Here is a 255,313-nt window from a genome sequence, read left to right as displayed (position 1 = left end):
GGGATAATGTCAAAGCTTGGATCCACAAAGGTTGCTTGTCAGCAGCATTAAAAAAACATATCTTTCTCAGATTCAGAGTCACACAGCTTCACATTAAATAGTAGGGTTATGACTTCTTTGATGTTCCGTAAAAGATTTACACATGTCCCCAGATCAAATATTTTTATTTCTGCCACATTTTCAGGGATATCAAGATCAAGCACATTCATAGATACTCTGGGGGTTATTATAACTTTGGAGGAGGTGTTAATCCGTCCCAAAAGTGACGGTAAAGTGACGGATATACCACCAGCCATATTACGAGTCCATTATATCCTATAGAACTCGTAATACGGCTGGTGGTATATCCGTCACTTTTGGGACGGATTAACACCTCCTCCAAAGTTGTAATAACCCCCTCTGTCTTGTATGGGGTGTGGCCACCTAATATTCCTCCAGGCAAATTATTTAATGCTCCCTGAATTCCATACAGAGTACATAGCCAACTCAGTCCTGTACTTAATACCCTACTGGTCAAGGCTTTTTTAAGCATATCATTGGCACATTCTGTGACCACCATTGCCTTCTTGGTGGAAAGGGTGAGAGTCTAGCAGTTGTGATCAGGGGGATCAGACATAGCATTCCAGAATGCCTTAGCTTGTATGCAAAATATTAACTGCTCACATTGCTATTAGGCACTGCAAGTTTGTTTTATGGCCGCTTGACCATCAGCATTTCGTTGTGGCCAAACCCACAGGAATCTGGCGCATGACTGAACAGCAACCACAATAAATGTATCGCTGGTTACGTTCATATTTGTCCCAATTGAGGAAAATTACCTGGAATGTGCAATCAGAGATAGTGAGGGGAGACTGAGCTGGTATTGGAACAGTAGAGTGTTTTTTTAAGTGGCAAATATTACATTGCCGCACATAGGTTTTAGCTTGTTTAGGTAAATACAGCAGCCAGTATAGCTGCTAGCTCCTCATGAGATGCCTTAATTAGTTATAATCTAGCTTGCTCATTAGGGAAATGCCTAACACTCCGGGTAAACACTATCAGGGCGCTATCTGAATTGAGAGTGCAGGAGTATTGAGGTTAAATTTTCAGGGGGCTTCTCTCCTTTTAATGTTGCATGTATCACTGCCAAAATGTGTGTGTTGATCTTGGTTTGAGATCTGGTTAGCACAGCTAGCTTAAAGGTATTTACTCCTGTCTTTGCAGCTATGTCATCTACGTACTTTCCCCATAGTTGCTTATTTTTAATTGATTTCCCTTTCGAATCCCTGAAGCTGTTTAAATTCCAGTATGGTAAATCTACATTGTACTCTTGCATACAGAATGCTGAATCCAGCACAATTATTGTGGGAACCGATAGATCAGATCTCTGTAGATCAAGTGAAAAAGCATGTATTTCTGGGAGCTGGGCAGTGCAATCACCCAAACGTTTAGTGTGAATTTCCCCTCTTCAAGAATTCCATGAAATAAAGTTCAGGTACAAAGTATTTCTGCTTGGTTCCAACTGCAGGCTCAGCAGAGTTGCCAATATAGAACACGCTCTAATATACTTGAATTACAAAAAATTAGGAGTTTGCGGAACATCTAGCATATATTGTAGAAACTATTGCACGCTGAGTGTAGATTCATATTCAAACTTTATATCAACTGCATTCAATGAATCGTCCCTCTGCACCCAGAGCAGTTGTAGAGCACAAGGTATATTTGCTTTGGTCCCCACTTCTAATGTACGAGTAGGAGAAACTATAATAAGTAATTTCTCATGCACCAACAGGATCTTTTTTTCAATATGGGCATCTGCAACACATTAGGAATTTAGTTATGGGAGTGAAGGGTGTTTCAACAGTGGAATTAAAATGTGATTTGTAGTTATGGGGTTATTTACCCTTAATTGTAAGATATGATTGTGTAGCCTTCAGAATGGAGAATTATTCTATTAACTAGGTTTGTTTTGTTATCCCTCATCTGTAAATATTTAGGGGGTCATTCTGACCCTGGCGGTCATTGACCACGAGAGCACCGCCAACAGGCTGGCGGTGCTCTCAAGGGCATTCTGACCGCGGCGGTTTGGCCGCGGTCAGAAAGGGAAAACCGGCGGACTCCCGTCGGTTTTCCGCTGCCCTCAGGAATCCTCCATGGCGGCGCAGCTTGCTGCGCCGCCATGGGGATTCCGACACCCCATACCGCCATCCTGTTCCTGGCGGTTCGCCCGCCAGGAACAGGATGGCGGTATGGGGTGTCGTGGGGCCCATGGGGGCCCCTGCAGTGCCCATGCCAATGGCATGGGCACTGCAGGGGCCCCTGTAAGAGGGCCCCACAAAGAATTTCAGTGTCTGCTTAGCAGACACTGAAATTCGCGACGGGTGCAACTGCACCTGTCGCACCTTCCCACTCCGCCGGCTCCATTCGGAGCCGGCTTCCTCGTGGGAAGGGGTTTCCCGCTGGGCTGGCGGGCGGCCTTCTGGCGGTCGCCCGCCAGCGCAGCGGGAAAGCCTGAATGGCCTCCGCGGTCTTTCGACCGCGGAGCGGCCATATGGCGGTTCCCGCCAGGCGGGGCGGCGACCGCCGCCCTCCGGCCTCAGAATGAGGCCCTTAGTCTGTAACATGTCTCCTTGCACTCCACATAAGTTAATTTTGTGTGTTTTCCATCCAATGTTTTTTCAGAAAATTGGGAAGAACGTAAATCATACAAGGGCTTCACTCACTCAACATAATGCAGAAAGTAAGCTCTCCCGAAGTTAAGAAATCCCATCAGGGCTTGTGATTTCCTTATTGTATTTGGAGGTTGTAAAGTAGCACACTTCTATAGGAAGTTGAGTTTCAACTCCTTTCCCTCACTGGATAATTCCTATACAAGAAGAATCGTGTTTAAATACAGATTTCTAAGTTAATTTTGTATCTGTATGTAGTTAGTAATGCCATTACCCTGCCCACTCTAATGAGGTGTTCAGTCAAGTAATTATCTGTGATGTAAATATAATCAATAAATTAACCACCTCGGGATCTTCCTGTAAGATCACCAGGATTTTTATCATATAACCCATGGCTATTAACATAGCCCCTGGCCAATTTTGTACAGCAATAGTAAAACCCAATGAATGAGAAAGCAGTTAGAAATTGACTTTCAGACTGTAATGTGGCTACAAAACCCATCAGAAATGTTGTTTTGTATTTTTGTTGCACGGGGTTTGTCATTAGTCCGGTGATGTGAGCATTTTGTGCAGCATTACTGTGGGTGTGTGAATTCACAATTCCATAGTCTAAAACTATTCTATATGATCTTTCGGGTTTTGAAACCAGAAAAAGATGAGCTTTCTTTGTAAAACTATAATGCAATATAATATTTTGATACTGCAGTTGATTTAAGTTGTATTTATGTTGTGTTTAGCTTCTGGCTCTAGAGAATATTGAGCTTGCACTTGTCATTTACTCCTTTAAGGAATGTGAAACTGGATTTTTGTCCCACCTGCTTAGTTTCTACACAAGGTTGGATCCTGTTTTAAAGCCTACTGACTTGCATATCTTTCTCTACGATTTCAGTTACTATGGAGAAAATTGCTTGCATGATTGATTACCTCCTTACCTTGAGCCGTGTTCCTTATAAAGACCGGAGACCAGCAAGAAAGATATCTTAGATGTCAGATGAATGTGGCAAGAATATTGTATTTATTTTGATCGGTATACCCCCTTTAAGTTGTACTTCTACATTATATGCTCTATCAGGAGGGTTTACATGTCAGTCTAGTCTCTCAACCTGAATATGCTCTTCAGTTGCGTTCACCACTAGATACTCTTGGAGAGTCTGGCAAACGATTGTTACTTTTATTTTGCTGTCTAGAAGTGTTATCACCCAAGACCCGCTCAACAGAAGTATCCGCAGTTTGCAGGGCATGTTGTTTAGTCAATCTGGTCTTTTTTTAAAGTGAGTCTTTAAGTCAGGCCCTTTCTTTCTTCACACTAACCTCAGCTTCACGTCCTGATTCTCTTTTCTTCTTGACATACTTGTCCTTTCTGCAGTACTTGGTCCATCTGATTTCTGTCTGCTACTCTACCATCAGAGTCCTCAAAGGAACATGAAGAACGGCCATTAGAATACTGAGCTGGCTTTTTAGTTTTATCATGGTTCCTCAAATTATAACCACCCCAGCCAGACTCCTGTGTTAATAGAGATTTTGCCTGAACCCTCAGTCTCACTTTTAGTTTTGAGATGCGGTTTAATGGTTTGTGATCCTAACCTGGCACATCTCACAAATGTGCATACCGCTGAAATACTTTTTGGTAATTCACATCAAAATCTTAAGCAGGAACAGTGGGCACCTTCTTGTGAATTGCCAAGGCAGCAGCATGTCTGTGAATATTGCTTTAAATGACTGAGGAAAGTGTTTCAAAATTTCCCATTACTATCATACTTAAACCATGAGCTGATGCAGCTCAGTGCTCATTTTGTACCTGTCTCAACACATCTAGTAACACTGCTAATGAGGGTGTGCCATGCATAGTAGTGAGGATACTCACAAATACACATCAGGTGTTTCACCATTCGAAGGAGAAGACAGATAGTCAAAGTTCTATGTTTTTCTTGGGGTGTTGTGTGAGGATAAACTGATTCCAGCTGGTTGGTTTTTGCGAGCAATCCAAAATAAAATTTCATCCCATTTTACGTGCATTTTACCCATAATGGCCTGTGTAGTTTGTAGACTGTTTGTCTCGTTGGCTACTTGTGTGGCAACTGCTGTCTACAGTATGTATTATTTAAGCTGCTGACTAATACCTACTGCTTTATTTGATAGTCCTACTATACCTCTCCAACCGGTAGATTCGCTGCATTGGAATATGGTGTACACCCAGCCAGTACAGGCCAGGTGGCCTCTTCGTTACTCAGTGGACCCATTCTAACATTCTGTGGTACATGCAGTAGATGACTGCCAAGCCAATTGTGATGTTTTTGGGAAATCACAAGAACTTTCAAGTCACCATACACCTGGTGATCTTGTGGTACTGGAACAGGCCTATACGTATGAAAGTTCCTGGTACTGGTATCTACAGCATCAAACTCCAGCCATGAGTAAATGATTTCAAAGGCATGTGCAGCATGTGCATGCACAACAAATGCTACTGCATCCCTGTGCTAGAGATGTCTGTGTTGAGAAGGTGTGTAACTGGTGTAATTTACTATTGCAGAAGAAGGTTGCACTGTTTTTAGAACAGATTCAACAAACATTGGATCCAAAATTCAGAAATCACAGAATAGGGACTAACCTTTTATAAGTCAGATTTGACAGATCTACTGTAAATAGGTGCTCCCTATTTATTCTAAATGAGGTAATCGGTATTCAGAGCCACTGGAATTATGTAATTGTGCGGTCACAGTGTTATTTTCATAATTGGAGATTTACCACATAATACATCATTTGCTGCATAAAGTGCAGATTTGAACAAAAAAAATACTTCTCTCTCAAACAGTTGAAAGTTACTAAAAATGGGGTAACGCTTGTTGCCATGCAGGTTGAAGGCCTTTTGAAGAGATCAACTGGTCACCTTTCTGTTGCTTATTGCTATGTTTGGGTGTTAAACCGTTAGCAGTGAGGTGCAACCAATGCCCAGACAATGTTAACAAGTGTAAAAGTGACAAAATAATTGTCATACTATCACAAAATGTGCTACATTATGCTACATAATTTGCATTTTCTTTCCACATCATTTACTCAACCCTCCCACATATTTTGGTCCTCCCTGTCACTTAATTCAAGTGGCCCTACCAATATTATAATGGATGTCTCTTCTATACTGTAATAAGTTTTTTTCAGAGTGTCATCAAAAACTACTCAAGACCTAGATAACCCCAGCCCTGCAGCCAGTCATTAAAATTAAATGTAGGAGTCGGATTTACAACACCTAGGCACAAGGACATAGTCATTGTGCCAATTCAAATTAGAAATCCCATTGGACTTTAATCCATGTACAACCCACAGAGCAACATTGCGTAAGTGGTGTTTCCTCTTAAGAATCCGTCTCAAATGAGGGTAATCCCTGTATTGCTGACGTCTATTGACTTGCCCAGATCACTGCAGGCCTTCACTTTCTATCATACCCTACATGCTTCTTTAGATGCCGACAACGTCCCCGCTGAGACAACTGCATGCTTATAGCTGCTTGGCATAATATAAAGTTAATGGCGGGTCAGAGGGAAGGAGTTATCACTGGCGAACTCTAACAGACAGAGGGGATTTTTGTGAGACCATTGGGGAGGGAGGGGAGCAGTGCAAGTCCTGGCGCATTCGGGTATGTGGACAAGAATGCACAATTGGTTAATACTTTATTGTCCAGGGAGGGGAAGAAATGTTTTGTGGAATTGTTTTGTAGGTTCTTGTTCAGAAATTATAACCGCACAGATGCAAATGTATTCTTAATTGTGGTCCACACACGATGCAGTGACTATGTCCGCCCCGACTAAGTGGAAACTCCTCACCTGGAATGTCTGGGGCTTGGGATCATACCAGAAACGAGATAGAGTACACTCCATGTTAAAATGGCAAGAAATACGCATTGCATGCCTACAAGAAACACATCTCATAGATCAGGAAGCACAGAAACTTGCCAAAAAATGAAGGGGTCAATCATAATATGCTAATTACTCTTCCTACTCCCGCAGAGTATTGGTGTGGTGTATCCCAGGGGTCCCGTTTGCACTGACGTACATGGAGGCTGATATCGAGGGCAGATTCCTACTGTTACAGGGCAGACAAGACTGGACAGAGGTGGCCATTGTGAACATGTACGGGTCGAATATAGACGATGGTTCATTCTATGGTGCAGTCAGGGGAGTGGTGTTACCGGTTGCAGATGCTAAGATCTTTTGGGTAGGAGACTTTAATTGTGTCCTTGATGGAAACATGGACCGACATCCTCCACGTCAAACCCACAAACCTAAGATGACAGCACAATTGTGAGATGTGATGACCCAACTGGGATTGAGAGACATATGGAGAGAATTACACCCAGGGCCATATCTCATGGCAGTGCTGACAGCTATGGGCTTTGGGCCCCAATTCCTGTCCTGGATAAAACTACTATACACAGAGCCAACCGCTCCAGTAAGGGTGGGTTGATGGTGCTCAACTCCTTGGACTGTGGGTAGAGGAACACAGCAGAGTTGTCCACTGTCCCCCTGCTGTTTGCATTGGCCCTGGAGCCATTTGAAATTTGAATCAGGCAAGCCCTAGTGAGCTGGGGGATCAGAGTAGGCAACACAATTCACCTGGTGTCTTTGTACGTAGATGACACCCTTTTTTACCTCTAATCTCCTAAGGAATCACTCCCTCTATTGTTACACCATTTGGAGGAATCTGGGGATATCTCCGGCCTCTGTATTAACTTGGACAAGTCTCTCATTTTTCCCTTGGGAGGACTTTCAATGGTAGACCACGCAGCTCTTTCATCCCTTCTGCTGCACTGGGAAACGGATACATTTCACTATTTGGGAGTGATGGTAGTGACCACTCGACAGAAACATATGCAGTATAATATAGATAGGGTCATAGAGAGCCTTAAGTCCAAAACGCAATTTTGGAACACATTCCCATTGTCCTTGATCAGACGAATAGTAGTAGTGAAAATGGTCTTTCTGCCTCACAGTCTGTTAGACCTGACAGCCTTAGAGTAGTCATTCCCCAAGTTATTGCTTGCCTCCCTCCACTTTTCTGAGACGGTTTTTGCTGGTTTTAGGACTCTTCACACTTTACCACTGCTAACCAGTGCTAAAGTGCATATGCTCTCTCCCTTAAACATGGTAACATTGGTTCATCCCAAATTGGCATATTTGAGTTACTTATAAGTCCCTAGTAAAGTGCACTACATGTGCCCAGGGCCTGTAAATTAAATGCTACTAGTGGGCCTGCAGCACTGTTTGTGCCACTCACATAAGTAGCCCCTTAACTATTTCTTAGGCCTGCCATTGCAAGACCTGTGTGTACAGTTACACTGCCACTTCGACTTGGCATTTAAAAGTACTTGCCAAGCCTTTTTTCACATATAAGTCACTCCTAAGGTAGGCATAAGGTAACCCACAGGGCAGGCTGCTATGTAGTTAAAAGGCAGGACATGTACCAATGTGTTGTATTTGTCTTGGTAGTGAAAAACTCCTAAATTCGTTTTCCATTACTGTGAGGCCTGCTCCTATCATTGCCTAGCATTAGGACTGCCCTCATATACTTTTTGAGTGGTAGATTCGGATCTGAAATGGGTACCCAGGTCATGTTTAGTATGGCCAGAATGGTAATGGAAAATCCTGCTTATTGGTGAGGTTGGATGTTATATTACTATTTTGGAAATGACACTTTTAGAATGTGAGCATTACTCTGCACTTCAAACCATCTGTGCCTTACAGCCTGTCTCCAATCAATGTCTGGTCTGTGCTGGTTGAGAGCCCCTTGTGAATTTCACCCAGACAACCACAAACACAGGACACTCAGTCACATCTGCATTTATCTGCATATTGAATAGATCTTCCTGGGCTTTAAGGGTGGAGGGCCTGACACTTACATTTCAAATGCCAGTGGCCTGCCCTCACACAATGGTCTGCCAATCCCCCTACTGGGGCCCTGGCAGACAGGGCTTGGCTGAAAGGGGAACGTATGCACTTCAAAACCACTCTTTGAAGTCTCCCCCACTTCAAAGGTATTTTGGGGTATATAAACTGGGTCTCTAACCCCACCATAACAGACACTTCTGGACCTGAACCTGCAACCTGCCAAAGGACTCATCTGGACTGCTTTGCTTAGAATGACTGCTGCCCTGCTGCTGTCCTGCTTCCCTGTTGGCCTCTGACTTTGCTGACAAGTGCTCTCCTAGAGCTTGGATTGAGCTTGCCTCCTGTTTTCTGAAGTCTCAGGGCCAAAAAGACTTCATCTCTCCAGGAAACTCCGTGTGCACCGAAAAGCAGCGCACGGCCTGCCGGAAACGACACACACCCTACCTTGCGACGGAGAAATCGACGCACAGCTGAACCAGAACGATGCACCCAGACTTCCTGAGTGGAAACTCGACGCAGTGCCTGCATTGTGTTGGAAAATTCGATGCATCGCCTACTAGATCAACGCACGGCCTGCCGGAAATGACGCACAGCCGAACCGGAACGACACAGCCCGACTCCTGAGTGGAAATTCAAAGCCTGTGCCTGCTTCCAGCTCTTCAAGGATTTCCCTGCCTTGTCCCTGGGTGTCAAAAAATCCACCTAATCGCAGTGAGGAACCAAGACTGTGTGCCGAAAAACGCGCAAGCCCCTTGCAGTGTGGAATGAAACAACGCAACATCTGTGCCGTGTCAGAAAATCCGACGCACACCTTATTTTTCCACGCATCTCCTCCGCTGCGGTTTCCATGCGTGTTATTTTTGAATGCAAACCAGGTACTTTGTGTAATCAAGAGACAACTGTTGATTTCTAAGATTTAAGACTCTTTTAAAACTTGCAAAAGTGATATTTCAACTTGTGGTTATTGAATCTATGTCGTTTTGTCCAGATTTTATTCAGATAAATATCTATTTTTCTAAACCACACATTGCCTTCTAAGTTAAGCTTGACTGCTCAGTGCCAAGCTACCAGAGGGTGGGCACAGGATAATTTGGATTGTGTGTGCCTTACCCTGACTAGGTTTGTGGTACCTGCTTGGACAAATGTGTATACTTCTGCCAACTCGAGACCCCATTTCTAACACTGTCTATATACGCTAGAACACATTCTACCCTCACACTTGTCTGGAGGGGCGGACGAAGTAGAGTAGCGAGGGAACACCTACATTTATGGACAGGAGGGGAGGAGATGCTCTCCCAAACATGTAACTATACTACTTAGTATCCCACTTGCAGCATGCTGCTCACTGACTTACAGAAGATGCAGACTAGGAAAAGACACTTGTTGGATGGCGACAGGATGCATGCAGTACCTCAACTGTTGCGTTCTGGCAGCAAAATCACAGATAAAGTTCTCTATCGCCTTACTCATACAGCAACTTTGTGGGAACATACAGTAAAGGGAAGCTTTTGCCAGGGAACTTCACTTCTGGGACTTACGGCTTTCCATATACTGGCTTGTTGTGTATCCACATGGAACGGCAGCAATAAACACTCCGAAACGGTTAGTTGCTCCACACACTGGGGAAAACCTCCCCTGGCTATTTATTAGCTAAACAATTAAACCATTAAACAATTAAGAAACTAATTACTGCCGTCACGGACTCAACCATCGGGAGGGGGAATTAACACCATTCCCCTTCCTTAGTTCCTCGATGGAAGAGCCCTCTAAACATAACATTCTTCCTTTACCAAAAAGTTTAAACATCACCAAATCATATACCATACAAAAACACACACAAAAAAAACAACACAAAATCAATTCACTACAAAATCACGAAACCTGGTAGAACATTGTGGACGAGGACGTAGATTGTATGGACCATCCCCGCGGGTTGAGGTAACCGGACCAACCTGTCCGGATCCGGACGCAATAGATTCCTCAACCCACCGATCACCTGAGCCCTGATCCAACTCCATACTACCACCAGGATTTTGCACATCAATACTCAAACCACCATTGGTTTCAACACCTGAACTTTGCAACATAACATCATCATAATCTTGATCCTCAGATGAAACATCCATTGGCACTGGAAAGTCCGAAGCATAAACCTTTTTATAAAATGAAATGTTCCGTGTAAGTGACTCCGGACCCCGTTTAGCAGTAATCATAGTCCCCTTGACATCACTCACCACCCAAGGATCCTTTTCAAAGGGCAATAAAAACTTACTCCCCCCTTTTCTACATTTCACCAACACCATATCACCAACACATATACCACGTTCCTTAGCCCCCCTCTTCCGGGACATCTTATCATTACTGTCTTTCCTCCATGATAATGCTTTCCCCACCTGTTGGTGCAGATCGTTGTGTTCCAAAATAGTAGGAATGGTATCCCGCACTGGTCTGTTGATACAAATAGTACTTGGCGCTTGTCCAGTAACAATATGAGGGGTCAGACGATATTCTCTTAAAAACTAATACACAGCGCACTCCACATTCTGGCCTTCAGAAACAGCTATACGCAGTACTTTATTCAAAGTCCTCATAAATCTCTCCACCTCTCCATTTGCTTGAGGCCACCGAGGGGTAGTTTTCCTATGCACAATTCCCCTAGATGATAAATAATCAGCGAAGTCCTGACTGGAAAATGGAGGACCATTATCAGTACGGATCTCCTGCAACAGCCCGTGAGTGGCCATGATTTTCTCCAGCCGGGGAATCACTTGGGCTGCAGTGACAGAATCAATAATTTCCACCTCTGGATATTTTGAGAAATCATCTATCACCACAAAGGTGTGACGACCATCTGGCAAACTGCCAAAATCAGCATTAGCTCTAAACCAAGGAACAGGAGGAATAGGCTCAGTAATAATCGGTGGAGGCCGTTCACCTGGACCACCAGCTTGACACATCATACACTGCCTTACCACCCGCTCCACTTGATCATCCAGTCCCGGGAACCACACTTTACTTCTCAATCTGGTTTTAGTTTTTACCATGCCTTGATGGGAGGCATGGGCAAGGTCCACAACTGTCTGTTGTAATGCCATAGGTATGACAAGTCTGTGTCCTCTCAACAAACATCCATCAGATGACATAACCAGTTCATGTCGGACTTTATATAAGGAGGACAACATTGTACGTGCTGCAGCTGTTCGAAGAGCCAAATTCCTCAAAAGGGAATGCCACTTTCCAAATGCCACAGCTGATATCACCACCTGTAAACACTCATCCTCCTTCGTGGCTAATCGAATATCTTCAAGAGACATAGGCAATGGACGAGACCGTTCCACAATCAAACGTACATATTCCTCAACATCCTCGGCATCTGCCATTTCACGAGATGTAGCAGTTCTAGCATGTCGTGACAGATAGTCAGCAGGATTCAGACTACCGGGACGAAATACCACCAAAAAATGATAGTCTTGTAATTGCAAAATCCACTTTTCAATACGTGGTGGTGGCTTAGAGGAAGATCCATTAAACAACGGAATCAAAGGTTTATGATCAGTATACACAACAAATGGCTGTCCATACAAATATAGATGAAAATGTCTACAGCCCCAATGGACAGCAATGGCCTCTTTTTCGATTTGTGAATAACTTTGCTCAGTATCTGTCAAAGCTCTACTGGCATATGCCACAGGAGCCCATTCCCCATCTGCTTGTTTTTGGGCCAACACAGCTCCTAAACTAGTAGGACTAGCATCAACCGACAGTTCAGACTCTAATAGGATCAAAGTAAACCAAGGTGGTATGTTCTGAGAGCGCTGATTTAGTAGCCTGAAAAGCAGCTTCCTGATCAGGCCCCCACTCCCAAACAGCATCAGTTTTGATCAGATCTCTCAAAGGTGCTGTTAAAGCTGTCAAATTTTTAATAAAGCGCCCACAGTAATTCAGCATACCCAAATAACTGCGAACGCCAGACACATTGATGGGAGCCAGGGCAGCTTGAATGTCCTTAACTTTATCAGGATCAGGTAGCACTCCATCTCCTGAAAACCTATATCCAAAGAAAGCCACTTCTGATTGCAAGAACAAACACTTATCTTTGTGAAGTGTCAAACAATTTTCATGTAGTCTCTGAAATGTGGCCCTCAATCGTACTAAATGTTCTTCTTTACTTGGCGCATGCACCAAGATATCATCACTGACATTGATGACTCCTGTCAGACCAGCAAGCACTCCACGGATAGTATCCTGAAAAACTTCGGCGGCACTAGAAATCCCAAAACTCAACCGTTTATAGCGCCTAAGACCCATGTGGGTTGAAAATGTCGTAATGTCCCTGGAATCTGGATGCAGTAGCAACTGATGGTATCCTGCCCTTGGATCCATCTTTGAAAACCATTTTGACCCTGACACCTCAGCAACAAGATCATCCACAGTAGGTGTCAAATGCCATACACGCTTAATAGCGACATTGGGCAGGCGCATGTCAACACAAATCCTCACCTCCCCTGGCTGACGGGGCTTTCTCGCAACGACAATGGGTGACACCCAAGGCGTAGGTCCATCAACTCTTTCAATAATATCAGCAAGTTCCAGTTTTTCTAATTCATCCTCCACCTTAGGCCTCAGATGGAATGCAACCCTCCGATGCTTCAAAGCCACGGGTTGTATAGATTTATCAATATGTAAACGCACCATACGATCCTTCAAACAACCAATGCCTTCAAACAAAGATTGAAACTCAGTCAATAAGTTCTCCACAGTCCCCAGATGGACACTGAAGGCAAAGGATATAAGATTAAGTTGTTCTGCAGTCCGGCAACTTAATAGCATGTCTGACCCCATGGTGGTAACAAACACTTTTGCTGGTATTGACTGGTCTTCATGAGACAGTACCGTAGTAAACACCCCTGCCAAAGGCAACGGCTTTAAAGATCCAAATGTATAAACCTGAGTTGTTGTAGGCCGTAAAGGAGGCTGAAAAGGAATGCACTGCAAAACTGAAGTTGCTATTACATTGATGGAAGCACCAGTATCATATGAACGGCACCCTCACCATTCTCATCATCATCCAGATCGTCGTCATCCATGACAACGCCCGGCTTCACCGAATGAACAGCCTTAAACTTCTGTGTTTGAGAACGGGACATGGATTTGCAGACTTTAGCAAAATGATTGAGTTTCTGGCAATTAGAACATGTTTTGCCTTGCGCCGGACACACCCCTTGATGGGGGAAAGGACCCCCGCAAGAATAACAAAAACGGGGCAACATAGAAGTCTGAGGTTTACACTTTCTTCTCTCCCCAGGTGTAGTAGTAACAACATTCACCGGCTCCACTTTCACCTGAGTCTGCAATGCTGTTTCCATATGAGCTGCACGCTCTTTAGAAAGTTCTTTAGATCATCCCAATGTGAGGATATTAACCATTGACATACCAGGTACTTGAAGTATATGTTCCCTTAACTTCACAGAGGTACACCCCTGTATAAACTGCGCACACACTTCATCCTCAACATCCACCAAAGTGCAAGTGCGAGCCAAATCCTTCAGTCTAGTGCAAAAGGCATCCACTGATTCATGCGGAAATTGCCTCGCTTGTCGAAGAAGAAACCGTTCATAATCAGGATTAGCAAAAGGCTCAAAATGCGCAGTCAGTGCCTGTTTCAATGATTGATAAGTATATGGCGGACCCTCCTCCACTACTGAGCGGCCCAACTTATGAACCGCCGCACCCCCAAGATGTAACAACATGGGACGGCGCTGATCATTCTCCACAGCCGCTGCAGCAAAATAAGTCTCCAAACGATCCACCCATTCCTTCCATCGGGCAGCGAGAGCAGACCGAGGGCCATCAATGACAAAAGGCTCCAATGCAGGGATAGATGCCATAACGACACCACCAAAAAAAAAAACACAAAATGAAACAGCAATCACACTGCCCCACCAAACTCCTGAAACACATCCATGGGAGAGGAAAAAAAAAAAAACACCTCCCAGGACACCAGAAAAATGTAGGGCAGGATGCACCACCCGGAAAGAGGGGGGAAAAAAAACACTAAAAACCCTCACCGGGCAGAACAGCAACCTGGAACACAGGATACACACAAAAAGGCAGAATCCATGAGGAAGCAAACATCAGCAAAAAAAATGCCACACACGAATTCAGCAGCAGCTTCCAGGCACAGGATCCCCAGCAACACAGGCAGCAGAGGGAGCAGCTTCCCCCGAGGGACGGGCAGCGATGAAAAATAAACACAGGAGTGCTTCAGCATGCACTCCTCCTTACGGCCCCTCCAGCACACAGCAGGAGAGCCATAAGGAAAAAAGCCAACAGATCCGACCTCCCTCGTCGCCAAACTGTTGTGTATCCACATGGAACGGCAGCAATAAACACTCCGAAACGGTTAGTTGCTCCACACACTGGGGAAAACCTCCCCTGGCTATTAGCTAAACAATTAAACTATTAAACAATTAAGAAACTAATTACTGCCGTCACTGACTCAACCATTGGGAGGGGGAATTAACACCATTCCCCTTCCTTAGTTCCTCAATGGAAGAGCCCTCTAAACATAACACTGGCTGATGCAGTTGATACTGTGGCTAGGAGGGAGGGGTGGTGTGAGACATTGGGAAATCTTTATCCCACAGACACATGTATCACTTTTGAGGCTGCACAGACCACATTTGCCTTGGGGAAGGGGAAGTTTCTCCTACATACCAGTATATTAAATATCATCAAAGAGATTTGGCAGAATATCCCAACACTCCACCGGCATCTTTGCAACTACGGGCACTACTGGAATTGGGAGGTTCAAGGAATCCAATAACACATATGTACAAAGCCTTACTAGTAGATCGTCTGAAACTTCAATTTAGGTCTAAAACTAAATGGGAGGACATTTTTGGGGAGCAAATCAACGACACACTGGCATAAAATGTGCTCACTGGCACACACGGTGTCTTGTAATGCACAATTTAAATAAGGGCATTTTCACTACTTACATCGAACCTATATTACACTGGTGTTACTTCACAAGATGGATCCAGGGAAATCAGAGGGGTGTTCCCGATGTCACATCCATACAGCGACCTTTATAAACTTAGCATGGCACTGCCCAGTAGTCAAAACACACTAGGGCATGGTGGGGGGCTGGGCAGAATATTGCAGTCAGTTAGTACCTGATCGTGGCGTGTCTCGGGCTGACGGCTGCAACTCAGCGATAGTGGGGGACAGATACAGCGCGCAAATGGTGCTGGTATGAAGTAATGCAAACAGAGACTAGAGGGAGAAAATCCGGACTAACCAGAGGATCTCCCCCTTCTGATGAACGGCAGCGGGACTCGGCCATGCGGCACAGCGGGAAAACGCTGGACGGTAGCGGTGACGCCGGGAGTAGGAGACCGCGATGATGGAGTACACTGGAGCAGGGCAGCCCCAGAAGTGAGGAAGGTGCATAGACTCACTTCCAGGGTTATGCTGAGGGGAACGAGCGGGAGTAGCAGTGGCAGAGGCAGCACCAGCGAGGCGACTTCGGCGTTTGCCAGTAGGTCAGTGGCTGCTGCAAAACCAGCGACAGCACCCTCCGAAGGGAAATAACAGTCCTCTGTCCCTCAGAAGATCAAGGAAAAGGACCCTGGAGGAGCCACTGGCAGCAGTAGTGGTAGAGAAGCTGTCCTGTGACCCGGGAGGTAGGGAGGTGGCTGGACCCTAGAAGGCAAAAGGTAAGAGACTGAACAGGTACTCGCTGAGGGCATCGGTCAGGGAAGGAGGGTCTCCTGATAACGCCTGTGAGCAATCTTTCCAGGAGGACCCTCTAGGGGGAAGTACTAGGAAAGTAAAAGTCGCCCCTACCCAACAAAGATTACAGGATCAGCCACCAATGCGAGGGAAAAAGAAGGTAGCCTCGACATCCAACAGGAAACAACTGAAAATTACCACTCTCTTAGGTCCTTATTTAAAGCCCGGGGGGACAACCAGAGAACTCCGTAATATCCCCATCTTTTCCACACTTTGAAAAGGGATTAGCCATAAATGAGGTGAAGGGAATAACTGCGGTCTGGAGAAGGATCAAATACCGCTGGCCCCAAACTAATATCAATGTCTGGCGAGTATAGGAGGGACAGAAATTGGTGAAAATGTTACCATGATTAGCAGGGCGGACACTCAGAAGCTGCCAGCCTGTGAGGCAGGTAGCAATCAGGAGTCTCTAGGTGAAGAGGGAAATGGAAAGGGAAATCAGGAATCGCCACAGGACACACTTGTGGAAAGTGGCGGCTCGCAGTGGTTGCAGGTCAGCTCACTGGATCAACTACTGCAGTCTCTAGCAAAGGAGGTCAGGAACAGCTTTGCCGTGTCCCTGGCAAACCAAAAAGAGATACAGGGAGTGTGCAAAGGTCTAGCTGAAAAGGTGGATGTGTTGTCTCAAAGAACTCGAGCCTTGGAGGTCTCAGTAGAAGAATTAGAGGATGCCACATCCAGGGACAGACAGGCAGTAGATAAATTAAAGGCAAAATACAAGGAAAGCTGTGATAAGCTTGAATACCTGGAGAATAATGCGAGGGGGGAACAATATCAGACTGATAAATGTCCCGGAAGGAGAAGAAAAAGAGGACATAAAGGCTCTAGTAGCTGACCTACTCATGCATAGTGGGGCCTGGGAGGGCTCACAGGAGACGCTGGTTAAAGACATTCAGAGAGTGCATCGGGATCTGTTTCGGAGGCCGGCAAACAACAGTAAGCCGAGAAGGATCTTGGTGAATTTTCTCACATACTCTATCAAAGAGAAGATCCTGAACAAGGCGCTAAAATTGGGAACATTGAGTGGGAAGGACTGCTCCTTTGAAATCAGATTGGACATCTCCCACACCACCTCAAATAAACAGTGGGAATTAGGAAAGAGGCTGAATGAGATTAAGAAATTGGGTGGCTCAGTGCAGCTGAAATTCCTGGCAACCTTAAAAATTACGATGAACAACAAAATGTACAACTTGAAAGACTGGGAAGAGGCATATAAACTACTTGAGAAGTTTGGAACAAGTCATAAGCAGCACTAAGTGTGGTTGTTTTCTCCTTCTATCTCTCGCCAACTTGTTGATAACAACTTGTGTCTTAGCATTTCCGTCTCTATCCATACTTATGCGTTCAGATAGCCCCAGTAGTTCCCAAATGGCTATTACAGCCAAACAGGAGCAGGGCAGGGTTCTCCAGGGGGGAGGGGACATGTGGGTAGGGGGAGGGGTGGGGAGCACTGGGTGCACAGGGTGCACAGGGTGGGGGGCTTTAGTGGAAAATTGGAAAAAAAAAAAAAGTGTGTCTCATAACATAATGGTCAAACTTAGACATAGTGTAAAAAACAATAATAAAAAGTGAGGGGAATAAAAAATGATGGACAATAGGAAAGAAGTCCAAGTTCTATCTTGGAACGTGAATATTCTTCGAGTAAGGCCTAGGAAAGAAAATATCTTTCAATATCTAAGGGATGCACCTGCCCAAATAGTAGTCCTTCAGGAGTCGCACCTCACTAGAAAGGAATGTCTTGACATTTTTAAATCCCAGAGATTGGTGAAGCAGATGGGCTGTACAGATTACACTAGCCCCTCGAAGGGAGTGCTTATCCTAATTGAGAATTAGCCTAGTGCCACTATATTGGATTATAAATCTGGTAGAAGGGGGAGGTGTGTTATAGCCAATGTTATGGTCTTTGAGAGGGCTTATACGTTAGTGGGATACTATGGCCCAAATATAGATAACTTAGATCCCCTACAAGAACTATGTAGTGAATTGCAACGTGGGTTTAGATAACCTCTTGGACAAATCAAACAAGAACAGATCTCAAGGCTGCCACAAATCACAAGAGTATATTAGATCCACAATTTGCACTGTATGGTATTTGGTGGGAGAACCATGGCCTAGAGCGAGGTTATATATTTCACAACAAAATGTATAAACATCAAACAAGAATAGATTATTTTTTTATAGATAGGTCACTTAAGGCAGATATAAAAGATATTTGGCATAAAACAGCCCACTTATCTGATCATGCCGCAGTGGTGCTGAAGATGAAGTGTAACCCTGGCAACCAAGCAAGAAGGTGGACCTTAGATTGTTCATTCCTGAAAGAGCAGGAATTGATAGAAACCCTAAAGGCTAAGACCAGTGAGTTTTTTGAGGTTACTATTAATTCCAAATTGCTACATGTAGTTTGGGATTCCTTTAAGGCCTTCTCTAAGGGGCATATTGATTAGCCTCTCAGCCCAGAAGAATAGGTAATATGGGAAGGCAGTGCAGGAGTTAGAACAGGCGATCACCTTTTTGGTAAAAAGGCCTTTAGAATTAGAGGCACAGGAAGAGGGGAAAGAAGCTTTGCTGAAAGAGATCATGGAACAAAAGGGTACTTTAGCTGCCGTCATAGAAGCGAGGGTTAAAGCCAGATGGGAGGCAAGCAAATTAGAGCATTTTGAGTATAGTGAAAGTGCAGGAAAGCTCTTGGCAGGGAAAATCAAGACTGATTTAATAACCAAATGAGGTGAGAGAGATAAGATGTAACATCACTAGAAAAACGCTGAAGGAGATAAAGGAGGTACAGCAGGCCTTCGTAGATTTTTTTGTGTCACTATACACAGAAGATCTAACAACAATGCCCATAGGATATGAATGGTTAGAAGAATTGCAGAAAAAACTCACAGAGGGGGAGAAGAAAGAGTTAGAAAAGACAATAACATCAGAGAAGGTGTGGCAGGGTATTAGTAGGGGCAAGAAAGGGAAGGCGGCAGGACCAGATGGGTTGCCAAATTAACTCTATCTGTGCTTAAAAGAAGTAATAAATCTAGTCTTGACCAAGCTGTTTGATTGAATTCTTAAAGGAGGTATTCTCCTTCCGAAATCCTGGGACAAGACGGCGATCACAATGATACTAAAACCGGGAAAAGACCCTCTGATGTGCAAATCATACGGGCCAATTTTATTGCTAAACAAGATTACAGGCTCTTCTCAAATATTCTGGCAAACAGGTTAGGTAACATGGCGGGGAAGCTGATAGCTGAAGATCAGAAGGGTTCCCTAAAGGGGAGATATATGTATGACCTATCTCATGAATTGAATTAATTGGATCTATAGATTTGGCAGTAGCAAACAAAATCCCTCTTGCAATTATCACATTGGGTTCCACCAAGGCCTTCGATAGGGTAAACTGAGAATACTTGAATACCCTTCTGGTACATTCCAACTTAAGTGAAAAAATTTGCAGGGTTCTTAATTAGATCTACAAAAGTCTGATGGCCAGAATATTGCTGAATGGGAACTTAACTGCAGATTTTAAGAGCACTAGGGGGACCAGACAGGGCTGCCCACTCTCCCTTCTATTCTTTAATCTATATATTGAGCCTCTGGTGGAAAAGATCAGGAAAGACCAGGTGTTTAAACCCTTTGTCCATATAGGTTGGGAAAAGAAAATATCATTATATGCGGACGACATCATGGTTTACACAAGCAATCTACGCTCCACCCTGGAAAGCTTAGAGCTCATGACGATGGATTTCGGACAGGTGTCAGGGTATGCAGTTAACATGTCTAAAACAGAAGTCATGGCTTGGAACATGAAGAAAGAACATAGTTTGATAAAAAAAGAATTAAAGTATTTGGGCATTAGGATCCGTATCACCCTGGAAGAAACCGTTGAGGTAAATTTTAATAGCACCATGAAAGAGGTCAACAGGCTGCTCCTAAGCTGGGCCCATCTTCCTCTATCTCTGTATGGAAGAGCCAATCTGATAAAAATTGTCATTTTGCTGAAATTTACCTTTTTATTTAACATGATCCTTCTGTGCTTAAAGAAGGCCTGGCTACAAAAATTACAAGGGAAAATAGACTCCTTTATTTGAACATCTAAAGCCATTAGAATTGCAAGAAGGAAGCTGAGAAGGAAATATGATAAAGGGGGAATACCACTCCCGGACATCCAACTATATGCCTGGGCATTTCAATTAGAAAATACTAGAGATCAGCTATCCAGTAGGAATGGATCGGGAAGAAATCAGTTAAGGGAAACTATGCTAAGAGCATGGAAGATCGACATTTATGTATAAATTAGGTCATCCTAAGTTTTTCAAAAGGGTGAGACTAAAAATGCTACAGGCATCCGCTCAGCTATGAGCTCAGATAAGGAAAATACTACAGCAACTATGTCCCTATGTGGGACTCCCCGGGCACACCGGAGTGCCTTAAAGACAGCTTATCGCTACTCCTGTGAGAAGCAGGCATTTTAGAGTGGGGCCAGATGTTACAGAACGGGAAACTCTACTCATGGGAGGAATTCTCTGTAAAGACACAGGGAACACTATCAGAAGTCAAATACTATCAACTGCAAAGCTGGGTCTGATCCCTAGGAAAGGAGGGTATGGACACATACAGGTTGGTACATGTTGGAGGAGCTGCTGATTAAAGGCCCACCCCGAAAGAAGGAGGTTGGGGTCTATTATGGTCTGCTCTTAGATATTCTAGATCAAGATCAGGACCTCCCAACTACTTTGTGGGGTGATCACACCTCAAACTAAGATATTACCCATCTATGGCAGGTATCATGGCACCTCTTATAGCCACATGGGATTAAGATGTGGTGACTGGTGCGATCACACGCAAGTCAGTCTTCCCTGGCTTCCCATGCTGAGAACCTTTGATTTTCCTGGGGCCATCCCACAGCAGTAGAGAAAGATCTTGGAGATCAGTATGGAAGTGTGCAAGGCAAATGAGGACCCAGAAAGAAAACACACTAGGGCACGATACTAGAATACCTAGAGCACACTTGCGGGATACACATTACCCAAAGCCCAATGACTGCCCTATTTGGAGATATCAAATACCACAAGATGAGGAAGATGGAATACAAATTTTCCCCAACTGTCCCTACTATTGGCCAAGCGCAATTGCTACCGAGCGTAGACCATTGGAAAAAAGATGTAGAAAAATGCATATAGTCTTATTGTAAGGCTACTAATTATACCTATAATTTCTGATGTCTGTCATATTGATATCGCTTGTTAATTAAAGTTGAAGCGTTTCCTACTGGATGAATTTGGTAAGCCATGTAATTGAAAATGCTAATAAAAACAGATTCTGTAAAAATAAAATAAAAGAATCAGTCTCAAAGGTGAGTTAATGGACACAGTGGGACTCCAAACTCTGTTCTGTTAATTAATAACACCTTTAAAAAGCACTAAGAAACAGGACATGTATTTTAAAAGGTTTATTTTAAAATCCTAGTGCTGTGCAAAAAATGTGAATCATAACCACACAACATATGAACTGCAATGAAGCGAAGCAAGTCATAGATAATGAAAATAACAAGAAAAAACTAACATTTGTATTGTGTTCTATATGCCTACATGCAATAATTGTATCTATTGATATAGCAGCAGGAGCATTTTTATAAATAGCAATGAGATGTGCAAGGAAATGTGTTCTAGTTAATGTGAGAAATGGATAGACTTGTAGAGACCAAAGCTGCTACAATGGTTGGTGAGTGGCGACAACATGAAAGAACTATACGTATAACAGTGTTCTATGTTTACATGCAGAACATGTTAAGAGTTGTGCATCTGTTCAGTCAGCTAGAAGCAATTATTTTTAAATGCAAGTTCTGATTATCCCCATTATATTTCTGTATCCATTATTAGCACTTTACAACTTCAACAGTCCAAGTTAGTAAAAATAGTTGTTCTTTTCTATTCACAAAAAAGTTATATTCACCCAGGTGATGTACCACGTAAATCTTTGTATAAGTCAAATGAGGGAACACACTTTCCTTGCTCCTTTTCATGGATGTAAATTTGCTTATGTTAACAAAATTATTGTGTCCTGAAGACGACCCATTAAACCACTCTGGGTTAAAACACTGTTGATGCGACTGATTATTAGACATTTGTACTTATATTCTGATTAATCCAGACTGTTGTGATACAACTCATTCTGTAACAACATTCTAATGATTTCAATTGGTCTAAAGTCATGACGTGCATTAGCAAATTTTTTCACTGCTTATCTACGGTGCTGTGTGAGCACTTGAGCACTTCACACTTCACACCTCCATCTTTTATATTTTACTATTCAAGAATAAGCAAAATTAATGATGCAATGTTAAAACTAAATGCCAAGTGTTTTTGTAGGTTTGGAATGTATAAATACAGACAAAGGTCTTCTCTTTGTGTGAAATTAATTGCCACACTGTGGTGTTGTGTATATATCATTTGCCAGTATTGGATCTTTCATAGATTCACATGCTTGAATCATTCCCTGTCGTCGAAGTGGGAGTGCCACGGTACCATAATAATGCAGTATATATCACTAACATAGGCTATAATGGCAATGAAAAAGTTTTTTAAAAAGGACCAAACAAACTATAACCAATCAGTCTCTCTAGAGTGGCTCCGTCCCTCAGATTTTCTACCGTGCTACATGTGAAGGGAGTCTCCCTGAGTTCTGCTAGAGTTCCTTCGGCTATTACTTCTTTTTGGATCATCCAAGATTATATTTCATGTTTCATCTGTCTGAGCCTCGCACTAATATGTCAGAGTGGCAGAAAACATGGTAAAGGACTAAAAAAAATATGTCTAACCTTTTCCTCAAATACCCTCACGTTCTGAGAGATGAGACTATTATTGGGAGTACCGAATATCATATCTCAATCTGTTACTTCACAGGAGAGGTCAAAGGGAGAGGTTGCACCAATGCTCCGCTAAAGTCGTGCGGAAAAGCCATAAAAAAGACTTAACATGAGTCTTCATAAGCACTTTTCACAGAAAAACTAAATTGGAAAAAACGTCCTCAGAGGCGGACCCTCAACTCCCTCTTCAACCCTGACACTACATCAGGGAGATCCTCATAACCTGAGGCGCCTATGGTAAAACTGCCATCAAAATCATTGTTAACAATTACAATGACAACGTCGATGACCACAACCACATCAACTATTATTGCTTCACCTATGGCAGCCTCATCTACGAAGGGCCTTGTCCACAATGGCCCTCTTCTATGATGGACCTCAACTACGATAGCCTTGTCTATGACTGCCTCATCTATGGAGGGCCTCATTTATGGAGGGCCTCATCTACGGAGGTCCTCATCTACGGAGGTCCTCATCTACAGAGGTCCTCATCTATGATGGCATAGTCTACGACGGTAGTTTATTACGGACTCGTCTGTAACGGTCGTCTACGATGGTCATCGACAACGACAGCCTCAACTATGATGGTCATCTACGACATCCTCATCTATGATGGTCGTCTACAATGGTCATCTACGACAGCCTCATCTTCGATGGTCGTCTTTGTCAACCTCGTCTATGACAGTTGTCTATGACTACAGTCTCACCTACCATAACCTAGTATATGATAACCTTCTCTACGATAACCACGTCTACGACTGCATCGACTATGACGGCCTCGTCTATGGTGGCATCGCCTATGACTGCATCCACTACGACTGCTTCATCTATGACTACATCCTCTAGGATGGCATCATCTGTGACTAAGGCCTCATCAATTACATTGTCAACGTCAGCCTAGTCGTCGACGTCCGCCTCCTCAACGACGATCTTTATGACAATACAAATGACTACGAAAGCACATAATAGTCAACAAGTACAAAACACACGTAATATGGAAAGGCAATATGTGGAGCAATTTGACCACTTCGTTCTGCCTCCATCTTCAAAGCATGAGTCAGGTCAATGTAGCTCTAGTACTAGACCTACAGGGCATGTTACACCCACAACTGGTGGATCACCCATTAGATGACTTTTGGTGGTTCCCATACCCTTTGGGAAAGAGGGACTAACTGCTTCCAACTTCTGCTAGCAAACAAGCAATCAGCTTGTCTTTCTTTATGATTTTAAATAGAAAAGCTGTGAGACCTATTCCAGTTGTTCATATATCCAGGAGGAATTACAATCATGGAAAACTCTGTCACTCATAACCCTGCCTAACCAGCAAGAAAATGTTCTCAACTATGTGTGGGGCTACTGTATGGGCTGCCAATGTACCGGCAATACGGGGTAGGTATAACCACCAGACATTGCCACACACATACAATTTCTGCCGAAGGAAAAAAAAAGATCTTCAGGGAGGTGAAACATCCTCATCAGACAGCATAGACTGCGCTATAGATATAGCTTCAATAGGATTCCCACAACTGGCAGGGTCAGTGGTCCTTAGATGCCAAGGTTGGTTCAAGGCCACAATAGTTAGAATCTGAGGTGGAAATGTATCTAATAGTTTTACCTTACTATGCTGACGCTCTATTTGGCAAGCACATTGACAATGCCTTGTAATCAGTCAAGGCTGACTTTGCAAGATCTTTTGGCACATTACAATTTTGAAAGAAACACCCTTTAGCAGGATCTGCGAATGAGACACTTATCCGTATCAAGGAGGATCCCAGAGGTATCAGTCTTATCAACCCTGTCAGTAGCCCTACAGTGACAACGTTCTGGTGCTGTTTACGCTATCCATTGGGAGAAATAATTCCAAACTTTTGTATCATCTATGGTGGAAAATAGCATCGGACAAATAAGTCCTGGATCTCATCATGTATAGTCAGACGTTAGCGTTCACCCAGATTCAGCCAACTACTCCACCAAAATGAGGGTGCCCACTTCATCTCCATCTGCCTCAGAAGGGAGTGCTAGCTATTCTAAACAAAGGTTCCATAAAGAATGGCCCACTAGGAATCTCTTAGCAGAGATGCTAAGCAGAACTGGAAACAGCCTCCACGAATGGGAGTTTGATTAGTCGGCGCTAAGTATGATCTTCTTGTACTGGGGAAAATCAGCTCTATATCTCTGCAACATACAGAAACTGTAAATGCCAGTTCTATGCCAGTTGGAATCCACATCCAGGATTGTTGAGGAATGCCTTTCGACAGATGGTCCAGGATCTAGGCCTACCTTTTTCCCCTTTAATACTAAAGATTCTCATCAAGAGGAAAGCAGAGCGGTGTTCTCCAATCTTGGTAGCCCCCAGGTAGCCCACACAGCATTGGTTCACGGAACCTCTCCTGCTATCGGAATACAACCACATTCACCTACCAACATCCTGTAACTTTTGACGATTAATTAAGGCCAGGGTCTTTATCCTGATCCGACCTCTCTCCTCTTATGTGCATGGCTCCTAAATTCCATGAGTTCGAAGATCTCAATATTCCTCAGAACTGCAGGTGTATTCTCTCCAAGTCAAGGCGGAAGCCACGATAAAGATATGTAAACGGTAATGGAAAAGTTTCTGCCAATGGTGCCAGAAATCAAAACTACATCCTCTATTAGCATAATCTGGCAAATGACTACCCTATCTCTTCTTGCTAGCTCAGTCGTGGTTGGTACATGCATCCGTTAAGGAATGGCTTGCAGCAATATCAAGATATAGATGCTCTTCACATTTTCTCTCTTTCCGCTCTTGCAGAATCATCAAACAGTTCATAGAAGAATTATTCACAGTTTTCCTCGAGTAAGGGCTCCTTCCCCAGACTAACACCTGAACATAGTTCTATTTCAACTCATGAAGAGTCCATTCGAACCCATTCACAGAGCACACTTCATATTTCTCACATGGAAGGTCACCTTGTAGAAAGTGCTCACTCCGACCAGGAGAAGAAAATAAGTTACTTACCTGTAACTGCAGTTCCCCAGTACTGGTATCTTTCATAGATTCCCATGTGACCCATCCTCCTCCCCGGATGGGCTCCCCTTATAGGTCAGGATTATTTATTCCCACTTGTGCTTGAAAATTTGAGGGACTCCGCCTCTGTTGGGAGTGTTCTAGATGGTGCTTTCACCTGATTGGTTATAGTTCAAGCTTGGTCGTTTTATTAAAAAGGGACATAGATAGGCTATTAAACTGACTTTTTCCATTGCCATTATAACCTATGGTAGTGATTTGTACTGCTTTATTATGGTACTGTGGGATTCCCACTTCGACGACAGGGAATGATTCAAGCATGTGAATCTATGAAATATACCAATACTGGAGAACTACAGTTACAGGTAAGCAACTTATTTTCTTTTACCACAAGGAACCATTGTTGGTAGAGTATATTGTCCAAGGTTGTGGGTGGTCATACGACAGCACTTGCTGTTTATACAATTCTCTATATTGCAGCATAAACTACATTCAGAATACATACATTTAAACAGTACAACACATATCATAAATGCAATAAATGCATTTCAACAAACAAGAACAATAGCTAAAAATCTACCTAGTGCTTCGCTATTGCTTTACAACTAGAACAAGTAAAACAGTCCACCAAACTGCATTTTTTGTGGCCAGGAGCTATCAAACAGAAGTGGGCAAAGCCAGTTGTTTCTGCAGCTTTAGAAATAACATAAAGGGCCTTCTGTTAGACTTACTTGTGCGCTAAGTTGCAGTTCCAAGGTTTTGTAGATTCTTAGATATGGAGATTTATTACAGAAAGTTTGCACTGGTTCAAATGGAATTGTAAATCAGTGTACATGTTTGCTGCTTGTGTATTTGCTTAGAGCAAACATGATACAAACTTATGCCATGTTATTCTTGTAGTGTTCACATAAAAAAATAAGTATTGTCATAGCCAATAGGTCTCGCCTATGCAAGAGTTATTGGTTTTGCCAATATGTTTTAGTCATGTTGTACACCAGCATGGGTGCTGTTCAGCTTATTCAAACGTTAGTGGCATAGAGGAGAGTCACGTGGGGTGTTGTACAGTGGAATGGCGAAGAGTGAAGTAGAGTGGCAGAAAGTGTTGTGCATTGTAGTGGCATAGTGTGGAGTCATGTGAAGTGGCATACACTGGAGCGGCATAGAGTAGAGTGGACTGGTGTAGAGTACATTGGTGTAGAGTGTTGCAGGGTATAGTGGCATTGAATTCAGCGGCATGCACTGCAGCATTTTAGAATGCAGTGGCATAGATTGGAGTGGTGCATAGTAGAGTAGAGTGGTGCTGAGTGGAGAGGTGTAGAGTAGAGTAGAGTGGCGCAGAGTACCATGGCAAAGAGTGGAGTAGAGTATTGTAGAGTGGTGCAGAGTGCAGTGGCATAGAGTGCAGTGGAGTAGAGTGGCGTAGAGTTGGGTGATGCAGACGGTGGTGGCGCAGAGTAGAGTTGAGTGGCATAGAGTGGTGCAAAGTAGAGTAGCACTGAGTGGTGCAGAGTAAGGTATAGTGCCGTAGGGTGTAGTTGCTTAGAGTAAAGTAGAGTAGAGTAGTGCAGAGTAGAGTGGCGTCAAGTTCAGTGGTGAAGAGTGCAGTGTTGCGGCGTAGTGTCAGAGTGCAGTGGAGTCGAGTGGCGTAGAGAGCAGTGGCATAGAGTACAGTGAAGCAGAGTAGAGAGCGGTGACATAGAGTGCATTGGTGTAGAGTGCAGTGGTTAAGAGTAGAGTGCAGTGGCACAGAGAGGAGTAGAGTGCCATAGAGTGCAGTGGCATAGAGTAGATTGTTTCACAGTAGAGTGAAGTGGCGTAGAGTGGAGCAGAGTAGGGTACAGTTGAGTAGAGTGGCAGAGAGTGTAATGGTGTAGAGCAGGGTCTTTAAACTGAGGGGCAGCCCCCATTCCCCCCTCAGGGGTGCCCCAAGTGATCCTGGGGAAGTGCCAGGCTCTGGCCAAAAGAAGCATTATGCTGATTACAGTGCTTTTTTTTAAGTGGGGAAACAGTAAGTGGCAGTAATCCGCTTTGTAATAGGCCAGCACTAACATGTTTTGTCATTTATATTCTAGCTTGGCGTTTGTGTAAAAAGGGAAGGGACTCCAAATATTGTTCAAAACCCCCACCCCCGTTTCTAATAATCATGCTGTGAATACTTTTACATGTTAGTAAGGACTGCCTGTCCAGAATAGTATTTTTGGCAATCATGTATGTGATTGGATTTTTCAAAAGGTAACAGAACTTAACTGCAGTGTTTAAATACACATCCACATATTTAAACATTGCCAACTTAATAGAATAATTGTGAGAAATTCAAAGGTGGGACCAATGATTTTTTTTTTTTCACTGGGGGGGGCACAGCGTTAAAAAGTTTGAAGACCTCTGGCGTAGAGTAGAGTGCAGTAGCATAAAGTGCAATGGTGCACAGTAGATTAGAGGGGCGTACAGTGGGTTGGTGTAAAGTGCATGGGCATAGAGATGAGTTTTACAGAGTAAAGTGTGTTGGCATAGAGTGCAGTGGTGTAGAGTGCAGTGTTACAGAGTGGCATTGAGTACAGTGACGTAGAGTGGAGTTTTACAGAGTAAACTGGTGTGGTATATACTGGAGTGATGTCGAGTAACGTGGCGAAGAGAGCAGTGGTGAAGAGTGCATTGGCATACAGTGGAGTGATACAGGGTAGATTAGAGAGGTGTAGCGTGAAGTCGCTAAGAGTGAATGTGGCATAGAGTGGAGTGCTGTAGAATGCAGTGGCGTGGAGTACTGTTAAGTGGAGTGGTGCAGAGTAGAGTGCAGTGCTGCGAAACGTTGTAGAGTGGAGTGGTGCAGAGCAGAGTATGCATGGTATGGTAGCGCACTGTCATTACAGACAACTCATTCTCAATTGAAATATCCATTACATCTGCACCACCATAAAATTTTACTAATAAAACCATACAGTGCACAAACGAAAGTGTGTGAAAATTGCATCACCTGGTGTAATGATTTGTTTTCATATAAAGGTATTTGTTTTCAACACACTTCAGCAATAACAAAAACATGTGCTTCATTTGGGTTCCTAATTTGAATATATTCTGAAATATTTATACAGTTCATTTAAATGTTGCCATATGCTAGCAAAAAAACTTTTCCTATCCCCGGTATCCAACAAGATCTTCCCCTAAATCCTCTCACTTTGAAGTTAGAGAAAGAAAAGTAAACAAGCACTCTTGGAAGACAGCGCCTGACATTTGACCTAGGTCTTGGAATGCACTGCAAACGTGACAAGATAAGAACAAGATTTAAAGGCCTGTTTAAAGAAAAGGAGTTCATGGAAGAATATACTAAACAGGATTTAGGCAATAGGAGGGGCACACTGAACCTGGAGAGCCTAAAGCAAATAACACCAACAAGTAGAACGTCAGAAAATGTGTAGAATGCAGCACACATAGAAAAAGGAAAAAATTAGAATAAATAAAAGTATTTCCCCTCGTTGCGTCTTACGTGTGGAGGCATCAGGTTTTGGCACACTCTTGGGTTTATCAGGGTTGGTAAATTTAGGAATGCATCAAAATCCTTGGGTGTTGCGTGGGAACACCTACTGCAACGCCCATACAACGCCTCCCTTGAGCAGAGTAAGGCAAAGCAGTGATTTGCTCTGCCTTGCCTTATTCCATATCTAAGAGAGCATTCAAAGCCATGCAAAGTGTACTTGTGTGGCCTCATAGATATGGTTGCAAGGAATGTGTCACAGCTGCGTCACAAAAGGTGATGTAATGGCAATGAAAGGAGGTCATAAATATGCCCCTTAGTCTCTTCTTACCTAATAAAGAACTTTCTTTGCTCTACTGTTATTTATTGGTTTGTGTGTTCGTTGAAAGGTCCGATGCTCGTATTTTCTCATAGATTGTGAGGGAACCTGTTTGGAAAGTGCCAGAGCACTAAGTGTGCACCAGAAGCAAAAGTGATGTTGGTGTATCGCAAATTATCTGGAGGGAGGGACTGGATGTTCCTCACACTGTTTGAAAAAGTTAAATCAACATTCCTTTCCTGTACCATCATCCAGTAGGGACAACTTAGTCACCTGTAATATTTATTGTAGGTGACTGGCGATGTACTTTTCTTATTTCAGCTGTATACTGACATCATAAGCCACATGATATAAGAAAAAAGGCAGACATTTTATGTTTTATACAATGAAACACTTTGCATAGCAACACTGGTATTCATACATCAGCACGAATGGTCAAAATCCAAGATATGATTGCACAATAACAGAAATGTAAATGCAGGAACAATTATGTGTACAGTATCAAAATGGTATGCACAGTGGAACAAGTGCTCAGAAACAATTATGTGCACAGTATCAAACAACCGTTCAGTGTCACTAGTAGGTGTGTAAGAAAACAAATAGCACCAGTATGTGTACACCAGTACAATCATGTAACAAACACTTTAGACACAGTTTTAAATTGAGTGCGCCTCAATAGGGCATTGCTAGTGACCTTCCTTGTGTACAGCTTGTCAGTATCCATCTCAGCATTGCCAGTAGATCCACACAATGCTGATCCCACCTAAGTCTAATTTATAAAGGCACTTTTGGGCGCATTGTACAGGTATCCGTCCACTAGCGAAAAAATCCCAGGGTATTTATCAGTTTCAGGGGGCAGGCAAGGAAATTCTCCATAGGCAAAACGGTCAGCTTTTGATATTTTGGCATAGTAGATAGTTCATTTTTATTTAACTCTTGAGGGAAATATAGAAATAAATATCCAAGTAGGTCCAGTTTGCTAGATGTGTAATTTAGCATATATTCATAATAACCCTGTGAAAAAGATTCAGTTGCCAAAATTTAAAATATACGTTTTTTTCCTTAGTTTATTGAAAGACCCCATGCAGCCTGTTTCCTATACTTTGGAATTACCGGATGAATATGGCATCTTGTCTGGCCTGCGTACGAATTGGTCCAAATTTCAGCTGTTTTCATTGGGTGCAACGACAGGCACAATTCATAGCGTAGGCAACTATATTATTTAGTCTGTAATGTTTGACAAAGGTAGAATTCAAGGACCAGGTATTGGCCAAACAAATAGCGGCCCTACACATTTCTTTATTAGAAACCCCCTATAAATCATCCTAAGAAGTGGACATGCCTATTGTATCCTTCCTGAACTGCGCCACTCTCAGAGGATCCTTGATGTGCCTGAAGGATAGTGGCTTTCAACCATCTGCTCTGAGTCATCTTGGTTGATTTCTGCCCTCTTCCCACTTGACTGTAAGTTACAAACAGGTGATATGTTTTCCTCCAAGGTTGTGCCCTGTTAAGATAAATGGAAAGAGCTCTCTTAAAATACAAACAGTGCAGAGAAGCTTCCTCCTGAGAAGGAGGAGAGGGAAACAATGAAGGAAGAATCACCTCTTGTGAATAGTGAAAGCAAGAATTTACTTTGGGTAGAAAAGAAGGATCTGGTCTCAGGGCCACCTCATCAGTGAAAAACCTTAAAAAAGGGAGGAAGCCAGAGAAGAGACAACAGTTCCCCAATTCTACAAGCGGAAGTGATAGCAACCAGAAAGACCTAGTTGGAAGAACGAAATTTTAAGTATACTTCTACCAAAGGTTCAAAAGGAGGAACCTAAATAGATCTAAGAACTGCATGAAGATTCAAAGAAGGAGATGAGGATTTTAAGGTAGGTCATGAGATTGAGAAGCTTCTAAAAACCCTATTGACTGGCATGTCGACCTCACTCTGAGGTTCAGTAAACTCTCTGATGGCCTTAATAGCAAACCACCTTGACCTGAATGTAGAAAGAGAGAGATTAAAGTGGACCCCTTCAACAAATAACTGCAAAACTGTGAAAAGGGATATGATAGTGCTGCACAGTCATGCAAGGAATACCACCTTCCAAAGGCTTACAATGCCTAAGGTAGTTTTTTAAAGTAAAGGGTCTCCTTGAATTCTGGACTGTCTCAACTAAACTAGGAGGAAGACCCTTACTCAATACGGTGAGCCTCTCAACATAAACTGACAGAACCAAATCTCAAGTGGGGGGAGCATGGACTGAAGGAGTATGGTTTCAGAGGAAGAACGCATGGATGATAAATTGCTAGCCTCCTCAAGGTAGGAGACCATGACCATCTCGGGCAATAAGGATCTATCACAGTTATAGCTGCCTTCTCCCGCTGGATCTGTGATAAAGTCTTTGTTATCAGAGGAAAATGCAGGAAAGCATACAGAGGTCTCTTGGGCCTGTTCATCAGCAAAATGTTCATTCCCCGAAAGATTCTACTGAAATATGTCTTTGCCCTTGAGATGGACAGCAGATAAAATCAGGAGATTGTATTCTGCCCAAGCTCTTATTGCTGTTGCCACCTGATTCAAGGATTTGTACATGGCGTACCTCTGATGGTTGATGTCAGCTGTGGAGAACATATTGTCCATCCGCGCTAAAATGTCTTTTGGAAGAATCAGATCCTTGAATCTCAGTAGAGCTCTGTGGATCACCGTCATTTCCCTCTAGTTTAAGAACTTCTTCTGTTTCAAAATGGATAATTTCTGTGAACATGATTGGTCAAGAATAGTCGGCTGACATCTGTGGTGAGAATTATCGGCTGTTGAGAATACGTGTGTTCAACTACAACATCAGATCTAGTTTGACTTAAGTGTATAAGGAAACAGGTCAGTCCTATGTGTAAACGTTTGGAGAATAAAAGGTGTGTAGGTGCAAAAGGAAAGGACAAAAATGCAAGAGAACTCATCTCATGGTGACAACACAAGCTGCCATGTGTGCCTGAACTTCCATGCACAGTCTGGCTGGAAATTCTGACCTAGAGAGAAGAATGTTCATCAAATTCGGAAGATGAATGATCATCTCTGTGGTAATAAAGACCTTTCTAAAGTCTGTCTGAAGATGGCTTGGATGAACTTGATCTCCTTTGATGGAAATAACTCACAGAATGTTCAGCAGAGGAACTAATCTGGAGAGTCCATCCATTTTGATCTTCATAAACTTGAATTTCTCTGACATGGAAGGGGCATGAAGCAACCAGTCATCGAGGTATGATAAGACTGCAATAAGTGTAGATGCCCAATCATCAGAGCCATCACCTTTGTAAAAACTCTGGGAGCCAACCTGATCGCGAATGGGAGGACCCTAAAGTGCCAATGTTGACCCCCAACTGCAAACTTCCAGTCCTTCTTCGATATGGGAATGTGCAGCTAGCCATCCAATAGGTCTAACATAATCATGAAACTCTGAGATGGTGTCAAAGGGGAGATTCTTTGCAAAGTCTGCATGTTGAAGTCGATGTTCAGAATAAATTGGTTGTGGTTCTTTACATCTGTAAACAGTCAATAAATACTGATTGCTTTCCTTACTAGGAAAATTATTGAGTAGACGCTGAGAATTCTCTCCATCATTGAGACAGTGCCGATTGCCCTCCTCTTCAGCAGGGAAGGGATACCTTCCTTCAAAGATTAATCCTTTTCAGAGTTCCTAGCAACCTCTGTCTCAATGGTACCGGATGGAACTTGGGGAGACTGGAGCTTGAGCTAATAGCGAGTTTGACGATGTTGAGAACCCATTTGGCTGATGTGATCCTTTCCTCTTCAGAGAAATATCTTCTTATCCGACTTATAATTGTTGGGCGGACTCAGGAATTCTGAGACCTGGGTGCCAAATCTTGCTTCTGTTTCTGACACCAACACAATGAAGAAGAAGAAGATTTTTCTTGAAATTTCGATGTTTGGTTGTATGCCTGTCATCGTGAAGGCTGTCTGAAAGACTTCCATACTAAGTAGCTAGAAGACTTTATAATGTTGTTCTTGAAGGAAGGAAAAAGTTTTGTTTTGTTGAACAACTAATGGAGTTTATCCTCCAACTCCACCAGAAATAGCTTGGATCCCTCAAAAGGCATTCGTACAGCGGGTGGTCTCTGAGCTGAGTCAGTGTGTCAGTCCCTCCAGCATAAATTTATTCTAGCTAAAACCGAGGCGCCATTGGCTAAAGTGGAGGTTCTAACCACATCAATGAGATGTCTGATAAGAACTCTATTTGTTGTTCCATAGACTCCATTAACTGGAAACAGTTCGATTCATTTTGGATGGACTACAACAAATCCTTGAACTCCAAAATTAAAGATTGTGCCAGGTAAATACCATAGATGCCCACTCTAAAAGCAATATGACACCCAGTGAAGACTTTCTTCAGGAAAGAATCCATCTTCTTATCCGAGGAATCCTTCAATATATTTTTCAATATGTTTTTTTCAGCCTTTGATGATCTGCTGACAAGGCTTGCTGCTACCGCATCAACTTGAATGTTGTCTGAAAGAACAGAATCCATCTACTCCACGGGATAAAGCTTTGTCAACAACCTGGGGAGATAAATCCTTTCCAGGACCTTACACTGTGCAGGCGGCCCATCTTCCCCCCTAAAGACCTCTCTGTCTGTGTTCTCACCCTGGAGAACAGAAAAATAAAACAGGAGGATTCGGGATAAGACTAAATTATATAGCACCTAAGAGAGTGGGTAGGGTTTACCAAGAAATTCCCTGCATTTTTAGGTTTCCCCTGCACAGCGCTTGGGCTGTGCTTGCGAAGACTTATGTTATGACAAAAAAATTCTTTAAAGGGGCTTAAAACCCACACCCACTTTGCCCCTTTCTTACCTGAACTTCCCTTTTGTTCATTCAAACGTCGCCCCAACGTCGCTTGAGATTACTTGCTTTTTATTGGCTAGTAGGTCAATTCCTGCTCTTCTGCTTTTGTAGCTGCTTGGATTGAAGCTTAAGTACACCTTCCCGTTTTTGGTGATTGGTTACTTGTTAGTGTATGTACATGAAAAGATGAACTGAAAGCAAGTCAATTTGCATTGAAATGTGTGTAAACATGTCAGCCATTTTGCGATGGAGTATTGAGTGCCAAATGTAAAGCAAGCAGTGGGTGAGCTCATTATGGTGTGCTTTTCATTACTTAATAATTGCATTTCTGATGAATAACAGTTGTAAATATTAAAATTGTTTGTGTGTTGGTTTCTTAACCCCTTCGCTGCCAGGCCTTTTCCCCCTCAGGTGCTAGGCCTTTTTTTGGCTATTTGTGGTAGGCCATTTATAACTTTTTGTCTACATAAGCTACACCCGCCAAATTTGCATCCTTTTTTCCAACATCAGAGGGATTCTAGAAGTAGCCAAAGTTTGTGGGTTTCCCTGGAGGAGACCAAGAAATTAACCGAAAATACAGCAAAAAAATAGTTTTAAAAAAATGGGAAAAGGGCTGCAGAATAAGGCTTGTGGTTTTTCCATAAAAAGTGCATCATCAAAGGGTTTGCAGTGCTAAAATCACCATCCTCCAAGCTTTCCGGAACAGGCAGACTTGAATCAGAAAACCACATTTTTCAACATAATTTTGGCATTTTACTGGGACATACTCCATTTTTAGTTTTTTGTGCTTTTAGCCTCCTTCCAGTTAGTGACAGAAATGGGTGTAAAACCAATGTTGTATCCTGGACAGCTAAACATTTTTGAAATGTAGATAAAATTCTGAATACAGCAAGGGATCATTTTTTAGATCCTTCAAGATTTTCCTACAGAAAATAACAGCAGAAATTAAAAGAAAATGAAATTGCGGTAAAAAAAAACTGCCATTTCTCTCCCCGCTATACTCTGTAACTTTTTCTTGCGAAGTCAGATTTTTAAAAGCAATATACCGTTATGCCTGCTGGACTCTTCTGGTTGCGAGGATATATAGGGCTTGTAGGTTCATCAAGAACCCTAGGCACCCAGAGCCAATAAAGGAGCTGCCCCTTGCAATGGGTTTTCATTGTATATCGGGTAGACAGCAATTAATTTGGTGAAATATAAAGAGTGAAAAATAGGTATCAAGGAAACCTTTGTATTTCCATAATGGGCACAAGATAAGGTGTTGAGAAGCAGTGGTTATTTGCACATCTCTGAATTCGGGGGTCCCCATACTGGCATGTGAATTACAGGGCATTTCTCAAATAGTTGTCTTTTTTACACACTGTCTTACATTTGAAAGGAAAAATGTAGAGAAAGACAAGGGGCAATAACACGTGCTCTTTTATTCTGTGTTTCCCCGAGTCTCCCGATAAACATGGTACCTTACTTGCGTGGGGAGGCCTAATACCTGCGAGAGGTAACACATCATGGACACATCACATTTTTACATTGAAATCTGATGTGTTTTTTGGAAAGTGTCTAGCTGTGGATTTTGGCCTTTAGCTCAGCCGGCACCTAGTGAAACCTACCAAACCTGTGCATTTCTGAAAACTAGACACGTAGGGGAATCCAGGATGGAGTGACTTGTGGGGCTCTCTTCAGGTTATGTTACCCAGAATCCTTTGCAAACCTAACAATTTCGCAAAGATAACACTTTTTTCTCACATTTTGGTGACAGAAAGTTTTGGAATCTGAGAGACGACACAAATGTCCTTCCACCCAGCGTTCCTCCAAGTCTCCCAATAAAAATTGTACCTCACTTATGTGAGTAGGCCTAGTGGCCGCGACAGGAAATGCCCCAAAACACAACATGAACATATCACATTTTCCCAAAGAAATCGGACCTGTTTTTTGCAAAGTGCCTAGATGTGAATTTTGGCCTCTAGCTCAGCCGGCACCTAGGGAAACCTACCAAACTTGTGCATTTTTGAAAACTAGACCCCTAGGGGAATCCAGGATAGAGTAACTTGTGGTGCTCTCACAAGCTTCTGTTACCCAGAATCCTTAGCAAACCTCAAAATTTGGCAAAAAATAAAAAACACTTTTTCCTCACATTTCGGTAATAGAAAGTTCTGGAATTTGAGGGGAACCACAAATTTCCTTCTACCCAGCATACTCCCACATCTCACGATAAAAATGGTACCCCACTTGTGTGGGTAGACCTAGTGCTCGCGACAGGGAATGTCCCAAAACACTAAGTGGACACATCAAAATTATCAAATACACAACTCTCTGTTTTGCGGGGGAGGGGGTACCTGCGTTTTTGGTCCTGGGCTCAGTAGCCATCTATGGAAACCTAGCAAACCCAGACATTTCTGAAAACTAGACACCCGTGGGAGTCCAGGGAGGTGTGACTTGCATGAATCCCCCAGCATTTTCTTTCCCAGAATCCTCAGCAAACCTCAAATTTAGTTTTAAAAAATCACATTTTTCCCACATTTCTGTGTGGCATAACCACACAGGCACAAATTTCCTACCACCCAACGTTCCCCTCAGTCTCCCGATAAAGATTATACCTCACTTGTGTAGGGGGGGGCCTAGTGCCTGTAACAGGGAAGAGCCAAAAACATGTCGAAATTGAGGGGGAACTGAAGCGGGTCCAAAAGGGCAGTTTGAAAAAAAAATGCTTTTAGGTTGGCAAGTGGGGCAGCATTTTTATCGGTATAGATGCGACAATGCTAGATAGTAGAAATGTTGTGGATTCCTGCAGATTCCGGAAGGTTCGATTACAAAAATGTGGGAAAAATGTGTGATTTCAAGCAAAGTTGGAGGTTTGCAGGGCATTGTGGGTAAGAAAATGGTGCAGGTGCATGTGAAGCACACCACCCTGTACTCACACAGATGTTTCGTTTTCAGATGTGTCTAGGTTTCGTAAACATTTTTTTCATGGCAGTGTCCCAAAGTACAAAAAGTGCAGCCCTCACCATTCCAAGTGGGACAATTTTGAGAGTTAGACAACCTCTCATGGCCCAGATGTAAAACCAAAACCCCAAATAATCAAAAGTCCTCTTGCTTGCTGCTGGGATAAGATCTTTTAGAGTGCGTGGGGAGCTGAAAGACTGTTACTCCCTTCGGTTGTGGTGGGGGCATAACCATGCCCATACTGGTGGGTAGCCACCCCCCCACTATTTTTCATTTCTTTTTAATTCCCTAGTATCTAGTAGGCTTTCTGCCCCCCTGGGGAGTGGATTGGGGGTAATTTCCCCATCTGCCCACTGGTGAGCAGGATAACTTTGTCCACATTTATTTGGGTTGGGGGTATGGCCATACCCCCACCCTCTTGCTTGGAAAAAAAACGTTCCTGGTGTTTGGTGGGCTTTCCGCCCCCCTTGGGGGCAGATGGGCCTTACAAAAATAAGCTGATCTGCCCCCAAGGGGGGCAGAAATGGCTAACAGTAAGTGCCCCATGGGGAGCGACACTTGCCTAAGGGGCTGCCCCCCCCCAAAACAAAACACACACCAATACCTAGTGCCTAAGTGGTTTCTGCCCCCTCTGGGGGCAGATCAGCCTAATAGAAATAGGACGATCTGCCTCCAAGGGGGGCAGAAATAGTCTAAAATAAATTTGCCCCAGGGGAACGACCCTTGCTTAAGGGGTAGCTCCCCATCTGTAAAAAAATTAAAAATCCCTGGTGCCTAGTGGTTTCTTCCCCCCTTGGGGGCAGATCGGCCTAATTAAAATAGGCTGATCTGCCCCACAAGGGGGGCAGAAGTGGCCTAAAAAAATGTGCTCCCCTTGCGTGAAAGTGACATAAAAAAAACTCCCTGGTGTCTAATAGTTTCTAGCCCCCTTGGGGACAGAATGGCCTAATAAAAATAGGCCGATCTGGCCCCAAGGGAGGCAGAAATGGCCTAAAAAGAATTTGCCCCCAGGGGAGTAATTCTTGCCTACAGGGTCGCTCCCCACTTCTAAAAAAAAAAATGTTTTTTTAAATATTCCTGGTGGCTTCTGACTCCCCCACCCGGGGCAGATCGACCTAATTAAAAAGGCCTCATAAATAATTACCCCCCAGGGGAGCGACTCTTGCTCAAGGGGTTGTTCCCTTCATTCTTTTTGTAAAAAGAAAAAAAAGTCCCTGGTGTCTAGTGGCTTCTGCCCCTCTCTCCTCCCGGGGGCAGATCAGCCTAATTAAAATAGGCCGGTCTGCCCCCAGGAGGGCAGAAATGGCCTAATAAAAAATTGTCCCCCAGGGTAGCAACCCTTGCTCAAGGGGTCACTCTCCTTCATTTTTTTTGTAAAACAAAAAAAAAACTCCCTGGTGTCTAGTGGCTCCCCCCCCCCCCCCCCAACCCTCCCAGGGGCAAATTGGCCTAATTAAAGGCTCCCTTTATGAGCCAGTCCCTGAACATAATGGTTACCTCCTTGGTGCCTCAGTGCCGCAGCCAAGGACGTAACCATTACGTCCATTGCATGGATGGGATTAAATTGCCACTCACTCATTTTTAAAGAAAAGTCATTTGTATAATTGGGTGATGTTTTATTTTGAATTGTTTTTCTCTCAGTGACTTATCAACAGGCAGTGACAAGTGCAGTTATCTTTCAGGCACTAGGGTCATGATTTGAATGGTGCAGAAGGTGCAGTGGTACCAGGGCCAGTAGTTATCAGAACGCCTCTAAACCCCAGATATTGCTATATTTTACTACTAAACAGGCAGTCACAAGTGCAGTTACCTTGCAGGCAATAGGGTCATGATTTGAGTGGTGCAGGATGTGCAGTGGCACCAGAGCCAAAAGTTGTCATAACTCATCTAAGCACCAAATATTACAATATTTTATTACTAAACAGACAGTCACAATTGCAGTTACCTTTCAGGCACTAAGGTCATCATTTTAGTGGTGCATTAGGTGCAGTGACATCGGGGCCAAAAGCTCTAGGAACCCCTATAAACCAAATATTGCTATAGTTTACTACTACATAGGCAGTCACGAGTGTAATTACCTTGCAGTCAATAGGGTCATGATTTGAGTGGTGCAGCAGGTGCAGTGGCACCAGAGCCAAAGGTTGTCATAACTCCTCTAAGCACCAAATATTGCAATATTTTATTACTAAACGGACAGTCACAAGTGCAGTTACCTTTCAGGCACTAGTGTCATGATTTTAGTGGTGCAGCAGGTGCAGTGACACTGGGGCCAAAAGCTCTTGGAACCCCCTATAAACACCAAATATTGCTATATTTTACTACTAAATAGGCAGTCACAAGTGTAATTACCTTGCAGTCAATAGGGTCATGATCTGAGTGGCGCAGCAGGTGCAGTGGCACCAGAGCCAAACGTTGTCATAACTCCTCTAAGCACCAAATATTGCAATATTTTATTACTAAAAAGACAGTCACAAGTGCAGTTACCTTTCAGACACTTGGGTCATGATTTGAATGGTGCAGCAGGTACAGTGGCACTGGGGCCAAAAGTTGTCATAGAACAATATTTGGTGTTTAGTGGAACTATTTTACTACTAAAGAGGCAGTCATAATTGCGGTTACCTTGCAGTTAAAAGGGGCAGGATTTGAATGGTGAAGCAAGTACAGTGGCACTTTACTAACTACACATTTCTATACTGTAATACAATGTAATATTAAATAATGAACAAATTACGAGTTTGGAACCCTGGGATATTGACTCAACAAACATCACAACATAAATAGCTATTAAGGGTTTATTAAATTTAGAGCAAACATTATTATAACCTTTTTCTAATATTTATAACCCAGTAAGTAAGAAAGAAAGCAAAAGAAAAAAACAAACGCAAAACCTATTGGCTTTGCCAATGCTTTTTGTGTCTAGGAGATAGAGTCACCTCAAAGTGTAATGACTGGGAGGAGGACGGGAGACATAGAGCTAATGCATGAAATCAAACAAACTGCATTCCGCTATATTGCATAATACCTGCTCAAACAAAAACCACTCATACATCAAAACGAGCGTACTTCGAACTTTCCCCACTAACCTTCCGCGTCTACCTCCGAAGTCGGAGCTTCCTCTCTACTCTCTATTCGCCCACCAATCATTCACTTGAGCTAACATACTCCACACCCCGCTAGCTAAGATATGCTAATTGTTCTGATTCCACCACAAATAAACTGGGGTAATTAATGCACGTAAGACTTTCTTCTGACAACAAAAGAGTAACCATACTGAACACAGCCACCAACTTTGGGTCCCGGAGTATCGTGCTACTCGCTATAAGGTAGTTGAAAGTGTCGCCATAGGTAGTAGGCACTATATTAATGCAAATACAATAAAAGAACATGCTGTACAAAAAGCCATGGCTCGTGATTAAATCGAGGTGCAGTATATGGGAATTATTTTGTGTAACTCGCGGAAAAACTCGGAAAAGACGCCCCGTTGTTGGCGAAAAAGGGGCTATTAATAACATGTCGCAGATGGTAATCTCTTGCATCAATGAACTGGCAACTTTTCTTTCCCTGTCCATTGGTCATCTGTCAGTACTTTTCGGCACCACACGCAGGTAAACACCAAAAACTACATCTCCCAATGGGCGCTCTGCCGAGAGAGCAGCAATGCGCATGTCTGAGCTACTTCTGTCTCGGCGGGGGCAGAGTGCACTTTTCCACGATTAAAGATGTTGCGGTGCGGGTTGGCGGCGGTTCCGAGAGCTTTGAGCAGGGTCTTCGGAGTCAAGGCGACGGTGCCCTTCACGACCTCGGAGTACGCGTGGAGACCTTACAGCTCGGGACAGGTGAGACCTTTCGGGGTCAAAGGTTATGGATATGGACAGAAGGCCAGATGCAAGTAATGGTACTAGATCGGGGGAAGTAGGACAAGGCAGAAGAGTGTACTAGGTCTCCATGGAAACTTTCCAAAAGACGGGGGGGGCGGCTGGCCGCTGTCTGCTTAGCCAGCCACAGGTCGTGCAGTACCCACAGTACTGGGGAGCGGGCACCCTCGCAACACAGCCTGAAAGCACCTGCAGGTATCTGATCTTCAGAGCCTTTGTGTCTCAGTGTTAGATGCTTTCGAGTGCCGCTGTGTCCAGTACATTTTATTTCGTGTTGAGTTGCTTTGCTGGTGTTAGCCGCTATGGAATTGCATTTCCCCCTAACAATCTGATCTCTGTCGTAGGCCCGGGCAGTTAAACGGGTGTCGTGCATTGTAATCATTCATAAAACGTTCAAAACATATTTTAGTCCCAGAACGAAAAAGCTCACAGGCCCATAACTTTTAAAAACTAAGACTGTGGTGGTCGTTTTTAGGTCTGATGTTAGCTATGACCGTTTTGATTTTACTGAATTTATGCATACATACTTTTAGGGGCTTTCATCATTTTGATTGTACTAAAATAATATACGTATTATATCTCTAAAGTCTTTGAGTTAGCCCTTCTTTGTTTCCCGCTCACTACAGCATGAGGAAAAGGGGTCACACTGAACCCTTCTGCTAACTTCATTGTGAGTGATGGCTATTGAGTCTTCTGCTGTGTTTTCGATGTTTTATAATATGAAGGCTCTGCAGCGCCCCAAAACAATAAACTTTTACAAAAAATGGCAAAACAAGTATTGACAAAACCAAAAGGCAGGCAGCCAACACGAGACCTAATTGCTGTGCAAGCGCTTATTATTGAAAGGTGGCTTAAAATTTAATGTTCGGTTACGACAACAAAATAATATTTTAAGAAGTAATTGAAGACATTCAAATTTCTTAGAAAAATACCCGCAATAGTTTGAAACCTTCCATCGTGAGTCCGTTGACATCTAGGATCCCATCCATATGCACTGATCAAGTCAGTAAGCAGAATAAAATACCCCCGACCTTTTTTTTTTTTAACCATATTTTGTATGGCACCAAGTGAACAGGTGGACCAAATTAAATAGGTTCTGAGGGCTGTGGGAAGGGATTGACTTCCAGAGGAAAATTTCAAGCAAACAAATGGGGCCAAATTGTGAACTTTATAGTACATTTCTGAAATAACCTAAACAAAAACTTTGTTGCCAGCCATTTCTGAATGCGCAGTTATAAAAATAATCCAAAAAAAATCAAGGAATGCCTACTAAGACTGACCTTTCCTAGGCGTGCAGGAGGTCCTATATAAAACAAATGCGGCTAATTATGTATTTACATCAACATTTTCGGTTTGAATAAAAAGCTGTAGGCTTTTTAAGAAGTTCTGAAAGGGCACTTGGTGGAATGAAAGTCCTCCACAAGGATGGTTAAGTTGTATTCTCCTGCCCCTATACACTATTGGATAGCCTTGTGCTATTTTTTCTCTAAATGAGCTAGATGTTCTTGTGAGCCCACAAGAGTTTGTCCATTTTTCAATGATGCAACAAATTATAGTACGACTGATGTTGAAGGGGCATCCCAAGTGCACGCCCTGTAGTCAAGAGCGACTACTGTCCATGCTATTCAGGATGTGAGTAACTAACAGTGGTAACCATATTAGTCCGAGCTACAGGCCTTTATACATGCAGCTCTATAGAGAGAAGGCTTCTCTCCCCGCCTTGTAAACACTTTTTAGTCCCAGTCATCTGGAGGGCCTTTGCCTTCATGTCTGGGACATGTACAAGGAGTGCTAACAGGGTGTGTGTGTGTGTGTGTAATTTCCATTGGGCTTGGCTGTGGCCATGGTAGCCTTTGGCTGCCATGTTTGTCTGCACTGACAATTGGGTGGTTAACGCTTCTTAAGGCTCCCCATGATTAATCTCTAACCAGGGAGATTGCACGTTCTCATTCCCTTCTCCCCACCCTGTACCATTTACCTCTCTGGGTTGGGAGAGTTCGCCCAGCAGCTTTTTTTGAGTAACTGTGGCGCTCCCAGCCAGAGTAAAACTTTCTTACCCTCTGGTTCAGGCTAGCTTGTGATGGGCTGCATTCCTTGATGCGCACACTAGAGGTGATCACACCAGGGACATATCCCTTGGTTTGGAGGAGACCTCTATAGTATGAAAACTGCAATAATGCTGATTGGTCAATTCTGTCCACCTTGGAAGGAAACATGCGAGATCTACACACCAACGCAGATAAGAACTGAAATTGAGGAATGGGATCTGTGCTGATAGCCATTCTCCTGATCCCATTTGAGAATATTCTATGAACACTTTGAAACACTGGTCCTGCTGATCTGTAAGTAGATCAGCCGGCCTGTGCAAGGCATTGGACTGTGTCTGTAGAAAGGTGTGTCTGACCAGTTTCCTTTGAGGAACATAGCCCTGTTGCAGGAAACGACCCAGGTGAGATAACCCGATGGACAACATCAGCCGTGACAACTCAAGGTCTCTTCCAGGAAGCATGAACCACAGCACAAAATGTCATCTGGCTAAGGGGAAAATCATCTCCCTAAACGCGGAGGATGAGCATGCTTCGGCTTTGCTCCTTCTTGTGCTGTAAAAAGCTTAGATCATGCCTAGAGGTCTTAAAGCATCTTTAACTTCACAATCTAGCTTGAGAATTTGTTGCGGCTGTTAGACGAGAAAATCCTGATTCTGGAATCCATTGGTATGTTCATTTTAGTCCAAACAGTTGTAGAGACATGTTTATTTGAACTTTGTTAAGAATTTACGTATAACGTGGTCTCCAGATTTGTCTTGGCACAGTCAGTGTATGAACAGCAACAACCAGTACCTTTTCGGTCTGCACACACATTTGGCAGAAGTACTTTGTAGTTCATTCGTTTCAAAAGGATAAAAATGAGGGAAGCACTCAATGAAGATCGTATATAGAAAATATAATTTGAGTTTTTTTTGAAAGAGAATTGCATATGATGATACAGTGTGGGAGACACAGTGGTTAGTGCAGTTCCAGAGCTACATAAACAAGCGAAGTAGGAACGGTTGTTGACAGAGACATATTTTGTCTCAAAACGATGTAAAAGTGGTGAATAATCTTTCAGGCTTAAGACTTGAGCCAGCAATGGAAATAAGTCAAAATATCGATGTTGATGTCTTTTAAGTTGCCTCTGTTTTGACGTGTGAGAAAGAATCACCGGCCCAAAAATCCAGTTTACTGGTAACAATACAAGAAATTCCTTTGCATGGTTGGCACAAAAATTAAGTAGACTAGCAGAAATAATATAATCATTGATTCTTCATTCGAGGACAGTAACAATTTGAAGCTGCTCCTTCGCTTCACCATTTGACAATTGTTTTGCCTCGCCAGTGGATGTATTTGTTACTCTGTTGGCTCGAGTTATTTGGCATAGCATGGATTTTCTTTCTTTCTCCAAGTCGCTTTGATTATTTTTTTTCAGTTTCATAATCACCAAATGCCGTTATCTTTTCAAACTCAAATTATATTATCTACATTGGAACTTTGCTGAGTGTGTCCATTTTATTAATTCTTTTGAAACTGGTGATGTGTATATTTATTTTTATTTTATGTAATTGTGTTAATTTATGTTCCTGTGTGTGTGATGTTTACTTCAACCATTGGGTAGATTTGTCTTGATTCATATTGGCAGTGTTGGTGGCCGTCGTGGGTTCTCCTGCCATTGGAAAACTTTTATTAGCATGGATGGATTTCTGGGCGCAGATCATTGAACTGTCACCAGGGAAAAGGGTTTTCAGGATGGAAAGGCAGCCTGACCAGCTATTCAGCTAAGAGTGGTTAAGCGGCTCCAGAGGACTGTGTCCCACACCACCCACAGAAACTGAACATAAGACACCTCACTAAAAATCACTTACAGAACCCCAAAGATTACTTTGAACTTTGAGAGCTAGTGAGATGTTTACTTATTAGGTTCTTTGAACACCTATAAAGTTTCCAGCACCAGATTGTTATGAAACAAATTCTCTGAAAAGCAAACACAATATGGTAACTTGGAATTGAAATTCTAGCACTGAGAACTTCTGACCTTGTAGTCTGTCTTTGAACCATATTGACTCAGCTCCTGTGTTAGTGTGGTGAATCTTTAGTATTGTCATGATGGAATCTCGCAGCGGCCTTAGTTGGGACCTTCTGTAGACTAACAGTGGCAAAAGGCTCCAGTGTTACCTCTAGTTATTCCACATAAGAGCTGCAAAACGGTTTGAGGTTGGATCTTTTGCTACAAAGCTGCTAGGCGCTTCTAGTTGTCACTGCATATCCTAATTTGGAGTGATTATTTTATGCATGTATATAAGAGTAACTTTCTTTTTTAAAGTAAAGAACTCAGGGACATTAACCTTATTAACTGCTACAATTGTGAATACCGTGTTCGAAGTGTTTCATCTCTCACTGCCTCCTTAAGTAAGCCTTGGACTTCTCAGCCTCATTGCCTTGACAGTGAAGTGCTCAAAGGGAATGCTTTGTAGAATAATTGAAGTACAGCACCAGTGGTAGATAACCTAATTTATACAGTGGGGCCCTAGTAAGTCACATTAATATGAAAACATCCATCTTGTTTCCTTATTTCATTTTGCATAAATAAACTCAGTTTATCCTAAACAAAATGTGTATATTGTTTTTATATTAATGTGTCACCCTAATACAAGATTACATTTTTTTAGAAACTCCATAAGTGTGATCCAAGAATACCGGGTTGTCATTTTCATCCAAACCTGCATGTACCAGAGCCCAGAAAGGACTGAATTTGCTTCGGATGTCCATGTTTCATAATTACATTGTTCATTGCAAGATAGTGGTAGACAACGCATTTCAGGGATGCCCATCCTGGGTCACCACGACCTACAAAAACCAAGGATGAGCTTTATATCCCAGTGTTGGTCACCACTTTATCTGGGTTGGATGACAACATCAAGGCTGCTGTAAATGTGTCAACAATGGCACCCTCGGGCGATCAGGTATGACCAGTTATGACTGCTCTCATGCATGGGTTGTGCATAATATGTTGCTCAAAGTCACCTTATGCTATCGCTACTATACTGACTAGAATGCTAAAACTTTGCTGAGGAGTACCACCATTTGCCAATGCCACCATAATGCCTAGTACGCCCACGGTGTGCCAGAGAAAGTCATAACAATGCCTAGATTGTCCCCAACATGGCAAGGAGGATTGCGTTTTGCAAGAGTAACCATCATGGGTAGATCGGTCATCTCTATCTCTACCAGTTTCATTGTCCTTTCAGTCTCCCAGTTTCCATCTCATATCCACCTTTTCTCAGTTAATTGCCTTAATTTCTATTTTTCATATTTTTTCCAGCTGCTTTCTCACCTGAATCCCCACACCTCTGTCTAGCCGTGTTTCATTGGTGTCTTGCGTCTCATCCCCCTTGGCATATCACTTTTTGCTCTCCTCTCTTGTTTTAAGATAGTAAGTAGTAATTTATTGTACAGATAATAAAATCCAATACAAATGGAACAAGGAAAAAAAAAACAGTCAATGACAATCAAAATAAATACCCTCAAGGACTGAATTCAAACTAAAAGCACATCATAAGTTGTGCATGTTACATGTTAAAACGTTTCTCCCAATAATAAATAAAATACAAATCACCCAACCCAAAACCCCACATAAAACACAAGGCAATATAAATAGGCACACCCTTAAGGTGCATGGTGCATGAATTAGTAATTGCGCTAAGCATCAGCTTATACCGTTAGAGCTCCTTATCCTAACCAATAGTGAGCAAAATGACAAGTGCGTGGAAAGAATCAAACTAGACGTGTTCGTTGCTCGCAGTGGCATTAAATTTAGATCGTGCAATTTTAATAAATTTGGTCAGTAACACATTTAGCATTGGATTGCCAGGGTCCAGAGACTGGATAATAGCTTGTCGACAGGAGCGGACTCCCATTTCGATCCATTTGCTCCACAGCAAGAGTCTACGCTTTAGTAGAGCTGGGCACAGACAAACCACATTTTCAGTGGTTTAGTCCGCATTACTACAGCCTCTACATGTCACACTGTCCCCGGGGGGTAGCTGCCATTTGGGCCGGTGTTTTAAAAAAAAAAAAACAATCACACATCCTTAGGGCAAGAAAGTCCTTTTTCAACCAAAACCCGTATGTACAAGAGAAAAAACTGGAGGGCATACCTGGTTTAAAGGAACCAATTACTGCCCAGGCATGCTTCCGATGGACAAAAAGAGAACAATCTGAATGATAAGAATACAGTTGGATAAGCCTTTTAATCTCTGATTTAAACGAGGAATAGGGGGATTATTTTCCCAAGGATCGCCAGCATTCAACCAAAAATTGGGAATAGGTGCACTTCGATTTTGGCTCGCTAATTACTTGCCACAGGACTGCCTCCAAGTGGCCGTCCTAGGCCTGACGCATTTTATAACACAACTTCGAAAAAGCACCAGCGTCAACTGCCACCGAATCCGGAAGCCCAAATTCCAGCCGTACCTGCGCGGGTGAGGCCAGGTGTGGAACATGAAAGACTCTCTTGTAGATTTTATTAACCAACCTATTTAATAGGCAAGAGCCTTTGCTCAACAGAATTTCTTGACCATAGGCCAACGAGGGAGTGATTTTGGCTCTCATAACAGCCATTAAAGGAAGAAGGGTCGGCCCCTTTAAAACCGCAGCTAATTTGGAAAAGGCCACCTGCAAGGCCACAGCTTTAAGTTCCATTACCTTCTTATGTTTAACAGAACTGCCCCTGGAGTCAAAATGTACCCCTAGATATTTGTAGGACTGGTCGGAAACAAGTTTACGTTTTTTATAGTACCAGCTAAAGCCCAAATGTTTTTTCCTCCCAAAGGGGACCACTTTTGTTTTAGCAAGTTAACTTCTAACTGATTGGCGGAAGTATACGTCACAAGTTGGTTGAGCAACCGTTGACGGCGATCTTAGTGCAACTAAACAAAACAAGGTCGTCGGCATAAAGCAGGTGACTAAGCCTAAAGCCACCAATCTTGGGGGGATGAGAGTTGATGGCGTCAAGAGGTGTTGACATATCTGCAATGAACAGATTAAAAAGAAGAGGAGGCAATACACAACCCTGTTTCACACCACGAGTGGCGAACGTCACCAAGCTTAATACGGACCCAGGTGTTAGTATGGAGTTCTATAATGGCACCCAAAAGAAATGGGGGAATGCCCCAGCTTTGTAATTTGGCCCATAGGGCACTCCGGGGGATCCAATCGAATGCTGCCTTGAAGTCCACAAAGCAGCAATTCAGCATCAGGCCTGACGAGATCGCCCTATCAAGATAGAGAGTGCTAATAAATTAGTTGAAGTGCTGGAACCAGCCTAGAACCCTGTTTGGACTATAGGAATTAGTGACTTCGATTCAGCCCAAGCACGGAGATCCTGCAACAAAAGTCTGGCATAGAACTTAGCCTCATTGTCCAGCAGGGCTATCATCCTAAAACAGGCAGGATCTGATCTTGATCCATTTTTTATATAGAGGATGAAGGATGGCACCATGCCAGGACTCATGTATGGTTGAAGTTAAAAGGCAATGTTCAAACAAATGTGCAAAATGGTTGGCGCAGAGGAGGGGGATCCTGCTTGAATAACGCCTGTGGAAGGCCATTGGGACCGGGGGCTCCAAATTGCTTAGCCCTCGAGATGATGGGGGGGAGGCGTAATTGGAAAGACTTCCTTACTCCCTGCGGGAAGATTGGAGACCCTGTAAATGGGGGACACATTTTAAATGAGACTACGAAAGATCTAAAAATGGGTGGTCAAGTAGGCTGCCCACGCTCCTTCTGAAATGTCAACAACGCCCGAGCCCCTTTGGTTACTATTTAGATTATTGATAAGGGACCAAAATTTCGTGGAGTTTGAATCTCTACTTGCACTTAAAAGTTTAACCCAAAACTGGCTGCAATAGGTCTGATAGTCGTCATCAACAGCCTTCCTATAATCTTTCCTCAGTTGTTTATATTCAATGAATAGACACTCAGAATCGGGGATTTTCGTGATTGCCCTTGCTAGCCTATTCCGTGCTTTCTTTAAGTTCTTGGTTCCCCTGGAGACAACAAAAGACCGGGATGGGGCACGGATTGATGGAATTTTGACCATAAAAGGCAAGAAAGTTTGACCCACGACTTAATTGGGGACACACAACCCAATCCCTCAGAATTAAAAAAGTTAATACAGTCAATCAGTACAGCACCGCTAATAGAAGCATTCCATTTTATGCGCTTTAGTGATTCGAAACAAGCGCCATCACCCACTGTCCGCATGACATCATGAGCAGAAAATCTTGATTTAATAGATACAATTTGAGGACAATGGTCGCTCTCACTCCAAGGGGAAATCAGATACCTTTTAATGAGGGGAAACAATTCAATATTACATATGGTGTAATCTAAATAGGAGTGAGATCGACCATCGGATCTTGTCCACCGTGGGGGGAATCATCACGTAAGAGACCATTCAAAACTTTGAAACCCATACTGTTAAAATGCATTACTAAGTATTCTCCCAGGGGGCAGTGCAGACAACCCTGGGGCCTTAATTGTTCGGGAATTAGCTGGTGGTGACCACAATCTGGGCCCTCAAGAGCCTCCGTTGTATACTGAAACAGGTTCATGTTGAAATCACCAGTTATAAGATAGCTAGCACGTGGGTAATCCCCAACTAAATTGGTTACAATCTGCATCAGTCGAGACAGCCTGCCCCTTTTTTCCTTAGTTCCGGGGGCAATGTAAACATTGATTATTATGAGGGTCTCCTGCACAGTCCCATTCCTTATGACAATTCCCTGGATCAAGTTATCCTCCCAGACCAGAGGTAGTATACTCCCATCTAATTTGACGGTCACATAAATGGCCAAACCACCCTTGACACGGCCATTCTTGCTCCTTCTATGGGCAGATGTCCATATTTCTAGGTACCCTGGCAGTGGACAACTGTGCTCGGCCCAGGTTTCCTGGAGGGCAATTATATAGTGACTGTAAAAGAATGTTAAAAGGTCAGCCGAAGCAAACTTATGCACAACCCCGTTGATGTTCCATGAGCGTAGGGACAGATATTCAGGTGTTGGAATGGAACCGCCCACCCGAGATGGTCAATGGGGATGACCGTGCAAGACGGTGGATGGCAGCCAATCTCGATTATAAAACCCAGAAAAAAACAGAGCCAGTGTGGGAAATACCATTAAGAGAGGAGGAACCACCCAGGGCACTTTTCAAGATTGATGGCTCCCACAGTTCTGAAAGCATTCTCAAACATTGAGATTCTGATAGTAACACAGGGTAGCCAGGCTCCTTAAAGGGAGTTATTGTAATACCCCATGAGCAAAATAAATCTCTCCTGGAGAGAATAGACTGAGCTATTGTGGCAGAAGTAAGTGTAACCAAGGTATAGTCCCTTGGATAGGGCCCCCTGGAATCCAAGAATTAGATGGACACAATTTCCTTAGAACCAATGTAGTTAAGATCCAAGGTAGCATTGAGTCTTAAAATATTCCTCCTGTTCAATATGTCGTGGGGGCCCCTAGATCGATATTCTAGGGTAAACACAAGTTTAAAAGTTGAACTTTCCACTCGAGTCCTGAAAAGGTGCGTGGGAACTGGAAGCTGTAGCGGTTCCTCTACCATCAGTAGTCCCGCAGGACCCCCAGGACCAGATTTGCAACGGATACGGTCCGCAGGCTTGGAAGCAAGATTGCAGGACCCCCCGGTACTCGATTTTCAACGGAAACGGTCCGCAGGCTTGGAGGCAAGATTGCAGGAGAACTGCTTCTGTTAGCAGATGCCAATTTAGGGGAATTGGGGGAACTGAGGGCTGGAACATCGCCAATCGTATTCCCATGGACAGTTTTGGAAACAAACAGTGTGGTGATTGGGGGAGCAGGTCCTCCACCACCCCAATGAGGGGCTGCCGAACCCAACACAGTGCTGGAGTTGCATTTTTGACCCGAAACCAAGTTGTCCTTAACGAAGGAATCAGTTTCCTGCCCAGTTCTTCCCACCGAGGGGACATTGACAGGCACAAGCTGGAGGGGTTTGAGAGGTGAAGTCACCCTAGGAGCACCTTGGGGCTGCCAGGGCAGCTGCACCTCGGGACGGGCCGATAGTTGGTTGGCTCCACCTACCGTTCTGTTGTTTGTGGAGTCTTTTTTTTTTTTTTTTTTTTTTTTTTTTTTTTTTCCCCTCTTGCTGAACAAAGGGGGAGCCACAGCATCAACTCCTGAGGACGTTGGTAGAACTAAGGCAGGTTGTGCAGGGGTGCTGGGAAGATGAGAAGAGGCAGGCACCACGGGCTCAAGCTCGAGAGACTGGGAAGACCTGGAGGCATCCAAGGCCTCAATGACCGACTCCGGAAGCAGCTGGCCGAGAAAGATTGATCGAAGTTACACTCTTGACTGGGCAGAACTCGTCCAAAGTTTCTGGCTGGGAGGACCCCCGAACCGAATCAAGAGGGGCGCTGGGATTCGTCAAGGGAAACGAGGACACAGGCGCTGAAGATAGCCTCTTGATTTCGCATACAACTGAACTTAAAATGGTAGGCAAGAATGACAAACTTTCGATGATTGGAGAACTGCAACATGACGGTTGTAGATAGTTGGAGCTTGTCTGTGCTCTAGTAATAAGCTGGTTGAGATTCTCAATTTTGTTATCAATGCCAGCTACATAAGAAGCCAATGTGTTCAGCAGATCAACTTGGACATCCAGTTTATCATAGTGGTAGTTCAGAGCCAGCACAGTCGATTGAAGAGTTTGCAGAAGCTGAGGCCAGGCCGAGCTGGTTTCTGTGAGCGTAAGACGGGGCACAGAGTTGGGGTCCTTGCCAGTACCATTCATAGGATCAGATTGAAGACAGGAGAGGTCAAGGAGTGATTGGTCGTTAAGCTCGCCTTTGATGAACTTGGTTTAAGAGCTGGGGGCGGCCCCACTAGAAGACTTTAATGGTAACATTGGATGGATGCTACCCGTTGAATCGGCAGCCAGTGAGAAGGGTGCCGCTGAAATTACAGAGGCTGACGGTAAAGGCAAGGAGGCATTGCCTACATCCACATCACGGCGGTATTTCTTGCGCTTTTGAGGGTTTTGGGTGCTCCTTCCTTATTTTACCGGACCTCATAGTGCAGCAGGGTCCGGATCCTTCCCTTGAAGCAGGGAGAACTCCTGAGGCGAGAGTGACACACAGCTTAAGTGGATAAAACTTGAGAGGCGCTTTGCAGCGCTCAGTTGAGAGATCAGCGCACCAATTGAACCAGCAGACTAGAGTGCATGGAAGACGGAGTCCCGATTGAATTGGAAGGCAAGGGGAGGCAGGAGACAAAGGGGCACAGGCAACACGGTCCGGACAAGCTGCACTGGCGTGGCGCCAGCGGCTTCCATCAGAACCGGATGCCTACGACCAACGGAGGAGTTCATGTACTGCCCAGCTTGAGGCAACCTCTAAGATCTCAGACACCTGCCAGTGGTTGCCGTCTCTTGCGATGCCCCTTTGGTGCTCCTGTGTTGCACTTCTGTTGCTCCGTTGTAACTCCTGTATGACTCCTTAGCGGCTTCCTCCCAGAGGACCAGTCCTGCAGTTCCGAGGAGATCGATGCTGTCCCAGAGATTCCCCGTATGGCCGCCTTGTCGCGAAGGGAAAGCAGGGTGGACCCAGCAGGGCCCTGGCCCGACCCCCTCCGTGCCCAAGGCTCCTCGAATAGGCAGGCCCAGAAAGTCAGAGACGGGCAATTAGTAGGTAGTAGAGGGGAGAGGGGGGAGGTTGGTGGCCAGAACAGGAAGACGCCCATCTGGTCCGCTGAGAGGTGCAGTCCCTCAGTCTCACTCTCACAAGCTGCTCTCCTTACCGCCCGCGGTCCTCCTCAGCTCCTGACTCTGGCTCCCAGTTGCGACCGCAGCTCCGGGCGTTTAGTGGCTCAGACACACGTCAGATGCACCATTGGTAAACTCGCATGTAGATTCCGTACCTCTGATGTCAAGATAAGCCCTGGAGAACCAAGTTCGGTGCCCACTAGTCTGTTATACGGCCGATCAGTAAATTGAGTTCCATGTGCACAGTACTTCCTCCATGAGTGATCTGTACCATATCGGGTTTTCGATGAAAGGAAGGCAAATTTTATTAATCCATAGGTAAACAGCTGAACTTTTAGAAGAAATTGCAGCTGTCAGCTGAAGCCGTCAGCTCCCGCTCCCGTATTGACTCTTGGTGATAACTGGGGAGAGCAGAGTGTAATCTTGAATATGTATGTTCACCGTGCCAGAAAATGAAAGAATATCTCCTCCTGCAGCACCTTACCCTTGTTTCCTTGATCAGTAATTGTTTTCTTCTTTTCCTTTCCATCCTGTCTACGTTCTGAAAGCTTACCCACCCATCTCCTTTGTTTCATCTCTCTATCCAATGCTATCCTGTCTCCAGCCATCCTTGCCACTTCCTCGACTGCTCTTGTGGCTTCCTTGATTTCTTTTTCTGTGTAATCCTGCTTTATTTTCATTCTTATTTTTCCACCTCTCCTTTTTAAGTCGAGCATAGCAGCACACAAGCTCTGCTTTTCCGACATGTTATCTATTTCGGTTTTTCCCCATGCCCACCTCACGCCCATCACTATTGTTCATTCATTGGCTTGCACTTCAAAAATCCTTTTGGTTACCACCTTGGATATTGACGCTGTTACATGGCGAATTGCACTTTTGCCAATACGTTTGACTGCAAGCAAACTTCTTTTTCCTTTTGTGTCTCTCCTTCATGCTCATGGTGGTGCTTTGAAGCAGCTCGCATATGTGAAACTGTTTTACTTCTCATTTACAATTTATGTTGCAAAAAGTCCGGTTAGGAGTTTACAACGCTAATAGCTCTAACTCGAGCAAATGCGAGACCCATTGCACTGTAAATGCTTGTTCCTTTTTTTTTTTCTTTCATTCTTCCTTTCAGTGATTCTTTATTTTTATCTGTTCGTGCTGAATTACTTCCTGATTTCATTTTTGCTTCTTTTAGTTTTATTTTTCTTGATGTTGCTTCTCTTCCTTTTGTTTCATTCTTCATTCCACATTAGTTTTTATTTGCATCTTGCTATTTCATCCCTCTTTTCCTCCCTTTTTTCCTTTCTAGCTTCCTTCGTTCCCTATATTTTGTTCCATCTTTTTATCTTCTTTTTGCTGGATATTCCCCATTCCCTTCTCGCTTTTTTTACTTTCATTTTAGCCCTTGTAAGATCCTTTTGTGGTGTCCCAGGATAGTAAAGAATTTACTCGACATTAATTGAATCTCCTTTGGCACTTGTCTCTCTCATGTTAGCAATGACGCGCGCAGCCAGTGGTTGCTAAAAGAAGAGGTTTAGGGTTAGACACTCGGAATCCAGAAGCAGTTAATAAGGTCAGTGTCCAGTAAGCCTATTTTAAAAAGAGAGGAACTTTAATTACGTATTAGTGTAATAACCTACATATAAAATGAGAGTTAACCGCAGTGCTTATCACTTTCTCGGTCAGCGATCTAAGTGCAAATAAAATTAAAGCCCCTGTGTGCTATGCAGTGGAAATTGGGTTAATATTGATGTCTGAGGTTCTTCTTTTGGGGATAATTCGGGAGTCCTCACATCTGCCCTGCAGCCCTTGGGCATCAATATACAGTAGATCGTTTTTCAGTAATAAAGATCCATTTCAAAGACTACAGTAACAGTTTTGGGGGCTTCAGTAGCTGTGATTTGTTCTGATGAACGTGTCAGTATGAGCAGATGGAATGCAGCACATATACTTGCTACATATTTGATGGACCTCCTACAAAGTCGATGCATCCAATATAAAGTAACAGGAATTGCCCAATAAAACCCACCACCTATGAATGCAAAGTGCACCCCACACTGTGGCAATAGGACCCATGCCTTGAGGTAGGTTTGTGATGTCTGGTATGGATCATATGACACCAGACTACCAGTTCTGGGGAACAAAAAACTGAAGTAGGCACTTGGTTTAAGGATGGAAAGCTGGAGGTGCAAGGTATCACCTTGAATGTTCATTATATGGTGGATGGGGTAGAATTGCCTGAATCTGGAACCCACTCCTTGAGGTAGCAATTTTCCTTTGGCAGGGGGATCCACAATTCCAGCGCATTCCCCTCGCCGGCCTCCTCTCCCTCACAGGGCACAGCAGTTGGTCCATTGGTCTGCTGGACATTGGTCTTGACCGGGGTTCACACTGCTATCATTTTGAAACTGTCTAGGCGTTAATGATAATTTCAGAAGTTTCTGAATGAGGATAATCTTCCACCGATCGCATGGGACATCCCACAAGTAGTCAAAGTCAGTGTTGCTCTGGATCTTCGAGGATGGCTTTTAAAGTAGAGAGTGGAACAAACGGTTTGCAGCCATGATGGTTCTCCATTTCGCCCCCTGTGGGGACTGTTTGGGGGGTTCGTGGAATGTGGAGGTCCAGATGTTGCCTACACCTTTGACCGACACTGGATGGTGCTAAACTGGATTCCATTATTTCAGTTGCTTCCTTTGCTTGTTTCTTGTTCTAATTTTGATGTTTTGGTGCACAGTGAGGGAAGAAAGCTCGTGGAACAACAGGGAGTTTGGGGCTCGTCACTGGCAAATGTGGCTGTTCTGGCTGTATCTGCATCAGGGTAGTGTCTATGGGAAAGTTGGTGGAAGGGTCAGAGGACACATATCCCAAATTTGTATCAAGTTTACAGGAATAGGATCATGACATTGCATGGCTAATCTGCAAATAGTGACGTTAAGGACGAAAGGATGAGCACACCAGTTAATAGGAGGGCAATATTAAGGAGGCTACTTGATAAAGAGATTGATATAACCCTACTATAAGAAACACATTTGTTCAGAAAAGATGCGGTAAAACGTAGATCCTACTGGTTCTCAAATCAATTGTATTCTGTGCCATTGCCAAGGCTAAGGAGTCACAGTTTGTGGAGGAGATCCTGCCATTCAAACTGAGGTCTGCATTGAGAGACCAGATACGTTAAATGACAGGATTGAATGTAAGGGTGCCTGCAGTGGAAATCATGGTGGTTTTCTTATATGCCCTCAACAGCGACCAAAATTATTTCTTATCGTCCATATTTTGAAAGATAGCATAATTTGCAGAATGCAACACAATATTAGGTGGCAACTTTAATGCAGTACTTGATGCACTGAAAAAACAGTACACCCCAGGCAGAACCTCCACCCAATGAGATGGTTTGTCGATTTAGGATTACTGAATGCATGGTGATTACAACACCAACAGATTAATTTTTGTTGAAAAGAGGGGCCTAAAATCTTAGTCTAGATCTCTCAACAGGGACAAGAGTTATCCGACCACTCACTGGTTTCGTTCTCTTTAGCTATCCAATTGGTATCAGTTATGAAACCAAAAATATTGAGTATCAGCAAGATGGCCTTTAGGGATGTGAAATTGAGAGATAGTCTTGGAGGAAAATGTCACAAGGGAAATCTCTCTTTGCACTGTGAGGGATATTGCACAGGAGTTTATTGGAGGAGGGCCCATGTCCTACACAACTGCCTTCCAAAAACTTAACTGAGTAAAAAAATACACAAGGAGGTTTTAAACTTACCTGCACAGAACTTGCAGCACTATGTGCTAGGAACAGGGAGAACTGGAATGCCTAATGATAAAGAAAATAGCTTAAAAAATGCTATCCCTACAGCAGACTTATTATGAGAAGAGAAGCAGGCTCATTGGGTTCTTGCCTAAAACAAGTTATAATGATTCAAACTTCTACATAACATTCAAGACAAAGAGGGAACTAGCTGTCTAAGCCTCAGGAGATTCTTCGTCTGTTTTCTAGCTACTCCTCAACTCTATACCAGAGCTGGGCTCTGGATGCAGAGAAACTAGATATATGTTTAGAAGAATGGTACTGTACATCAATAAGGTAAAAAAGCCATATAAGAGCTTCCAAAACCTGTTTTAATACTCAAGGCCAGGATTGGAATTCAAGGAACATCTCACAATAAGGCACCTGGCCCTGGTATTTATTCATTTTATTTGTAAACGATTTTAGGATTTGTTATCTAACTCATTGGCCAAGCTATTTAATCATCTGGCAGAGGTCGAAATGGTTATCGACATCAATAATGGAGTCCACTATCTTGGTGTTATTAAAGCCAGATAATGACTTCCCTTGCTGCAGCTCTTAATGCCTCACAGCATTACTAAATAATTTCATAAAAATATTTATGCAAGTTGTAGTTTCCTGATTGCATATGGGTTTGCAGGCATTGATTTTCCCAGTACAAACAGGATTTGTTCAAGGGTGCCAATCTAGTGATACAAGATTAATCATGATAATAATAGTAATAACATAGCAACTAAAGGAGGCGTCCAGGTGGTCCTTCTCTCACTCAATATGGAGAAGGCCTTTGACAAGGTAGACTGTTTCTTTTTATTCAGATGTCTCACAAAAACATCCAAAGGGCTGGGAATTACCTCATGTATCAAAGCAAACTTTACACAGCCCATTGCCCGAAAAAATAAATAAATGAGGAACTTGCTGTCAGAGTCACCAGATCCTCGGGGTCTGTGCACGTTCCCAACTCGTCCACCACTGAACAGCTCCAAGACTCTGATAGATAAATCACAGAGACTGAGAGAGTTGAAGAGGGGATTAGGAAGGGAACAGCTGGGAAGGAAACCTGTAGTAAGAAAAAGGTTAGAACACACAATAAGAAAATTATATCTCCTGAAATCAATACTAGACTATGATTCTAAGCCTAGTCACTCTGAAAACATGAACAATCTAAGAGTTAAGTTTAAAATGACTAAGTTTCAAGATGGCCGGATACCTGTAGGGGAATCAAGATGAATTAAATGAAAACTTTCTTATTCAAGTACTTTCCTTTACATGAGAATCTGAAAAACATTCTGACTAAATTTTAAACCAGTCATATAAATCCTGTTTTGAGAATGTATACTAGGACCATACAATATTGCATCTAGAAACTCTGGCCTTCTGTGTACTCTTAGAATGTTTCAACACAAATTGCGCATTTTGCAGATATATAATATATATATATATAGTAAACACCATAAAAGGATTGTGCACCATGAATAACACAATATGGATTCAGGAAACAAATCACATAACTTTTCAACTTGAATATTATATATTAAATATCTTAGTATAGTGGCATACAATAAACAACATGAATTAAACTTGAGGAGAGAATCGTGCGTCTTGCCGATTCGAGTGTAACCATGTAAAATACCAAGAAATGGTAGCACGCAATGAATATCAAAGTCAAATCATCATTAATCGAATCGCGCGTCTTGCCGATTCGTAAAACACTATGTAAATGTCAAGAAATAACAGCTCACAATAAATAACAAGATCAAAGTACAATTAAATGAATCGTGCTTCTTTTGCTGATTCTTAAGCCACCATGTAAATGTCAAGAAATGGTAGCGCACAATAAACAACAAAGTTAAATCCTCATGAAACGAATCGTGCTTCTTTTGCCGATTCTTAAGCCACCATTTAAATGTCAAGAAATGGTAGCGCACAATAAACAACAAAGTTAAATCCTCATGAAACGAGTTGCGCGTCTTGCCAATTCGTAAAAAATCATGTAAATGTCAAGAAATAGTAGCGCACAATGGACAACAATGTTTAAACACCAAAAAACCAATCACGCGTCTTGCCGATGTTAAGCCACCATGCCAATGTCAAGAAATGGTAGCACGCAATGAATAACAAAGTCAGACCTTTATGAAACAAATCGCGCGTCTTGCCTATTTGTAAACTACCATATAAATGTCAAGAAATGGTAGCGCGCAAGTAATCTGTTACTCATTTAAGAATTAAACCAAGAATATGAAAATTCTAAATAATGGTGTCGGGATAGTCCAACCACCGTCTTACCGCCTGGAACAATGATCACCAAAGAAGGATGAAGGGCAGAAGACTGGAAGATCCAAATAGACCACCGGGACAAGAGCTCAGGAAGAAGCTGCTGCTGTGCACCGGGACCTCTGAATAGTGAGCACTGGGAGTTGGGCTGGCTCTCTTTTATAGAGTCTTGGCCCAGCCCAGAACCACGCCCAAGCATGTTGCAGGGAAAGTCTCTGGAAGGCCCTGGAAAGGGACCACACCCTAACACACTCTGAAAACCTGCAGCAATACATTGCAAAGGAACAGTATTTGTAAGCATATGAACTCTGCAATGCAAAAGGTTAAACCACAACATATCAGCACAATGCATAAATTACGTTGTTTTGAGAGTGCTGGGTTTTTGCATTTTTGTCGCCAGTAGAGCACGTACTGCTCTGGTGTTGACACTTGCTTAATGTATTTATATTATTCAAGGACTGAGGTAGTGTTGCCCCCTCTTGCCCCTGATCTTTGCACTTTCAGTGGAGCCCTAGATACAGAAAAGTGATGAAAACAAGCAATGAAGGGACTAAAGAAAGCAAGCATACTTAAAATTGCGCTCTTCCCAGATGATGTAATATGTTTCTTAACAGATCCTAACAATTCTATTCCTGCCGTAGCAGAGGAACTAGAACGATTCTCAAGGGTCTTTAGGTTTACAATACCTTATACCAAATCTTTTTCAATTGGAGAGGTGGACCCAAAGGCCAGTTCCAGACTTATGTATATGGGAGGGGGGAATTTAGGCACATCGAAGCCTTATTACCTAAATTGGGAAGTTCAGATAACCCAGACTACAGTGCTCATGTGCCTATAATGTCCTAGAATTGCTAAATATATTACACAAAGATTCATATCGATAGAGTCGACTTGTATTGTCGTGTTGGCTGCTACAATAGCATAGACATGAATTTTCTTCCACAGTTATTGTATGTTGTGTAAACAATACTTTTATGCTTCTCAAAGCAAACATAAAGGCTTCCAGTCCCCTTTACTGAAGTTTATTTGAGAGGGCAAATCTCCCAGAGTAACAAAAACAAGATTCTTTAAGAAACCGTCAGAGGGGGCAATGGGGCTCCTGGACAAATCTTGATATAGAACAGCAATACAAATCCATCCAGCATTACAATGGATGGACACACCAAAACAAAACCATAGTCAAAATAGTTGGAGTTGAAGCCTAAATACCACTAAAATACCTAATATTTCTGTCGTCATGCCGTAGACCCCAGGCCTCAATACCCTAGAAGGATTTTTCTTTCACATTGGTTGGGGTAATTTAGGTGCATCTCCATTGAAACCCTTAGCCCACAATCCAGATTGTTTTTTTTCCCGGCTCACTAATAAGCAGTTTCTAAACAGAGGAGGACTAGGGCCAGACAGGCTACAAGATTGTTTTGAGGACGAGGTTCTTAGAAGCAAAGAAAACTGAAGAGAACAGCATCTACTATCAGAGGGGGAAGGTTTTAATCTTCTTCAGGTGCTACACTGGGTTGGGATGTGAGACAGGCACAGATCCCTCACACCACTAGAAACTAAATTTCCTGCAGGTCTCCTACCAGTAAATCATGCTTGTGTACAAACAAGCAGAAATACAAGTTAAAGTGGGAAGAGGAACTTGTGTTCAGTCTGACGGAGGATGAGTGGGACGCCATTTGGCCAAGAGCAAAAATATAATTCATTACTCAGCGCAAAGAAAATGCTTAAAAGCTCCTGACCGGATCGTAACTGACTACGGCTGACCGCGGTTAAGTATGTATGTATATGTGTGTGGACCTCTCCACATATCTGACATTACTAGACATTGTTACTTCTCCTTATGAATATTATAACTGGAGTAGCATTTCTGCTGGATTCAGAATTTATGCTACTAGCTTATTCATGGGAAGATTGGATAAATCCCTTACATACTCCCAAATGCAGAATCATTTCCCACTTCCTCCTGTAAAGGCGATTAACGTTGGAGCAGTTATTGAAACAGAAGTCCCCTATGAGCATGTGGTGGTGAAAGACATGGCTCTTATATGCCAGGAAGAAGCTATTAGCCCTGATGGCTGATGAATAAATACATTTGAAACATATTGAAGCCCTTCGTGACTTGCACCAGGATTCGAGTGGAGGGCTCACCATGTTCAAGATTAGTGCAAAAGGGCTAGATGTGCAGAATGCCAGGTTCCTTACTAACCCCGTTCTTGGAGAGATCACATTTTATGAGATACCATTGAGATTAAAGAAGTTGCCCTACACAATAATTTGGGTCATGGCCTATGCATGCTGCAACTGACGTGGAGGCTTTACTACAGCAAGGGGCATGGTGATATAGAGATAGGGCATGTACCACTAATTTATTCAGATCACTGGCTCCACACTCCTATGAATTGTCAATATTGCTAATATTTTATGATGAGCATTGCATACTTTGACCCACTGGATAGTCAAAATCAGAAAAGTTGTGTCTTCAAATCTTTTAATATCTGTAATAACCCAATGCTGTTTGCACACTGTTGAGTTCAGTTACTTGTTTTATTTGTTTTTGGATTTATTCTTTTTTCCCCCTGAATTTTTTAGAGACAGGACAAACTGTGTTGATGTGTCTTTGATTTGTTTGATATATGTAATATGCTCATAGGTTTCCTGAAGACTCACAGAGTTTATAATTCCTTTGCTTATGCACAGTTCAACTTAATGTTAACTGCCTTCACAAAAGGATTGACTTTCTCTAGTACTGAACAGATCTAAATCCCCCAACAGGCTTTCCTAATTAGGAATAAAATTGAATTGGCACCCATATCTTGCTAGGAAAGAAAAACCAGAATGGCCTTAGTATTGAGAAAATACTGGAACGCCTTCCAGCACTTTTGATGTACTTGCTGAATCCTTCAATTGAGATAGGGATATTCACCTTCTTAATGGTGCCTAATCTCTCGTGCCTAACCTTCCCTCTGCTCTACAAGGTAAGGAACTTACTTTGCTGTGATCATGTGTTTGCTCTGCCACTTAGAGGAATGTGCACCCACCAGATCAATATTTCCTCTTTCACATGACAGCTTTAAGTATTAATGAGCAGTGGTCTCACCCTTACGTGTAGGACCTTAAGTATGTATTCTGCAAATAAAAAATGGCCTTTGCAGTGCCTTCCATGTCATTGTGCTGAGCAATCTTGAGATTTAACCTTGTGATACAGGCTATATTACAGATTATGTGATGGCATCAAGTTGGGTTGAACAAGAAGGCAGCGCCCATTCTTGTGGACAGCTGAGTGGGGTTAATGGCCATATCGTGCCATGTCACATTGCAGTGGCTCGGGTTCACTGCGTTTGAGTTGTGAGATGCCTGGATGGTGCTTACAGAGTTTTAAAACTCTTTTGAGAAGATTTTACAGGCTCTCTCTGGGTTAGCTACAGTACCACAGACATACCCTTTACAGGAACTGAATAGTATCTGAACCCCTAAGAGATCAAACAAGCATTTTCAATGCAACGGGTCTCGCATTTGTTCGAGTTGGAGCTATTAGCGTTGTAAAGCAAAAAAAAAACTTGATCGCGCTGTGCAGAAAATAAACAGATAAAGAAGTCGGGACTCCAGGCTGAAAACATTGAGCCTCGTATGTTTTTGGTGCTTTACTGGTGCTGTGTAGGTGGGCTAAACACTGGAAAAGGCATGATGCATGCATGCCTTTCACAAATGAAAGGAAGCAAATTTTAAAAGGCAAGCCCACGAACCAATGTAAGTGACTGACGTGGCATGGGCGTGGTTTGAAGCCCAAAGAGAGGTTACTGAATGGACGGAGCACTTTGTGCTCGCCCATAAAAAGTGAGCACCAGGCCTTTCCACATAATTTTGTTTTACGAATGACTTAACCCAGGTCCAAACCTAGCAAATGACTGGTGAAGTTTTGAGATCAGAAGACTCTTAAGAAGTGTCTATGTGGAAATCCAACTCCTCATTGTCTCATTCTGTCTAACTCAGAATGTTTTCCTGTACTAGAGACTCTTGTCACAAGTACCCTTTTTGTGGATAGCTCTCACCAATAGACTATAAAACTATGTGCGTGAAATAGGAGTACAGCGCTAAGTGGTGCTTTTTAACACAGGTACTATTGCACCCATAATAGGGGGCTTGACACCACTAATGGTTGTTGGCGTCTGATTAAAAGTCCTAGGGAACAGATTCTTTTTACCTACTCGCCAGTGATAAGATGTCCTGCCTGCTCTCACTGCTTACTTTGATGTAGTGTGTCATGGTAGGGACCATGATTCCCCATGATTGTATTTGATGTGCATGTGTAGAGATTTGGTACATCACAGGTGGAAACCCTGAGGTAAATATTTAGCAACTAAGGTGATAGAGTGCTCCATAGGTTTTAGTGGTAATTTGAACTGCTGTATTTTCTCTCACTACTTGTCCCCCTGCACTGTTGCTTTTCTTTGTTTTCCCTGCTCAAACCATTGTAAAGCCAAGTGTATGTATTTAAGTGAAATCACTTCTTCTCAAATGGAGCAGGGAGATTTATGCCTATTCACCCTCCGTGCAAGATTCTGTCACTGCAGGTGACCCTGGTGAAATAGTATCCCTGGAACAAAGGCTGTGGCTAGTATCACAGTGAAAGCTGTGCGTTTGGCAAAGATTTGGGCTGTCTGCCCATTCCCAACATCTTGCTTATCCTTCTGAAGAAACCAGAACCTGGCAACAGCATCTGATTGGACACAGGTTTTATGGGTTCCAATTGATAACCTAAGAGTGACCGTTCCACTGGTATCTCACAAAAGGTTTGGGGCCAGTTTCAAATCCAAGCGGTTAAGTGGTTGGAGCCCAGCTGTGTCTGTATTGGATATTAGATAATCCAGACTTCTCCAGTGAGTTGCTCAAGAGCTACTGGCAGCTCTCCAGCTACTTGTAAGTAGCTCTCCTGTCAACATCAGGACAGTGCGCGCTCTACGAGCGACGTAATGCAATAAACTAACTCTTGTGAAATGGAATAATTCATGCATTATGTATTAATGCAGTATGTTAACCTTTTGCATTGCAGAGATTCATGTTGAAACATCATTAATGAGGTTTGCAATATATTGCTCATTTTCACAGGCTTTGCTGCAGTATTACAAGGTGTGGTTAGGGTGTGGTCCCTATTCTAAGCCTTTCTAGAATCCCTTCCTGCAGCCTGGCTGGGTGTGGCACGTGGGCGGGGCCTGGGTCTATTTAAGGGACCCAGCCCAGCTCCACGTGCTCACTATTCAGAGGTCCAGGTGCAGAGCAGCAGCATTTTCCTGAGCTCCTGTTCCGAAGGCCTACCCAGGATTTCCAGGCCCTGTCTTCATTTTCTTGGTGATCCTCAAGCAGGGCGGTAAGGCGGAGTTCTGGTTAGGCTCCCGACTCCGTTTTCAGAAATACTTGAGTTTTTGGGCCTTTTGGTTACGTCGCGTGTGCAATGCTTTTCTTGGCATTTAACTTTTGCAGTTCGGATCGGCAGTGTGCGCAATCGTATATTGGCATTTAAAACCTTGATGGTTGAATCGGCAGCAGTGTGCACGATTCATTCTTGACATTTAACTTTCACAGTTCGGATCGTCCGTGTGCGCGATCGTATCCTGGCATTAAAACCTTGATGTTCGAATCGGCAACAGGGTGCGCGATTAATTTCTGGCATTTAACTCTTGTAGTACAGATCAGCAGAGTGCGCAATCATTTGATGTCATTTAACTCTAGCAGTACAGATTGGCAGAGTGCGCAATCATTTCATGACATTTGAATCTTGATGTACGAATCGGCAACAGTGTGCGCAATTCATTTTTGGCCTTTAATTCCTACAGTACAGATCGGCAGAGTGCGTGATCATTTAATGACGTTAGAATCTTGAGTTATGAATTAGCAACAGAGTGTTATTCAATGTTCATGGTATTCATGAAACCCAGATCACCAGAGTGTTATTCAATGTTCATGGTATTCTTGAAACCCAGATTCAACGGAGTGTTATTCATTGTTCATAGTATTCTTGAATCCCAGATTCAGCAGAGTGTTATTCAATGTTCAGAACATAAGATGTTATTCTAAAAACGCTCATATGGAAGTTTGCATAATCCTTCTTTATTTTCCAGATACCCAGAGCTAATAGGTCATGTTATAGAGAAGCTCTAGATCATTCATGTTTTTAGTATATAAATATTAGGAACAAAGTTTATGAAAGTCAATGTGCATAATCTTGTTATTGTTTTCTTAACTCTTGCTTCCACATGTCTCCTTCCCTGCTGTTCCCAACCTAAAACCCCATCCCCCGCTTGGCCATTCTTTAACTCTGTACTATAATAGCAAGTAGAGTTTGGAGCTGCCAGGAGGTGGACATATTGGGAACAGGTGCAAATCCAGAGGATCCGTCTCCCTGACATCTCCTGTGTGCAGCCCAGCCTACTAAATTAGAAGCTTTTGATTGGATGAGTTAGTATACGTATACCAAAATTGAGAGTAAATATTTAAGATGATAATATGTTTATTTTCAGAATTTATAGGCTGATTTGTGGAGGAAATAATGACGGAATTTCCAAAATATATTTAAATCTGATATTTTAGTGATAAATCATGTTTCAATGTGGAGACTTTTTACAAATGTTATTACCTTGGTACCAGTGTGGGGGATGCAAAAGAGAAAGAGCAACCAGGGCACTCCACAATAATCAGTCCGAAATATATATAAGGTTGCAGAAAATGCTTTAATCCTTAATGTTGGAAAAATCCAATAAGTGCTCAGTGAAAATTAAGTCCATATGTTAGGAAAGGCATATCAGAGTAGAGAAACAGCCAACACGTGTTTCGTCCAATGGACTTTTTCAAGACTGAAAATGAAAAACAAATAGGCACTCTTAAAAATAATAGCTACCATCCTGGTAGATACAATAAACAAAGATGTATCTAATTAGAATTAAAGTTGCAGCAAAAAGATTACTACATAGAATGCATGGAACTAGGACATGCAAGCATAGTCTAAATAGAGATACTCCCATTACTGAAAAGTTGAGCACGTAGACAGAGAAAAAATTCCACCCTGGCAAAAGCAATGGATTAAGGCCAGAGGTGAGAAAATACAGCTAGTGTAAAGAATTGAAGAAGTGAAGAGATACCACGTGAATGGTGAGTGCAGACAACAGTCTGATTAAACAAAAAACAATAAAAAGAATAGTGGAAAAACTGGAAATAGTGCGCATGCTATATACAGAAGTGGGACAGCCAATGCCCATAGAAATTGTCCACAAAGAAACTAAAATGTGCCAAACAATCCTCAGAATCATTATGAAAAAAATATAATGAAAAATATAAGCTGCGGTACTACAGGGAGTGCAGAATTATTAGGCAAATGAGTATTTTGACCACATCATCCTCTTTATGCATGTTGTCTTACTCCAAGCTGTATAGGCTCGAAAGCCTACTACCAATTAAGCATATTAGGTGATGTGCATCTCTGTAATGAGAAGGGGTGTGGTCTAATGACATCAACACCCTATATCAGGTGTGCATAATTATTAGGCAACTTCCTTTCCTTTGGCAAAATGGGTCAAAAGAAGGACTTGACAGGCTCAGAAAAGTCAAAAATAGTGAGATATCTTGCAGAGGGATGCAGCACTCTTAAAATTGCAAAGCTTCTGAAGCGTGATCATCGAACAATCAAGCGTTTCATTCAAAATAGTCAACAGGGTCGCAAGAAGCGTGTGGAAAAACCAAGGCGCAAAATAACTGCCCATGAACTGAGAAAAGTCAAGCGTGCAGCTGCCACGATGCCACTTGCCACCAGTTTGGCCATATTTCAGAGCTGCAACATCACTGGAGTGCCCAAAAGCACAAGGTGTGCAATACTCAGAGATATGGCCAAGGTAAGAAAGGCTGAAAGACGACCACCACTGAACAAGACACACAAGCTGAAACGTCAAGACTGGGCCAAGAAATATCTCAAGACTGATTTTTCTAAGGTTTTATGGACTGATGAAATGAGAGTGAGTCTTGATGGGCCAGATGGATGGGCCCGTGGCTGGATTGGTAAAGGGCAGAGAGCTCCAGTCCGACTCAGACGCCAGCAAGGTGGAGGTGGAGTACTGGTTTGGGCTGGTATCATCAAAGATGAGCTTGTGGGGCCTTTTCGGGTTGAGGATGGAGTCAAGCTCAACTCCCAGTCCTACTGCCAGTTCCTGGAAGACACCTTCTTCAAGTAGTGGTACAGGAAGAAGTCTGCATCCTTCAAGAAAAACATGATTTTCATGCAGGACAATGCTCCATCACACACGTCCAAGTACTCCACAGCGTGGCTGGCAAAAAAAGGGTATAAAAGAAGGAAATCTAATGACATGGCCTCCTTGTTCACCTGATCTGAACCCCATTGAGAACCTGTGGTCCATCATCAAATGTGAGATTTACAAGGAGGGAAAACAGTACACCTCTCTGAACAGTGTCTGGGAGGCTGTGGTTGCTGCTGCACGCAATGTTGATGGTGAACAGATCAAAACACTGACAGAATCCATGGATGGCAGGCTTTTGAGTGTCCTTGCAAAGAAAGGTGGCTATATTGGTCACTGATTTGTTTTTGTTTTGTTTTTGAATGTCAGAAATGTATATTTGTGAATGTTGAGATGTTATATTGGTTTCACTGGTAATAATAAATAATTGAAATGGGTATATATTTTTTTTTGTTAAGTTGCCTAATAATTATGCACAGTAATAGTCACCTGCACACACAGATATCCCCCTAACATAGCTAAAACTAAAAACAAACTAAAAACTACTTCCAAAAATATTCAGCTTTGATATTAATGAGTTTTTTGGGTTCATTGAGAACATGGTTGTTGTTCAATAATAAAATTAATCCTCAAAAATACAACTTGCCTAATAATTCTGCACTCCCTGTATAATGTAAAGAAGCGAACACCAAAAATGTGTGTAGAAGGTAGACGGTGAGAGTAAAAAAGGCAAATGTTTTCCTACCAACACATGAGTAGTCCAGCAGAGAGTAAAACCGTCCCTTGCAGTAGGGGGAAAGAGATGGTTTAAATAAAAGGGGCATCACTGGAATATGCAGGAACTCGTGTGTAAACGGAAAAAGAGCAGAAAAATGGTCTGCCATGTTGGGCAAGAACGGCTACGAGCCATGTCCAAAACAAGTGTAGCCAGATCGGGTAAAAGGAAAACAAAAACATGAGCAGCAGCCCAACATGATATCAACACCCAAGCTCACTAGGGCAGCTCTTAATAAAGGCTGAGTAGAGGACAGGATGTGTGACATCCCGGTTACATAGAGTCTTAAGCTCCGATAGTGTGACCAAACTCGAAAGTTAAAAAACACGAAACATATTAAAAAGAAAAAAGTATTTCCCTTCCCGTGTCTCCCGTTATTCCAAAAGTCGGCCTAAGTTAAGAGAATGCAAAAAACAAGCAGAATAACGTATTCTCCCTTACCTGTACTCTCCAGGAATCCGAGAGTCAGGACACGTAGAATCGTGTATGTTTATTTTCAGCGCATGATAACGCTGCCTCTTCATATGAAAAATGCCCCGGTGAGTGTCAGCGTCTAAATAGGCGCACTCTACCAATGAAATAGAAGAAGGACCCGAAATCTCCAGAGAGATGCAACGGGCCTACTCTGCTCGACGTTCATGTACGAAAACGGGCGCCATGTTGAAAGTGAAAAACGCGGTAACAGTACAGTCATTGCAAAACAAAACCACATCAGAAAAGGTGAAATAATTAGTATAGACAAATGAGCGGGAGTTAGGATTTCCTCCCAAAGCAGTGTGCCCGTAGAAAAAGTGTTAAATGAAAGAAAGATCCCTCAGCCAGAATTTTATAGAGAAAGACCAAAAGAGACACTAAGTAAAAACAAAATTCCATACACAAAGAAATCCGATTGCATATGACAATGAACAACAATATATAAGAAAAAACATATAAGAAAAAACAAGGCCATTAGGTATACAGTACAAAGAAATGTACATATAGATTATTTAAAGGGAATTCAGTCATTTTTGTCCCTGACACAAGGTACTATTAAAGATGTATTTATATGATATACGTAGGAAAGAGAGAGGATGAACAAAGCAAGCAAAAAACAACGTTCCCTAGGCAGACAATAAGATTGTATCAAAAGTTAAAGAAATACATGGTGGTCCTTGTGGATGTTAAGGCCTTGTTCTACCGCTCGTAGTTTTATATTCCATCTGCTTTCAAGGCGTCCCAGGGCCAAAGTTCGGTTACCTCCACGAGGTGTCTTGTTTAGGGAGTCAATCCCATGGATAGAAATGTCCAAGACTTCTCTGTGTCCATGTGTCTCATTGTAATGGGTCGCAAAAGGATAATTGGTGTTTGATGATCGAATGGCCCTCAGGTGCTCTTGTATCCTCTCTTTTAGTGGTCGGATGGTACTTCCAACATAAATGAGCCCACACACACAAATAATGCAATAGACTACAAAACTTGAATTGCAATTGATGAAATGTTTGTTTGTGTGTCACCTGAGTATTGTATTGGAAACTCACTGTCTTGTTTTTAATATACCCACAAATGGTACAATGGCCACATCTGTATGTGCCTGGTGGTGGTTTCGGCAACCAGGTATCCCTGCTCTCTGGTGGCATGAAACTATGACATAATTGGTCCCGTAGGGTGGTGCCCCTCTTGTAAATGATGCTAGGTTTTACAGTAAGACCATTCTTAAGTATGTCATCCGTTAGTAGTAATGACCAATGTTTACGGATGGTACCAAAAACTTGGGATCTCAATGCACTATGCTTAATAACAAGAGAGATGTGTTTGTGTACGCTAGCCCTCCTTGAGTTGGTAAGTAAAGTGGAACGTTTAGTTTTCATAATCATATTGCATGCTTTATTGAGAGTCTGTGGGTGATAGCCTCTATGAGTGAAATGTAGTTTCATGTTATGCAGTTCTTTTTGGAACACTTGATCCTTGCTGCAGTTGCGGCGGATCCTCGTGCTCTCCCCATATGGAATGGCATTAATTTGGGGCTTAGGATGTGAGCTGGTGGCATGCAGCACAGCATTGCATGCTGTCGGTTTTCTGAACAGTTTGGTGCAAATTGTACTCTGTTTAATGTATATGGTGAGGTCCAGGAAGTTGATGGAGGACTGACTGGCCTCATGGGTAAACTTGATATTGAAAGTGTTGTTATTTAGATGCTCTGTGAGAAGTGTTAAAAAAGGTGCATCGCCTGACCAAAACACTAGGATATCATCAATATACCTGCCCCAGTACAAAATGTGTTGTGACAGGGATGGGGGGCAGGAGCGCCACACATGTATTTTTTCCAAGTACCCCATATATAGATTGGGATAAGATGGCGAGAACTTAGCCCCCATGGCCACTCCTTGAATCTGACGGTACCAGCACCCATTGTGCAAGAAAATGTTATTATCCAGGACCACACTTATCAGGTCCAAAAGCATATTGGTGTGGTCCAATAAAGAGGCATCCCTGGTATCAAGGTAGTGTTGAATGGCAGAGAGACCCTCAGCTCTTGGGATGCTAGTGTATAATGAAGTAACATCCGCAATTTTACACAGTAAGTCCTTGGTGTCCCTGATGTAAGAGGGTAGGTTCTGGACAAAAGGCTGGAGGAAGATGTCCATGTATTCCGACAATTTCTCCGTGGGGGAGCCAATGCTGGAAATGATAGGTCTACCAGGGGGAAAGTTGCCCGTTTTGTGTACCTTCGGTAGAATATATATACATGGTGTAGTAGGTGTGCTGTTGTATAGATATTTAAACTCCATATCAGATATCAAATCAAGATTTAGAAAAGTTTGAAGTTTGTGTAGAATGCATCTATTGACTGCCGACATAGGGTTAGAGGTGAGTTTAAGATATGCAGTGCTATCCGATAATTGACGATCCAATTCGGATATGTAATCTGCCCTGTTCATAATCACAATGTTCCCACCCTTATCTGCCTCCTTGATGACTATGTCCCTACAAGTACCGAGGGAATGTAAAGCATGCTTCTCGGCCAAAGTTAGGTTATGCATGGAGATGGACTTTTTTCCCAACAAATATTGTTCCTCCATATGATAAAGATCACTAGTGACCCTATTGTAGAAGGCGTCGATAGCATAATCCCTGGATATTACAGGTTTGAACTTGGAGGTTGTTTTAAGGCCACTGATAGTCTTAGTGTTGGGAACTATATCTAGGTCAGTAAGGATCTCCGCGAGTGATGGCATAGGACCCTCATTGTGCTCAATTGAAAGTAAGGTTTGAATATCCTTGATGGTCATTGTGCTAGGGGTGTGATAGAGAGCAGTGGTAACCTGGCCGGGGGTGTTTGTGTCATAGAAATATTTAAAGAGTTTACATTTACGAATGAACTTGAAAAGACTGATATGAAGTTGTGTAAAGCCAGGGAGTGTAGTGGGTACAAAACCTAATCCTTTTTTAAGGATGTTCATTTGGTTAGGATTCAGAGTTACGGAAGATAAATTGACAATAGAAATGGTATCGGGAATGTAACCCGTTGTTCCACATTTATCAGTCATTGTTGAGCACTGCGAGTTGTCGAGCGTGTGGCAACGCCCTCTGGACGTCTGTATGTGTTTGTATTTGTGCTTTCCCCGCCTAGTGGCCTTGTGGTTGTTTCTTCTCTCCTTAGAGGTTGTTTTTGGCCCCTCTGAAATCTCTCCAGTTCTAATAAAAAAGGTGACCTATGTGTGGAAGAAGGTAATGATGCTTGGTCCCTTGAGTCTTCACTAGTTCCACTCATCTCACTAGAGGCACTGGAAATGTCCGTGTCGCTCGTAGCGACATTGGAGTGAGAAAGATTTTTCTTAGTGGTTGAGGATTCCCTGTTAGTATCTAGTTTGGGGTTATCAAACTTGCGTGCAAAGGTAAAAACCCTGCCATTCTTGTAGTCATTATCATCTCTCCTGAGTTTGCGTAATTTCTTATCATTAATGTAAAGCTGATGTTTTTGTAAGACCTCCTTAAGAATGTTGAAGTTTTTAGTTTTTGTGTCCGGTGAGTCAATGTCATTAATTTCTTTCTCTAGTAATGTAATGTCCTGTAATAGTTTTTCTCTCTTGGCCTTAGCATCACAAATAAGAATATCCATCATGCCATAAGATGAAGTAATCAACAATTGTTCCCACTCCTTTAGTAAGTCAGGACCGAGGTCATCAAAAGACGGGAATAATATAACCCTCAAACCCCTTGGGATTTGGTTATTTTCCATATACTTCTGTAGGATAGTATAGTCCCACCAACGTGAAAGTTCTTGTTTTCTTAGACGTTCCAGTTTGATAAACTTAGTTCTAAGTGTGGGGGATGACTGGAACCTAGTGGGGGACGATATGTGGCTCCACTATTGAAGCAAAGACTGCACTCTTGAAACCAAGAAAGGGATGGAGGTAGACATCAGGTGTGTAGAGGATCTATCTCTCTCTGGATCAAAGCTTGAGTCTAACAGCACAACAGTGTATTGTCATGAGGAGTTCAGAAGGTCTTGAGGCCTGATTTACTTGTACAACTGTGGTGGATATCTTGTCTGCCATATTATATGAGCAGTGTATCCAGTGGCATGTGTAATGTAGAGGACGGGATAAATGTCACAGTTGAGTTAGAGTAACGCATCCACCCAACTCTAAATTAGGCCCTTTGTCTGATAAGACCAAGAGCTGAGGCTGCTGCCTAGCCCCACGTGCAGTCCCTCTTCAAGTGTTGTTGTCCCAATTCTAAGGGCCTGTGAGCCCCCACACTTGTCAGTAAACTTGTGATCATCCTACAAGTGATACTAACATCAGGGAGAGACCCAATATGCTGGCTATCTGCTCCTCCACCCTTTAGCATCTACTAGCAATATTGACCTCTTAATATGAGGACGTGTTCTATGCACACATTGCTGCACTTAACAGCTTCTGTCAGCGTCCTCAACCACCAGTGTGAGAGCCAGTGTGCCTGTCTGCGTATTTCAAGACTAGAGAGTTTCAGCAAGATATGCTGTCCCTAAATGTGAAGACAACTATGCCTGAACAATTTTTGCTTCATGTGTGTTCACCCCCCCAAATCAAGTAGCACTGATCCCAGTTTAAGAGCCTGTGTTGCTCCACTTGGCACCACAGCCCCCTTGACCCACTGCTGCTAGTGACTCCAGCTAGATACGAGTGCTTGTCTTGTCACCTCTGCTATTCCTTTCAAATCAGTGTTCTTTCATATAGTGATTACTTGCTCCTGAAAACAAACATGCATGGTAGAGAAGAAGGACCCCATCGGGAGAAGACTGTGCTGGGATAGCATGGTCCTCTCAGTGTCAATCTAGGAGAGCCCTGGGCATGCTCTATATAACTGTGTGAATATGCCTGCAGTAATTCACCCTGGCACTTTGTTGTAGCTAAGAGTAACGGTGATCCTTACCAGAGTAGTGGTTTATGCCATAACATATCCTAAATCTAGTAAGAATGTGTCCTTAACTATACATAAAGTCTTATTTCTGTTTACTAATGGAATAATACTTCTTTGGACATTTTTTATTGTGAGCAAAACATGCTGGCTGAACTGGGTGTTCTTCTCGAAAACCATCCTCCCAAGAGTAAACTTTCACTGTTAAACCGTACTATCCACTGAATGTCAAGGCCCAAAAAGAGGAGGTTTTCGGCAATACATGTAATTTGCATGTCCTCTTTGTTTTCAGTCACTAGTGATCCTTGTACCAGGGGTTGTATATTTGCCAATAGGTCTCCTAGACTCCCAAGAACTGGCCTGTTGGGAGCGCCTGTGAATTTTCTAGAAAAATGGCATGTGTACATTACCAGTCGAGCAATTGGAAACTAAAATGTAGAAATAAGGGTTGATTCCTTTGAAGAGGTTTGGACATATTTATTTTTCACCCATTACAAATCTATTTGCTAAGTACTCCTCAAGGTCTTACACTTCAAGACACTGCAACACTAGCATTGGATGCCACTCATTTTCAACATGACAGGTATTTTTCTCAGTTTGGTCTATTCACACTGATGAGCTCTTACCGTGGAGTCCGCCACGTAAAGGAGGACATCATCGGCATTTAGTGCGACATGCTCCTCATGACTTCCGTCCCAGCGCCAACCATGCACCTGGGTGTCATTTTGGAGGAGACATGCTACCAGTTCGATTGCCAGTACTAAAGGAGTGTAAACGGGGGAAAACCATGTCATTCCGCTCCCAGTCGAAAAGGCCTCAGAGAGCAACCCGCACTGTGGGGGTTGGTGTAAAGGTCCCAGATGAGCCCACGAAAATGGGGCCCAGCTTGCTCCAGCACATACCCCCAGATATACCTAATCAAAGGCCTTTTCGAAATCTATGAGGAGCAAAACCAAATTGGCTGGGAAATGGTGGCGGTATGCCAGGGCCATATGGAGGCACCAAAGGCAGTGCCATGTTCTACGAGCCAGCATAAAGCTGCACTGATCTGGGTGAATGAATGTGGAAAGGACACGTTTGAGGCGAGCGGCCAAAAGTATGGGGAATACCTTGACTGCATCATTATTGAGGGAAATCGGGCGATAGTCAGTGCATGAGGTGGAGGGGGGGGGGCTGTTTCTTCTGGATGACCACTATAGTGTCCGAATCTATTTTGGATGGGAAGGTACCTGTCCGCTCTACCTCCTCATAGAGGGCCAGTAGGTCGGGAATCAGAATATCTCAAAACTTATAGTACTCCCTGGGGAAGCTGTCTGAGGCCACCCCGGAGATGGCAGCCCCAGCCTCCTCAACCACCAGTGACTTGTCAAGCATCTGAGTCTCAAAGTGGGACTGCCTCAGGAGAGGTAAATCATTAAGAAATTGAGAGGCTGGCCAGGATCCGATAAATGGGGGGGGGGATGCCTCATAGAGGGGCCCTTAATAGTGCATGAATTTATTAGCTATGTCGGAGAGAGAGTGATGGGCAACACCAGAGTTGTCCTTTAAATTGGGGATTATCCTGTTCGCAAGTGGGCGGAGAGGCCAGCCAGTATAGGAGCTTCCCATTCTTATCCCCCCAGTCAGTTGGCCGTTGTGGCATACCACAGGTGTTTTGCTGCCTCCATAGATTAGAGACGGCTCTCTTCACGAACGCGGCAAAGCTGCTGAGGTATCTCACTCAGATGGTCGGTAGGTAAATCTCTTTCTACTCAGAGGGCACGGGCCTCCAGCTGGGTAATGTGAAGGGATTGGGCACGCTCCATTACTCAAATTTGCCCCTTGGCATAACCCCTAATAGTTGATTTGCCAGTAGCCCATAGGGTACCAGCCGAGCTGATAGAATACTCATTGCACTGGAAGTATGCCTGAAGGTCCTTGCTGAGGGCCTGAGTGTAGGCTGCCCTTGAGATGCTAAGCATTATGACGCCACATGGGGCGTGAGCCTTCCCTTGGTGAACCCAAGATGAAGGAGGAGAGGGGCATGGTCAGATATTCCTTTGAGGAAGGATCTGGACACTTGATACCACCTGACAATCTGAGGGTGGCTTGAGGATAAGGTCAATACAAAAATGGGTTAGGTGGGCTGCCGAGGTGTGTGTAAATTGGAGTTTGCAAGGATTCCACACCGCCAGACGTTGCAAAGGCCCAGCATTGTGGTCCAGTCAGAAAGGTGGCGTGCCCCAGCTCGCCGAGATATAGAGGTGGGGCCGGTGTTGTCCACTTTGGGAGCAAGGACCATGTTGAAATCTCTACCAGTGATCGAGCGGGTGGGAGATCAAGAAGGACCGCAGAGAGGTTGCGAAGAAAGGTGTCTAGAGACTGTGAGGGTGCATAGACACCAAGGTGACAGGTTGCCCCTCGACCACACCAGTGATGGCAAGATACTGCCCCTGAGGGTCTCTGACATCCCGAATAACAGCTGTGGGGAAGAAGTGACGTTCTCAGATTGGCCCCTGACCTGATGGCTCGGGCCTTAGCCCCTATTTTTCAGGAGGTTTTAAACTCTGGAATGTATCCCTCCTCATGGAAGGAGACTATAGTTGTTCCCCTAAAGAAGAAACTGGATGGCGATAGTCAGGATCTAAACAATCTACGGCCTATAGCGCTTCTTTCTTTTCTGGCAAAAATTTTAGAGAAAATCTTGAATAAGGACTTGGTGGAATTTTTAGCAGATGTGGGAGGCCTGGATTCCTCTCACACGGTTTTAGAAAGGCGTACAGCACTGAGACTACCCTGATCTCATCCTCTGATGCGATTCGGAGATTGGTTGATGAAGGTCAAGGGGCCATTTTAGTACTATTAGATCTATCGGCAGCGTTTGATACAATCTCCCCTTACTTATTGACGTCTAGCCTTGGCCAAGCAGGGATTAGAGAACGAGCCCTTAAGCTTCTAGAATCTTTTCTGTCAAATAGATGGACTACTGTAAGCTGTGGCAACTTCAGATCTACGCCTTATCTATTACCCTGCCGGATTCCTCAGGGCTCTTCTTTAAGCCCTACTTTGTTTAATCTTTACGTTGCCCCATTGGCAAATATCATCCGATCGTTTTTTTTTTTTCCCGACCTCCTATGCTGATGATGTTCAGCTCATTATCCCAATTAAAAAGCCCTGGGAGGAGTTGCGGATCGGTTCAACAATTGCATGCAAGAAGTCAGTAATTGGATGAAGACAAATTGGCTGAAAAGGAATGCCACCAAGACTGAAATTCTTTGTTTTGGGACGGCAAAAGAGTTATGGAATCCACATTGGTGGCCTTCAGATTGCGGTATCCCTCCTATTCCCTCCACGGTTAGTAGGAACTTGGGCATTTTTTTTTTTTATGATCACCTATCTTTTAAAAATCAGGTAAATCACACCTTAAAGACATGCCTCTGGCTTACTAAAATACTCCGGAAAATCTTTCCCTACCTCCAGCATGAATGGAGAGTCTCTGCTATTTTAGCATTAGTCATGTCCAAAGTTGATTATTGCAATGCCTTATTCCTTAATTTGGATAAGGCATTGATCAATAAGCTGCAATTGGTCCAGAATGCAGCTGCTAGAGCGGTTTTGAACCTCTCACGGTGGGCTTCGGTTAGTGGGAGCCTTAAACAATTAGACTGCTCCCGGTGGCTCAGCGTATTATTTTGAAATCGCTCTGCCTGACTCACAAAGCAACCCATGGGATTGGACCTTGTTACCTCCCTACCAGGCTTTGTTGGCATGCTCCTAAGAGAAAGCCCACAGAATCCAGGTCACCCCGTACTTACAAGGCTAAATGGATGTGATAAAGCCTTCACCGTGGCTGCTGCAAAATGTTGGAATTCGCTGCCTCTGAACATTAGGCAAGAACCCGGTTACTTAACGTTTAGGAAATTGGCCACAACATGGCTCTTTCCTCGATAGCCTTAGTTTTGGCTCTTGGTTTGTTTTTTAAGTAAGTTTTCTTGCTTTTGATTGTTTTTGTTTTTTTGGGGGGTGTTTTGGCTCCTTGTCTTTTCCTTCTTCTTTCACCTTCTACACTAGCGCTTCGATGCTCTTTGTGAGTCGGAATGCGCTTTACAAATACAACATACATTCATACATACTTACGTAGTGAAATGGCCACCCCCGTGGAAGACTCTATTGTAGCCTCTGCATGTCAGGAAAGGGCAAGTGTTCCCCAGGGGGTAGTTCTGTTGAAGCATCAGGACCTCTGTAGAGACCCAATGAGTGTAGCCCAGATGCTGTACTCTTTATGCGGTCAAGCAGCCCATTAACGTTCCAGGACAGGGCTTGGAACAGCATTGCTGGAGGGAGGAGTGCGTGCGAGCAGAGAGGGGACAATGGTGTCCCATCCCACTAAAGAAGTCAGCCAGAATGTGTGACGGTGGCACTTGTCCTGTGACCGCATATTACAGCCCAATTGAGTAAAACATGGCTGAGTGCAGTAGAAAACAAACAAATATGCAAACAATGCCAAAATAGAACAGAAAATATAACTATACACATTCCCATCCTCCCAACAACCCCCCCACCCCATACTTCCACCCCAGAATCATCTGTCACCCCAAAAAAACGAATATAACGTGAAGTCAGGAGTTGAGTGGTGGTCCCCTCTTAATTGTAGGATCCATCACAACTATTAGCATTGGAGACATAAAAGTACTTTGACCCTAAAGTCTGCTTTAAAGTTCAACTCAAACTGCCAGCAGCTGGGAGCAGTGATTTTCACCACCCCATGCCGGTGGCTGAGACAGAGAAGTCAGAGTCTAGGGCTTTGTGAAAGGTCAGTGTCTACCAGTAGGTCGACAGAAGGCGTAGAAGTTACAGCAGGAAATTCCTCCTGAATCGATTACGATTTCACCTCATTGATCACTGCCGTGGAGCGGACTGGTGACTTGGAGAAGTCTTGTGGAGTGGAAGATCTTGAGGCGGATTTGGATCTTTTCATGCAGCACCCTTGGCTTTAACTGGTGTGAGCCCTTTTGGGCTTGGTGACCTCCACGGCCTGGTAAGTGCAAGGGGTCCTTTTTCCTGGAGAGTGGGCGTTCCTCAGTGAGCCATGTCCAGGCCAACTCCGGAGTGTTGAAAATATGGTATTTGTTTGCAAAAAACACCTGACGTTTGGTCGGAAATAATAGGTGATAGAGGAGGTCAAGGGCGCAGTTTCTGCTTGCCCGCTAGGTATGACTGGTGTTGTTGCTGCACCTCCTTGATGTAGTCAGGGAAAATTAACACTTTGGTGTCGCCACAGCGGAGTTCTGGGTTGGGACCGAGCCTGTCGCAGGATTGCATCCCTGTCCGTAATGTCAAGGATGCAGGCTATTATGGACCTGTGTGCCCCCCCACCTCCTGGGGAGCAGTCTGGGGCTGAAGGCGCTGTGGGCTCTCTATTGCAAACCAAGTGGAGGGTTGGACTGATGGCATCCATGACCTGATCCATGTTTCTAGAAAGTCTACGACCTGTGGTGGTTCACTGCCCTCTGGGATCCCAATGAGGTGAATGTTGTTGCAGCGGGATCGGTTCTCTGCACAACAATGGAGTTAGATGGTGAGTGCAAGGAGGCCAGATTCTTGGGATTTTAAGGTGGTCACATCATTCGCCACCGTCAAGAGCCTGGATTCGGCCTCTGTAATCCTGGCTGTGGTATTGCACAAGTCTTGGTGTAAGTGAGCAACGTCTACTTGGACCTACCGTATCTTGGTCTCGAGGTCAGCCTGGGAGGTCTGGATGGCCTGGAGAATAGTGACCAGGTCTCCCTCTAAAGAGGGTGCCCCATCTGTGCTACCCCCCACCCTGCCATCCTAAAGCTGAGCCCATTGTGTATTGATCTATCCTGGGTTGGAACGCCACAGGGCAGAGGTATCCGTCTTTGCCCATTGCGCCACAGCTCCGGTGGTTTCACACTCCTCCAGATGGGAGCCTAGCCTGCTTGCCGTAGGATAGGGCAGCATGAGCAGCTGAGCCCCGAAGAAAACCCCCACTCTCTGAGACTACTGAGGGGCACCATCACCAACAGCCGAAAGAACAAATAGAGAGGGAGGGAAGTTGTCCAGCACAGCAGGTGGCTCGGTGGGAGCGAGTACCGAGGGGTACAGGAACCAAATAAAGAAGTGGGCTGGAGTGGGCCTGCCCCCCGCAAGTCCCATCACCAGTGATTTTGCCTCAGGGAGCACCGGTACTCCACAGCACCTGGATTTGTAGGCCACCTCTAGGTCGGGTTGCACGGTGGTGGTTGGTGCACAAATTCCCCTATGAGGGACCAGTGTGAAACAAGGTCCAAATCTCGCCAGCAGAGAAGCAAAGCCGCAGCAGTAAAGAAAAGGAGGGGGAGGCCCCAGAGTCCACTGTTGAGTCTGGTCAGGGCAGAGAGTCTGTGGGTGTCCCCAACTGCAAGTTCCAAACAAGTAGTGCCTGCCCCACCAAAGCGCAAGCTTAGGATCACTCTCTCAGCCCACAGTTGGTCGTTCTGGGCGGGGTGTGGTGCAAATCCAGGAAAGGGATAGAGGTGGGTGTCCAGTTCAGGCAGCGGGTGCCCCAACAGGCAGCCACTCACCAGAGCTGGTGGTCACAGCATACATGGGGGGTGGGTTCGCCTCTTCACCCGAGGAGTTGGTTCCCGGGGGCAGGTGGAACCCCGTCCAGCTTCCAGCAACACAAAAGACCTTTGATCCATGCCTCAGTGCCCCACGCAGGTAGGCTGCAGAAGCAAGGATCAGGAGCTAGGGACCCAGCGGTGTCCAAGAAAGAGTGGGAGGTTCCCCTGTGTAGGTGGGGATCAACCTAGGGGACCCCTAGGTTGCAGGGTTGTGCAGGGGGGGGGCACTATTGTGAGTCCTCCAGGGCTGTCAAGTTAATCTGCGAGGCCCTTAGACCCCTGGGCCCAGCCGCACAGGACCCATTTTCTCTCAGTTATACAAGTCTCATACATGCAAAGACAAGGCAGAAAGAGAATTTTGGTTCAATAGGTTTTATTGAAGCAACTGCTTTCTTTGTAAAAATGCATGAATTGCGATTATGACGATAATTAAGCAAAGTGTTACTACTGCGGTGATCAAAAGAGTGAAATACAAGAAGAGGTCCACCATATTGTTGTAGTGTGCATAACATTCTTACCTACACTACTAAGTTTCTACATGAGAGCAATTAGCAGTGATATCCCTCATCCGCCCTTCTGGTCCCGGGAAGGATGCCTAACCCCCATACCTCTGCAGAGGTGAAGAAGAGGTCTGTTAGTCTGCTGAGAGTCCTCCCACGTAGACGAAGAGGAATTAAAAGGTTTCTGCAAAAACTGCAACGACGTGCAGCATAGGATGGCAAACTGGCTAGAATGTTCCCTTGAAGATGGTGTGCGCAGCGTGATGTTTTCTAATAACATGTCTGTCAGAACTGCCCTGATACGACAACACATATTTTTCTGTGTAAAGTAGAAAATGCCTGAATGACAAAGACCAGTTGGACTCCAGTTCTTCCAGGACTGGTGCTCTGAAATACTGCATCATGCTTTCAGGACACAGTTGGGCTGGTGGAAGCACTATCAGTCCTTCTTGTTGAAGTGGGGAAGCAATTGTGAAAAATGGATAGCAACAGCAAAATGCTGTCAATTAATGCCAAAAGTAAACGGAAATTCTGCCAAAGACACAAAAAAATTGTGTGTGTATAACTGACAAAACCAGAACCAACAGTTTTGAAGAAGTATGCAATCCCAGCGGCGTTTGAAACATTAGAAATGCAACCTATGAGAACACCGAAATGTCTTGGAAAATTTGTATTTAAAAGGCACTTTATTTCTGCCGATGACCATGCAATTGAAGGGCATAGCTCTTGCAGGCACATGTATGCGCCACGTGTTTCTGAAAACAAAAGAGCCTTTAGTCTGCTCAGCTTGTCAAAATTTACATTAGAAGTAGCAATACGAGGCCAAATTTCTGCTACTTGTAACAATTTGGGAGACCGAAACTACGTAGGCAATTCCTGCTCGCATTCCACAACAGCTGATTTTGTTCAGCATCACGTACTTCCCATTCAAGAGCAGCTGGAATGCCAGATGAATCAAAGTGAAAGGAACATCCTTCAGATAACAAGCTAAATGTGCAGATGAAGCATTACATGCCCCGTGCAAAGACAGCTGTTTACAAATCTTCGAATGACTTACAGAAGTCTTGCATTCGCTCCTGCTAAGAAAGACCTCTTTCAATGCCATTGAAACATTTGTACTCCTCATGGGTGTCCTAGCTTTTCAAAAACGCCTACAGGAATGTGCTTCAAACACAAGGTGAATTGAAGTGTTGAAATGGGCAGATGAATAATCCTGTATATTAACCAAACTGCAGGTGATATTTCTGCCACTGGAAAGGCAGTTTTTTTCTAACTTTTTGGTGTTTAACAGAACACACGTTTCTTCTTTCTTAGCAATTATTTGTTGCTGTTGCATCAAATTAAACGTGGCATACAATTCCAGGGGCGGCCTGTCCTTTAGGGCGGAGGGGCCACATCCCCTCACTATTTGCCCCTCATGAAGAGTGTCTTGTCAGGCTGAACAAAGGTCAGCCTGACAGACACTATTAATTTTCAGCTCAGACAACCAGGAGTGAGACATGCGCGATTTGCTCAGATTCCTGGCTGCCTGAGCTGAACTTTGCTGGGCTGAGGAGGTCACAGCTCCTATGGGCGTGACCTCCTCGGCTCAGCAAAGATGCCTTGAGGCCCTCCCCCGGTGACGAGGAAAACATCACCCATTGACTCCGACCTGGGCGCTTCAGGCTTAAGCCCTGAAGCGCCCAGGGCGAGTGTCACTCAGTGACACTTCGTCACAGAGTGGGGTGGGGCCAACAGTCTTACTCACCCCATCACACTCTGTGACGAGGCTGGGACTGCTGCCTTTCCTCTGACCTAAGGTCAGCTAATGATGGAAGGCAGCAGTCCCAACCCTCCTGGGACCTCGAGGCTGAAGGTAAGTGTGTGTGTGTGTGTGTGTGTGATGTTTTAAAATAAATGTTTGGTGCATGCATGTTTGAATGTTATGAGTGTTAATGGATGTGCGTGCATGTGTGAAAGAATGAGTGTGTGTGAACTTTTAAAATGAATGTTTGGTGCGTGCATGTTTGAATGTTGTGAGTGTTGTTAATGGGTGTGTGTGTGTGTGTGTGTGTGTGTGTGTGTGTGTGTGTGTGTGTGTGTGTGTGTGTGTGTGTGTGTGTGTGTGTGTGTGTGTGTGTGTGTGTGTGTGTGTGTGTGTGTGTGTGTGCTGCCCGCCCCCTCCCTCCTGTAGCTGCAGGCCACCACTGCACAATTCCCTGGAGCTGCCATGTTGCCAATACACACACCCACTTTTCAGAACTTGTAACGTCCAACCTAACTGCATAATGGACCTAGGTTGACTCTGTCCATGTTGTAAAAATGACATGCCATTTTGTATGATGTCAATTGCAGATGAAAGTGTTGTTAAGTGTGTAGATGCAGTTGGACAAGGTGTTCTTTCCATTATCTACAACAGCTAGAGTATTCTGCAAATTTTCCTGATCTATTTGCCTCAACGGGACAGAGGCTTCTTTCTGTAAAAGTTTCCAAATTTCGTTATATATTGCGTATAAGGAGAGCTTTGTGCATTTTGTTCAAGGACCTGACAAGAAACCTTGCACGTTTGTGGTTTCTGACAGGAGTCTAAGGTGTTCTTTAACAGCTGTTAATGTGGAGGATTTCAACTATAGTTTGCCCACGCTATACTTGGTGATGATATCAGAGTATTGTGAGGATATGTAATGACGATCAGGTCAGCTCACTCTAGAACCCCCTGTGGAGTTTACAAAACATACAAAACAACCATTTGTATCCACCTGCCACAATAACCACCCATTTGGGCCTGAAAGTGTTGAGTTAAATGTTTCATTTTGGGCCCATCTGTTTAGCTGTTCTTAGTGACATTTAAAATCTTTTGCAATTTGTCAAATTTAGCAGGTGACGTTTACTGGGTGCATTCATCTCCTTAACTTTTTGCTAAGCCTAAACAACTTGTTTGTTGTACAGTTTTATTAAAACATATAATTTCCAACAGAATAAGGCATGCTCTTAACAAAGCTTCTCATTCCCGTATTTGCTAATTTCTAGTCCCCACACACTTTAAGTTAATCGAATTTAACCAGTATTCATATCCTTCAATAGCCGAATGGGAAACAAAAGAATCAGATTAGATCAATTTGGCATCTGTTAACAGAACATTCTGCAATTTCATAGGAAGCTATTTGAAATAATAAGACTCCACATTCGTGACAACATGCCCAGAAAAATATGCTAACTTTTCTACATAAGTTTTAGAACTCCCTAATGGTGGAGTTGGCCAGTGTTTCTATTGTGTTTAATCGTTAACATTTCTCAGGTGCTGTATTTATGTATAATGTGGTGTCCGTAATAATGGTGATAGAACATTTCCCGATAATTTCCTGCTGTTTGGTGAACAGCTTCACTTTCAAACACAGTAAAATATTCAAGCCCAGAAAGCATAGAATCAACTGTTTTCATATCCCAATCATCAGAAACCTCCCCAGGTGTTAGTGTATCAGTCATAGAAACTTTAAATACATATGGAATTTGAATCATTTCCTTTGGCCCGAATATATCAAATCATACTTTATCCCAGACAATCCCATCAGGAATCGGAATAGCTGAAATGTTCACTAGGGACAAGCCCCTGCGGACCTTATGCGAGAACAGGTGAGGCTTCAAAACCTCATCCACCAGTTCAGCAGCAGAGCTTTCAGGAAGATAATGACCATGTATCAGTAAAAAGAAAACTATGACAAAACCAATCCAGAGAAGGAGGGCAAGCACAGTTAACAGAACCCATAGATAATTCCATGGATAAATCAGATAGTACGTTTTACGCCAGTTGAATAGCTTACGTGCTCTTGATACCGGTACGTTTGAAGATGCTGAAGAATTTGAAAAAGAATTGTTGATATTGGCAAAATATCCAGAAGCAGTTTGTGCAAACACTGGAGCCAGTGTTGGAGAAGAAGAACTGACAGATGTGGTTCGTAGTCAACGATTCCATCCGTTTGTGTTGAATTTGAGTAATACAGCTCAGAACTTTGGATATTTCTTGTCTAAAATTTAGATACCAGTACTAATGAAAGCTCATTTTCCACCCTCCCCAAGCATGGGGAAGTCTTATCTCTGCTGGTTACATTTTGAAGAGGCACATCCTGAAAGGCAGTGAGAGGGGTTTGGAAATGGCTCAGGATTCCTCGTGTGTACGACTGGCCACATGGTGTAACTTGACATTGTCAATTGAAACAACGCGGTTTTCTTAGGAACCAGCCAGCAGTGATAGGATAACAGTTTTGGTATCCTGTATTCCCAGGACTGAAACTGGTGCTTGATATGCAGGGCCAAATTCCTTTTTTACTGCAATCTTTTCACACACTAGATCCCCTACTTTTGGAATCCAGCCGGTAGACCTTGTTGGTGAATCCCTCATTCCCAAGGTGGCGGCACATGCAGAAGAGTTGCTATCACGGAACTGTTGTAATTCCTGCAAGACAGTGACACATTAATTTATGTCATAAGGTGTGTCTGCCGCCACTGCACCAGGGCCATCAAGATCTGGGACACACACAGGTATTTCAAACGGAACCTCATATCAGCTGTGCCCACCCATAGACCTTCTGGGAAGATTATAAAGTGCTCTCTGGACTCCATACAGGTGGTTATGCCAACTACAACCTGAGCCTAATACTTTAGCTTTAGACAGTGGCACCAGCAATTACTTTGATGACCAAGTTCGTATTGTTATCACATGTGTAAGTGTTGTGCTTCAAGCATGTCCTGCAGCAGTGCTCTGAGCATGCATGTGTGTTCAGACGTCCAATATTTACTGGACGTATCGAGTCATAAAGGGGGTCATTTCGACCTTGGCGGTCTTTTGACAAAACCGCAGAGGGACCGCCGTACTGAAGACCGCCAGTGGTGGCGGTTTTCTGCTCGGCGTATTATGACTGCTGGCAGCCCTCCATCCTTTTTCGGATGGAGAGCCGCCAGCAGCCATACTGGCGGGCGGTGGGGAAGTGGAGGTTGCTCCACCTCCACTGCCACGTCAACAGAACACCGCCCACCGAATCACGTTCTGTGATTCGGTGTGGCGGTGTTCTGTTGACTGTGTGGTGGCGGCGGAGCAGCCCCCATGGATCCCGTTCCCTCCCGGAGGATCAACGGACCAGGTAAGTTGATCGTCCGTTAGGGGAGGGGGGATGTTGTGTGTTGTGTGCGTGCATGGGGGGGGTGTGCGTGTGTGTATGTAGAGGGGGGGTGTGAGTGCGTGTATGCATGCGGGGGTGTTTGGAAATTAGTCCGTGCCTGTATGGATGTGTGCGTGTATGTCTGAATGTGGGTGTGTGCGTATGACTCTGTGTGTGGCTGTTGGCATGTATGTTGGTGTGTGTGCGGGTATGTGTGTTGGTGGTGCCTGCGTGCATGTCGGGTATGAATGTGTAATGTAATGTTGGGGGTAGGGGTGGGGATGGGGGTCCTGCCACCTTTGGGGATGGCAGGGGTGGTGGGGGTTGTAGGGGAAGGACTCGGGGTGGGGGAGACCCCTATCAGTGCCAGAGAATTCCTTCCCTGGCACTGATAGTGCTCACCGCTATGGATTTCATGGCGGTTCCAAACCCCATGAAATCCATGGCGGTCAGCCGGGTCATGATACCCCCGGCGGTATTGTGACGACCGCTGGGCTGGAGACCCAGGTCTCCAGCCCAGCGGTCGTCTCCGCCCTGGCGGTCGGATCGGAGAAGTGGAGGATGACCATGGCGGTAACCACCATGGTCATAATTCCAACATTTTTACCGCCAGCCTGTTGGCGGTAAGACCGCTGCTTCTCCGCCAACCGCCAGGGTTGTAATGAGGGCCAAAGTGTTTTTATGTGTTGTGCATAATCTGGAGTGTAAGCTTTGCCAAAATTGGAAAAAGTCCCAGTAATGATTGTAGCTTCTTGATGGTGTTTGCTGGTTATAATTGCCTGCACTTCTCTAGAATGTGGGGCACCAGGCTCTTTCATTCATCTGACAACTCGTATCTCTACAGGACACTGAGAAAGGCAATTTTTGTTTTCTTGAAATTAAAGTTGTAGCCTGTTTCAGTGAAACTCACCACAACACGGTCCACTCTTCTTAGGTGTATGACCAGATCGTCGTCTGTCAGGTAGATGTCATCTACATAGGACAATACCTCAGGGTCAATGTTGTGTAGTATTGATGTTACACGGGCTGAGAACAGTCCAGGACTGTGGGTGTCCAGTTGAGGCAGCGGGTGCCCCTCTGGGCAGATCCTCCCCAGGGCTGATGATCACAGCATGCGGGGGGCCTTGTCTCAACGCCAGAGGGATCAGTGGTGGGGGTAATGGAGGACCCCGTCCAGCTCCCAGCAACACAAAGGAGCATGGGTCCAGGCCTCACCACCCCACACAGGTAGGCCGCAGAAATAAGATTCAGAGGCTAGGGACCCAGTAGTGGAGTCAACATAGGGGTGGGAGGTGCCCCAGTGTAGAGGGGAGTCACTCTAGGGGACCCTAGGTCGAAAGGTCATGCAGGGGGGCCCCACTGCCCGCCTCAGGACAGTTGCATGTCCTCTGGGGCCATCAAGTCAGTATGCAAGTCCTACGGCCGGCCCTTAGGCTCCTGAGCCCAGCCGCGCAGGATCAAACGCAGCATCAGTCGGCATGCACCAGCCCTCGGCTGTAGTATTCAATGGGCACACGTTAGTTGCAGAATGCAGCAGGGGGCCCCTGGGTGCGAGTTTGCAAGTGCAGCCACTTTAGGCGGTCAGGACTTACCTCGGAGAGCGCCCTGCAGCCCGGGGCTCAGATGTGGAAACGGCCTGCTCACCCAGGTGCCGCCTTTCTTCCTGGTAGAGAGCCCATTCCAATCCTGTTGCCAGGTTTTTCCCTGGGGCTGATGAAGCCACGCAGCACTGCTGCCCGTGTCTGGGGCAGGAGTGGAGCCGCCAGGATGAGATTGAGGTCTCAGATGGCGTGGAGATGAGAGCGGATGATGGAGGGGTCCAGAGGACTCTGAGCGCGACTATCATGACGCTCCGAGTGACGCCCCTCCACAAGCTTTTTTTTTTTGTTTACTTCACTTTATCTGGCTTGGACATCTGCTGGTCTATTATTTTTTAATTTGGTGATATTTTTGCTAGCAGCATGTTATTTGTTCATTCATATATTTGCACATTGGCCTATTATTACTTAAGAGTTCGTTCTTGGCACAATGTACTTTTCTTATGAGCACACAATGTACTTTTCTCATGGAACTCTTGTTACTTATTTAACTGGATCATGGTTTGTTTTCTTTTCGCAATTTATGTGCCAAGAGCATACAGTGATTTTCTGTAATGCACTAATATTTGGCTGGCTATATTGCCGATGCAACTTTATTTAGATTCACTGAATATATCTAATGATAAAAAGACAAGCGGAGCATTTTAGTAAATTATTTTGCACTGTTTTTGAATTAATTTTGTATATCCACTAGGTCGAAGTATCGACCCTTTCTGAATGAGAAGTGGCAACATAGCTAATTATGAAAGGGTGATATATAGAGTAGAAGATCAAATATACAGGGATTTTGCCTTTAAATGCACAAAGTAAGTGAGTTGTGTACCCCATCATAGCGAGACTCTTGTGTGTTGCCTTCTCTGTTAAAACCGATACATTAAGCTTTGCCCCACTTAGCCCTGTCTGGATCGCTTATAGTTCATCACAGGTAAAGACCCTCGTAGGACTTTAGCATATACCTATGCACACCCTAACATTCTATATCCTGCTCTTGTTATATTCCCATGCATGTTTTTGCTTGCAAGAGTTTACTAGGCAACTTGTGATGGTTAGATTTGGGCGATTGTTTATACATCTAAATAAATGTTCATCTGATATGTAAGGCATTTTAGTTGATGATACAGACTGTTTCACTTTCATCCTGTTCCAGTCCCCCTTTCCTGACACATTTGATGTACTGTTTTAGTTGTCTATTTTCCTTGGAACTACGTGCTGCTACCAATGCACACTGCACCTGTTATTCTACTGTTTTTCTAGATGTCCCATACCTAGGTTTGAATAGTGGAAGGTTTTGTCCTCACTTTGGATATTAGTGATATCCGTATCATTTTCTTTACTAATAAAAAAATAAAATATGTTAAATGAATGATATATTGCAGCTCAGGGGCTAAATCTGGCTCTTTAACACCTCCCCGCCTAAAGAGACGAACACTAAGTATCTCAACTGAGCTTTATCACGGCCCCATTTGAAGATTGTTCTAAAAAAAAAACATGTTTTTTATGTACATCATACTTCAGGGGTGAGCAAACGTATGCACATTTTTTTTTTTATTAGACCATGATTGATTTGAATTTAACAATATGGTAGCCAAGTGAATGCAAAGGTGAAGTTTTAAACTCTGGCTAAATTAGGAGTACAATTTTCACATAGGCTGAAAAAATCAATAAATAAATTAAGATTATAATATAGGTGTCTATTACGGTCCATTAGGAATTTCACAGAGGAAGGAACACCGAGAAATTTTGCTTCAGTGGTGTTTTGTTAATCCTGTTATGAGAGGCACCACACTGCGGACTATGACGTTAATTTTTTTTGTATTCATTCTTACAATTTCCTGCTGTTTTTGCCAATACATTTTAAATTTTCTTTGATTTGGCTGACCTTAATCAGGACAGAAACACTGGACCTATTACATTAAGGAAAAGAGTTCTTGATGTTCTTTTCTTTATTAATGGCAAACATTCAAGTGGCTTTAAGGTGGACTTTACTCTGTTAGTGAACTTTGATGTTGACTCTCACCTATAACACTGTATGAGCTGATGAAGCTCAGACACGCATATCATCGTGTCATTTCATGAAGGGTTCATATGAGCGCTGGCTTTTCAGAAATGATGCAGTATAGAAAAGCTATTTTTCTCTAGAATGGTGGGTATGAAAACATGTTAGTGAAACGTTCCTTAGATAAAGCAGTGAACTCATTAAACCTTAATGTGATTTACATTTTTTCTCCAATTTGGTTTCCTTTGTTTGTCCAAGTTTCTGTTTCCTGACGTCTACCACCCCTCCACACAGCTCTCATTGACTTAAGGTTATGATTTGAGGCTAAAACCTCCGACTGCAACATTCAGGTTTCTTTCACAGAAAGGGGGTCACTTGGCAAAATCGGGGGTAAATAATAAAGTAGAATATAATTATTATGTCTCTTTCTCGCTCCTTCGCTCTTTCTCTAAATATTACTGTTCAGCTAGACGTAATAAAAAAAAAAATTGAAAATGTTCTGCACTCGAATTGAGAGAGCATGGGCAGCATGTCCAGCCCTAACTGTTAAAGATATTGAGGAAAATAGGTTTCTGTCTAGGGTTTGTTCTATGGTTAGTGTCCCATTTCGTGGTTTCATTAGAGTTCAGTGCCATGGATCACATTTTAACTATGTAGTATGTGGAAAAGTTTCAACATGCAAGTCTGTGGCTACTGTGCCGGATGCACCTATCTGCCCTTTTGTGTCAATTTGTGAAGTACCAAAAAGTTAATTTGATTATAATGGTCCATTTATCCCAGTTCCTTTTAGTCAAGGTCAGAATATATTAATCCTCCTTGGCAGCTTGTGGTTGGTCAGGGGTCATAGGCCAATATCTTCTACTGGAGGTAAACAATTGAAATATTGCACAGTGTAGTGGAGTATCCGGCTAGCAGACTGCACATTAGAGTTCGGTGACCCTTGAATTAAAGCTAAATATTTTGAATTGCAAATCACTGCTGAAAACATCTGGTGGCTTCTGCTGTAGATTAACTTGGCTGCGAGGCTAAGTGGCCGCCTGACCCTAATGATCTATATATTTAAGAGTGGTGGCTATAGCTGGATGCACACACAGAATGGCTTTGGAACTGTATGGAGCCTCCTCTTTGAGATGAAGGAGGAAGGAAGTCTATAAACTCCCCCTCACTCCCAAAGAATGCAGGCCCCAATTCGGCAAAAATCACAATCCTTTATTGTGGAAGCCAGAGTGCGCTGGAGATTATTAAAAGCGTTACAGGCTTTTTAAGAAAATGGTCAAACGTTACTGCTTACCAGACTGAGTGATCACTCTTAAAATCCCAGATTCTTTAGGTTGACTGTTCAGTAACTGTGAGATGATCTGCTTCTCATTTCATTATGTCCCAGATTTTCTCGTACAGGATCAGGTCCATTGGCAGGTGGCTTATACAATTGAGAACCAGGCTGCTCACCAGTTGAATACTCAACTCTGCTAGACATGGATTCCCCTGATGCAAACCACCTCTTAACATGGGTGGTGACCATCCCATTGCCCAGAAATGAGTATCAGTTTGTGGCAACTGATTGATAACCATAGGGCAGAGGTCTTTTTACCTGTCTTACAGCTGGGAAGACCGCATGCTGGTCTAAACTGGTAAAGCTGTGTGGTCTGTTGTGTCTGGGATTACCTCAGTGACTTCACACTCTTTTTCCACCCCTTGCATATCCCTGCATTGCTCATCCTAGTACCCCCTCCCCTGCTCCTCCTTCTTACACAAGTCATTGTGGGTAGATTGTTGTGTTTCTGGTTTGGATGAACAAGCCCTTAATCAGAGCAGGAAGTCTTTATATTCAGGTTAATGATTCTGTTTCAGACAGGCCAGCCTGTGGCCTAAAAGTAGAGAGAACCTTACAAAGATCATGGTCAAAGGCATGGCCCCTGCTGTCATCTGTGTGAAAGTGATATGTTGACTACCTCTGCCCTCTTCTATGGTCAGTTGTGTCAGAAGAGAGCTGCAGCCACACAACTGTCACTGGTTTTCTGAGATGTGTTTGGACCTGATGACCAAACCCTGCTAATATTATGTGGTACTTGCTATTATCCAAGATCCACAGTGACTGCGATAATTGTGGGATACTGGCTGCTATGTGACTGGACTGGACTGCCTGCTATGTGATTGGATTGTCCTTATGTAAAATACACTTGTCATTGATTGGATCCATGCACAGATTTTGAATGACTAGTTGGCTTGACATTAACGATTATATTAACTGACCTTCTGAGGCAACATATGAGTTTATATTGGACTTTAAGAGGAAAATCTGTGCACCACACTCGAAAAATAATTCCACCAGGAAGAAGATTATTGACTGACCTCCTTAGAGATAGCAGCAGGACTTGGAAAATACATATGCAGTTGCTTGCACGCAATGAAGAAGTTACTTAGCTTTGCATTAGTTGCACCTCCATTGCCTCCTCACAAAAAAACACAATATGTCAGGTACTGTGAACACTGCAGTGAGGACCTGTTGTCTGTCTGTGGAGTCTGCTCAGATTGAAGAGGTACAGCAGCTACTCATCCCAGCTAATGAAGCCCTCAAAGAGCACTAGCCTGTTCCTGCATCATCTTTTCCACTTGGTGAGGGGTGGGGGTGGAAGGGGGAGGAGCAGTATTGAGGTTTCATTGCAGAGCTGGAGGTAAGAGCCATAGAACCATGAAGATGAACTGCTGATGGTAGAGGGTAACTCAGTACACTACCACACCCCCACAACGTTCCCCTTTTGTCTCCATGGCAGCAGTGCCTAGGGAAGCAACCACACTTTTGCCTACGGTCATGTGTGCCTGCCACAACAGTGAAGGTCTCATTCATTGACTTGGTAGTAGTGGTCTTTTTGCCTGGGACCCAGTTTTCAGTAGCAGCGTTTCACTTTCTGATGTGCTCCTCCCCAAGCATACAGCAATCCTATCCATGGCAGAAAATACAGAGTGGGACTCCTCATTAGCGAGAACTATGAAACAAGCGGGACTAACAGATTTGTGTAGAACAGTCTGAATGCTGTTTGATTAATCAAACACACATGCTAAAGCTCTGTAAGATCTACTCTGTACCTCCATGCCTCCGCACCTTCCTCTTAGATCCATGCACACTACAACTGACTAAAACAGTCAGATTGTTCTTACTTTTCAGTAGTACTATAATTAATTGTAATCACAACTGCATAGTACTAAGCTAATTGAATCTAGCAGTGAATAAAAGTCTCATCTTGTTTTTAAATAATATAACACTGACTGGACATGGTAATTGAGTATATTTTCTCCTTTTCTAAATCGACCTTCCAAGAGCAGTGCTTGACCTACCCCGTACTGGACCTGAAATATCAGTTTATAGTTATATCTAGTTCCTCGGGTTTGAGGAACCGAGGCTATATGTGTTACAAGAATTGCATAGTTGCCCCTGGGTAACTTAGGAAAAACTGGCTTAACACCTGCACTTAGTTGTAGCTCTCTTCTGCCTCTGCTGAGGTGGTAGCTGGAGAACTTCACACCCATATTGCTGATGTCAGCAAGCTCTCAGTTTGCCAAAGGGGAGTCGTAGCAGACAGTCTGCCATGTACACAATTGGAACATAGCCACTGGAAAATGCTCTTCGGTTTTGGATCTCTCATTGTGCAGCTTGATATCCAGGAAGCACTGCTATACACGTTGGACCGGTTGATGTAGCTTGGCTTCAGTTTATTTTCACAGCATGTGGGATTTGAAATATACATTTGTGGGGCTAGAGTAGTTTAATTTCTAGGTGTCTCAACTTACCTAAAAGGACATCTCTGAAAGCTCTTCCACTCTGAAGTCCAAGATCCAGCTTCAACATGTATGATGTGTATTCCACTCTAAAACAGACCGAGAGAAACAATTTCTGATAAGTAGCTCCTCCCTGCTTGAAGCATGGTCACTTCGTGGGCTTATTCCAAAACTTTTCAGGGAGATTGCCTGCAGGGAATTTGTTAGTTCTGCACAGGCCAAGTGAGGAAGGCTACAGCTGGGGAGACAATGCCCATGGACAGTGTACTCAAAGGTACACATTCACTGAATATTAGCAGGGAGCTTGTTGATGTCCCAAAAAGAACTTCAAAATTGCTATTGCTTCAAAAGTTATGGATACTGCTGCAACACTGCCATATAGTGAGGCGGAGAAGAATTCTACGCCACCGGACAGTATCATAGAGATCACTCTAAGCCTTAGCTGGAGAAGCACATTATTATTTGGGCCTTAAGAGGCTCCTGGGATACTGGGGCATCGGACCCCCCCCTCCCCCCCCACCCAAACAAAGGATCTTTCATTGGATAAAATTAGAACAATTCGATACACAGTCGATACAAACATCTGTGAACCTTTGTCTCTCTGGTCGTACTCTGTATTTTCCCTTTTCCATTGATTATTTTTATTAGATTTCATAACAGTAGAGAGTGGCATGACATAAAGTACTCACCCAAAACTAATAATAAATTTAAAATTATAGTAAAATTAAGTATCCTGCCCAACCATCAACAACCTAAAAATTATATTGAATCGTAATGTGACTTCAACCTAAAGCTACACCCACATTCAATGGAAAAGGGTCCGAATAGCCATTAATCCAAAGTAATAACAGTAGTTATAGCATTAGCACATGGTAACAATGCTGGATTTGTTCTATCTCAAAAGTTATTCTGTGCAAGAACTATGATAATTTGCGTAATTTTATCTGTGGTGGTGACTAATCTTTGCTCCTATATGTATTGCTGGAATCTCTGAAGCGTATGATCCCTTTAGCTTATCCATTTCATTTGATCATCTTGTTTTAGATGCTCTTTTTCTAGGGCCCACTGTATCACAGGGATGATCATGGATTTGTCTCATCTTAAGGCATAGTAAATTTAGATCCACTATTTTGATAAACTTAGTTTTGGGGGGTATTTCCTTATTACTAATTCCTTCCTCTGCATGCAGTACTAAAAATTGATTTCTCTCTGGGACAATGAACTCTGAGCCCTGGATAGACAAAGGGTGTGCTCACTGCTGCTGACCTAAGAAGAGGATATGGGAGTTTGGTGGGAAACATATTTAACAAATCAGCAGAAACTAAAATCTGGGATTTTCTTAGGCCTGAATAAAATGTTAGCTATAGTCTTTCTTTGCATTTCTAATATTCACATGTAGTAATGTGTTCCTAATGTTGCACCTCTTTTAGCCTAGCGTTCAAGATCTGTAAATTACAAATGCATTTGTGAATGTGTTCAACTTTCTCAGAGCAAAGTGGACACACTATGCATCTAAACATACCCTGCTGAATCTTTGGCAGGTCTGAGGGAGTCTCAATATGAGCCTATCCTTGTGAACTATGCACACAGAAGGGTTGGTAAGGCTTATGTCTTTTTTTGTCTTCACTCTATTGGCCAACAAGCCAGCCACGCAGCTAGGAGCTAAGTGCATTCTAACCAGGGGTGTTGGAAAATCCTTTCTGCTGTTTCACTGTAGTTTGGTCATGGATCAAACTATAGTTAAAGGGAACCTGTCAAATGCAAGGGTTATACATGAAACTGTTGATAAGAAGCTACAATTACAAAACACTCATTTCCACCCCAGTTTCACTATGCTGTCTTTACTCCTTCACATAAGCCCTATACTTTTTTTTATGCCTTAAAAACTATAGATTTTTCTTGTTTTTACACTTACCACAAAGATGTAGAAGTATTTTTGCTTTAATGTTTAATATAGAATAACATTTTGTAACAAAAGCCCAAACAGGCAAACAAAGGACAAGCAGTGTTGGGGTGATACAAACAGCATGCTACCTTTTAGTTTTGCTAGGGACCAGCAAGGTAGGCGGCAGTACGTTCAATTTTACCCGAGTTGTCCTCATCCTTACATTGAGCCATGCAGGCTTTGAAAAATCATAACAATTTTACTAGACCTGCAGGTCGAGTAACTTGAATAATCTACTCAATCTCAACTCTAAAGTACTTGACCCGTAAATGGGTCTGAATTGTGTGACCCTAGGCAAATGTTGTACTTTACAGAGTCCCCTTTTTCTTCATTCTCACATTTGAGTGTACCATCAAATATGTGAGCTCAGCATTTCTGCTGTACAAAAAACATCTGTGATTAAATGGACTAAACGTTTTTTCTATGTCTAAAAAGAATCTAACTTGTAAGTGGACCCGCCCTTTTTTGTATGTAACGCCGCATGTGTGCTGTTGCCGTTAATTATTTGACTTGACTGAGTTCGGCACTATATTTAACATACCCATGTTTGGCTGATCTTAAACGGATACTTCTGTGCCCTTATTACGGACTATTTTGGCATTCAGGTTCAGTTTTAACCAAGAGCCTATGTGAGCATTTCCATCATTTTTTGACTTCTGTTTTCACCCTATAATTTAAGAAACATATTCACCCTTACTAAAGACGCAAGTGTTATCACTACCATAATTGATTATTGATATATAAGACTGTTGTACTTATAATTGAGAATCCATTAGATTATGATGGACTTGGCATTATTATGGATTTAAATCCTATAGATATACAAGATGATCAGAGGTGATCCCTCATATGAGATGTACATTGTTCTGCTTAATATGGTGACATAATCATTGTTATTATTATTTGTTCTCATGACTACCATAAAACCTAGAATGTCAGTTCCAGCCTCTGACATGCGATTCCTAGGAGCTCTATCCTGACACCGGGGATGGTAAGCCTATTTTACTCGCATCTTCACGCGAATGATGCACTAAGTCAGTGGTTCCCAAACTTTTTCGATCCCCGGCTCCTTTGACCTATTGGCCGTGTTGGCCACGGCTCCCCATTATGTTACTTTTTTTTGGCGGGTGGGGGAACGTAATCCCAGCCTGTACCTGTACCTACACTATTTACAGTTTGACTTCTTTATTCTCTCGTTCAGGTTCCTGAAAACCATTTATTTTAAACTATTTCTTTTCTTTTGTCATAGGGATATTATTAATGGTACTCTGGCGCCCTCCGCTGGTCACAATAATTAATGCAGGGGGTTTTGTTTCCAAAACCACGGTGAAAAGCTACCGATTAAAAGCACCTCCGAGTGGTTTCCAGACTGTGTGCGGCGCCCCTGGCTAATTTTGACGGCGCACCAAGGAGCCGCGGCGCACAGTTTGGGAACCACTGCACTAAGTCACCATTCTCACAATGTTGAATGCACTATGTACTATACATTCCTTATTTACTTTTTGTATTTTCATATTTTTTTATTTTTAGGGCGACCTTATTTGACATAGCAAACACATAAAAGTAAGTGACTGCTTTTGTATTCCCCTCCCGAGTAGGGTTAAATTAGTTTAAAATTTGGAGAAGTTATATAAGTATTTTTGGTCCTGATGAAGCGTCAATGGATCCAGCTGGACCACCAGACGCGAAACATGTAGACCCGATGACTAGAGGCGCCATAATTGGTCTGTTTCTCTTGCTTAATTGTTGAGAGCACGTAAGCATTATTACTCACCCCTTGACTCTCACTCTGTTTTTAATCTTGGTCTCCATCTAATTTAACACTGATTAAAATTCATGATCGATATTATATGATGGATAACCAATTTTATTATTCTCTCTCCACTATTGCTTGAGTACTGGAATTCGGTTACTCCATTGACACGATCTGATTCCATCTGCAATACGGTTAAGATCCCCCTTCGGGGAGCCCGTTAGGCGTTGCAGCACCGACCTAACGAGGAGCTTTCCCAATGATGAAACTTGTCATCCAGTGTGATGCTTGAGGGTTCTCGCTCCTGTTGAATCAGGCCTCCCTTCTTTTCTTCTTTCCCTCTTGATTGGAACAGTGTACTCATTTTTTCTGAATTCATATCGGGAGACTGTACACTGGACCATTAACCTCCCGGTCCCTCCTTTGTTTTTTTTTTGTTTTTTTAATAAAAGAATCTAACCCACATATAGGGGCCACATGATCAATTACTTGCCTCTTAGTTTACTAACAGCATTGCTACCAGGGCAGGAGTGTTTCTAGGTTTATGTTTAAATATTCTTGCACATCACCAAGTAGAGTGTTCTGATGTGTTTTCATCCTATTAAAAAAAATATATATCCTACAAAAGTACAAACAATGTGCTTTCACAACTACTGAAATATATTTTGAAATTTTGTACAGTTGACTTAGCTATTTAAATGTTGTGTGTTAGGAAGAAAATGACAAAATCCTGGAACTCTGCAGTCAGAAGGAAATGTAATTGTAAGAGAAACTGACTTTTGACTGTCTCTGAACACAGAGCAAATGTGACAAGAATACGACTTAAAGGCCTCTTTCACTTTCTGACTGAACAGACACCTGTTCTTTGTCAACTGGCGAGAAGGGTCCAGTAGGTCGTAAATGCCAAAGCTGAAAGCTTTCATTGCACATCTCCTTCCACAGGTTTTAAAGTTCTCCTTCACTCTAACAGGATATAACTGGCCCTTCTTTTGCATTTTTATGTGGGTGTCTTCTTAACCCTACTCTTATAGTTCAACAAATCAAGTTCTTGAAATTTAAAGGTGTGGACAATTTTATGAAGCAAAACGGTGAGCTTGTTCAGAGTCACAATCTTCTACAGAGTTCAAGCTCTATGTAATTTTGACATCTGGAAAAACTCTTCTCGCAATCCGTGATTGCCCCTCCAGCCTTTCAGATAGTGAGAGCATGGTGATCTCTTAAAACAGCAAGTATGTTGAGATGCCAGCTCTGCATATCTACATTTTGTTCAAGGCGGTCGGTCCTAGAGGGATCAAAGGGTGGCAAACTGCTGTATGTGACAAACAATATCTGTACGCTGCCAGGTTGTAAAGATAATCCTGCGTTTGTGCACTGCAGTTTCCATCCTCGTCAGCAGTATAGAACAGAAGGGTTTCTATAGGCTAAATGTTTCTTTTTTTCTTCGACATTTTTTCAGTGGTGAGAGCTCTGATAACTAAAGCCCTACCTATTTGTCTACAGAGGCAGGAGAACCCAGACTTGCTTCTAATAAGCAGAATTAGAAGGCCTATGAGGAGGAGCGGCTGCTTCTTTTTCATGTTATGTATTTGATAACTTAGTTCAAGAAGCAGCCAAAGCTTTTAAATTTGTATTGTAGCAGAAGCATTTGACATGTTAGGAAGTGATGTGCATAGTACATTATAGTATGGGGGTGCCTCACACATGCCAACATTTTAGAACAGGAATGTAGGAGATTTTGAAAAAAATCATAAAGCCGTTATTCACTACTTCTGTGCAGCTCCTTTAAAGACTTAGAACCAAGTGATGCAACAATAGAATAGAACCAAATACAACCAATATAGTACCACAGCAGCAGCCATCTTCCTCTTTAGTTTCATCAAAATCTTCATCCTTCTTCCTGCACTTCACCAATTCTCCCTTCAACGAGTAACAACTCCAAACTTTCATCCATCTAGAAAAAAATAAGGGTCACAAACGACAAAATCCATCCTGAAACTATAAGTCATACGTATTATACAAAAAAACCTCAATCTACCTACAAACAAACTGTAAGAATATCATATACAGTTCCCTAACTACAGACATCTCCCATGGGTGGGAAAGGAGGGATAATGCTAGCTTCCTTGCCTTTAATAAAATCCTGATTCTCTATGCAGTGAACCTCTGAGAATCGCCATTTTATGTCAAGACAAGAGGCTAGCATTATGCATGTTTAAAGTTTAAAATGATAAATATGCCACATGCTCAATAGGTTTAAAATAGAATTTCCTAAATATGTCCTCCTTGACCAATCAGCGGCTTTCATAATTTCTTCTAACCTTCCACCTCGCAATAAGGCTTGAGAAGCCATAGCACCCCTTACGGAATGTGCTGTATACTTATTCAAATCTATACCAGCCTCTCCCATCACATTTTTCATCCACCCGATAGCCCATCCATGAATGGATGGGCTATCGGGTGGTTTTTAGTTTATATGTTTTAAGCTAGGCCTTTAATTATATAGGCCACTGAAGTAATGTACCTATGCTATTCAGTCTTATAAGTTGTAATGGTCTGTTCTCTCTCAGCGTTTCCCCCTCCCTTCCGTCACTGTACATTCCATACCTCTGATTCCCTCTCTCCACAGTAACACACACACACCAAACTGAACCAGTTTACCCTCAAAGGGTAAATATGGATTCTTCAACCATACAGTGGGCCTCATTACAACCGCCAGGGCCATGGTGGCGATCAGACTGCGGTCCAACAGCCATTTTATTTCCGTGGCAGTTGCACTTGGCATGGCTGTGCAGTGGCCCCCATAGCCTGCCCTGTCACGCTTTTCACTGCGGGCGGTGGGGGGTGCGGCGGGTGCAGGTGCACCCTACTCACCACAGCATTGCCGCCAGCTCCATTGTGAGCCGGCATCAGTGTTGTGGACTGTTTCGCGCTGGACCGGCGGGCGGTGACTCTGTTTCCACCTGGTGACCCAGCGGGAAACTCGTACTAGGGCCCGCGGGAAGGGGACCGCACTAGCAGTAAACTGAGCACTGGACTTTGGCAGACGGCATTTTCCGTCTGCCGACGTCGTAATTAGCCCCTGTGTGTCTGTATGGTGATACAGACACCTAACTGAATTATTTTTTAAGTGGCTGTTCTTCTACAATTAGATAAATGAATGTACTTCCACAATGATCCTACATATTACAGAGGTGATACTTACACCATGTTTCTTCACATCTAATAATTTATTCACACTTTGGAACTTAAGTTTTTCATCTTCTGCAAGAATTCTGTGTTTTTATGGTGGTAGCATGCACACAAAACTGTGTCACATTTAATAATTCATATTGTTGCAATTACTATATGAAAGAATATCCTGTATGTGTGCATTATCATCATTTATGGTAACAGTTGTGAGATTATTTATAGCACAATAGTTACACAATTTTGCATTACCTAACTTTTTAAGCCGCTTTCGCGACTAGTAGGTTGAGCATGCCTGATTCTACTTGTGGATGTTCCCTTCCGTCCACATCCTTCAAAAGACCTCTTCGAGACTGAATCATTAAAGGGCTGTCTCTGACCAACTCCATCACTGATGGGAACCAGCTTGACTCACCCAAAAAGGTGTTACTAGTACCAACTGGCACTTCTGTCTTGATACAAACCTCTCCAGAGCATTGAGAATACCCTTTAATCTCTTTCCAGTTCAGACTGATTGCACTTGAATCTGGTCTCCAACTCACATATTTCAACAGCTGGTTTGTCAATCTGGAAGAAACAAATCCACCTCCATTGGGCCCCGTCTTCTCTGTATATCCTGAAACGCTCTCAACACCAGTTTACAATCACTGTAATCTAACAAGTGATGTGAGTTCCAGTCCGCCACTAGATTCTCCTTTCGTGGAAGATACTGTGCTCTTAGTTCTATTTTGTGTTCCTGAGAGAGCGTAGCTTATATAATCTATATTAACATGAAATGTTTATGAATTTATGTGTGATAATGCCGTATAGAAACAGATGTAGTGATTTTGCTTAAACGCGCACTTGAAATGTGACCACGGGGAGTGGCCGCCAATGTATACGTGGACTAATAATGATGACTAAAATGTTTATAAAATGTTATATTGAATAGGTTCTATACTAATTATTAATCATTGTGTTATTGAATTTGTGCTGAGATCCTTGTAGGCCTTAAGTTAGCATGAGCCGAAGCTTAGCTGCCTGGCTCTCATATTAAATGTATTTTTCCTATCCTGCAGTGTGCTGACTCGCAAAAGGACATGACCTCTTGTTTTCTTCAAACTAGAAGCCGAATGTAACCATGCTAGATCCGTTCTCATGCATTATTCATTGCTTGTAGAAATTATTTTTAACAAAATGCAACAGTGTAGATTAATGTAATGTACAAGGTCATTCAAACCAGTGAAGACAATGGAGCTACTGACCAAAAGATGTGCAAAGAATTACAGAAAGATGAAATCATACCGGACGTGCCACCTCTGAAGACATCGAACAGGAAAAACAATGAGAGACTTGTAAAATAATATGGGGTGAAAGATTAATGACCTAATGCATTTTCTGATAGGTTAAAGATAGTGGGATATAACAAATGTCCAATACAATTTTGGGGGAATGTACAACGAAAAAGGGATAAAAAACATTGACACGGGGAGCCATTTAGGTGGGTTAGGGAATGCTATTGATTTTATCCAGAAACTTTGTCACTCTGTTTGGTGACTTATTGGTTCGCTTAGATTGCCCATTTACACTTTGCCTCCTTATGAGGGAAGTGCCCCCATCATTGCCCCAGAGCTGAGTTCTGACTGATGGCGATTTGACTGAGGTCCTGAAGACAAAGACTGAATCTGTGCGCTGACCTAAACTTTAGAGGGTAACTATGACAATGAAATTGTGATTTGTCTGCTTGCTTTTCCTTTCTAGGTACCAACTTCTTACTTTTGACAAAGACCATAGTTAGAGGTTTTCCAAATTGGTGTTCTAAATTGTTTTGCATGAAGTCCAGCATGCGAATGCTAATCAGTGGTTACGACAGGTGTTCACAAAACTGAGGCAAATAGACAAACGACAGAAACTATGCTTTGTTGAACTGACGCGTTACTGACACTCTGCTAAATTGATCTATGTTCACGCTGTGTTATGTTCTGATGTTCGTGATTCTCGCCTTAATAAAATCTTATCAGAGTTGCCATATCGTGACTATGCTATTATGTTTCTTGGTTTTGAGATTGACGCATCTGCTTTTAGAATTGTAAACAATAGGGAATAAAACTCATAAAATTCTACTAAACTGGTGTGGTTATTCATGACTGCAAGGTCATGGTAGTGTTTTGAATTTATTAATGACTTTGACTAAAGTGAAATGTATTGTGGTGATAAATATTGATGACATTATTGACGTATTGATTAGCTATCTTGTCCTAAGGTGTCTCTCAACTGGGTCAAAAGATTCATTGGCCTAAAACGAGTCCTGATGTGTAATAAATTATCATAAAGGGACGCGTTATAAGTTCTGGTAGCAGAGCGACGGTTTGGCCCTTTGGGGCCATAGGACGGAGAATTATTGTTTTTCTGAGATAATGCAAATTGGAGATATGATGTTTCTACATTCACCATGACTTTCCTGGGATCTCGGAGCCTGCCTAAGTGAGTTGCGAATGTTCTCGGCGTCATAGCATGCGTGGTGTCGAATTTGTGCTTGCTCAGCTTATGCATCTTGCAGGTGATTTGCGAAGTTTGTGTGTATTTAGGACAGATAATTTTGTTCTAGTAGGAGTGGGCGTACTCCACAGTATGAGAGTAGGGAAGTCGTCGTACTTCATATGAGTGTGGCGCTTTGTGCTAAAAAATTATCCACGTGTTTGGTTGTTAATGTACGGACCTGTCGCGGTCTAAGACTCCGGGGTATATTGACAAGTGTAGGAGAAACTTGGGTTTATGTTGTAATTTGTGCGGTTTAATTAGGTCAATGGGGCGTGGTTGACAAGTCAAGTTTGAGTCAAATTGTATGTGTGAAACCTTCGATGGAGATTTGGCACGTTCTAAAGTGCACTAGAACAAACCATTGACAAGTCTAGAGTAGGATTTGCAGGTCAAATTCTGCTTGCGGGTGTGGGAACTGAGAAGGAGAGAGCAGCGGCCGAGGCTTCAAGTGAAATGTTTGTAAAGTTCTGAAGCAAATGTGTACCCTTCCTGTAGTAAACCGGCAAATTTGAGTTGCTGTTGTTAAAGGTGCTACAGTAATTTTGCATTAGTTTGGTGTGAATCTAGTGAGGGGCGGACAAGCCGCAAGACTTTGTCAGCTGCAGTGTGTGAGTGTGACGTCAGTGGTGCCGTGCTGAGATAGGTCAGTTGCCCAGAGGGGTCGCGCATGGATTGGCTGCCGTCCGTGAGAGGCAATAGGTTGAGAAAGGTGGGTGAATAGTGTCCTGGGAATTAAAGTCACTTTCTGATTAAATACAACAAAAGTAAAAGACACAAAGATGAATTTTATCAAAGCTTTTAAGAGCGCTCTAAAAGGAGACGCATACATTATGGCGAGTGAAGGAGAGCCTACACCGCCTGAGGGTACTCCAGCTTATATAGTCATGGTGGAAAAAGGTGTCGCGCCTTGCTTATGGATGAAACAGTGGCACAAATTGACAGAAAAGGAGGGATTTTTGGCATTTCCGGAACACGGAACGTTCAATACAAGAGTTCTAGAGAATTTGAGGTGGATGTTAAGTGTACAGAAGCCACCTCCGAGGCCAGCACAGTATGAGGCTTTAGCAATTTGGGATTTAATGGCTATTAAACAGAGACAAGAAAAATTCCAAAGGAGAATAAAAAGGGCAGAAAAGACTTTAGCGGAAGCTAGATGGGACAATGAGAGCAAAATGTGGAGACAGGGAATAGTTGACGGACTCAAATTATTCCCAGCAATAACACAGGGAGACGAGACGCAGGGTAAGAAAGCCACCTGTAAGACAGACAAGGAACTCTAATAAGCCCAAAGAGACCAAGAGATCTTGGATAGAAGAGGATGATTCAGATAACGAAGAATTTCTAAATCAGTTATTGCATGATCGCCCGCCACCTTAAGCGGTAAGCGACAATGTCCCGAGCACTAGTGCGGGTCCCGGGAACCAGACGCAGGAGAAGGGAGTTACTGATACAGTGCAGACTAGTGAAACGACTTTGACACAAAATGGTGTCCGTGTACCCACTGCGCCAGACATGCAGATACAGTTGCAACCTCCCCTCAGATACAGAGAATCTATCCAGACGTCCCAGTACTAGAGACTACTACAAATCTGATAGTGCCGCCAGACCCGATATATACAAAATCGAGGTTAGTGCAGATTGAGCCAACTCCACAATTGCTGCCCCAGCCGCAGCAACAGCTGATACCAGGGTATAATCCAGCAGCAGGACCTCCATTAGTACCTGCCCTGGCTTCAGAGAATCAAACCTTTGGAGTTGCTGCTCCACTGGGTTTGGGACCAGGTCGGACACCAGCTGCCATATCATTGCCAATTACTGTTGGTCCGCCGGTGCCATTGTATGCACAAGGTAAGAAAAGAAAAGTGGGAAGGCAGATGGGCATAGAAAAGAGATAAGGAGAAAAGTGACAGTCCAGGATCAAGTCAGGCTAAAGCTTCACCAGATACGGGATTAGTGTAGATGTTACCAATGAGAGAAACAGCTGGTGGGGTTCTAATCCATGTACCATGGACTAGGGGAGACATACTGTCATTCACAAATGATTATCCCAGGTTGAGGGAGAAGCCGATAGAATGGTATCAGCAAACAGATAGGTTTGTGAAGCTTGCAGAATGTCTCTGGGAAGATTTGAATACCTTGTTTGAGATCATCGATATATACAAAATCGAGGTTAGTGCAGATTGAGCCAACTCCACAATTGCTGCCCCAGCCGCAGCAACAGCTGATACCAGGGTATAATCCAGCAGCAGGACCTCCATTAGTACCTGCCCTGGCTTCAGAGAATCAAACCTTTGGAGTTGCTGCTCCACTGGGTTTGGGACCAGGTCGGACACCAGCTGCCATATCATTGCCAATTACTGTTGGTCCGCCGGTGCCATTGTATGCACAAGGTAAGCCTGGTATGTGTGATCAGGGAGTAATGACCCAAGATACAAGAAGAGGAGGGTCCATAGGAACTCCCCAGTTAATGGCCCCGGGAGAACAAGCAGTTGAAAAACCAAGGTCTTTGTTAGATCTTAGCCCGGATGAAACACCATTGGAGGCAACGAGACAGGCAGGACTAGGTGTGCTAACCCCACAGACAATAAGTACGAATGCTTCACAGTCACCAATGTTGCATGCGGGGAATATTTCACTGCAAGGTTTTCCGGTACAACAGTTAAATGAGTGGTTAGAAAAGACCCATGCTTCACAAAAGGCTACAGTAACTGCAGAAAAAACAGAAAGGTTGGAGAAAGATGAGTACCTGAACTTTGTGAGACTGGGTGTGGAAGCTGCTGAACTAGTGGAAGGAACAATGGGGGTAAACAGATTAGAGTCATATACAGAAACAGAATTGAGATATCTGTGCCCTAAAATCACTAAAGAAGTAGGTAAGGTGCATCAGAGGTTGGCGAACCTGGCAGACAAATACCATATCGATATTGAGAATACTAAACATTTGAAAAGCAGCTACAGATTAGATTTTGACTCAGAGGACTTCGAGCATATGAGGTCTGCCGGAATGAAAGCGCATCTAAAGGAAATACTGCAAAGTGCTCAGATCTGGGGAGCTTAAGAAAAGTGGGAAGGCAGATGGGCATAGAAAAGAGATAAGGAGAAAAGTGACAGTCCAGGATCAAGTCAGGCTAAAGCTTCACCAGATACGGGATTAGTGTAGATGTTACCAATGAGAGAAACAGCTGGTGGGGTTCTAATCCATGTACCATGGACTAGGGGAGACATACTGTCATTCACAAATGATTATCCCAGGTTGAGGGAGAAGCCGATAGAATGGTATCAGCAAACAGATAGGTTTGTGAAGCTTGCAGAATGTCTCTGGGAAGATTTGAATACCTTGTTTGAGATCATTGTTCCGCCTGACTTATGGCTTGAGTGCAAGAGAGGTGTGGACTGGCCGACACAGGAGCCGGCAAGGGATAAGGCGACCGGAGCACCTTCTGAAGAGGTGATGAAATACTATCATTAGGTGATTGAGTTTTTGAAGCAGAAAGTATTGCCGAAAGTGACAGATTGGCAAAAAATAGACCGGACCTCGCAGGAGGTTAAAGAATCAATACATGCTTACTATGAGAGGTTGTTAAAAGCGTTCAAACATTACAGTGGTACTGAGACTATTGAGCCGAAAGACATGAACCATCTTGTGTTCAGATTTGTTGAAGGTCTGAGACCAGAGGTTAGCCAGATGATTAAGAATAATTTGATCTGTTGGCAAGCGAAGCCGATTAATGAGGTGTTGCAGTATGCAAAATACTGTAGTGATGAGATTGAGATGAAGCAGAGAAAACTGAAGGAGATGGTGATGGTGATGGTGATGCAGATAAGGGCAGCGCAGGCAGGTATGCAGGGAAATGGAATCCAGCAGATGGTACAACAACAACTGCAAGGGAATGTCGTGTTTCAGGCGCAACCGAGAGGCCGAGGTCGAGGTTTTGTGAATCGCGGTCCAGATTTGAATACTGTGGTGGTTCAAAATGATGCTCAAGGGATAAAAAAGATGGCACCATGTCACGCGTGCGGGGGCGTGGGGCATTGGAAGCGGAAATGCCCAAATGTGGTGCAGGATGGTGTCGTTCAACAAAGCACTAATGTCAGTAAATTACAAAATATGAGAGGTCCAAAACTGAGAAGTCAAAATCCGAACTTCCAAAATAACATGGTTCAGATGCAGGGGCTACAGCCCATGCAGCAAATGCAAATGCCGCATGTTCAACCAGCGCAAATGCAGCAAGTACAACAGCAGGTTCCCATGGTACCTAGACAGCGAATTCAATTACCACTAGCTCCAGTGGGACAGCAACAGGTGATGCTTCCACAGCAGGTCACAGGTCCGGTGGTGAGCCAAAATAATACAGTACAGCAATTCCCATTGCGCGGTGAAGATGGAATGAATGAATGAAGAATGGTCGGATGACAGTTCAGACAGTGAAGAGTGCAGGCATGCAGCATCCCTAGAAGTAGATCAGAGGGGACCCTATTGAAGAGGGAAAGGTAATGGGTTACAAGGTTTCATTCTTGGTTGACACCGAATTACCCTTTGATAACCTCATTCCTGATGCTTACAATGACTGACTTACCAGCTGAGTTGCAAGGAACGGTGACAGAGAAAGTTTGGGATTTGACAGGAAAGGAAGTGGGATTGATACAAGGAGTAGAACCGGTTGAAGTACAAGTGAAGCCGAATGCAGTGTTTCCCCAGGTGCCGCAGTATCACATGGCCCAAGATGTCCTAATACAGGTGTCGCAGATAATTGCAGACTTCGTAAAGCAAGGAGTTCTAAAGAAGGTATTGAGCAGCCCATGTAATTCACCAATAATGGGTCTGAAAAAGCCTTGTGGGAAGGTTCTAATTGTGCAGGACTTAAGGAAAATAAACGAGATTTTGGTAAAGTGTTGCCCCATAGTGCCGAACCCAGCAGTGATCATGTTTCAGGTTCCGTGTGATGCTGAATGGTTCACCCGTTGTAGACTTGTCACAAGCTTTCTTTTTGGTGCCTCTTCATGAGGACAGCCAGTTTTTTTTATTCAGTTTCAAATTCCTGGACAAAGTGTACAGTTGGTGCAGAATTCCTCAAGGATTTTCTGAGTCACCGTCCATCTTCAATCAGATATTGAAAAAGGACTTAGAATCCTTAGTACTGCCTTTCAATTCGACTCTAGTGCAGTACATTGACGACTTGCTGATTGCGTCCAGGACAAAAGATGACTGTAGGTATGACACAATTGCCTTACTAAATCATTTGGGAAAGAACGGACATAAAGTGTCGCCAAAGAAGCTGCAGTACTGTCAGAAAGAGGTGAAATACTTAGGACACTTGATTGAGAGAGGGTCCAGGAGAATATCAAAGGAAAGGGTGAAAGCTATTTTGCAGATGAACCCCCCGACAACAAAGAGAGATGTCAGGATGTTTTTGGGAATGGTGGGCTACTGTCTCCAGTGGATACCCAACTTCTCAATTATCTCAAAACCATTGATAAAGCTGACAGGCAAAGAGACTAAGGATGAACCGTATACCATAACTCTGTCTAAAGAAGAGCTTGAGTCATTCATGGAATTAAGAGAGTGCATGTGCAGGGCACCAGCTTTGTGTATGCCTGATTACACAAAGCCTTTTCTACTGTTTTGTCATGAACGTGATGCTTGTTCTTTGTCTGTCTTGACACAGGTCCATGGAGGTGCAAACCGTCCTGTAGCGTATTTTTCAGCTACCTTGGACCCCATCGCAGCAGCCTTACCGGGTTTTTTGCGCGCAGTTGCAGCAGTTGGTCAGAGCCTCACGCAGTGTGAAGGCATAGTGATGGGACATCCCTTGACAGTAATGGTTCCACATTCAGTTGAAATTCTGTTGACTCAAACTAAAACCCATTACATGACAAATGCCGACTTACCTGATATGAGACAAACATTTTGGGGTCACCAAATGTCTCCTTGAAACGATGTACTGAACTGAACCCGGCAACTCTACTTCCTGTTGAAAGTACTGAGATTAATAATGAAGAGGAAGTGGAGCATGATTGTCTTGAGGTAACCGAACTATGTACTAAGCCCCGACCTGATATTCAAGATACGCAGTTAAAGGAAAATGGCTGCATTATGCTTGTTGACGGATCCTGTTTGAGAGACTCAGTCGGAATGCTGAGAGCTGGTTATGCTGTGTGTACCATAGCTGGTATTATTGAAGCTTCCTGGCTCGAGAAAGCTTATTCCGTACAAGTGGCAGACTTAATTGCCCTTACTAAGGCATGCCATGCAGCTGAAAAATCTGAGAGTCACTATCTATACTGACAGTAGATATGGATTTGGAATTATACATGATTTTGGCCAATTGTGGTCACAGAGAGGTTTCATGACCTCTTCTGGTTCTCCAGTGAAGAATGGCGAACACATAAAGGACTTGTTACATGCGATTCACTTACCTCTTGAAATTGCTGTGGTGAAATGCAATGCTCATGTTAAGTCACAAGACTTTGTGTCCATGGGAAACGGCTATGCAGATCAAGTCGCAAGGTTTTGCGCATTGAACTGCATATCGTTCAAGGATCAGTGGGAATTATTACTGCAAACTGAAAATGAAACATGCTTGAACTTTGCATTAAGGGTGGTTGATACACTAGATGAGCTAAAAACACTACAGGGTTGTGCTAGCAGAGAGGAGAAACGCTCCTGGCAGAGAATGCAATGTGTACAAAGATCTGACGACTTATGGGTCTCAGAGGAAGGGAAACTGGTTTTGCCCAACAGTCTTTTGTCACAATTTGCAAGGCTTTACCATGGACAGGCTTTACCCTGGACAGGGAGAGATCCAGTGATCAGGTCATTCAAGATTGACTGGTTTAACCCGAAATTCAGACAAGCCGCAGAGGTTACATGTCACAGGTGCATCATCTGTCAACAGATGAATGCCGGAAAGGGAACTGTGGTAACCTTGAGCCACATAGGGAGAGCTGGCGGTTCATTTAGCAAGATGCAAATGGATTTCATTGAGATGCCTGTTTGTGGAGGATTGAAGTACGTGTTGGTGTTGGTGATTGTGTGTGTTTTCAGCCATTGGATTGAAGCTTACCCCACACGTAGACATGACAGTCTCACAGTTGCAAAGCTGCTGCTTAGAGAACTAATACCCAGGTTCGGTTTTCCGGTCTCTTTAGAATCAGATAGGGGCAGATATTTCGACAATGAGGTTATTAAGCTCTTGTGTGCTGCATTAGCCATTGAACAGAAGCTGCATTGTAGCTACCGCCCTGAAGCATCAGGACTAGTAGAACAAATGAATGGTACCTTGAAGTCGAGAATGGCAGAGATGTGCGCAGCTACCAATATGAAATGGCCAGATGCATTGCCCTTAGTGCTGATGTCGATGAGAAACACCCCTGATAAGAAGATAGGACTATCACCCCATGAGATCCTTATGGGCAGAGCTATGAGATTGCCCGCAGTACCTGCAAATGCTCTTGTGAATATCACTGATGATATGGTGTTGGACTACTGCAAAGGTTTGGCTGATGTGGTTCGCTCTTTTTCTCACCAGGTGGAAGCCAACACATTGCTACCGATCAGTGATCCAGGTCACACCCTGCAAACCGGTGACTGGGTGGTTGTCAAGAAGCACGTGAGAAAGCCGTGTTTGGAGCTGTGCTAGAAAGGGCCCTATCAAGTAATACTGACAACAACTACTGCTGTGAAATGTGCAGGCGTTCCAAATTGGATACATGCCAGTCACACAAAGAAGGTAACGTGTCCGACTGATGAGGAATTTGAAGTTTCTGATTCAGCAAGTCCAGAGAAGGAAGTCTCAGGGCCAGAAAACAGCCAAGGAGAAACTGAGACTGCAGGAGAGCCCACTGAGAATAGCCTAGTCCCTCAAACAGTAAACGAGTTCGAGAGAGGTGACAGTGTGCCTATCTCAGAGGCAGCAGGAGAACTAAATCAAGGAGAGGTTCTCCCAGAAGTAGACGGATACGGGTTAGAGTTTGAACCTGTTACAGACCCAGAAGAAGGTGAAATAGTAGAGAGAGGCCAAACCACACCGGCATCCCCTGAGCCAGTTGCAGGTCCGTCAAGAGAAAACACCATAGCACAAGAGGAGGGTGCTGTTCAGCGTCCTGAAAAGACAGGCAGGAAGAAGACGCATAAAGGACAAGGTCGTGCCAGGTGAAACAATAGCAGAAGAAATTGATACATCCCGAGTAGAGGATTTAAGTGAAGGAGAATTGCAAAGCAAACGCAGATTGAAAAGAAAAAGAACCGCAAACAGAAGGTACCCAGGTCCTGAATGGGCATATGCAACAACATCTGAATGACAACAAGAATTCTTAGCATTCTGTTTTCGTCGAGAAGTACCAGGCCAATACTACCGTACCTGAAATCAATCAGAGAAAGAGACTGTGCTAAAATTAAAATTGAAATCGAAAGCTGAAAAGCGGAGAAAGAGACTTATAAATTACCGGATATGACACTGATAACCTGAATTGACTTTGAAAACCCGATTATGACAAGCTGCTAACCTGATTGACAAAAGGGGTCCTGGAGTGAGTGAAACGCTATAAATACACGCAGAGAGAAAGAGACTTTGCATCGGAGGGAAAAAAAAAAAGTGTTTTATATCATCCGCAAGTTGATTATTTGCTTTGAAGTTATTCTGCTATCTGATTCTTTACAGACCATGGCTTATAATAGAGGTAGTAGCAAGAAGGGTAAAGTGTGTGGTTGGTTAAGCCTTATATTAGGTATTGTGTGTGCAATAATAATTGTAGGTGTCATTGTGGGAATGCCATGGTTGGATAAGAAAGCAACTAACAATGCTTCAAAACCTGAAACTACAACACTAACACCATGGGAAAAATTTGAGCAAGATACAAAACTCTTGCATGAGGGAACTAATTCAAAAGGGGAACTTTCCACTAATGTCTTCTATCGCTTGCTGAATGAGTATGTTGAAACCATGGATGCGAAAAACTGTTGTGTGCACAAAGATTCCTTCATCAGTACAAGAAGGAGTCACCTACCATAGTCTGCCACTAACTTACGGGATAAGTTATAGTTTGTTACTAACAAGATTCTATAATCAAGAGCATGTGCAATATTTTTATTCAAATTTGGATGTGGTGTTTTCGTTTGTGCCAGTGATTGGGTTTTTGAACAAGTGAGCTAAGGAGCATAGTATAAAATTAGAGGTTTCTTTGAACCGACGCTTACATTTGGGACAGCTTATGCACACCGCAACAATCTGACTTGCTTATTAACACCTGTACAGAAAAGCTTCTTAGATCACACTGATGATAGACGCAAAAGCTTTGAAAGAGCGACTAGAAAAGGGGCTAGAGAAACGCACATATGCAAATGATTATGCTTACACTGCATTAAAAAAACAAGGCAAATTAGCTATAGATGCATTGCATGTAGGAAGGCTTTGTATATATAGGCCAAAATCGGAACATGACACTTTATTTGTGGGAACGAGTGAAAGCAGGCATGTGTTTTTGTTTCAGAGTAAATGGACATTCATGTTAAATGGATAGGATCCAGCGATCCCTGGGATCTATTATATCTGTGGACTTAATTCTTATTACCGTCTCCCTAAGGGATGGTATGTGACATGTTATTTGGGGATAGTTTTCCCAAAGATTGACCAGATTGATGACTTAAAGCAAATACCTAAAATGTCTGAATTACAACATGCTAGACAAAAACGAGAGACAGCGGCTGCTGTTGTTGGTGACATATTTGGAGCCATAATTCCTTCAGTAGGGGTTATCTTAAACTCCATAAAGATTCAAAAGTTGTCTACTATTGTGGATAACATGCTGACAAATTTTACAGGGGCTATACTCCTGATGGATACTGAACTTGTTGCGGAAAGAGCTATGACTCTTTAAAATCGGCTTGCTTTAGACATTCTTTTAGCAAAGAGCGGCAGAGTCTGCAAGATGCTCAACGAGCGTCATTGTTGCTCATATATACCTGATAATAGTAAAAAGATTAGAGGAATGCTTACTAATTTAACTAAAGACTTGAAGAATTTGAAGGAACCTGGAGTGTGGGAGAAAGTGGGAAAGGGAATTGCCAGAGTTGGGAGCTGGTTTAGCAATATTTGGAATGGGGTTCTTGCAAAAATATTAGGGGGTCTATTAATTGTTCTGGCCTGTCTATTGGGTTTATGGGGAGCATGCAAAATTAATGACAAAATTATCAGAAATTGGACAAAGAAATAAAATGAATGAGGAAAGTGAAAGGGAGAAAATGTTTAACGAAATTTGGGAAAGTTCACACAAGGGACAAGATGTTGAAATGCGCATTATGCGCAAGGTGAAAAATTAAAAGTTAAAGGGAAAGGTTTGTGTGATGACGAACGTCATCAGAGGAGGGACTGAGAAAGCATAGCTTATATAATCTATATTAACATGAAATGTTTATGAATTTATGTGTGAAAATGCTGTATAGAAACAGATGTAGTGATTTTGCTTAAACGCGCACTTGAAATGTGACCATGGGGAGTGGCCGCCAGTTTATAGGTGGACTAATAGTGATGACTAAAATGTTATATTGAATAGGTTCTATACTGATTATTAATCATTGTGTTATTGAATTTGTGCTGAGATCCTTGTAGGCCTCAAGTTAGCATGAGCAGAAGCTTAGCTGCCTGACTCTCATATTAAATGTATTTTTCCTATCTTGCAGTGTGCTGACTCGCAAAAGGACATGACCTCTTGTTTTCTTCAAACTAGAAGCCGAATGTAACCATGCTAGATCCGTTCTCATGCATTCTTCATTGCTTGTAGAAATTATTGTTAACAAAATGCAACAGTGTAGATTAATGTAATGTACAAGGTCATTCAAACCGGTGAAGACAATGGAGCTACTGACCAAAAGATGTGCAAAGAATTACAGAAAGATGAAATCATACCGGACGTGCCACCTCTGAAGACATCGAACAGGAGAACCAATGAGAGACTTGTAAAATAATATGGGGGGAAAGATTAATGACCTAATGCATTTTCTGATAGGTTAAAGATGGTGGGATATAACAAATGTCCAATACAATTTTGGGGAATGTACAACGAAAAAGGGATAAAAACCCATGACACGGGGAGCCATTTAGGTGGGTTAGGGAATGCTATTGATTTTATCCAGAAACTTTGTCACTCTGTTTGGTGACTTATTGGTTCGCTTAGAACCATCCTTGTCCTTAGATTGCCCATTTACACTTTGCCTCCTTATGAGGGAAGTGCCCCCATCATTGCCCCAGGGCTGATTTCTGACTGATGGCGATTTGACTGAGGTCCTGAAGACGAAGACTGAACCTGTGCGCTGACCTAAACTTTGGAGGGTAACTATGACAATGAAATTGTGATTTGTCTGCTTGCTTTTTCTTTCTAGGTACCAACTGCTTAATTTTGACAGAGACCATAGTTAGAGGTTTTCCAAATTGGTGTTCTAAATTGTTTTGCATGAAGTCCAACATGCGAATGCTAATCAGTGGTTAGGACAGGTGTTCACAAAACTGAGGCAAATAGACAAACGACCGAAACTATGCTTTGTTGAACTGACGCGTTATTGACATTCTGCTAAATTGATCTATGTTCACGCTGTGTTATGTTCTGATGTTTGTGATTCTCGCCTTAAAATCTTATCAGAGTTGCCATATCGTGACTATGCTATTATGTTTCTTGGTTTTGAGATTGACGCATCTGACTTTAGAATTGTAAACAATAGGGAATAAAACTCATAAAATTCTACTAAACTGGTGTGGTTATTCATGACTGCAAGGTCATGGTAGTGTTTTGAATTTATTAATGACTTCGACTAAAGTGAAATGTATTGTGGTGATAAATATTGATGACATTATTGACGTATTGATTAGCTATCTCGTCACAAGGTGTCTCTCAACTGGGTCAAAAGATTCATTGGCCTAAAACGAGTCCTGATGTAAAGGGACGCGTTAACACACAAAACTCCCCAAATTCCTTTGCTAATTCTTCAAGCCTTTTCGATCTGCTGCCCTCAGTTTGTTTCTGTAATTACATAAGCAAACTTGAAATATTGTCCATCTTTATAAAGACTGTGTGACCCTGAATCTGCTTCCTGAAACTGCATATTGCTAACTCTTCTGGATTAATTTCCAAACAATGTATACGATCTCTTCTCGTGTACGATCCATTTTCCCCCGTCACCTGTGTATTTATTCCCGCTCTCCAACCTAAATTGGTTGCAACTGTTTCCAATATGTAAACTGGGGTTGATCTAAATATTGCTCGCCCATTCTGTCGCCTGGGCTCTCATTATTCTAAATGAGACTACTGGATTTCTAGGTAGCAGGATCTATAACGGTGTGGGGGACTGAGTCTGACCCACGTGTAAAGAACTCTGTCACCCTAAATCCGGTTTTTGCTCCGGCTAACTAGCTGTGCCTCATTTCTCCCATGTGGAAGGAATGATTTGGCAGCCGAGCGCATGACATCTTTGGAACTTCTCAGGGAAGTCGTGGTTACTCAGATCCAAACCAACTCTCTTATTTCCAATATGATCTCATATACAAATGACAAAGACAGTATAAGTTTTATATAATGTTTTAATAAAACGACTGTATTTTAGATATTAAGGCGTGAGCAGCAATAACCAGAACGATACAACACAGTAGGATTGAAATAGTCACCAGGAGAGTAAAACATAAGAACAAAGCTATCATATTGTCTAACAGTTTCTACTCTCCCTCTGCTTGTTCTATTTAGAGCACAGCATGTTAAGCTTCTAGCTTGCCTATTAGAATCACTGTGGAGACATCAGCCCTCATACCTGAGCAAAGACCTGTGATCTTGGTTCAGCATCTGCAACGAGGCAGTCAGCGTCTAGTTGTGGTTCCCTGGTCGGAATCTCCCTCTTCCGTGTATTGGGACAAGGAAGTGATTTTATAACTAACATGTCATCGTGATCACAAAATGTCCCTACGCAGAACTGCCAAGTCTAAACTCCTACCACGTCTATCGGCAATGTACCAGACTGTATCCTTGACTGAAGCACAGAGTAAATATGTTATGGAGAACTCCAGTGCTGAAGTAGGCAAAACAGTGTGATATGAATAAAAAACAACACCGTAGAACTGGCTATTTGAAAAATAACAGTACGAAGCCTAATAAAAAGCATATAGAGCAAAGTGCACAGAGGCTCTAAGCTATCAGCAAATGAATAAAATATATTCAGGGCAAAGTGCACAAAGGCCTAAAGCCTGAAGCTAAAGCGCAATGAATACGTAAAACTAACCACACTACACCCTCCCCTTGTCGGTAGCAAGTGGTTCCAATAATATAAAAGGATGCCCTAAATATAAACAATACCTAAAACAATCATTTCGACAAGGTGAGAAGACAACAAAGTCATAAATTTAGGTAACGTGATCATAAAACCAAATTCAATATAGTGTCAATTTCGTAAAAATCCAATCGTCAGATAGAAGCAATAGAACGCAGGAGTTCCTCCACTTCGATATATGTCAATATCGGAAGATCCACGCCACAAAGTACCATGGAGCAGGTGTGATCCAAAGCCCATAAACCATTCAGGGCGGCACCCCGTGCAGGGCCTATGAAAGAGACAATACCATCTTCCTCCAGGAAGGGAATCTCATAAACTGCATCACGAAGCAAGCGCATGCGTAGTACACAAGTCTGGGAATGACCCCATTGCGGGAACATCAACAGATCAGTATCGACCATTGGAGGGCGCTGCAATGAGAGACAGAGAGCCAGTGCATGTTCAAACGAGCACCAAAGGCATCGAAACACGGGTTGCACACAATCCAAAACCGGTCTGAATGACAGAGACCAGTCGCACTCCAAATGTCCCAGGAGTGTCGCTCCAAAATGCTGCATCATGCGTTCACGACACAGCTGCGCTGACGGGAGCAGCAATACAGGATCTCGTCGTGACGGGACGGCCATTGCGAAAAAATAGCTACAACAGCAAGACTCCAGCCGATAAAGCCAAAGTAATCGGGAAACCCCCAAAAATGCTTCCGAAAATAGAATGTATAGCCGAAGGTATCAAACCGAATATGGAAGAGAAGGTATGAGCAAAACCAACACCAACGACTTTGAAAAAATGTGCAATACCAGCAGTGCTGGATGCATTAAATATACGTCCCACAAGTTCACCGAAGTGATTCGGAAAGTTAGTATTCAAAAGGGACTGTATCTCCGCCGATGACCTTGCCACCTGAAGTGCGTAGGTCTCGCTAGCAGATGTAAGGGCCACATGCTTTTGAAACAATAAAGCTTTTAGCCGACTCAACTTGTCGAAATCAACCTTGGAAGTAGCAATATGAGGCCAGATGTCCGCTACCTCCCTAAATTGAGTGGGGGGAAACAACACATTCCCGCAGCACGTAACGGCCTTGTTGACAACGACGATGTAAACTATTCCGTCACGCATGCCACAGCAGCGTTCGCTGTTAAGAACAATGTAACTGCCGTTAGAAAGCACCTGGAAAGTGTTTTTAATAACCGGGACTGGAACTCCCTTCAGATAACAAGCTAAGTTAGCAATCGAAGCGTTACACGCCCCGTGCAAGGACAGCTGTTTACAAACCATTGAATGGCTGACAGAAGCTTCGCATTCGCTGCCGCTAAGAAAAACCTCCTTCAAACCATTAACACATCTGTACTGAAAGGGAAGGTCCCACACCTCGTGTATGTAACTCTCTCCCAATAGTTCATATCTACCCACTGGAATGTGCTTCAAACACGAAGTAAATTGCAAAGTAGAGATAGGCAAATTAATAACCCCATGAATCAACCATTCAGCTGACGGAATCTCAGCTACCGTGAAAGGCATTTTCTCTAATTTCTCAATATTTAACATAACATATGTCGCTTCCTTTTTAGCCATCAGTTGTTGTTGACGAGTCAAATTAAAAGAGATAAAGATCTCTCTGGCACGAACGTGCTGCCATGGAACGCGACCCGCCTTCAAGGTCTGAAGAGTCCAACCCAGCTGCATGATGGACCGCGTCTGACTCTGCCCATGATATAAAGAAGACATGTCCGATTTAATAATGTCAATGGCAGAGGAAACAATGCTGTCAATCGTGTAAACACGGTCAGAAAGGGTATGCATGCCATTATCAACAACAGACAAAGTCTGCATCAGATTTTCCTGATCAATCTGCCTCAACCGGGCTGCAGCCTCTTGTTGTGAAAGCTTCCAAATCTCATTATAAACCTGGTATAAGAACCTTTTCTTCCGTGGTACTTTGGGACCTGACAAAAAATCTTGTAAGTCAGTATCATTGGACAGTAACGTGAGGGCTTAGGGCTACTAGCTTTATGAATAAAGTGGTGTCCATAATAGTTATAACAAAACATGTCACCATGATTATCTCTAAACTGGTAAGCATCCTCATCGTCATAGACAGTATAGTATTGCAAATCCGTTAGCATAGAATCTACTGTCTTCACATCCCAATCATCAGAAACAATGCCAGGTATAACTATATCATTCATTGATAATTTGAGGACATACGGTATTTGAATCAATTCAGTGGGACCATATATATCAAACATTACTTTATCCCACACAATTCCATCCGGAACTGGTATAGCAGAAATGTTCACTGTGGACAAGTCTCTTCGAACCATATGAGACGAAAAATGCGATTTTAACACTGTCTCTACGTGCTCAATGTCAGATCGATCAGGAAGAAAATGACCATGTATTATCAGAAAAAAAGTAACCACAAATCCCAACCATAATAAAATAGTCATCACGGCCAAAAACAGCCAAAAATAGTTCCAAGGAAAAACAAAATATGTTCGTTTAAGCCATCCCAGCAGCTGTCGTGGACCGTGGACAGAAGACATCGATGACGAGGAGCCGGACCCATCATTATCAGCGTCGTTGAAGCAGCCAGAAGCAGTTCTAGCAAAAGGTGCAACTGTGAACGAAGAAGCAGATGGAGGCTCTCGCCGTGGCACGCTATAAACCACATGTTCAGAAACGTCAGCAGAACGTACAGCAATTTGATCACAAGATTCCATATTAATCGCCGTCGGTGGAACAATCGCAAGATCATCATCCACCCTCCCCAAGCTCGGAGAGGAAACATTGTCGGTGAAAATCACCTGCAGCGGGACTTCTTCCCCAGTAGTGAGAGGGATTCCGGAACTGCTGGGTGTCCCTCTTGGTCTGCTGTGCAGAATCGGCCACATGTTGTAACTTGACATTATCAATGGAAACAAAGCGATTTCCTTTGGCCCCTCGCAGCGGCGGTAAAATCACAGTTCCCGTGCCGCTCACCCCCAACACAGGGACAGGTTCTCGATAAGAAGGACCAAATTCTTTTTTAACTGCGACCTTTTCACGCACTAGATCCCCAATCCTGGGTATCCAACCAGTAGGTGTTACTGGCTCATCCTTAATTCCTGAGGAGGCAGCACTGGCAGAAGAGTTATCTTCACGGAATTGTTGTAAATCCTGCAAAACAGTGACACGATCATTTATGTCAAAGGGCGTATCTGTCGCCTCCACACCAGGACCATCTAGATCAGGAACATACATTTGTGTTCCAAACAGGCACTCATATGAAATACGACCCCCCAGTGACCTTCTAGGCAAGTTATTAAGTGCTCTCTGTACTCCATATAGGTGGGCTAGCCAACCACGACCCGTACCTATAACTATGGCCGTTAAGGACTGCTTTAAATCACGATTTAAACGCTCCACGACAGAATTTCCCTCGGGATGAAATGGAGACGAGAATTGGAGTTGGACCCCCAACGAAGCCATGGTGTCCCTGAATGCCTTAGAGGCAAAAGCAGGGCCCTGGTCCGAATGAAAATCCGCAACTGCAAATATATCGACAAAGATGCGTAAATCTTTAATAACAGTTCGAGCGTCAGCCGAGCGTTGTGGCCATACCCATACAAATCTGGAGCACGAATCTACAGCAACCAAAATATATTTGTATGCACTATCTGGTGTCAGCGGACCACAATGATCCAAGTACACACACTGTAATGGTTTATTTGAAATCAGAAGGGGCGTCTGCTGCGGGCGTCTAGCCGAGGATGCCTTAATTTGTTGACAAACGTCACAACAAAGGACATCTTTATAGAGACCAGGCCACCAGTAACGAGCCTGTAAAAGTGAAATCGTGGCAGCCACCCCAGCATGTGCAGAAGCCACCCCCTCATGTGTTGCAGAAATCAATCGAGGTCTCTCAATTTTATTGGGAATGTCACGTACACCAATGCCTGGAATTGTAACAGTAGCATTCAGCGCACCATTCAAGCAGTAATTATATTTTGAAGGAAATCCTTTAGGAAAGGGCGTGCCAGCAGCCGTAGCCTTTATGGCAGCCGAAATTTCTGTGTCTGGTTTGGAACTCGAACGAGTCACTGCGGCCACAGTGGCGACAGCCACTGCCGATTTCGCGGCTTCATCAGCCAAAGTATACCCAGCAACGTGTATTCCAACGCGCTGGTGTCCAAGTGTATGCACAACATGGACGTTAGGAAGCGTTTCCTTCAGATCCGCAACCTTACCCCACAACATTTTATGTTTAATGGTGTTGCCTTTAGAATCTCTGAACCCATTCATCTTCCAATAGTGTAAATATTCGTTGAAAGACTGCACACAGTAGTAGGAGTCACAGACCAGCAAGGTTAAAAGTGCTGGATCCGCATGCTCCAAAGCTAACAATAGAGCTTTGAGCTTAGCCAGCTGTGCAGTGCAATCTCCCAAGGTTTTAGTATAAGTATGTCGGGGGCAGAACACTTCCCCCTCCATAGTGCCGCTCACCACCGCACATGCAGCAGAATACTGTTGTTTAGCCCCAGCCGCTGGTTGCGCAGAGCCATCGGTATACATGACCACTTGATATTGGTCAATAGGCAACGTACCAGCAGGAACAGGGTATTCCATCTCATATTGAAGAAATTCTTGAGTCTGCAGTTTAGGGTCAAATACATAATCTACATCAGTGGCTGTCAAAGACGTAGCCCATTGTATCCATCGCGGGTGTAAAGCTTTCGAATTAGGAACACTCGCTTTTGTAACGGCCTCTAAAGCCGGAACTGGGGAAACCACAACAATGCGTTGACCCTGGGCCAGCGGTCTTTCTTTAATAACAGCCATCTGTACTGCAGTGAGAATTTTCTCAGTTTGTGCAAAACGTTGCTCTGCAGCAGAATACAAGTGAGACTTGTATGCAATCGGGACTGTCTCCCCTTCATTAAAGGTGACATAAGTAAACCCAACAGCCCCAGGTATCACCCTGATGACTTAATGTGTCTTATTGTCCCGTGTGTGTAAGTGTTTAACTGCTAAGAGATCACTCTGTAACTCTCGCAGTAAGTGTGTATGTTCAATCGTCCAAAATCTACTCGAAAAATTCAGGCGAATCAACTCGTATAAGGGTTTTATACGCGTCGCATATTCAGGAATGTAAGTTCTGCCAAAATTCAGAAACCCCAGCAATGACTGGAGCTTCCGAACCGTATTAGGAGGCTGCAATAAAGCACATTTCTCCCAAAAATGTGGCGCTAGGCTCTTGCCCTCACTCGACAACTCATATCCCAGGAAAATGACGCTGAGGAAGGCTATCTTTGATTTCTTAAAATTAAACTTATAGCCAATATCAGCAAACCCCACAACAATGCGCGATACACACCTTAGATGTTGCAGAATCTCATCATCTGTCAGATATATGTCATCAACATATGATAATGCTTCAGGGTCGAACTCATGCAGCATTTCAGTTACACGAGCCGAAAACAGTCCTGGGCTATTCTTATACCCCTGAGGCAAACAACAAAACGTTTTCTGAGAGCCAAACGCACTGAAACAGGTATAGTCCCGACTCTCGGGCGCTATATTCTGGCAGAAAAATCCATTCGAGATATCTAATGTTGTCTTGTATTTTTTACGCACTATATTATTCATAAGCGCTGCGCTGTGTGAATTCTGTATTGCATATGTGCGTGTATGACTATTCAAATGTCGGTAATCCACCACTATCCTATAGGAATGGTCCGGTTTAGCAACCGGAAACAAGGGATTATTCATCGACGAGACACAGGGCTCAATTACACCATGGTACTCCAATTGTGTAAGAATTTTCCTAACCGATGCCCTTGCTTCAAATTCGATAGGATACTGCGGTTGTGGCTGAGGTTCGCCCTTTATCGGAATTACATGATAAGGTGATTGTCTGTCCCACCCCACATTATTTCTATACAAGGCGGGAGCCTGTGCTAGAGCCCATGATTTACTATAGGACTCCGCTAGTTCTCTCGGAACAAGTGGTGAGAAGGAAGGTGTAATAACCACCTCCCCAACCGGACAGTCGCGAACAAAGTCAGGTGGCCAATCTTGTTCGGCCAGCAGAACATCATATGATTTTACCACATGTCCCAAAAAATGGCGTTTATAATACGGTCAATGTCCCCTTCCAATCGCAGAGTCACTTCATATACTCTATCAGGATCAGAGACTCGCATATCCGCCGTCTCGACTTGTATGAAGTCATCAGTTGCTTTCACCTCCAGATGCTCTAGAAGACTCTGGCGAACTATTGTGACCTCTGCCGCGCTGTCTAACAGTGCTAACGCCCATGTCTTGTTCGTCAAGAGAACTCTCTTCTTGAGCGGCATGTCTGACTGAGACTGCTGCCACTTTCTTCTTTTTAAATTGCTGTTTTTGTTGCAGCGGTTTCTCTTCCTGTTTAATAGAAACCTCCGCTGAGCGTTGTGAATCCTGTCTCGGTTTCACGTACTCCGTCCTCCGCTCTGACCGCCCACCTCTCTCACTTCTCTTCTCCGAGGAGTCCTGAAAGGAACGAGATTGGCGTGTATCAGTATTTTGATATCTATCAGGCGTCTTCAAAGTATCCCTATTCCTGAGATTATACTTATTCTGTGGGGTCTCCGGTTGCGGAGACTGCCCACCATCTTTCTTAGGTGTTTGCTGTTTCTTATCCCAGCGCTTTTTCGAACCCTCAGGTTGTTGCTGTTTAGCATTGTCCTTATTATTTTTACCCTGTAATTGGGGTTTTTGTGGTCTAGCCCCCAGGCTATCACGACCAATACTAGAATATGTTTCCGCAATTATTCTCGGAAGCTCCCGCTCCTGATTAAGCAGCGGAACATCCCGAAGACGCATTCGCACTGCTAGTGCTACTGCCTCTCCTTTGAGATTACTCAAAATAATAGAAGAAACTGTGGCAAAATTGCCCAGCAACTGCATGCCCAAATCTAAGGCAGGGGCAGCCCCATATTCATCCTGAATCTGTTTAAGCACGTCCGGTAAATTAGCTAATGTCGGTGTACCGTGTGCCGTAGTGTAGAGCGCGGCAAACACCGTGCCCCAGGTATTACAAAGGTCCACCGGAGGAACCATCCCGTACGGCAAACACATCGTCAAAATCCTATGTTTATCCTGAGGTCCCGTATGGGGAAATACTGCTTCCAGCGTATTAATTTTTTGCGCCAGCCAAAATGGAGTCTCCTCTCGTTTAGCCGGTACCTTACCCATAACTGAGTGTACAGTGGCCGGATTAATACCCGGAACCACTGCCTGTGGGTGCGCTGGAGCAGCACGCGCTCCATTCGTATTTAGTGTCTGCATTACAAACTGAACTAATCGTCTATATGTAGCCGTTAATTCTGTATATAAACGACGAACTTCAACCACTGCCAATTGAGCAACCGCAGGATGTGGTGTATATGTAGCCAACAAAGGCCAGGTAGGACCATCATTACTCAGTGGACCTAACCTAACTTGTGCTACTGTGTGTGGGAGGGCGCCATCAAGCCAATTATGGTGTTCTTGATAAGATAGAGGTATTTCTAAATAAGCGTAAGCCCTGTATTGTCCAGGGACATTCGCAACAGTGCATTCGTGAAAAGTATTTGTTCCCCCATCCACTGCTGGAAATCCGACCCAAGAATAAAAAAGTTCCGTTCTATAGGCTGCATGGGCGTCCACCACAAAAGTGACTGGACCCCCCTGGACTGTCAGTCCATGTGTCAATAGATGTCCCGTGAGCGGGTGACGCATATTAATTGCTATATTCACTACATTAGGATTCGCCATTTTATAAAAAATAGCTTCAGGTCAGAGAAGGCACACCAATATCGGGGTTTTTCCTTTCAAAGTTCAAGCTTGAACAACCAACCACTAAGCAATAGGAAGCACCTATGCCGTGGTGGCGGAAACCCTCAGCCCCACGGACGTCTCCGTATACGGAACCGAGGAGTCAAAATATATATGAGACCTAGAGAGTCAGTCGGACCTAAACATTAGAGCCAGACCAAACGTTGGCGGCGCCATGTCGCGTGGGCTCTCATTATTCTAAATGAGACTACTGGATTTCTAGGTAGCAGGATCTATAACGGTGTGGGGGACTGAGTCTGACCCACGTGTAAAGAACTCTGTCACCCTAAATCCGGTTTTTGCTCCGGCTAACTAGCATTGCCTCATTTCTCCCATGTGGAAGGAATGATTTGGCAGCCGAGCGCATGACATCTTTGGAACTTCTCAGGGAAGTCGTGGTTACTCAGATCCAAACCAACTCTCTTATTTCTAATATGATCTCATATACAAATGACAAAGACAGTATAAGTTTTATATAATGTTTTAATAAAACGACGTGAGCCGCAATAACCAGAACGATACAACACAGTAGGATTGAAATAGTCACCAGGAGAGTAAAACATAAGAACAAAGCTATCATATTGTCTAACAGTTTCTACTCTCCCTCTGCTTGTTCTATTTAGAGCACAGCATGTTAAGCTTCTAGCTTGCCTATTAGAATCACTGTGGAGACATCAGCCCTCATACCTGAGCAAAGACCTGTGATCTTGGTTCAGCATCTGCAACGAGGCAGTCAGCGTCTAGTTGTGGTTCCCTGGTCGGAATCTCCCTCTTGCGTGTATTGGGACAAGGAAGTGATTTTATAACTAACATGTCATCGTGATCACAAAATGTCCCTACGCAGAAATGCCAAGTCTAAACTCCTACCACGTCTATCGGCAATGTACCAGACTGTATCCTTGACTGAAGCACATAGTAAATATGTTATGGAGAACTCCAGTGCTGAAGTAGGCAAAACAGTGTGATATGAATAAAAAACAACACCGTAGAACTGGCTATTTGAAAAATAACAGTACGAAGCCTAATAAAAAGCATATAGAGCAAAGTGCACAGAGGCTCTAAGCTATCAGCAAATGAATAAAATATATTCAGGGCAAAGTGCACAAAGGCCTAAAGCCTGAAGCTAAAGCGCAATGAATACGTAAAACTAACCACACTACAATTCCATGCATGTAAATTTCCTAACCAGCATTATAGTTCTTCCTGTGCATCTTGCGTCGATCTCACCTTGTCTCCATATCATAAACCTCAGTTCAGACCCGACCTCTTGAGACGTTGCAATGCTCTGTAATTTAATAGACCTGGAAATATTGCCTGTATTTATGATGATGGTAATCCAATTACTCTCTCCAACTCTCTAAATGTCTCTTCTTTCTTTTCCAATAATCCGTTTACCTCTCTCCTTATCAAAACTATCTTTGGTAACTTCAATTGTGTCTTTACAGTGTCTACCAAAAACTCCATAGTTTGAAATGGTACAAATATTGATTTTCTCCTGATTTATTACAAATTCCAACCTCTCCAACGTAGTGTGCAATCAGAAGGAAATGTAATTGTAAGAGAAACTGACTTTTGACTGTCTCTTAACACAGAGCAAATATGACAAGAATACGACTTAAAGGTCTCTTTCACTTTCTGACTGAACAGAACACCTGTTCTTTGTCAACTGGCGAGAAGGGTCCAGTAGGTCGTAAATGCCAAAGCTGAAAGCTTTCATTGCACATCTCCTTCCACAGGTGTTAAAGTTCTCCTTCACTCTAACAGGATATAACTGGCCCTTCTTTTGCATTTTTATGTGGGTGTCTTCTTAACCCTACTCTTCTAGTTCAACAAATCAAGTTCTTGAAATTTAAAGGTGTGGACAATTTTAGGAAGCAAAACGGTGAGCTTGTTCAGAGTCACAATCTTCTACAGAGTTCAAGCTCTATGTAATTTTGACATCTGGATAAACTCTTCTCTCAATCCGTGATTGCCCCTCCAGCCTTTCAGATAGTGAGAACATGGTGATCTCTTAAAACAGCAAGTATGTTGAGATGCCAGCTCTGCATATCTACATTTTGTTCAAGGCTGTCTGTCCTAGAGGGATCAAAGGGTGGCAAGCTGCTGTATGTGACAAACAATATCTGTACGCTGCCAGGTTGTAAAGATAATCCTGCGTTTGTGCACTGCAGTTTCCATCCTAGTCAGCAGTATAGAACAGAAGGGTTTCTATAGGCTAAATGTTTCTTTTTTTCTTCGACATTTATTCAGTGGTGAGAGCTCTGATAACTAAAGCCCTACCTATTTGTCTACAGAGGCAGGAGAACCCAGACTTACTTCTAATAAGCAGAATTAGAAGGCCTATGAGGAGGAGTGGCTGCTTCTTTTTCTAGTTATGTATTTGATAACTTAGATCAAGAAGCAGCTAAAGCTTTTAAATTTGTATTGTAGCAGAAGCATTTTACATGTTAGGAAGTGATGTGCATAGTACATTATAGTATGGGGGTGCTGCACACATGCCAATATTTTAGAACAGGAATGTAGGAGATTTTGAAAAAAATCGTAAAGCCTTTATTCACTACTTCTGTGCAGCTCCTTTTAAAGACTTAGAACCAAGTGATGCAACATTAGAATAGAACCAAACACAACCAATATAGTCCCACAGCAGCAGCCATCTTCCTCTTTTGTTTAATCAAAATCTTCATCCTCCTTCCTGCACTTCACCAATTCTCCCTTCAACGAGTAACAACTCCAAACTCTCATCCATCTAAAAAAAAAAAGAAAATAAGGGTCACGAATGACAAAATCCATCCTGAAACTATAAGTCATACGTATTATACAAAAAAACTCAATCTTCCTACAAACAAACTGTAAGAATATCATATACAGTTCCCTAACTACCGACATCTCCTATGGGTGGGAAAGGAGAGATAATGCTAGCTTCCTTGCCTTTAATAAAATCCAGATTCTCTATGCAGTGAACCTCTGAGAATCGCCATTTTATGTCAAGACAAGAGGCTAGCATTATGCATGTTTAAACCTTAAAATGATAAATATTCCACATGCTCAATAGGTTTAAAATAGAATCTCCTAAATGTCTTCACTAGACCAATCAGCCGCATTAATAATTTCTTCTAATCTTCCTCCTCTCAATAAGGTTTTAGAAGCCATAGCACCTCTCACGGATTGAGCTGTATATTTGTTCACATCTATACCAGCCTCTCTCATTACATTTTTCACCCATCTAGCAATAGTAGCTGTTGAAACCGCCCTAAATGGCTTCTCCTGAGAAATTAAAAGTTGATTTGTTCCATGAGACCTATGCTCACACATCCTTCCTTCATACTCCTTAATACATCTTACCACGCATAATTCTGGATGCTCATCAAACCTAGGATAAAAAATGTTCCTTGTCATAGTCTTACTTCTATTACATACCTCAAGTAAAAGTCCTTGAGGCTGAAAAAATCTACGTCAAATTTCAAGCGCCTTGACATCCGAAACTCTTTTAAAAGATATCATACATAATAATGTAGCCAGTTTCCCTGTCAATTGTTTATCCATCAAATCCTTATTATAAGGCCATTTCCTAAACAAATCAAATACCATCCTTACGTCTCATAAAGTAGAATATCTATTTTCCGGTGGTGTTTTCAATCTGACACCCTTCATGATTTTACACACTAAAGCATGTCTTCCAATAGAAGAACCATCAATCAAATTGTGACCTGCTGCAATCGCTGACCTATAACAATTAATAGTTCTATAAGACAACCCTTTCCTGAATAATTCTGCTAAAACATTAGCTACCATCACTACATCCGCCTCCATGGTATCCAGACTCCTCTCAGCGCACCAACATAACCAAACCTTCCATGCACTTCTGTATCTCTTCCTTGTACCTGGAGCCCATGACTCATATAATAACTCTGAAGCTCCTCCAGATAACTCTCTGAAGCATTCATTTCTCCTGATATTTTCCAAACTAGAAGGTTGAGCTTCCCTGACTCTACTAGAGGATACTTCCGATCGTCTAGGTCTTTCAAGAGACCTTTGCAAGCTTCTATCATAACTGGATCTTCCATTAAGCGTTTATTCACCACTTCTGTGCAGCTCCTTTAAAGACTTAGAACCAAGTGATGTAACAATAACATAGAACCAAACACAATCTATATAGTCCCACAGCAGCAGCCATCTATCTCTTTTGTTTTGTCAAAATCTTCATCCTCCTTTCTCCTCTCCACAAATTCTCCCTTCAATGAATAACCTCCCCAAACTCTTATACATCTGGAAAATGGATAAAAAGGTTAAGAACGAAATTCATTGTGAAATTATAAATCGTACCTGATATACAAAACTCAATCTAATTTCAACCAAATTGAAGGAACAGCATATACAGTTTCTTAATTACAGACAATCTCCCATGGGAGAGAGTGGAGGGATAATGCTACCCTCCTTGTCTTTAATAAAATCCCGATTCTCTATACAGTGAACCTCTGAGAATCGCCATTTTATGTCAAGACAAGAGGCTAGCATAGTGCATGTTCAAAGCTTAGAACACTAAAAAAGCCACATGCTCAATAGGTTTAAAATAGAATTTCCTAAATATGTCCTCCTTGACCAATCAGCGGCTTTCAGAATTTCTTCTAACCTTCCGCCTCTCAATAAGGCTTGAGAAGCCATAGCACCCCTTACGGAATGTGCTGTATACTTATTCAAATCTATACCAGCTTCTCTCATCAAATTTTCACCCACCCGATAGCACATCCAGGAGTGAGCTGGAGATTACGTTTCCTCCTTTGTAGCAATGGACAGCACTGATGGGTCTCTTGAGACCACAGAAGAGGCCTCACCACCACGTGAGGGGGACGCCCTACTTAACTTGGTCAAGATATATCTGGAGGCTCGTGGAATGTGGCAGTGAGATACGAGGAGGTTGTAGAAAGGCGAAGAGATATTGAACTGCTAAAACGAGAAAATAGCAGTCTGCGAGGAAGACTTGGATAAAAAGGAGCATTCAAAAAAAGGCTGAAAGACGCAAGAGATTCTAATGAAAAACTAAAAGCAGAGCTGAGAGACACAAGGGCCTGCATAGAACAACTTAAAGCAGAGCTTTCGTCAGTAAAAGACAAAATGGTTATCAAGGTTAGGTTGCAACAAAAGGTAGTAGGTGTATGGCAGTGCTGTGTGAGTCACGCCATTACATCACCACGTTTTTAATCCACTTAGGTTTGGGGAGATATATGTGGCGAGTTTCGCTATGTTCAGTGCTATCACGGTGTTCCAAAATTACATCTGTGGGATATCGTCATGCTTAGTGTCAACACCACAGTGGTGCGCGCTCTAGGGCCCGACAATACCTTGTGCTCATCATTAGGAAAGAGGGAAAGTCCATCCATATGCCATCATGTTAAAACATCTGATGGTTGTTGTGACAAAGTTCATGGCATAATATCAGGACGTTGGTGGCTAGTTTGCCCTAAGATCAGGAATTGCCTTCTGCACGAGCCCTCTCTGCGTTATAAATAAAATGTTAGGGCTTAATTCAGGGGCTAGCGGGTAATGCGCGCACTACGTATTGTTCATAGAATCAGGTAGGGACTGCAAGTCCCAGTTATCCTTGTGGCGGCCATCTTGGGCAGGGCTCTTCTATTTAAGCAGCCCCGCTCAGGTCCCAGTGCTCACTATTCTGGGATGCTTGTGTGAACTGGGAGCTCCGGTTTGGTGCTCCTCGATGCAGACTGGATTTTTTTACTGACCAGCGGTTTCCTGTTCCTGCAGCCGCCTGGGATTTCCTTGTTTGGATTCTGAAGCCGAGTTTTGTGTAAAACTCGGGACGGTAAGCCGGATGGTGGTTTTGAGTTCCCACCATCCGTTTCTCTTGTTACTTGAAAGTTATTCAAAGTTTTTTTCTTTGTGGCATAATTATCTCTGCAGTCATCTGTTGATACATAATTGCTGCTCATAACAGGTTGAGTTTAATTTCTAACCGTCATTTGCTGATACATAGTTGCCGCTCTCAAGTGGTCGAGCGAAAACCAGATACTATACAGGGAATCGCTCATTAGCGGCAAAACAAAGGGAGACACATTGTATTGCACTCGGTTCCAAAATTGCTCTAGTGTTTTGAATAGATGCTAAATAATGCTTTTGAACACGATGGAATGGATTTATGCGAATAACACGATTCAATTAAACAATTTAAAATGTTGTTTGTTGAACTTCTTGAAATGTGAGGTAACATTTTTTTTGGTGTGTTTCTAGCTAATCCTTCAGTCCTCGAGACCTATTAAAGGTAACAATATTATACTATTACTCAAACAACTGCAGGATTTATGATATACAGATTCTCGCAAATTCTTCAAGTTAACTCCTAGATGAAACCACAAGCAAACCATAATGTTGCTCCACATGTATCTGATAATGCTAACAAGCATTAGCAAGACAACAGGTCTAGCTTCTTTTACGTGCATGTTCATTGGCTGGATGCAATAACAGAAAACATACAGAGAAGCTCCCAAATACTTATACTGGTCAGGTGGCATGCAGTGCCAAGCATGTTCATGTACATATATACATAGCATATACAGTTTCTTAATTACAGACAATCTCCCATGGGAGAGAGTGGAGGGATAATGCTACCCTCCTTGTCTTTAATAAAATCCCGATTCTCTATACAGTGAACCTCTGAGAATCGCCATTTTATGTCAAGACAAGAGGCTAGCATAATGCATGTTCAAAGCTTAGAACGCTAAAAAAGCCACATGCTCAATAGGTTTAAAATAGAATTTCCTAAATATGTCCTCCTTGACCAATCAGCGGCTTTCATAATTTCTTCTAACCTTCCACCTCTCAATAAGGTTTGAGAAGCCATATCACCCCTTACGGAATGTGCTGTATACTTATTCAAATCTATACCAGCCTCTCATCAAATTTTCACCCACCCAATAGCACATCAAGAGTGAGCTGAGATTACGTTTGCTCCTTTGTAGCAATGGGCAGCACTGATGTGTCTCTTGAGACCACAGAAGAGGACTCACCACCATGTGAGGGGGACGCCCTACTTAACTTGGTGAAGCTATATCTGGAGGCTCGTGGAATGGTGGCAGTGAGGTACGAAGAGGTTGTAGAAAGGCGAAGAGATATTGAACTGCTAAAACGAGAAAATAGCAGTCTGCGAGGAAGACTCTGGAAAAAAAGGAGCATTGAAAAACGGGCTGAAAGACGCAAGAGACTCTAATGAAAAACTAACAGCAGAGCTTAAAGACACAAGGGCCTGCACAGAACAACTTAAAGCAGAGCTTTCGTTAGTAAAAGACAAAATGATTATCAAGGGTAGGTTGCAACAAAAGGTAGTAGGTGTATGGCAGTGCTGTGTGAGTCACGCCATTACATCACCACGTTTTTAATCCACTTAGGTTTGGGGAGATATATGTGGCAAGTTTCGCTATGTTCAGTGCTATCACGGTGTTCCAAAATTACATCTGTGGGATATCGTCATGCTTAGTGTCAACACCACAGTGGTGCGCGCTCTAGGGCCCGACAATACCTTGTGCTCATCATTAGGAAAGAGGGAAAGTCCATCCATATGCCATCATGTTAAAACATCTGATGGTTGTTGTGACAAAGTTCATGGCATAATATCAGGACGTTGGTGGCTAGTTTGCCCTAAGATCAGGAATTGCCTTCTGCACGAGCCCTCTCTGCGTTATAAATAAAATGTTAGGGCTTAATTCAGGGGCTAGCGGGTAATGCGCGCACTACGTATTGTTCATAGAATCAGGTAGGGACTGCAAGTCCCAGTTATCCTTGTGGCGGCCATCTTGGGCAGGGCTCTTCTATTTAAGCAGCCCCGCTCAGGTCCCAGTGCTCACTATTCTGGGATGCTTGTGTGAACTGGGAGCTCCGGTTTGGTGCTCCTAGATGCAGACTGGATTTTTTTACTGACCAGCGGTTTCCTGTTCCTGCAGCCGCCTGGGATTTCCTTGTTTGGATTCTGAAGCCGAGTTTTGTGTAAAACTCGGGACGGTAAGCCGGATGGTGGTTTTGAGTTCCCACCATCCGTTTCTCTTGTTACTTGAAAGTTATTCAAAGTTTTTTTCTTTGTGGCATAATTATCTCTGCAGTCATCTGTTGATACATAATTGCTGCTCATAACAGGTCGAGTTTAATTTCTAACCGTCATTTGCTGATACATAGTTGCCGCTCTCAAGTGGTCGAGCGAAAACCAGATACTGTACAGGGAATCGCTCATTAGCGGCAAAACAAAGGGAGACACATTGTATTGCACTCGGTTCCAAAATCGCTCTAGTGTTTTGAATAGATGCTAAATAATGCTTTTGAACACGATGGAATGGATTTATGCGAATAACACGATTCAATTAAACAAATGAAAATTTTGTTTGTTGAACTTCTTGAAATGTGAGGTAAAAAACTTTTTGGTGTGTTTCTTGCTAATCCTTCAGTCCTCGAGACCTATTAAAGGTAACAATATTATACTATTACTCAAACAACTGCAGGATTTATGATATACAGATTCTCGCAAATTCTTCAAGTTAAATCCTAGATGAAACCACAAGCAAACCATAATGTTGCTCCACATGTATCTGATAATGCTAACAAGCATTAGCAAGACAACAGGTCTAGCTTCTTTTACGTGCATGTTCATTGACTGGATGCAATAACAGAAAACATACAGAGAAGCTCCCAAATACTTATACTGGTCAGGTGGCATGCAGTGCCAAGCATGTTCATATACATATATACATAGCATATACAGTTTCTTAAGTACAGACAATCTCCCATGGGAGAGAGTGGAGGGATAATGCTACCCTCCTTGTCTTTAATAAAATCCCGATTCTCTATACAGTGAACCTCTGAGAATCGCCATTTTATGTGAAGACAATAGGCTAGCATAATGCATGTTCAAAGCTTAGAACGCTAAAAAAGCCACATGCTCAATAGGTTTAAAATAGAATTTCCTAAATATGTCCTCCTTGACCAATCAGCGGCTTTCATCATTTCTTCTAACCTTCCACCTCTCAATAAGGCTTGAGAAGCCATAGCACCTCTTACGAAATGTGCTGTATACTTATTCAAATCTATACCAGCCTCTCTCATCAAATTTTCACCCACCGATAGCACATCCAGAGTGAGCTAAAGATTACGTTTGCTCCTTTGTAACAATGGGCAGCACTGATGTGTCTCTTGAGACCACAGAAGAGGCCTCACCACCACGTGAGGGGAACGGCCTACTTAACTTGGTGATGATATATCTGGAGGCTCGTGGAATGGTGGCAGTGAGGTACGAGGAGGTTGTAGAAAGGCGAAGAGATATTGAACTGCTAAAACGAGAAAATAGCAGTCTGCGAGGAATACTCGGATAAAAAGGAGCATTCAAAAACAGGCTGAAAGACGCAAGAGACTCTAATGAAAAACTAAAAGCAGAGCTTAAAGACACAAGGGCCTGCATAGAACAACTTAAAGCAGAGCTTTCGTCAGTAAAAGACAAAATGATTATCAAGGGTAGGTCATCACCACGTTTTTAATCCACTTAGGTTTGGGGAGATATATGTGGCGAGTTTCGCTATGTTCAGTGCTATCACGGTGTTCCAAAATTACATCTGTGGGATATCGTCATGCTTAGTGTCAACACCATAGTGGTGCGGGCTCTAGGGCCCGACAATAGCTTGTGCTCATCATTAGGAAAGAGAGAAAGTCCATCCATATGCCATCATGTTAAAACATCTGATGGTTGTTGTGACAAAGTGCATGGCATAATATCAGGACGTTGGTGGCTAGTTTGCCCCAAGATCGGGAATTGCCTTCTGCACAAGCCCTCTCTGCGTTATAAATAAAATGTTAGGGCTTAATTCAGGGGCTAGCGGGTTATGCGCGCACTACGTATTGTTCATAGAATCAGGTAGGGACTTCAAGTCCCAGTTATCCTTGTGGCGGCCATCTTGGGCAGGGCTCCTCTATTTAAGCAGCCCAGCTCAGGTCCCAGTGCTCACTATTCTGGGATGCTCGTGTAAACTGGGAGCGCCGGTCTGGTGCTCCTCCATGCAGACTGGATTTTTTACTGACCAGCGGTTTCCTGTTCCTGCAGCCGCCTGGGATTTCCTTGTTTGGATCTGAATCAGAGTTTTGTGTAAAACTCGGGACGGTAAGACGGATGGTGGTTTTGAGTTCCCACCATCCATTTCTCTTGTTACTTGAAAGTTATTCAAAGTTGTTTTTTTTGTGGCATAATTATCTCTGGCAGTCATCTGTTGATACATAATTGCTGCTTATAACAGGTCGAGTTTAATTTCTAACCGTCATTTGCTGATACATAGTTGCCGCTCTCAAGTGGTCGAGCGAAAACCAGATACTATACAGGGAATCGCTCATTAGCGGCAAAACAAAGGGAGACACATTGTATTGCACTCGGTTCCAAAATTGCTCTAGTGTTTTGAATAGATGCTAAATAATGCTTTTGAACACGATGGAATGGATTGATGCGAAAAACACGATTCAATTAAACAAATTAAAATGTTGTTTGTTGAACTTCTTGAAATGTGAGGTAACAATTTGTTTGGTGTGTTTCTTGCTAATCCTTCAGTCCTCGAGACCTATTAAAGGTAACAATATTATACTATTACTCAAACAACTGCAGGATTTATAATATACAGATTCTTGCAAATTCTTCAAGTTAAATCCTAGATGAAACCACAAGCAAACCATAATGTTGCTCCACATGTATCTGATAATGCTAACAAGCATTAGCAAGACAACAGGTCTAGCTTCTTTTACGTGCATTTTCATTGGCTGGATGCAATAACAGAAAACATACAGAGAAGCTCCCAAATACTTATACTGGTCAGGTGACATGCAGTGCCAAGCATGTTCATATACATATATACATAGCATATACAGTTTCTTAAGTACAGACAATCTCCCATGGGAGAGAGTGGAGGGATAATGCTACCCTCCTTGTCTTTAACCCCTTAGCTGCTGGGCCTTTTCCCCCCCAGTGCTGAGCCCTTCTTTGGCTATTTGGGGTAGTTCGCACTTAGGCCTTCATAACTTTTTGTCCACATAAGTTATCCACGCCAAATTTGCGTCCTTTTTTTCCAACATCCTAGGGATTCTAATGGTACCCAGAGTTTGTGGTTTCCCCTGGAGGAGACCAAGAAAATAGCCAAAATACAGTGAAAATTTAGTTTTTTCCAAAAAAAATTGAAAAAAGGGCTGCTGAAGAAGGCTTGTGGTTTTTTCCCTGAAAATGCCATCAACAAAGGGTTTCTGGTGCTGAAATCACTATCTTCCCACCTATCTTCCCACCTTTCAGACTTGAATCAGAAAACCACATTTTCCAACACAAATTTGGCATTTTCCTGGGACATACCCCATTTTTACTATTTTTGGTGCTTTCAACCTCCTTCCAGTTAGTGACAGGAATGGGTGTGAAACCAATGCTGGATCCGGGAAAGCTAAACATTTCTGAAAACTAGACAAAATTCTGAATTCAGCAAGGGGTCATTTGTGTAGATCCTACAAGGTTTTCCTACAGAAAATAACAGCTGAAATAAATAAATATTGAAATTGAGCTGAAAACAAAAGCCATTTTTCTTTATGTTTTACTCTGTAACTTTTTCCTACGATGTCAGATTTCTGAAAGCAATATACCGTTTTGTCTCCTGGACTCTTCTGGTTGCGGGGATATAAAGGGCTTGTAGGTTCATCAAGAACCCTAGGTACCCAGAGCCAATAAATGAGCTGCACCCTGCAGTTGGTTTTCATTCTATACTGGGTATACAGCAATTCATTTGCTGAAATATGAAGAGTGAAAAAGAGGTATCAAGAAAACCTTTGCATTTCCAAAATGGGATCAAGATAAGGTTTTGAGGAGCAGTGGTTATTTGCACATCTCTGAATTCCGAGGTGCCCAATCTAGCATGTGAATTGCAGGGCATTTCTCAAATAGACATCTTTTTTACACACTCTCTTATATTTGGAAGGAAAAAATGTAGAGAAAGATAAGGGCCAATAACACTTGTTTTGCTATTCTATGTTCCCCCAAGTCTCCCGATAAAAATGATACCACACTTGTGTGGGTAGGCCTAGCGCCCGCGACAGGAAATGCCCCAAAACACAACGTGGACACATCCCATTTTTTGACAAAATACAGAGCTGTTTGTTGCAAAGTGCCTACCTGTAGATTTTGGCCTCTAGCTCAGCCGGCACATAGGGAAACCTACCAAACCTGTGCATTTTTTAAATCTAGAGACCTAGGGGAATCCAAGATGGGGTGACTCGTGGGGCTCTGACCAGGTTCTGTTACCCAGAATCCTTTGCAAACCTCAAAAAGTGGCTAAAAAAACAAGTTTTCCTCACATTTCGGTGACAGAAAGTTCTGGAATCTGAGAGGAGCCACAAATTTCCTTCCACCCAGCGTTCCCCCAAGTCTCCCGATAAATATGATACCTCACTTGTGTGGTTAGGCCTGGTGCCCGCGACAGGAATAGATCACACAACGGTCAATGTTGGTCCTTACGTGAGGCAGCTGTTGACCCTGGGGTGATCCATTCCTGACACAGGCACTAGGTGTAGGCACTCAAGTGGGGTAGTGTTTTTATCAGGACAGGTGAGGAGTCACTGGGTGGTAGGAATGTTGTGGATCCCAGCATATTCCTGTAGTTTGTGTGACAGAAATGCAAGAAAAATTTAGTTTTTTTTCAACATTTCAGCTTTGCAGGGTATTCTGGGTAAGAAAACTTTGGGGAATCCACACAAGTCACACCTCTGTGGACTCCCCCGAATGTCTAGTTTCCAGAAATGTTTGGGTTTAGTGTGTTTCTCTATATGGCCGCCGAATCCAGGACCAAAAACACAGGTGCCTGCCTTACAAAACCAGTTTGTTTTGCCATAGATAATTTTGATGTCTCGACAATATGATTTGGGTGGTGGAATTTGGGGCTGAACTAAATTGGGGAGCTCCCAAGAGAGCTCGTTCTCTCTCTCTTTCTCTCTCTCTCGCACGAACAGCTTGCGAAGGGACAGCAGGACTGTCCTCATCACCTCCCTCATAATGTACTGGAAGAGTAGTTATCGAATGGGACTCCTCTGACTGAAAATTCACTCCCAGAGTCTGCGCCATTGTCCTATCCCTCAGATGCTGTCTCAGTATCTGATGTCTCAGTCTCTGATCCTATGTCAGAGCGGTCCTCTATAACCCGAGTGCAGGCAGCAGTCATCCATCAAGATGCCATCTCTGCTATTGGCTAAACTGTTGCTCTAAAACACTAGCCTACGTAGACAGTCACAAAATCGATGGTGTGTGTGAGATACGTGCAACAGTAGAGGCCACCTTACCTGCGCTTCTTCCCTCAATCAGCACGTACTTTCAAGACACTCAAAAAACACCTTGTCACATACCATTCGTCACAGTCTTTAGCACCTCGTGCGCCCAGTCCAACAATCATTATTAGTGCTCCCACTCCCTCCTCCTCGGATTCCCTCATTACCACCCAGCAAAAGTGCCCTTGATCCCTCCATAGCCGCCCTCCACCCCGCACATACATTTCATTGGTATTATAGCGCAGGTAATGGCTGACTTTACTAATGTACTCAGCTATTTACATAAAATACAGATTTGCTCTTTGCAGTAGCCATATAAACCGACTGCGCTTCTTTATGGCACTAAAACTGCCACTAGACAAGTCGGACCCTTTTCCCCCCAGGGAAACCACACACATATTGACAAAAGTGATATATATATATGACAGCCAACCACCTGAAACTCAACTCAAGCAAAACCGAAATAATCCTCTTTGGCCCACACAAAAACACCTGGGACCCCTCATGGTGGCCCACCACGCTAGGCCCTGCACCCACCCCCGCCAACCACGCACGCAACCACAGCATCATCCTAGACTCCTCCCTCTCGATGACCCAGCAAAACAACGCTCTCACCTCCTCATGCTTCAACACACTCCGTATACTGAAAAACATTCAAATGGATCCCCACAGAGACCAGAAAAACTGTCACTCACGCATTCATCAGCAGCAGGCTTGATTATGGAAACGCCCTCTACGCCGGCACCACTCTAAAACTCAAGCGCAAACTACACGCATCCAGAACTCAGCAGCACGACTCATCCTCGACCTCCCCCGACACGAACACATCTCTTCACACCTCAAATCCCTCCACTGACTCCCCATTGACAAAAGGATCACCTTCAAGATCCTCATCCTCGCACACAAATCACTCCACAACACAGGCCCTGCCTACCTCAACGAGAGTCACCTTCCATACCCCCACACGAAACGTCCGCTCAGCTGACCTCTCTCTCGCCTCTGTCCCCCGCATCAAACACACCTCCACCGGGGGCAGATCCTTCTCCTACCTTGCACCCAAAACCTGGAACGCCCTCCCAACCCACCTTCGCAAGACCCAAAACCTACTTCTTTTCAGGAAGGGCCTCAAAACCTGGCTTTTCGAACAGTGAACCTCCCAGCCCCTTTCCCTCCCCCTGTCCCCCCCCCCCCCCCCCCCCCAGCGCCTTGAGTCCCTCACGGGTGAGTAGCGCGCTTTATAAATCTCTTTGATTGATATATATAGATCTACCTATATATATATATATATATATATATATATATATCTATCTACATAGATATATCTATAGATATATCCATGTACATAGATATATCTATCTACAAATATATATATATAGATCTATTTTTTTTAGTGGCCCCCAGGGAAACCCTACAACATCTAAAAAAAAAAGAAAAGAAAACCCCACAGGGGGTCACCCAGCCCACGGGCGACCCCCTGTCCTTTTTTTTTTTTTTTGAAGAATCGCGCCCCCCCCCCCCCCCACCCAGGGGGCACCTACCTTTTTTTTAAATAAAAAATATGCCCGGGGGGGGGCGGCCCGTTTCCGAGGGGGCCGCCCCCCCAAGGGAAATCCCTGGCTTCTAGTGGTGTTTCCTGGCCCCCGATCGCAGCTGTGCTGTGCTGCGATCGGGGGGCCAGGAAACAGTTTCAGAAGGCCTCGTAAGAAAGGGGAGAGTCTCCCCTTTCTTACGAGGCCTTTTGAAAGTGTTTCCTGGCCCCCCCGATCGCAGCTGTGCTCGGGGGGGCCAGGAAACCTGAAACACTTTCAGGAAGGCCTCGTAAGAAAGGGGAGAGTCTCCCCTTTCTTACGAGGCCTTCCTGAAAGTGTTTCCTAAGGCCTCGTAAGAAAGGGCAGACTCTCCCTTTTCTTACGAGGCCTTCCCGAACGTGGGGAAGGCCGTTTTCCCCATTGAAGCAGGAAGCGGCGCGCTGACGTCACAAAGGGGCGGGCGGGGGCGAGACACGTAAGCTTCCGTGTCTCCCGGGGAAAGGAAAAGAAAAAAAAAAATCCTCGGGTGCGACGCACCCGAGGATTTATTAATACCCTTCCTGGTGTCGGCCACTGGTCGTGACCCGCACCAGGGGGGGTGTGTGGCCGACGCCCACACCAAAAAGGTTATTAAAATCCCGATTCTCTATACAGTGAACCTCTGAGAATCGCCATTTTATGTGAAGACAATAGGCTAGCATAATGCATGTTCAAAGCTTAGAACGCTAAAAAAGCCACATGCTCAATAGGTTTAAAATAGAATTTCCTAAATATGTCCTCCTTGACCAATCAGCGGCTTTCATAATTTCTTCTAACCTTCCACCTCTTAATAAGGCTTGAGAAGCCATAGCACCCCTTACGAAATGTGCTGAATACTTATTCAAATCTATACCAGCCTCTCTCATCAAATTTTCACCCACCCGATAGCACATCCAGAGTGAGCTAAAGATTATGTTTGCTCCTTTGTAGCAATGGGCTGCACTGATGTGTCTCTTGAGACCACAGAAGAGGCCTCACCACCACGTGAGGGGGACGCCCTACTTAACTTGGTGAGGATATATCTGGAGGCTCGTGGAATGGTGGCAGTGAGGTACGAGGAGGTTGTAGAAAGGCGAAGAGATATTGAACTGCTAAAACGAGAAAATAGCAGTCTGCGAGGAATACTCGGATAAAAAGGAGCATTCAAAAACAGGCTGAAGGACGCAAGAGACTCTAATGAAAAACTAAAAGCAGTGCTTAAAGACACAAGGGCCTGCATAGAACAACTTAAAGCAGAGCTTTCGTCAGTAAAAGACAAAATGATTATCAAGGGTAGGTCATCACCACGTTTTTAATCCACTTAGGTTTGGGGAGATATATGTGGCGAGTTTCGCTATGTTCAGTGCTATCACGGTGTTCCAAAATTACATCTGTGGGATATCGTCATGCTTAGTATCAACACCACAGTGGTGCGCGCTCTAGGGCCCGACAATACCTTGTGCTCATCATTAGGAAAGAGGGAAAGTCCATCCATATGCCATCATGTTAAAACATCTGATGGTTGTTGTGACAAAGTGCATGGCATAATATCAGGACGTTGGTGGCTAGTTTGCCCCAAGATCGGGAATTGCCTTCTGCACGAGCCCTCTCTGCGTTATAAATAAAATGTTAGGGCTTAATTCAGGGGCTAGCGGGTTATGCGCGCACAACGTATTGTTCATAGAATCAGGTAGGGACTTCAAGTCCCAGTTATCCTTGTGGCGGCCATCTTGGGCAGGGCTCTTCTATTTAAGGAGCCCCGCTCAGGTCCCAGTGCTCACTATTCTGGGATGCTCGTGTGAACTGGGAGCTCCGGTTTGGTGCTCCTCGATGCAGACTGGATTTTTTACTGACCAGCGGTTTCCTGTTCCTGCAACCGCCTGGGATTTCCTTGTTTGGATTTTGAAGCCGAGTTTTGTGTAAAACTCGGGACGGTAAGACGGATGGTGGTTTTGAGTTCCCACCATCCGTTTCCCTTGTTACTTGAAAGTTATTCAAAGTTGTTTTCTTTGTGGCATAATTATCTCTGGCAGTCATCTGTTGATTCATAATTGCTGCTCATAACAGGTCGAGTGTAATTTCTAACCGTCATTTGCTGATACATAGTTGCCGCTCTCAAGTGGTCGAGCGAAAACCAGATACTATACAGGGAATCGCTCATTAGCGGCAAAACAAAGGGAGGCACATTGTATTGCACTCGGTTACATAATTGCCCTAGTGTTTTAAATAGATGTTAATGCTTTTGAACGCGATGGAATGCATTTATGCGAATAACACGAGTCAATTAAACAAATTTAAATCGTGTTTGTTGAACTTCTTGAAATGTGAGGTAACATTTTGTTTGGTGTGTTTCTTGCTAATCCTTCAGTCCTCGAGACCTATTAAAGGTAACAATATTCTACTATTACTCAAACAACTGCAGGATTTATAATCTACTGATTCTCTCAAATTCTTCAAGTTAAATCCTAGATGAAACCACAAGCAAACTATGATGTTGCTTCACATGTATCTGATAATGCTAACAAGCATTAGCAAGACAACAGGTCTAACTTTTTTTACGTGCATGCTCATTGGCTGGATGCAATAACAGAAAACGTACAGAGAAGCTCCCAAATACTTATACTGGTCAGGTGGCACCCAGTGCCAAGCACGTTCATTTTTTAGTTTATATGTTTTAAGCTATGTCTTTAATTATATAGGCCACTGTAGTAATGTACCTATGCTATTCAGTCTTGTAAGTTGTAATGGTCTGTTCTCTCTCAGTGTTTCCCCCTCCCGTCCTTCACTGTACATTCCATACCTCAGATTCCCTGTCTCCACAGTAACACACACACCAAACTGAACCAGTTAAGAATCCTCAAAGTGTAAATATGGATTCTTCAACCATACTGTGGCCTCATTACGACCCCCACGGACATGGTGGCAATCAGACCGCTGCCAGTGTGGTGGTCCAACAGCCATATTACTTCCGTGGCAGTTGCACTTTGCATGGCGGTGCAGTGGCCCCCATAGCCTGCGGTGCACCCTATTCACCACAGCATTGCCGCCGGCTCCATTATGAGCCGGCATCAATGTTGTGGGCTGTTTCGCGCTGGACCGGCAGGCGGAGACTCTGTTTCCACCTGTTGACCCAGCAGGAAGGGGACCGCACTAGCGGTAAACTGAGTGTTGGACTTTGGCAGATGCCATTTTCCGTCCGCCAACATCATAAATAGCCCCTGTGTGTCTGTATGGTGATACACACGTAACTGAATTATTATTTAAGTGGCTGTTTTTCTACACTTAGATAAATGAATGTACTTCCACAATGATCCTGCATATTACAGAGGTGGTACTTACACCATGTTTCTTCACATCTAATAATTTATTCACACTTTGGAACTTAAGTTTTTCATCTTCTGCAAGAATTCTGTTATTTTACGGTGGTAGCATGCACACAAAACCGTGTCACATTTAATAATTCATATTGTTGCACTTACTATATGAAAGAATATCATGTATGTGTGCATTATCAACATTTACGGTGACACAGTTGTTAGATTATGTATAGCACAATAGTTACACAATTTTGCATTGTCTAACTTTTTAAGCCGCTTTCGCGACTTACCAGTACATAATATACTCAACCATAGAATCCAATATATATTGTATTTATTATATTAAATCATTGTACCTTTAATTTGCATCACTATGCAGCATATAGAATGCCCCAACCACAACCCTTTCTTAATGACATAGGTGAGCCCAAAGTTTCTAATACCTTGCCTTTGGTGGGTTCTGATTCTTCTCCCCTTAATTACTCTATAAATTAATGGACTTCTTCCCACAGATGATCCATTCACAAGAGAATGCCCAGCTGCTACTGCGGATCTGTAGCAATTCACTGTACTATAGCTCATACCTTCCCCATATAATTGTGGCAAACAATTTGCAATCATAACCTAAAATGCTTCCACAGGATCCAAATCCTTTTCCGTGCGTCAACGTACCCAAATGCTCCATGCACTCCTTTCTCTATTTCATGAAACCGGTGCCCATGACTCATATAGTAATTCTGTAGCCTCCCCTGATAAAATCTTTGTATCATTTTGATCTCTGCAAATCCACCTCCAGTGGGCCTCATCTTATCTGTATATCCTGAAACGCTCTCAACACCAGTTTACAATCACTGTAATCTAACAAGTGACGTGAATTCCAGTCCGCCAGTAGATTCTCCTTTCGTTGCAGATACTGTGCTCTTAGTTCTATTTTGTGTTCCAAACAAAACTCCCCAAATTCCTTTGCTAATTCTTCAAGCCTTTTCGATCTGCTGCCCCAAGTTTGTTTATGTAATTACATAAACAAACTTGAAATATTGTCCATCTTCATAAAGCCTGTGTGACCCTGAATCTGGTTCCTGAAACTGAATATTGCTAACACTTCTTGATTAATTTCCAAACAATGTATATGATCTTTTCTCTCGTTTACGATCCATTTTCCCCCTGTCACCTGTGTATTTATTTTCGCTCTCCAACCTAAATTGGTAGCAACTGTTTCCAATATGTAAACTGGGGTTGATCTAAATATTGCTCGGCCATTCCTTGCATGTAAATTTCCTAATCAGCATTATAGTTCTTCCTGTGCATCCTGCGTCGCTCTCACCTTGTCTCTATACCATAAACCACAGTTCAGACCCGACCTCTTGAGACGATGCAATGCTCTGTAATTTAATGGACCAGGAAATATTGCCTGTATTGATGATGATGGTAATCGAATTATTCTCTCCAACTCTCTAAATGTCTCTTCTTCCTTTTTCAATAATCCGTTTACACTCTCTCCTATCAAAACTATGTTTGATAACTTCAATTGTGTCTTTACAGTGTCTACCAAAAACTTCATACTTTGAGATGGTACATATATTGATTTCTCCTGATTTATTACAAATTCCAACCTCTCCAACGTGGTCTGCAATCAGAAGGAAATATAATTTAAGAGAAACTGACTTTTGACTGTCTTTGAACACACAGCAAATGTGACAAGAATACGACTTAAAGGCCTCTTTCTGTTTGACTGAACAGAACACCTGTTCTTTGTCAACTGGCGAGAAGGGTCCAGTAGGTTGTAAATGCCAAAGCTGAAAGCTTTCATTGCACATCTCCTTCCACAGGTGTTAAAGTTCTCCTTCACTCTAACAGGATATAACTGGCCCTTCTTTTGCATTTTTATGTGGGTGTCTTCTTAACCCTACTCTTCTAGTTCAACAAATCAAGTTCTTGAAAGGTGTGGACAATTTTAGGAAGCAAAACTGGTGAGCTTGTTCAGTCACAATCTTCTACAGAGTTCAAGCTCTGTGTAATTTTGACATCTGGAAAACTATTCTCTCAATCTGTGGTTGCCCCTCCAGCCTTTCAGATAGTGAGAACATGGTGATCTCTTAAAACAGCAAGTATGTTGAGATGCCAGCTCTGCATATCTACATTTTGTTCAAGGTGGTCTGTCCTAGAGGGATGAAAGGGTGGCAAGCTGCTGTATGTGACAAACAATATCTGTTCGCTGCCTGGTTGTAAAGATAATCCTGTGTTTCTGCACTGCAGTTTCCATCCTCGTCAGGAGTATAGAACAGAAGAGTTTCTATAGGCTAAATGTTTCTTTTTTTTCTTTGACATTTTTTTCCAGTGGTGAGTGCTCTGATAACTAAAGCCCTCCCTATTTGTCTGCAGAGGAAGGAGAACCCAGACTTGTTTCTAATAATCAGAATTAGAAGGCCTATGACCAGGACCGGCTGCTTCTTTTTCATGTTATGTATTTGATAACTTAGTTCAAGGAGCAGCCAAAGCTTTTAAATTTGTATTGTAGCCGAAGCATATTACATGTTAGGAAGTGATGTGCATAGTACATTATAGTATGGGGTGCTGCACACATGCCAACATTTTAGAAGAGGAATGTAGTAGATTTTGAAAAAAATCAGGGTACTGTATTTTTTCCCTTTGACTTTTATAGAAGCAGAAACCATTTAATCCAGGAGACAGCTTAAAATAAAGCTAATGTTGTGTTCAAAAGCAGGAGTCCCACACCTGAATCGGTCTATTGGTATATATGGTGCTGTAAAGAATGCCTTACAGAAATGAAGATGTTGTGGAATAGATGTGGTGCTCACAGCTCTAAGTAGCATTCACATAGTCACCAAACATTTTTTACACCATCAGTTTTCCTAATTTCAGGCACAGGAAGATGAAGTTATGAATCGCACAATTTCTTTTTTATGGATTGACTGCCGAAGCAAGGATTTCTACCTAGATCATTGGATTCTAAGTTCACCAGTGCCATTAAACGTAATGAATTCTTAAATTCATAGTAGAACACAACCTGATTCGAGGAAATGGATCCTGAATTACAATTTATAGCAGAGGATGTAATGGCGGATTTCCACAGCTGAATGCTGATTAAATATTAATACAACTTTGAAAAGTGGGATGGTTACATTAGACTGTTCTGTGTTCATGTATGTGCATACTGTTGACATATTGTTTTTCTGGTCGAATAAACAGGAATGGAATATCCCTCCTCTGAATAATCAATGCAATATGAAATGAGGAATTAGGTTCTCAGGTTGTTTAGAAAATTATTTTCTTGTACATCTCGCACTCCGAGTTAGAGGAGTGAATAACATTAGTGTTCAGAGAAAACGATGTTTGAAATAATCAATAACAACTTTAATCACAATTAATCTATGTGCTATCGAATTTCGAAATTCTTCCTGGCACCTTGTGGGGCCTATTTATCGGTCATCCTAGTAATCTATTGATTGACCACACAATTATATATTTAGAAGTGTTTGTCTGAAGGATGCTCAAAAACCTGAAGGTTGATGCTTTCAGTCCTACACCACAGTAACAATTTTAATCCAAGAATTTAAATGGTTTAAACTCTTTATTAAACCTGAGAAAGTCTGACCTGTTACTTCAGGTAAATGACAATCATTTTAAAACTTGAGAGATTGCCCTTTCACTGCTCTGCTGAAAGAAAATGGAGGAATCGGTAGCAAATAATAACTGCCTTACATAGGTAAAGTAGCTTGAAGGTCTGGAGTTTATTGCTTTCAAAGATGGGGATCCACCCAATGAATTGATTTGTAAATATTGGACGCAGACTTAAGAGTACTCTTTATAATAAGTAATCAGTGCTAGGATTACAGTGGGTGAGAAATGGTAATACTATGTATCAGAACAACTTATGTATATTTATTATTAGATGACTTGTACATGCGTAACCGTTTGTAGGTCATGGCCATCTTTTGCATGCCCTCCTCCCCATTTTTGCCCCATTTTTGTACACTTCACCCCTACTAGCCACAATTGGCTTCACCCTAATTGAAATATTAGACTTTGCTGTAAAATCAGATTATGTGGTGCAAAAATACACCTATGGCATGAAATTTAAATGTTACTTGTGGGCTGCAGCACGGACTGTGCCACCCTCTACAGTGATGGAGAAAATATGTCTTCATGCCCACCCTGTGTAGCCTGACTGCAGCAGCCTAATACCTGTTGTACAGACCTGACACAATAACTCATTGTCAGGCAGGAACCCCTGATTTTAAATATTAATAATACATCCCTAACTACACTTTGTTGCCCATAAGGCATGGTGCCTTATACTTAAAAGTGGAATGTATGTGAAATTAAAAAGACACGTTCCTTCAGTGAGTAGGCCCTGAAATGAAAGCTATTTTCAGTTGCTGGTTCCAGAGCAGGGACAAAGGCCTAGGTGAGGGGACGCCTATTTCTTCATTTTGAAGGAAAACCACGAATGGCATTAGCTCGTAAAGGAGCCTGTAAAGGATTTCCAGTGCTGTCAGGGGTGGGACCTCACAACTGAGGTGTCCAATTTTATTGCATCTTCCACGTATGCAGCTTCAGACTTGCCCCACTGGAGGATGTTGAGCGCCTTAAAAAAAGACAAAGTGAGTAAAGTATTTGACTGGGACAATTCTGCTTGGTGTGTCCAACTCACACTCCATCGTGATTGGTGTGAAATTGCACCTTGCTCCCATTCTACTGTTTCCGCACATGATTATTGGGGCTTAGTACTTTTTCTCACAATTTTTCAGTTAAAAAGTTTGAAAAATCATATTCTTGTTTCGCCTTATTGGATTTTGGTTGTTTTGGTGCTTTTTGTTTATTACATTTTATTCAATGTTTCTAACTCGTTTTGGAATTTTTGTTGTTTGGTGTTTTGACTTTATTACTGTTTAGGCACTGCATAAATACTTTACACATTACACTAATTTAAGCCTGGCAGGCTGACAAGTCAGTGTTATTGCTTGGGGTGGGCTGCCTTCTTACACCTTTTATCATAATTTTAATGTGAGGACCGTACATCTAAGTTATACAGTTACATATAGTTGTAATACATGTCATCAACCTGTTCCCTGCATTTAAACATTGTTGAAGAATGCAGCATTCATTGTTGGTTCTCTTGTTTGCTTGGGTCTTGTTTCTGCATCACACAAGGTTACTCGATGGTTGTTTGGATCCGATTAATTCTACATTCAGTCAATGTATAGCACAATATTGAACAGTTAAAGTAGTTTATTTTTTCATGCCGCTAGAGGGATTACCACCCTTTTAGAGCTTACTCATGTACAGGAAAGTGAGAAATTCTCTTGCATGCCTGCGGGCCAAACCCTCCTTTAAAATAAAGTTTTAGCCAAAGCCCCCTTTGTTCTTCCAACACTGAGTGTAGTGATCCTTGTAGCCTTGACTTCTCTCTTGCTGGCACATGTGTTTTCCCCTCCCACCAACAGTGTAGAAAGCTCCCTTGCAACATCCATTGCTCATCCAACACCTTGTCAATATAATATTAGAAAAGGTCTTCCATAGGCCATGGTGCTTCCTTTCTTTGGTAACCTAAAACTGAAGGCAGTGTAGCTCACTTTGATTTCTGCTACTTAACAGGAATAGGGCAATGCTGTCATCCCTAACATTATCCCTCCTTTTCCCTCCAGTTATGAGTTAGGCACCTTTTATGCTGTGGGCTTCTTGAAAAAAACTCCCAAGCTACTGTCACTACCACCAATTTGCAGTACAGCCACACTGCCCTAAAAAACTGCTTCTCATCCAAGCTGGACCTCTTTTGGGGTAATTACCTTCTGAATGAATGTCACTACTCCAGAGGTTAAAGACATCGAGTCTGAGGGTGACAATGTCTTTTTGAGGGATTATCTCTTAGTTAAGCAATATGAGCACCGGCATTGTCATAATGATGCTTCGGGTTGATGATCCTAAACATGATATAAGTGAAACCGCTTGCAGAGCACAGCCATGTCTGGCATTTCTGATCCTGGCAGTTTGTTGCAGACCTCAGTCACTTCTCCACCATTATTAGATCGAGTTGTCACTCTAGGGTTTTTTGTTACATCTTTGAGTATAGTAAGTGGTACAAGTGGGTCACCTAGTTGCGCCAACCTAGCCGATATGGGGCAGTAAGTAGGTATGACCTTTAGAAGGTTAAAGCTCTAGCATTAAAGACCAGGGTTCATTGGTAGCTATAGGACCAAAGAAAGGCTTGCATCTCTGGAGCTTGAGGGGGTTATATTCCTAACTGATATAGCAGAGCTTGGTAAGTCTACAATAGACTATATATGTGCCACTAAGGTATGATGGCAACTAGGATATTGGCCTTCAGGGTATTCAGGGCCATTATATTATGTGACTTTTCTGTTTGTATTTCCCCTTATGAAATGGAGGGTTTGTTGCAGCTTCTCTTAAAGCTAAGCCAAACATTTACTTCTTCATTTCCTATGTGTCCATTTATTCCATCTCAAAGTCATATTATCTGTGTGTGACATTTACGTTAATTATTAGAAGTTGACTGTGGGAGGGGAGACCAGACATCTGCCTTCCATGTTTATGTTGTATCCTCTGAGGGGGCATTCCACCCAGAACAAAGAGGACTTCTACCTGTCTACCCATTCATTTGTTGACATGATTTATGGTAAAAGTGTGAGTTATTTATAGAGTTTATCTAACCCATATCTAATGCTTAAATAGTAACAGTGAAGTAATGCATATGAAATCAAGTAGGATAAACAGGAATATTGACTTAAGGGGCTCTTTTACAACTTCGGAATCTTTAGGCAGTGCATGAAAATGGTGGTGAACACTGACAGACTTTGATGTTGGTGGAAATTAATCAATCTTTTTCTGGTATTTTTACACCTTGAAAGCAGTATGAGATTTATCCTGTGAAGGGAAGGATTAAAACCATTTTCAAGTGGAAAGGGAAGGATCCTTGCGAATTTGTGGCAGGAAGTGTTTTAGTTATGAAAATACTTTATCTGTGTAGATAAAAAATATTTTAAAGTGGAACTGCATATTTACAATGAATTTCTGCATACAGAAATGTTGACTTATTATATTTCTGTGTGTGCGAATGTTGAAATATTTGAGTACTCCTGGGTAGTTGTGACCCTTGCAGCTTCTGCTTGATTAATTTATGAATTTCACTAAAGCTGGAAATGTATTCAAAATCTAGGCCTAAACTAAAACATATTTCCTCTTTGAGTGGCCTTCCCATAGAACGATGCTCAGTCAATGACTCGCTTTTCGAAGATTATATCTGTGTGGTAGTGCATGCTCTCCATTGACCACTAAAGAGTGTTGCTCTATCTATTTTATCAGTTGAAGAGACTATGCAAATGTCTTGTTAAACACACAACATTTATTTTCCTGTGTCCTTCACTTCATTGCAGGAAGGCCTTAAGAAGACCTCTTTGTTTGACTTTCACATCAGCAATGGCGGGAAGATGGTGGAGTTTGCAGGCTGGAGTATGCCTGTGCAGTACAAAGACAGTCACATTGAGTCTCACCTGCACACACGAGGCCATTGCTCTCTCTTCGACGTCTCACATATGCTTCAGGTAAATTTCCACATTGATCCCAAAATAAGATTGTTTACTAGTGGTCAGTAGAATCCTAAAATAATGAAGAAGTGGTGTAAATACCGACTGGTGGGGGAAATTCCAACAAAGCTTATTCACCGTTGTTTCATTTGGAAATGGATCAAATGAATACAGAGTATAGTTTGTGAATATTAAAAGCTAAAGCTTTATAGCCCTATTTGTAAAACTGCTGTGCAGAACTGGCCACCTAAATTAGCATCTCCTTTTCACTGCTGCTCGAGTAAAGAAGCTACAATGCAGTCAAACAGCAAGGCAGTTATATTGGTCCTTCCAGATAAGGATGCTCGACTGTGCACCTCACACCACCCAGTTGCGCTGATTTTTCTTTGTTTTAATTTAAAAAAAAAAAAACTTCATTATTTAACTGTTGGCATACCTAAGGAGTGCTTCTTAATATTGATGGCGGGCTTCAAACAAACATTTTGGCTTCCCTCCTCAGTGAGGTACTCCCCTCTCGGGTTCATCCAAACCAGAGTGGGTTTGCCTAGGGTGATAACTATATTAGGGCTTCAATCCATCTGATTAAAAAGGCCTCACGTGAGAGGATACCCGCAGCACTTGTCCTCGGATGCAGAGAAGGCTTTTAACTGGGTAGATTGGTCTTTCCTATTTCTTATCCTGCAATCGATGGGATTTGACCCACACTTTCTTAAAATAATCTTCTCTAATCTGGCTGCAAGAGTTAATCTTAGCAGCCTCACTTTCAATGCACTAGGCAGGGGTGCCTACTCCCCCCTGTTCCCATGTTTCCCCTATTTATAGAACTTTTTTAGCCTGTCAAATTATGCATTTACATGGAGTCATTAGAATCAAATTTGACTTTCAGGATTATAAAATCTCCCTATAAATTGGCCATGTGCTGCTTATCCATGGATTTCTACATTTCTTCCTCCAAGGTGCTTTTGACTCTGTTGCTTGTGATCAAAATTATTATTTTTAAATTATTTTTATTTGCTTTCATGTTATACAAAACATAGAAACAATAAGCAAAGAGCCAACAGGAGGCGTGCAAGGCAAGAAGCCCCTCAAGGATTACAAACCCCATGACAGGGCAATATGGAAATAATAAGCAGTGCACCATTTTCTGATGGGGGGTTCCTTCAAATCTTGTAGGAAAATTCATTTTGAGACATCTGAAGCAATTAGATTAACACTCTTGGAGGAAGGGGTGGGTGTATTAGACAGAATGCTCCCATTACATTGGCCTAAGAGGTACATTAGCTATCCAGGATGAAAGATAACTAGGAGACCCAAATATGTATTTGATATTAATTACCCACCTATAGTAGCTACTACAAAAAGGGACCTGGAGTCCAGGGTAAAACTGATGATCTATGGATTGGAAAAATCAATGCTATCAAAATGAGGCTTCTGTAAATGTTCCAGACCCTCCATATTAGCATTGTAGAACATTTCTGAAGCACCTCCAACAGAGTACTGAAACTCCCCCTTGGGCTTCTTATGCAGACAAGAGTTTTAGGCAGGTTCGACGTTATTATGTGGCAGCCCAACTAAGAGTGGTCATAGAATGGTATAAGGCAAGGTTTGAAAACAAATGTATATACATGGACCATGCAATCGTGCACAAACCCCTGTGCAATTTAATATGACTTGACGAAAAATACAAACCACCAAAAGCTTATTTGACACTCTGGTTAATACTATGGTGAGGACATTGTAGGAAGCTGGCCTGGTTTGTAGTGGGTACCTTGGGTACTTACACCTTATACCAGGTCCATTTTTCCCCTTATTAGTGAAATGTATTAGTGTTCTAGAAGCTTCGGCTGATAGAGGTAGCTATAGCAGCGCAGCTTAGGCTGAACTAGGAGACATGCAAAGCTCATGCAATACCACTTATAGTTACACAGTACTTATACACTAGTAAAGACAATACTCATTGTTACCAAAAATAAAGGTATTTATTTGGGTGACAGAGTACCAAAAATATATTGGAGACACTTCTGGAGATAAGTATTATACACAATATATACACTAGACACCAAAATTAAACAAGTAAATAGTCATAGAACAATGCAAACAATAAGAAATGCTATGGAATGCAATGGGAGAAAATAGGTCTAGGGGCAACACGAACCATATACTAAAAGTGGAATGCGAATCACAAATCTGCCCCCCCTAGACAAGTGTAGTGTGCGCAGAATCGCTAGGAGAGTAAGAATATAGTAAAGGTAAGTGAATTACCCCACCGCAGAGCCCAGAAAAGCAGGAGTAAAGTACTGCAAGTTTCCCTAAGACACATTACACCTCAATTGGGATTTTGCAGTAACCAACCAAGTCTGCAAACAACAACTGCTGGATTCCTGGACATGAAGACCTGCAAAAGAATGGGACAAAGTCCATAAGTCGAAAGAAGTTCCAGGAAGGACAGGAGCCCCTGCTATCCCAGAAGAGGGTGCAAAAGAAGAGTCCCGGTTAGTCGAAGACTGCAGAAATGCACCCTAGGAAGATGCCAGCTGGTTCCTGCATGATGCAGAGGATGTCCCACGATGTGAAGATGGATGCAGATGTGATTTCGTGTTGGAAGCCTTGGATACGACAAAAGTGCGTTTTATGTCAAAATGTCGCTGGCTGGACCCAGGAGGGACCTGGGGGCCTCAACTCTGTGTGGGGAGGAAGAGGGGGCTCTCAGCACTTTAGAGAGTCCATAGGATGCCAGACAGCACCCACAGGAGTCCCAGGGCATGGGGACAAAGGAGGTACAAGACGCGGTTTGTGCAGCACAACAAAGGAAGGTCCCATGCCACCGGAGAACAACTCAGCGAGTTGAGCGTTGCAGGATGGAGTGCTGGGGCCTGGGCCAGGCTGTGCACGAAGGAATTTTGCAAATAGTGCACAGAGGCCTCAGGAGGTGAAGAAGACGCAGTACAGGTCTTACCTCCTCCAAATTGCGTCAGCAGGACCTCAGGACAGTCTATGTTGATGGGGCCCACCTCTGTGTCCTTAGGAGCAAGCTCGTCGCTGTGAGAGGTGTCCAAGGGTACCGGTCGTCGTCTTAGAAGGTGCCTGCTGGAGCAGGGGAGTAACTCCGTCACCCCACGGGAGATTTCTTCAGTCCTTCTGGTGCAGGGTGAAGACAGGGAGTCCTCAGAGCGTGCACATCATGGAAACTGTTGCAGTTACTGGCTGAAGTTTCAGAGGAAAAGTATCCCTTGTGGATACTTTGTTGCTTTTACAGCGGTTCCTGGAGCAGCCTGCGGTTGATCCGAGGTCAGAGGATGATGAAGTAGTTGCAGAGGATTCCTGAAGGAAACCTGCAAGCAGAATCTGAAGAGAACCCACAGGAGAGACCCCAAATAGCCCTGAGAGGGGGATTGGCTACCTTATCAGGAGGGGTCTCTGATGTCACCTGCTGGCACTGGCAACTCAGAGCCCTCCAGAGTGGCCCCACACCTTGCAAAGCAAGATGGCTAAAGTCTGGGACACACTGGAGGAGCTCTGGGCATCACCCCTAGGGTGGTGATGGACAGGGGAGTGGTCACTCTCCTTTCCTTTGTCCAGTTTCACACCACAGCAGGGCACAAGGGGTCCCTGAACCGGTGTAAACTGGCTTATGCAAAGAGGGCACCATCTGTGCCCTTCAAAGCATTTCCAGAGGCTGGGGGAAGGCTACCCCTCCTCAGCCTGTAACACCTATTACCAAAGGGAGAGGGTGTAACACCCTGCTCTCCGAGGAAATGCTTTGCTCTGCCTTCCTTGGACTGGGCTGCCAAGACCCCAGGAGGGCAGAACCCTGCCTGTGATGTGGCAGCAGCTGTAGCTGCAGTGCAATGATCTTAGACACCTTACATGGCCATATTCATAGTTAATTTTGTGAAGCTACATGTAGGTATTGACCTATATGTAGTGCACGTGTGTAATGGTGTCGCCGCACTCACAAAGTCCCGAGAAATGGCCCTGAACTATGTCGGGGCACCTTTGCTAGTGCAAGCGTGCCCTCATACTTAGTAACTTTGCACCTAACCTACAACAAGTGAAGGTTAGACATATAGGTGACTTATAAGTTACTTAAGTGCAGTGAAAATGGCTGTGAAATAACGTGTGCGTTATTTCACGCAGGTTGCAATGGCTGGCCTGTGCAAGGGTTTGTCTGAGCTCCCTATGGGTGGCAAAAGAAATGCTGCAGCCCATATGGATCTCCTGGAATCCCAATGCCCTGGGTACCTAGATACCATATATTAGGGACTTATAAGGGGGGGTCCAGTGTGCCAATTGAAATTGGTAAATTAAATCACTAGCCTATAGTGACAAATTTTAAAAGCCGAGAGAGCATAAGCACTGAGGCTCTGATTAGCAGAGCCTCAGTGACACAGTTAAGCACTGCACAGACACACACACATTAGGCCATAAACTATGAGCACTGGGGTCCTGACCAGCAGGACCCCAGTGAGACAGGCAAAAACATACTGACATACAGGTAAAAATGGGGGTAACATGCCAAGGAAGATGGTACTTTCCTACAGACATGCAAAACGTTTTAGAGCCTAAAGACTTAGGGGGTCATTACAACCCTGGCGGTCTTTGACCGCCAGGGCTGTTTTGGAGGAAGCAGCGCCAACAGGCTGGCGGTGCTTCCCTGGGGGATTACGACCGCGGCGGAAGCGCTGCGGTTGCACTGCCGGGACTGGCTGTTTCCCGCCACTTTTGTCCCAGCGGGAGTAATCCTCCAGGGGATTATGAGTCCCCCTCCCGCCAGTTTTTTCATGGCGGTTTGAACTGCCATGAAAAGGCTGGCGAAAAGGGGAGTCGCTGGGCCCCTGGGGGCCCCTGCACTGCCTATGCCACTGGCATAGGCAGTGCAGGGGCCCCCTGCTACGGCCCGTGCAGCTTTTCACTGTCTGCTGTGCAGTCTGTGATAAGCGCGACAGGTGCAACTGCACCCGTCGCACAGCCGCAACACCGCCGGCTCCATTCGGAGCCGGCTCCTGTGTTGCAGCCGAGATCCCCAAGGTTGTAATGACCCCCTTAATGACATATCCACTACACCCATATCTACTTCAATGATGAAATCACTCGTGGTTGGAGAGTCATGTATTCAGAACTGGAGGAGTATGGGACTGCTGAATCATTTTCAGTCTGTTTAGTTCTAACTCCCTCAAAACGTTTGTACAATAAATTTCCACCTCTTTTAAAAAGAATGTCTTTGTTATGCATAGCTTAGGTACTGGGTCACCAATCCAAACATTGATTACGCCTCCCAGTGAGAAAAAACAGCTATTGGAACACTTTAATATGTTAATTGGCACCAGTGGCACTATTTCCAAATTGTATCAGGTGCTAGTTGCCCAGGGAGTGCTATTAAAAAAACAATGAAGTGTGAAAAATTGTAAAGCATTTGAATCATAATAGTGCTTAACTAATCTGTTTCAGGACCAAGAAAATGTTACTTGAGGCCCTACCTCAACATTAGCATCTACTTTAAACTTTTGTGTAATATCCTGGAATATTTAATATGAAAAGATATGGGCACTAGTTCCAAATTGTATCAGATCCTAATTGCATGGGAAGTCCCATCCCATACATTCCTCTTCATTGACACCAGCAAGCAGAAAGATCAATTAGAAGCTGTGGCACAGGTGGTATTACACCCACCTTTGGATACATTGGATGCTCCCAAATGCCAATCTGAAATGCTTGAGGTGCTGTGGAGCCCTGGAGGATTAGTTGCGTATCTGTTTGTAGTGTCTGTAGGTCCATCCTTTTTTGACGATGTGGCTAGTACAATGAGGGAAATATTAGGCTACCCACTCCCTTTCCCCCCAGAGGTGATGCTGCTAGCTCTGAAACCAAAATAATTTAAAGCATTCACCAAATATGAGAGGCATGGAACGTTCTCCTTTAATTAGCAAGCACTTGGAAACCACTGTGAGGCCCAAAGGTTAATGGGATACAAAAACATGTAAAGTTTGAGCATGCTATTTTTCTTCCTCTAGCGTTGGGAAGTTGGGGATGTGTGCAGGTGATAGGTGACGTTTTTTTCATTGTTTGAATATGCATTTTTTGATAGTATTGATGGTTTTTAGTTCAACATTTTGTAACAAATGCTGATATATTTTTCTTGGTAGTCATCTGGCCACTTAGTAAATGTGGCAAATTGAGCTATACAAATGTAAAGAAGTTATGCAAAAATGAATGGACTGTGAAAGATTGTAAAGCATTTGAAGCATAAAAGTGCTTATCTGATCTGTTTCAGGACCAAGAAAATGTTACGTGAGGCCCTACCTCAACATAAGTATCTACTTTCAATTCTTATGTAATGTCCTGGAAAATTTTACATGAAAAGATAACTATTTAGACAACATATTTTGAACTGTTTCCGAGACATTTTCATTTTTCATTTACCAATTTTAATTAACTTCTGTAGTGATGATGTAGCGGTCACCCCACCAGTATTGTCTCTGTAGTGCTACAGGAGTGACCTAGTCCTGGCACTGAGGGACACAAAGCCCCAGAGCTAGTGTCCTCAAAGACGGCAGGCTGAGCCAGTGGGGTAGTGAAAATGCTTCTTTACTGCAGTATTAGCCTTCCCTTTGTAACAGCACCACTGCAGGTTATCTCTGTGCCCAGAGGCCACAATTCCTTTTCCTTTCCAGCAGAAAAACGTCTAGTTGCATAGTGGGCACTTACATTATATCAGAGGCATATTTGGATGTAGAACCACTGCCTGCCTGTTCCGAGAAGGTAAAAGGAAGTTTTTGGCTATTGACCTGAGTAGGGAAAGCTTTGTGCTTGAATGCCTCTTGGTGTCTCAGGTAGAGGGTTTCTCCTCGGGCGTTGTTGTTCTGTTGCAGTGGGTGGTGCTGGTTTCCAGTAGAAACTGGGACCTTCAGTGGGTAAAGCACATTCCCAAGGCTTGATTCCACACAGGCCAAGGAGAGTGTTTTCTTTAACCAGGGCAGGCATATCAAGCTCTGGCACCGATCTATCCCTTACATGGGAGTGGATAACCCCCTAGATGGAATGCTATTTTTTTGCTTCGTCTCCAAGCATCTTAGGGTGCCTCTTCCCCCACATCTGTAAATTGAGAGAAAGGCACCCTATGAAAGGTGAGCCTATCCCCTTGCCAACATTGTTCCTCACAAAAAGATTTCTGTTTGAGGATCTCTGCACGACATTAGTCCCTGAACGAGAATTCTTGACATCGGGATCCTCAATGAGAGGAGTGGCCCCCTGACAAGGTTCATTGCATGCCCTTCTCCACCATTGGTCACTGCCTCATCCTGCGAGCGAATAGGAAAATGTAAAACTGCTGTTCACTAATGTTTTTTTCTACCACTTACTCTCAAAACAAATTGACTGAGATTGCAGCATCACAGGCTTCAGTAATTATGGGAAGGTACCGTTGGCAAGGGGAGACTTGCATCTTTCAAACGACATCCCTCCCCTAAACATACCTGCTCTGAGACTAGCAGCAGGGGTCATTATCCCCAAATCAGTGTCATTTTGGGAGTGACACCAATTCACTTTTTAAACGACTCGGATTAGCATATTTGCAAGATTAGAGGTGATTCTGAATTTGAACCAGTTCCCGCCAGCCTACACAAAGTTGAGAAAAGTGAAGTCTTGTCTGGACTGGTATAGTGCAGGACACTGCGCGACAAAAGCAGCATCTGCTAAACTCTCGTCTGTTGTTTAGTAACTCCTTCTGTATACTTGGTCTGGAGGGCATGGGTCTTGTAGTATTGCCACAGCGGAACACAACAGGTGTTTTGGCTGATGAGTTCAACCAGCAACAGAGGGGCAGTACTAACAAAGCTATGGCTGACGTGATACAGAAATGTACTGAGAATGCATGAGCAATGTTTAATGAAACAGAAGACTCAGTGGTTGTCAAAGGCCATTATGCCAAAGTGGAATTTGGGAAGATATTTGTAAATGAGAAGAGGAGTATAATAAACATCTGGGTCAAGAAACTATTAAAGCCCACTAGAGGAATGTGGGAAAGATTACGGAAATATGCGGAGGAAATAAAACATATCAAGAGATGTACATTTTCATGTGACGAACAAGACTATACAGCTCTGAGGTTTCTCAGTTTTAGTTGTAAAAATTTAAAACATTAGGAGGGAATACAGCCAAGTGACCATGCAAAGATAACAAGAACTCGTACATCAAAATCTGGGTGAGAAACCTACTCTGAGTTGAATGATCAACCAGACACGGGCCAACAAAGCCCATAGAGCACTGTTTTCAGACAATTTTCACCTATTAAGACAGAACAAGGTCCCAGGAAAGAAAGAGCAAGGCAGCCCAAAAGTCAAAGAAGAAGACCACGCAAATGACTTACAAAGATAAGATGGCAAAGACAAACTTGAAAAAAATGTCATGGGAAAATAAAACAGTAATTGGAATAGATCAAGTAATGAGTAAGAAAATTGACTGTGGTTAATCTTTCGTGCCATAATTTGGCTGTTGACAAACGGCCTGCCTAAGAATTTGGACTTTCCTTCTGTCCAACAGCAAATTTGAATTACAGCACTATAGGTTTTGACATATTCTGGTTTATCAGACAGTTAAAATTGTAACTATATTTTTAATCAACAGCAAAAGAAACAAGCATTTGCAATGCAACGGGTCTCGCGTTTGCTCATGTTAGAGCTGATAGCGTTGTAAACTCCTAACCGGACTTTTCACCTATCAGCAAAAGTGCATTTATATACGTACCCCGAAAAAGTGCAATTAACTATGTAAAGCGCTCGACTTCTGCCAAGCGAAATCGCGCTAGTAAATTAGAGAAAAAGTAGTCCACGAGCCGGACAGAAAACAGGGAGCCTTGCATGTTTTCTGTTCTTGGTCGATGCGCTTGAGGAGGGCTAGCCACCGGAAAAGGCATGACGTATGCATGCCTTCGACTAATGAAAGCAAGCAGAGTTTATTAGGCAAGCCCACGAACCAATGAAAAACACTGACGTGATGTCGACAGGGCTCCGAGCCCTTTTCTAAACACTAAAGCGTCTTGCTGCGATACGCATGCACGAGCGCATGCAACGCAGGCTCGACCCTAAAATGGCTCTATAGCAGTGGTTCCCAACATTTTGACTTTTGTGGACCCCCACTTTATCATTACTGGAACCCAAGGACCCTCAGTGAATCACTATTGGAATCCGTGGAACCCCACCCCCCGCTCCTCCCCAAATAGGTAATTACTGAAAGCTGGGGACCTAATCAGTTAATATTATTTAATTTTCTCAGCAGTCATGGACCCCCCTGAGGAGGCTTCGCGGATCCCCATGGGTCCCCGGACCACAGGTTGGGAACCACTGCTCTACAGCATCCGTATTCACACCCAATCATGGGGATACTGTTGACAGTTTATACATGGGTGATATTGAAGGCTTGGACACATTTGCAGAACTGCAGGAATAGGATGGGGGTATGAGAAATAGAAGTAGAATTACTCCAGGAATTAGGGTTAGAAATTGATAGGGTCAGCAACAGCCACTTGAAACCTAAGCCACTTTGTATACGAACTACACTACATGATAACATAGACACGTTTCACAACTTAGGGCCTGATTTAGAACTTGGCTGATGGAATACTCCGTCGCAAACTTGATTGATAGCCCATCCGTCATATTATGATCCCCATAGGCTACAAAGGGATCGTAAAACAGCGGGCAGGGTATCCGTCACGTTTGTGCAGGAGTATTCCCCTCCTGACAAGTTCTGAATCAGGCCCTTAATAATTAAAGATGTGGTTACCTTGCAGCATAACCTATATAACCAGTTTTTTAACAGTTTGATCAAGGGTGTGCAATATGGTTCAATGGGACATGAACCGGTACCAGAGAGGGATGCAATCAATTGCAAAAATCAGAATGCTGACTTAGTGTCACAACATTTAAACAGTCAATCGATAGTCAAATAAAATTAGGTATCTCTCTGTTTTTTTTAATCTGATACCCAAAATGCACAAAGACTCCCCTAAACACAATGGGGAGTTCAATCGTCTTCTTTAACTGAAGCTTTTTGGAAAATACCTGTCAGAACCACATTCAGAGGGCCACGGGGCAAGCAGGAGATGGTGTGCCCAGTTGTGCAGGTTGAGGCTTTTTACTCTTGTTGTCCCAGAGTCCAGCCTACTGTGGGTCCTGAGCAACTGGGACTCATACCCTTTCAGCACTTGACTCTCAGCGGTAGCACGAGTCAAGTAGCCCAAGGCTTCTTGAAGTGGGATGGGGCAGATACAGGGGGGTGTACACAGGCTCACAACACAAAATATGCACAGCAGCAGCAAATAATGATTGTCCAGTCAAATAGTTGGTTTTATAGGCATTGGCAAAGTCATTAGATCTTGCCTCTGTTTTAACCATGTGTTAGTGTTTTAACTATGTTTTACAATAGTGTGGCTGCTGTTCAGCATGGCTAAAAGTTAGTGGCATAGAGTGGTTAGGGTGGGGAAGTTTAGGATAGATTGGAGTTAGACTTGGGTAAAGTGGAGCGGGGGGTTGGGGGTAGACTGGGGTAAAGTGGAGTGTGGTGGATTGGGGTACATTGAGGAAGATTGGCATGGAGTAGATTGGAGTTGGGTTGATTGCTGTGGTAGATTGGGGTGGAGTGTGGGAATGGATTGTAGATTGGGGTAGATTGGGGTAGAGTGGATTTGGATATATTGAGGTACACTGGAGTGGGGTAGATTGGGGAAGCGTGTAGTTGGGTAGATTGGAGTGGGGTAGATTGTGGTAGATTGGGGAATGGGGTAGATCGGGATGGGTTGAGGTAGATTGGATTGGGCTAGATTGGGGTAGATAAGGGCATGGTAGAGTAAGGTATATTGGAGTACATTGTAGTGCAGTGGGGTAGATTGGGGAAGAGTGGAGTGTGGTGGATTGGGGTAGATTGGAGTGGAAAGGAGTAGATAGGAGTGGAGCAGGGTATATTAGGGTAGAGTTGGGTAGATTATAGTGGGGTATGTCCGAGTTGAATAGAGTGGGATATATTGGGGTACATTGGAGTGGAGTGGGGTAAATTGGAATGGAGAGGAGTAGGGTAGAGTGGGGTAGATTAGGGTATAGTGGGGTAGATTGGGTGGATTATCATAGGGTAGATTGGGGTGGGTGGATTGAGTGGGGTATATTGGAGTGGAGTTGAATAGAGTGGTGTGGGGTACATTGGAATGGAATGGAGTAAATTGGAGCGGAGTTGGATACTTTGCTGAGGAGTAGATTGGGATGGGTGGGGTAGATTGGAATGGGGTGGAGTTGAGTAGATTGGAGTGGGGTAAGAGGTGTGAAATGAAGTGGCATAGAGTGGAATGTTGTGGTGTGAGTGGCGTAGATTCAAGTGGAATGGAGTGGCATAGAGTAGAGTGGTATAGAATGGAGTGGCGTGGCATTGAGTGGAAAGACATAGTGTGGAGTAGAGTAGTGTGGTAGCACACTGCTATTACAGACAACACATTTACAAATTAAATCAGACCATTATATTTGCATCAAAATATGGTATTACTGCAGACAAATGATAATGTGTGCAAATGTCATTACCTAGTGTATTGATGGTTTTTTATTGTATCCAAATATTTGTTTCCACCACACTTCAGAATTACAAAAAATATGCTTCATTTGTACTAATTCTAATATATTCTGAAACATCAGAACAGTTAATTGTTTTGTTGTGTACTAGGAAAAAACATCCTACACCCTCTCCTCTGACGTGGGTTCTCAGTAGGAATGTTACATAAATTCTCTCACTTTTAAGTCAAGAAAAGAAAACACTAGGCTCCCTCAAAAGACACGGCCTGACATTTGACCTCTGTCTTTGAATGCACAGCAAATGTGAAGAGATGAGAGCAAGATTCAGAGGCCTGTTTACGGAAAGCAAGTTTGTGGAAGAATCGGCAAACAAGGTTTGGGAAACTTGAGGGACAAACTCAAGATGGACAGCTGAAACAAATAAAGCTAGCAAATATAGAGCCAGAAAATGAGTTAGAAACCACAAAGCCAATGGTCAGCAATGGACAGAATTAATTCCCAATGAAGCTTACAGTATGTCCCCAAGATGTTGTTAGCAAACCAGGCAGCTGCGTTGTCTGACAAGCTTCAACCTAAAAAGGAGTGTTTATTTTACAGCTACCACCACAAAGGGAAAGAGGACATTCAGAATCAACTTGCAGAGCCCCCTGAGGTCAGGCTCTAGTGTTTATTTGCGGGTTCCTTTAGTCCCATTCCCTCTCAGAATCTAGTGGTTATTCCCCATTCACACTCAGCTACATTGAGGTGAAGTCCCACTAGTAATCAGAATTTCAGGAGTCCCGCTCCTGGGCGTGATCTCTTCAATGACACTGGAGATACAGCTCCTGTCTCAGGTAAGTACTTTGCACCCAGTCCAAGGGGCTTCTGTCAGTGGGCCTCAAGTTCCTTACACATGGTCGTCCAGCCAAAGTGACCAGAAATTCTTTGTTATTCGTTCTCATTGGATTTCTCGACCTCCACTCCACATGTTTAACATGCAGCCCTGTGTCCCCCAAAATACAACCCAGAGTCACCCATGTATTGTACCATTCGTAGGCACACATACACCCAGCACATGCATATAACATACACACACTGCACAGCACTACATCCTTCATGTATTGTTCCAGTTACAGGCACACATACACCAAGCACATCCGTATAACTGGCACACACTGCATAATACTGCAGTAGGCCTATATTGTACCATTCGCAGGTACACATACATCCAGCACATGTACACAACATACATGCATTGCACAGCACTACATCCTTCATGTACAGCACCATTCTCTCTCACCCCCCCCCCCCCGCCCATGCATATTACATACAGCAAATGCACAGGACTACATTGCACCTGTATTGTACCATTCATAGGCACACGTACATGCCACATGCATACAACATACATGCATTGCACACTACTACATTATTACTGTATTGTACCTTTCACAGGTACTTATACACCCAACATATGTACATCACGTATGCACTGTGCAGCATTGCACACCAAACCGATGAAGGTTGAGGGTGAGTTAAGCACACAACAGCAGAACTGTGTCCAGTGACACAGGTAAAAAGGACCTGTTCACTCCTACTGATGTCTGCAAAGTATGTTGCCCCCATGAGGGGTGTGCTGCTTAACAAGGGTAGCACTTTGGACGCCCATCCCATCCAACAAGACCAGAGTCCATGAGACAAGCCCATGTCATAGCGCACACGCATGATAAGTGTTTGCCTAATCAGCATTAGGGATCCAGATATCAGTACAGTTGGGGAACTCTGGACCACTCAGGGCAGGGGTACACGTACATTACCATGCAGATTACTTTTCTGTCCCAATAATACCTCATTTCACCTTGACCGTTTAATCTTGCCTTGAATGCTGAGCCTACCATCCTACTGTGGCGATGGCACCAATGCCATCACTATTCACTGTAATGTAGTCTCACTCTACATGTGTATCAGACCTGAATTGGTGTATACACATGCAGACACTTTTTCAGTGACAAACCTATATGTCTGCACAATCATTCCTTGATGCTGATATATAAGCTCCTTGTCTGCATTGAAAATAACATTTGTTTGCACAGTGACCAATGGTATAGACTACTGAACAAAACTGAAATTGGAAGTTGTTTGATGAATAGTTACACACATATTTACATGGGATGATGGGAGATGCAGATTAATACTCTGATTGTGAAATATTGCTGACCTGCGTGTTGTTTGGGATAAAACTATCAGAGAAGCCAACAAGCTTTTGAAATGAATTTCCTTGAATTACCTGAATCTAATATTCATACATAATGTCAGTCAGAAAGAAGTTGACTTCATTGATTTTTCCGTCATGGTTAAAGATAATTGCATCCATACTAGTCTGCATAAAAAACACAGCAGGTAATATTTTGTTACATGTATGAAGCCAACTTTCCACCAAATTAAAATTGAATATTGCTTCTGGGAAAATCGTTGGAGCTAAGCACATTTGCAGCACTAAGGCCATTTTCAATGAAAAAGAAAAGACAATCACTGAGATATTTAGAACCAGGAGTTACACATGCAGGGCACGCTAAAGCACCCACAGGTACAAGGGAAAGCCTACTAGCTAACAGTAACAGAATTACACAACCCAGTAAAATCAGACTAATGACCACATTCAATGTAGGTTTCTTTACTATCCATCAGATGCCATTATTGGTAAACTAGTTACTTCACATTCACTTGTTAAATAAGGAAGTTGAAATCATTAAAGGGCATTTTGGTACGCAGCCATTTTTAACATGCACCACTACATGGGGAAACAAAGTTTTTGTTTTTTTTTGCTGTGGGAAATTTAAATTTTTCAAACACTGCGCTAATCGGAAGACCTTCACATTGCCTACTGGCGCAAACGGCAAGATCAGGAAGTTGATCATCTGCCCAACTGACTATTGTACTTATGTCCTCCAGTGCCCATATGGTCTACAATACATAGGCAGTACTATCTCTTCTATCAAGAAAAGAGTATTGGAACATTTAAGAGCTATTAGACCGGGGACCATACATAGCTTTTGCAGCAAGACATTTGCATTTTATGCAGAAACATTACCCTGATACCTTGTTGTGCTTTGGTATGGAAGACTACAGAAAACTGAATTGGAGTATATAATTTTCTGGATACTATGCACCCAAAGGGGTTGAACATTGAAGTAGAACGTTATGTACATGTTAGGTAAATCTGGATTGTCATGATTATACAATCATTAATATCTTATTCACCTGATATGTGATGTACGCAAAGCTTTTATTATGAACTGTTGGATGAATTTTTACATTATGAGTCTTCTGACAAGCAACCAGGCAGGGTTAGAGTGCCAGAATGTCATGTTTGTTCCCATATGCTAAGAAAAGGGGCTGTAGGTGTTTAGTATCTACTAACATATATATGTAGTTGTTTCGCTCTGTTGCGGTTTATTTTGGTTTCTTTTTTCACTGAGCACTTGAACAGCTTGCGCACCCAAACATGGCTCAGGACAGCTTTTTCTGTGGGCAGTAGGAATAACGGTGAAACCACAAGAGTTTCTTTACCTAAAGGTGACGGCGATTATGTTTGTTTTTTTCCAAAACATTCTGTTAGATAATCAGTTCTTCTTCTTTTGATTAGATTAAATGGACACTTGGCATACACAAGTTTTCATAATTAAACTACCAATGTGTTGATTTAACAACCGTATGATTAACATACAATTTAATCTCCTGTACGATAACATCCACAGTCTTTTTATTCTGATTATGTTAACACATTCTGCCAATTTCTCTACCATGCTCATGCTTCACGTAATAGCGACAAGAGAAATGCAATCCACCCCCTGGAATTTCTTCGGAAAATGTATTATTAATATTGTTAGGCAAATAAAGTTGTTACCAATCTTTTGATGTATGATTGTTTTCCCACAATAAATTGTAATGTGAAGTAACATTTGGATTTAAAAATGATTTATTGCCATTTTTGGGTCTCTGCTGAAACAGCAGGCTGTTGCTGATATTGATCACTATTGATTGGCTTCATTGTCACTTATTTTCTTCCATTTCATTGTGAGTGCATATCTGCACGTCAGCTTCACTTCCTTCTCCTATTTTTGTTCTCTTCCCTGTAGCACGAACCAAGAGTACTGGTTGATTTCTCAATTAGTGTTCTTCTGCGATGCTTGCACTGGGATTGTGGTACTTTTTTTTTTGTGTACGAGTGTGTTTTGTTTGTATGTTCTTTTTACACACTCGTGTGTCACTCTACCTTGTTTTTAGCTTCCTTTTATGTTTCTTCATTTTTGCTTTTTGTCTTGAGACCAATGTTCCCGTCGCTCGTTGTTTGTTTCCCATATTTTTCAAAACTTCACTTTCCAGTAAGCCGCCTTTTTTCTGGCCAATCTTTTCAGAGCTGCAAAGTTACATGTTGCAGCATCCGTGAACATTGCCTTTGTTTATGACTCGTCCTAGTGTTGGTGTACTGCCGCCGTCCTACCCAATTTTAGGAAATCCAATGTAAGTTACATGTTTTTAAATAGCACCAAATGCTGAAAACAACGCTTGCTTAATATGCATGTTTATATGTGCTGTTAGCAGTTCATAGGTTGTACTCCTCAATAGCTCGTCATACCATACTCAAAGTATGATATATTATACAGTTATAGCCCATGATAAACCAGACAATACCATACTGTAGATTAACAAACCATAACATACCATATTCCACATTAACAAACCATAACATACCATACGGTAACAGCCCATACCATACTATACTGTACAATGACCGGCCTTACCATATCATGCTATGCAATCAAGTCAACCTCTCCTCTCTTTACCTCTGTCCACTCTCGAACCCTCAAGTCAACCCCCCCCCTTTACTTATATGCATCTTTGAGTCCTCAATTCACCCTTACTTCCCCTTACTTCTGCCCACCCCTGAACCCTCAAGTCAACCTCACCTCCCTTTACCTCTACCCACTCTGAGCCCTCAAGTCAATTATTGAGTAATGGTTGCCAATACAATAAGTAAGCAATATGTGAATTATGTAACAAATTATAAGGAAATGTGAATTTCCTTTATTGCTTTCACAGTATGGGGGGTCTGTTGTCCATTTCTATCATCAACAAATGTTGTTATAGGTGATGGAGCACAATTATGTATATATAAGTTGCTGCAAAGGAAGGACATAGGCCGATATTTTTCACAGGATGTCTTTAATGTTTGGCTTTATCAATCCCTTCTCTATTTTTTTCTGTTTTTGTGCTTCAGTTGAGATTGTGGAAGGCCTTGTAGCATAAGTAATGTCTCTAATTTGGGGGAGTCATCAGGAAAGGGAGCAACAATTTCTTACACTTCCTGATTTTGCTCTGATTTGTAGAGTACTAACGCCATTTAAGGTAAGTAATCCATAGCTGGATACACCTTAGGCACTTGGTCAGATCCACAAGTGGTTCTAAATCTAATACCAACATTCTACATTTGCCTTCTTACTACTTAGTTAAGTGTACCATCCTTCTTTTTTTGGGGGGGGGACATCGACTTTACCATCAATGATTTAGGATTAATAGGGACCTTGGTGAAATTGAATTGACACTGAGGTAATTTGCGTAATTTCAGGAATTTTGCATTATGCTTCTTATGCGAAATGTCTGAAATTGTCATTTGTGCCTCTTTGCATAATCATGCACCATTCCTGGTCTAAATTCATCACAAATGTACTGGAACGACAGAAGGCGAGTGGCTGCTGTTCGTAGTGCTTTTGTTAAATAAGTCCGCAGGTCACACTTCGACACGAGGATACATTGTGTGCTAAAATATATAGCGCAAAATGATGGATTTTCATTTCACGTATTTACACAGTATTTAAGTAATTTTGCTATAATTTCATGCAATAACGCAAAAGCACATTATGCGAATTTCACGGACCCCTAGCTTTATTTTTTAAGAACTTGTGTTTTATTATAGCTTTGTAAAACAAAAACTAAAACACAAACTTCACTGACACAGTATTCTGCCCAATGATCACACTTATGCCTACATTTTCACAACTCAGGTGTATAGTCAATACAGTAGTTTGTGGTCAACCTCTCAACTTCTCTACCCTCCCGTCATGGCTGCAGTGCTAACGTGGTTGATAACATGGCTAGCTCATGGCTATCCAGAACCTTAGGGACATGATATACAGAAATATTAACCCTCCTACCCCCTTCCATATACGCACTCAACATCACTTTCAGCTTTTAGAGGTCTAAGTTCCAGTACCTCTACACCTTCTCCTTCCAGCCCTCCACTTGACTCATTATTTTTGTCTTCTCCACCAGCTGTATCATGGTAGACCATTGAAATATTTATTCTATTGTGTTTTCATTGGTTCTAATTTCACATATCCTAAGTTCCTCTGCTAATCACCACTGTGAGGTCTCGCTCCCAGGAGTCTGTGGTTAGTCCCCTTGATTGAATCTATTTTACTGACACCGATCTCTTCAGAAGAACATATCCTAACAAAGCAAACTTCTGCTACATTTTCATGTTCCTACATTTGCTAGTATGTAGTGTTTAATAGTAACAATAATTTTTATGTTGATCAATGTATGCACTATCTGGTACCATTACATATTAATCTCACCACAGGTCCATAAGATATGTCTGAATGTGGCCTCACCCTCCCAGAATTTAGGGTACATTGCTCATCTATGTGGCTACATTTTGTGCAGCTTGACAGGAGGTCACATTAGTACGGTGGAGAAAACTGTGTGCCAGCTGTAAACACGGGTTCCTGGACACCACCTTCCACATCACGTCACCTTCCACTCCACGTTGGTCAACTGCTCCACTGGAGTGCCTCCCACAGATGCCTCACCTACCACAGACGCCTCACCTTCATAGGGCCATTCACCCTGCCTTCTTTCAAAGCCCTATACATAAAAGTTATCAACTTGTGACAGGTACCCATATCGAAGATCACGTCCATTGCAGCCATGGCAGGCGCTTCAGGGATTTTCCACCATACATCTCTGGCGTTTTTTAATCAATTCGGCGTATTGTAAGAATTGCCGACGCATGACGCAGCCTGTTCCTGTGCATCACACACCTCTACTTAAATGTCAGAAAGCGCAGGAGCTTGAGGGTTGTCAGTTTACCAGGCACAATATACAAGCTTTGCAACAGGCAGATACTGAAGACTTGTTGGTGTGTCTGGTACACTGCTTGAAACCCATTACAATGTCAATGCGTAGCAGAGGGATGCAGGTTCTCTTGAGCCAAGCAGATTTTAAAAGAAAAACAAATCGTTAGCTGAGCCTAATGAGCAGCAAAAATTAAGAACAGAGTATGGTAGTGGGTGAGCATGTGGTGGAATTCAGACACAGGGATTCTCACACTTGAAAGGCTCCAAAATCATCTAAAATGATAGCATTGATTTATATTTAAATAAATAGGGTTTTCTTGACCTTCCTGTTGAGCCAAGCCATTCCAGCCAGCTGGGAAAATGAGAAAGCAGCACAATACAGTTACTTGTGTAACAGAATCTGAATTGCAAAGCCTCTGGGCCATCTTTTAAGTAAGTGTGAACTGCATGTCCTCATTAGCATTTGAGAGCCAAGTGTAGAACGGGATTACATTTTTTGTGCATTTGGGGTGCAATAGTGTCTAAGGCACTGCTACACCAGCGGTAAATCGCAGTTCTGAAGATGAATAGGGCCACAAAACTACTGATTGGCTCAGGCATCAAAGAAAAGTCCTCTGCACTAGCTTCTTTCTCCATCTTGCCTTTGTCATTTGTTCAGGTAGCTACCCATAAGTTCATCTAGGACTTGTGCAGCAGTCCAATGTAGCTCCATCAATGAATGTGATTGTAGCCAGGAGCCCTCTGACTCTATTTGGTGATAGTTCCATAGCCACCAGTCCCAAATGATTCAGTCCTCTAGTATGCTGTAACAAACAGTCACCAGTGAGTTGATTGTGTGTCTATTCTAGTAGCTAGGAGAATATTTGAGCTGCACTGTGAATTGCCCAATCAGGTTTCTTTTGCACCCCAACATGATTCTGTACCTGTAGCCATTGTGTGACTGTTTCTGTATTCCTCTACACCTCCATCCTACATCAGTACACCATGGCCAGTAAACCAGTGCCATTCCATACTCTATAATCATAGTATGCTGCAGCATTTTGAACTGCATACTGTCCTAGACCCAGTAGGTTCTCTATGAGCCCCACAAACTATCACTTTCATTGGAAAGTACTCTACCATGACTCGACCTCCTGCTTTAATCAACCTAAGGTGCCTGTTATATTCTTTCACGCCTACTCCAGGACCCTGCTGAAAAATCACTTTATGTATGATTGTCATGTTTGCACTCTGCCGACATCAAAGAGTCCACTGTTGCTCCATCCCTTACATTTTTGTCTTAGTGCCTCATACTGATACCATAGTGACAGGTTCCCTAGACCCATTCATGACTGTGCAATTAGGTGCTCAAGGTAATACTATCCTAAGACTCTCCCCCAAGAGCAATTGGTAAACGTTTGTCTCCACCCATGTAAACTGCACTCTTCATGTGGTATATGCTGGTGCTTTGTTGAAATCCATGTAATTATTTGAAGAGTCAATTTGATCTAGTACTCAATAGCTGGAATAGTAGTATTTCATGAGACATACCACATTTTTATATTTTTCAGACTAAAGTGTTTGGCAGAGATCGTGTGAAGTTCATGGAGAGCCTGGTGGTTGGAGACATTGCAGAGTTGAAACAGAACCAGGTAAGTTTCACAAGGTGAAAATTCATGTGATCTTTAATATCCCTCTGTTACAGATCACAATCAATAACTGGTTATGTTTTTTAAACCTGACTATTGTGTTTCTTACTTTTTCAGTTTGTGTATCTGTTTTATGTACTTCTCCATCAAAGTATCGTAATTTACATTTTAAGTGGTGAATACCTTCACCATCATGCAGGATCCTAGAGCACCATCTCCAATTTTGAAAGAAAGTAAAGATGTTTGTATTTTTGTTAATTTTTTTTTTTTTTTTTTACATAGCACAAATGTTCATCGCCATATTATGGCCCTTATTACAAGTGGGTGGTTAACTTTGATGGGCCTGGTAATAGGACTTTGGGGACCCATGGGGCTTGTTGGACACATCTGAATTAAGAGTACAGCAGAAATAACGCTGCTCTGTGTTATTTAGCCTGGATTCTTCCCAGTTATGCCCCGTGGACTTACCAATATATCTGGTGGGTGGGGCGATGGGGATCAATGCTGGGAATTTTTCCTAGCCACATCTAGTGAGGACCCGTGTTTGCATTTTTTACCAATTTGTAGTGCTTTGGGGACAAGATGTACTGAGGGTTCTTGCAGTCACAAAACCATACGATTTGGCAGTATGTTATGTTATGTTAACCAATTTATATAGCGCATAGCTACCCAAAGGCCTCCCAGCGCTTCAGCAGAACCTCCTAGCAATTTCAGTATAACCATGTTTTCAGTAGCCACCTAATGATTAGTTCCTGGTCAGTGAGCCGTAACGATAAAGGTAGGGAATTCCACAGCTTCATGCCTAGATACGACAAGGACCTTCCGCCCCATCTAGCCTTTTTTACAGAGGGAATTGCTGTGAAGGATGCTGATGAAGACTTAAGATGTCTCGAGGGCTTATAAAAAGTGGCCAAAGAATGCAGCTGTGGGGGCCCTTTATCATGTAAGGATCTATGTATATAGCATAGAGCCTTGAATTTTATTCGCTGCTCGACTGGGCGCCAACGCAGGGTGAGAAATGCAGATTTCGCTGATTCATGTTTAGGATTATTAAAAAGCAGTCTAGCGGCGGTAATCTGTACCACTTTAAGTCTCATTTTCACGTACTTTGGAGACCCGAGAAAGAGGGCATTCCCATAATCCAGACGTGAGCTGATCAAAGCCTGTATAATTAATCTCTTGGCCAAAAACTGAAGGATTTTAAACACCTTCCTAAGGAGTCTATGCCAAAGCACGAGGCCAAGGTTTTCTTTGCCTGTTGATCCATGGCTAACAAAGGATCAAGCCAAATCCCAATTCGCTTAATATGTTCATTGGGTACTGGAAGCTCTCTCAAAGGAGACAGAGCATAGGAGGATGGCTTTAAAGGAGCTTGAGAGCCCAAAAACATAACCTCTGTTTTGTCTGCATTTAGTTTTAATTTACAATCTGACATCCAATTAGATATTGCCCGTAAGCAGGGGCCGAGCGAGGTGTCTAATGAATTATGATTTGAAGTCAAAGAAAACACCAATTGTGTGTCATCGACGTACGTTATCAGAGAGAGGCCAAAAGGCTCCACTACCTTAGCAAGAGGCAATATATAAATATTGAACAACGAAGGGCTAAGGGAGGAGCCTGAGTTAGACCCCATTTACTATTAAAACAATATGAATAAAAAGATCTAGCCAGTACTTGGAATGAACGTGTGCTTAAAAACTCAACGCAGTCCCAGTAACTCCTTCATCCTCCGGAGTAGAATCCTATGGTCTATCGTATCAAAAGAGGCACTAAGATCCAGTAACACTACTGCCGAAGCCTGCCCATCATCGAGGCCCCATCTAGCCCCTTCCATTACTGCAGTCAGAGCCGATTCGGTACTGTGTAAGGGTCTAAAACCCATTTGGGAGGGGTGTAAGATATTGTTGTCCTCAAGATAGACAGACAAATGGCTATTTACATGTTTTTCTAGTATTTTAGTAAAGGCTGGTAGCAGGGAGATGGGTCTATAGTTGTTTAAAATTAAGGGGTCTAGGTTGGGTTTTTTGATGAGAGGTTTAACAATCGCATGTTTCCATTGAGAAGGGAAAATGCCATTCTCCAATGACAGATTCAGTAACTCAGTCAAAATAGGTGCTATTATTGATGATGCATGGGCTAGGATCGCCTGAGGTGCAGGGTCGAGGGGGGTCCTGATTTAAGAGTGCCCATAGATCTTACAACACTTCCAAGCGAAACAGGGGGGAAATCTGAAAACCTTACTGTCTCATTAAAAGGTTGTACCTCCGTATTTATATGGCTCGTGGGGTTGGCTTGAAATGCTAAATAAATCTCAGTGATTTTGTTCTGAAAAAAAGAGCCTAGATCATTACTATGCTTATAGGAGGCTTCTACCCCTTCTCCGTATAGCTGTGGAGAAGCAATATCTTTTAGCAACTGAAAAATTACTATATAGTATGCAGGCTTGGCATCAGCAAAAACCCTTTTACAGCTGTACTAAGTCCATTTTGCGATTCAGAAAAGTTTTTGAATAAATTATTATCAAATAGCAATTTGGAAAGGGAGTTATGTGTGCAAACAGTTGATCAATTATCCACTCATGTCCAAGTGGTAACTGATTTGCGTTGGCAGTTTAATTGGAAGTTTATAGTTGGTCAGAGCATCACCACTTCCTGCTGTCATTGAAGTTTTTTTAAATGGAAAACTAATTTTGTTTTTAAAGTCAGCTGTGGTTCCAAAACCCAGTCTACTTTTTTTTTTTTTTTTTAAAGGTTTACTGTTGTGAATAAAATAAATTTTGCCTTGCTGACCTAACATGTCACCAGGCCTTTTGATATTGCCATTAGCTGGTCGTAAATTGAGACTTGCCTAACATATATATGAAATAGGCAGATAGTTCTGTGTTTCATTATTTTGTGAACCAACCTATTAGTTCATTGGTCGGTTTGTAAAATAAAATCAATATGCTATTTGTGACTGCTTTTTGCGACCACTTTTATAGTATATAGGAGTATATTACATACATCGAACACCTTGTCCTTTACAAGCATGAGTTTTGATGGTATAACTACAAACAGATGTACACTATTAAGGTGACAACTGAATACTAGCCTAAACAAGGTCTGGGGACCGTATACTGTCATGTTTTGTGATGTGACTTTTGAACGTATATATTCTGAGAAGGTTAGTTACTAATATACTAAATCTTGTTTAGATAAACTCTAAATATTGTATAGTGGTCCTTATTTACATAACTTGATGGTTTTGCTTATTATTACTATTTCACCTTGATTCGCTTTTTCCTCCTCATCAAACCATGACTAAAACTATTGTTCTCTTTTGAGACCTGTGCTATTATTTGATACGTGTAACGATGTTTTTCTTTTTTTGTTGGTTTTCACCAATGGTGTGCCCTCTGATGCCACCATTCTTGTCAAGGTAAGGAGGTCCTGATAAGGGAGAGCTTCAAAACTTCAAAAATAAATTAATTCCGATCCCCTCAAGTGAATCTGAAAAACACTGAGCTTTGTTTATCAACTGGTTCACTTAGTCAGAACTTTGCTTTTTAAGCAACTTCTTCATTGTCCTGTCCTCTGGTTTGTTTCATTAACGCATCTTGCAACCAACTCTCTGGTAGAGACAAGTGTGATTAGTTAGGAGGTGAGGATTCCATAGATGCTTGTGATGTGTGGTGGCCAAAGTTACATTTGGAGGCCCATTTAGAAGCTTTTAGTTCTCACCTTTGCACCTACCGAAGTAGATATTCAAAGTGGTGGACAGCATCTGCAATACAAAGCTCAAGGATAAAGAATGAGAAACAAGTTAATTATCTTTATAAAGTTAAGTAAGTATCTCAATGTGGCCACTCGGGTAAATACAGGTAGCTCCTCCTGTTTCCTCATGCTGTCCATCCTTAAAAAATATTCAGATGGATTTCCTAGAGCACCAGACACACCGCCATTCAAGCCCTAATAACTAGCTGACTAGACCTTGGCAGCTCACTCTGTCGGAATCCCCAACCACCTCCTCTACTTTTTAGACCATCCAGAAAACCACCAACTGACTTGTCCTGGATCTCCCCCGGCATACTCAAATTACGCCTGACCTCCGAGATCTACACTGGCTGCTATACACAAACGCTGCCAATTCATACTCCCCACTCTTTCTTACAGGACAAAACATTGGACCGGCATACCTCAACTCCTGCCTCTAGTTCAATAAGCCCACCATACACATATGCTTTGCCTCTCTTTCTCTTAACACATACACCCCGCATTTGCAGAAGCAGAACTGGAGGGCCAGCTATCTAATTTCTTGCACCCAAAACATGAACGACTTCTGCCTGCACCTGAGATCCTCCTCCTCGCTTCCAGAATTCCGCAGGAAGCTGAAGACCCAGCTCTTCAACTAAGACCTTGCAGGCAACCTTCACACCCGCTCCAGCGCCTGGCTACCCCACGAATAATTAGTCTCACTTTACAAATCCTTATAACATAACACAACATCCTTGCAGTGAATATCTACGTGCTAAATTCATACTTTTTTAAGTCTTTATGTAAGCAGAAAGGGGTCAACAAAAAATTCGGAAATATGAAAAAAAGCATTGAATTGCAAGAGATAAGACTACTAAGATGCAGAAAGGAAATGAGATCGAAGAGGAATGAGGGTTTTTTGATGACCTTTAGTTATTCACATAATGCAATATTCTGTTATTTTACCATTAGCTACCATAGGGAAATAGGCTGGGAGAATGATATGTTGTACGTTGGCTGTTTCATCCTCTCATGCTGTTTTGTCATGCTTTCCATGGTTGCAGGGTACTCTCTCTCTTTTTACCAATGAAAAAGGAGGGATCATCGATGACCTTATTATCACCAACACCTCAGAGAGTCATCTGTATGTGGTGTCGAATGCAGGCTGTGCAGCAAAGGACTTTGCCCTGATGCAGGTATGGGAATGCTAGCTAGTTTTTAGGTCGAGCGCGCCAGTGCTTCCGACCTGTTGTTATCTATTCTCTGGGCTTTAACCGTGCCCATTTCACACCCATCACTTTCCTTTGTTCATGGGCTTGTGTTTCAAAATTCCCTTCATTTTATTTGTTAAAGGCATGCATACGTCATGCATTTTCCGGTGTTTAGCCCTCCTCAAGAGCAACGGCCAACTACTGTTAACATACGCAGCGTCCATGTTTTTACAGACCGTTTTGGACTACATTTTTACTTTTAGTTTGACCTTCTTTCGATCAGCAGTATTGGAGCTCTTTATGCAAATTTGTCCACTACTGCGGCTCGAGTTCCCGCTGTCTAAAAATTTAAAGCGGCATGAGTGTGACTAAAAAAAAAAAAAAAAAAAGATACAATGACGAGTAACTTGTAGTTATGCAAATCACTCCAGTACTGCTGATTGAGTTCCAGCAGAACTCGATCAGCAGTATTGGAGGGATTTGCATATATACAAGTTACTTGTCATTGTTTCTTTTGTGTTTTTAGTCGCGCTAATGGCATGTTTATTTTTTATACAGTAGGAACTCGATTGGCAGACTGGAGTGCTTTATGCAAATCACTTCATTACCGCCAATTGAGCTTCCGCTGTATAAAAATTTAAAGTGCTATGAGCACAACTCAAAAACAAAAGAAACAATAACGAGTTACTGGCACACCATTCCAATACTGCTGATCGAGTTCCTGCTAAGCAGTATTGGAGTAATTTGCATAATTACAACTTACTTGTCTCGCACTCATGGCACTTTTATATTTTTTTATACAGCGGGAATTGGGTCGACAGCATTGGGGCACTTTATGCAAATCACTCTAATACTGCTGATCGAGTTCCCGCTGTATAAAAATTGAAGGCGCCATGAGCGCAACTCAAAAACAAAAGAAACAATAACCAGTAACTGGTAGTTATGCACATCGCTCCAATACTGCCGATCGAGCTGTCGCTGCGGGAACTTAATGTGCAGTATTGGAGCGATTTGCGTAACTACGAGTTACTTGTCATTGCTTCTTTTGTTTTTCGTACGACACATGGCGCCCATAGCTCATTCAAGTTTGACACAGCGCAGTGGGCAGTTTGGAGTACTATTCATGAAGGCCAGTTACTTCTCATTGTTTATTTTGTTTTTCCTTCACGCTCATGTTGCTTTCAAGTTTTACACAGCTCAGTTGGCAGTATTGGAGCATTTTGCATGGCTACCATTTACTTCAAATTGTTTCTTAGTTACCTCACGTCACAGTTACAGAGAGGGATAGTGCATCCTGTTCATGCACAGCTTACAAAATGTCAGCACAAAGCTTCTTTAACTGTAGTTAAGCACTTTCATTTTGTTCATCGTTGTTTAGAGCTATGACCCCCTATCCTTCACAATTCTTGTTTCACTGTTTCTCATTAAAAGTTCACTTTTGTCACGCATGATCTTGTAGAGCTTCTTGCTCAGTGGTATTATGTGGCAGGAAAGGACCGAATTGAGGCAGGGTTGACCAATTTATATGTCAAAAATAGTCCACTTATCCATTTACAATTCCAATAGCTATTGCAAATGCAAGACCTATTGCATTACTAATGCTTGTTTAATAAAGCTCTCTCCCGCATTCCTGTTATTTACGTGTGCTCTGTATGATTGGGCTGTATTAAAATGCATCCAAACTCCATTGCTCTTTCTTTTCAGTTGAATGTGTGTGTCTTTATCTGTTGTTTTCTGGCATCTTGTTGGGTCTGGTGAATTTCCTTGCACTTAGTACGACAGTCATCACTCAGTTATGCTATTTGGCCTTTGCTACCCTGAACTATGCCCTTGGAACCTATGGACTCAGAGATCATGAAAACAGGAACCGAAAGTAAGTAGGGATCTAACAGCCATGTTTACTTTGTCAAGTTTCCACTCCTGGAGGCTGTTGAAGGGTCAGACTAATCATGTTATTAGGGTTCAAAGAGTGTGTGCAGTCACTCGCTTGGTATTGAATTTCGATGGATCAACGGTGCCCTCTAGCCTTTAGCTTTTCCCTTACGTCTTCAGATGTGCAGAATTTTATAAATTTGGAATCTCCTCATCCAGTCCTCGCACTAACCAGTTGTCTTCTTCGTTCCATCTTTTTATAATCTAGAATAAGGTCAAAGAGTTCAAAGCTGCAGGACAAGACGTGGACCTGGAGGGTATGGACAATGCTCTCCTAGCACTGCAAGGTAACAAAAGCAGATTGTCACTATTGTACCCCGGATTTACACAGTCTAATAATTCGCTGTCTGTTACAGATCTCCTCAAACAAAAGCCTATTCATTGTACTTATACAGACTTTAAGAATGCGCATGGAAAAACGTATTTGGGGTGTAAGTTAAACATTAAAGTAAAAAGGAACTATAGAACGTAAATCAGATATGGTTAGATGGTGTTCCCGGAGGGGTTTTAGCAGGAAACATTAAAAAAATAATATTTTATGTTTTTTCATGTAGGACTACAGACGAGCCCTACAAAGTAAAAGAATTCAAAGTATGGCTCACCTACATTCAAGGCACACTGAATATGTAACAATAATCTTGCTCCCAGTACTAAGGGGATCCTTTAGGTGCGTGACATCAGATGTCCTGAATCTGCCCCACACTCATCTCTCCTGGCACATTTGATGGTGGGTCATTGACTTATTTTATATTGTGAAGCACTGACTGGCTCCTCCGTCTGAACCAAACAGCTGAACCTTCAGCTACAGGGTTGCTGGCCTGTGAATCATGATTTTTCCTTACGCAGCCTGCCATTACAGGAATGGCGGTCCCGGACAGGATAAATAGCAATGACCTCATGCCCCGGTCAAAGCTGTGAGCCTGCCACTGGCTATTGCTTTTTTCTTTCACTGAAGCAAACCCCCTGCATTTGAGGTGTGGGGTTGTTTCTGTGAATCAAAACCAGCATCGAGCTGTCCTTCACAACATGACAGCTTCTCTGACATTGCATTTGAAGCCAAGGAGATAAACCACAGTCTTTATAACATATGCTTTAATGGTGTCGAGACCAGAACATGAATAGGAACCTATCCATGTGTGATAAGCTTATGCATCATTGACCCTATGAAGTAGACCTGTGAGTATATTTAGCTTACTCTGGAACACTGTACCAGGGTGACAGAATATAAATACAAATATTCGTAAATTGTTTTCAAAGGCAAATGATATCTTCGGCTGGGTATCTGGACCACCCAGGCTAAACTGAGATTTCGGTCATACATTTATAAATATTTATCTAATGCACAGAATAGCAAAAATATATATTATTTCCTATATCTGGTACAGTTCAGGGTTTTCATCCCTAGAAATTGTCCTCTAAAAGTACTCTCATCGTGAGCTTTAAAAACAGTAAAGCATTTCCTGTTGTCAAACAATGGCGATTCTAGACAAAATAATCCCAGGTTATTTTAATATTATTTATTTTTACCTGTGTGAGAAATGTTTAACTTATTTGAATGCATATATCATTTAATGGAGATAAACCTGTTTCTACTGTGTCTATGTGAAAGTGAGACTAAGCTTTTGGCTGCCATGCATACCTAGCCCTGAAAGGGTTAATGAAATTACATTTATAGAAAACCTTTTTCATCAGCCGCTGGTTTATGAAGATTACAAAATAAATGACTGACTGGTGGGCAGGGGGAATTGTGCTGCTCTAGATGCAGCAACCTCTGATGCAAATCTACTTATAGACAAAACTGAGTTGCTAACATTAATTTAATCGCTAGCAATGTTTTTGGAACTGTCAAACACAGCATTTAGGGCTTTCAGAAATTTCCCTCCTCCTGTTCTGTTTATAGTAATCCCTTTCTAGGTTACTTGCCTTGATGCATGTTAGTTGCCCGTTTCTAAAGGATGAGTTGAGGGCAGCCGTTCAGGCAATTACGCTATATTGTTCAGAATTTTTTATCTTTGTCAAGTACAACATTATACAAGCCCTTTGTTAGAGAGGGCACGATGTGTAGCCTTCCAGCTCTTTACTTCAGTTTTACTCCATATAGCACATTTTACATATGTATCTCCTAGGACCGTGACCTTTTTGAGTCCTTGTTACTTTAAAAGTAGATGATTTTTTACGCAGCAGTTTATCGAAGATAATCATTTGGTTTAGATTGATGTTCAGAAATGAGTGCATTTACCTTAAATAGATGTTTGAGTTAGTCAGATAGCCACCGAATGATAGCTAAGAGACACTCTGTAATGGCAAAGGGTACACTAATATTAATCTGTACTATATATTATTCTGTATATGTAGCATTTTGTATACCAGAATCTTTGTTGTAAGGCAGCAATGGGCTCTACCGAGTCAAAGGCAGACATACAATCAACAAGTGATTGGAGGGCAGCAGAGTTCTGATAGTATCTATAGAGCATGGTTTTTATGGCTTGATAGATGGAGGGATGTTGATCCAGATCCTGGGCACATAATGAGGATATTTGATTTTGTAGCTCTTCAGTTTCATTCCACCAGCCACAGTTTGTCTCAAATTACCTGATGGCAGTTTTTGTTGCTTTGTTTTGCAGGTCCTTCCATGCCACGGGTACTGCAGGAGGGTGTTTCTGATGATCTGAGCAAGCTTCCCTTCATGACAAGCACTTTAATGACCGTCTTTGGAGTATCTGGGTGCAGAGTCACCCGTTGTGGATACACTGGAGAAGATGGAGTGGAGGTATGGTGATCTCTTCTTGATTTCCCATATTTGGAGAGGGATACATTGTATGGACAATGAGTGCAGAACACACAATGGGGATATGAAAGCATGGATTTTAAAACATTGTTTCAAAAGAGGTCATTTTACAGCATGCCACGAGGACATAGCATTTATTTTCATCCTCTTGCTTCACTTGTTCGCAGGTAAGCAAATGTGTGCAGTGTAATACGACACATGCAGATGTGGCGAGGGAAGGGCTGGAGCTTTCACTTTAAACATCAATAATTTAAAAGCCTTATTGTATACATTAATTAATACCCAAATAAGAGATGTCTTAAGCATTAGTAAATAATATGTTGCTAATATAATACAATTATATACAGGGAAGGCTAAGGCCCAGTTCTTCGGTGTACCATTGCTTGAACCATACAATTTGCCTATGTAACATAGTGTAAACAAGTGGAATCCTTTCCCCCATGGAAGTGGCCATAAAATGACCACTAAGCTAAAATGCATCACAGCCGTTTGTTAGGTGTTTTGGTTTGTTCTGTTCAATAGTTTTTGTTAAGTTAGTTGACAGCCAAAGTCTTGTCATCGCACCTTCTTGAATCAACTGTTAAGACAGTTGTGCTGTGCTGCTACCTGGGGAGCAGCCAAATATTTATTAGGTGATGTAATGTCAGTTGGCTTTGTTTTGCATGGATATATAGGGCTATGGTGTTTGAGAATCTGACAAGAGCACAATCAATTGTCTGATGGTTAAGAGCATCTCAGTAGAAGCCAGTTGATCATTGATGGAACTTAGAAGGAAAATTGTTCTCTGGTGAGGATCGGATCAGTTGGATGGGGACCTGTGATCTATGCAGCCCACATGCATTGACTTGAAATGAGGGGCAGTGCAAGATAGTAGGGGTTAAAACAACTTATTCATCTCTGTTGAGTACAGTACAAATGTGAACAGTTACATATGCACATTGAAAACTAGGGGCTTATAAAAATGTGTTTTCAAGATAGATGCTTTCCGTTTGGGCTGGGCTGGATGAAATTAGTAAAGAAATTATGGCTATTTATTTTTTTAGAAAAAGGTGGTGAATGTTTATATATATATATATATATTAATTAGTGACTCCGTAGATCTAGTTAGTGTTAAAATAAGAATCCCTCTGACTTTTCGCCATGAATAATTTTGATGAATCTCCACAAAACTTTCCAGACCTATTCTTTTTTCGACATTAGCAGAGTATGCAAAGTTTCTTTGTGATTGGGCAAGGCAAAACCGGGATCCCAAAACAGTTTTAGGCACCAATCCATTTTTCCAGAGACATTGTACTCAAGAGTAGCTTCTAAACGCTCACCCGAACCCACTCCACTTGAACGCTATTACACTCTATGACACGTCATTTTAGTACACTGCAGTGTACGCCACTACACTGTACGTTACTCCACTCTACGCTATTCCACTGTATGCAACTCCACTCCACAACACTGCACTCTACGCTATTACAGCCTATGCTACTTATCTCTACACCACTCCAGTGCACACCACTGCGCTGTACACCACTCCATTCTACACCTCTTCAGTATATGCCACTCCACTGTATGGTATGACAGTCTATTCTACTCCCCCCTACACCACTCCACTTCAGTGTACACCACTCTAATGTATGTTACAGCAGTCTATGCTATTCCACTGTACAACTCTCCACTGTACGCTATTCCACTATATGGCACTCAACTCTACGTCGCTCCCTTGTATGCTACTACACAACGTTATTTTACTCTACACTGCTCCACTGTACACTACTCCACTGTATTCCACTCTGTGGCACCCCACTCTATGCTACTACAGTCTATGCTATTTTGCTCTGACACTCCACTTTACGCCAGTCCTTTCTGCAACACTCCACTGTATGCCACTCTGGTGTACGACCCTCCACTACATGCTACTCCACACTATGCTATTCCACTGCACGCAGCTCCACTCTACACTGTTCCACTCTGACACTCCATTGCACACCATTTGATTATACACAACTCCACTCTACACCACTTTACCCTATTCCCTTGTACTCTAGTCCCCTCTTTTCGCCTCTCCATTGTACACCACTCCAGTCTACACCACTCCACTGTACTGTCCGCTATTCAACTGTTCACAGATACATTCCTACAGCACTCCATTTTACTCCACTGTACCCCACTCCACGTCAATCCACTATACACAACTACACTCTGCCCCTTCATTTTATGCTATTCTACAGTACGCCGCTCCACCTTACCGAACTCCACTGTACACCACTTCACTGTTGTATTCCATTGTACACCACTACACTGTATGGTATTGCACTCTACACTGTCCCACTCTATGTATACCACTCTACTAGACCACTGTGCTGTACGTCCACTCCACTGTACAGTACTCCACTATATGTCACTCCACTCTGTTCTGTGCCAATTCTCTTTACGCTGTTTTGCTTATGGCATGCCGCTGTGCACTACTACATTCTACAACACTCTGCTCCATGCTACGCCCCTTCGCTCTATTCTACTATATGCAATGCCAGTCTGCGCCACTACACTGCAAGCAAATCCACTCTGCTATTCCGCTGTATGACCCTCGATTCTACCAATCCACTATACGATATTTCACTTCATGGGATTCCACTGTACATAACTACACTGTACACCATCCCAGTTTGCAACTCTCCACCTCACTCCCCTCTACACTATTGTATTGTATGCCACTAGAGTACACCACTTCAATGTATTCTACTTCACTATAAGCTATTCTGTGCGCCACAATATGGTATTCTACTGCACGCCACTCCACTCAACTCCACTGTATGCCTCTGCACTCTGCAACCCCACTGTACGCCAATAAGCTCTATGCTGTTCCATTTGATGAGATTGTACTCTACGCCACTCCAATCTACACTGTTACACTGTATGCCACTTTACTCTACGCCACTGCAATGTATCCCACTCTAACCCACTGCACTGTATTTCACTTCACTGTTCAACACTGCAGTCTACACTACCTCACTGTGTGGCACTTCACTCTATGCTACTCCGCTGTATGCTGTTCACTCTACACTATTCCACTGTATGCCGCTCCATGCCACACCACTACACTTTATGCTATTCTACTCTACGCGACTCCACTGTATGCAGCTCCACTCAGTGGCATTCCACTATACGTCATTCCACTCTGTGCTTATAAACTGGATGCATTTACACTCTACACCACTCCACAGTATCCCATTCTACTCTACAACACATCATTCTACACTGTTCCACTCTACGCTACTCCACTCTTTGCCACTCCAGTCTAAGCCACTTCACTGTGCGACACTCCACTCTACCCCACATCACTGTATGCAACTCTACTGTACGCCACTCTGCGCTATTCCACTTTATGCCACTTTTGTCTATGCCGCTCCAAGATATGCCACTGTACTCTACCACTCTACGCCACTTCACTCTACACCATTAGACTATGCTAGTTTGTTCTGTTCTACTCCATTCCACTGTGTACCACCACAATCTACGCTACTCTGATATATCCTGTTCCATTGTACACCACTCCACTGCACGTCACTGCAGTGACCCCACTATGCTCTGTGCTATTCCACAGAACACCACTACGCTTTACCTCTCTGCTCTACGCCACTACACACCACTGTACACCATACCACTCCTATGCGCTGTATTCCACTTTACACCAAAGCAGTATTCCATACTACACATTATGCCACTCCACTCCTCTCTATTCCACTGTACAGCACTAGACTTTACCACACTACACGCTTGACACTATCCTCCACTATGCTCTCCCACACTCCACCTAACAGTGAAGTAAATCACATTCAACACTATGATTTGAAACACGTTAATAAAAAAAAATAAAAAAAAAAATAAAATGAAAAAAACAAACGTTAAAGCTAAGTTTTAGTTTGTAAAACTTTATTCTTTCTGTACAACCCCAACTTAAACTAGAAAATCTTTAGAAATGTTAACATTATAGGTATAACCTATATTTCTAATTTGATCATCGCCTCTTATAACTTACATTTATAGTTTACGCACCGCCATCAGTTTGGTATACGTTGCGTACCTCGGTACACAGCCTTTTCACATCAGCCGCCACACCACATTAACTATAACTCACCCTTTCTCCATGCACTGGATACACGCCTGCATAATATTTTATTTATTGCATGTGAAATCATAAGTCATAAATACAGTTGTTAATGACCCAATTTCTGACCACACAGTGCATGGTAGAGTGGTGAGTTATAAATAATGTAGTGTGGCAAGTTCCCTGCCCGCGCCAGTGTGGGCAGGGAAACACTGCTGTGTCCAGGGGTCGGGCTCCCCGGGACACAGTAAGTGAGCACCTGGAGCCATTAAGGGCTCAAGGTGCGGGGGCCACCACCCTTTATACGGCTCATGGAGGGGCAACGCTCCAACCTCCCAATAATTATGAATTTAGGCCCCAGGGGATAGGGCCCTTGGGGAACATAAACAGCTTGGAGGTGGTTGCTGCGCGCCCCTCTCCCTATAAATTTTAAACTGAGCCCCAGGAAATGGGGTCCTTTGGTGCCGAATGCAGATTAAGGAGGTGGGCCGCATTCCCCCATCTCCTTAATTAAATAGTGCTGCCCCGGGCCGCCATTTTTGGGTCAAGCTTAAGCGTGTGACCTCTTGTATAACTTTAGTATACTTCTTAGGGCTTAAAGCGATTTAATTTATTGGTTGCAGTGTCCTTTAAACATTCTTGCTCGCTAGTGATCAGTTCTGCCTTTTTCTCTCTCTTTTATTCTGTTTCAGAGCAGTGACCAACTACTGTATTAATCCACTTTGTTTTCTTTATCTGTTGCTGTGACAAACTACTTTTGTTATTTCTTTGTTGCTCCCTTTTCACTGTGGGTGTTTTAGGCTGGTAGCTACCTGCATTTTATTGCAACATTCTGTTTCTTCCCACCTCTTCCCACGTCAATGATATTTGTTTTGGCTTTATTCCAGTGCTGTCCTCGTTTACTTATGGTTCCTGGAACATTTGTTCCACCATTAAATCTTTAATTAAAGGTAGCTCAAAGGCTTCGATTTTTTTTTTTTGTGTTCTTTTACCAGTGCCTAGTGTCTGTTGAGTAATGTTCTTTCAGCACAGCCCAGCATGCGCGCATTGATTTAATTTTGAAGTAAGCTTATTTTTTCAAGAGAAATAATTCACTGGTTAAGCGTGTTAATTCCTCTGTAGGTGTTGTTTTGCTTTCACTAATGACCGAGCTGAAACAATCTCTGGAATGCAGTTCTCAGTTCAAAGAAGACATTATTTTTTCACCACGATGTTCCTACAAGGAGATTAGTGGGTCGAAAGCACACGTTTAAAAATAGTCACAGCAATTAAAGGAAAATCTATCAAAATGATTCTCAGCTGCAATGTACACAGCAATTACATGTGGTTATATTATATCATAATTGCAAAGCAAAGAATAAAGTAAAAATTCATCACTGTAGGGCCTGCCAAGCTCACCCCATTCAACTGCGAGAAAGAGATATCCGCCCTAACAGGACAAATGTGTGTCAGGCATTCGATGTCTAATCCTGACTGAGGTCTTGGAAATTCCACCGCTACTGAGCAGGGCCACCTTTTTATATCTTAAAGAACCGAAAGGGCTTTCTGGAGAAAAACCATCCCATGAAAGAGAAATATTCAAACATGCTGACTACTGTAGGTCAGAGTTGGAAGAAAAACGTTGAGAACTGGACAACATCTCAAGGCTCTCCTCCCAAGGCCAAACCATTCCCTGCAATAAAAAACATGTACATTCTTATCAAAGAAAAGTGGTGCAACACAAGTCAGTGGTCAAAAATATATATTTCCCTACAGGTGTTTTGCACATGTTTATGTAACATTAAAATAATCTTATTTTACAAAAGAAACACCTGGTGCCTAATCACGCTAATTCCCATGCAGGTATTTTGCAACTGTTTATATCATATTAAAATGCAATTATTTTAGAAAATAACCTCTTCAGCTTATACGTGCGCTAATTCTTATGAAGGTATTTATATATGATTTCACCGGCCCATGATATTGTAAATGTTTAGCTCACTGCTCACAAAAGCCACAATATGCCTTTTCTGGTAGAATGTAGCTAAACCTATAGGCACTGATGTGAATCTTGCAGAGCCTTGCATCTGGAGTCTCTCTCTCCTTGTCCCTTCCTGCCAGCCCTCACGACATCCGCACACCAGGCATTGCTTATCTCCTTTATTGGGGCCATAAATCTTCTCGAGTTGCTCTGCTATTGTTAACTTCATTAGAGCTTTGTTGAAATGTGAGGCAAGAACGCTTGCAAGACTTTTCATTCTGTTAACATGAAAAGAAAATACTTTTCCAGCCTTGTTTTCCAATTTCTGTTCAGACGTTCACACAACTTGAGGTAGTGCAGTCATTTTCTCGTCCCTCCTCAAGGGCTTGAGATTTCTGATGTCAGTAGCTGCCAGTGACCACCAAAACACAAAAGCTGCCGATCCCTAAGCTTGAAGAGAGGATTGGCCTGCCTCCTTATTATGAGTAGTGTGTTGTGCAGCGCCGAGAGGTGGGTGCCTAAGAGCGCCTGAGCCGCTTGGCACACCATATTGTGTGTTTAAATGTTTAATCATTAGAAAATGGTGTTTACAAGAATATTTTCTGTGTGCAAGGTCATGTTTTTTTACTTTTTTGAGAATAGCTTAACGAGCAGCGATTTTGCAGGGCTCCTGTAGTTGATTTCAGTAAGAAAGTTAAAGTGTTCGCTAAATTGATCTGTGGATGAGGTGAAGGTCGCGGGTTCCAATCCTCCCAGTTATCAAGCCTGATTTTAAATTGAACTGGGTGAAACAACACCAAGTCACAACTGTTTGTATTAGTGAAGTAATCACTGATACATTGTCTTTTCTCACTGGGTGTATCTCATTTTTAGGTTGAGCCTAGACTGCACTTGTGCCATCTCGAGATATGTTGTTCTTTGCTGCAGAAAGAGGAAGAAGGCAAATGGAAGTGCTATAGTTATATGAAGGGCCACTGGAATTATATGGCAGGAAAAGTTGGAATTATGAGGCAGGGTTAACCAGTTTATGTGGCAAGAAAAGTCCAGTTCTGAATTTACAATGCCAATGGCTCTAATTTTTTGTTTTTCTTTTTTGTTACAATCCAGCAAGAGTCTAGTAGGATTGTTGCAAATCCTACAGGTTTATAAGTTTGTCCCCCAGAGTGGGGAAGCAGGGTATCCAAACTGTGCCACCTTAAATTGTTTTTAAAAGTTTTTATTCAGGACAGGGAATTAAGTTTCTGAGTCCTGTAATGGCTATCAGCAACATTTTTCTTATGTTGCTGGCAGACAGACAGAGCGTTCACTTCTGCAGGAGTCTGACTCCCGCGGGAGCAAGATGGCCTAAGGGGAAAAAAAAAAAGCTCCCTGGGCCAATTGGAACACTCTGTTGTTTTTTTTATAATTGGGCAACAGTCAAGATATAGAAATATTTTTAACCTTAATCTTTCAAAAACTACTGAATGGATTTAAACCAAATCACAAAAAGCACAATCTGTGGACCAAGCTCTAGCTTCCTGCAAAATTTGGTGTAGTTCTGTTCACCAGTTTTTGCTGTAGTTTCTCTAAAGAAGTCCATACACGATGCATGGGAATTTAGCTTTTTGGTGAGTCCCCCTTATTTCTCGTCCCCAACTTGACGGATCACCCAAAAACTTTCCATCCACAAAATAGTCAAAACATCGTACCTTTTTTGAACTTTTTGTGAAGATTCGTCAAACATGCCAACGTTATTAGAAAACACAAAAAAAAGCATTTCCTCTGAAAACGCTAACCTAACTAGTCACGGGATCGAGTGACTCCTCCTCTTCGGTTCCATTGTGCATGGGCATCGACTCCATTGTTAGATTGTTTTCTTTCCACCATCTGGTTCGGACGTGTTTCCTCTCGCTCTGAGATTTTGATGTGGAAAACTCTGTAAAACTCTCTTTTTGTCAGTATTGTCTCGATCAGGTTTATATCTTCCTTCGACACAGCAGTACTGTTGGGAAAACAACTTTGTTCGCCCTTCGGGGCACGCGCCCAACTCGGGCCTATTCGGGGCGACCGTGTGGAAAGCCTCATGGATTGGACTCCATTCCGATTCTGTCCTCGGTGCCACGCAAAATACTCGTACATAGACCAGCATCTGGTTTGCAACCTTTGCCTTTCCCCAGATCATCGGGAAGAAAATTGTGAGGCCTGTCGATCCTTCCGATCCAAAAAGACTCTTCGAGAGAGGAGGGCACGAAGACTTGAAATGGCGTCCAGAAGCAGTGAACATCTCGACGTAGAGGAAGAAGAACTGATGCAAACAGCGGTCTCGGTTAAAGAATCCAAACAGGAATCAGAAGAATACAGACCGGTCACGGCAGGACAACATGTGAGTACGCCTGCCCTTGTACCCTCACAAAAGAAAAAGCACAAGGCCTTGGGTACACCACTGCCGGAAGGCCATGGCTCCACCCGAAAAAAGACTAGCGGTGACCAACTTGCCAGTTTGGCACCGATGAAGGCCACTCCTCCGAAAACAGCGGAGGCAACAAAAAGCTCTGTGTCCGACTCCAGTAAACATCATTTTTTGGAGTTGAAAATTTGAAAAACACTTTCAGAGCCTAAACTTTCGTCCACAACATCTTTTTCGATCCTGTAAAAGCATGCTTCTGAACTGAAAAGGCCAACTTGTACAGAGGAACATGGACTTTCAAAAAAACTTAAAGAAAGCCAAAAAACCTCTGAAGAGGAGTTTGAATTACAACCAATACTTGAAGTTATGGATAAAAGGCAGTCCAGGATCCACATCCATAAGGAAACTGGGAGAATTCAAACAGCACCTCCTTTGAAAACAAAAAGGAAGCTAGCCTTTCAGGAGGAATTGGACACTATGCAGCCTCCAGCAAAAGTGCCAAAGCAGAAGGAGAAACCACCACCTCCTCAGTCTTCTCCTCCTCTTTCTCCTCCTCACTCTCCACACCTACCTACCTCTCCTCCTATTAGTCCTACACCAGTGCAGTAATCCACTCACTCTGATGACTCACAACAAGACAGTGTGGATCCATGGGACTTTTATGATCCAGATCCCATTCCTAGTAATGACCCAGACAGCTATCCCTCTAAACCACCACCACCTCCTGAGGATAGCACTCTCTACAACCAGGTTATAGCTAGGGCTGCAGCATATCATGGTGTCACCATGCATACAGAACCCCGAGAAGAAGATTTCTTATTTAACACCCTATCCTCAACACACTCTAAATATCAGTGCCTTCCCATGCTCCCAGTCATGGTCAAATACGCAGATCAGATATTTAGTGAACTTGTCAAGGCACGTATAGTAACTCCTAGGATAGAGAAAAAATATAAACCTGCACCTTCTGACCCTGATTACATCACCCATCAGGTACCTCCAGATTTTGTGGTATTTAACGCTGCCAGGAAAAGAGCAGTCAGTCAGTCATCAGGAGATGCGCCCCCACCTGATAAGGAGGGCAGGAAATTCGATGCTGCAGGGAAAAGAGTTGCATCCCAGGCAGCAAATCAGTGGAGGATAGCCAACTCACAAGCACTATTAGCTCGCTATGACAGAGCCCATTGGGACCAGATGCAAGACATAATCCAGCATCTCCCCTGAGGACACCAAAAAAGGGAACCTCAAGTAGTGGAAGAAGGGCAAGCCATTACTAACAATCAAATACGATCTGCCCTAGATGCAGCAGATACCGCTGCTAGAAGTGTCAATATTGCAATCACAATATGCCAATTGATAAAAAACATCTTTATGTGCCCGAAGTTGACACAGCCATAGACAAATTGAGAAAGGATTCTTATACAGCAGAAGCAATGGGCGCACTCTACTCTGCACCATACAGAGGGTCCTTCCGCTCCATACCTCTCCTGTGCTGGGAAGACTACAACAGTTCCACATAAATTGGCGAAATATTACCACAGACAATTGGGTGCTATCAATTATCCTGAATGGCTATTTCCTAGAATTTATACACACTCCTCTAAATATCCCACCAAGGTCGCACAAACTATCCACAGAACACATTAGTCTGTTGCAAGAATCTCAAATAGGGACAGGAGTTTACTCACTATATTTTCTAATTTCCAAAAAAGATGGCACGCTCAGGCCAATACTAGACCTCCGGACCCTCAATCTTTACATCCTGTTAGAAAATTTTCACATGATAACTTTACAGGATGTCATCCCACTACTACAAAAACAAGATTTCATGACAGCGTTAGACCTCAAGGATGCGTATTTCCATATACCCATCCATCCTGCACACACAAAATATCTCAGGTTTGTCATTCAAGGAAAGCACTACCAGTTCAAAGTGTTGCCCTTTGGAATAACAACAGCTCCAAGGGTATTCACAAAGTGCTTAGCAGTAGTCGCAGCCTACCTAAGAAGACAACATGTACATGTCTTTCCATATCTAGACAATTGGCTAATAAAATCAAACAGTGATACGCAATGCCAAAATCATACGCATTACGTAATACAAACCTTGCACACCCTAGGGTTCTCAATAAACTAACAAAAATCACACCTTCAACCAGCACAAATACAACAGTATTTGGGTGCAATGCTAAATACTCAGCACGCTCTAGCATGTCCAAATACACAAAGGATACAAGCTTTCCAAAACATAATCACACAAATGCAGATAAATCACTGATACACTGTCAGATTTGTCATGAACATTTTAGGAATGATGGCATCATGTATTGCAATTTTTCCACACGCAAGACTAAACATGCCGCCCTTACAACAGTGCCTTGCACAACAATGCTCACAGGCACACGGTCAACTTCAAGACCTAGTGTTGGTAGGCTGCCAAACATGCATGTCCCTTCAGTGGTGGAATTCCACAAATCTAAGCAAAGGGCAGACATTTCAAGACCCTGTGCCTCAGACCATAATTACAACGGATGCATCAGTGATTGGTTGGGGAGCTCACCTAAACAATAGCAACATTCAAGGGCAATGGGATGTCAAACACAAACAACTACACATAAACCAATTGGAGTTATTAGCTGTCTTTCTAGCACTCAAAGCTTTTCAACCTCTTCTCACACAGAAGAATGTTCTTATCAGAACAGACAACATGACCATGTATTATCTAAACAAACAAGGAGGGACACATCCCAACTCTCCCTTCTAGCCCAGAAAATTTGGAAATGGGCAATCCACAACCAAATTCATCTGTTAGCACAATACATTCCAGGGATAGACAATCAATTGGCAGATATCCTCAGCAGAAATCACCAGCAAACACACAAATGGGAGATTCATCCTCGAGTACTTCAGCAATACTTTCAAAAGTGGGGAACATCAGACATAGATCTTTTCGCCACAAGCGAAAATACAAAATGCCAAAACTTGGCATCCAGACACCCATATCCCCTATCCAAGGTCAATGCTCTATGGATCAGTTGGTCAGGGATATTTGCATACGCTTTTCCCCCTCTCCCACTTCTTCCGTTTCTAGTCAACAAGTTGCGTCAAACTTCACTCAACATGATACTCATAGCACCAACATGGGCACGTCAACCGTGGTACTCAACATTATTAGATCCGTCAGTAGTACCACACTCCAAACTCCCAACCAGACCACGTCTGTTGACACAAAACAGGCATCCAAATCCCAAGACACTCAATCTAGCAATTTGGCTCCTGAGGTCATAGAGTTTGGATATTTACAACTCCCATCAGAATGTATGGAAGTTATTAAACAAGCAAGAAAACCCACTACTAGACAGTGCTATGCAAACAAATGGAAAAGATTTGTATATTACTGCAATCTAAACATATTGACCCTCATACAGCATAAATACAAGAGATTGTATGTTATTTACTTTATTTACAAAAATCCAATTTAGCATGCTCTTCAGTAAAAAATAATCTTGCTGCAATTTCAGCATACTTACAAAATATACAGCACAGCTCTTTATTTAAAGTTTCTGTCATTAAAGCTTTCATGGAAGGTTTAAAACGCATCATTCCACCCAGACCACCACCAGTCCCTTCTTGGAATGTAAATATAGTGCTTACACGACTTATGGGACCACCATTTAAGCCTATGCACTTGTGCCAAATGCAATTTCTAACATGGAAGGTTGCCTTCCTAGTGGCAATTACTTCTTTAAGAGCAGTAAGTGAAATCCAAGCCTTTACTCTCGAAGAACCATTCTTCCAAGTACACAAGCATAAAGTTGTACTAAGAACAAGCCCAAAATTTCTTCCAAAAGTTGTATCACCATTTCATATAAATCAAACATTGGAACTGCCAGTCTTCTTCCCACAGCCTAATTCTGTGGCAGAGAGAGCTCATACATTAGACATCAAAAGAGCTTTAATGTACTATATAGACAGAACTAAACCATTTAGAAAGATTAAACAACGATTTGTCGCCTTCCAAAAACCTCATACAGGCAATCCCATATCAAAACAAGGTTTAGCAAGACGGATTGTAAGATGCATTCAAACATGCTACATTAAAGCCAAATGACAACTCTTAGTTACCCCTAAAGCACATTCCACACAGAAAAAAGGTGCAACAATGGCTTTTTTAGGAAATATACCAATGGCTGAAATATGTAAAGCAGCCACTTGGTCAACACCACATACATTCACTAAACATTACTGTGTAGACATGTTCTCACGACAACAAGCCACAGTAGGCCAAGCTGTACTAAGAACATTATTTCAAACAACTTCAACTCCTACAGGCTAACCACCGCTCTTTTATGGGAGGACAAACTGCTTTGTAGTCTATGCACAGCATGTGTATCTGCAGCTACACATGCCATCAAACGGAAAATGTCACTTACCCAGTGTACATCGGTGTGTGGCATGTTACGCCGTAGATTCACATGCACCCTCCGACCTCCCCTGAAGCCTGTAGTCGTTTAAGTTACAAACATTTGTACATATGTATATATATGTTCGATGGCACGTGTAGCTGCAGATACACATGCTGTGCACTGTTCCTGCCATCTAGTGTTGGGCTCAGAGTGTTGCAAGTTGTTTTTCTTCGAAGAAGTCTTTTTGAGTCACAGGACCGAGTGACTCCTCCCTTTCGGCTCCATTACGCATGGGGGTCAACTCTATCTTAGACTGTTTTCTTTCCACCATCTGGTTCGGACGTGTTCCTCTTCGCTCCGTAATTCGAATCGAGAAAACTTAGGAAATCATCGAAATCCGCCGGTATTGTTTGCGTTCGGGTCCGGTTTAGTATCATCACATCGGCACCGACAACAAGACCGCTTCGGGGCTTCCGCAATTAACCAAGGCCTGGTCGGCCCGACCACATCCGTCGTCTAAGTTCATGGACCGGACCCCCTTCCGTTTCTGTCCGAAGTGTCACGCCAAGTATCCTTATACAGACCAGCATCTGGTCTGTAACCTGTGTTTATCACCCGAACACAGAGAGGATACTTGTGAGGCCTGCAGAGCGTTTCGATCCAAGAAGACCTTAAGAGATCGACGCGCAAGACGATTACAGATGGCGTTGAAGCCGACACAACACCTCGACGTCAAGGAAGAAGAAATGAGAATTTCGATTCAGGGTTCGGACTCGGATGACTCCGACGAGGATCGACCATTGACGGCGGCGCAAAAAGTGAGAACACCTGCCCGATCCCACACCAAAGGTCAGAAGGCCTCGGGGACGCCACTGCCGGAAGGCCATGGCTCGACCCACAGAAAAGACTGTGACCAAGTAACATCGGCACCGAAAAGGACCAAAATATTGCCAAAGACTTCTGACTCGGGTCGCGAAAGCGGCACAGAAAAGAGTCGGCATCGAGTGGTCGAGTCGAGCAAACCTCGAAAAAGCCTCTCGGAACCGAGACCAACAGTTTCCATCGGGGTTTCAGTACCGAAGAAACCGGCTTCGGATCCGAAAAAGACTTCCTACACGGAAGAGCAAGGGCTCTCTCTACAGCTTAAACAAAGGCACAGATTCAAGAAGGAACTGGATTTGGAAGAGCTTGACCAAACTCAGCAAAGGCTACAAATCCAGAAAGACACAGGGAAAATACAAACCATCCCTCCACTCAAGTTCAAGAGAAAGCTGGCTTTTCAGGACACTGAACAACCAAAAGCCAAGGTGGTGAGAGAAAAGTCACCACCACCACCACATTTCTCACCACAAACGTCACCACTCCAGTCACCAGTGGGTATACCAATGGCACAATTACCCACACATACTGGAATGCCACAGGACGATGCGGACCCCTGGGATCTGTACGACCCACCAGTTTCGGACAACAGTTCAGAGTGTTATCCAACAAAACCTTCACCTCCAGAGGACAGCACATCCTACACGCAAGTACTGGCCAGAGCAGCAACATTTCACAATGTGACAATGCACTCTGAACCAGTGGAGGATGATTTTCTGTTTCACACTCTGTCATCCACGCATGCATCGTACCAAAGCCTGCCAATGTTACCGGGCATGCTTAAAAATGCGCAACAGGTTTTCCAGGAACCAGTCAAAGGGAGAGCCCCTGACAAGAAAAGCCGTAAGTTCGACGCAGCAGGGAAAAGAGTGGCATCGCAAGCGGCCAATCAATGGCGTATTGCCAACTCACATGCCCTCCTTTCCCGCTACGACAGAGCACATTGGGATGAGATGCAAGACATCATCCAACATCTGCCCAAAGAACATCAAAAACGTGCCCAACAAATGGTGGAAGAAGGACAGGCCATATCAAACAACCAGATCCGTTCTGCACTAGACTCTGCTGATACAGTGGCACGGACTGTCAATACAGAAGTCACAATAAGAAGGCATGCATGGCTACGAAGTTCTGGCTTTAAACCAGAGATACAGCAAGCGGTACTGAACATGCCATTCAGTCAACATCAACTATTCGGGCCGGAGGTGGACACCACAATAGAAAAAATGAAAAAGGACATGGACACGGCCAAAGCCATGGGCGCGCTCTACTCCTCTCAATACAGGGGAACATTTAGGAAATCACAGTTTAGGGGTGGGGTTAGACACCAACCCTCAGAACCATCCACTTCTCAAACAAAACCGACTTACCAGGGCCAGTACCAGAGAGGGGGGTTTCGTGGTTCCTACAGAGGACAGTTCCCAAGAGGAAGAGGGAAATTTCAGCCTGCTAAGCAAACCCCTAGCAGCAAGCAGTGACTTCAATGTCACACTTCCCCAACACATTTCACCGGTGGGGGGGGGGGAGATTAACAAAATACCACAACAATTGGACACACATTACCACTGACACATGGGTTCTATCAATTATCCAACATGGTTACTGCATAGAGGTCACAAGATTCCCTCCAGATGTTCCCCCAAGATCGCACAAAATGTCAATACAACACTTAGACCTATTACAAATAGAGGTCCAAGCACTACTAGCAAAACAAGCCATAGAACCGGTACCTTATCACCAGAAAGGAACAGGGGTTTACTCCCAGTATTTCCTTATCCCAAAGAAAGACAAAATGTTAAATCTCTTCATCAAATCAGATCATTTCCACATGGTAACACTACAGGACATGGTTCCCCTTCTAAAACAAAAAAAGAATACATGGCAACTCTGGATCTAAAAGATGCATATTTTCACATACCCATTCATCCATCTCACAGGAAATACGTCAGGTTTGTAATACAAGGCACACATTACCAATTCAAAGTTTTGCCATTCGGAATAACAGCACCCAGGGTATTTACAAAATGCCTAGCTGTAGTATCAGCTCATGTAAGGAGACATCACATGCACGTATTCCCGTATCTAGACGATTGGCTGATAAAAGCCAACACTCAACAACAATGTCAAATTCACACGCAGTATGTAATAGATACTCTACACAAACTAGGGTTTTCTATAAATTACCAAAAATCGCATTTGCAACCATCCCAAATACAGCAACACTTGGGAGAAACACTCAACACACAAAAAGCAATTGCCACTCCAAGTCTGCAAAGAGTTCAATCGTTTCAAAATATAAGATCAAGCATACAGCCAAACCAACAATACACGGTCAGGTTTGTAATGAAACTACTAGCCATGAAGTCCTCATGCATAGATATTGTCCCAAACGCAAGACTACATATACGGCCCTTACAACAGTGCCTAGCAACACAATGGACGCAGGCACAGGGTCAACTCCAAGATCTAGTGTTGATAGACCGCCAGACACACTCTTCGCTTCAATGGTGGAACCCTGTAAATTTAAACAAAGGGCGGCCTTTCCAAGAGCCAGTGCCTCAAGTCATTCTCACAACAGACACCTCCATGATTGGATGGGGAGCACACCTCAACAATCACAGCATACAAGGCCAATGGGACAGTCAACAAAAACAACTTCACATAAATCACTTAGAACTGCTAGCAGTCTTTCTGGCACTGAAAGCCTTTCAGCCCCTTCTAGTCCACAAACACATTCTTGTCAAGACAGACAATATGACAACAATGTATTATCTAAACAAACAAGGGGGGTCACACTCGTCACAACTGTGTCTCCTAGCACAAAAAAATTGGCATTGGGCAATTCACAACAACATTCGCCTGATAGCACAATATATACCAGGTATTCAAAATCAGTTAACCGACAATCTCAGTCGAGATCACCAGCAAACTCACGAGTGGGAAATACATCCCCAGATACTACAAGATTACTTCTACCGCTGGGAGACACCAAACATAGATCTGTTTGCAACAAAACAAAACGCAAAATGCCAAACTTTTGCATCCAGGTACCCAGACTCTCAGTCCAAGGGCAATGCTCTATGGATCAGCTGGTCAGGGATATTTGCTTATGCTTTTCCCCCTCTCCCACTCATTCCTTTCCTGGTCAACAAACTGAGTCAAAACAAACTCAAACTAATACTCATAGCACAAATGTGGGCTCGCCAACCGTGGTACACCACACTGCTGGACTTCTCGGTAGTACCGCACATCAAACTACCAAACAGACCAGATCTGTTAACACAACACAAACAACAGATCAGACACCCGAATCCAGCATTGCTCAACCTAGCAATCTGGCTCCTGAAGTCTTAGAATTTGGATATCTAAACCTTTCAAATGAGTGTATGGAGGTCATTAAACAAGCAAGAAAACCGACAACAAGGCATTGTTATGCTAATAAATGGGAAACAAAATTGTTTTCTACTGCCAGGCAAATCAAATTACACCGCTAGACGCCTCCATACAAAACATTTTAACTTATTTACTACACTTACAAAAATCAAATTTGCCTTTTTCTTCCATAAAAATCCATCTCACTGCGATATCTGCTTATCTGCATATTAAACATACAAAATCGCTTTTTAGAATCCCAGTTATTAAAGCCTTTATGGAGGGACTAAAGAATCATACCTCCAAGGACACCACCAGTACCTTCATGGAATCTTAATATTGTACTTACACGACTCACGGGGCCACCATTTGAGCCCATGCATTCTTGTCAAATCCAATTCTTGACTTGGAAAGTAGCCTTTCTAATAGCTATCACTTCACTACGAAGAGTTAGCGAAATACAGGCGTTTACTATCCAAGAACCCTTTATACAAATACACAAACATAAAGTGGTTCTCCGTACAAATCCAAAACTTTTACCAAAAGTCATATCACCGTTTCATCTAAACCAAACAGTTGAACTCCCAGTCTTCTTTCCACAATCAGACTCAGTAGCTGAAAGGGCACTACATACATTAGACCTTAAAAGAGCGCTAATGTATTACACATAGAGAAAAAAAGCATTTCATAAAACAAAGCAATTGTTCATAGCTTTCCAAAAACCCTATGCAGGTAACCCTATATCCAAACAAGGCATAGCTATATGTATAGTCAAATGCATTCAGACTTGTTACCTTAAAGCTAAAAGAGAATTACCCATTACACCAAGGGCACACTCCACTAGAAAGAAAGGTGCCACAATGTTTTTTTTAGGTAATATACCAATGACAGAGATTTGTAAGGCAGCCACCTGGTCTACACCTCACACCTTTACTAAGCATTACTCTGTAGACGTGTTAGCAACACAACAAGCCACAGTAGGTTAGGCTGTATTAAGTACATAATTTCAGACAACTTCAACTCCTACTGGCTGACCACCGCTTTTGGGAGGATTACTGCTTTGTAGTCTATGCACAGCATGTGTATCTGCAGCTACACATGCCATCGAACGAAAATGTCACTTACCCAGTGTACATCTGTTCGTGGCATGTTGCGCTGCAGATTCACATGCGCCCTCCTACCTCTCAGTGAGCCTGTAGCTGTTTTAGTTGCATGTAAATTGTATATGTGTAACTAATATTCCTTTACCACACACTATGTACATTCATATCTACTCCATTGCATGGGCATCTTTAATATCTTTACTTTACCAACTCCTACCTCACCCTATGCGGGGAAAACAATCTAAGATGGAGTCGACGCCTATACGCAATGGAGCCGACGCCTATACGCAATGGAGCCGAAAGGGAGGAGTCACTTGGTCCCGTGACTCGAAAAGACTTCTTCAAAGAAAAACAACTTGTAACACTCCGAGCCCAACACTAGATGGCAGGAACAGTGCACAGCATATGAATCTGCAGCGCAACAGGCCACGAACAGATGTACACTGGGTAAGTGACATTTTCCTTACATTAGCATGGACATCTCTTATTTTTTACCTATATACTCTATCACTCCTTCCTGTACCCTCTGCGGGAAAACAATCTAACAATGGAGTCGATGCCCATGCATAGTGGAACCGAAGAGGAGGAGTCACTCGATCTCGTGACTCGAAAAGACTTCTTCAAAGAAAAACAACTTGTAACACTCCGAGCCCAACACTAGATGGCAGGAACAGTGCACAGCATATGAATCTGCAGCGCAACAGGCCACGAACAGATGTACACTGGGTAAGTGACATTTTCCTTACATTAGCATGGACATCTCTTATTTTTTACCTATATACTCTATCACTCCTTCCTGTACCCTCTGCGGGAAAACAATCTAACAATGGAGTCGATGCCCATGCATAGTGGAACCGAAGAGGAGGAGTCACTCGATCTCGTGACTCGAAAAGACTTCTTCAAAGAAAAACAACTTGTAACACTCCGAGCCCAACACTAGATGGCAGGAACAGTGCACAGCATATGAATCTGCAGCGCAACAGGCCACGAACAGATGTACACTGGGTAAGTGACATTTTCCTTACATTAGCATGGACATCTCTTATTTTTTACCTATATACTCTATCACTCCTTCCTGTACCCTCTGCGGGAAAACAATCTAACAATGGAGTCGATGCCCATGCATAGTGGAACCGAAGAGGAGGAGTCACTCGATCTCGTGACTCGAAAAGACTTCTTCAAAGAAAAACAACTTGAAACACTCCGAGCCCAACACTAGATGGCAGGATAATGCACAGCATGTGAATCTGCAGTGGAACATGCCACGAACAGATGAACACTGGGTATGTGACATTTTCCATATATATATATGTATGTATGTATGTATATGAGGAACAGATCCAATATGCCAGGCTGGAAAACTGATCTGTATGATATTTGTATCTTAAAAGTATTACAAAGACTGCAAACTCACGTGTTCCTCCATGTTCATGGTCCTGAGCCTCCAGTAAGTGTTGCCTTCCCAATCGCCACCCAGGTTGTGGTTTAATTTTCATTTTGACTGTGTCACTGTGTCCTGGGCATTCTTTTTTCAACGTTCATGTGACTGTCACTTCTTTTGTTTCCTTAGTCTTCTATGTGCCTTTTCTGCCATTGGTCCTGTTAAGGTGCACACTATTATATTAAAAGTCAGTGTCAAGTGTAAAGGTTCTCTGGCTAGGGCTTCTCACCTCTCTTGGGAACCTCTACTTGTCAGTTTTTGGTAAATTTCTCTTGCAAAGCTCCACTTCTGGACATTTTGGCAAATGCCCATTTGCATGTGGTCTTCTCCTGCTATTTCCCCACAGTCATCTCAACAATAGACACACAACAGGTAGAGATCTGATAGTTCTTCAGTACAAGAATACGTATATTGGAAAGAGGAACATTGTCTGAGAGTCACCTCCCCTTTTTTGGAGGCCAAACCTGCAGGTGTACACATTTGTGAGTACCTTCTGGTGATTAAGCAAGCTTCTGGAAAGTTGGCACTCTGCTATCAAACCTGAGCAAACCTTATTTTCAAGCCCGACAAGGTAATTCTACAATTGCACACAATATTGGGGGGATTCCATGGTCAATTGATTCCACGCTGAATCCCACTTAAGGGCCCTATCTTACCTAACCAAGAAAGAATTCCATGGCCCGTTATAATTAATGGTGAATGGTGGTAGTTTGTAGTCAGAGTTAATTATACATTGTTATTACAAATAGCAAGATCACAGTTGATACATTGTAAATTATAAAACCAGGACTAGATAAACTGTTTCGCATTAGGCATGGGACTAAGCGGGATCAATGAGTGATATATTCATGCTTTCTCATAAGTTATGGATTCACTCTGCACTCTAAAGTCATTGACTTTGAACCAGTGTAAATGTTTTTGATTCTTAAAGCAAGGTAGTTGCCAACAATCCTGCTTGCTAGGTACCATTTTGTTTACTGGTGCTCTGTCAATGCAGACCTGTCCTTAAATTACGGGAGTTGTGTGAAGCTGCCTTTTGCTATTTATTTAGCTTTAAACAAAAAAAAACAGAATTTAAAGTACTACTAGTGGGTCAAAAGTTAACCGAATTTCTCGGCCTTAGTCCTAACAACTCAAAAATGTAGACAAAGTGCTCTTCAAATGTGCATACCCATGCTCATATTCCCAAGCAAAAGAAAAACACTGGCCTAAGTTAAATTCAAAATTGTAGTTGCTGCAGGGGCACTGGACAGGGGAGTACTCGCTGGCAGGAACACGGAGTTGCTCATACCAGTATTGGAAGCTGTTCTGCGGGTCCTGATACTTCACACCAGTCTTCAACAGTATCTAGGAAACTTTGAATATATGTATGGTTGATGCACTCTGAAAGTAAACCCAAATCACATAGGCAGTTCATCCTTGCACATAGGCCTACAAACATACATAATGCAGGGAAATGGACATTCATACTTGCATACACACAATACACATGCAGAATTGGGACCAACTACTACCAAATCCAAACCATGGTCCTCGGGAGAGGGAAAAGAGCAGAATAAGCATAACATGGCTGTGAAAGATAGCACAATTGAGATTTCTGATGTATAGGGATGTATTAACACTTAATATTCTACTATTGTTGCCAGATTACCATTTTAAGGTTTTAATTTTAGAATAGAAACAAACTTTTTTTAATTACAGGGATGCAGAAAATATGTAGCAGCCTGAGGAAACACTAAGATGTGTAGTACAGAAAATGAACGTGACTGATCAAAAAGTGTGGAGCAAAGTGAGACTGGAAGGCAAGAGGACAACAGTGAAGTTAGATTGAGACAATTAAGGAAGGGCACTAAAACATTTTTGGATGTCAGAGTGAAACATACGAAGTGGGGGAAGAGGGTGGGCTAGAGCAAGCTAAGAAGTAAGAGAGATAAAATGGGAAATGGATGCAGAGAAAGAAAGCAAAAAATAGACAAGGTTTGTCCAGATTAATTCTCAGCAGCTTCAAGTGCTGCCCCATTAACCTGTGAGCCCGTGTACGCTTACATGTCTCATCTTCTCTGCTAGCCCTGCAGCCTGTGAGTTGTTGAGTCTGACAGGTGCTCAGGCTGTCTTCAGGATGTGTTGTCCCTGTTCTGTTTTATTCAGTTAGCAGCACAGCTAAGCACAAACCCTTTCTGCGCAGCAGTATCATGTCACTTATGTGGCTGGCACAAGATGGCACCACTTGACTCCACTCTTTTCTGTTTGTTGCAAAATCGAGTGGGGTCATTCATCTGACCTTGTGACTAGTGGAGAAGAATTGAGTTACGTCAAGTGAGTGATGCACAGCCTCATGCCAGTCTGCTGCCTATAACTCACAAGGGTAGATGAAATTTGTAATGCAGAGGTTTAACTGCGCTCATCCTGTGGAACTAGCAATCTTTAGGAATGACATCGCTACGTAGCCCTTACCTTTCTGATTTAATGCACACTTGTGGAGTGCCCTGCCGAAAGTGCCTGTTTGCCTGACTCTCACTCACAGTGAGATTCAGGCAGTTAGGCAGTGATCATATTACAACATATTACTGTCACAAATATATTTATAGATGCCTGGGCTGAAATTGAGAGGAAGGGCAGATCCAGAACACCTTAATGCACAACCTAAAACTGATTGCTGTCAAAGATATGGAATAGTTTGTAAACCCTCAGTCTCTGATGAGCAGGTTGCTCATTATTTTCTTGCTCACGTGGATAAAAAAACCTAAATCATGTGCAAATTTAAGATTTTCTCCATACTCTCACAGGTGGGTTGTATAACTATGAAGATCCATCTTATATGCTTGAGAACCTGTTCCATGAGATCTAGAAAGGCAGAGGAAAAAAAGTATTGCCTCCAATCTCACATAACCGCTAGTCACTTCCATCACATAGTCCCCATGAATGCAGTTATCGCCTGTATTTCACATTTTTTATCAGGGACCACAGTCTTAGTACAAATTATCTACCTTATCCTTTCCCTTGAAATTGTTTTGGACAGTATCCCATCACTTGGCTGGCATCTTACTGAGTATTCTAAGGGTTGGTGCTCTCCAGCTGTTTAGGCACCTAAAAGAGTGTCATGTTTGAATTGACCGCTTCCCTAATTTGTCAGTCTTAAGTCTTTTTACATCTTGAATGGCCTGATTGTTTGATGTCCCGGTCTACGTTAGTTCCAATTTATAGACATCATATAGATTCTTCTGCATTGTAGTTCTACTGTCCATTCCTGAGTTTGTAATGTTTTACGTTCCCCCGAGAACCATGTTTGGGTTTCATTACATTTGTAAATATAAATAAATGTATGTCTGTATGTATGCAGTATTTGCATACTACAAACCTAGCCAAAAAGCAGCACAGCATTCTAGAGAGACAAAGGCAAGTGTACAGTCAAAAGGTAATTTGAGAGATAGCTAGCTTGTGGTTTGTTACTACATCAGATAGGAGTCTTAACAGCTGTTATTTCAACTCTTTCCTGAATTGAAGCAGGATTGGGATGCTCATGAGGGAGTCAAGGGTGCTGTTTTCCATCCTGCTCAGTGTTTTGAAATCTAGCACATGCACATTCATCTGTGAAAGATGCAATGGTATTGTTGTACCAGTTCACAGTGTCCCCAGCACTTCCATCTAATGGCCATTTAGGACACTCACTGCAAAGAACCGGAGTAAGGTTTTTGTTAGTTTTGTTGCTACTAAAGGTCACCAATGATGGCTTAGTATTTTTTCTTTCACCAGTCTACCGCTTTTGAATAAAAACTGAGCATCTGATGATCTGACTACTCTAGAGGAGATCTAAAGAAGAATTAAAGAAATCCACTATTTAACACTCTCGTTTTAACTGATGGATCATCGCTCACAGTGAATAGCACCCAGTAAAGGAGAATGCATCATCCTAAAATATGTCTTCTTTGCTCAACTAACAGCACTTCTCTTGCCGTTGTATCAATAAATTATTAAATGTGTAATTCTTGTATTCATCATATTAAATATTTGAATAGCAAGAGTAATTGGTTTAATTATTTTACAACAAACAAGATACCTGCATGGTTTAAACGCGAGGATGGACATTAAATTATAATTAACCCAGGACAGATGGGAAGAAACAGACTGTCATCAGACTACTTGAAGTCAGGGTTCATGGGAAGAATAAATTAACACTTTAGTTGTACTGTGGTGGCATTCCAAAAGCCAATGTATTTTGGATCGGAATGCGCCCTTTGCAACGTCAAGGATGTGAAATGATAGATTGATTTGAGTATTGGTTGTGATAATTTACGTTTAATTACACTTTATTTTTTATAGTCTTTTGATTTATAGAAAATTACTAAATTTGGTAATTTTGTGAACCTCCTATGAAGGAGATAGTGTGTCTGAAATGTGTTAAGAGGAATTCGGTACCTAAGATGATGAAACGGTGTTCAACCAGTTTTCTTGAATGTAATCAATACAAAAACTGAGCGTTTAATAGTTTGTTCATAATGTAAAGAACTTAGGAAGCTTAAAGTGCCTGAACATGTGCATAGTTCAGCGGGAGCAGTAAAGCCCTTTACTGTTTTCACCGGGTAGCCTGAATCCATCTTTGTGAGACACAAAATGTCCGAAGGTTCATACTTGGCTGTGCTCATAGACAGCTTTTTTTAAAAACAGAGTAAATGACACACATTTCAGGATCTCTATGAGGAGAGTGTGTATACGAGAATGGGCGCATGGTCTGGTTGATTCAAGAATTGAGCCTTATGGCTAAGACCATTAAGTGATTTTATTTTCTTGCTAGTTATAATATAATAAAGCGGGATTGTTCTGATGTTAAGGGACATCTGAGAAACCGAGCAATGATATATATGTGTGTATATGTGTATATATATATATATATATATATATATATATACATATGTTCAATGACATGTGTAGCTGCAGATACACATGCTGTGCACTGTTCCTGCCATCTAGTGTTGGGCTCGGAGTGTTACAAGTTGTTTTTCTTCGAAGAAGTCTTTTCGAGTCACGGGACCGAGTGACTCCTCCCTTTCGGCTCCATTGCACATGGGCGTCGACTCCATCTTAGATTGTTTTCTTTCCATCATCGGGTTCGGACGTGTTCCTCTTCGCTCCGTATTTCGAATCAGGAAACTTAAAAAAGAATCGAAAATTAATTTGTATTGTTTACGTTCGGTACAGGTTTAGTTTTTTTCGTATCGGCACCAACATCAAGACCGCTTCGGCGGCCCTTCGGGGCTTCCGCTCTTCACCAAGGCCTGCTTGGCCTGACCACACCCGTCGTCGAACACTAATGGACCGGTCCCCCTTCCGTTTCCGTCCTAAGTGTCACGCAAAGGATCCTTATACAGACCAGCACCGCGTCTGTAACCTGTGTTTGTCGTCCGAACACAGAGAGGATACTTGTGAAGCTTGCCGAGCGTTTCAATCCAAGAAGACCTTCAAATGGCGTCGAAGCCGAAACAACATCTCGACGTCGAAGAAGAAGAGATGAGAATTTCCATCCAAGAATCGGACTCAGATGAATCCGACGGTGCTAGATCTTCGACGGCGCGGCAAACAGTGAGTACACCTGCCCCGTCCCACACCCAGGGTCACACCAAAAAACCCAAGGCTACGGGGACGCCACTGCTAGAAGGCCATGGCTCAACCCACAGAAAAGAAGGTGATCAAGTAACATCGGCACCGAAAAAAAGGCCAAAGATTTGCCGAAGACTTCCGACTCCGGTCGAGAATCCGGCACCGATAAAAGTCGGCATCGAGTAATCGAGTTGGGCAAGCCGCGAAAGAGCTTATCGGAACCATAAAAGACAATTTCGATGGGAATTTCGGTACCGAAAAAACCGGCTTCGGAGTCGAACGTTCTTCCTACACTGAAGAGCAAGGGCTTTCTCTGCAGCTCAAAGAAAGACACAGATTTGAGCAGGAACTGGATTTAGAAGAACATGACCAAACACAGCAAAGGTTACAAATCCAGAAGGACACGGGGAAGATACAAACCATCCCTCCACTCAAGTCAAAAAGAACACTGGCTTTTCAAGAGACAGAAATGCAACTGAAAGCCAAAGCTGTTAGAGAAAAGTCACCCCCACCACATTTCTCACCACAAACATCCCCACTGCAATCACCACAATTGTCACCAGTGGGTACACCGATCGCGCAGTCACCCACACACACTGGGATGACTCAAGATGATGCAGATCCCTGGGATCTTTACGACCCACCTATATCGGACAATAGCTCAGAGTGTTGTCCAACCAAGCCTTCACCACCAGAGGACAGTACAGCATACACGCAAGTACTAGCCAGAGCAGCTACATTCCATAACGTAACAATGCACTCAGAACCGGTGGAGGATGACTTCCTGTTCAACACTCAGGCATCCAGGCTTCCTACCAAAGTTTGCCAATGTGACCGGGCATGCTTAAACATGCACAACAGGTCTTCCAAGAACCTGTAAAAGGGAGAGCTATCACGCCAAGGGTCGAAAAGAAATATAAACCGCCCCCGTCAGACCCAGTGTTTATTACTCAACAGCTCCCTCTGGACTCAGTGGTTGTGGGGGCTGCAAGAAAAAGGGCTAATTCACAATCATCAGGGGATGCGCCACCCCCTGATAAGGAGAGTCGAAAATTTGACGCTGCGGGGAAAAGAGGCGCATCGCAAGCAGCCAATCGGTGGCGAATTGCCAACTCACAAGCCCTACTTGCTCGCTATGACAGGGCCCAGTGGGACGAAATGCAAGACATCATCCAGCATTTGCCCAAAGAACACCAAAAACGTGCCCAACAAGTGGTCGAAGAGGGACAGGCCATATCAAATAACCAAATCCGGTCTGCCCTAGACTCTGCTGATACAGCAGCATGGACTGTCAGCACAGCAGTGTCTATTCGAAGGCATGCATGGCTGCGAAGTTCTGGATTTAAGCCAGAAATACAACAGGCGGTATTGAATATGCCATTTAATCAGCAGCAGTTATTTGGGCTGGAAGTGGATACCGCGATCGAGAAAATGAAAAAAGATACAGACGCGGCCAAAGCCATGGCCGTGCTCTACTCCTCACAATACAGAGGAACATTTAGGAAACCACAGTTTAGGGGGGGTTTAGACAACAGCCATCAGAACCATCCACCTCCCAAACTAAACCCACCTACCAATCTCAGTACCAGAGAGAGGGGTTTTGTGGTTCCTACAGAGCACAATTCCCAAGAGGAAGAGGGAAATTCCAGCCCTCCAAACCAAGCCCTAGCAAACAGTGACTTCATTTTCACACTTCCCGAACACTTATCACCGGTGGGGGGGAGGCTAACCAAATGCAACCACAATTGGACACACATTACCACAGACACGTGGGTCCTATCAATTATCCAACATGGTTATTGCATAGAGTTCACAACATTCCCTCCAGGTGTTCCACCAAGACCGCACAAATTGTCTCCACAACACTTAGACCTATTACAAATAGAAGTCCATTCACTACTACAAAAACAAGCCATAGAGCTAGTGACTTATCACCAAAAAGGGACAGGAGTTTACTCCCTGTATTTCCTTATCCCAAAAAAGACAAAACGTTAAGGCCTATCTTAAATCTCAGAACACTGAGGGGGTCATTCTGACCCCGGCCGGCGGCGGTAGCCGCCGGCCTGGCTGGGCCCGCCAGAATACCGCTGCGCGGTCAATAGACCGCCGCGGGTATTCTGGGTTTCCCGCTGGGCTGGCGGGCGACCGCCAGAAGGCCGCCCGCCAGCCCAGCGGGAAACACCCTTCCATGAGGATGCCGGCTCCGAATGGAGCCGGCGGAGTGGAAGGGGTGCGACGGGTGCAGTTGCACCCGTCGCGATTTTCAGTGTCTGCATGGCAGACACTGAAAATCTTTGTGGGGCCCTGTTACGGGGGCCCCTGCAGTGCCCATGCCATTAGCATGGGCACTGCAGGGGCCCCCAGGGGCCCCACAACACCCCATACCGCCATTCTCTTCCTGGCGGCCAAAACCGCCAGGAACAGGATGGCGGTATGGGGGTCGGAATCCCCATGGAGGATTCCCCAGGGCAGCGGAAGACCAGCGGTACACCGCCGGTTTTCTGTTTCTGACTGCGGCTGTACCGCCGCGGTCAGAATGCCCAAGGGAGCACCGCCAGCCTCTTGGCGGTGCTCCCGCGGTCGTTGGCCCTGGTGGAATTTACCGCCAGGGTCAGAATGACCCCCTGAATCTCTTCATCAAATCAGATCATTTCCACATGGTAACACTTCAGGACGTACTTCCCTTACTAATACAAGGGGAATACATGACAACACTGGATCTCAAGGATGCGTATTTTCACATACCCATCCATCCATCTCACAGAAAATACCTCAGGTTTGTAATACAAGGCAAACATTACCAATTCAAAGTGTTGCCGCTCGGAATAACAACAGCCCCCAGGGTATTTACAAAATGCCTAGCTGTAGTAGCAGCTCATATAAGAAGACATTACATGCACGTATTCCCGTATCTGGACGATTGGCTAATAAAAGCCAACACTCAACAACAATGTCACGTTCACACGCAATACGTAATAGATACTCTACACAAACTAGGGTTTTCTATCAATTACCAAAAATCTCGTTTACAGCCATCCCAAATACAACATTATTTGGGAGCAACACTCAACACACAAAGAGCAACTGCCACTCCAAGTCCACAAAGGGTGCAGTTGTTTCAAAATATAAAATCAAACATTCAACCAAACCAACAATACACTGTCAGGTTTGTGATGAAACTACTAAGCATGATGTCCTCATGCATAGCAGGTTTGTGATGAAACTACTAAGCATGATGTCCTCATGCATAGCTATTGTCCCAAACGCAAGGCTATACATGCGGCCCTTACAACAGTGCCTGGCAAAACAATGGACGCAGGCACAGGGTCAACTCCAAGATCTAGTGTTGATAGACCGCCAAACGCACTCTTTGCTTCAATGGTGGAACCAGGTAAATTTAAACAAAGGGCGGCCTTTCCAAGACCCAGTGCCTCAAGTCATTCTCACAACAGACGCATCCATGATTGGGTGGGGAGCACACCTCAACAATCACAGCATGCAAAGTCAGTGGGACAATCAGCAAAAACAAATGCACATAAATCACCTAGAACTGTTAGCAGTCTTTCTAGCAATAAAGGCCTTTCAGCCCCTTCACACATTCTTGTCAAAACAGACAATATGACAACAATGTATTATCTAAACAAACGGGGGGGCACACTCGTCACAGCTGTGTCTCTTAGCACACAAAAAATTGGCATTGGGCAATTTACAACAACATTCGCCTAGTAGCACAATATATACCAGGCATTCACAATCAGTTAGCCGACAATCTCAGTCGAGATCACCAACAAACTCACGAGTGGGAAATACATCCCCAGATCCTACAATATCACTTCCACCACTGGGGGACACCAAACATAGATCTGTTTGCTACAAAAGAAAACGCAAAATGCCAAAACTTTGCGTCCAGATACCCACACCCTCAGTCCAAGGGCAATGCTCTATGGATCAGCTAGTCAGGGATATTTCCTTACGCTTTTCCCCCTCTCCCGCTCATTCCTTATCTGGTCAACAAACTGAGTCAAAACAAACTCAAACTAACACTTCTAGCACCAACTTGGGCACGCCAACCCTGGTACACAACACTGTTGGACCTATCTGTGGTACCCCACATCAAACTACCAAACAGACCAGATCTGTTAACTCAACACAACCAACCGTTCAGACACCCGAATACAGCATCGCTCAACCTAGCAATCTGGCTCCTGAAGTCTTAGAATTTGGATACCTAAACCTTTCCAAAGAGTGTATGGAAGTCATTAAACAAGCAAGAAAACCCACAAGACATTGTTACGCTAACAAATGGAAAAGGTTTGTCTGCTATTGCCAGGCTAATCAAATTATGCCATTGAACGCCTCCACACAAAACACTGTAAGTTACTTACTACACTTACAAAAGTCCAATCTGGCTTTCTCTTCCATTAAAATACATCTCACTGCAATATCTGCTTGTTTGCAGATTAAACATTCAAAATCCCTTTTTATAATCCCAGTTATTAAAGCCTTTATGGAAGGACTAAAAAGAATCATACCCAAAAGGACACCACCAGTCCCCTTGTGGAATCTTAATATTGTGTTAACACGACTCATGGGCCCACCATTTGAACCCATGCATTCTTGTCAAATACAATTTTTGACTTGGAAAGTAGCTTTTCTGATAGCTATCACTTCACTTCGAAGAGTTAGTGAAATATAGGTGTTTACTATTCAAGAACCATTTATACAAATACATAAACATAAAGTGGTTCTCAGGACAAATCCACAATTCTTAACAAAAGTCATACCACTGTTTCATCTAAACCAAACGGTGGAACTCAGTCTTTTTTCCACAGCCAGACTCAGTAGCAGAAAGGGCATTGTATACATTAGACATAAAAAGAGCACTAATGTATTACATTGACAGAACAAAACAATTTTGTAAAACACAACAATTGTTTGTAGCTTTCCAAAAACCACATGCAGGTAACCCTATATCCAAACAAGGCATTGCCAGATGGATAGTTAAATCCAGTCCAACTTGCTACCTTAAAGCTAAAAGAGAATTACCCATTACTCCAAGGGCACACTCCACTAGAAAGAAAGGCGCCACAATGGCTTTTCTTGGTAATATACCAATGACAGAAATTTGTAAAGCAGCCACCTGGTCTACGCCCCATACATTTACTAAGCATTACTGTGTAGATGTGTTGGCAACACAACAAGCCACAGTAGGACAGGCTGTACTAAGAACATTATTTCAGACAACTTCAACTCCTACAGGATAACCACCGCTTTTGTGGAGATCACTGCTTTGTAGTTTATGCTCAGCATGTGAATCTGCAGCTACACATGCCATCGAACGGATAATGTCACTTACCCAGTGTACATCTGTTTGTGGCATGTTGCGCTGCAGATTCACATGCGCCCTCCCACCTCCCCGGGAGCCTGTAGCTGTTTTAGTTGCATTAAAATTGTAAATATGTAAATAATTTTTACTTTACTACACGCTATGTACATACACATTTACTCCATTGCATGGGCACCTCTAGTATCCTTACTATAACAACTCCTACCTCACCCTCTGTGGGGAAAACAATCTAAGATGGAGTTGACGCCCATGCGCAATGGAGCCGAAAGGGAGGAGTCACTCGGTCCTGTGACTCGAAAAGACTTCTTTGCAGAAAAACAACTTGTAACACTCCGAGCCCAACACTAGATGGCAGGAACAGTGCACATCATGTGAATCTGCAGCGCAACATGCCACGAACAGATGTACACTGGGTAAGTGACATTTTCCATATATTTATGTATATACACACTTATGTAGCTGTGCACACAAAAATGTGTGTGTTTTAAATACACATTCTCATTACAGCTGCTTAGATTCAAGGTTAGAAGTTTTTCAGTACATTGGTTTTAGATAAATTGACATCATAGAGCCTTCTAGGGTATTTGGAAAATATGAAGAAAGGTGTGTGCTTCCCATCAGTGTGAAAAATTTAAGTATTTTATTTAACATCAGATTTCTGTTCCTGCAAAACAAGCCGTTCAGCTGGCAGAGGCCCTGCTTAAGAATACCGAAGTTAAACTGTCCGGTCTTGCTGCCAGGGACAGTCTGCGGCTCGAGGCGGGACTTTGTCTGTATGGAAATGACATTGATGAGATGACAACACCAGTGGAAGCAAGTTTGGTTTGGACTATAGGTAAATATGTAACTATTAGAAGAATACTAATTTTAATTTGGTTGTAAATCAGTAGTGGTGTTATGATAGACAATTATTGGCGTCAAAGCTTTATTTATTTTGGCCCACTGATCTAAGTACTATCCAGTTTGTTAAAACAGTTCTTCTTTTTGTTACTAATTTTCTTGGTTGCAAATAATCATAATGCTGAAGTCATAATGGTCTGAAATGTGTTCTTCACGATGAAGTCCTGCTTCTTGAATGTTATCAATTGTAAACCTAATTATGATTGATTCAGAGTACATTCCATCCAAAGTAAGATACCATTCCCAGTCGTGGACTTCAAACTACTTTTTTTTCCAGGGAAACACTACTGAATTCCACTCACCTCCCTTTATTCCACTCACCTCCCTTCATTCCCAAAGGTTCCACGTGCTCAATGATACAGAAAAGTACTTTTCATAACCCATGTAGTGAGACACCCAATGAAACGACCTACATTGAAGGGGTAGTCTTTGGAACTCCCTGTCTTTCTTTTGTCTCTTCCACTCTTCTCATTTTTCTGATTATGGTTTGATTCTTGTTAAAAATGTATTGATATTTCTTGCCAGCTGGGGGAGAAATACATTAAAGTGGCATAACAATATACTCTTGGCTTTTAATGTTGTGGCCTTTAATGTATACATCTCGGGCGCTGTAGGATTGATTGTTATTCTGTGATTGTTCTGTGAAATGCTTCTTCCATATGCAATATTTTTAAGACTTGGATTACATCATTGAGGTGTCTACCGTGAACTCAGGGTTCCAGTTAATACAGCCATTGATCCATTCATAGTTTTCCGCAGGAGTTTTATTAAAGGCACATTTAAAACATTTAAAAACATTGATCCCTCATGCATGCCATCATGTCAATTATTTTTTTCTCTAAGCAAGTGTTATTTTTTTTGGTGGGCAATAAATAGTATAGTTAAAGCATGGAACTCTTTAAGGCTTTGGCATCACGCAAACGGCTAATATTGTGCTGACTTGACAATTACTGTGGAGTTCCTACCCGTTGACTATCTGTTTTCGTCAGTAATCCTTGAGGCTAAAGTAAGGAGAAGACAAAGAGCCAAAGGGTAAAAAAGAAAGCGTAACAAGGAGATAAATAATAGAGAATTCCTTCAATAATACGATATAGGCAGGGTCAGGCCACTAAGTGTGGTCATCGTTCAGTGCTAGTGTGAAATCATCAGATGGACAGGGTGGGGTGACTAACAGATCTCGAAGTTGGGGATGACAATTACCATGCAGTGCATCACCAATCGGGTCATGCCATAAATACAATTCAGGGAGGCATGCTATCGTTGGTAGCATTGTAAATGACTACAATACCTCCTTCCTTGGAATTAACGTATCCCTTTTACCCTTTCCTTTGTGCACGTCGGATCTGAGACTTTCTCCTTTCATAGTGGCTCAAGCATCCTGTGCAACCAGCTGATGGTAGTCTGGGTGGCTTCCAGGCCTTCGCAATGCATCTTTTGACTATTTGAATATGATAGAAATCCAAATCTGAATCAGCACATCTGGGTCTGTTCAGTGAAATAATCAGGATTATCTTGGATATGGGGGTTAAGCATGTTCTATAAAGAAAATTAAATTGTTTCATTTTAAATCTTCCCTTACTGGAAACCTTGTGGAAACTTTTCAGGACCAGAGACCAGTCTCCCTCAGTTCAGATAGCCTGTTTAAAATTTAATAGCGAGTGCTTAATAAATGTGTGTTATTTCCCTTCTATCCATCTCGATGTAGAGTAGTAGCTTTAATATATTATGTTTCTATGGTTCAGTAGTCACGTCTTCGTCTCCCCAGATTGAGTGTGGTGCTTGTACCAGCCCACCATAATTCAGGAACGGACCTCCAAGTATCTCATAGTTATGTGATAGTTCCGAAAGGGGTCTGAGAGTACCAGAGGAAAAAAGGTAACAAACTGTCAGCAATCCATAGGCAGCCCATCTTTGCAAACCACCACTCCTATCACCGGTCAATACAGCAGCAGGGATCCTTGGTATGTACACTGTCTCAAGACCCTTCTGAGGGAGTTATTAAACCCAGCAGTGTTTAATTACTGATATGAGTCATTAGAACCTCGTCGGGTAACCTTGGTTTCAAAAACATATACACAATCACGGGTAGAGAAGTTCTACTGGCTCAAAACCGAATGTCCAGTGGGGTGTGTCTGCAAACCATTGGTCAGCCATTGGAATTATCCTGAAAAATAAGAGTTCATGCTTGGCCTATTCTTGTATAGCACTATCCTTTGTGTCCCGTTTTTCCAAGGTTGGGATAGTACTATGCCATTTAAATCCCAAAACATTCTATGGCTCAGTATCATGAGGGTAATGCTGAAAGTTGAATTGCAGAATCACCATTTTTTCAGCGCTATCCTGCCCATTATGGTGAGAATCAGATACCGCTAGAAAGTTATACTGTCCCTGATAGCCCACGCTGTGCTTCTTAGATTACCTTCAGTGACATCAGCCATGTCATTGTGTCATGATAAACTTGTGCTCCTAAGTAGTGGAAAGTGTGCTGTTCACATTTCAGGGTAAAGGTCAAGGTGGGCAAAGAAATTGTCTCTGCTGTAATCCAATCTGGACACACGGGGTCAATTGACCTGTAGGTCAGACACATCCGACCTTCTCAAAGCTTCCATTACCCAGCCATGTCGTTAGGGACAATCCTCAGATACACTAATATGTCACCTTTATATAAATAGACAACATGGACTCTCCTTGAAGCCGCAATGCCAACTTCCATGCCTGATAACTGTCTGTCAGTGGGTCCATGGCCAAAACAAAAATCAACAGAGATCAGTGTGTCTAGTTCCTTTACCATATAAACCGGATATAACTTGGTAAGTCCTGACCCTGGAAGTTGGAGAAGCATATTTCATCATTACAATTTCATCATATTCTCTTTTCACTCTACATTCCTCAGGACCTTGAATATATACTTCCAGTTCATAGTGACAGGACTTTTCTAGGTTCATCTCCATTGGGCTTGGGATGTCACAGGTATCCTTTTGAGGCCATGGAAAAACTGCCTAATAGTGAGGTAAGCATTCCCCCCGGATCGGGGTGTACCTTCAGTGATAATGTCCTTATCATGTGGTTTCCTCTGTCCTGGCTGACAGTTTTACAGTCAATGTTCAGATGCCCACAAATAAGTAATGACAACATTTCCTTTTTATTTATTTTTTCTTTTCAAAACGTTACTTAACGTTTTGTGGTACAGATACATATTACATACAACCAGTTCAGAACTACAATTGGTAACAATTTCAAGTTTCGGAAGTATACAGGTAGTAGGACAATAGTGGTAAGGGACCAGAACACCAATAAATTCAGGAAAATAAGAAGGTACTGACACCTAAGAAGGAACATGAGCAAGGAATGATGACAAGAATCGGAAATGGGAGCTTGAAGGGGATAGGCCTGATCTTTGCAACACCTCTGGCACATGGCCTCGGCCTCCATGATGACAACTAGCATCTTTAATGTATGCGTGATGTGGAACCCTATTTTTTTAATTCGTTTATTCTGTTTGATACAGTTGTGTTGTATTGTATTTATTGCACCATTTATATAGCACTTACTGCCCCTGTGTGGGGCACCGAAACCCTTGCATACATGAGTAGCACGCTACACCATTTAGGGTATCTGGTTGAAATTGTGTTTTTTTTTATTTTTTTAATTTTTTTATTCTATGTAGGAAGTGTTCTATATTGTGCGTGATGACCATTGAAGTGTGGTTATTGTCTTATGTGATGTAGATGGTACCAGTGTGTTGGATGATGAACTGTAAGAGACATATGAGCAGTTTTACGATTTTCAGCATGCTGGTCGTTTTGAAACCACTATGCAGGTCCCCTTATGGTATTTCACATGATACAGTGTGCATATTTGGTTACTGCACTGGGTTGTCCAGTCTGAGATTTTGTGTGCAGTTGTGCTCCTGAACTGGCATAGCTGGAGGGAGAGAGAACTGGGGAGATCTTTTGGGATAGAAGCATTTTGTTGGTTGAATCGTTAGCAATTACTGGTTTGTAAGCTGGGGATTCTGCTTAAGAGTACAACTGTTTTCTGGGCAGTATTGCCTGGATGACGGAAGTGTATATGGTCCTCAGTGCTTTTAATACTGGCTGGTAATGAGTTCTAGAGCTTGGCAACTTGAACTAACAAAGCAGTGCCTCCTATAGCTTTTTTGTGGTAAGGTGGTATGATAAGTGGTGCAGGCCTGGAGTGCAGTGTTCTGTGTGGTTTGTATTGCTTAAATATAACTTGTAGGTATGGTCATCCTTTTTCCTTGGGAGGCTCTGTGGACAATGCAGAGTTCCTTAAACATTGCCCTTTTAGTTATAGGTTGCAAGTTAAGCAATTGCAGAAATAAAGTCACACGTTCTCTTGGGCGAAGACAGAGAAGAAGCCTTGCAGCAGCATTTTGGATGCAATGTTATATTGACCACAGTTGTACCAGCTCATAGTGGGTAGGGGAGCAGGTATTTTCCAGGAGTGTTCAATGGTAAGCCTTGCCATCATTTGCATGTGCCTGAGGAGTTTACCTATTAGGGTGGTAAATGGGTACTTTGAGTAATCGTGCGTATCCCCAAATAGTAGGATTAAAGGATCAAGTTATAATCTTACTGCCGACACTATTTCTATCCAAAGGATTTCTGTTGCTGCAAGATGGCCACCTGAGCCATTGTGCCCGTCACTCCACAGCCCCACCAGCATTCGTCTGCAGAGCCAAATACTTGCATGAATTGTCACAGAAGTTGGATACCCTCGCTTTAAAATTTGATGGCCCTTTTTAGGCGTAGCATAGCAGCGTGCAAGGGCTGCTTTACTGACGTGTTGGTATGTATCTGGGATTTTAACGACGCCCACCACTATAAACCCGTTCTTGGGCTTGCCTTTCAAAAATCATTGCTTTGCGTTGGTAACTGCTTTACGTTTGTCCCTCCTTAAGGTGGTTTTGTTACCGCCTTGGCTATCGCCCCTGTTACATGGCTAATTGCACTTTTGCCAATATGTTTGACTGCAAGCAAACTTGTTTCCTTTTGTGTCTCTTCACGCTGATGTTCATGGCGGGCCGTCGGCTCGCTTATGTGAAACTGTATTACTTTCATTTTTTTATTTGTTGTTTACTGATCATGTCATTGGTGTGTTTTGTACTTATTTCTCTTTTATGCCCTTTCTTCCTCTCACAACAGGCTTGGTTTCAATGGCCGATCAGCCTGTGTTTTTGGAATATTTCATTCTCAGCAGCTCAAGTTTTTGTTTTTCACTATGGGGTACTACGGTACTGCTTAGAAATGGTGCACAAACCAAAATCCCCCCCGGCTTCAGGAGGGAAGAGGCTGAGCCGGCCCATGGTTTCAATCGCTTTCAGAAACACCTCCGAAGGGGAAAAGAGCTTTAATAAAAACAATCCCCATCTGTCCTTCCAGTGAAGCTTCCGCTGCTTGCCAGCAGCCCGTAAATATCACCTTTCGTATGGGCTTGTTACATTAGTTGCTAGTTCTGATGTGCCTAGCTCATATTCCTCGCAGCAGGCACATTAACCTTCTGCGCTATCTTATAATCAGTCAAAGCTTCGACTAGAAAAAAGTATGTTCTTTCTCCAGAAATAACATTAATCACCGGAGTTATTTTAACATTTGAAGATTGAATGCAGTGTGTGATCTGCCTACAACACGTTCTTTGCCGCAACCATATTAACCCCCTGCACTGCCTTATAATAATTCCAAGCTTCTTCTCTTGCTTACAGCACTGCAATTTGTATGATCAAAAGAGACACTTGGGAAAGTCATAACAAAACCAAAACGAAAGTGCAACACAAACAACAGAAAATTTGTTTCTTCCCAATTTCAAATTAGCCAGCTTTTGTATTCGTAAAAGTATATGCAGCAGTTATTAGCATGTGGCATGAAGTGACAGCTGAACCTAGAAAATCATACTTTTTGTGTATGCCAACAAGGCAATTGTGGGTCTCGTAAGCTAAAAACCTTAAGCTTATGGCTTAGCTATCAAGGAAAAAGAAATCAGCTTTCTGTGTAGAGTAACAGCTTGATCTAAAGAAGGCACACTTATTATGTTTGCAGTGCTTAATTTGAGCTAGTGTGTTCCGATGCAGGGCACAAACAATTTTGGTTAACCCCTTCTGTGCCCAGGACGTAATGGTTACGTCCTGAGGCACAGTGCTGGTGTGCCCAAGACGTAACCATTACGTCCTGGGCACACAGCCCAGAGGGAGTGCTAGCGCTCCCTCTGTGGGGTTCACCCCCACAAGGCAGGGATGGAAGGGGAAGCCCTTCCCCTTCCACCCCTAACCCCCCCACACCCCCTGTGACGTCAGCGCGTGATCGCACGCTGTTTGTCACAGGGCCTCCTCCCATCGCGCAAGAGAAATGCTTTGCATTTCTCTTCCGATCACGTGGGGGAGGCCGAGAGAGGCTTCAAAGGGAAGGAAAGTTATTTCCTTCCCTTTGAAGTCTCTCTCTGCGTTTTGGCAGCCGGATTGAAAGCAGGGGGGGCAGAAACCTCTAGGCACCAGGGCTAATTATTATTTATTTTTTTGTTTTGTTTTTGTTTTGTTTTTTGTTTTAGAGGTGGGGAGCGACCCCTTAGGCAAAGGTCGCTCCCATATGGGGGGAAATTATATTTAGGCCATTTCTGCCCCCCTTGGGGGCAGATTGGCCTATTTTTATGAGGCCAATCTGCCCCCAAGGGGGACAGAAACCACTAGACACTAGGGAGTTTTTTTTTTGTTCGTGTATTTCACGTAAGGGGAGCGTCCCCTTAGGCAAGGGTCGTTCCCCTGGGGGGCAAATTTATTTTAGGCCATTTCTGCCCCCGGGGGCAGATCAGCCTATTTTAATTAGGTCGATCTGCCCCAAGGGGGGGCAGAAACCACTTGGCACCGGGGATTTTTTTTTTTGTTGTTTTACAGATGGGGAGCGTCCCCTTAGGCAAGGGTCGCTCCCCTGGAGGGGCAAATTGTATTTAGGCCATTTCTGCCCGATTTGGGGGCAGATCGGCCGATTTTAGGTCAATCTGCCCCCAAGGGGGGCAGAAACCATTAGGCACCAGGGATCTTTTTTTTTGCGCCGTCACGCAAGGGGAGCGACCCCGTAGGCAAGGGTCGCTCCCCGGGGGGGTAGGCAGGCAAATTTATTTTAGGCCATTTCTGCACCCCCCCCCCCCCCCCCCCCCCCGGGGGGGCAGATCGGCCTATTGTTATTAGGCCGATCTGCCCCTGGGGTGGCAGAAACCTCTAGGCGCCAGGGCCAATTTTTTTTTTTTTTTTTTTTTTTTTTACAGATGGGGAGCGACCCTGGAGGGGCAAATTGTATTTAGGCCATTTCTGGCCGCTTTGGGGGCAGAAGCCAGGGATCTTTTTTTTTTTGCGCCGTCACGCAAGGGGAGCGACCCTGTAGGCAAGGGGAGCTCCCTGGGGGGAGTGGGGAAGCAAATTTATTTTAGGCCATTTCTGCCCCCCCTAGGGCCGGCTGAGCTAGAGGCCAAAATCCACAGGTAGGCACTTTGCAAAAAACACCTCTGTTTTCTGTGAAAAAATGTGATGTGTCCACATTGTGTTTTGGGCCATTTCCTTTCGTGGGCGCTAGGCCCACCCACACAAGTGAGGTACCATTTTTATCGGGAGACTCGGGGGATGCTGCGTGGAAGGACATTTGTGGCTCCTCTCAGATTCCAGGACTTTCTGTCACCGAAATGAGAGGAAAAAGTGTTTTTTTTTGGCCAAATTTTGAGGTTTGCAAAGGATTCTGGGTAACAGAACCTGGTCAGAGCCCCACAAGTCACCCCATCTTAGATTCCCCTAGGTGGCTAGTTTTCAGAAATGTGCTGGTTTGCTAGGTTTCCCCAGGTGCCGGCTGAGCTAGAGGCCAGAATCCACAGGTAGGCACTGTTTTCTGTGAAAAAATGTGATGTGTCCACGTTGTGTTTTGGGCCATCTCCTTTCGTGGGCGCTAGGCCTACCCACACAAGTGAGGTATCATTTGTATCGGGAGACTTGGAGGAACGCTGGGTGGAAGGACATTTGTGGCTCCTCTCAGATTCCAGAACTTTCTGTTACCGAAATGTGAGGAAAATGTGTTTTTTTAGCCAAATTTTGAGGTTTGCAAAGGATTCTGAGTAACAGAACCTGGTCAGAGCCCCACAAGTCACCCCATCTTGGATTCCCCTAGGTCTCTAGTTTTAAAAAATGCACAGGTTTGGTAGGTTTCCCTAGGTGCTGGCTGAGCTAGAGGCCAAAATCTACAGGTAGGCACTTTGCAAAAAACACCTCTGTTTTCTGTCAAAAAATGGGATGTGTCCACGTTGTGTTTTGGGGCATTTCCTGTCGCGGGCTCTAGGCCTACCCACACAAGTGAGGTATCATTTTTATCAGGAGACTTGGGGGAACATAAAATAGTAAAACAAGTGTTATTGCCCCTTGTTTTTTCCTCTACATTTTTTCCTTCCAAATATAAGAGAATGTGTAAAAAAGACGTCTATTTGAGAAATGCCCTGTAATTCACATGCTAGTATGGGCACCCCGGAATTCAGAGATGTGCAAATAACTACTGCTCCTCAACACCTTTCTTGTGCCCATTTTGGAAATACAAAGGTTTTCTTGATAGCTATTTTTTACTCTTTATATTTCAGCAAATGAATTGCTGCATACCCGGTATAGAATGAAAACCCACTGCAGGGTGCAGGTCATTTATAGGCTCTGGGTACCTAGAGTTCTTGGTGAACCTACAAGCCTTATATATCCCCGCAACCAGAAAAGTCCAGCAGACGTAACGGTATATTGCTTTAAAAAATCTGACATTGCAGGAAAAAGTTAGAGTAAAACGTAGAGACAAAAATGTTCACCTCAATTTCAATATATTTTTTTTCAGTTGTTATTTTCTGTAGGAAACCCTTGTAGGATCTACACATATTACCCCTTGCTGAATTCAGAATTTTGTCTACTTTTCAGAAATGTTTCGGTTTCTGGGATCCAGCATTGGTTTCACGCCCATTTCTGTCATTCACTGGAAGGAGACTGAAAGCACAAAAAATCATAAAAATGGGGTATGTCCCAGTAAAATCCCAGAATTGTGTTGAAAAATTGGGTTTTCTGATTCAAGTCTGCCTGTACCTGAAAACTGGGAAGCTGGTGATTTTAGCACCGCAAACCCTTTGTTGATGCCATTTTCAGGGAAAAAACCACAAGCCTTCATCTGCAGCCCCTTTTTCCCATTTTTTTTAAAAAAACTAAATTTTCACTGTATTTTGGCTAATTTCTTGGCCTCCTTCTGGGGAACCCACAAAGTCTGGGTACCTCTAGAATCCCTAGGATGTTGGAAAAAAGGAATGCACATTTGGCGTGGGTAGCTTATGTCAACAAAAAGTTATGAGGGCCTAAGCGCGAACTGCCCCAAATAGCCAAAAAAAGGCTCGTCACAGGAGGGGGAAAAGGCCTGGCAGCGAAGGGGTTAAAGGGCCATCAGTTTTTTTTCTGCCTCACTGATTTACTGTGTGCAAAATAAAGAATAATTTATTAGAAATGCAAAAACTAACATGAGAAAAAGTCCTTCGTGAAATATAGCAAATTACGTAAAAAAGACTGCTGGGGAAACAACATTTTTAACGTGAAAAACAAAAACATAGAGCAGAAACATTAGCATGTGTTTGTGAAAGGGCAGCATCACCCAGATGAAAGAGTGTAAATGACTGACTGGCTGGATTGCTCTGTAGACAACAGCAATGTTATCAGATGCTATCAAACTTTGTGGAGTGAATCAGACCTAAACATTGTAAATTGAAGCCAAACACCATATGGGACACACCAGTAAAACAACACGTAAACATAAATATTAAAAGACAGAATTGTGATAATATGCATGTATTATCTTTTAAAGAATAATTTCTTATGTGTTCCGTGGTTCGACTGTAGTTTTTAATTGGAAATCGTGTATTTTGTAAGCGCATATTTGCCTTCAATTAAGCACGTTTGCGCGCTTCAATTAAGCTTTGCTCAATTAAACGCTGCTAAATAGCAACATTTTCTTTTTTTGCTGCACATAGAGCAAGAAGGTGCATGGAAGTGCGTTTGTTTTATGCAGGGCCACTGGAATTATATGGCAGGAAATTATGAGGCAGGGTTAACCAAGTTATGTGGCTAGAAAAGTCCAGTTATAAATTTACAATGCCAGTAGCTCTAACTCAAGAAAACACAAAACTTATTGCATTGCAAATGCTTGTTTTATGTTGGGAACATACTGATGTTGTGGCTTTCTTAGGCTAAATGTTCATCCAGGGCAGTCAGTAAATTATATGCCTAATTCTGTCTCCCAAGGACACACACATGAAATCCATACATTGGATATTCTTTTTGTTACAGTGATATTTCATTCAGAGTTCATTGTCTGGTCGCAACTGCTTTCCACTCCCTCTGCCTCACCGAGTGGATTACTTAAGTATATCAATTTGTATATCTGCAATTAAGATGACCGCTTTGTTGGAACGAGTCAAGTGATCTTGTCGTAGTTTAGACTCTTGCTCTGGGCAAAGACTGCTGGTTCAAGGATGACAGTACTTATAATTGTAGGTGACTATGCCTATCCTACAACAAGTTTCAACTGTAGTCCCAACCGTTCCGGCTCACTAGCAGCACCTCACCAACAACCCAAACAGTAAAAGGTGACTTGTGGCAGCCTTTACGCATGGACTCAAGAAATCGTATTGGCTGCAATGATTAGGATGATGAACAGTACAAGAGATAGAATTGTAAAGACGAGGGTCATGATTATGAAGACCCCCACCATCTTGTATTAGCATGGAAAGACATAAAGTGTATCATGTGTTCGTGTACCCTATCATAATAGGCATAACCTTCTACCTAGAGGAGAGCTGGGTATGTTAAACCTAATCTGCCAATGCCATGTCCCTGGAAGGAGCCCCCAACCCTGGTTACCTTGGGTGAGGCCTCGAGCTCAGACTTCGGAAGAACATGAAGTCCGGGTCAGCGTCACAGCGACATGTAGCATCAATAGCAGCGGTGGTATCTGGTCAGAATCCCTCGGATTATCTGTCTAAAGTGTGATGTATTTATACAGATCTACTTGGACCCCTGATGTAGGTTGTTCCAAAACAATATATAACGCTGCATGCTTGGGACGGTAATTTCTAATGTGAGCACCTAGAGTTTGTTTCTCTTTGTTGTATGAGTTGACGCCTTAGCGCTGTGACACTGATAACATAACTCTAAATAAAAGGGCCTATCTATAAACAAGGCAGCCATCTTAAAATAATTAATTAAATAAATGGTCTAAGACAGAGCAGGCTAAGTAGGTTAAAAGTCACTAAGTGACGGGGGCACGAGTCTGCAAGCCAAAGGCTAAGTTAACTCCCGTTATCCCATTAAAACAAACTCTGATTCACTACAGTCTAGTCTCTGTTTTGTAAGTGTCTGCTAATACCACTTAAGGGTGGTCCAGCCATTTTGGTGACCAATATTACTACCCTTTAAAAAACCACAACCACATTTCAAAATTGTGATGTGACAGAAGTAGATTGTAAAAAGTGTTCTCTCCTAGCATGAGGGGATAGCCATGGTGGCACATGGACAGGCTTGGTGGAGTACTCTTCCTCAACTCTGGAGTGTAGTGAGAGCTATTAGAGGTCTCAGTTGCCTCGGCTATATGAATAGCATTCTGTTTTTGGAAAGCTAGGGCTCCCCAATAAATATATTTGAATTATGTGGCTCTGGGTAGTCTCTGACATTGTGGGCCCATGTAAAGTCATGATTGTTGGGTAGGGGAATCATTTGATGAACATTTCCACCTCAAGCAATAGTTGCTGGGTGACTCAGCAATATCCTGTTCTGCTGCATCTGCATTTGGAGCTATTATTTAAACAAGCACTCTGGGAAAGTTCTGCCCCCCCCCCCCATATCTTTATTATATCTGCTATGGCATTTACCGGTCACTAGGCTCGGCTGGCGCCCCTGACTCGTGGATAGGGTCAGCCAAGAGATAGATAAGAAGTTGAAGAAGAAGAAATAAGCTTTAATCCAAATCCAACGACCCAAGACCGGAGAGGCAAGTGATCACCACAATATCCACCAGTGCCCTATCAGTCATTGAACACAGGACCCAAAACATATAGAAAAGAAGTAAGAATATGTAAAACACAGTATGTAAAATACACACTACTCTCGGGTACTAGCGCCGCCTCTCATTGTTATACCACGTAAGAACTTCCACTGTATATCACATCGGAGTAGTCACACACACAGGCGCCACGTTCTCAGACACACAGAAGGATATGATACACAGAAATGATGAACTAGGTAAAGTGTAGTAAGCCATGTATTTAACCAGTATGGTATGCTTGCGCCGCTTCTTCGTTTACTTCATCTTTTTCCCCGCCCCTTGTCCTTCTTTCCTTTCATAGCTGTGCGTGTGAATCCCCTCGCGCTTTTACCGTTGGAATGTTGGAATGTTCAAAGATGAGGCTGACGGTTAAGTCTGAGTGAAAAATAGGCGTGTTCCCTCTCCTTCTTTGCCGTCTATACTACAAATGTCAGGCAGAAGGCTATGGGAACTGGAGGGAGTCAAATGTTTGTCGCGGTGAAACTTGAATAATATATATTAGGCTTTCTGTTCCCTTATTCATAAGCATATGGGCAAGATAGCTAAAAAAAAATCATCATAAGATCTGATCGGAAGGTAACATTGAAAATGTATTTGCATTTTTTGGAAAGTGAAATCTTTTGAGTAATGGCCTCTTGAGTCCAGTAAATGCAAAGAAATATTCAGGTATTTTGTTTTTTATTTCTGATTCCAGCCATCGGGCACATTCTGTCAGCTAACGTTTCACAGTAGCCTGTTTCTTCGCGACTGGGCCACGATGGGTGACTCATTTGTAGGCGAAGATTGCTGCTCAGATCAGTAGTAATGAATATTTCAAGTGTAATGCCAAATTGTGCTTTGAAAAACAGCTCTTCTCTTCTAGAGCAGAGTACACTCTCCTGCAACGTGTGTTGACATTCAGTGCTAAGTTCAGTTAAGTGTGTCAGAGCACAATGTGTCTAATACCTCTGAAGTAACAATACGAATTGCTTTTATACCAAGTTTTGCCTTTGTTGTTTACTTGATTGTAAAATGAAAGACAAGTTTAAAATTACATTGATTGAGGAATAGCCTTGTCACGCTATAGGGCTACAAATCCCGACTAATGACAAATTGGGCTATATATATGTCGCCAGTATAACTTACAAGTTACATATAGAGGATGAACACATGCCTCAGAATATTGGTTCTCTCTTTAAATGTTGGTGACCTGTCAAGTAGGGATAGACAGAATGGTGCATTGTTTAGACTTTGTCTGAAGAAGTCATATCCAGTCACTAAGGAGGTCATTTAGATCTTGACCGAGAATTGTCCGCTATATAGATAAAACCCTGCCTCCTTCGCATGGATCTCTGTGCCTTAAAGAGTCACTCCTGTGGCAGCTCCCTTTGCAGCTTGACGGCTTACCAAGTGGGCAGCAACCTGCTTGGCATTCTTTTTATATTGAGAAAATAAAAGTTCCAGAGCAGGAATATGTGATCTTATAAAAAAAAAAAAAAAAAAATGGCTCCACACACTGGCAGTTTTGTAATAGCAAATCGTGCCGTTTCTACATTTTCCCTATTCTTGTCCAGCATGCCTTGCAAGAGAGACATATAGATGGAACATGAGTGATGTTTTCCCATCCCTAAATGGACTGTACAAGAAACACTGTGACTCTGTGGTTCTTTGGCAGATGGGTAATTATATTTAGGTTAGTGGTTTGTTGCAGAGCCAGCGTAGGCTCAGTGTGTGGATATCACAAGTTTTATGGGGTAGGAGTGCTGCCATAAATTCACCACACTTAACCAGGTTTTAAAGCTTTTAGCTTTGCTTTCAGAAGTGAATTCCTAATTCAAGATTTATTGTGATTTGATACCACATTTACCGTTACTTTGCTAAAACAATGACTCTATTAAGTCATATAGACTGACAATTGTCTCATAATGTCGAGTCCCATGGACCAACTAGTAATGCCTTTTCCTTGCCACCAATCCTGCAATGTTTACTCAAATGTAAACTCCAATGTTTACTGCAAAAGAAAATAAGTTTCCCTTACTTACCACAGACCCACTGACAAAGATTAAAAATAAGGGTTTGTTTTTATAAATCAAGAAACCATACGGGGAGTATTTAAACTCAATATTTGTTATGTTACTGCTGGTCAGGTGAAACTATTACCAATGCCTCTGATCTTCCTCAAACCATGTGACATAAGACAAACTATCTGTAGTCACAGAACAAGCCCAGATCATTGAAGTTAAGTTAGTTTGTTCTGCCCCTTCTAAGAGACTAAGATGTAATCAGTTTGATTCCAGGCAAAGCTGACAAAACCTTTCTGTCGAAGATAGCTAACATGTTGACTTTCGAGTTGGGTAATAACACTGATTAGAACATTGGAATGTTGGGAGCGTCATTGCAGACAATAAAGTAATTCAAGGCTAATAATGGGCGGTATAAGCCTTCTCCTCCAACATGCCAATGTTTGTCTTTCTGTTGCCCCCTTTTTCATTTAGAACACTTAATGGTTGGAATGTTTTCTAATTGCATTATACCCCTAATGCCTTTGGCTATAAAGATGGTTAAAGGCCCTCTTCCTAAGTATAGGCCCTTGCGTAAGGCTAAAAGCTCTGGTTTATAATTTGAGAGGGGGTGTGTAGCCATTTATAGCCCTTGGCAGAGGGCTATAATTTAAGTTATTTTAGTGTCTAGAGCCAATGCGTTACATGGTGCCATCTATAAACATAGTTATATATATATTTTTTATATTATTTATTTTATTGAGGGTATTTGTTTAGCACACTGCCACCCCAGTGTCTTGGCACTGTAGCATTTGAGCAATGAAATTGTGATTATTGGTCAAAAACACAGAAGTATATAAATTGACGAGATGTTAAACAGAAGGTTTGTTATGGATTTCCTGAAACAAAGCAATTACATTTTTTTTTCAATAGATATGAACACATTCAAGTGTTTGGCCACAGTGACAAAGAACAATTTGTAGCTGAAAGTAGCTTTTCTACTCCTAGCCATTGGAACCAGAAATATGTTCTTACGAGTGCAAAGCCCTTTGTGGAACATACCAAGAGAATATTTTGCCACCAGTTGTTTGATTTTTCTATTAAAAAAAAAACGATTTGTGCCCTAAAGCCAGAGATTTGCAAATAATGTGTCTGTGCACAGTTAGCCAGTTTAAGGATTTGAAGGCCTTTGAAATACAGCTGCTGCATTCTGGTCAAATTGCAATTGAGCAATTAAACCCTTGAGGGCATTTAAAAATGTTGTGTTATCATTGTCTAAACTCAATTGGATTAGGAGAGTAATCGCTGGTGCCCAATTTATTATCTCGAAACTGAAAGGTTTTTTTTGTTTTTGTTTTTTTAATTCAGGTAATAGAAACAAGCCTTTGCAACTTTAGTAATATGGACTTGGAGTCCAAAGTTGGCCCCAAATTGGACTCCTAAGTTCTGGACTGTGATGGCTGCCAACGGAGTATATATAGCACTAGGCCAGTTCAGGTCATTTATCTGAATTTTTGTAGACTTCATAAGTATTTCCGTTTTTGCTGGCATTGAGGTTCAAGATGTTGGTGGCCATTCACCTGCACATTGCAAACTTACAGTCAGGAAGCAGAGAATGAAAAAAGAACTGGGGTAGACCCCAAAGGTCCTCAGTGTATTGGTGTACATTTTAAAATTTGACGCCCATCGAGTGTAATAGAATAGCCGAGGGTGTCATATATGAAACTGAAAAGCAGTGGGGACAGGATGGACCTATGAAATTTGCCACAATCACTTATAACGAGTATGTTTGAATCATGGTCATTTGCCATCTGAGGTTCAAATATTCTTTGAGCTATGCCAGTACTACCACTATAACAGAACAGTTTCTTAGTTTAGTAAGCAAGATGTTACAGTCCATCAGCTGTATCAAAGACTGCGGAGAGGTGAAGAAGCACTAAGGCTTCCTGCTCCTCAGTGTTCATCATTTAAATCAATACTAGTATAATATTGCCCTTTAAAACAAAATAATGATACTTACCTCAACTGTTAAAATGTCATAGGTTTTACCAGGACATTTTGTCTTAGGTTTGTGAATGATGAACAAAAAGAAAGGTAGTTTGGGTTTGCTTTTCTTTTAAAGTGACATCAAATTGTCACATTAGGGAAAGGTATAGAAGTAATTTTGTTTTAAAACAAGGGAATCTTGATAGATAAATTATCACGCCGTCACCCACAGTTTGCCTTCCTTCATAACATGAATGAGTTTACATCCTTTAAGGGCTAATTGATCTAAAATATATGAGCTATAAGGAGACAACTAGTTTCGAGAATTAATAGAATCTGTAGGTCAGACTGTTCAAAAAGGCACAACTTTCTGCTCGATGTGCTTCAACAGAGCACACGTCACAAAGCATAGCTGACATATTGGGAGGCAATTGAATCTTGTAAACTTTACCACAATTCGTTTTCTTCTCTGAGACCTCAATGGTAGACTGATTCTTAGTCGGAAAGGGGGTTTTACATTTTGCTTTTGCGGCCTTACTTATCTTTAATATAGATCGGTTCTTTATTTTGTTTTTAAGTCATAGACTCGAGAACGTTGCTATGAGAATAAAGCTGCAAAAGCTGTTGGGAGGGGTCTACAACTTTGGAATTACCTCTTTAATTTAGAGTCTGCTTAGTGAGCTGATGGGCAGCATGGAGCTCAATGATTGGGCACACATGGCCGTACGAGCAGCATATGCACGTGGCTGGCATGCTTTTATGAGGTTGTGCTCGTCGACACATGAAGAATATCTGGATTGACAACCTTTGCTACCCTAAAACTTGGCATCCAGCTGCAAAGCACAATTCATTTTAAATCTCTTACCGGCGGCAATCCCGCGATCACAATTAGTCACACTGGTAAAAACGAAAAACTCAGCCTCCAGGACTCAAAAAATTCAGTGAAAAACAAAAAATCTAAAAGACATCACCAATTCCCCCCACCCCCAAAGGATCACACATCAAAGGCAAATGCCAGGTATGAAAACACATATTAAACTTTAACAATACAAAATATTTCTATGGCTAACCAGTTACAAAAGCCAGCGATCATTTTACACGGAATTTACAGATCAAGTGTCCAGCGAGGATGCTGCAAACATGAAGGGACAGTAAAAAAAATTATATTCTTAATTTCAAAGGATCAAAATACATTTAAAGTCCTCATATAACCAGCTGGAGAAAAAGACCCACTTAGCCTAGGTTTTTTTCAGTACTTCAGAAAAGTGTTTTGCTCATACATTGAACTCCTAAAGCATAAAGTGCCAAGTTGCAAGCCTGACATACAGGCAGACTTTATGGGTACAGATCTTGATGGCCCTAATCGCAGTAAAATTGTTTATTGTGAGCCTGACAGATGGCAGTTGCTGTAAGCGAATAGGAAACACTACGGGGTGTTGAGAGGAACTTAATTAACAGTTCAACCAGCTCCTAATTTTTTTTTTGTCTACACCTCCCATATTTACACAGTAGATTTTAATAGCTGAAGTATGTTTGGTGGCTAAGGATGCAGGTGTTTCTATTCTTTTTACAACCAGCTGAAAAGGGTACACCTCAAGAACAAGCAGTAGCAATATCCTGACAAAGATGACTTTGAATCCCTGTCTTGATATTACAGTAAAACAAGTAAAATCAGGGTTTGTGCATTTGCAGTTGACCATGTTCATTGGAGATATATATATATATATATATATATATATATATATATATATATATATATATTTTGTTTTTACATATTATGAGTTTTCCCTCCTGAGATGTTCCCAGTAACTGTTTGCTTTAAACCTATATGTTCATGGAAACATCTTCCTGCCTCTTACAGGCTTAATGCTCATGTGATACTAGTTAATGTTAAGATTGATATAATTGTGTCATAAATCATATTTCTGCTTAGTCACTATATCACACAGGCATCTCTTCATACTTTCCAAAAACGATATATATATGTCCTGAAAACAGGCCAATTGTTTGACAGGGCAGTGCCACAAAACCCTTGTGTTGGGATCTTTCTAGCTATCCACATCATATGCTATCACAATTGTGGAAATAACAATGAAACAAGTAAAATCTGAGTTTTTACATATTATGAGTTTTCCCTCCTGAGATGTGTCCAGTAATTGTTTGCTTTACACCTATCTGTTCATGAAAACATCTTCCTGCCTCTTACAGGCTTAATAGTTAACACTCGTGATACTAGTTAACAATAAGATTGTTATACTTGTGTCATAATCCTATTTCTGCTTAGTCACTATATCACTCAGGCATCTCTTCATACATTAAAGAGATAGTTAAATATATAGTTCCTGAAAACAGGCCAATTCGTTGGCAGGGCAGTGCCACACAATCCTTGGTGTTGGGATCTTTCTAGCTGTCCACATCATATGCTAGCACAGTCATGGAAGTAAATTAAAAGAGAAGAGCTGGCTTGCACTTTGGGTGACATAGATATCAAGTTAGCCACCTGTAATAATGAATGTGGAGGTGATGGATGTACACTGGAATACATGTTTGAACTTTAGTATCCATACGCATTGCTACAGCAAATAGGATGGTGCAAAGCACTTTTTTAAGCAGCAGCCAAAATATTTGTTGCAGTTTTTTGAAGTTTCCCTTCATATTATAATGACCAAGAGGAATCAAATGGACCATGGGGTATTAGATCATAAGGGCAGGAAGACAAGTGTTGTAAATATGGTACAGACATTATCCACTGCATTGGTGAGCACAAAGTCTTTCCCCAGGGTTCGTGTTAATAAAGCCATAGACATAAGTACTGTAGTTTACAACACCCTTTAGGATTGTGTGCTGTCTTGAAGAAAAGAGTACAGTACGTAAACTAACCCTAACCTCACTGTTTGTGTTGTTATGCACTATAGGGAAGCGTCGGAGAACAGCAATGGATTTCCCTGGAGCATCCATCATTATACCTCAACTTAAAGGAAAAGTTGGAAGGAAAAGAGTTGGTCTGATATCAACAGGCCCACCTGTAAGACAACACACCCCAATTCTTAATGCTGATGGGAATGTGATTGGTGAGTAGAGCCATCCTTACCGTTCTCTCTTTTAACTTGACTGATATTCACCATTATTCTAACACTTGTCACAGTTATTTGTTTCTTTCTGGGGCAAACTGCTCTCTAGGAGGTGTATTTTTCTCTGTTTCCAATCAGCATTCCAGATTCTACATACAGTAGATGGTGTCAGTATCGTATGATATCATTAACGGCCAACCATTTGCTTAGTTGATATGAAGTAGGGCCATCTTATGTTTTTGCAGTGTACAACACACTTAGAAAACAGATTAAGATACTACCTTTATGTTTTCTTTAAATAAGGAATGTGAAAAAACATTACAGAAGCAGCCTTCTAGTGAAAAATGGTAACAAAGACCTGCCAAGGAAAACAATGATTCAGAAATGATATGAAAGCAGTACATGAGGGAGTTTAAACTGAACACTACATATGGCACTTACTATGGTATGACCTGTTGAATAATATTAGTGGGCTTGTAGTTAGGAGACAAGAAGAAAAGACGGAAGACTGAATATAGTCAATGTGACCTCAGGTCCAGTTGTACCTTCCATGTACTACTTTTATTTATGTTTCTCGGTACAATTTATCGGGAATTGTAGGCAGAGGATTCTTTGGCTGAGGTACTAGCGTGCTCTAGGGCCAGAGGTGTACTGTTGATGGCAAATAGTCTATCCACCATAGTTCAAATGAGAAACAGTACTTATATGTTATCCCACTCAATCAGTTTGGTTTCCAGGAAACATTTTCTTATGACCTGAGTCATTCCCAGTGGGTGTGTGTCCTTGTTATTTAGTTGGGCAATGATTAACATGGTTGCCAAAAATGTGTTTCCCCTAGTGTCACTGTGTTGCAATAATCATTGCTATTCGTTTCACTTATTCAATCCAGGAGAGGTTACGAGTGGCTGCCCCTCTCCCTGCCTGAAGCAGAATGTCGCAATGGGATACGTGGAGGCTGGAAACAGCAAAGTCGGAACCCCAATCAGAGTTGAAGTTCGGAAGAAGTCTGTGGATGCCATTATTAGCAAGATGCCTTTTGTGCCCACTCACTACTACACACTCAAGTGAGGCCTACATAAACCGCAAGAGCTGCAAGTTAGGCAAGAGATCATAAAAACAATTGAGCTTATTGTGGCCAGATTCAGCTACCTGACTGTCATATTTTTACTGACATAGAGTGTGGCATTACACTCTACACAGGAGTTTGATAGAAGGTGTTCAAATTACTCCTGATTGTCATTGTAGGGGGTAACGTGGCTGGAACATTAGGAAATTCAAAAAGCAGACCTCTTTGTTGATTATATTTTCAGTGGATGTGCTAGAAATGCCTCTGGGTTTTCTAGGATTTGCAAACAATAGTTTACTCATTGAGTTATTCAACAAGCCAAGAGATGGGTGGCATGAAACTGGTCATACTTGCCTTGGCGCATCGGGTATTATTGGTGTCAAATTTGTGAAGATACTTCAAGTGTATGACTGAATGCAGCTGTAATTTGGCCAACTGAGTCATCGGTAGGTCCTTCTAGACTGAGTTGTAAACAGTTTCAAAATAGATGCAAGTATGCACATAATTTCCTGGTATGCTATCTGAAGGGAAGGATTAGCGGCAGACCGGTACCACAGAAGACAGAGACCTGAACACTTTTAGACAGTGACAAAAAAGATAGGGGGATTGAGATTACTTTAAATTATGATAGAGGCAATGGCTACAATTTATCACTGGTACCAAAATGCTTTGCTGGACCATTTTTTGATTGTGATGATTGCATTGTTTCTTTCAGTTTTGACTAGTGATAACACTTGGAACACTACAGTTATTTTGTGAGACTGGAATCCATGGGCTGTGCAAATCCAATTGTGTTGCAGTTGCGTATTGCACAATCTCCTCCAGCTGCCCCACTGAAGGAAGACCACTGTCTTGTCTGTCCATCTTTCTGTTGATTGCTCTTGAGCCCTGTTTAAATGGGAAATAGTCAATGATACAATTGAAAAGCTGGGAACTATTTATTAGTCCTCAAACACCATTAAAATAATGATCAGTTTTGTGTCCCTTTGACATTGCAGGACTATTTTTATTGAAAGCGTCTGATGGAATAATTGTGTTTTGTCCCCGGTGGAATGGTAGTAAAGGATAAAAAAAGAAAAAAAAGAGAGAAAACCACTGTTACAGATGATTAATATATTATTTGTATACAGCCGATTGGGGTGTACAATGCCTATATTCACAAGGCACATTACACCCCTTTACCAGACCCCCCCCACCGCCAAAAAAAAAACCTCCCTTTCCCTTGAGGAGAAAAAAACATAGTATTGGGAATGACGACAACCCAAGCATATTAAAAAAATGTAGCCTTAGAAAGCAATTCTGATTCACGGTTAAATATAGGTTTTTGACAAGAAAACTATTAAGGACAGCCACAACCTTGTCTCTGTTTCTGCTGTTGTCTTTCAAATAGACCTTCATAGCTTTTTTAATGTGGCCTGCTCTGTGGGCTAATTTGTATTTTCAGTTATCTTGCAAGATGCTGAAAATGTTGTTTGCCTCCCTGTGGCACATTGGTGAAAGAGTTCCAATACAGGTGCATGAATTTAAGAGCAACCCAGTGTAGTGCACCACAAACTACTCTTCTTCTTGTTAGACGAAGGACAGAAGGTGAACTAGTTATCTAAGCATGTTTAATATTAGGGCCGTGAGGCACAGGAAGACATCCCACTGCACTGATGGGGATGTACCTTTACCCCATGGATATCTTGGAACAAATAGAGATGGTCTACACAAAACAGGGAGAACATCTTGTCTGCAGGAGTAAAACAAAGCCTGTGCACTACTAAATATAGGGCATGACCCTACTTTGGTACCAGGATTCTGTTTTTTTAACCCCCAAGAACAGTCATTTACGGGCTGATTTTATATTTGGCAGACTTATTGTACGTGGTCAGGGAGATGGAGTGAAGTACTCCATAGCCCTGACGGAATACCCATCTGTCACATTTGGAAACGTCAGTCAGCAAAACAAACATTTCTACCATTTACAGGAACCACTGTCACAGCTTTTTCTGTGAATATATTGTAACTTTGCCGTACTGCTCCATCAAACGTGAAGGATCCATAAACTTTTTTTATTTTAAAAAACAAACCCCCTAAGTGGGATTTTGTTTTTGATAATAAAAAAAAAAATACCACCCTCGCCATGGGAGTCCTCTCTCAAGGTGAAGGGGGGGAGGGGGGCATTTATTTTTTAGTTTTTTTTACCGCTTCTTAGAACCATGGCTTTCCAGGTGGTGACAGGCAGTAAAAAAAAAAAAAAAAACAGCTGTATGTCCGCCCATCTAGTTTGGACAGGGACATATTATTATTTCTCCGCTGGCCCTTAGCCCGTCTGCCCGTTGTAGAAGCTTGGCCATGACGACGTAGTCTCTGCAATGGTCAAACTATGGTCTACCCGCATATAAATTTGGTGGGCAGACCATTATTTTGGTGGCAACTGAGTATGCTTACTGCCAATACATAAAACAAATTGTATATTTGTGGCATATCTTCTCTGCTACCAAAGCTTCAGTTCCAACTATCGCTGTCCATTCTCTCCAAATGAATCAGAATATTTTTTTAGGAAAGTGAGCAATGTCTGTATCAGTCTGATAAGTGCTTGGCTTATCTGAGAAGAATTGTTTGTGTAGCGGCGAGGTGCAAAACTGGATTAACCAATCCCAAAACCTTCTCTTTTGGAACCAGAGGATCTTTCTGTATTTTTAACAAATGTATACGTACCCAATGTACCCAGGCTGTAGCACTTACCATATATCACAGGATCTTTCTGTATTTTTAACAAATGTACATGTACCCAGACTCTAACACTTACCATATATCCCAGTGTCTCAAAGTTTGTTCAGTCTTTTAGCTCAGTTCCTCCTGGCACAGTGATACCTGTACTTCTCCAATGATGGTGGATAAGGAAGAGCCAAGGCCAGGTTCTTCTGACTCCCATTTATCACATGGCAAAAAGCAGCATTAAAACTTCAGTGATATCTGTTATGCCAGGCGCTTTACTTGTTATGGCCAAATACAATTTGTCCTCCACAGCCAAGTTCTTCTACAGAAGCCATCTTAGGGCCCTCAAACCCACAGAGAAGAACCCCAAGACATTAAAACACCTGAAGTATACACTGTTTCACAACCTAGTCCACCTAAGACACCTCTTGTGGATGTAGCCAGTGTTATGTCTAATTCAAAGGGGAATGTGACCAATTACATCATGAAAAGCAATTCAGTCTAGTTATGCCAAGCGCTTTGCAAGTTTTGGGTTTAACTTCTCTAATAATGCCAGCTGCATTTGGCTTTTGCATCAAAATGTCATCCTCATCTCCTTCCAAAGCCTTGCTGTCATTGACTGTTAAGTAGTAGAATACTTCTTAACTGCCTGGAGCAGGTCATATTTGGAACATAGAGTTTCTAAAGGCTTTTGGATGAAAGTAGAATTCCCATCAAGACAACCTTTCACTGTAATGGAAACTCAATGAGCTGTCTGTGTGGATTGATGCTTCTTTAGCAAAAGGAAAGGCCTAATTCTTCAGCTGTTTAGATGTTTCAGTTCTGCTTTCGATTACCAGGGGAGGAAATCGTACCAAAATGTATTTGAGACAGGATGCTCCTATTCTAAAGAAAAATTATAATTTGCAAAGTTGGGTTAATTTTTAAGAAATATTAACTTACTCTCCTCTCAACCACAAGAAATGTTATTGCTTACCCAATGGCAAGGAAGGTGTTTTACCAGTGCAAATTAGCAGACAAGAGACTTCATTCTAGATCCATGGTTACAGCCCTGTTGAGGCCTTTACATACAAAAAGCAGTCCCCAGAATCTACTCCCCACCTCCTGCCATCAACAAAATATAAGACCCTTTGAATCAAGTGTACATCAGCAATACACCATTGAAACCTCATAAAATGTGTATAATATTACCAGCAATTAGGAAGATCTTGCTGTCCCAAAAATCCAGATATCCCACCGCCCCAACAGCAATACCCCTATGGTCCAGCCAGTCCACCCATTTCATGGCATATTATTTCGGGCAGCCCCTAGAATCCTTAATGGGAAGCCGCAAACCCATGTTTTTTTTCTTTAGTTACTGTGTAAAAAATGAACACGCTGGGGGCTCTAGCACTATGTTCATGATTAGTGGTTAGCACTGTTATTGTTTCAGTAGGGTGATTACTACAAAGGGGGAAGCTTTTTACCTCCTTTTGAAGTTAATAAAGTTATTTTGGTCCAGTGAATGGTATCGATTAAGTGAATCGATATGGGAGTTTGATCCAAAATAGATCCCATAATTCATGAAAAGGACAATCCTTCCACTTTAATTTCTCACACATTCACTCTTTAGAGAGCCCTGTGGTTCACTTTGTCAAGCTAGAATAAGAATGCCGATTTTGTTTCTTTTTAAAGCAGTTAAAATGTGTGTGTAGTAAATATTGCCAACGATGTAATATTTTATTTTGAGTATAGTGTAGTAGCATTTAATGGAAATATATTTTACTGTTTTAATACTACAGTCTTATAAATTTGGTACATCATCACTAATAGAATACTAATCGTTTCTGTGAAATTGCATTTGTTAAAGAATCAGTCTGGTTGACCTGTAACCAGCCCAACCATTGTATGGTTTGAAGCATGAATGCTTTAGTCTGGAATGTAATCTGTTTCCTTTATAGGGTAATCATTCAGTCACAAGCTTGAATTATAAAAACAGCTGCACTACGTTGCCTAGAACGGGGGCTTCATTCTTATGCTAAATTACTCATGAATATGCTTGTTCTGTCTTGTGGATAATCTCTTCATGGAGAATTTAGTTTTTGAACTTATCATTTTTATTTCCACGTCCCACTTTCTCACTTATTTCTGAACTGCCTCCCCAAGACTGCCGACCCTCCTATTGCATTTCTCATTTCCTTTACCTCAGCCTCTCTCGCCCTGCTTTGCCTACCTGCTCTCCCTCCTTCTCAGCTTGTTAGGAATTGCCTGTCGTGGCGGACAGGAAGAGCATCCTAAAAGAAAGGTGGTCTTTTTCAGAGAATTTTGAAGCCCTTCGTTCACCAGAAGCCATAGTGGCTTGAAAGCATCAATATCGTGTGTCACCAAACATAACACCTATTTGCTATTTTTTCATCCTGCAGATAAAATGTAGGATTTTGCTTTGTCGGTCCATTTGCGTTTTTGGGTGACATCAACTGCTTTGATTGTCTGGCTTTTCCACAACAGGCTAGTTCTTCAAGTTATTGATTCTAATGAGATACCAAGATGCCCCCCACTCTGTAGCCATGGCATTATGGCGAGCTTCCAGCAGTGCCAAGTACGCAGCAGTCATTTTTAGCCACTAATTACACAATACCTGCATTTCATATTTTTGAAATCATCTGGTGGGTTTCTATCCATTTTCTCCTGATGGTGTAGAGGCAGGTAAACCCGGGCATCCTCATGGGATGCAAGTTGTTGCACCAGCACGCAGGAGTAATTCTGGTGTGAAACCTCCTCAAGGAGAATCTGAACATTTTGGGGTAGATCAGTCTTCTAGAGTCGAATCCCCCAAACAAGTTGATAGGCGTTTGGGGAAAATTCTTCAGGTTGAACCAATTTCCATGTTTGTGTGATTGGTGTGGCTGTGTTCAGCATTCCAAAATAAGGTCTATGTTATGTCTATTTGTATAGTACACTAATCACCCATGAGGGTATCCAGGCCCTTAAACAGAGGCATAGGTGAGTGTCCTCTCAGCGTAATTCAAAGAGCCAGGTCTTCAGCCACTCCTGATCTATTTAAGATGTATCTCAAGGCGGTGTGGTACTCAAAATGGTTCAGACCTTTCTTTTGTTGTCCATCTCTAGGCACATGAAGGTGAGGACAAAATAAACAAATTGTTACCAGTATCCACATCAGCACCAGAGAGAGACTTGGAGTACCAAAGATTCAATACCACCGTTCTAAATGTTCTACTGTTGTTTGATAGCCAACCTTCCCAATTTTGGCAAATTTGGGATGTTGACAAAAATGCTTCTGAGTTTCTTTCTTTGAGCCATTCAGGGTTTGTTTTGCCATTCCTGTGAGGGAGGTTAGAATCCCAGTCCCTTCATTTTCACTGGACAATTTGTACTTTTCTAATTTCAGCCAGAATCTCAAAAAGACTCCTCATTTTCCTCCTAACTTTATTAGTGCCTAACAGTATCCTTCACTAACGGCCAGGTGTCCAGACTTGCGCTCTTTAACATACAATTACAATACAGTGAACTTGTGTTCTTCATTGCCTTTTTTAATTCCAATTCCAGCTGTCATAGCTAAAGATCTATTTTTCTCTACAATATATTCTGAGGGAAAAGGAGACCCTCCCCATCTGTTCATGTGCATGCTGATGTTCATGTGCAGAACTGGTAAGCAGTGCCATTGATGCAGTTACGAACTCGTATATCAAACCACATTGCGCATAACTTGGCTACTCAGAAAATATTCATCAACTAAGATCTGAACCTGTTCCAAATGCTTCCAAAGTTAAACCATTGCCAAAGCCTGATCCTGTGGCCAGTACTGGTTTGCCCTCTCATTATTTATGTCCAAAGAAAGAAAAGATGCATAAGACCCACTCTATATTTTATCCTACCTTAGGATTCTAATCCTCTTTGTAAATTTGACACAACAGGCATTCCCTCAAGCCTTCTTCCTCTACAGCAATGAAACTTTCATGAAGCATGATATCTTGGTTGTTTGTTCCTTATGCTGACTTGGAATCGTAGTCATTCTGAACAATATATTTCCCAAAATTGGGATGCTAATTATAAGACACTGATGTGGTATGTGTATGTTACCATGGATTGCGGAAGAGGAAATGCTATCTCGCCCTCCTGCACTTTTGTTATTTAAAATGTAATTATATCAGAAAATCCCAAGTGACATAGTCTTGATAATATCATTATTTCCTTAAGGCAGATGGATCAGTGAAATATTAATTGTGGCATGTTGCAAACTGCACAATTGGAACAGTTTAGAGACGTCTGCAGAAATTCTCCCCCATAGATAGCAAAGGAATTCCTCTTTAGCTATTAGTTGGAAAAGCTGCAGCCTGAAACTCGCTTTAATGAAGGACCAGGCACACACCAATGAAATATCAATTCTGCATGAATGAGGCCTCAGAGTAGCAGTGAACTTCATTTCACGTGGGCTTTAAGGAGAAAACATTGGATTTTGCCTTTTGAAAGTACATTTTGAGCACTTTGTCTACAGTTGAGGTCTTGCAGAATTTTAGAGCGGGGTTGTAACATCAAAATTCTTCAGTGATGCTGTGACAGTTCTCAAAATGAAAAGCAGATGACACGTTCTCTAGCCTTTAACACATTTTACTTCAAGATAACAACTGGAAACAATACAATTTGCAGATGATTTAAAAAAAATGCTTCCAATCCTCTGCAATCCCAATTTAGGATTCCAAAGTGTCACGTGCACTACCCCCTGGAAATGCAATACTACTCTGAGAATTTAGGGGTGCCGATCCATGTTAAGAGAGATTGTCCCTTTTCCTCAAGTCTGCCCCTAAAACTCAAGAGCTGTGGGTATTCTACATTGCCAAAGAGGGGTGTACTGTGAAATTCTTCAAGTCCCTTCATCCGGTCTGACAAAATATTAGAACCCTACACCGAAAGCCTGGATGAACATCAAATATGCCGTATTCTAAGAAGCTAGGTTTACAGAACCAGAAATGTCTGGGAGTTCATTTCACTGGGCATCAGGTCAATTTTTGATCTTTACAACCCAAAACACTTTCTTCTAGTGGAGTCCTTTAACATTGTGACTTTAGATCAAACTGTGGATGTCATGCTGACATGTGCCTAAATGACATCTGAGAATCTTAAAGGTAACTGCTTTCATATACTAGTGATGGAAGAACATCGCCAGTACTGAACAGTTGTCACCTGAAGACAGCGCTTACGCTACAAATAGATACCCTTTAGACTAAATTCTGCACCTGGAGTCTTCATCAGAGGTATTTTAGTTGAGTGGAAATCCATCTTCATATTCAGGGATTTCTCGTGTTTCCCTTTTTAGACAAATGTTTGAATAAAGCTGAGTCTCCTTTGTCTAGTGTGCAACCCACTGCACAATTCTGCAGTTTTAACTTTTGTATAAATGAAAAGTCCAATCTGCTTCAGTTGTTTTTTGAAGGAGTTCTAGACATTTCTGCGCGACTGATATTTTCCTTCAGAAACTACATTCCGAAACTGTTCTGGTTTAGGGGCATATGATGCAGGACCTTACCACTTGTCCATTTAGCTTGCTTGTTGTAGTTCTAAAGACTTCTGCTTCTGATGACCTCTGATGTCCAGGTTTTTTTCTTTTTGGCAAGATTGCAGATGAGAACGTTTTGACATCTGTCTCTTGACTGGAAAGAGGTTTGAAAGTCACAGTCAAAAACGGTCACAATCCCGTGTAAAGTACTGGAGAGACTGCTTGTGTGAACTCAGCGTTATAGCCCTTTAAATGACTCTTTCTATGATCCTGCAGATCCTGAAACTTAGATGAATACAAACATATTGAAGTATGCATGAGGGATATACTACTAAAGCTCTGGGCTTCTAGGGAAGAACCTTTAACATTTGCCACATGGAGTTTAAAGCCATATTTCCAGATCTCAAATCCTCCATCCTCCTTTCTTCTAATCGAAGGGAATGCCCTAGAGACACAACTGCTGCCGTGTTTTGCTGATATTTTCAGCAGTTGGGATTCCTGAAAATTGACCTGTACACTATACTACATAGACTAACTCACAGGGTATGGCGTTTGCTTTCTGACTGGTAGCAAGAAATAGATCCCTGTGGAATGCTCTCTTCATGGACTGGTTGGGAAAGTATATTTATGCTTTCCCCAACATTTACTGGACTGATCTAAGTTACCTTTGCCATACCAAACTGATTTTTGTGTCCATTTAATAATTTCTGGAATTGTTTTGGGATGCTACTGTAGTCTTCTCACAGTCTAAAAGGTATGATAGTTGCCCGAGTTACAAAGTTATTTTAGATAAGAAGAGTTCCAGTACCTCAAAGAATTCATGCTCATTACATCAGAGCAAAGATTGTGAATGTGTTCTTCCAAAACCTACAATTGAAGACCTTTCCAATGCTGTAGCGTGGGCTACTCGCACACTTTGTAAAAACACGGTTCATCAGATGCTTAATCCAGCAAAACTGCAGCTTACTGCCATGATTGTCCACGTATCTTGCTTGCGTGAAGACTGGACGGGTGTACACTTTCTTTCCATCCTAGCCACTAGGAGATGTTTACATATTTTAATCCAGTTCACAAGGATGGAATCCAAGACAACTAAGTAAGGCACAATTACTTTCTCCATGATTCGGATACTCACCTTTCTTCGAAACACACACCCCAGCCATCCCCTCAGTTAAAAAAAAAAAGTGTGCTACACCCTTGCAAAAAACACACACACTTCACACCATTGCCTCAATTAAGAACTGTGCAACACCATTACATGTTACAAAAACACATGAGCTGAGTGTGGCTATTGCGGATGATTGCATAAGAGAAAGTGCTCAGGTGCAGGGAGATACTTGATCATGGATGGCTTTAAAATGCTTTCAAATCATTTTGTAACTAGAGGGTTCCTTTTAGAGAAGCTTTTCCACATTTGCCTGTTGCTATAGGCAAATGGGAGAAGACCAAAAGGCATGAGTAATGTAATCCCCATAGAAGTTGTTTTTCTCTCGCTCTCCTCCTCTTTCTCCTTCTCTCTCGTGATAGCCACCTTGAAAACGTACTTTTTGACTTTCCTGTATAGCTGGACTTGGACTTCCACTGCCAAGCAGGCCGTGTCCTGTCAATGACCTGTTTCTTTCATGTATATGGTGGCCAAGGGCAACAGGGTGTGTTTATTCAATGTAATAAATGTGCTGTTCTCTGTGGCCTTGCTAACATTTTAATGAATTGGTAAGCACCGTGAAAATCGCCCTTTTAATGTTTTTGCAAAGAGTTGTTCAGTCTGTATTTGGAACATATTTAGGGCCACTGTTTGCTGTATTGGTTTTGTGGGGTGGCAACAGTACGTTCCCATTTCATACTTCGTTTTGCAAGTGCAAAGCTCTTAGAAATTAGAATATGAACAGTTGGTTACAGAAGTGGTGAGCAACATGGACCCTAAAAGTAAAGAAGGCAAGAAATTAGCAATTCGGGTATTAGCTCATAACCAAATGCCCAGAGAAACTGGAATAATGATTGAGAAAGGACTGTGGCCCGTGACCTGATGCAATACCAATAAACTCACTAGTCATAGATGACCAAGCCGAAGGACAGCTCAGGGGTCCAACCAAAGCAGCGGCTTAACACGCAATGGAATATGATTTATTACGCAAAAACGTTCAATACCTGCAACACTTTAGAGACCAAAGGTTCTTACTGAGCCATTACTCTGCAGGGTTACTTCTAACTTTCCATGTACTAGAGATGTCTCTTTGTAGAGGGATACACACTGTGATCGCATTGAGCTATTTCAGAGCTTCATCTTTTTGTATTGAATAATTTGTAACATCATGAAGAAAAATAAAAGATTTTGTCATAGTAAAGATGTTTCCATTGCTTTTGTGCTTTACTTGTACTTTATATCCTTGGATCCATCTCTCCTTTCCCATGATTTTATCATTCTTCTTGTTTTCAAGTAAGACATACATACTTATTTCCACTTGGATGAATATCTGAATTTGCACCCAAATCGGATTTACAATCAATGCGGAGGTCAGAAGAAAGAGACAAACTGTGTACAAACCCTGACACTGCATGTTACACCTCCTTCCGGCCTTTCTCATTTGGGATTTGCTGGTATTTCTGCACTGAGAGGAGTTGGGGGGCGGGGACTCACTGCATTATAGATATTTCCGAAATGCAAAACAACAAATTGAAATCACTAGGGCAGTCATAATGAGGTAACAGAGTCCAGTTGTCGTAAGAACCCCATTCCCTTTGAAGGGGTACACCGGGTAGATATCCCAAGCACCCAAAGTTAGTTATCAGGAGAATAAGAAAAACAGGTGTTTCTCATCCTTTCCACCGATCTGTACTCTCTGCATAATAGAGGTGCTTCGAACCAGGCAAATCCAGTCAGTTTCAATTGTGCCTGCATGTGATATAACCATTTATCCTTAACGAGTCGATGGAAAGACAGCACCTTTCACGCAATTAACCCATAGTCCTTGTATCTTTTTAATTCCGCCAGCCCAGAACTAACCTCCAAGCAATATTTAGTTATGGTGAACGTCGCAGACATTAGAAAATCCTTCCCTAGCTAACACAACCTGGGAAGCAGAAAATATGACAGTCTAGGATACGCAAATATTCGTTTAACGTGCAAAGCGAGAAACTCTGTTTAATTGAGACCAAAAATATGGGTTTAGCACACTTGTACTAATTAATTAAAGCATATCCATTTAGCGCACAACGCAGCGTTTTGTGGACACAGCAGTCCAGTCCACGGCAAAATGAAGGAGGGATGGTAACATGTACTAACCAGTGTAATGAATACGTTGATAAAACTTAATAAACTTGACGTTTAAAAAAATCCATCTAGCACACAAATACGGACTATGTGAAAACCCATCAAGGACTGTAATGTATGTTAGCGTTATCCAACATATAGAAAGGTGATGACTCGCATATCTAGCAAAATCTCTCTCCTTACTGGTATACTCAGTCCATCATGACACAGCCAAGTAATGATGCAAACGGTATTGTATTATTTCATTACATACTGCACCGTCATGTGTTTGGCATTTGGAGTGACAACACTTTGATGTAGCAGACTTGGTGATCCAAATGTATAAGTAACTATTGCATACAGATAAAACCACCACACAGTCCTATTTTGAACTTACTGACAAACTCACTCTTCATCCACTCTATCCTCGCCCATTTGTCAGTTTTACTAACCTCACCAACATTGTATTGTTATACAGAAAGATGCACGACATCACATCTTTCCCCTAAAAAAAAAAAAAAACAATAAAGAACTGTAGGAAAGTACCATCTTTCTTGGCATGTTACGCCCATTTTTACCTGTATGTCAGTATGTTTTTGCCTGTCTCACTGGGTACCTGCAGGTCAGGACCCCAGTGCTCATAGTTTATGGCCTATTGTGTGTGTCTGTATAGTGCTTAACTGTCACTAAGGCTCTGCTAATCAGAACCTCAGTGCTTATGCTCTCTCTGCTTTTACATTTGTCACTATAGGCTAGTGACTTCATTTACCGATTTCAATTGGCACACTGGGCCCACCCCCCTTATTCGTCCCTAGTATATGGTACCTAAGTACCCAGGGCATTGGGGTTCCAGGAGAGCCTTATGGGCTGCAGCATTTCTTTTGCCACCCTAAGGAGCTCCGGCAAACCCTTCCACAGACCTGCCATTGCGTGAAATAGTACACACGTTATTTCACAGCCTATTTCACTGCACTTAAGTAACTTATAAGTCACCTATATGTCTAACCTTCACTTGCTGAAGGTTTGGTACAAAGTTACTAAGTGTGAGGGCACCCTTGCACTAGCAAAGGTGACCCCACATAGTTGAGGGCCATTTACCAGGACTTTGCGAATGCGGGGACGCCATCACACGCATGCACTACATATAGGTTAATACCTATATGTAGCTTCACAATGGTAACTCCGAATATGGCCGTGTAAGGTGTCTAAAATCATGGAATTGTCCCCCCCCATTCCAAATCTGGTATTGGGGAGCCAATTCCATGCATCTTGGAGGCTCTACTATGGACCACCAGTACTGCCAAACCAGCCCTCTGAGGCTTGCACTGCAGCTACAGCCAGGGTTCTGCCCTCCTGGGTCTGAGCAGCTCAGTCCCAGGAAGGCAGAACAAAACATTTCCTTTGAGAGCAGGGTATTACACCCTCTCCCTTTGGAAATAGGTGTTACAGGCTGGGGAGGGGTAGCCTCCCCCAGCCCCTGGAAATGCTTTGAAGGGCACAGATGGTGCCCTCCTTGCATAAGCCAGTCTACACCGGTTCAAGGACCCCTTGTCCTCTGCTCTGGCTCGAAACTGGACAAAGGAAAGGGGAGTGACACTCCCCTGTCCATCACCACCCTAAGGGTGGTGCCCAGAGCTCCTCCAGTGTGTCCCAGACTTTAGCCATCTCGCTTTGCAAGGTGTGGGGGCACTCTGGAGGGCTCTGAGTGGCCAGTACCAGCAGGTGACATCAGAGGCCACCCCACCCCTGATAGGTCCTTACCTGATAAGGTAGCCAATCCCCCTCTCAGGGTTATTTAGGGTTTCTCCTGTGGGTTCTCTTCATATTCTACTTGCATGTTTCCAGCAGGAATCCTCTGACCTCTGATTAACCGCAGTCTGCTCTAGGAACTGCTGTAACAGCAACAAAGTAAACATAATGGATACTTTTCTTCTGCAACTCCAGCTCCAGCCAGCAACTGCAATAGTTTCCACGTTGTGTATGCTCTGAGGACTCCTTGTCTTCACCCTGCACCAGAAGGACCGAAGAAATCTCCTGTGGGGTGACTGAGTCACTCCCCTGCAGGCACCTTCTAAGTTGACAACCGGTTCTCCTGGACTCCTCTCACAGCGACGAGCGTGCTCCTTGGAACACAGAGGGTGGACCCCATCGACACAGGCTGTCCTGCTGTCGCAATTTGGAGGAGGTAAGACCTTGCCTTCCTCCAGAACAACAGTATCCCTATGCACTGTGTCTTCTTCACCTCCTGAGGCCTCTGTGCACTATCTGCAAAATTCCTTTGTGCACAGCCTGGCACAGGTCCCCAGCACTCTATCCTGCGACGCTCAACTGGCTGAGGTGTTCTCCAGCGGTGTGGAACCTTCCTGTGTAGTGCTGCACCAACCGCATTTTGCACCTCATTTGACCCTGTGTCCTGGGCCTCCCATGGGTGCTATCTGGTGCTCTGAGGGCTCTCTGAAGTGCTAAGAGCCCCCTCCTCCTCCTCACATAGAGTTGAGGCCCCCAGGTCCCTCCTGGGTCCAGATAGCACCTAGTTGATGCAAAACGGGACTATGCCGGAACCGAGGCTTGTTGGAGGAATCCAGCGCCAAAACTCGCCTGCATCCAACTTCATGACGTGGGACATCGTTTGCATCACGCAGGAACCTGCTGGCATCTTCCTTGGGTGCATTTCTGCAATCTTCGTCCAACCGTGGACTCCTCTTATGCAATCTCTTCTGGGTTGGCAGGGGCTCCTGTTCTTCCTGGAACATCTTTTGACTTCTGGACTTGGTCTACTTCTTTTGCAGGCCTTCAGGTCCAGGAATCCACCATTTGTTGTTTGCAGACTTGGTTGGTTATTGCAATAATTCCAATCACGAGGTGTAGTGTGTCCTAAGGAAATTTGCAGTACTTTACTCCTGCTTTTCTGGGCTCTGGGGTGGGGTAATTTACTTACCTTTACTGTATTCTTACTCTCCCAGCAATTCTGCACACACTACACTTGTCTAGGGGGGAATTCGGGATTCGCATTCCACTTTCTTAGTATATGGTTTGTGTTGCCCCTAGACCCATTTCCTCCCATTGCATTTCCTATTGTTTGCACTATCCTATGTCTAATTACTTGCCCAATTTTGGTGTCTAGTGTATATATTGTGTATAATACTTACCTCCAGAAAGATTGTCTCTAAGATATTTTTCGTACTGTGTCACCCAAATAAATACCTTTATTTTTGTTAACACGGTGTATTGTCTTTACTTGTGTATAAGTATTGTGTAGCTATAAGTGGTATTGCATGAGCTTTGCATGTCTTCTAGTTCAGCCTAAGCTGCTCTGCTATAGCTACCTCTATCAGTCTAAGCTGCCAGAACACTACTACTTCACTAATAAGGAATAATTGGACCTCGTGTAAGTACCCAAGGTACCCACTACAAACCAGGCCAGCCTCCTTCAAAAACAAACTGCAGAAAATGTGCACTCCCCATAAATAGTATGCATCAGGACACTAAAATTAAGAAACTAACTTGGCATGCATCCTTTTGGAAGCAAAACTCTGGATTTGAGTCAATCCAACCCTTGCTTTGGTTATTGTGGCTTCAAGGCCATGGCCATTATTGGGTAAACCTTGATCACTCGTACTCACAATGAAGAAAAATAAGTAGGTGGAAATGCTCCAACCAGACCAGCATGTTACCATAGCTCATGATTTGTGCTCACTGACTGAAAAGCCTCGGAAACCGAACAATTCATACTATTTTTCAAGACGTTCCAGGAAGTACAAGTGGTTGAATTTGGATCTCACGAAAGGGGTAGGTTATGTAATCCTTGCGATATGCCTCCATGTCTTGTCTGTTTGAGCAAATGTTGCTGGATCAAGATTGCAGTTGATGGGCAAAGGTTTCTGCCTGGGATGTAGCCCAGAGGTAATTGCATCAGGTATTTTGGACCGTCTCCCACCCCCCTACCCCCGCAAGGCTTTGTGGATGGCACAGAGATCTTTGAATTTAATCCTAGCTTCAAGTACTAACCAGTTTAGAACTTTTAGAGCTGGACATGATCTTACATATTCCTGCGCAGGCACATTCTGTCTGCCTGATTTTGCAGAGGTTGCTGCTGGGCAGAAAGCACTATAGGGAGGCCAGAGCAGATGATGTTGCAATAGTTCAGACAGAACATATGAGAACGCTACTCAGTTCCACCAATTAATTGTTTAGGAGAAGTGGGAGAATAGATATATGGAGATTGATCCCTTTGACCACTCTATTGACTTATTGGGCAAACAACATTTTCACATCCAAGTAATCCAGGTTCCTAGTTTGTAGAGTAGCACAAGGGGGGGATCCTAAGATCTCAAAACTAGCCAAATGGTAGTGCAAAATTCTCTGTTTCTCAAATAATGATGTCCTCAGTGTTGGTACCGTCCATGCCAGGGAAACCCTCTTTCAATGGGGGATGTGATCTTGCTGTTTAAGTTATTGTCTAGTTAGAAATGAATCTGAGTGTTGTTGTCATCGAAACTTGAGATTAAAGTTTGCCAGGCAAACATCCGTCATTTTGGAGTTTTGCTGTAATGACAGAATGCTGTTTCTAATATGTTAAAAACATGTGTTATTGTTGCTGTAAAAAATTGAGTTGCTGTTTCATAAATTACTCTCTTGAAAAAAGTGTGTCCTGCTGGAACCCCAGGGGAGTAGACTGCCTGAGCAGTTATTTGGGTTGAAAAGTAAAAGTAACTTACTGCAAGGCTTCATTGATTTTATTACACAACTGGATCTTAAAATGAAAAGCTGGCTTATGGTTTACTAAAGTTATCACACCACTATGACTCAATGGCTCTATACTTACCTCACCCCTGAAGAGTAACTAATGGCTGCTTGCCACAAACTTGGAATTGATGCCTAAAGAGTAGGTGCTTGGCATTTCAGTGAGTTTTCTGGGGTTCATGAGTGTCCAGGGGCAACAGACAATGCCTGCTGTGAGGAGAGTCCAGTGAACACCAATGTCTAAAGTATGCATGCTCCCTTCTGAAAATGACAGACCGAAGAGAAGTTCTGTGGCATTTCACCGAGATACTCGAGTCCATGCATAGCTCTAAGAAAGTCTATTGTCATATTCCACAGTTTTGGCCTTTAGGCAGTTGTCTCTCTTTGACCCTCTTTATGAAGCCTCATCCCACCCGCACAGGCCACTTTATCGAGGTTGTTGTCTCTCGTGGGTTTAAAAAAAAAAAAAAAAACCTTCAGTGAAAGCAGAGAAATCATCCTCCTCATACTCATTACTGAATCAAGCCACTTTGGAGCAGGCTGTCTCGGGCACTCAAGAAGCAACATCTTAAAGACTGGGCGTGCAGTTTGCCAATTGAGCCACATCATGTCACCGGGTAGGGCAACAACGTGGAAGCCGAAATACCGCGTTTCTGAGGTCCCGGCTCAACAGGTACCTTTTGGTACAAAGAGTGGTGAGTTGCTCTTGTATAATTATAGTACAAATCATCATTTGTGTAGTCCTATAAGGATTTAAACCTATATTTGCTGGTAGAAAGCCACTGTGTTATCCTAACAGAAATCAATATATGACCTGCAGGTTGCATCAAATTCTGTCTGGAGGTAGCGCCATAAGATATTTCTTGCAGACTCAAACCTGTAACCATCAGGATACACACAAAGCTTTGCAGCAAGAGCACTAACCACTAGATATGCTGCCTCTATTACACCCAGAGTTGAAAAGTACATACATATCTCTGCAACAGATGATTTAACTCCCCAAGATATCTCACCAGCTGACACAATTAACTAATAGATGCAACGTTGCGGATAGCTCCAAGGGTCATGATCCCATTATGTCAAAGCGGGCAACCTAAAGATTTCAGGTTCAAATCCTTTTAAGCATATCTCAGCCTTTCATGCCTTTATGGTGATTCAAATGAGTACCAACGGTGCTACGAACAAGACTGGGAACCAAACGAAGATAAATACACAAGATTTTCCATCAATCAAGGTTTCAAGAAATTCAGATTTTTCCACCACAGCAATACAAATTGTCAAAGCTTTAAGTGCAGGATCCAACATGTTATGTCTGAGTGGGGCGCGGCGGGCATTGTAGGGAAGGTCAGATGACATCATGAGGGAACGTAATTCAGACCTTTTCACTGATTACTCTAATTCTCACTACCATGTAGATAATACCAAGCAGAGAGAACATGATTCAGAAAGGCCAAATTTGCATCCATCAATGGTGGTACCCCAATTTGCTAGAGAAGTCCAGAGTAAGCCATCTTTACCTGTCCCATAGACTAGCATCCTGACTCTAGAGAGTTTCTGCTGCACCAGACACTACTTGATCTGATGTTTTCCAGTGAGGGTAGTAAAGGCTCCCTGAAGAATGCTTACTACAAGTTGCTGTGCTTGTAAGTGTAAAATCCTTTCCATGGCCTCCCTTAGAACAGTGTTTACTTTTCTGAGGTGCAGAGGAAGCTGCTTTTTAAGACTGATTTACAGTGGCCATCTTTGGACATACAATTAAAGACTAAAGGAGGAAAATATTAGAATAAAGTATTTTCTGGAGTCTCTACTGGAAAGTGTTTTCCCTGGTCAGAAGTCCAGTCCTTACAAGGAACAAAATGTTGTCCTGCCAAAGTTACTATTCTCTTACAAATCTATTCATTAGCTTAAACGCAAGAGACTTTTTCTCGGAAGCTGATTCTCCTAGTATTAGTAACTGTTGCTCACAAGGATTGCTCTTAGGCCTAGAGCCAACCATGTTATCGGTATCACTTGGGGGGATGGGTTCTAATATGATTTATTGGCAAGATATGGATGCCTAGAGATGGAAAATATGTGATACCAAGTCATAACTCTGTCTTTTGTGAGTTACCACTCCACTACCAAGACACCTTGATGTAAATGGAAATTTTCTTAATTTTTATTATTGGGAATTTTATTAAAAATTACAAATACAGTAAATGTGAATATATAAATTGTTAGAATAGTAATTATGATTATACAAAGTACACTAAGTAAAATGTATACATTTTTTAATTAATTAATTTTTCCAGAGCTGGTGGTAAGTGACTGTGCAGCATCGTGAAGCAGACTGAAACAAGCACATCCTGTCCTCCTGATCCCCAGTGTATAATTAATTTATGGTCAAATGTCCAATGTGGAGTTACGCTGACAAGCCCGCAGGACTACTCATCATGGAAACCTATGTTAGAGGCAGCTCAAGTGGGGAATCACATTCCTCTGTTAGAATTGCGAGAAATGTGGAAAGCAACACGGTTCCCCAAGTATTTTACCACAGGAAGTGCCAGAGCCTGTTTACTATGAAGAGAGATCTACAGACTATTAAGCGAAAAGCTGAAGCAAGTGTAAGTGAGCGCACGGGTAAACGCTTAAACAGAAGAACATCATTAAAGTCAAACGTGTAGGCTGAAGAATGTATATTTTGTGGAAAGCTAAGATGCTACAAGGGATCATCAACATGTGAGAAATTAACCTCTTAGTAGAATCATTTGCAAACCTCAATATTTGGCTAAACAAAACACATTTTCCTCACATTTCGGTGACAAAGTTCTGGAATCTGAGAGGAGCCACAAATGTCCTTCCACTCAGCGTTCCCCCAAGTCTCCTGATAAAATTGATACCTCACTTGTGTGGGTAGGCCTAGCGTCCGTGACAGGAAATGCCCCAAAATACAACGTGGACACATCCCATTTTTTTGACAGAAAACAGAGGTGTTTTTTTTTTTTTTTTTTTACAAAGTGCCTACCTGTGGATTTTGGCCTCTAGCTCAGCCGGCAACTGAGGAAACCTAGCAAACCAGCTCATTTTTTAAAACTAGAGACCTAGGGGAATCCAAGATGGGGTGACTTGTGGGGCTCTGACCAGGTTCTGTTACCCAGAATCGTTTGCAAACCTCAAAATCTGGCAAAAAAAAAAACATTTTCCTCACATTTCAGTGACAGAAAGTTCTGGAATCTGAGAGGAGGCACAAATTTCCTTCCACCCAGCGTTCCCCCAAGTCTCCTGATAAAAATGGTACCTCACTTGCGTGGGTAGGCCTAGCGCCCACAAATGGAAATGGCCCAAAACACAACGTGGACACATCACATTTTTTCACAGAAAACAGAGGTGTTTATTGCAAAGTGCCTACCTGTAGATTTTGGCCTCTAGCTCAGTCGGCACCTAGGGAAACCTACCAAACCTGTGCATTATTGAAAACTAGAGACCTAGGGGAATCCAAGATGGGGTGATTTGTGGGGCTCTGACCAGGTTCTGTTACCCAGAACCTCAAACTTTGGTTAAAAAACAAATTGTCCTCACATTTCGGTGACAGTAAGTTCTGGAATCTGAGAGGAGCCACAAATTTCCTTCCACCCAGCGTTCCCCCAAGTCTCCCGATAAAAATGGTACCTCACTTGTGTGGGTAGGCCTGGTGCCCACGACAGGAATAGATCACACAACGGTCAATGTTGGTCCTTACATGAGGCAGCTGTTGACCCTGGGGTGATCCATTCCTGACGCAGGCACTAGGTGTAGGCACTCAAGTGGGGTAGTGTTTTTATCAGGACAGGTGAGGAATCACTGGGTGGTAGGAATTTTGTGGATCCCAGCATATTCCTGTAGTTTGTGTGACAGAAATGCGAGACAAATAGAGTTTTTATTCAACATTTCAGCTTTGCAGGGTATTCTGGGTAAGAAGACTTTGGGGAATCCACACAAGTTACACCTATGTGGACTCCCCCGAATGTCTAGTTTCCAGAAATGTTTGGGTTTAGTGTGTTTCTCTATATGGCCGCCGAACCCAGGACCAAAAACACAGATGCCTGCCTTACAAAACCAGTTTGTTTTGCGATAGATAATTTTGATGTCTCCACAATACGATTTGGGCGGTGGAATTTGGGGCTGAACTAAACTGGGGAGCTCCCAAGAGAGCATGGTCTCTCTCTGCTTGCCGCCACATTCAACTGCTCTCTGGGTTGGGCTAACCCACTATTACCCAGTTACACAGACTGCTTGCGAAGGGACAGCAGGACTGTCCTCATCACCGCCCTCATAATTTACTGGAAGAGGAGTTATCGAATGGGACTCCTCCGACTGAAAAATCACTCCCAGAGTCTGCGCCATTGTCCTATCCCTCCGATGCGGTCTCAGTCTCTGATCCTATGTCAGAGCTGTCCTCTATAACCCGAGTGACGGCAGCAGTCATCCATCAAGATGCCATCTCTGCTATTGGCTAAACTGTTGCTCTAAAACACTAGCTTACGTAGACAGTCACAAAATCGATGGTGCGTGTGAGATACATGCAACAGTAGAGGCCACCTTACCTGCACTTCTTCCCTCAATCAGCGCGTTCTTTCAAGACACTCAAAAAAAAACACCTTGTCACATACAATTCGTCACAGTCTTTAGCACCTCCTGCGCCCCAGTCCAACAATCATTATTGGTGCTCCCACTCCCTCCTCCTCGGATTCCCTCATTACCACCAAGCAAAAGAGCCCTTCATCTCTCCATAGCCGCCCTCCACCGCTGACTTTACTAATGTACTCAGCTATTTACATAAAATACAGATTTGCTCTTTGCAGTAGGCATATAAACCTTCTGTGCTTCTTTATGGCACTAAAACTGCCACTAGACAAGTCTGACCCTTTTGTAGCAGAAACATAATCACAATACTTACTTGACTTTTTTTTATTGCTGCCTAAAAGCTACAGTTGAAAAGTGTCAGTTGAAGTATATGCATTGCTTTGAAGACGCAAGCTGCATCTATATATATATATATATATATATATATATATATATCACTTTTATATGTGGGTCTGGTTTTCCTGGGGGCCGATTGCAGCCCCCAGGGAAACCACACACGTATTGACAAAAGTGATATATATATCTATATATATCTACAGATCTATCTATGGATATATCCATGTAGATAGATATATCTACATAGATATATATATATATATATATATATATATATATAGAGAGAGATCTATATTTTTTTTAGTTGTTGTATGGTTACCTTGGGGGCCAAAATGGCCCCCAGGGAAACCCTACAACAACTAAAAGAAATATTGCCCCCACAGGGGGTCGCCCTGCCCACAGGCGAGCCCCTGTCCATTTCTTTTTTTTTCTTTCTTTCTTTTTTTTTTTTTAGGGGGGCATCTACCTTTTTTATTAAAAAAAATATGCCCGGGGGGGGGGTGGTGGTGGTGTGAGGCCCGTTTTCCGAGGGGGCCGACCCCCCCCCAAGTGAAATCCCTGGGGTCTAGTGGTGTTTCCTGGTCCCGCTGCAATCGGGGGCCAGGAAACACTTTCAGGAAGGCCTCGTAAGAAAGGGGAGACTCTCCCCTTTCTTACGAGGCCTTCCCGAACGTGGGGAAATCCACGCGGCGCGCTGACGTCACAAAGGGGCGGGCGGGGGGAGACACGGAAGAGCTTCCGTGTCTCCCAGGGAACAAAAAAATAAATAAATAAATCCTCGGGTGCATTTATTAACCCCCTCCCTGGTGTCGGCCACTGGTCGTGACCCACACCAGGGAGGTAGTGCGGGCGTCGGCCACTGGCCGACGCCCGCATTTAAAGGGTTAATCAAGGCCTTGGAGCTTAGAGTTGACAAAAGGCTTCGAGAGTTTGTAACGATTAATTGTGATTCAAAGATCTTAGCAGTTTGTAGTAGGGACATAGTGGCTGCAGAAGCCCATTATCATGCATCTTGTGATAGGAACTATACAAGGGTCCAAGCAAAGGAGGAAGATGTTATGTTATATTATTTATAAAGCGCATGGCTACCAATAGGCTTCCCAGTGCTAGAGGACTACGGATCAGTACAGACAGAGAGAGAGTACCCTACACCTAACATGCATCTAGCATTCAAACCGATGATCACTACAAAAATATGAGAGCTGAAGAATATGATGAACTATTTCAATACATTAGAACTGTGATTATTCCTTAAAAAAAGAAAAGAAAAAAAAGGTAATACGTCCGACGACTCACTGAAAGACTTGGAACCCTCATGACACGCATAGGAATACAGGAAATAGACTAATCAACCAAGAAGCATATTAGAAGAAAATTGGACTAAGGGTTTGGTGACAGCCTCCACATATTCCCAGACAACCAAGGAAAACTATTAGCCCAAACTAATAGTGTCATGCTACAGGACATAATAAGAGAAACCCAGAGTTTGAAAGGAGAAATGTCAGTTTTAAACATTAAGGCAACAGACATGAACCAGATAATTGATCGCACATGAAAACAATGATTAAAACAAACTTGACATCAACACCATGGCCATATCATCCATCAGACACTGATAAAGATTCATTTACAGTGCCTGGTTACCTTAAACGGTTCCTATTAGGACTTCTGACTGGAGATCCAGAAAGCACAGTCGTCCAAAAGGATCACGTAACTTGTGTAATCATTCAGTCAAGATATTATACATATGCAGTCACAAATGGCCAACATAACACTTCCTCCCTCCCCCCCCCAAGCAATTGCTGCTCCCATATGCCATAAAACACAGAAATGCAATGTAAAAATAATTTGTACTCTAACCAGACTTGGTCATGGGATTTCATACTCACAACTGTAAGTAAATGATACAACCTGGTGTCTGCAGAGGCTTGCTGCTACCTTAAGTGAGCAAACTGTTCTTCCAGCCAACATTCAGCTTCATGTCTTCTAACAGCATGGGATAACATTAATAGGCTGGAAGAGACTCTTACTGGTAAGGGGACAACTCATTGAATCAGTGGTATAGTTGTGCAGCCCAAGTTGTTTGGACCACAATCTTTTAAAGCTCCTCTCCCAAACATTGAGAAACCAAGGCGAAGAACATAGACCACCGCAAATTCTGAAGAATTGTTCATTTATGTTTTTGCTGAAAGAGTTAGGCCTCAGCCACTGATGACAAGTACCAAAGTCATGCTGGAATGTGTTGCCCAACTCAAGCTTGCATAAAATAAGAACATAATCTAAGTTGTTACAAGTCAAGAAGTGAGCCTAACACACATAATACCAAGTTGGACAGGATTTAACATCAGTACTAGAGACCTAGTTAGTGTATCTCAGGATTCCATTGGCTACTTGCTCACCACTAATGCCCCTACAACTGAGTTGACAATTGTTTCTGAAATTTTAAAAACAGTCAGAGCTGATAAGGGAATCACTGGATTTGGTGAAAATTGTAGTGATTATGGATCAAGCTCTCTATACAAAAGCAACTGAGATTGTGTGGCAGCATAAAGCAACATACAACACAATCCTTCTTCAAATGGGCACCTTTCACACCATTTGGCAATGTAACATCCATTCTGGGAAAACGCTTTCAAGACGCTGTCCTTCACGACCTTTGCATTGAAGCAGACATGATAGCAGAAGGATCAATATCATTAGTACTAGA

The 255,313-nt window shown here is 42.7% G+C and overlaps 1 protein-coding gene across 1 annotated transcript; it reads left to right on the top strand.

Moving 5' to 3' along the window:
• The first annotated feature begins 41,429 nt into the window (after positions 1-41,429).
• Positions 41,430-232,543, top strand: AMT (aminomethyltransferase). The gene is made up of 9 exons (XM_069206857.1): positions 41,430-41,602; positions 149,678-149,845; positions 170,045-170,125; positions 174,918-175,049; positions 177,205-177,283; positions 179,621-179,766; positions 211,027-211,207; positions 230,257-230,412; positions 231,302-232,543. Exons 1-9 carry the CDS (start codon positions 41,486-41,488, stop codon positions 231,478-231,480), a joined length of 1,239 nt encoding a protein of 412 aa, XP_069062958.1. The 5' UTR covers positions 41,430-41,485; the 3' UTR covers positions 231,481-232,543.
• Positions 232,544-255,313: the final 22,770 nt, after the last annotated feature.

This window comes from Pleurodeles waltl, chromosome 9 (genome assembly GCF_031143425.1).
Source record: "Pleurodeles waltl isolate 20211129_DDA chromosome 9, aPleWal1.hap1.20221129, whole genome shotgun sequence".
NCBI classification, from domain to species: domain Eukaryota; kingdom Metazoa; phylum Chordata; class Amphibia; order Caudata; family Salamandridae; genus Pleurodeles; species Pleurodeles waltl.
This window is presented reverse-complemented; position numbering and strand designations above follow the sequence as displayed.

Excerpts from the sequence above, each read along its gene's own strand:
- AMT (XM_069206857.1), top strand. The coding sequence starts at position 41,486 with ATGTTGCGGTGCGGGTTGGCGGCGGTTCCGAGAGCTTTGAGCAGGGTC. Across the intron at positions 211,208-230,256 it reads AAGTTTGGTTTGGACTATAG|GGAAGCGTCGGAGAACAGCA; the intron begins GTAAATATGTAA and ends TATGCACTATAG. Across the intron at positions 230,413-231,301 it reads TGCTGATGGGAATGTGATTG|GAGAGGTTACGAGTGGCTGC; the intron begins GTGAGTAGAGCC and ends TATTCAATCCAG.